Source organism: Coptis chinensis, chromosome 4, assembly GCF_015680905.1.
Source record: "Coptis chinensis isolate HL-2020 chromosome 4, ASM1568090v1, whole genome shotgun sequence".
NCBI classification, from domain to species: Eukaryota; Viridiplantae; Streptophyta; class Magnoliopsida; order Ranunculales; family Ranunculaceae; genus Coptis; species Coptis chinensis.
In genome coordinates, this window is record NC_141459.1 from 641839 (window position 1) to 920994 (window position 279156).

Sequence of the window (279156 nt, forward strand, 5' to 3'; positions counted from 1 at the left end):
TTGTTCTACCCTAAGACGACGTGGTGGCTTAAAGGTAAAGTGTATCAAACTCATATTTAAATAAGTTATCATATGTGTATGTAATAAGTTGAATGTAAGTGGAAATTATATTGTGAGTTATTTTGGAAAGTGAGCATGATGAATACTGTTATCTAAGATTTCTTGGAAATGTATATTAGGGGTTGAAATTTTATTTGGGAAGAAACTGCATGCCGTTTTGAGAATACGGAACTAACTTGTCTTCCAAGTTGAAATGATTGTATTAATATATTTCTTGATTTGAAAGATTGAACATACTGCTATACTATTTTATATATTTAGTCTTACTCGTACCAGTAAATTCAATTTGCTGACCCATGTTTGCTTTGTTTTGCAACGTGAATGTGTTTTTGGAAACATAGATGGTGGAGTGCAATGGATGAGGACACGTGATTTGGAGTTGCTCTTGGAGTATCTGGTTTAAGTTTTTCTGAAGTGTATTGTTTTGTTTTGAGATAGATGTAATAGAGTTGGTTAGTTTCTTTGTAGTTTAATAATGTGATGGAGAGTTGTTCAATTCCTTTTAGTTTTATTTTGATTTCAGTTTTTTATATTGTGTTTGATAACAGGGTTTTGGGTTTTGTTTCACCCCGGGTTTCCAGATGATTGAATATCATTGTTTTAAATATTGTCTGGAAATTTGGGGTGTGACACATATCTAATTAAAACGGGAATTATTCTCCTATTAAAACACAATCTCTCCCAATTTAAAAAAACAGGTTTTTAACACTTAATTAAAACAATTTGTTATAAAATTAAAACGAGTTAGCAACTATATATTAAAATTCCACGTCATCTCCTATTAAAACGGAAATTTCTCTCCTATTTGAAAAACGAGAATATTTTATTGTTAATTATAATTCTAACACTTCTAATTAAAGCGGGAATTATTCTCTTATTAAAATGAGAATTCATCTCATATTGAAAAGAGAAAATCTAACACATCTAATTAAAACGGAAATTATTCTCCTATTAAAACATGATCTTTCTCCCAATTGACAAAACGGGTTTTTAAAATTTAATTAAAACTTTATTTAAAATAATTTGTTAGAAAAATTAAAACGGGTTAACGAATAAAACAGTAGTCCCAATTTTCTAAAATAAATCTAAATTTTTTCAAAAGAATCGGTGCGTATACACGGGCCTACAAGCTAGTATATATGTATCTCTGTCAATCCTTCTATTCTTGTAAAAAATAAGATTGAGAATCTCTATTTTAGAGAGAATAATGTAATCAATTTATTTCAAACAATTAAATCTCTTTTATTTTCTTAGAAGATTTCAATTTCGGTGTTTTTTACCTTCTAATTCCAAAAAAACTCAGGAAGTTTGACCAACCCGACCCAACCCGAATTGGTCGAGCTAGGGCTTGGGTTGAAAATTCAAGGACCGACTAGGACTTGGTCCTGGGCTCGGGCTGAAGCATTTGAAACTCAAGTTGGACTCGGGTTATACCTCAACCCGACCCAACCCTCCCGAGTTCCACCCCTAGGTGTGCGTGTGTGTTGTGTGCATGGTATCTGATTACCTGAAACCAAATCAGAACCGAAACCGTTTAGAGTGGTTTTGGGTCTTAAAATGTTAGATCCATAAAAAGTTGGTCTTCATGAACCGAACCGATAAAGAATCGGAACCATTAGAACCGAATAGTTAAAAAACCGTGGACATCCGAACCAAAACTATAACCGATTATTATGATTTTGATATATAAATTTTACTAATATATTACACTTAACAAAGACAACCTCAAACATTATAGTATAGTACTAGAGTGTAGTCCCCGTTAGGGGTGGGAATTTGGCCCTAACCCGGCCCTGACCGACCCGACCCTAAACCCTATAAAACCCTCACAGAGTTTAGGGCAGGGCCGACCCGGCCCTAATACCTTCTAAGACAGGGTCAGGGCTAAGATTCTGAAACATAAGTCCGACCCTAACCAAGCCCTCACTAAGCCCTAGTAATAATTTCACTATAAAATACACATACTATAACTATCCAACTCATTGTTACATATTTTCAATTAAAATAACACTGTCCTTTGTAATTTATCACTTACTGTATGGGTACTTCTAATAACTTGTCTTATATCATAAAAACTTGTAAACTTAATTGTTTCTATCTCACAACTCACGTACACCTCACAACTCCCCATCTAACCTAGTCGCCAAGAACAATAATGAGCACTGAGCACTAGCTTAATAAAAAAAAGATTGACGTCAATAAAAACTCATTCCAAACTCTTATTTGTCTTTGTGTTCTTCAATGTCAAATGTAATTTTGGTGAGATTTGAGTACAAGAAATAACGGATTTAATTATATCAGTGAAAGCTCCTTCCAAAATGTGTCTTATACATTTTAACTGTAATTTTGAAATATAAGTATGAGTCTTTATGTACTTCAGTTTATTAGATTGTAGATATGCATTTTAAATTGTTGGATTTATCAAGAATTATTACTAGATTTGTTGTTATTCATATTTCAAAGTGGTGGGACTTTGAGTTTGTAAATCTTTGAATTTTTTTTATAATATAAATAAGTTTTAAAATTGATGCAGTAAAAAGGAGAAGGCTCGGCCCTAAAACTTTTAAAAAGGGCTTAGGATAGGGTCAGGGCTTGAGATTTAGAGTTATGACCCGGCCCGACTCGGCCCTATGGGGACTTCTAATAACTGAAAGCCTTTAAATATTTAGGGCTGGGCTATCCCGACCCGGCCCATTTCCCACCCATAGTCCCCGTGCATGCACACGAACTATTTTGAAAACTTGCTTAGTGATAATAATTATACATACTAGCAAATTAGCACGCGCGTTGCGCCTGAAATGAACTATCTATTTGCGAGGGATATTTGAGAAAAATATATATTCTTTTTCTTTCATAAAAATATTAAGATGGATAACTAATATATATATATATATATATATATATATATATATATATATATATATATATATATATATATATATATATATATATAAAAAAAAGATCAAAGGATTAAAAAGCTGAAATATGTTTTTTTTTTTCATGAGTGAAAGAAGTGTTCACTGATTGAAAATCTTCAACTAATGCTCGTACCTTATAAGAATACGTCCGACCTCATATAAGTTGTGGTATTTCAAATTTTTTGGAATTTGTAATGTTACAGAATTTGTAATGTTATAAATTTTAAGAACGAATCATTAGGTCATTGTAAGGGTATATTTACAAACCAAAGAACAAACAATTTCAAACACTTGGTAGCTGCTAAAATAAAATAGAATAAAACTTGATAAATAATAGAATAAAACTTGATGAATACAAAATATTTTCCATTATTCTTTAACGGGAAACATAAATAAATTCCTAGCTAAAATAAAATGAATTGATTTCTTAGCTTATCATGGAAGTTAATTATGAGGTAGCATTTATTTATTATTATTATTTTTTTGGTAAGCATGTTTTAAATGAGATCACTGACTCTGTGATGCTGGCGGGGTTCGAGCTCAAGCCCCAAACCTTTGCTAGTCGGCACCAGCAAAAATGTATGGACAAACCTGTTTTTAAAGAGATTATTTGCTAGTATGTATAATTATTATCACTAAACAAGTTTTCAAAATAGTTGGTGTGCATACACGGAGACTACACTATAGTACTATATTATAATGTTTGTCTTTGTTAAGTGTAATATATTAGTAAAATTTATATATCAAAATCATAATAATCGGTTCTGATTTCGGTTCGGATGTCCACCAGTTTTTAACTGTTCGGTTCTAATGGTTTCGGTTCTTTATCGGTTCGGTTCATTAAGACCAACTTTTGATGGATCCAACATTTTAAGACCCAAAACCACTCTAAACGGTTCCGGTTCCGGTTCCGATTTGGTTTCGGGTAATCAGATACCATGCACACAGCACACACGCACACATTTGAGAATGAGATAAATCTTTAATATATAGAAAAATGATAGGTCGAGTGAGCCATACATATGAGGTCCAACCGGCTACAATTATTCTGAACCTTTGGATGTACGCCTCTTGCATCGATTATAGTGGTTCCAGAACGTTTTCTTGAAACTAAAGTAAGAGAGGCAGCTTCATTTGTATAAGTGTCATTCCGGAGAGGCAGTTTCAATAACATTCCAGTCCATATCAAAATCAATAACAGGGAATCTCCTAACAGGGAAAATCTCCAGTGGAATTGTTTTCTGGGTTAGGACCCTCGTAGGTGATTTGGTAGGATGGTGAAGCCACATGATTAACTCAAGTATACAAGCTTCAGTCTTCTCTTTATCTGCATAATGGAGTGTCTCTATCTTAAGTAGTTCAGTTTGTCCAGCCGCCTTTCGGTTTACCTCAGACCTGAAAACAAGTAAAACCAGCTCTTTTAACCTGAAAGTTTTCCGATATTCAAAGCATCACGATTAAACATATATTAACTAATTAATGACTTACCCTGTATTTGCCCACTCTCCAACCCAACCGAAACTATGATGTGCTCTGGTTCATATCACGGTGACGACATACCCAACAAAAAAAAAAAGTATCATATCCAATGGTATGTTTCACTGATAGAGAATTATCTCTGGAAAAATACTTTTGCTGAAAAAATGACACTTGAAATTAAATTTTCATGGTTTCCACAATATTTTCCAACAAAACATGCTATGATCAATCAAACACGCTTTAAAATAGGTAAATATAATAAATGATTAAAAAAAAAACAAGATTAATGGTTGGGCCTTTTTACTTGGTTGTGTTTGTAGCAATTGGGACAAGCCACTGCAAAGTTTTCTCCATTTCTGCTTTAATTTGTGTAACAGTTAGCTGCGAGTAAACAAATTGAGAGGGTTAATATACAGTAAGTAGATTAAATATGTGGAAGTGCTTATCAAAAGTCTCAATTCCCTCACTAAATCAATAAGTCCTCACAGTATTTGAAATGTGCAGCTGGATTGATGTATACCTCTTCCTTGACCTCGAATGACCATAGTTTGGAACGTAAAACTGACTTCACACTGGGGGGTAACCCTTGGTATAATGTATCCCTCGTATTTGGAGGCACAGAACTTGATCGAGATACCTGACCACACCACGAAGTTCTCCATTCAAAAGTTTGCCCACATGAATTAGCAAAATATCACTTCTGACGAGAGTATACAACACATAAAAATTCTAGAGTAACAGTATGAACTAACGCATTAATGTCTCTCGCTATCAAATGTCTACTCAGAAAGAAGAAAAACAATCGTGTTCATTAGATGCGAGTATGCGACATGATCCACAACATTCTTATGAAGATTTGGTATTATTACTCCATGGGGAATTAGAAATTCTGACCATACCTTCAAAACCTGGGTAACTATTAGCAAACTATACATTTCCATCTAAAGCCATCAGTGAAGTGCCAACTAGTCCAACAACAAACCAAATACCCTAGTTTTTGAGTATAACTAATTCAAACAAATGATGTACGGAATTCAATGACATTGATATAAATCAGATAAAATGTACGTTACATTGACACGGATACGTGTCCGTAAACGACATGGAGACGAAGTGTCTGACCTGACGAAATATCAAAAATTGAGGTGTCACATACACACCCTGTCTATGTCGTGTCTAACACAGACACGTGGATAAGACACATACTATTTTTTAAATATGGCGTGTCCATGTAACATAGGATAAAATGAAAAGCACGACTACAAAAATATCCGGAGTAGGGATAAAATAGAAAGAAGAGCCTGAATATCAGTTTATCACAGGTCACAGCTTATCTTAATAGCCAGAATGTTAATGCCAAGTCAACAGACACTTTTTTATTTTTTTAAGTATACTGCAGATATTAAGATCATATTCAGAATTAACTTTTTTAGTTTTTTTAGAAGATCAGGCTTGTGATATGGTATGAACAAATATTTTACTGTAAAAAAGCAATTGTGAACTCACAAGTATGTCAATTTGAGTAATTATGTTTGCGTAATGCAATGCAAGACCAGCAGGTCCCAACCTTCGATGATTGTTTTGAGATCCTTTTAATGGTTTCTTAGTGTCTGCAAGGACGGCAAGGGGAAAGCATCATGAGATTTAATCAATAAGAAAATTGACTCCAGAGCCACATAAATTGGAGTCCCACACTTCAACTAAAAGTTTTGAATAAATACCAGCACTGCCAAATGCATCATGAATCTCTAGATGTAAGAAGTAAACAGCGTCAACAAGCTTCTCCATGACCTGCAGTATATGTGATATTACAATTATTATTTACAGGGTCAAATAGACATAAAAACATTCATTATGTGCTCTAAGTCAGCATAATAAGATACAAGATAAAGATGGTGCCGACTAGCAAAGTCGGTAAAACTTTTGGGTGATGATACCAGAGGTCTGGGGATCGAACCCCGCCAGCATCAAAGAGTTACTGATCTCATTTAAATCAGGCTTACCCATCAAAAAAAAAAAGATAAAGATGGAGAAAGAACTAAGAAAACTGCACAATTGAACTTTCTGAAATGCACAAAATAGCAACAGATAAAACCATCCCTAAGAAACTGAATCCTTGACCAATAATTTTCTGCGAATTGATATGAAAATATATGGTAATTTACCTCTTCCAAAGTCTTGGACCAGAGTGACTTTTTCTTCAAACTTCTAGCATGCTTCCTTTGACTTTTTAATTCTGTTCTTAAGATGGCAAGGCTGTCTCCTACAAGTCAGAGTAAACCAAGTCAACTATCCTCATGTATAGATAATGAAGTAATAACAACGGAGAATGACAAAGTTCATTAGATTATATATTTGAGAAAGATACGTGATAATGTATTCTACTGCGCTCACGACTTGGTTGCATTTCAAATCTCTGCTGGAATGGACTAAGATCACAAGAAGATATCCTGATGATAGGTTCAGAACAATCATATCTTACTTCCCACTTGAGTACACTACACCATAATTCTTAAGTTGAGAACCCTAGTTTGGTTGTTTTGCAAGGGTGCCCGAGCACCTTATTGCCCTCTAGAGGCAGCCAAACCACAGGTATCAAGGAGAGCACTTTTAACAGCATTGTCTCATATCAACTTTTCTTTTCATTGGCTATGTTGTCTCAATAGCTTTATGGTCAACTGTCAAGCAATTTACCTCTTTGGGCAGCGCTCGAGTTATCCTCTTCCTGCAGTTTTCGTCGATAATCTTGTTCAAATCTGTCCAGAACATGCAACTCATGGTACAATTCCTGTAAAGAAACACAAACTTTTCTTTGCTTCATGAATTCTTGAAATAACGTTCAAACAACTACAAGGCTGTACATCATAACTACAAAAACTACAATATGATTTCCAGCAAAGTGAACATAAAGACCACTTGCTGTCTTGCTCATACTCAGAGCCTAGTTTGAGGTTGCTCTTCCTTGTTTCCTCTACTTCTACTTTTATTACGTGTTTGTACCCTTCCCACCCCACCCTTGAATTTTGTGTGTGTCAAGGAACTGAAGGAAGAACCTGAAATAGGCTGAATTAAATCTTTTAACCACAACAGATGTTTACAGCAGGAAGCAAAACACACATGACAGTATAATCTGTATTAAAAGGGGTGCTGATATGCATCAGACAAACAAGTGCATTACATGACTTTTTAAAATAAGATTACTGTTGCTATATGAAGAAAAAATAAATCACGTTTAACGTAATAAGTGTGCGGCTTCCTACACTAGTCATTCACAGTTAACTCACAGCTGTATATTGGGCCATGGTCATCAGTTTCTGCATCACTGTTTCTGCTTCTTCCTTCAGTGGCTTTTGGGTGACAACTTCTTCAATCCTAAAAAAGAATAAGAAAACATTGATGACAAAGGCATGAAAAATGCATTTACTGGTAAGAAACAATAACAGTTAAAGTACGATAGCATCCATTCATATTACTTCTCAAAATAACGACGTAAGTTGTGCCACTGAGGATCTTCGCACCGGTTCCCAAAACGGACAATTTCACCTGAAAATATTTTCAACTCTTCCCTGTTTATATGTAATAGAAAGAAGAAATGGAATCTTTTAGAAGAGGGTAAGGAAATAATTATGCAACTAGACTCGCACACAAAAGGAATAGAATAAAATGAAAATTTTCTAATACACACCTCTTGTCAGCAGCGGCAATCCTTAGGAGATCTTCCATATCTTTCGATACTAAGTATTGAACTCCTTCTGATGGAAGCACCACTTCTTTCAAATGTTCTATGTTCTCCTTTGAAAGTGATTGCATAAGAGTAGCACCTTTAACAATTGTGTTGGCAACCTCAAAAGCCAATATCGATATTATGTTTCCTTTTGCTGCCGCTCCTGGGATAACTCCAGTACTGAGGTTGCCAAGGGTGAGCTTCCATCCTTTCTGAGAGCCTCCAGTTTTCGGCCAGCTCCAACTAGGTATAAACGATGACAGAGAGAACCCGGATTTGTGGCCTGGCGCGTTGGAGACGACAGATTCATCATCTAATAGGAAAATGTTGAACACGAAATTTATATTTATTACATCTAAAGTCTTTTATCAGGGTGCAACTTGGAATAGGGTTTGGCCCTGTATTTCAGTAAACAATAATAACAGAAATTTCACCTCCAGGAGGGCAACTCTCTTTTGCTTCACAACCTTTGGGCAGGGACCGCTGCCTAGTGGGATTAAAGACCTTTTCACCATCTATAGAGCCTTTTACATTAACTGCAGAGCCCTTGAGAGGTTGCCTCACGGTATCGCTTGAACCGTACTCCTCATGGGTCGAGCCCTCTTCTATCGTAGCTAGCCATTTAAAGAAAGAATCCGGCTTGCCAGCTACAGGAGTGAATTTGTACTTTTCATCAAAGGCGGGTGAGACTATGGGGGGTACATTACGAGTTCCCAAGCTGCTTTCACCAGAAATATAACCGCTGTAAGGAATGTTAGAGTTTGGCACTGTACTTGCATAAACAATAACAGAATTTTCGACCCCGGCAGAACAACTCTCTTCCACTGATTCAAAAGTTGAATTTGATTCCGGTTCTTTACTACTTGTGGGCGACTGTCTTGTAGGAATTACAGAACTTATTACTTCAATTGTAGTGTCCTTAAGAGGTTGTCTCACTGTTAGGCTTGAAGCGTATTCCTTATGTGCAGTATCCTCTTCATCCAGGCTGAAAATATAACGATTAGTTGAAGTCTTACATAAAAAAACAAAAAACAAATAGTTGCTGTTTATTAATTCATGTAGTGAGCAACTGAGCACCGGAGAGAAGGGAGTGGTCCACTTGTGTGTGTGTGTGTTCATGCGTGTGTTTTGGTTGTGTTAGAGTTCTAGGAGGAAATCGACCCTGCCAAGGGAGGAACCAGGATTTCAAGGTGGGGGGCGCTAATCAAGAAAAAAAAAATTGAAAGGAAGAAGTCACTGTATCACACAGCATACATAACATCAAAAGAGGATATTAGCTATTATTATCTATAGTATTTTTTTTTTTCCTTAAGAAAGTTAGGGGGGGGGGGGGTACTGCCCCTGTTAGCCCTGCTGTAGGTCCGCCCATGGACCCTGCAAGAGCAAGGATGTGAGGTTTTCCCAAATAAAGAGCACCCGACGCACCCATAGAAGAAAAACTTTGTAAGTACCTGATTGTACCTTTTATCATATGCAGGTAAGACTACGGGGGGTAAACTGCGAGTTCTTGTGGAACTGCCGCTTATGCTGCTTTCACCAGATGAAGAGTCATAATACGGAAACGGATTTATACGTGGCGGACGAGGTTGTATCTCACCCTCGAGCATCTTCACCACAGTACTCATGGAAGGTCGGTCTTGGGGATAGATGTGAGCACACGTTAAAGCGACCATAGATAATCTCTTTGCTTTTTCTTTATCCTTCTCCATAATGCCACACTCGATAAGAACTTCATCCAACTGTTTGTTCTCAAAATACTCCCAAAATTTTCCTGGAAACCAATCTTTGGCATCATTATTCTTCTTCCTCCTCAAGATTTCAAATAACATCATGCCAAAGCTATAAACATCACATTTATATGTTATTAGCTTTGATCCCAAACACACCTCAGGGGCAGCATATCCCTCTGTTCCTCTGAATCTGCTCTGTGCGACTTGACTTACGTTAATTTTACAAAGCTTAGCCAATCCAAAATCTGTAACTTTAGGAGAAAGCGACGAGTCAAGTAACACATTAGCAGCTTTTATGTCGTGGTGGATAATTATCGGGTTGCAATTCTCGTGCAAGTAAGAGATCCCCTTGGCTGTTTCAATTGCAATATCATATAGCTCCACCCACTCTAGACGAAGGTGGTTCTCATACAAAACCCTATCCAATGATCCATTCTCCATGTACTCATAAACAAGTGCTTTTATATCGGCATCAAAACAAAACCCATATAGTTTAATCAGGTTTCGATGGTAAGTTCTGCCCATTGTACTCACTTCCGCTATAAATTGTTGCTTTGTTATGTCATGCCTTTGGATTACATCTGGCATGTTGGTTTTCAGTACTTTAACAACAATTTGGGTACCATCAGGAAACACACCTTTGTATACATTTCCAAACGCACCATGGCCTACTTTATTAGTGAAACCTGATGTAAAGCTCTTAAGCTGCTGGTGTGTAAATAGTTGTGGTTTCTCTTTTGCTAGTTCACTCACTATCTTATTGATTAATTCCAAGTTGTCATCTTTATCTTCTACTCTACTCAAATTTGCCATTCAAAATTAACATTCATCCAAGGACTAAATCACGTACCTGCAACCCCTACAAAAAATCTGCTGCTCCCATTTCGCTCGCCGCTACTACGGGAATCGCTTTTGAAGCTGAATCATTGCAACAGTGTTACAACTTTGGATGAAAGGTATGTGCCAACCATACGTCATATAAAGCTTTTACATACCAGACTTCTACTGTAGTATGCAATTGAAAAGGAGGATAATATTATAAAATAAAATAAAATTTTGAAAAGTTTTGTTTTACATATTACCATGCAGGTTTGTAATCATGTATAAGCGTTAAAGCTATGTTTAAAAATTGTGATAATTCATGGGTTCATATTAAAGCTCATTGCTAAGGACATTTACATCATACATCATTGATAATTCAATGATATGTGATTCTATGTTCATATTGCAAGTTCACAACTTAGAATGAGAGAAGTTTGGTTGGTAAAACGGTAAAACCTTTTGGTGATGATACCAGAGTTCTGAAGTTCGGACTCCGCTACACACTATTGCGCCTTAAATGAACTAGTATACTGCTAAGCAGTGGGGGTGAGCGGAGTGGGAGAGGAAGATGGAGGAGTGGAGATGGAGAAGGAGAGGGAGAGGAAAAGGGAGAGTGAGAGAGACAAAAAGAGAAAAAACAGAAGGAAGAGATGAGGACAGACAGACAGAAACCAACCAAGTTGGTTTTTGTCTGCATAACCCCCCCTCTTCTCCTAAAATGTTCGCTCCGCTCACCGACTATCTATTTGTGGGGATATTTGAGAAAAATATCTATTATTTTTCTTTCATAAAAAAATTAAGATAGATAACTAATATATATATATATATATATTTATTTATTTATTTATAGATCAAAGGATTAAAAAGCTGAAATATTTTTTTTTCATGAGTGAAAGAAGTGTTCATTGATTGAAAATCTTCAACTAATGCTCGTGCCTTATAAGAATACCTCTGACCTCATATAAATTTTAGTATTTCAAATTATGTGGAATTTGTAATGTTATAAAATTTTAAGAATGAATCATTAAGTCATTGTAAGGGTATATTTACAAACCAAAGGACAAACAATTTCAAACACTTGGTAGCTGCTAAAATAAAGTAGAAGAAAACCTGATAAATAATAAATTGAATACAAAATATTTTCCATTCTTCTTTAGCTGGAAACATAAATAATTTCCTAGCTGAAATAAAATGAATTGATTTCCTAGCTCATCATAGAAGTTAATTACGAGGTAGTATTTATTATTATTATTATTTTTTTGTAAGCCTATTTTAAATGAGATCATTAACTTTTTGATGCTGGCAGGGTTCGAGCTCCAGATCTCTGGTATTATCACCCAAAGGTTTCACCGACTATGAGTGTCTTTATTAGGGGTTTTCATGGGTCGGTTCTAGGTCAATTCTTATCGGTTTCGGTTATGGGTATATTTTTAGCGGGTCTTATCGGGTTCGGTTCTTTTGGGTTTTTTCTTATATTTTGAAAATCTGGATCCATACCCATTAATTAAGTCGGTTTTGGTTCCTTATCGGATTATACATTTTTATTGCTAAAATTATTATTTTTAATTATATAACCGATATAAAAGTTGGTTTACAGCGACTATAACATTTGTCATCGATATTTTTGTCCTCTCATAAGAAGTAATGGTCCTAAATTCAATAATAATATTTGAAAATTATCTAAAAATTTTAAATACATTCTCATACATTATACGCATGTATATATTTTAAATCGAATATATGTATATTATACTATACGTAATGCGTCATATATAGAATAAATACCACATGTACCACAATTGTTAGTTAGCATTACACGTATTCGTTATCTAATATATATACATGTAATATATCAAGCACGTATACGTTCATGCATTAGTTAATTCATAGTATATGGCTATACGTATAGATGTAGACATGTAAATATTATTATTAATATTTATAATACACATATTTAATATAATATTATAAAAAATACATTTAATAACACACATTTACTATTATGCTAAATGTTATATATATTTAATATAATTTTACACCTAACAAATATAGACTATATATAATAATAATGTTTGAATTTGTCTTTATTTAGTGTAATATAATACTAAATTCTATATATCAAAATCAAACTAATCGGTTCCGGTTTCAATTCGGGTACCCATCGGTTTTTTACTATTCGGTTATTTATCAGGTCAGTTCTTAAAGACCCACTTTAAATAAGTCTAATATTTTAGGACCCAGAACCCGCTATAAACGGTTCTGGTTTCAGTTTAGGTTCGGGTAATTGGGTACCCATGCACACCCCTAGTCTTTATCACCATAATTTAGCGATTATGGTCATAAGTTACCAATGAAGTAAAATTTTAATATAGAACTTCGTGAAGCATGAATTGCCCCCTACTCCTGTTGCAGGAATAAAAAAGAAATACCAATATTATTATAGCGTGGTGGTAGACTATTAGCTAGTTTGGTCACGGTATAAGTCGTGTTTAAAAAAAAAAGATTTGGCTACCCCGAGGATATCTCTATAGGGATGAGTGTGCCGATACCGGATCCAACGGTCCGAAAATCAAAAACTAAAATGAAGAGAGAGAATGTAAATTTGTTAAAAAAAAACTATAATAATATCTGGTTATTGACTTGTTGCCATTTTAGAAGTGTAGTCAAAATTGCTCACTAGTCAAAGTTGTCACATCCTCCAATTATATTTTACGTCAGCAATTAGACTTCCATTACGTTTTTGTTTCCATTTACAATCCCAAAACGAAACCCCAAAAATAGCAAATTAACTTTTTAACACACCCAAAACTATAAAAACGCCTCCCTTTCTCTCTCTCTCTTCTTTTTTTCTTTCCCTCTTCGGTTTCACTCTCTGTCTCTCTTTTTAGCCCCGCACCAATTTCAATTCTTTTCCACTCCACAACACAATCATACTAAATTTTTTTACTCTTTCTATTCTTTTTGGTTCGTTAGGAAATTTAAAACCCGTTCTTTTTCATAAAGTTTATTTCTTTATTTTGATTTTAGTGTTCTGGTAATTGCAGTGCAATCCACACTTTAGTCGTAGCTTTTTCATAAAGTTTATTTCTTTATTTTGATTTTAGTGTTCTGGTAATTGCAGTGCAATCCACACTTGATAGTAGTTTGATAGTGGTAGTTTTTTTTGGGATTGGTAGATTAATTATATTGGGGGTGGTGGTGATATATTTTGAGTAAAGGGAAGTTTTTTAGTTGGAAGGACCAAAAAGTGCAATACTTAGATTAGATAGGAATAGTTGTGTAGGGGATTGTGGAGAAAGATTGGTTCTTTTTCTGATCATGCTTAGTGGATGGTAATGGAAAGAATTGAGCCTGCATTCTCTCCTGAGTGGTTGAGGATTAATGGAAGTGTAGGTAGTAGTAATGGTGCAAAGCAACAATCTAATCGGCATTCGTTACGTTCAGGTACTTATTGGTTTGCCCTGGTTATTTATATATATTTGTTTTTAGTTATCTTGAAATTAAGTCATTGTTATTGTTTATTGTTGTAATAGAAAATCATTCCAGTACACTTCCTAGAAGAAATAACTCGTCATTGAAGAATGGTGATAGTGGTAGTCCTAGTCCTCGGTATGCCTATGCTCCCCCGTGTTCCAATAGGAAACCAGTCACTACTAATGGCTCGATGATGCATGAAAAGAATGGCTACTCTGGGGCGTACAATAGTTTTGGTAGAAATCATCATTATAGGGACTGTGGTGCATACCACAATGGTGAGAGATCAGTCCAAGGGGGCTACAGAGATCCTTATCCCACTGCTTTTGAGGTGTCCAATTACTTCACTGGTAGGAATGATGCATATAAGCGTTCACAGTCTATGGTAGTATCAGGGAAAAATGGTGAGTTCTGTTCTCAACGAAAAGCAACAGATTCAAGAAAAGAGTATAACAGCAACAATGCTGGGGCCGCTGTGACTGGAAGTATTCAGAAGGCTGTGTTTGGAAGGCGTTTTCCCTCTATTGAAGCTGAAGAAAGGCAAGTAAGTCCTGATATATCTAGAGTTTCATCTCCTAGATTGAGCTCTCCCAATAGTGCTTCGTCCATGATTGGACTTGATGGGTTGGCTTCTTCTATGGCAGAAGTGCGTGCCTTAACTGGAAGCAACAGCACAGTACACTCATCTGTTCAACAGAACACTCCTGCAAAGTTGTCCACTGTGCCTCCTAGCTCGATAGGTGGTCTCAGCATGGCTGAAACGTTGGCACAAGCTCCTTTACGAACTCGCTCTGCTGCTCCCCAGGTACTTGAATGCTCTCAATACTCATTTCGGTTGGAAATGTCATGTTACTTACTATTTGCTGCCTCGTTTCAGATATCTATGGAGACCAAGAGGCTCGAGGAATTGGCTATTAAAAAGTCTAGGCAATTAATACCTGTGACACCTTTGATGCCTAAATCTTCGGTAATAAACTTTTTTTCCTTCCTTAATCTGTATACGAGCTTTTGAGTATGACTTTGTGCTGTTCATCTTATACGTTTAGTCTCTCTCTCTCTTTTAGTTTACAGCTTTACTACCTTGGAGTCTTGGACAATGTCATTTTGACTTCCGATTTATCAACTTGTGTTTGACAATACTCCTTTCCTTCCATTATGTTCCCTTGTGCTTACTTAAATGCTCAGAAGTTATAACAAATCACAACCACCACATCCCTTTCCTCCGTTGTCATTTTTTGTCATCATAAGTTGCGTTAATCATTGGAAGGTTCCTTTCTGATTATAACACATCTAGCTGCTTTTTCTAAAATGCATAGTTTGTTTTGATGAGTAGAAGAATAATAAACTGGTACCTTGTTTTGACTTAGCTTTACCATTCCGTTGTGCGTAATTTTCTCCAGTGTTTTACCTGAGCAGATTGTTGAGCCTGTGCTATGGTAGCTCTCAGAATTCCATGTTGGTCAGTCGAGACTAGTTTCTCATTTCCTGGAGTTGGTCAACTACGTTGCTATACTCGTGGTCTAAACCTATATGTTAGCCTTTAGCTTTTCTTTTGCTTTCCCATCTAATGTCATCTTGAATAGTTGATATGAAGCTAGCCCTTTTAGGGCACATGCTTTGTGGAAACCAATTGCTATTGCTTGAATTTTCTTTTAACAGTACAGTGTGTTCTTTAAGTTGATATATCATGTACGTTATCATTACTCATTATGGACTTTATGGTTTCTGTAGAATGTTGGGAAGCTTCATGTTCTTAAACCAGCACAAGAGAGAAATGGCATCTCCTCTCTCGACAAGGAAAGATCAACAAATATTGGTAGAGTAGCAAATAACCAGTGTGTAGATGCTCCTATGCCCACCGTTCCTGTTGTCACCCCAAACAAGCCCAAACGTGCCACAATTGGAACCTATGGATCACTTATGGAGAAGCGACTCACTGCATCTCAAGCCAAAAGCCGTAGTGATTTCTTCAATCTTGTTAGAAAGAACAGTTCAATGAATCTTTCTTCTTCTCCCACAAATCTGAGCCATGCATTGTCCACCATATCGGATAGCTCTTCTAAATCAATTATTGAGGGTTCTACTGTAGTCACCGCAGTGGCTAATGACCTCTCCTGTCCTGACAGTTTGATTGGCAATGGAGCTAACAAGGCCACTAATGGTGACTCTTGTGAAGAGTCACAAACATATTCTAACAATACAGAGACATGTACTTCTCCGGATGAAGAAGAGAGAGCATTTCTTTGCTCCCTTGGCTGGGATGAAAGTTCACAAGAGGAAGGTTTGACACAGGACGAGATTGATGCTTTCTACAAGGAGGTAGTAAACAAATCTTCCTTTATAGATTCTTCATTGTCCATTTGTTAGTAGCTTGTTGCATTCTGATTACCCTTGAGAAATAATTCCCAATACTATTTCCTCATTTAGCTCTTGTTTGCTTCTGCAGTATATGCCGCTTCCAGTGACGCCATCCTTGAAAAGCAGTAGTGGTGCTTGGAAGCTGAAGCTTCGAGTGCCACTTCCATCTTATTTGGACAGTTTCAATAGTAGTGCTGAATTGAGCTCATCCTATTCCGACTCCGACTCTGATGCATAGTTTACCGAGGCCATAGTTTGGTTGTCGAAAGGAATGTTTTCTTTAACATCTAGTTGTTGACTGAGTTTTTTGGTGCAAAATGGAGAAGTTGAAAGGGTTTCAAGGAATGTTGAGTATGATTTTACTCATCTAAAGTTAGTGCAATGAAGCAGTGGTTAAAAGTAGTGGAAGTAAACAGGGTAGGATAGGGAACCCACCCAGAGCTAAAACAAACTCTGGGTTATTTTTTGAACTGAACAAAACTCAACGAGGCTATAGCTCAGTCTTTTTGTTCATCGTAGGAAAAGTAAAGTATATAATATTCATTTTTCTGATCAATCTTGTTATTATTATTTCGTGATTTTTTTCATCGTAGGAAAAGTAAAGTAAAAACTTGAGGTCACATAAGAGCTAAAACTCTTCATTTTCAGAGCTGAGCTTGGTTAATACTTAATAGTCGATACAAAGATCTCGCTCCCAGAAAAGTTGTCCGAACTCCAAAGCACTTCTTCTCTGAACCATGTCATGCAATTAATCTCATAAATACAATATAATCAAGTGGAGGGAGCTCATCTTTTCAAAGTAAGGTGGCCCAAAACATTAAGGTTGGTTTATTAATTCATCTTTTTCCTATTCATCGCTCTCCCTTCCTCCTTCTCCCTCTCCCTCTCCAAAGCAAGTTTACTAGTCGAGTTACCCGATTTTGGCAAAAGGGGGTTTGTCTTGGAATAAAACCAAGTTGGTTAAAAAAAACCCATTTTTCATCTCTTATGTTCTTTCTCTTTGTCCCTCTCCCTCCACGCAAAAATCTCCATTTTCGCCTCACTAAAAATATACTAGTCAAGTGGAATGTACATTCTCTTTGTCCTTCTCCTCTCCGTCTCCACGCCTCTCAATTTCTCCCTCTCCACTCCTCCATCTGCGCTCACGCCCCCATTGCATAGCAGTATTCTAGTCATGTACCACATTACTAGGGTCCTTGGGGCACATATCCTGTGGATATGGGCGTACTAAAAATTTATACCCTCAATTTGTTAAATGTTTGCCGCCAATTTCCCCTCTCTGGGTCTCAAAGAGTGAAAAGGTTATTATTTGACACAAACAGAAACAGAAAAGAGAAGCAAGAAAATAAAGAAAACTGGAAAGTAATAATAATTGTATCAATCATGAACGATGATGACGAGTTTGATTGGGAAGCAGCTGTTAAAGCCATTGATGTAGCTTGCCAGGAAAGAGCTGTTTCCTCAACATTTGCATCCACATCAGCACCTGCCTCAAAACCTAGCCGTCAATCTACTCTAGATAGCTTTATTCAGAGGAACAATCATTGTCAAGTCGTTGGAAATGAGGAAAGTAATAATTTGGGCTGTTACTGTGCAATTGATCTTGAAGCAGCCAAAACATGGATTTATCCAGGTGTTTTTTTTTTTAATTAGTTTAAATGATTTTAACATATTTTTTCAATTATGCACTTTGACATTCCATAATTGAGAAGTTACAAGCATAAAGATGACATTTTTATTTATTTTTTCTAAAATTTATAAAATTTTAATCGTTGTAGTTAATAGTTATGCATGTCTGAACAATTTGCAAGTGGAATTCGTGATTTTGATTGCCGGTAGTGTAATATATGTCCTTAGAATTCCGACTAGCAAAGTCGGTAAAACCTTTGGGTGATGATACCAGAGGTCTGGGGGTGGAACCCCGCCAGCATCAAAGAGTTACTGATCTCATTTAAAACAGGCTTGCCAATCAAAAAAATAAAAAGTTTACCCCCATTGATGGAAACTAGTCCAAGGCTGACTTTACGAGTCTTTGGTAAAGTATTGTACGATTTCTAGAAATTATGTTGTGGTCTTTGCAGCAATTGATTTAAGTCCTGACATTTTTTCTAAACAGTTAATATTCCACTACGTGACTACCAACTATCTATTACGAAAACGGCATTGTTTGCTAATACCTTGGTGGCATTGCCTACTGGACTTGGGAAGACTCTTATTGCTGCCGTTGTTATGTATAACTACTTCAGATGGTTTCCTGAAGGTATGTCTCATCAGTGACTTTATCTTCTGAGGTTTAGGATGAATATGCTTCTCATTATCTTAAGTTCATTTCGCATCCTATAAATGCATATTTCCACTTAATGTATTGGGAAAAGTATCAACAGACAACAGCAGAACTGTAACCTTGTAACCAAACTTCAGTAGAGCTGTAAAGATGAAGGATGGAGCATTTAGCTCTTCAAATTGCTCTCTCTTTTTAATTTATTCTTTTCACATTTTCCGTTCATTTCCATCTTACGACTAACCTTTGAATTCTAATGATAGGAAAAATTGTTTTCGCTGCTCCCTCACGACCTCTTGTCTTGCAACAAATTGAGGCATGTCATAATACTGTGGGAATTCCTCAGGTGATACATTATTTTTTTGATTTTTTTTAAAGAGACTTGTAGCATTGTTATCCTATGCAAATCTTGAGAGATTGGGATTAAACTAATTGCAGGAATGGGCAATTGATTTGACTGGACAGACAAATCCTTCCAAGAGAGCATATCTCTGGAAAGCCAAGCGTGTTTTCTTTGTTACTCCTCAAGTGCTTGAAAAGGACATTCAATCTGGTGATATCTCAAGTCAAAGTTTATACATGCTTTTGGCTGTTTCTTGTTTGGTACATTTTAATTTATGCTTTATGTTTATGTACAATGTGAGTTTGTTTTTAAACATGTTCACCTGATTATTTTGTAGTTTATTTATTACCTAACTGTTACTATCACTTTTAGAAGGCTACTGCAAATCAAACAGGAAAAAGGGACATATAAGTTTGCTTTACCAGTCTCCCCGTGTTAAACAGTATATTGACATAATGAATTTTAAATATGGAGACATTATGAAACTTTTATATGTTGACAAAGTATGTTGAGCCAAATGCAGGAGATTTTGTTGAATTTTTGGTACATATTTCAGGTTTCCAATTTCTATGCATTTTTGGCTGGATCTTATATATGCACATAAAAATCAAAATCGAAAATTGTAAATAAGACATTGACTAGACTATAACATAAGAAAAATGTGATATTTACATTGGAAAAATTTACTAAAGCGTTATTGCTGGATTCTACTAATAATACTTTACTACAGGAACGTGTTTGGTGAAGCACCTTGTATGTTTGGTGATTGATGAGGCGCATCGAGCGTCGGGTAATTATTCTTATTGTGTTGCAGTTCGTGAGGTATGCATTCCATTACATCTTCAAATACTGTTTCCTTTTGCAAATTCAGTGGGCTTAAAGGGCTCATAAAATGATTATTCCTCACATTGCAGTTGATGGCTGTACCGCTGCAGTTCAGGATATTAGCTTTAACTGCAACGCCAGGATGTAAGTTACTTGAGTTTTGGAATCTGTTCAGTGCAAATTTGTGGCATTTACATGTAATATGATTCCACAGCAAAGCAGCAGGCCATCCAAAAAGTTATTGATAACTTACAAATTTCGAAGCTTGAATATCGCACTGAAACTGACGATGATGTCAGTCCTTATGTACACAACAGAAAGTTAGAACTGGTCAAGGTAGTCCTTTCATTTCCCTCGTCTGGAGTTCATTAAACTTAAACAACTACAAGTTAGCTTGCTTATTTTTTGATGATGGTCACCACAACTCCAGGTACCAATGGGCAAAGATGCTGTTGAAATTAATGATATGATCTTAGAAGCCATACGTCCATTTGTAACTAAACTTACTTCCTTTGGAGTGCATCTTAATAGAGACTCTCAAACGGTATGACTCTTTTTGTGCAGTTATATTCTTTTGTAACTAAACTTAGAGAGCTCTGTATGCTTCTTATTATCTTTCATGTTGTGGTAACAATTTCACTGAAGTACCCTGGTCTTTGACAGTTAAGCCCATGTGACTTACTTAACACCAGGGATAAGTTTCGCCAAGCACCTCCTCAAGATCTTTCTCACTTGAAGTATGGAGAAGTAGAGGGATGTTTTGGTGTTCTCATCACACTTTATCATGTTCGTAAGTTACTCTCAAGCCATGGCATAAGACCGGCATTTGACATGCTTGAAGAAAAGTTGAAGCAAGGGTAAGACCCTCCCCCAAGTACTGTGTAATTATCATCACGTGTATTTTTTTACTTCAATGTATCATTGGCTAATCTTGTCAATCAGGGTGGACCAGTTTCCAACGCATCTCCTTCTATTTTTCTATCCTCCCTGAAAGTGGTAGTTGGTTAGGACCCAAAGCGTCCCTGGTAGGAAAATAAAAAGAAGAATTCTCGTAAAAGGGAGAACTCCCCCATGTGTTCGGACCTCATCTAGTCATCAAGCCCTTCCAAGTTCCATCCTTTCTAGAGATCATTCTACTTTTGAAATTCTAATTCCGTGGAAGTATGTGTGCTTATATTCCATGCATGACATTCTTGGGTTCGTTGGACATAAATGTTCCACCTGTCCTAGTATTTTTGTTTGCGGACTCAGACTTTGACATCCCTGTCTTAGCTATTAGTACGTTGAACGTGATATTCTTTTTCTAATGTAACATGTCCTAGCCTGTAGGCATCTTTTCGAGCCTCTTTTATTCCAAACATAGAGCAAAGTGTTGATATCGTCAAAATTCGACCCCAACATTTCAGCCTGTGCCATCGAATTTCCACTGCTATGTTTGCATTTGGCAGACTACAGTTTCTTCCTTGAGTGAATCACAAGTTCTCGATATTTCAATACTAACGTACACCGTGGATTGCTATACTGATTCATGAAATATTGGCACTTTCGCGATATATCGCGGTATTTGTTTTGCAATTTCAACTATATTATAGTTTATTAAATGCAAGCCAATTTCACTTTTGAACCTTTTCTCTATTGGTGTTTTTTGTATTTTTCTCAATTTTTTACATTCCTTATCCTCACCAGTTTTCAGAAAATGCCCCCTTGTGTTCCTTGGGAAGTGGGGACTGTTGGAAAGAACATAGTCATTTTGTTTTTGTTTAAGCAGAAAATGATGTAGGAGTCTGGGTTTGAGTGTATTATACTTCCATGTAAAGGAAGGGATGTGTTTCTTAAGTAGGGGTGTGCACGGTTTGATTCGGGTCAGTTTTGATGTAAAACCGACACCGAACCGAAAATGTTCGGTTATAGATATTGGGAAACCAAAACTTAACCGACATGTAGCAATAACCGATCCGACACTGACCTGATATTTCGGTTCGGTTCGGTTGGTTTTCAATAACAAGCGAAAGAAAACTACATCAAAAGTAAATTATAAGACGAAAAAAAAAAATTACTACTTTTCCATGAATCAATCAATAATTAGTGATAAAGACTTGTTTTAATTAGTTTTTGCAGGTTGTATTTTCAAGTTCTTCAATTGCAACCAAAACATTGTAATAGTATCTCAAAACCCCAATATCACAATAAAATAAATCTCTAAAACCACAAATGATTAAAATCATCCAATTATTAAAGATAGAATTACCATCTGATAGTTAAACCTTTCATTTTTGTAACCTACCTAATACAATCGGTTTGGTTTTATGTGGTTTCAAAAGTTACAAACCGAGAACCGAACTGAAAATGTCGGTTTCCAATTTTTCTAAACCGAACCGAACCGACCTCAATAGAACAACCGGCCGAAAGTGCTCGGTTCGGTTGGTTCATCGGTTTTAGTGCTCACCCCTATTCTTAACCATTGGTTGGTCTATTGTAAGTAAATTAATTATCTTTAGGTTATAAAATTTGTGTTTTATATGGTAACCTCCAGTATAGAATTACATATTAATATGGGTTTTCTTATAATTTTTTTAAAGAACGGGTACCCCCTAGATTTCCAAAATGATCTCTTTAGCTTATACCACTTATACTTACAGTGTACCTGGTTTTGAAAAATTGGGTTGTAATCTTGGATATATTCTTCAAGTTGCTTGCATTACTGTAGACATTTAGTTATTCTTCTTTCTGAAAAATCTTTATCATGTTCATCTTTCAGGTCTTTTGCGAGGCTTATGAATAAGAATGAAGTCATATGGAAGACGAAAGCGCTAATGCAGCAAAGCTTGTCTCATGGTGCTCCAAGTCCCAAGTTGTCGAAACTTAGAGAAATACTGATTGACCATTTCAGTACGTGATGTACCACCCTTTTTGTTTTCTTTTGGTTCAGTATTACTTTAAAGAGATTGACATGGGACCTAGGTATTCCTTCCATACTACATATTGATTTCATTTAGTGAAATCGTAACCCTCAGATTTTGAGTCTTCAGAAGTAGTCATTAAAGAGAAAGTGTCTGACAGTTTCTTGAATTTTCTGAAACAAAACACTTAAATCACACACCCCCCCCCCCCCCAGACCAAAAAAAAACACACACACGCTCCTCTCCTACTATCTTAACTTTTATGAATAAGCTCGGGATTAACCAAGATCCTTTTGTATACTTTTATTGTGGCATCCCGCCTCCAAATTAAGTCTAGTTTCTCGTCCAAATAGGCTACAAAACAGATCAGCCTATGTCTTCACTCAACTTTTTTCTGGTTGTCCAATAGCGTCATTATAACCGGATGTAACTGTTATTTTCTCTTTGTTGTATGTCTGATTGTTAAATTTCACTGAATATTGAAAATGTGAGTGCAGAAACTAAAGATTCGAAGAACTCAAGAGTTATCATTTTCTCTAATTTTAGGGGAAGTGTTAGGTAAGGAAAACTTTGCACTGACCATGTTCTCTTTCTCAAAATGATTCCTCCAAGCATTATCAATTTATTTGTTATTCATTAGTTCATTTGCTAGTTAAAAGACAACTTAGTTAATTTGTGTGTACATTTTTCTTCCGGCGATTTAAGCCTTGATTCAGTGTTGTTTAATTTATTGATAACTGGATACATTCTATTTCAAATTTCAAATAGTAACGAAGCTTGCATATGTGCAGGGATATCATGAATTCCTTATCAAGTATAGGGGAGTCTGTCAAAGCCACTGAGTTTATTGGTCAAAGCTCAGGTTTATATTTTCTCCTACTTATCTACTTACCTTCGAATTGACCTGTGTTTGCCTCCAGATAAGCTAAATCTAAATCTCATATGTCAATTTGTTATGAAACAATTTTTACTTATTTTTTTCCCCTTGGCATTGGACAGGAAAGGTTTTGAAAGGCCAGACACAAAAAATACAACAAGCAGTTTTACAGGTATGGATTCTTTCTCTTCTACATTGCTTATGGTTACGGGTCTTTTGGGCATCTACATGAAATTCTAGGCTCCAACAGAAATTTCGAGCCGGTGGATACAATATCATTGTTGCAACGTCAATCGGTGAGGAAGGCCTGGATATCATGGAAGTTGATCTTGTAATATGTTTTGATTCAAATGTGTCACCTTTGAGAATGATACAACGCATGGGAAGGACAGGAAGGAAGCATGATGGACGAGTTGATATCCTTTTTTTTTATACGAATCATTGTTTTTTGGAAGAATGTGATGTCAATTAGATTGGCATCAGCACATGTTTAGGTTATTTATCGCTAACATAACATTACCAGCCTGGCAATTTGCTTTCATCCCTAGAGTTTTCTGTGTGTGTGTGTTTTTTTTTTGATCGGTAAAGTATAATATTATTAATATAATTAAAGATAGATACATAAGGATGAGATATCCTCCATTACATACATATAGAAAAAGAAAAGAAATGGAAAAACATAAAGTGACAAGTCTCTTAGCCCGATCATCTCATTATGGACTCCCGTCGAAACACAGACGCCTCAAAAGGTATGTCTCGTGTCTCAATATGCACCTTTGACCAGAAACATAAAAGAGCTTTGATTGCCAACACAACTTTCTCCATAAGCGTTGTTGCTCCCTCAAAGTGTCTCTGATTCCTCTCCATAGGCGTTTCTGTGTTATTTTGGGTGGGTTCCTTGACAAGTGATACTTGTTCTAGCTTGTGAAGGGTCAGAACTTAAGGGATATTTGCGGAAGCAAGCAAACAGCAAGGCTGTAAATAAACACATGCACAATGGAGGAATGAATAGCTTTGATTTCCACTCCAGTCCTAGGATGGTAATAAGAATGAAATTAGTTTGCCTTCTATTTCTTTAGTTAAAATTCTTGCTTCAGATCCAAACTTTCTTCTTTTCTGTCATTGCAGATTCCACATATATATGCAAACCTGAAGTTCAGTTAAATTGAGTTTTTGATTGAACAGTTTGTTCCTCGTGGAAAGAAAGTAAAAGATGATTCTTTCGATGACCAAGCATTCAAAAACAAACTGTCAGATGCTGAGACTGAACTAATTGCTAAATACTTCTCTTCTTCGGGGGAATATACATGGAAGCCTTCCCTTATTGCCTTCCCCCACTTTCAGGCATTTCCATCCAGAGTGCACAATGTTATGCATTCATTCAAAACAAGGATGCTTATCGGTACAATGCAACATTTGCAAGCACTGTCATTTTCTATGGATGATAAAGTTCCTCCATGTGAGGTGGGTCTTTTGCAAGGTCTATGCAAATACTTTCCAATTTATAATGTAGGTTCATATTAAGCATCCACATGACTTGAGCTTCCTTCGGTTCAGGTTCAGGGTATGATCTCTTCATATCAATGTGTGGGAGCTGAGAGTCTTACACGACATGACAGAAGTGAGAAAGGTATTGTCATTACTCTTATTGAAATCATTGGATAACAAAAATTGATGTGCCTGATGTTGTTGGTGCTCATTCTGAGGTTATATTTTCATCTAAGGAAAGCTCCACAATCTCATTATACGCAAAGATCTGATTGTCTCTATGTGCTAAAGTTTCACAAAAACCGAAGTAGAAGTGTTGGACAAACTATGCTGTTGCATAAAGATGTTGTCACAAGATTGATTAGTGTTAGTGAGTTCTATCAGTCTGCATTTTTAGTTCTGAAACTGGCTCTTTTTGACATATCAGATTTTGAAGCAGTAAGTGGAGTAATAGCTAGTCCTTCTGCGAAGCACCACATATCAGATTCACCAAGCCAGAATTGTCCTATTCACTTCTCCCACTTTGAGAATGCATATGTCTCTGTAAAACGTTCTGGTACGGTCTCAATAGCATATGTTCCTTCCCTTCCTTTTGTAAAAGAAAGTCATCTTCGTAACAGGACAGAGCTATTGAATACTGTGAAAAAGAATTCCTCTCTTTCTACGACATCTACTGGAGATCATTGCGAGCTCAGTATGCAAATGAATCTAGCAAACCCTGCTGACTCAAACGGCATAAACAACTGTTTTACACCAGGTTCTCGTTTTTGCTTCTTGAATTCCCTTCAGAAGGCTGTACCGCCTGGTGTTGAGGAAGTTGTACTTACACCAAGTCCAAAGAGAAGTTGCATAAATTCAGAAGTCATCATCGTTGAGACACCTACTAGTACAAGAAGAAACCTTCCAATTTTACTTGCTAATGATTCTACCAGTGATGTCAAAGATATTGAGATGAGCCCTAGGCTAACTAATATGGTTGAGAAAGGTGTTGTTCCAGAGTCTCCTTTAGCTGAAAATGGTAATCATTCCTATAATGGGCATGCGGTATCCAGGAATTCCAGCTCCAAATGTGTGAACTACCAATCAGTTCGAAGCTGTTCAAGAGAAATACACAGCAGTGAAATTTCTAAGGACAGCATGCTGCATGCTGCGAAGTTACCCAGTTTTGGTTTGAGGAGACAGTTACTCTCTCCAGTACATGCTCCATTTGCCTTTGGCAATGGCCTGCCAATAAAGAACTTAGGCACAGCGAAGAGTGAAGATAGTAAGATTTGCATTACTGCTGGGGCAGTAGGAGAAGAGTCTGCTTCTCCTATCAATGGAGACATTTGTACTCCTGTCCAGATACATACTTCTGTCAATGCAAGAGGAAACAGTTCTGGTTTTCCTGTGAATGTGGAACCTCGCACTCCATTTGTTAATCTAACTAATAGTTGTAGTAGTGACTGGCACCTGAGTTCTGGAGAGCAACCAAAAATCACTCAACATGCCCCAAAATTTAGAAGGCTGCGCAAATATGGGGAGTGTAGCAAAAAAGATTCTTCCGAAATAATGAAAGATGTCTTAACTGGCCCTGTTTCAAACATAGCAGGATCTACTACAAGAGCTAACCGGGTGAACCGTGTTAGAGGTAAGGAAAGATAATGGATTAGTTATTATTTATACTATCTAAAAAGTATCTACACGTGATGAATTTGGCATAACTTGGTTGCTTCTGCTGTTTTTTAGGTAAGCGGAAGATGGAAACCCAGGCCAGAGCATTCATTGAAGAGGAAGCTGAGTAAGGCCATTGTTGTTGATCTTTTGAGCAACAATGTTAAATATCTTTTGACAATCTATATGTTGATAAGGAGGAAATGTACTTATTTCTATAATTATATTCGGTATGTTCAGGGTTTCTGCTGATGCTGAAGTATCTGATGATGAGGAAGAAGACACGAACAACAATTCAACTGATGATAGTTTTATAGATGACAGAATAAACCCTACTGTGGAAAGTACTCAAGCAGAAGCTATCAGAAGGGACATGATGGCGATTTATAGGTCGGATAATCTTCTGGTCTACCTTCTGGTTTGCTCCTTGTTCAATTTTAAAATTACATAATATCATGTTCAATTTTCTAATGAAGTAACATAAGTAGCATGTACAATTGTTGAATGGAGATGAGAACTGGCGCATCTAATCTGGTGGTTCTTTTATCTTAAAGGGGATGGTTATATGAAATACACCTTATAGTGACTCCAAATTACTCCACTCCTAAAAATAGACTTACAAAATGAATTGAGGACTAATTTTTTGTGGATGTATACATCCCATGATGGAGAACACCCCCACCAAAAATCAGCTCAATTGAATATGTCTAACCTTGTCAAAAATTGTATCGAAATTAAAAAAGTCTGGACCGTTAGATAATTTCATAACTTTCTAAATGATTTTTTATGAGGTTGTTCATCTTCAAATGAGCTGATTTTTTGTGAGGATGATCTCTATTGTGTGGAGAACATCTGGAGAACATCTCCACAAAAAATCAGCTTCTAATTCATTGAGTTAAGTGGTGGAGTTCATTTTGAGTTCGTTTTAGTGGAGTTCATATAACCATCCCCTATCTTAATATATCATTAGTTTCCGCGCATCCTGCAAGAATAGTGCTGAAGTCCATGATTTAACAACAACAACAAAGAAAGAAAAGAAGAAGAAAGAGGATTATACATTAACATAGAATAAAATTTGTTAGCATTAACCAACTCAAGATAGAAACAAATTAATATTGAGGTATGACTGAGATATTTTCTGAGACAGAAACTGAAAGGGCTGTAGACTCAATCAGTTTTCCATGGGGGCAAAGAGATTTCAAATTGCATTAAGCATATTTAGCTGATAAACTGAACTGCTCAACCCATTAGAGCAGAAAATGACATATGGTAGACGAGTGAAATTCGTACAAACACTTTCTCATTACCAAGGGTGAAGGGTGGTTTCAAAACTGGACAAGGAACAGCAGTATCAAAGAAAGATTTAGATGTCTGTTTATTGAAACTAAAGGATGTAATGGACTTTAAACTAAATCTATCTTAGAAAAATTGAAACTGAAATGAAAGTTTGTTGCTGTGCAGACAGAATCAGGTTTATATTTTCTTCGTTGCTAACGTGCATTAGTCTTCTTGTTTGCTACCTTACTTTCACTTATTTATTTACTTGTACTTTTTGCACAGCTTTGAAATTGACCCTTTTTTTAACAGACGTTCTCTTCTCAGTCAATCACCAATGGAGAGTCCACCGTACTGTTCCATTGGCTTGAACCTTGGCAGCATGCACCATATAATCGAAACAGATGAAACTGGAAGTTGTTCTTCAGGGAAGATCAGTCATTTGGCCCAGACACCTCAAATAGGCTTGCAGCCTGCTAATCAGTCTGCAGTTAAGAGTTTTAGTTTTTGTAATACAGACTTGGATAAGAACCCCCGAGTTCATGTCCCTAGTGAAACTTGTGCTGCAACTAGAGAAGAAAGAAAGTTGGAGAGTAGAAAGAGAAAATTAAGTTTTCATCAGGTTGGGTATGATCCTGAAACTAGTTTACAGCCACAACGGTTGTTCCACTTGGAGGAGACAGGAGAAAGTTCCTTGCAGTGTCAACCTAAGAGTAATGAACTCAACGGGGATGTGTTTTGTGATGACCAATTTTACGAGGGTCTCGATCTTGATGCGTTGGAAGCACAAGCCACTAAACTACTAAAACACAAGTCAGAGTTATCAATGGATAGAAAACAATGTGATTTTCCAAACCCTGTGACAGAGAAGGGCCCGGAGCTATCACACTCCCCATCATTTGATCTTGGGATATGATACTTTAGTTATTTCTCTTAAGAGTGCCCCATACTTTGATGCTCGGACCTTGATCATTAAAAGGACAAGAGAGCAAACCCCAAATCCCATATGGCTATTCAGAGTAATGATGGGTTTGAATCAGAATGCATGTCCACCAAAATTATTGGTGTCACCAGTCACTGTGCGAGCGTCCAAGAGTTGTACAGAGATGTATTTATCAGATCATTTTTGTTTTATGCATGTATGGTCGATATTAACTGTTTCCAAGCTGTATTGTTAGCATTAGCACCTCTGTAATACCATTGTAAAAATGATCACTGTGGGATACAGTTTAGGCCAAGTGCTGAAAATCTTAAAAAACTTGTACTGTAAGTTTGTATCGGATTTGGAAAGAAAAAAGAATGATTTATTATACTCCATATTATTCTTTGGAAAGACAAAGACCTTTCTGACAAATGCCCAAGTAAACACCAATCCAGTTAAAATCATAAAGAGTAACTGATGATTTAGTTTTCTTGATCAAACAATCAAAGTTGTCGGTATAAAAAATCAAAACCTGTGTTAGCTGTTCATGAATCTTGACACATCGCACTCATACAAATTTGTACAAAGGTCAACTTCCAACTTGGTCACATGACTTGAGCATAGGTCAACGAAGATAGGATGCAGGTCTCCCCCATCCCCCACAACACACACATTGTCCAGCAAGATGGTTGAAATATAACATTTTTCACTTCCTGAAAAATGATTACAATTAGATGAAAAATAAGTTTACTTGAAGAAAAAAAAAATGATATGCGTGGGTGCAGTTGCACGCCCACTCGTGGTAATAACATATAAATATATAATATGCCTATCAGATGATTAGTTATGGAGCCGCTGAAAAGGCTTTTACACGCCGCAAAGCTACATATGCTATTAGCCTATAACCCACAAACATGAAAACCAATATGACAATACTCAGCAAGGGATGGAGCTGTCCTGCCACATCTCCTTCAAACACTTTGCAATGAACTGCATAACTACTGCTACTACTGCGACGAGAACACATTAGTTCACTGTCATATTGGATGCCTATGAGAAGCCTATAGCAATAGAAAGTAATAGAGGTATACTTCATCCAAGCCATGCAAACTGGCACTTTGTGTACGTAGAAACCTCCTGTCAGAACAAATGCAAGCATTGTGACGGTGACCACTGTGGACGCCTGTTTAGCGTCCATTATCACTGCACCAAGTGCAAGTCCAAGACCTTGGGCCACCATAACATACCCCAGCAAAACAGCTACTGTCAAGATGAATGCCCCTATTTCAGGTTTCAACCCAGCCATCCAATAAGTCACTGTGACAAAGATAGTTGGGAGGATGAGCTCCATGGGCAAGTCTCCCACAACTCTGGCCATGAAGTAAGAGGACAGTGTATACATTCCTGATGCCCGCTCCTTAAGAAAGATGGCACGTTCTTGAGGGAATGCAAAAACTGCGTTGAAGGATGGAAATACACCCCAGAAGATTGTAATAAAGAAGAGTAAACCAAGTCGGTCTTGGACATCACGTATGTCGGAATGCCACCACATAATTCCAGCTAAGAAGGCTGCTGCTATCACTTGGAATACTCTTAGAGAGTTGAATGATTCATGTGTCCGCTCTTTGAGGCTTCTTTGGAGGAGGATGGTGAATTGATTAAACCAACTTGTGCTAGTAATACTTCTCTTGTTCTCTTCTTTGTATGATCTCTTTCCCCGTAAGGTTGAGTTAGCAGCCACCATGCAAGCTTCCTTCACCTTGGGGGCTAACAAACTGTTGTAGGAGGCAACAAGGGTTTGCCTTACATCTGGCTTCTCCCCCTCACTTTGGCCCTCAAACTGATATACTCCTGCACAAATTTTGTCAGTCACGCACTTGGTTAGAAATCAGTAAAAACCATATTCGATCACCAAATGGCAACTATACATTAATAACAATAACAAAATCCTTTCCGGTCTCATCAAAATACCAAATGTAGGATCAAATCAACAAACAAGAGTATAGTTTTATGTCTAATTAACTTGAATTAATACAGCTGGCACATTTGGTTGTATAAGGTTTTAAATCCAGAAGCACACAAAAAAAGAAAGATCCAACAACCGTAATTTCGACTCGTATTAGCTCAACAATATTACTCCTGTTTAGCAAATTCAGCTCATGCAAACAATCTTCGGTGTAGATCGATATATTATTATTATTATTATTTCCTGTATAAGTGTGGCATGCTCGGCACCAACATTACACATAGTTTAGTCACTCTGTCAACATATGAGATTTAAGAGGATGTTAAAAGAGTGAATTATGTTTTTCTAATTGCTGAAGTAAATGGAGGACACACATGTTCAGGAATCCTCTTAGCCGCTTCATCCTTCAGAAGAACTCCAAATAAACTTCTTCCCTTATAAGTTATAACCATGCCAGAAGGCTATCTTGACCTCCCCTAAGAGTAAATCCAAAGTTCCCGTACATGACCAGTATATCAAAACAATATAAACTAATCTATCAATAGTCATGCAAAATTTATGGAAAGGGAGATAAAATTACATGACATATATGACAGTGTTGTGTCGCCCGAAAAGTCCAAACTATCTTCTGATATACCCATATGCCGCACTATATTTGTCCCTGCCAATGAGTACACTCACTTGAAAAACCACCGAGTTTGAAGGATAGATATCCACTGTTGGGTAGTACATTGCCATAAGTAGATGTCAGTATGTCACCTTATCTCCAACTACATGCAACAGTGACCACTAAGACTTCTAGTTGCGTCTAGGGAGGTGCCCACTCACAATCATGAATTTCAGATTCAAAGACCCTTACACAAATGCCAATAGAACTGCCGTGGTATCCTCGTAAGGGATGTGCTATTAAATCTTCTTTGAAAAACTGACCCCAACGACCCCCAGATTATCAGCAACACTAATGTGCGCTCTTACGTAATGACGGTAATGTAGTATCACTTTCACCTCCACACATTAGTACTATAGCCCATATTATAACTAATTAATACTAGAAAAATAACTAATGGATTCTGTTTCAGTGATCTTCTTTAATTAGCTTGAAATAAAGTAAAATCAGTAATCCAGTATTCTAGACTTCCAGGCCAATATCCTAATGTTGTTTCAAATTTGTCTTTTATTTCCAATAATTTTGATACACTCTACTTGGTCAAAAAATTTACCATTTCAACGAATTTTAACTGGAGACCGGTTCCTCTATAACTGGGTACAGAGATTGATCTCTGTACCTCTCTGTACCACACACACACATTTCGTATCTCGGTGTAGACATACGTATTTTGGAGCACACACACAGGTATCGAGGCACACACACATCTCGGATTTGGATCAATGGCGAGATAACACGGTTACAGAGATGATCTCTGTACCCGGTTGTAAAGATCTCGATTCCTTTTAACTTTCCAGCATAACTTTCCAGCATTAGGATGTCATGATTGGGATTTTTTTTCTCATTTGAAAAGTGTCGGACTTGCTTGAAGTTTTTGAACTTCCAATTTGTCATGATTAAGTAAATGCACTAGTCAGCATACTTCCATGCTTGATGCCTTAGCTTCCACCACCAAATAATATAATTCACACAGGCAGCTGGTGCTCCACCTTCACCCCACCAACCCCCCCTCAGCTCATATGTCTTTGCCCAAAAATGGGGTGTCCATTCAAAGTTGTAAAATTTTAAGCTTTAATCATTTTTTATATGAAAAGTATGAGCACTGAGTATGCTACAAGCCTACAACATAGATTAATGTTGTTGAAAGAAATTTGAATCATTTTAATTATGCGTGACGTAATCCCACTAAGCTGGAACAAACAATTATATCATTTGACCTTCATTCCATACTCTATTCGCCCAAAATTGCCACATTATATGCTTGCAATCTACTTTTGGTTGATTGGGATAAAATTGTTCGGGTAAATTTTATAAAAATGTTGGAAAGTTGAAGTTTTATGCTTGACTTTCTTAGTTAAGTCTTGATATGTATCTTTACATTTGAAGTATGCATGAATTCTAACTTTATTTTTTATTTTTTTTGACAAGTGATATTTATTGATTAGGATGAAAAAAAAAAAACGGTTAACAAATATTATCCCCACTAGATGAGCCAATTAGGATTCTCCCGTTAGATGTGAAATTAGGGTCTCCCAATACACACAGAAAAAATACGTGTATGTGAGAGAGGGAGATCCTAATTTCCCAATCTAGTAAAGAAAAAATCCTAATTGGCTAATCTAGTTGTGTGTGTGTGGGGTGGAGTGGGGGTACCGAGAGACCGTATCTAATTGGTCAATGGTTATTAGTGCGTGACTCTTATCCAACAAATAAAAGTTAATTAGATATAGTAATTTTAGTATATTACTGTAATTAAGTGTGTTACCGACTCGTGTGGCCAATCATATTTCGCTCTTATCAGATATGGTGATGTTTTAAATTTTTAATATTTTGAGCTAGCCACTTGGCTAGTTACAGTAGATCATCAGCAAATAAGAAATGAACAAATCAATGTTCAACAACAACATATCCAAGACCAGAATATGAAATCCAATAATTGACCACCTAGACATTTTATATCTTCAAGTTCCAAAATTTGAGATACGGAAATTCATGGTCCTAGTGTCAAATAATTAAGTATCTCACTAAGCTAAACGCTCTCATTTTCAGTAAAAAGGTACCTCTGCATGACGCCATATCACAAAAACCCACCATTATCGAAAAGTTGACAGCCCTTAAAAACTAGAGATCTTGAAACACTAAGATAATCTCTAAAACTCTAAGATACCATAATTTTTAGTATTTGATGATTTTGATCTAATAATTAACGCATACTATCAATCTAGTATATATTACAGTAATTAGCGCGACATTATTCTTTGAAATATTTATATATTCTCTATATTTATATTAAGTCTTACCTCATTTAAGTTCTTATCCATTTTTGCCACTGGTGCCAATGGTACTGACTACTGACTTACTGAACTACATAAAAGTTCTAGATACTCAACTTTGTGGTTAGTTATGTGAGGTTAATTAATAGTCTCATAGTTTTATTTTTGGTAGAAACTCGTAAGTTCTTGCAAAAGAACATATATAGTGAACAAAAATTCCTATCAGAATTCTGTAGTAGTAGTAGTAGACAGTATGTAGTGGCTGGTACATGCAATGTTTTGATGAAAAATGAAATCTTGCAGCTCTATAATTTGGTAGGCCCAGTACATAACCAGATATACCGGCCAGCACACTATGCATTTGGCATTTTGGTGTTACACTATGCAAGAAGCAGTCTATTCTTAATCATGATCTTGGTGTATTTATTTCTTGAGATCGAAGGTCTAAACTTTTCCTTGACATATAATTTTCTTCTACCAATGGTAAAAAGATGGAAGCAAGACACGTACCATTTGCAAGATCAAGAAGAAAATCGGCTGGGTTCATTGGAAATGAAGGCGAAAATCCAAGCGAACCAAAGTAGCCCATAGCATCCGAACCTTTTCCAAAGTACAAACATCTTCCTTCTGAAAGAACTAGCACTGAATGAAATACGTGATAAACTCGACTAGATGGTTGGTGCATGGATGTTACAATTGTTTTACCCTTCTTAGCCAAGGAGTCCAAAATTAAAACCAACCTGTGCGCTGCGGTCGAGTCAAGACCAGATGTTGGCTCATCTAACAAAAGCAAGCTTGGGTTTACCAACATTTCATGTCCAATACTCACTCTCTTCCTCTCACCACCCGAAACTCCTCTCAAGAAACTGTTTCCGATGATTGTATCCTCACATTTCCCCAATCCCAACTCTGAAATAACAGATTCTGCTACTAATATTTTTTCGTTTTTTGTTAATGTGTTTGGAAGTCTAAGTAGTGAACAGAAGACTAGTGTTTCTTTTACTGTAAGATGAGGGTATAGAACATCATCTTGTGTTACAAACCCAGTTCTTCGAAGAACTGGTTTAGTGAGTCGTCGACCATTGGCCAAAACTGTTCCGGTGAAACAGTTGCCAGTCAGTCGACCCGCTAGAGCGGTTAGAAGTGTCGATTTGCCACTTCCTGATGGTCCTAGAATGGCTAGGATCTCTCCTGGTGCTACCATCCCTGTGATCCCATCAAGTATAGCTCGTTCCCCACTCATCACATGGCCAGTTTTACCTGTTGTTCTTGTCGTTGAGTCACTAGTGAATATACGTTTGACACAACCACCACTTCCACTGCCACTCTTTCTCTCCAACTTCACTCGATAAGATATGTCCATAAACTGCAAAAAGCATCAGACATCATATTATCACTTCCCGGACAAACTTTAACTAATTTATATTACGTTCTAACAACTGTTTCAGCACTAAAAGCTTATACTAGTTATCGAAATGCGCATTTGTTCACATTTCGATATATAACCATTATACGTAAAATCATGATGAGATGCATGAAACAATATACCAGCTACCTGCCTACCTCTAGAGTAATAGGGAAACAAGAAGAAATCAAACAATCTAAGTTTGGATGATCACGCTGTAATTTTGGACCATCAGGCGATCGACCATTTGTAGTAGCACTCTCTTCATCACCTTGGACAGACATTCTCTATAATCAAAGGAGGAACAAGAAGAGTGCAAAGAGTATATTATAAGTAGTAATGGGAACTAAGAAGATAGATTAAAGTAGGAATAATGGAGGAGTTGGAGGTAGGAAGTGGTGGTAGGGAAATCATTGAATGGATAAAAATGTGTATAGTATTATAGAGTACCCGCACCCCTATTTATTTACATATGAAGCTCTCAATGGATGGCACGTCAACTTAAGCAACCACATATGAAGTGATACGTGGAGGGTCAGTTTGACAGCTGCTGACCTTGAGAACTTGTTTTAAGGAAACCAATTAGACACCATTGTCGTCTGTGCCATCTCTTTCACTAATGAAAAGGAGTTTGGTAATGGTATTGTAATCTAGTGCGAACACAGCTTTGCTTCCTTAATGAAACTCGTGGGTATGTGTTGCACTGTTGCAGTGTTCTGATGACATCAAAACGAATTCCTTAAATACTGGATTTCTTTTTGAAAATGCTAGTGTCTCATTCTCACGGTCTCACCTAGGAACTTTTTGTTAAAGAGAGTGCCAACTTAAAAATAATTAATTAATTAAATTAAAATCCATTCAACTTTTTTTTATTCGATAAACAAAATCTATTCACCTACGCAAGGGATGATTCAGCGTTTCTGTTTAGGACAGTAGTATTTATGAAGGAAATGAAACAGTTACTATTAGACATCTATTTCCAACAAAATGTTGGTTTTGAACTCCAGACATTTTGACCAGAATTTGCCAAAATGTCCAAAGTTTTCAATACACATATGGGAGTTTTTACTTCTCCATTTTTCGAAATTCTTAATTAGAACAGCTGCAAATTATATTTGCGCTTTTAAAAGGATGGTGATCTCTCGGTTTGAAGATCTTGAAGTCAAGTTGACTCTGTAGCATCTTTATATTGCTTTTGCTTGCTTCAATGGATGTTATAGCTTCCGCATAAATTTTCTAAAACTAAAGGCAACTGCACACTGGGTCAGGTTTTGAGGAGGGGCATCTATTCCATGTGGTTTGAACTAGCACAATTAATAACCAAGGAGCCCCAATAGGCAGGAACTTGAGAGTTTCAGACCTCTGTCAGTGTCCATGTAAGCTACTCAGCTGAGCGCCATAAATAAAGCTATTCAAGCTAAGGTGTTTCCTGGGACTGACTTCACAAATGAATCTTAAGTTCAAAGCTAGGACTTATAAATTTCCTTTCTCATGTAACACGGCAAAGAATCTGAAGCTGCTGTGCTCTTGTCAGTTTCAGATGGTATTAGACAGACATCTGGAATTCCCTCATATTCCCTCATATTTAGCATTTCCTACTAACTGCCAACCTTCTTAGGATGAAATTATCTTTTGTTTCATCGCTTCTGCTTCCTTCTGAAGTCAGAGTAAATAATTAGCTCATGCTCTGCAATTACTTTTGCCTCCCTCAGGGCCTCAACCATTTCTCTCAGCTAAAGAAGATGAATTGAGTTATGGTTCTTGAGGATTTCTTACATAGGTCCAGCCGTCCAGTGGTAGCTGGAGTAACCACACTTGACATACTGCGCGCCCATGCATGCTTGAGGTAATAACTTCAATACAAGTTATAGACAGAAAGGAGATATAGTATTGTCCCACTGTATCCTCAACATTTACCTCATGTTCATATTAACATCAGTAGTGATGGTTCAAGCCTAAAAATTGATAACATTCTGTTGAATAGTGAGTTCACCACCATTGAATCTACGCTAAAAAGCCCTAAAAGAATAGTTAATTGTCACGCTTAAGTCGTTGCACAGTGACACTAATCCTTCAAAGGTCCCTATCATTTCATCAAAAACCTAACATGGTTCTTATTACTGGTTCCCAAACGAAGATGTCTTCATTCATATTATTCATCATCTTTTAATACAGTATAGCGTTGACATGATAATGACTTTGTTCGTTACACAAACTGAGGGTACTGCAATGACATCAAAGCAAAGAAACGTGCACAACAGAGACAAGAAAAGAATGCATGTAAAAACAGAGATGTAAATTGGTAAGATATGCAACAGACACACAACAAAATAAAGAATCAGCTTGACTGAAAATGGTAAAATCCGAGCACTATAAAAAGTAGATTAGCAGAACAAGATATGCACTTCATACATGACTCTAGGCAACAAAAGAGTACAGGAAGAGTAAAAGGAAAACCGCAGTAAAGATGAAGCAACAACGGAAAGAGCATTATCGCATTTACAATTTGAGAGATACAAAAGGAAGACATCAGTTTGGAAGTTTTCTTATTCGAACAGTCAGTAACAAAAGCATAGAAGACAGAGACGCCACAACGATGTCATTTGTTGAGGTTAGTCACAGGCTGGGAACACTCTAATATATTAGAGAGGTCTGGTTTATACATCCTGCAAGTACAGCTAAGTATAAACTCTTTAAAGTACCGAGAAACTATTGTGAAGCATAGAATTGTTGAAGAAAGGATTGCAAGAGATTCATAATAGAAGCATAGTAACGTAATGCCCAGATACCACACCACTCTAAAGAACAAATGAAAGTGAAGGCAATGTCGTAAACAAGGCCTAACAAGCATGGCAGCAAAGTAACACAATTTTTATCCCCATACAGAAATCCACTCTCTCATCAGGTAACCTTCCCCAGCTTCCCAAACACAACCATCCTACATCAACTATAAGGAAACATTAATCTTTTCAACTTAGACACACTGAAGCAAATTTTGCTAACCCCCACCCCAACACACACAGTATCTGTGATGTAATAAACAAAATAACAGAAGCAAATGAAACTAACCATCAATTGTAAAAAAAAAAAAAAAAAATCAGTCGAAAGCAAGTGTAACCAATTAGATGCAGATAATCTATTAAAGCAATCAAAACCAACATTGAACAAACAATTTCTTCAATTCAAAAGCCACAGTCATTAAATACAACAACTAAGCCAAAAACACAAACACACAGTACTTAACGAGGCGCCTTCTTTTTCCCAGCAATAGCGACTCGCTTACCCTTCAAAGTTCTACAATTATTCTTCGTCCTCTGCCCACGACAAGGTAACCCTTTAATATGCCTTACACCTCTATAACACTGAATCTCCTTCAATCTCCGTATCGCTAGCGCATTAAATCGCCTCTACAAAACAAAATAACCAATCAAACACTAAAACTACAACCATAACCCAAAGAACCATAGCAATGTAGTAATTATATTACCAAGTCTCCTTCAATCATGTACTTGGAAACTTCATCACGTATGGTAATAAGTTCTTCTTCAGAAAGTTGTTTGGTAATCTTGTTTTCCATATTGAGGTCATTGAGAATTTGACGTGCTCTAGTTCGACCAATGCCATGAACATACTGAAGTGAGTATTCGACTCTTTTGTTGTTTGGTATCTCAACTCCACCCACACGGGCACATTTTATGCTAAGTCCATTAAACTACACATATATAAAATTAATAATAATGAAAACAATCAAATGAAAACATATACACTAGACTAGAAAATGAAATTAGTTACCTTGGGGAGAGAAGTTGTGGCATTAGGGAATTGGAAATTGGTTGGTGATTTGTAGATGATGGAGAGTGATGAAGCTATGGGCATTGCTACTGCTTGAGCCATGTCTCTCTATTGAGTTGGGAACTGCCTTATCTTATCGACTCATTGTAATATTAACCTTGGGCCTATTTTTTTGATGGGTTCATAAATTTAGGCCCAAACACATAAACTAGTATACTCGTAAGTAGTGGGCATAGCTAGTAATTCGCCGAATTATTCACGAATTATTCGCGAATTATAAGGTTTGGCGAATAAAACGAATAATTCGGCGAATTTTTGAATGATACGGTTTAATTCACGAATTGGTTGGGTTGGGCTTATAATTGCGAATTATTCGCGATTTATTAAAGGTTTGGCTTAATAAAATGACATTTGTATTATTTTTTCATGAATAAAATTGTAAAAATAAAAATAAAACGTTATATATTTATATATCAAAATTTTAAATGTAAAATATATAGCGAATTTTAAAAGAAATATATTCAGATTATACCCGTTTAAAACACGATATCGTATTTTTACCGTTAGCGTTTTATTGGACCGAATATTTAAAAGTATTATTGTTGAAAATTTCGAATCTTAGGCGAATAATTGACGTACCGAACTTTTGCCGTCCACGAATTTACTAGCTATGGTAGTGGGATCGTGAGCAGAGAGGGAGGAGTGGAGATTGAGAGTGCGTGGAGAGGGATGAAGAGATGAGAAGAGACAGATAGAAACCAACCAAACACATTTTTGTCCGTGTACTCTCCCTTCTTCTGCCTAGAACGTTCGCTCCGCTCACTTGATAAATTGACCAATATTTTCGGTTTTAGGCTTAGTTGACCAATAATTACTGTTTTAGGATCTATCATTAATAACTTCGCTAAATGGATTTTTTCGGGCTGACGTCACCAAGTTATTTTTTACTAGTATACTGCGTGGCAGTGGGGAGTGAGCGGAGCTGCGGAGGAGAGAGAGAGTTGGGTGATGCGGGGGAGAGAGATGGGTGAAAGAGAAAGGTATTTGGGCGAAAAAAAAATGAGGAAGAAGATGAGGACAGACAGAAACCAACCAAGTTGGTTTTTGTCCGCATAGCCCCCTTTCTCCCAAAATCATTCGCTCCGCTCACTCGATTAATACAAATTATGACATTCTCTGATATATATGCACACACACTACTATGCATGTATGATATGTATTGTATGTGTATACCAACATACACACACCACTATGTATGTGTACAACAAACATACAAATACTACTACCACACATGTGCACACTAGTATACACGTGTCCAACAAATATGCAAACACCACTATGTATGTGTACAAAATGAAATAAATAAAAATTCTCATGTTAGTCTGAACATAAAATGTGAGTGTGTTGAGATGGTCAACAACAAAATTGAAAAGTCATGTGGGATTTTGATTTAATTGATAAAAACTTAAATTAGAGTAATATCTCTACTGACTGTGGATCTTTTCATTGTTGGTTGATGCATACATACCATTGCAAAATCAGCAGATTTGCACAGCTTTCTTATAGAATGCAGGAGAGTGAAGGCCAAAGGAAAACTGTGAGGTTTGCAAAACTAGGTCACACTGTCACACTGTCACGGTACAGGAACACATGAGATCTCAACTCCAGGTATGGTGGGAGACCCACCTCCCTCTTGGATCCCTGACTCAGAAATCTTTGATATCAGCAGAACCCACATTCTATGTCCATAACTCGATCCATATGCTTAATGTAGTCCGGGAGTTATCTCAGTATATGGTAAAAGTGTGGTCAGTCACATCGCATTGGACAGCAAGGGTAGTTATAGTTTTGAGCCTTTACTACCGACTTTTACTTAGGCGCCTACCAGGCTACCACTAGAGAAGGTTATGAGCATAGCAAACATATATTTGAGAATTTTTTTTCAAGAACCACATCAGTTCAGAACAAGAATAATGAAGCTGCATATGCAACAACTCACACAATAGAACAGTTGTTTCATTACTCTTAACATTGTAGGTTATGGAACGAAATAATGTTTTCTTTAGCTTTTAGCATGTCACCCCAAATTTCCTAATGTGCCAACAATCTGGTGGATTATGATATGGTCTGATTATTAGTTCAAGACGTTTGTTTAAATGTGGCAACTTATACCATGTTGTTAAATACTTAAATCTGATCATTTGAGGTATATTTGATGAACCCCTAGCTATTTCTGCAGTTATGGGTGCACCGGCCAGAAGCAGTTCTCCCGGGCTGCCTCGTGGTTGGAGCTATCTCCATCATGTTACCTCCCCCTGTGGACGACAACATCGACGTCGGATTGCTGCTGGTCTTGCCCTGCTCACGAGCTGAGGAAGGGATTCTCTTCCTTTTTCAACTCCATCTCAAAACCAAGGAAGGCTCCTTACTTCTTCTCACAGTGTCTTTCAAATTTTTCTGTTTTCTTTTAACACCATAAAAGGTTTTCTCTACATTACATGTTTTGATTATAAATTTTTATCCAGGATCACACGTTTTATTTCGGTGTAATCAATTTTAGGGGGCCTCATCCAAAAAAAAATTAGGGTGGGGACGTGTTGTAAGCAAAAGTGCTCTGTTGGCTGGTTGTCAGTATTTTGAGGTACGACAAATCACATGCAGATATGTTGAACTGTAAGATTTAAGTCCATGGTTTAACCTTTAACAGCTAAATCACCGTTTTCCCTACTACAGTTTTATATGAAAACATACTGAGGTAAGCACATCTATGGTTGGATTGACGCAAATACATGCCACTCATGAAGGCTCGACAATGACAGTATTGGCAAGAGAACTGCTGGAAGATTTGAAACCACAATTACTAAAATGAATACAACCTCATGGGAATGCAACTCATTTACCCTTGTTTACATGGATCTCAACCTCAATTGCTAAAAGAATGGCAAGTACTGGTGAGTGGTGACCCTTCAACCAGTAAAAATAAAAATTGTAAAAAAAAAAAAAATGATTGATTAAATGTGGAAAAAATAATGACTAGCTAGGATTAAAAAATCATTCATTCGTCGGATATATGATCTGTCGTAACCTGACCAAAGATATCTGGGCAGGTTTCCCAGTTCTCTGATCCCTAGCCTCCCAATACCCACCAATGTAGCGGTAAGTCTCACTTTCTTTGTCCTTCACAAACCACTGTGGCTTCCAACCTCTCTCTTGCATCCTGCGCGACTGCATACACATCCAGGCAGTTTTCATTAGGTATTAAATCCGTTTCCAATTAATTACAGTGATAATAAGACTGGGTGATGGGGAAGGTGTTTAGGCAGAACAGTACTATCTGTGCTCATGGTAATCGTGATTAACTAACCTGGCGCTGTCTCTGCTCAAGCCGCAACTTTTCTGAATTAGCCATTTCATACTCACCATTCTCAAGGCTCCTCTGATCTGGTCTGAGCCTTGAATCTGTAGGTGGCAACTTCTCCTGCCATAACATATATGTATATATATTAGAAAGATGGTAATATGTACAAGGCAATGTACTGGGTTCAAAAGGAACATATCATCACCTTCAATCCAGGGGTGAGCTCATTTATTGTTGTTGCAAAACGTGTGAAATTATATCTGGTAGGAGAATCGGATGGCTTGCTTCTCTTCCAGAGTAAGTGGGCATTGGACAATGATTCTGACCCCTTTCCCTTTCCAGAACCATCTCCATTTACGTAATGCATGCTCTCATCCCATTTTCCGATTAACGTTGCCACTGTTTTTCCACTCTTGTCTTGAACTATACCTTGTACCTGTTAATGCAATGTAATCAGCTTCCTTATACTTTCTTTTTAATTAACAACAGCGTGAAGAAAAACATTATAAAAACATAAAATACAAACCAAAAACAGCAACAGTAACAGCCTCTTAGTTGATGGAGTTTGCAAGCTACCATTAACTAGCTAAATCTCTTCATATTTTGAGAGTCGGGCCAAGACTATGTATTCCCCCTTGGATGAACTCATGAACCATCAAATAAAAATAGAATAAATTGGTTTAGACAACTTGATCCTTAACCCTCTAGAGCAGCATATTGCTAATACTTTATTCTATTCTCCAAATGAAATCCATAAGATGGAGCATGGAAATGACCCCTAACCATTTCTTAAAATAACTGTAGTCGAGGAGACGAGGAGAATTATTTTAGTGTGTAGCAATTAATGCATGCAAACTGTGAACCTCCTTATAATGCAAGCAGGCCTATATTATATAGCACCTGATGAGGATTTCGGTCTATGATCGACTGCTCTTTGAACTTTAGCTTACACGAGTATTCACGATTTCCCTGTACACGCATTGTACCGTAGTGATCACAGTAGAGCTTCCCTAGTATGAGGTTGTAAATGGATGTTGTAACCTGAGAAGATATGTTCCTTGGTCAGCTAGCAAATCAAAAACAAATGAATTTCTTAATTTGATCTTTTTAAGTATACCTTGCTCCATTGGAAAATTTCTCCATCATCGAACTCAAGAGTGAGAAGACCAACTGGGTCGAGCTGAATTGAACGACCCCAGAATTTGCTTCTAAGATTACTGTCGCCCCAAAATCTCCATCCGTTGCCCTCACAGTGGCATGCAACAATCATCGGATGATGACTGACCTGAGAGTAAAACAATTACTTACTACAACATCCATAGGGTCAACAAAATTCTGAAACAATAGTTAAACTATAACATTCAGAAATGACTTTCAAAAGGATTATCCTGAGATAATATACGAAGGACCACTCAGTTTAACTAGGAAGACACCAAATGCTGTCTATAAAGGTTTAATGGAGATGATTCTATCTCCAAAATGTAATAAAGTTCAAGCACTGATTCAAAGATCAACGTTAGTGCACTGAGAGTGTGCTTCAGTGCTGGAACTTGCTAGAATTACCAGAGGAAAATGGAAATACCCCTCCACATTATATTCTGATGAACATATGGACACTAAAAGTATTCTCAAATTACGATAGAGAATTGGTTATGTGTGCATCTTGACAGGCAATTTATATCCTCCTCATGCATGGTTGGTGCCTTCATACCTTTCGAAATCAGTAGCTATGCCAGCATTCCAAAGAAGTGCCAGGAATGTGTAAATGATGAGGCTCCCCAAACTATATCAGAATACAGCAACACATGAGATCTTAACTCAAATTATGCAGGGAACCACACCTCACTTTGGGATCAGTGACCCACAAAACTACGGATATCGCTAGAACCAACATTTTATGTCCATTTGTTTGATCTGGTTTGGGAATTAGACGTCAGTATATCGTAAAAGGTGTGGTCAGTCACATTGCATCTGAAACCACGGCTAGTATAGTTTTCGAACCTTTACCAGCGAATTTAACTAAGGCACTTTATGGACATAAAAAAGTCAAAAACATATATGTAAGGAAATTTTCAACAACTGCATTAGTTTAGAACAAGAATTGAGCTGCATATGCAAGAAGGCACATAATAGTACAATACATCAGTTGTTTTATATAACTCTCGCCTTTTAGGGAATGGGAATGTTGGTATCATAGTTTCTAGCATTTCACCCCAAATTTCCTAATGCGCCAACAATCTGGTAGATTATAATACGTTCTGATTATTACGTCAAGAAATTTCCAAAAGGAGCTCTTTTGGAAAAAACAAGTAAAGACATTTAGAGGGATGATCCAAAACATAGAATAAAATCAATAAATAGGTGTAAATGAGAAGAAATATTCTGCATGCAATTAAACCTTTTCTGAGAAAAACCGAAGCCCTTTATCTGGGTAGTCAGCCTCATAGGTTTCGCCTAAAAGTGGATTGAACGGTTTGCAAGGTCTTCCATCAGTAGAAGCATATCCCGACACAGCAAATGCAGCTACATTAAGAATCCTCATCAGGCTATTTCCCTACAAGACAGCGTCAGAAAGTTGATTAGAAGTTTGTTGGAAGATAAATATATATTAAACTAAATAGAATATACAACACTAATCGTTAAATCGATGCTTACCCTTTTACCCCATGCATATGCACGGTCAAGAAGGACAGAGTATTCCAAATCTTCAAAACATTTTTGTAAAGAAGATAATGGCTCATTAAAGTACACAGGAAGGCAAACTTTAGTGAGATCTTTCCCAATGTTATCCTTAATCATTGACCATAGACTAACCCCCTTTTCCTTTTCAATTGGGTCAGGCAATTTCTTCCGCCGCCTGACGTAGGGATAGCTAGTTCCAACATCTCTAATGGAGGCTTCGACGCCATTTTCGGAGTCAAACGTATAAAGTTCCTCATCATCAGAATCAAATGATGATCTCCGAAACTCAGATCCAGTACTTCTAAAAGAACTTGATGAGAGGAAATCTCTTGTATCAAAGAAAGTGTTGTCACCATCATCATCTGTTTCTTCTTCTGCAGCATCATTTCTTTCATTAGAATCCTCTGATCCACTTCCACTTGCATCTGGAAATAAATGTTATTACAACAGAAATGAGACATCTCACTGATAAAGATGGGAGAAAATAGCAAATACAGACCAACAGACACTTGATATCTTTCAGAAAAGGGGGATAGAGAAAACAGAGTATTACCTACCTGATATAAACCTGAGATTTCACTCATAACTAACATGTTCCATAATACGACTGACATAACAAGATACTTATGCCAACAAAGTCATATGGAGTTTAAATGCCAGCATTATAGGAGGTCAAAATTTCTCGGACTAGGAATACTTGTATTAATGAGACACAATGTTTTTCTCATGTAGACTGGGCCAAGTAAGAATAATACTCTTCCAACACAATTGTAGTTTACTTTAGTATCAACAGGAGTGAACATTTTGTATATGACGAGATAATTTAGACTAAGAAAATGAACATTTAGTTACAAAATAAATAAGAATAACATATGCCATACCACTAAATTTCTCTTGTCTCAATCTAAAAGATGCCTCGTGTTCATTCGACTGCCTTTGGCTCTCATCAACAAGTGTGTTCTCCAAATCGACTTTTTCTGTCTGCAGAACAGGTATCAAGTTAAAGGTCCCTAGACAACTAGGAAACACGAATTTAAGTACAAATTACAATGTCTATCAAATAAAACTACAATTTTAGTAGCTATCCAGATGATACACTTGTCGCATTACCAGCAGTAACAAGTTGGTGAAGAATGACGTGACTTTACGATAACAGAAATGTAGCATCGACATTAGTGTAGGAAAAAATATCCCAAAGAAAGTGTCTATTGCAACCCCACAATCTTTGATTAGTGCTTCACTCTTGGAAAAAATAAAAGCCACTAGTCGGTTCTTAAACTAACCAAGGAACCAATTCGAAAAAGGAAATCTCCAGAAGCAGAAAAATAACTAAACAAACATTATCAAGGAAAAAAGAAAAATATTGTGTGGAATGAATGAAAGATCCATCACGAGATAGCAATTGTTAACACGGGCATGGCTAGAAACGAATGGAAGACCACAATCGTGTTATAGTTTCAACTAGATAGGATAAACCAACACTCCACATTGCATACTTACTATTTTGATGCACAGTCACTCATGCATTTTCTTTTCAAAACCTCTGGGTTTCAAGATGTATACAATACAAAAAGTCAAAATCACAAAATACTGGGATCTTCTAGAAAAGCCACTATACATGCAGCGTACACAGCACTGCAAAATCTGCATAACTAGACGTTCACAAATGTATATGGAGATGCATAAACAAAAACAGACATGATCCATAAACAGACTAATGTAAAACTGCAAGAAAATTGTCTAGTAAATATACCTCTAAATATCGAAGTGTGTCAATCAAAAGAGACTGTTTCTGCTTCAAAAGCACCAACTGATTCTGCAACACGGAAAACTCACTTCTCATAATCTGTTCACTATCCAATATAGCAGATTCATTCACTCCCTCATCCAATAACCTCTGCCTCAATTTCTCCGTAAGCACAGCCGCATTATCAACCGGAGCCATTAATTCACTATTCGACATCCTAGGAAACATATCTTTCATTGCTTGCAATGCTTCCATCCACGCCACTCGATCTTCCCTAGCTTCTGCTCTTAAATGCAATCTTTTCGTACCAGTAAATATCGAAAATCTCTTATCATCCGATTTACTCTCTCGTATAGACGACACCTAGATTAAAATTTCAATACAAATCATAAATAAAAAAACATATCAAGAAAAAAAATAATAAAAAAATGTTCTTTATTATTATTACCTTGAGATGGACTTCACCCACTGGATTTGGATGAGAATGGGAAACTGGGCAATGATTTTTATGACGAGAAACGAATCGAAATGAGTCTTCCCCAATGATTTTAGTTGATTTAGTATCAAAATCTTTAACTTTATCAGGGCCATGAGTTTTGTAATAAGAAAGAACACCATCTTGTAACACAAACCAACGAGGACGCCACCCTTTTCCATAGTTAACCCACTTGTATAGAATCCCAGATATTCCATTACCTCCTACTATATCATTTATTATTTTCACATCTCGAGGCATAGGTTCTTGCATTGATGGCAATCTCGAGAATGATTTATGGTTCGTTAGTTGTTTGTTTCCATTGCCTGTTGTTGTATCTGATTGACGGGTACGATGGTTCATGGAATTGGATCTGACGGTTGGCATTTGAGACATTGTTGCATGGGGGAGCAGTAGATCATAGAAAAGTCAAAGTTGACGGAAGAGATGGTGGTGGTGATGCATGATTATGAGATTGGTGAATTTTTATCTCTGTGAAGGTGTGGAAATTAGGCCGGGAAAAACGGGGGGTTGGAATTTTTATTAATGACAGGTAAGCATTTATATAGGACGGGTTTTTGTATTTTGGACGGTTGGTAGTTGTGGAAATTTTTAGTTACTTATTTGGATTTATACACTGTTGATAGTGATGACACTTGGGATTGTTTGTCACTTTTTGTACTAAGTTTGTGCTTCTCCACATGGTCTAGTCTAATTTTAGACTGTATATGTACTCTGAATATTTTGACCACTTTGGGTTTCGGTGGATGATTTTTTCACTTTTTGTTTTGAATGAAAAGGTTTTGGTTAATGGAGTATACATTAAAGTAGAGGATCTAGACTCTAGGAGTACTAAGATTTTTCACTTTTTTAAAATTATTATTATTAGATAACTGTAAATAGTGGGGGTGTGAACGGAGATGGTGGGGAGAGAGAGTTGGATTAGGTTGAGAAAGGAGAAGAAGAGTGAAAGAGAAATTTAACAGAGAATAAAAGCAGATTAAACCAACCAAAAATATTTTAGGGTTAATTAAGATTACTCCCATTGGATTAGATGAGATTCTCCCCCGATAAATTCTCAAACAATTGAAAATTACACAAATATTTCATTGTTTTTTGAAAAAATATTCAATTTTAATTAGGTAGGGGCATTTATGTTATTTTTAGTTGTTTGACTTGAAAATTAACGGACAAACTAAGACAGTGTGTTTAAGGGAGAAACCCTAATTTCCGATCTAGTAGGATCATCTCTTGGGGGTAACACTAGTTCACCCAAATATTTTTTAGGCCACATACCCCTTATCGCCCAGAAAATTCGTTCCGCTCACTTGATTACAATGCGGTAGAACGTACTCTCATAATAATTAGACAGTCTGAGTCGTGGCATTAACATTTTAGAGGGAAAGGTGAAATTTGAGTGAGTGCTAGCTGTGATGAAGCCTGTGTTTGATTAGAATTTAGAAGGGATGGATGGTGAGACTTGAGACGGGAGAGAATCAGACAAAAAAAATACTAGAACAAAGCCGGAAAGCAGTCTCATGAAGTCTTTTCTCACCTTTAACGTGCAAAACAATAGTATTTCAATGATTGGTGGGTGCAAATAAAGCAGTTGCAGTAAGTTGTGACAAGAGCATAAAGCAGTCAGATAAGCCTAAATTAGGCGTGATCCAAATCTTAAAAAAGAGTAAAGACCAAAGCTCAAAAGTTTGACTTAATTATTTGATCCAGGTCCACACAACCAAGGTGCTTGAAATGATTAATGTATTCATTTTTAAGCATTTTTTTGTAAGATTTTGAGATCTCAATCAGTAAATGAGCAGCACAAATCCACAAAACCCCCATTCCTTGGACATATATTTAGTTTTTTAGAAGATTTGGAGATCTGAATCAGTCAATGATGAACACAATTTTCTCATTCCTTTGAGTGGAGGTTAAGCCATTTTGCCAATTCTTGAGGGATGTAGTCAATTTTTCGAATATCGCCTATGAGTGCACATCTCAAATCAAATGTGACTTCATATTCTACCCAAAGATACCTATATCAAAATCAATCAAGGGAGTGTCCAAAATCATGTCAAAATTGATTGATTACTCTGGGGTTAGATAAATCACAGTGAGGCTTAGGCCTTAGGCCGATGTAACTCTTCTTGGGGAAGTAGTCAGTTGTTTGTTTGATGACATTAATGTTTCAATTCCCTGTATAGATGTCGAGATCATGTCTCAAATCAAATATGACTGCATATCTCAACCCAAAGATACCAAAATCTGAATCGATCAAGTGAACGTCCCAAATCATGTTAGAATAGAATAACAAAAACAATACAAAGAGTCCTTCAACAAGATAACTTGACTGAACTTCGTTGGGAATGAACAATAACAAGACTATAACACTCTATAAAAATAATAATAATAATGAAAATAGATAATGGATAGATGATATCCAGCCATTCTGGATAAAAGCCCGTAGGTAAATAGATAAGGGTTGTCCGTAAAAAGCCGTGAGGTAAATAGATAAAGGTTGTCCTTGTTTTTCGGAGAGTTTTCTCACGTAGAGTTTTGGAGAAAAAACAAATGAGAATTTTATAAAAAAAAAAAAAAAAAAAAAAATTTTTTTTTTTTAAGAAGAAAAAGGGAAGGTTTTTGTAGTAGGGTCGATAATCGGAGAGCTTCTGGTGAGTAGATTTTATCTCTCACGGACTACTATAACGATGGTTTTTTTTTTTAATCAATTTCAAATCTACGGTTTATTATCAAAATATATAAGTTTTATGTTTATTTGTTCATTCTATTAGGTCGTGATTTTTGACCGCTTTGTTGAAACTCTTTAGTCGCGATCTTGTCACCTCCATACTATATCATGGAGGCGAGAGCCTAAAACACCGTCAACGCCTTAATATTTTTGATCTTGTGGATCTGTGTGGTTGGGTAGATTTTTTTTTTTTTTTTTTTTGAACCTGCTAATTTGTGTATTTGTTAGATGATGTTGGAATCGAATTTGTTGGTATAGTATAGTATTGGTTTGAATTAAGGGTGATTGTGGGTGTCGTGAGAGGCTGGTTGTTTTAAATGTGTTGTTTGTTGGTTGGTTATGGGTTATTGAGGATTGATTTGGGTGCGGTAGAGTGAGGGGGCAACTGTTGGGAGCTTGAAGACGCATCAATGGCGTCGAGAATCCAGATCTATAGTTGGGGAAGTGTTTTTCGAAACTTGAAATTTGAGTTTTATGATGGTATCGGTTGATGGGGGTTTTCATGGGGGTCAAAACCGATAGGATGATGGAGGTGGTCGAAGTGGTGGATTAGTGGTGGTCGACGGTGGAGAGGAGGAGGAGGAGAGGTTGGAGGAAGAGGATGACCTGTTGGTCGGTTGGGCTTGTGTTGGGCCGAAATCAAAATTTTGTTTTGGGCCTTAGATTGTTTGTTTGGGCCCGCTCATTTTTTTGTTCTTTGGGCCGGTTTTTGATTGTGTGGGACTGTGGGCTGGTTTTATAATTCCAAGTGGGTCAGGTTATAAGTTATGAACAGTAAGTTTAGATTGGGCTTGGGCCGACTCAGGCAAGTGGACTTGAGTGATTTTTGGATATTCACTCATGGGTTTAAGTTTAGATTGGGCTTGGGAAAGGCCAAGGGTTTTGGGCCTTAGTCTTTGGGTTTTTGGTTAGATTGACTTTGACCAGAGTTGATGTTGACTTTGACCAGGGTTGATTTTGACCAGTTGACCCAATTTGACATTTTAACTCGGATTATGATTTGGGTTATTAAGATAGGTCTAGGGCTATTAGCATGCTTGGCCTTAGGCTAAGACCTTTATATATACGTATGTATGTGTACTACCTACTATGTGATTTTTTTCAGTCTTTTACGATACACAACGTTATGACACTTATACATTCATGAAATTAATAATGCGTAAACCAAAAATACTTGAATCAAGATATTCCTACGTTCTCTGAAATAATATATACAATAAATTTGAATAATGCATAAACAAAATTTACCTCACTATTTTATAACTCTCCACGCCTCAAGTTTTGGATTTGAGTTTTATGACTGATGATGTCATATGTTAGGTGAGCATTTATTGAATGTCTATAAATGGCCTGTTAGCGTTATATATGAGTATTCATTGAATGTGCCATGAATGACCAGATTCTTTGGACTGCCCTAGAGAGGAACTAAGGTATTCGCCTTGCCGGTTAGTTGTATTATTTGATTATGCGAGTGTTTGAGTTTACTTTTGAATACCTAATATAATATCTACGTAGGTTATATAGAAGTTCTAACTTTCTTTTGCATGAGGGTAGGACTTAATAACATTTTGTGCAGGGACGCGGTCCTACCCTTATCCAAAAGGGGATATCGGTAAGTTTTAATTCAGTTACCTAGTTATAATAACGAGTTATGATAATGAGTTAATAGAATGGAAGTCTTGCTTGGGAAGACACTATGCCGGTTGAAATGACGGAACTACATGTCTTCCAAGCTGTGAATGATTAAAGTCTGGGATAATATAAAGTGATTGTTTGAATAATTAAAGTATGATAATGGTTTTATGTGGTTAGTCTACTCATACCAAAGAAATTCCATTTTTTGTCGACTTATGTTTGCTTTGTTTTGGCTAACGTGGGTGTGTTCTTGGGAACATAGGTGGAAGGCAGTGGAACCGCGGCGTGTGATTGGGATTCGTGCCTGGAGCAGTCCGTTAGTTTTCTTTTAGGTCTGATTCTTTTGGAAGTATGTAATAACGTAGTTTTCTTTTCATATGACATGAAAATACGATGTTGAAGACCTGTTATTCTTAGAGTGGTTTGATGTTTTATTGGGACGGAAGATAGATTTTTTTTATAAAGTAATAAAGAGAATTTTGGAGATTGAATTTGTGGTTAAGATTCTTTATGATGTAGGTTTTAGGTTTTGACATGTATGTTGTATCCACCCCGTCATAAATGGCACAGGTTTTAACAATTGAACCAAACGATGTTTGAGATATTTATATTTCAAATATTCATTTTTTTTAATTGTTTAGAAATTCGGGTTGTGAAAAAAGATAAGGTAGAAGTGGTAAACGACGAAGAAGATGGGAATCTGTTCTTCCTAGTTCCTACAGAGTTTAGGCTGGGCTGAAGATGCAAACTAGTCAGAATTGTATCAAAACTGTGGCTTATTGCCCTGTTGAGTAAACCACTCTTTCATGAGTAAAGCGAGGCATTGTTGATAATGGCTTGAACAAAACAAGGGAACAAAGTTAACCGAAAATAAACCAAGGGAACAAGACGACACCAAGCAGGAAATAGAAGACGAGGAAAAATAACGATGCGTCTCTTTTATTATTCCTGGAAACGAAAGATATAGACTGCAAACTGATACAATTCCATGAAATCATAAAAGGCAAACATAGTAATGGCCCCATAATGCAGATACTAAGTGGTCCATGAGTGTACACATTATTGAGCTCTGGTAGGAAACAAAAAATGGAACGTAAATAATCTTTGGCATTAAGTCCCATTTATATAACTTTTGGAATGAATGGTTTCTAGTTTTATTGATCAGATACAACAGACACTTATCAATTTCTCCAAAACATCCTGGGCATAACAATCAAACTCAAAAGGAGTCCATGCCTGAATTCCAGGGAGAACATTAGGCACTGGTGATTATGACAGAGTTAAGAGCACAAATATAGCTGTTACCCATTTGACATTGAATCACCATCTACTGCAGCTGTTGCTGGCTGTCCTTCCGATTCTTCAGTCGGGATTAGGGTTTTCTTATGACCTGAACCTGTTGAGACTTTAACAACAGCTGGTCTCAAAACTCGACCTCCAAGGAGAAAGCCACGACGGGTTTCTTGAATTATGACTCCTTCCTTGAATTGCTGAGATTCTTCACGTGCAATTGCCTCATGAAGCTTCACCACCATAAGAGCAGAATAAATTAGAGGAGAGGAGGTAAAACTCAAAAAAAATAATAATAAAAGCAGCTAAAAGATAAGAACATACATAAGAAACAGTGTCATACTTTCATTTACAGATATTGGCAAAAAACAAGAGCTCGTGAGTATATATGAGTCTTCTTGCCCGCCAGGTCTTATTCATTTTATTTTGAGAAAACAAATTTGACAACATATTAGAAGGAGGTGGAACGGGGTGAACTTAACAAGTTGAACCATCTGACGCCGCTCTGGAACAAAGGATATTTAGCCACCTTTCAAACTTGAAAGTCTCGAATGTATGCAGCTTTTACAGTTCTTAGAGGAATTCGCAACGCCCTTGAAGACAATAATATAGGGATGTTCATAAGGAATGGATAATGAACTGTTTATTTTTATCGGTCAAGGAAGGGATTCTATTCATAGCAAATGGAGGATGACCTACAAATAAGAGAAAGGGGGTCGCCCCACAAAACAAGACCTCCCAATCAGGTAATGAAGGATTGCCATCTACACACAAAATGCTCAAAAGGAATACCCTATGTCTCCTCATGCAAACAAAAATCTTGTGTCTCCTCATGCACCTTAGAGTAAACATAAATAAATAATAAATAATAATAATAATAATAATAACATAAGGTCTTTTATGTGAATTAGTTTCTGTACAAAGCAGTTTTCTTTGTCTGCGCCGCACATAGTAAAAGTACACCAAGCAGGTTTTGTTTAACCACACTAAATACGACTAGAAGGAAATTCACAGTCCATAACCAGGGGAATATGTCGCAATAAGTTCAATCTACTGTGGCGAACACAAGCAATCATTTTAACCAAAATACAAAAATAAAAAGGAAAAATATTTCAAAAAGTAAACCTTGGAATGAAGCAAGTACTTAAAAAGTGTGGCTCACCAATGGATCAAATGGCTTTCCAATTGTCTGTACAGCAGATACACGTAAACTTCTCAAAATCTCCACGAATTGCTTGTATATACTTTGATAGCTAGTATTTATCTTTTGACCCTTTTCTGTCTCTGGTATAATATGTTGTTTGGCTTTCTCAAAGTTGTCCACCACCGGTAAAAGAGATTCAATAACATCCTTCTGAGTATTAAACGTCAATCTTAACTGATCCTTCTCAAACTGCTTCCTAAAATTTTCAAAATCTGCTTGTGTACGGATAAAATTTTCCTTTTGAGAAGCAATATCTGGTAACAACGCTCCAACCTTCTCTGCCAATTCATTTTTCTCATCTTCTAATTTACGAAAAAATGCTTCTTTATCAAGAACAGTTTTTTCATCACCATTCAATATAGCCTCCTTGTATGCGTCAATAAGCTTCTTCAAATCAGAACCTTTTAACTTCTTCTCGTCAACCTGACTAAGAATAAACCAACATGGCATTACCACTCTACAATAAAGAATGTTTTTTTATACTAATTAATTACCAAAAATAAAGAATTAGGATTGAACACGTACCTCTGGTTCAGAATCTTGGGTTCTGACAAATGGTTTGAAACAAGGACGATTGGAGTTGGAGTAAAGAAATGGTTTTTGGCGAATGCGCGGGAAAATTGAAGTTTTGAGTCCACCTGATAATTGGGTGTTGGGAATGGCGGGGGTTGTTAAGAAGAGACGAGCAACTGACAAGTCAACCGCCATTGCAGAGGAACAAGTGAAGAGTGGTTACCGTTAAATTGGATGAAAAAGGGCAAAGTGATATAATAGTAGTGTTTGTGTGTGTGCTTAATTTGGGCTGGGCTTCCAATTTTCTTTGATTCTTTGATTCTACTCAACATTCTTAGGCTGAGTCCAATGGCTTCCTATCCCCTTAAAAGTAGAGTAAAACTCAATAGATCAATAGATTTTACTCTCTATCATTAATTTTTTCTGTATATCTCTACTACTAGTATATCTATAATGATTGTGGCCTCTTAAATTCATCCGGGACTTTTTCTGACGCATAATACCCTTGATGAATAATAAAATCAGATGCCTAGCTATTTGTTAATGAAGACTATTTTGTCCTTTTATGTGTTTATAAACTTTCAGTACCGATATTGTCTTTAAATAAAATAATTGCTTAACACCTTTAAATAGGGCCAATCAGTCTTTTCATGTGGCAATATATTAGAAAACCAAATCCACGCAATTCTCAATTGTACGCACTATAAATGCCATTTAATTAACAATAATTAATTGGGTTATTTAATTAGTTAAGCGTTGTTAATTGGTTTGATATCCGACTCCACTTCTCTGTGTTTGTATTAGTGGAAGGCATGTATGATGTATCGAATCATGGTGTAAATCTGTTTGATCTTTGCCCTTTATTATAATTTGCTTTCTGTTCTGTTCAAAGGCATTATTCTTTCATTGCTTTTTTGTTTATTCTAAGACTTAAGACGGTGAATGAGTTTTATGAGTCCTTTATGTCTGCCTCAAGTATCAAAGTTCTTGGACCCTTTGAATCCTCCATGGAAGCAATGGGTTGAAACATTGATGGAAACACAAGCATTCCGGATGAAGAGCTTGAATAAGTCATCGGGGGCGGCTTGGAAAACATGGAAATTGTATGGGGGCTTTCAAACTTTCTCTCCGGTAAGTTTTGTAAGGATTGTTTCATGTATAGGGTAGTATGCTCGAAATTGAATGCTTGTACACTTTTTTTGAGTATTTTGATAAGGACAAGAACGGGTAATCTTTTCCCCCATTCTTCCAAAAGAAGCCACTCTTTTTATCTTACTACTAATGCTCTTTTATCTTGGTTATTTAGATATATCACAATGGACGAACTGGAACAAGCCCTCATGAAGTATAATATGGGTGACGCTAAAACAATACAAGAAATCATTGTTGAAGTTGACATAGACAATGTAAGTTTGCCTATTATCTTACATATATAGTTTTATCCCTTAAAAGAATTTCTAGACATTGTGTCCCATAAGGGATATATATAGTTTAGTGCTCAAAAAGGCAAGGTTGATTTAAGGCTTGACTTGATGCTATCTCCTTTTAAGTGCTAATTGTGTGAACTCTATTATACCGAATGTTATTCTAGCTATATTTTGGGCTTCTCGACAATTATTCATCTAGCTAGGATGAACCCGAGACCAACTTATTCCTATAGTGGGCACTGTAGTGGCTCAAGAGCTATAGAATTTTGAAAAATATTATGTCATTTTGGTGCAGCACGCATGTCAAGTATGTTTAATGCACAAGGTGAACCAAATCACTATCTGAATTTTGAGCATGGTTCAAATGGTTCTTCAAAGAATCAAAGGAAGTTGTATCGTTTGAGTCATTATTTCATGAAAACATGGTTGTTTGTATTACACGCTTGTCCATTTCCACTTTGTTCACAGGATGGGCGAATAAATTATGATGAGTTTGTAGCAATGATGAGGAAAGGAAACCTTGACTTGGTAACAAACGAAGCGGCGCAAATAGGTTTTAAATCCATTGCAATTTGCATCTTCTTTTTGTTGGGGTCAAAAGTCTATAGCTCCTTATTGTTGCAGTTGTGAGATCACACATGCACTTTCATCGCCTTAGCATTGAGCTTTTCAGGTACATGGTTTTGGATCACTACTGCACTTGAGCTTGAAAACTACCACCAAGTTAGAGTTGGTTCCACGCTTTTGACGCAGTGTCATTTTTCATGAACACGTCCCAAAGTTGAAGAAAAAAGTGTTTCACAAGTATGGGACTAAAGCGCAAGCAATCCATACCCCCCTTGGACAAGGTTAGTTCTTCATAAAGATCAAGCACTATCAAGGTGTAGTCTCTTGGAACTCAAGGTTAGTTCTTCATACAGATCTTCCTACTTTATGCAGCACAATTACTGTTTAATCTTTTGTACCAATTGATAATTGCTTTGGATGCGCATGTGGTTTGAAGTGTGTTGGAATCCAAGTATGATAACTATGGTTTTTTTTTTTTGCTCGTAAGTGGATTTTATCATATTGATTGTTTACATTGGAAATTTAAGCTTCTGTGTTGCATACAAAAAATAATAACGAGCAAGGTTGTTATGTTGTTTTTCAGTATATATGACAATATATATGGAGGATTAAGGTTGCAACATCACTACTTTAGCATGATTATAATAGTTATAAAGATTATGGTCTTCACTTCAAAGTCGTGCTCTCAAATTTTTCCTAGCAAAACCTTTTAGATTGTTGGGTATGCTCTTAATTCATGCTTATTGAATATGGGGTGTTCTTGATTTAGCTCGTGGTTTCATCGATTCCATTTTTGGTTATGACCGTAGCTTGGTCGAATTGATTTTATTAATTATATTAGGATTGTTATACCTACTTGCTTTAGTTAAATAACCGAACAAATTCAATTAAAGATCTCTTCTTTGCTCCTAGGTGTCAAATCTTGCTCTTCTTAGCTTCTACATCCCAACATTATGGGCTGTAACTTAATATTTCCATGTTCACTTATTGTGAGTTCATTTAGGTGGTTTGTCTTTGTTAGATAGTTAGAATGAACTTTGTTTGAAGTAAATCTATTCTCTGGATCAACAATTGGACAATCTGTCTTCATAAGCAAGTCAAGAAATGTGATGTTGGCAAGTGACCAAACGTTTGTTATGTAGGCAGGCCTTGTGTATTGATTTAGGAACTTAACTTCATTATAGGTCAACATATGAACGTCTTTGTTCTGGTATAGTTCAAGTGACCAGAAGTTTGTCTGGGAGGCAGGCCTTATGTATTGATTTAGGAACTTAACTTCATTATAGTTCAAAATATAAGACTAAGTCCTTGCTTGAGCTGCCATTCATCCCTAAAGGGATGTATAATTAACACAACTATGTTCACTACACTAAGTAGGTGACATCTATATATATGAGGCATCTGGTGGTTCACAGGAACTATATATGTTCACTACATTAACTGCTCTGCATACATCCCTCAGTACTCCTTCAGACCTTGCATTTCACTCCTTCATTGATCCCAGTGCCGGCCCTGAGGCAAAGCCACACAAGCAAGCGCTTTGGGCTCCCATATTTTGGCAAAGTAAGGGGCCACCAGTCCACCACTAGAGTCCACTAAAACAGTTTAACACACATTGCAATATACACTAACTAATAATAACAATATAATTATAGGCTTAATTGTAGCTTATATATGGCTAATGAAATTATTAAATCCACTTGCTATTTCACATATTACAAAGTCAAAAGATGCATAAAATCTTATTTGTTACATAAAACAAAAAGGAATTCGACTAAAAAGAGGAGATAACAAATAATAACGCTAGGCAAAAAATGCATCGATTTTTGTTTTTGACATGTGAATTTACACTAGGGCCACATTTTAAGAGTTGGCTTCGGGCCACCAGAAACTTTAGGCCGGCACTGATTGATCCATCAGTATTGAGTATCAGGTTCTGGTCTCATCAGTTGCACCACTTAGAGATACTTTGCTTAGAATTGACCTCAAAAGTTATATTCTACAACATGCATCTTAACAGAATCTTGGACTTCCAGTTAGATTTTTACCAAAGTATAGATTTGTAGAGTTAAAAATGCTTGAGCTGAAATGTGGGGCATTCATACACCTGTTCCTAGTTCTTTTACCTCTCTCAACCCATACGTCATGAACTACTTCACACTGTATTTCTAATGATCTCGGATTTAGTGGAGCTACTTATGCACACTTTTAAGTACCACTCCTCAATATAATTTTTTTACCTTATTAGAAAGACCAACCAAATGGTAGTGTTAATTATTTATCGAGTAGAAAAGATAAGCCTTTGTTATTAAAAGGCCAGTTATCTTAAGTTAGTTATATAACTGATAATTTTTGTGCTACAAGGTTAAGGTGAGTGAGGCGACCTATATAACCCCTTATCTCAAATTCTTACGAAAAAGAAGATCACACAGGGTGGGTGTTGAAGTTATGTTGATGGGCCGCTTAAGGCGAGCGTTTGATATGTTGGTTGTTTAAACATTTCAAAAGTTGTCTAAATTTGTAACAGATTTAAAATGTGTTTGGTATTGTCACCACAAGAGAAAGGGCCTTTTGCGACTATATTTTTAGCGACACTTTTAAACCGTTGCCAATATATAGCAACAACAACGCTTTTAAGGGTAGCAAATTATTTTTGGTAGCGTGTGTTGTGGGACACTAATTGCTACGCTTTTAAGGGTTGGTAAAAATATTTCATGTTTTATTTTCAATATAAATTCTTTTATATTATGTTTAAGTTCAGTAGCTACGCTTTTAATCGTCGAAATTGATAAAATTTATCAGCAATGCTATAAAGATTAACAACAACTATAACATCGGCTACGCTTTCATTTACGTCGCTGGTGTTCTTTAAAATCAGCAACGCCCAATGCATGAACACTCATAAGAAGAAGAACGTACTTCCATAGATTCCCCACCCGTCTCACTCTACCTGCGAGTAGCTGCTTGCGAGTAGATGGTTGCAACATACAAGCTATTATAGTGGAGGACAAGTCAGAGCAACCTACTTCTTTTTGTTATTGGTGTACTTTAATTTTTATATTGATGTAATATACTATGTAGACTGAGTATGCCATTGTGCCGCATATGCCATTGTAACTCCATTTTGGATAATTGATTAACAAACCAAATGACTCAGCTCTGGAGTGTATGTCCCATTCTTCCAATTCAATACCTACGGTTGTATATTACTTATTTACCTAAGGGTTGGATATTGATTTCAGTGAATAGCGTTACATAGATGCTTTTGATGCATTACCCTTTATCTTTGTTCTTTTATCTTTGTCGTTTGTAACGTGTACTTGCTAGGATGAGAGGCTCAAAGTATATGTTATTTGGAGCTATACTTAAAAGTTATTGCTTAGGTATGTCTGGAAATCAAATAGGAACGGAGTTCCATTCAATTTAAAATTTAAATGGTTGCCAGTGTGTCTGCTCAGACATAATGTCAATTGTAAGTGTGCTCACCCAAATTATGTTTACACTTTTCGGTAAGTTTTGTTTAATATCGCGTGCATAGCACGTGCATCTTGCTAGTATATATAAAAGATTTTACTCTCTATATATACAGAGTAAAATAAAGATAGAGAGTAAAATCATTTGTATATATACAGATAAAATTAATCATACAGAATAAAATATGTTGACTTTAGTTCTACTTTTAAGGGGATAGAGAGCCATTAGACTCAGCCTTTAGTACTGGTGCTAGTATTGTGTGTTTGCTGAAAAGCTAAAAGGACCTGCTTGATAAATTTTCCCACTTGTTGGGCAAATAAATAATGGGAAAATAATTTCCCACTTCAAAATTTGCCAGACAAATATCTAGTGGGAAAATTTTGTTTTGCCTTTGCTTGTTTGCACAATTTGCATTAACTGGCAAATGATATTTGACAGTTTTGCTAGTGGTTGATAACACAAAATTTTCCACTGACAAATAAATTTTAAAATTTATTATTTTGTATTTAAAATGGTTCATACATTTTAAAAAGATAAAACACATAACAACTAGTGCATGTCTTTAAATTATTCATGTTCATATGGATAGAAAGAGTGATATATCATTGTAAGTTAAATTGTAACGTGTCTACAAGTAAAGAGTGGTTACCGTTAAATTGGACAAAAAAGGGCAAAGTGATATAATAGTGTTATTAGTGTTATGAGAAGCAACATATTTTCAATGCAACTTTTGTTATTCGAGTACAAACACGGCATATATACACCACACCGTGAGTTTATTTATATCAAACTAGGGACACATACGGTTGTGTAATTGCAACAATGGCAGCGACCATAATGGCACCCACCACGACCTCCTCCACCGTTGTAACCACCCCCTCCACTGTTTTAATTACCGTGTCCAACGGGGGGACGCCCTCCACCGTATCCACCCCCTCCCTACCGTATCCACCACCATATCCACCCCCTCTACCGTATCCACCACCACCCCCTCTACCGTATCCACCCCTCCACCGTATCCACCACCACCCCCTCTACCAGATCCACCCCTCCACCTCGTATCCACCACCACCCCTCCACCACCCCCTCCACCACGTCCCACGATCCATACTTAGCATCCTCCAAACTCTCATTGTTTTCTGCCAACGAAATAGCACAGGAGTTGTTAATGAGAATGATTAATGCATTACTTAATTAATATAAAATCTTAAATAGATAATGTATGTACTACAATGAAATTATGAGAATAAACATATAACTTAATTAGGCGTTACTACATATACTACTAGAAGGTGGCATTTAAGGTATGCTAAGAGCTAGGCAATGCTAATAGGCCGGCCTCAAGCACTATGTCTTTCAGTGTGGTATGTACTGTGTTACTGTGTCGCAACTCGAGTTACTACTGTTTTGCAAACGTATCTTGCAACTAGATTATTGCTAGTGTTCCTAGCTTGTAGACATATTTTAACATCATGGAAATTTCAAAAACTAGGTACAAGAAAGAAGGTAATTAGTTTTATTAATACATTACGTATTTAATGTCAGACTCACCAACTTCAGCAGTTTGACTATCAGTTGCTGCTACTTTAGAAGAAATAACCAGAATAGCAATAGCTAGGAGGAATCCCATAACAAAAAAGGTTTTTAAATGAGACATTTTTCTTGAAATGTTGAAAGACAACAAACACTTCAAAGGATGAGCTGAGTATGTGTACGTAGTGTGCTTCTAATTTATAGAGGATTGAATAGGGGATGAATGACGCACCATGTGGGGATGTTGGAATTAATACATCATCCACTTGTGTAATATAATTTATATCTTGTGGGTCTCCCTTGTTGAGAATTGCATGTAAAGCCAATTCAATCTGAACTGAGTACTCAAGGCCATATAAGGCCAAGTCCAATGGTACTCCATCCCACCAAATATCATTAAAATTATGATCCAATATAATATATGGTGCGACAAAACACTAACCCGTCAATATTATTGCTATCAAATTTACTTTTCTATCTGAGGGGGGCAAAATAGAGAGTTGGGAATTTAATTTAATCAGAAAATGTCAATTTCCCCATACTCTTTTGTTGATGGCAGTTAGGATAGTTGGCAAATTTAAAGTTTTTTTTTTACACATCTATATGAGTGGCGGGTCGGAGAAAAATCATTGAGCTGAAAAATGCAAACCCGCTATCTGTATCCACTATTTCTATTGTGATCTTGTGTTGTGGCGCAACAAACCATTAGACTCACAATGGATGTGCGTGATAATCTTGAAATCTATGATTAAGTAGTGAAAGTTGTCGTGATCAGATAGATTGAAATGGATTCTGATTGAATAGGGATATGCTGGTTATATCTTGCCGACATGGATCAATTAAAGTAATCCAGAAAATAAGTAGACACGTTTTTTCTCCCCTTCATTAATTTTGTCTCTTTGTGAAATTTGTTTTTTTGCCGGTTTCCAGTTCTACAGTGGGCACATGGCAACAAATAAAAGGAAGGGTGTGAGTTGGGGGCCCTTCAACTTCCATGGTGTAGGATGTTTTGAATTTTGATTGTATATAGCCCTGAAATTGGGTTATGTACTTGTTTTGACTTGTGGTCGTTTGTAGCCCTGAAATTTAATTTAGTTATATACCTTTTCTCTGATCGAGAAAGAACAAGAGAGGGGGAGAATTTGAGGGGCCTTCATTCATTCTAGGCTGACAACTACTTCGTTGGCAGCTCTTTCTACGTTTGGTATGGCTGTTGTGTTTATTTTTACCATTGCAAGTGTAGGCTTTCTTTACTTCACTTTTCTTAACGCTTTCAAACCAAGCCCAAATAATAAAGATAAAAAACAACTGCCTACTATAAATGGAGGACATGGACTTAAAATTTACATCATTTAGTGAGATTCCAAGGATAGAGATATAAGTAACTAAACAGGATGAGATTGGGCATACTTTATAAAATGATGCTAGTTCAAAAATCTACAAATATGACAATATTCTCAGCACTGAGCGCAATTGTATTAAACAAAAAACAAGTTATAAATGCTTTTCCGGAATGAAACAGTTACAGTTACAGTTACTGTTGAGCAAATTGACAAAGGTTTTGCATAATGAAATTTACTACGCTTGGCAAGGGCATAACTCAAGAATACATACACAGAGTACATGGAAGTTCAACATGAACATATTGATGTGGAGTGAAAATAGGAGCATGTTCTGCTATTAAAGAGTATCAATAGAATAAGAGGACGCTTATTTCGCAAACCCCTATTATGAGACACAGACACAAACACACACACACACACGAGAGAGAGAGAGAGAGAGAGAGAGAGAGAGAGAGTCATACGAAGGAACCATTTGACACTAGTTTGAGTAGTTAATAAGTTGTGAAATGGTTTTTCAGGAAAAAGAAACCTTGAGTCCTTGACTTGAAGTTGCACCGTAAAAACACACATTGTAACATGAAGAGTTGATAATAGAAGTAATCTTTAAGTTCCTCCTAAGGAATATTTCTTTCCAGAAAAACTTTAAAATCGATTTCATCTTCATATCAAAGAAAAAGTGTTTGATTCGTGGTAAAATGTTGCTAAAAAGACAGAAAAACAGCATTATTATGTGTTTTACTTATCCTAGTTTTCCTATAAATTACTAATCTCTTTAAATTGTAATCCAGAAAAACAATATATCTGGTCACCCTACAAAAACAAGGGAAAGAATGGTATAGGGAAGATGGTGCCAGTTTTGTAGTCAAATTGTATTTTGATTTTTGAAATGTTTACAAAGACATGTCATATCTCATAAGAATGTCAAATAAAAACTTATTTCACTGATACTATGTCAAAGATGTTTTAATGAATATTTCTGATAGTCTTTATTGATATAACGAGCAGATCTAATATAACAAGGGAGGGAAGTTTTATGACCAACGGCTAGGATTCAATATGAGGGGTATAAATCGAGAGTCAAAACTCAAGACACGTGGAAAAGAATTAATGAAGTAATTAAATCTAACGTGGATTAGGAATTAATGAGGTATTATTAATTAGATTATTAATTGTGAAATTAAAAACCCTTTGTTTATTTGTGGTGAAAACCCTTCGTTTTTACTTTTGTTCTCTCTCCCAGAAGCCCACAACCGAAGGCAATGGCAGATAGAGGCAGAGCGAGAAAGGATTATAAGCAACCCTAAGTCTATCATGCCAGCAACATTTGTTTTCTTCAAAAGCCGGTGGGGTGCTGTTGTTTCTGCACAAACTCAATAATCCAGAGATCCCACTATGTGGTTAACAGAATGGGCTCCAGAACCGCGAGATGTATATTGGCACAACCTTGTAGTTCCTTTTGTTACACTTACAATTCGGAGGTTGATTATAGATGTTGCATTCTTCTTCCTTACCTTCTTTTTCATGATCCCAATAGCATTTGTACAGTCCCTTGCAAACATCACAGGAATTGAGAAGGCAACTCCATTTCTGAAACCTGTAATTGAAGTGTGAGCTTGTTCTACACCTATTCACATGATAACAGTCCCTTCTTTATGTTAACGTTTGCTTTTATTGTCTTAGTTTAATTTTCGTTCGGTTTTGTTTTCTTTTATGGGTCGTTTGGCGTGGGGTCAGGTACATGAGTGTACTTTGCAATAAGTTCTATAAAATACTCTAGTTCTGTTTGATTATGATAACAGTTATCAATAAGATGATTTCCATAAGAAGTAGAAATATGATGGTTACTTGATTCTTTTTTTGTATTCATGATACAGTCTTTGTTATTGTTTACATTGGGAAGTTATGAAGTCTTGATCATGGTAAATAGTTAATGGCATCAACCTTCATAGACATCCTTCATTATTTATTTTCACCATTCAACTCATTTTTCAGCCATGATTGAGGGAATCAAGTCACTTGATGAACTTGGCTATTATATAATGTCCAGCCACAATTCGCTGTTATTCAAATTTACTAAGTTTTGGTCCTGAAACTACTCTTTACATCCAAGGTCGGCTTACCACAGCACAAGTGGACACCCTACCCAAAAATCAAAAGTCAATAAGATGAAAATAAGATGTGTTGTACGCCATACAAGTTATGCCGATTAGCAAGACAAGAAAAAAGCAAAAAGCGAAGCATCTGTATTCTAATGTGACAAACACAACTCTGGAAAGTTTTTCTTGGCATATAAGTTTTCTGTTACAGACAGTTTTTAAGGATATCCAATTTAGTATGTGTTGCATTGTTTATAGATTTCGAAGTTTAAGTTTTTACTTGAAGCCTAGGTACTTTAAATGTGGTGTTATGCAGTGTAGCTTCTTGAACCTGTTGCACGTTGTAAGAGTTAGAAAGTTGTCTTATAGAGGACCTACTGTGGTTACTAATACACTTCATGCCATGTCGATTTTGTTGCAGAGTCTAGGATTTTTAACAATGTATTAGGATTTTTTACGCTCCTAATTTGCTTCTTTGTTTCTTTAGGGACTCCTTTGGCAAACTTCGAGTATTGATCATGAACTGATAAGGAAAGAAACAAAGGTAGGGTTGTCGGCAGTTTGTGTAAGCAAATTTTTTTATTATTGGCTTGGTGCTTTTTCTCAAACATTTTTTTTTTCAACATGTGTTGTGAAATTTGTTCTAATTTTGCTCCTACAAGAACATCTATTGGGAAATTGTCATTGCACCCCATCTGTTAGTAGAGAACAACTTGAATTTATATTGGGGATTGCTAGTGTCCTGCCTCTTTAAAGGGGTAGGACCGTCCTAACCCAAAAAAAGACAAAACATAATGACCAGGTACTTGTAAAATTTTCTAAAACTAATCAACTCAAAGTTTCTTCACTTTCTCTCTTCTCTCAAGCACCACCACCACCACAGTCCATTACCACCCCGCCGTCCATCACCACCACTGCTGCCGTCCATCTTGTTTTTTCTTTTCACTTCTTTCTTGGTATTTCCTTATTCATTTTTTTTGTTTGATTTTTCTTCTCTTATTTCCCTCTTAAGTCTCAATCCCTCTTCTCACTCTCCACACCTCCACCACTACTTACTAAATTTCGAAATTGAAAGAAGATGGGAGTGTCATAGTAGTTTAATTTCTCCAACCCCTCTTCTCACTATCCACAGCCCCACCACTACTTACCAAATTCCGAAATTAAAAGAAAATGGGAGCCTCATAGTAGTTTAATTGCTCTAAACTTAATAAAGGGGGTTTCTTTAGTTTTACTCTTACTATGCTTTATTTTTGGATTTAAGACTCACTTGAAAATATATAGAATTTTTTACTTTTGAATATAGAATATATTGACTCTTGTTTTGGATGATTTTTATCTCAAATTGGTAGGTATCTTATTTTGATGTTATACTTATATGTTCTCCTTATAATTTCAAATGAATAATGTTGTATGGATTAAAAAAAAGCAAAAATATAAAAAAAAAATTGTTTGGTTGGAATCTGGCGGCCGGAGCAGTGGTTAGCTGGGGCTGGTTGGGACTTGGGTTAGGTTTTATTGTTTGCAAATGTCTTTTTTTTGTTAATAAATAAAGTGGAACCTTTTAAATAGGTGAGCAAGTAGTATTCTTTTGTCTGTAATGGGTTAGGATGGTCCTACCCCATTAGAGGGCAGGACGCTAGCAATTCTCATTTATATTTTATTCGTAAGTCTCTATTTATCATGTTTTGGCCGAACTACTTATCCGAGACACAGAAGGGGATCTTTTGAGAAGCAATATCTGGTAACAACGCTCCAACCTTCTCTGCCAATTCATTTTTCTCATCTTCTAATTTGCGAAAAAATGCTTCTTTATCAAGAACAGTTTTTTCATCACCATTCAATATAGCCTCCTTGTATGCGTCAATAAGGTTCTTCAAATCAGAACCTTTTAACGTCTTCTCGTCAACCTGACTAAGAATAAACCAACATGGCATTACCACTCTACAATAAAGAATGTTTTTTTATACTAATTAATTACCAAAAATAAAGAATTAGGATTGAATTTAACGTACCTCTGGTTCAGAATCTTGGGTTCTGACAAATGGTTTGAAACAAGGACGATTGGATTTGGAGCAGAGAAATGGTTTTTGGCGAATGCGCGGGAAAATTGAAGTTTTGAGTCCACCTGATAATTGGGTGTTGGGAATGGCGGGGGTTGTTAAGAAGAGACGAGCAACTGACAAGTCAACCGCCATTGCAGAGGAACAAGTGAAGAGTGGTTACCGTTAAATTGGATGAAAAAGGGCAAAGTGATATAATAGTAGTGTTTGTGTGTGTGCTTAATTTGGGCTGGGCTTCCAATTTTCTTTGATTCTTTGATTCTACTCAACATTCTTAGGCTGAGTCCAATAGCTTCCTATCCCCTTAAAAGTAGAGTAAAAGTCAATAGATTTTACTCTCTATCATTAATTTTTTCTGTATATCTCTACTACTAGTATATCTACTAGTATACTGCTAAGCAGTGGGGGTGAGCGGAGTGGGAGAGGAAGATGGAGGAGTGGAGATGGAGAAGGAGGAGTGGAGATGAGGACAGACAGACAGAAACCAACCAAGTTGGTTTTTGTCCGCATAACCTCCTTCTCCCAAAATGTTCACTCCGCTCACGGATAATGATCGTGGCCTCTTAAATTCATGCGGGACTTTTTCTGACGCATAATACCCTTGATGAATAATAAAATCAGATGCCTAGCTATTTATTAATGAGGACTATTTTGTCTTTTTATGTATTTATAAATTTTCAGTACCGATATTGTCCTTAAATAAAATAATTGCTTAACACCTTTAAATAGGGCCAATCAGTCTTTTCATGTGGCAATATATTAGAAAACCAAATCCACGCAATTTTCAATTATACGCACTATAAATGCCATTTAATTAACAATAATTAATTGGGTTATTTAATAAGAGGTTAAGAAAAGGAAAAGTCTAATTAGAGAATAGGAACCGATTCGCATAATTTTTTTTTCAACTAACAGGTCTTGGACCCTTTGAATCCTCCATGGAAGGAATGGGTTGAAACATTGGATGGAAACACAAGCATTCCAGATGAAGAGCTTGAAGAAGTCATCAGGACGGCTTGGAAAACATGGAAATTGTATGGGGGCTTTCAAACTTTCTCTCCAGGTAAGTCTTTGTAAGGATTGTTTCATGTATAGGGTAGTATGCTCAGGAAATTGAATGCTAATTGACAATGTAAGTTTGCCTATTATCTTACAGATATAGTTTTATCCCTTAAAAGAATTTCTAGACATTGTGTCCCATAAGGGATATATATAGTTTAGTGCTCAAAAAGGCTAGGTTGATTTCAGGCTTGACTTGATGCTATCTCCTTTTAAGTGCTAATTGTGTGAACTCTATTATACCGAATGTTATTCTAGTTATATTTTGGGCTTCTCGACAATTATTCATCTAGCTAGGATGAACCCGAGACCAACTTATTCCTATAGTGGGCACTGCAGTGGCTCAAGAGCTATAGAATTTTGAAAAAGATTGTCATTTTGGTGCAGCACGCATGTCAAGTATGTTTAATGCACAAGGTGAACCAAATCACTATCTGAATTTTGAGCATGGTTCAAATGGTTCTTCAAAGAATCAAAGGAAGCTGTATCATTTGAGTCATTATTTCATGAAAACATGGTTGTTTGTATTACACGCTTGTCCATTTCCACTTTGTTCACAGGATGGGCGAATAAATTATGATGAGTTTGTAGCAATGATGAGGAAAGGAAACCCTGACTTGGTAACAAACAGGCGGCGCAAATAGGTTTCAGTCACTGCAATTTGCATCTTCTTTTTTGTTGGGGTCAAAAGTCTATAGCTCCTTATTGTTGCAGTTGTGAGATCACACATGCACTTTCATCAACTTAGCATTGAGCTTTTCAGGTACATGGTTTTTGGATCACTACTGCACTTGAGCTTCAGAAACTAAAAGACCAAGTTAGAGTTGGTTCACAGTTTTGACGCAGGCGTCATTTTTCATGAACACATCCCAAAGTTGAAGAAAAAAGTGTTTCACAAGTATGGGACTAAAGCGCAAGCAATCCATACCCCCCTTGGACAAGGTTAGTTCTTCATAAAGATCAAGCACTATCAAGGTGTAGTCTCTTGGAACTCAAGGTTAGTTCTTCATACAGATCTTCCTACTTTATGCAGCACAACTACTGTTTAATCTTTTGTACCAATTGATAATTGCTTTGGATGCGCATGTGGTTTGAAGTGTGTTGGAATCCAAGTATGATAACTATGGTTTTTTTTTTTTGCTCGTAAGTGGATTTTATCATATTGATTGTTTACATTGGAAATTTAAGCTTCTGTGTTGCATACAAAAAATAATAACGAGCAAGGTTGTTATGCTGTTTTTCAGTTTATATGACAATATATATGGAGGATTAAGGTTGCAACATCACTACTTTAGCATGATTATAATAGTTATAAAGATTATGGTCTTCACTTCAAAGCCGTGCTCTCAAATTTTTTCCTAGCAAAACCTTTAGATTGTTGGGTATGCTCTTAATTCATGCTTATTGAATATGGGGTGTTCTTGATTTAGCTCGTGGTTTCATCGATTCCATTTTTGGTTATGACCGTAGCTTGGTCAGAACTGATTTTATTAATTATATTAGGATTGTTATACCTACTTGCTTTAGTTAAATAACCGAACAAATTCAATTAAAGATCTCTTCTTTGCTCCTAGGTGTCAAATCTTGCTCTTCTGAGCTTCTACATCTGAACATTATGGGCTGTAACTTAATATTTCCATTTTCACTTATTGTGAGTTCATTTCGTGGTTTGTCTTTGTCAGATAGTTAGAATGAACTTTGTTTGAAGTAAATCTATTCTCTGGATCAACAATTGGACAGTCTGTCTTCATAAGCAAGTGCAGTAAATGTGATGTTGGCAAGTGACCAAACGTTTGTTATGTAGGCAGGCCTTGTGTATTGATTTAGGAACTTAACTTCATTATAGGTCAACATATGAACGCTCTTTGTTCGGTATAGTTCAAGTGACCGAAGTTTGTCTGGGAGGCAGACCTTATGTATTGATTTAGGAACTTAACTTCATTTTAGTTCAAAATATAAGACTAAGTCCTTGCTTGAGCTGCCATTCATCCCTAAAGGGATGTATAATTAACACAACTATGTTCACTACACTAAGTAGGTGACATCTATATATATGAGGCATCTGGTGGTTCACAGGAACTATATATGTTCACTACATTAACTGCTCTGCATACATCCCTCAGTACTCCTTCAGACCTTGCATTTCACTCCTTCATTGATCCATCAAGATTTGAGTATCGTGTTCGGTCTCATCAGTTTGCACCACTTTAGAGATACTTTGCTTAGAATTGACCTCAAAAGTTATATTCGATCTACAACATGCATCTTAACAGAATCTTGGACTTCCAGTTAGATTTTTACCAAAGTATAGATTTGTAGAGTTAAAAATGCTTGAGCTGAAATGTGGGGCATTCATACACATGTTCCTGGTTCTTTTACCTCTCTCAACCCATACGCCATGGACTACTTCACACTGTATTTCTAATGATCTCGGATTTAGTGGAGCTACTTATGCATACTTTTAAGTACCACTCCTCAATATAGTTTTTTTACCTTATTAGAAAGACCAACCAAATGGTAGTGTTAATTATTTATCGAGTAGAAAAGATAAGCCTTTGTTATTAAAAGGCCAATTATCTTAAGTTAGTTATATAACTGATAATTTTTGTGCTACAAGGTTAAGGTGAGTGAGGCGACCTATATAACCCCTTATCTCAGATTCTTACAAAAAAGAAAATCACACAGGGTGGGTGTTGAAGTTATGTTGATGGGCCGCTTAAGGCGAGCGTTTGATATGTTGGTTGTTTAAACATTTCAAAAGTTGTCTAAATTTGTAACAGATTTAAAATGTGTTTTGGTATTGTCACCACAAGAGAAGGGGCCTTTTGCTTTACTATATTTTTTTAGCGACACTTTTTCAACCGTTGCCAATATATAGCAACAACAACGCTTTTAAGGGTAGCAAATTATTTTTGGTAGCGTGTGTTGTGGGACACTAATTGCTACGCTTTTAAGGGTTGGTAAAAATATTTCATGTTTTATTTTCAATATAAATTCTTTTATATTATGTTTAAGTTCAAGTAGCTACGCTTTTAATCGTCCGAAATTGATAAAATTTATCAGCAATGCTATAAAGATTAACAACAACTATAACATCGGGCTACGCTTTCATTTACGTCGCTGGTGTTCTTTAAAATCAGCAACGCCCAATGCATGAACACTCATAAGAAGAAGAACGATTTCCATAGATTCCCCACCGTCTCACTCTACCTGCGGTAGTCTGCTTATGCAGTAGATGGTTGCAACATACCATCTATTATAGTGAAGGACAAGTCGAGCAACCTACTTCTTTTTGTTATTGGTGTACTTTAATTTTTATATTGATGTAATATACTATGTAGACTGAGTATGCCATTGTGCCGCATATGCCATTGTAACTCCATTTTGGATAATTGATTAACAAACCAAATGACTCAGCTCTGGAGTGTATGTCCCATTCTTCCAATTCAATACCTACGGTTGCATATTATCTATTTACCTAAGGGTTGGATATTGATTTCAGTGAATAGCGTTACATAGATGCTTTTGATGCACTACCCTTTATCTTTGTTCTTTTATCTTTGTCGTTTGTAACGTGTACTTGCTAGGATGAGAGGCTCAAAGTATATGTTATTTGGAGCTATACTTAAAAGTTATTGCTTAGGTATGTCTGGAAATCAAATAGGAACGGAGTTCCATTCAATTCAAAATTTAAATGGTTGCCAGTGTGTGCGCTTTCGGACATAATGCCAATTGTAAGTGTGCTCACCCAAATTATGTTTACACTTTTCGGTAAGTTTTGTTTTAATATCGCGTGCATAGCACGCATCTTGCTAGTATATATAAAAAGATTTTACTCTCTATATATACTGAGTAAAAAAATAAAGATAGAGAGTAAAATCATTTGTATATATACTGATAAAATTAATCATACTGAGTAAAATATGTTGACTTTAGTTCTACTTTTAAGGGGATAGAGAGCCATTAGACTCAGCCTTTTAGTACTGGTGCTAGTGTTGTGTGTTTTCTTGAAAAGCTAAAAGGACCTGCTTGATAAATTTTCCTACTTGTTGGGCAAATAAATAATGGGAAAATAATTTCCCACTTCAAAATTTGCTTGGATTAAATATCTAGTGGGAAAATTTTGTTTTGCCCTTGCTTGTTTGCACAATTTGCATTAACCGGCAAATGATATTTGACAGTTTTGCTGGTGGTTGATAACACAAAATTTTCCACTGACAAATAAATTTTAAAATTTATTATTTTGTATTTAAAATGGTTTATACATTTTAAAAAGATAAAACACATAACAACTAGTGCATGTCTTTAAATTATTCATGTTCATATAGATAGAAAGAGTGATATATCATTGTAAGTTAAATTGTAACGTGTCTACAAGTAAAGAGTGGTTACCGTTAAATTGGACAAAAAAGGGCAAAGTGATATAATAGTGTTATTAGTGTTATGAGAAGCAACATATTTTCAATGCAACTTTTGTTATTCGAGTACAAACACGGCATATATACACCACACCGTGAGTTTATTTATATCAAACTAGGGACACATACGGTTGTGTAATTGCAACAATGGCAGCGACCATAATGGCACCCACCACGGCCTCCTCCACCGTTGTAACCACCCCCTCCACTGTTTTAATTACCGTGTCCAACAGGGGGACCCCTTCCACGGTATCCACCCCTTCCACCGTATCCACCACGGTATCCACCCCTTCCACCGTATCCACCACGGTATCCACCCCTTCCGTATCCACCACCACCATACTTAGCATCCTCCAAACTCTCATTGTTTTCTGCCAACGAAATAGCACAGGAGTTGTTAATGAGAATGATTAATGCATTACTTAATTAATATAAAATCTTAAATAGATAATGCATGTACTACAATGAAATTATGAGAATAAACATATAACTTAATTAGGCGTTACTACATATACTACTAGAAGGTGGCATTTAAGGTATGCTAAGAGCTAGGCAATGCTAATAGGCCGGCCTCAAGCACTATGTCTTTCGGTGGTATGTATCGTGTTACTGTGGTCGCAACTCGAAGTTACTACTTGTTTTGCAAACGATCTTGCAACTAGATTATTGCTAGTGTTCCTAGCTTGTAGACATATTTTAACATCATGGAAATTTCAAAAACTAGGTACAAGAAAGAAGGTAATTAGTTTTATTAATACATTACGTATTTAATGTCAGACTCACCAACTTCAGCAGTTTGACTATCGGCTGCTGCTACTTTAGAAGAAATAACCAGAATAGCAATAGCTAGGAGGAATCCCATAACAAAAAAGGTTTTTAAATGAGACATTTTTCTTGAAATGTTGAAAGACAACAAACACTTCAGAGGATGAGCTGAGTATGTGTACGTAGTGTGCTTCTAATTTATAGAGAATTGAATAGGGGATGAATGACGCACCATGTGGGAATGTTGGAATTAATACATCGTCCACTTGTGTAATATAATTTATATCTTGTGGGTCTCCCTTGTTGAGAATTGCATGCAAAGCCAATTCAATCTGAACTGAGGACTCAAGGCCATATAAGGCCAAGTCCAATGGTACTCCGCACCAAACCATTAGACTCACAATGGATGTGCGTGATAATCTTGAAATCTATGATTAAGTAGTGAAGGTTGTCATGATCAGATAGATTGAAATGGACTCTGATTGAATAGGGATATGCTGGTTATATCTTGCCGATATGGATCAATTAAAGTAATCCAGAAAAGCAGTAGACACGTTTTTTCTCCCCTTCATTAATTTTGTCTCTTCGTGAAATTTGTTTTTTTGCCGGTTTCCAGTTCTACAGTGGACACATGGCAACAAATAAAAGGGAGGGTGTGAGTTGGGGGCCTTCAACTTCCATGGTGTTTTGATTGTATATAGCCCTGAAATTGGGTTATGTACGTTGTTCTGACTTGGGGTCGTTTGTAGCCCTGAAATTTAATTTAGTTATATACCTTTCTCTGATCGAGAAAGAACAAGAGAGGGGGAGAATTTGAGGGGGCGACTACACCACATGGCCCAGCACAAAAAATCCATCCGAAGTCGACTGTGATTGGCTGGTTTAGAGAGAGAAAACAGGAGAGACGAGATAGAAAGAGAGTTTGAGTTCTTATTTTATTTTTAGCAACCAATCACAGTTGACTTCGGACGTTATTTTTGTGCTGGCCATGCGTTTTAGTTCTATCCGAATTTGAGGGCCTTCATTCATTCTAGGCTGACAACTACTTCGTTGGCAGCTTTTGGCCGCCATCTATGACTTGATGTACTTTCTACGTTTGGTATGGCTGTTGTGTTTATTTTTACCATTGCAAGTGTAGGCTTTCTTTACTTTACTTTTCTTAACGCTTTCAAACCAAGCCCAAATAATAAAGATAAAAAACAACTGCCTACCATAAATGGAGGACATGGACTTAAAATTTACATCATTTAGTGAGATTCCAAGGATAGAGATATAAGTAACTAAACAGGATGAGATTGGGCATACTTTATATTTCCAGAAAATGATGCTAGTTCAAAAATCTACAAATATGACAATATTCTCAGCACTGAGCGCAATTGTATTAAACAAAAAACAAGTTATAAATGCTTTTCCCGAATGAAACAGTTACAGTTACAGTTACTGTTGATCAAATTGACAAAGGTTTTGCATAATGAAATTTACGCTTGGCAAGGGCATAACTCAAGAATACATACACAGAGTACATGGAAGTTCAACATGAACATATTGATGTGGAGTGAAAATAGGAGCATGTTCTGCTATTAAGGAGTATCAATAGAATAAGAGGATGCTTATCTCGCAAACCCCTATTATGAGACACAGACACAAACACACACACACAAGAGAGAGAGAGAGAGAGAGAGTCATACGCAGGAACCATTTGACACTAGTTTGAGTAGTTAATAAGTTGTGAAATGGTTTTTCAGGAAAAAGAAACCTTGAGTCCTTGACTTGAAGTTGCACCGTAAAAACACACATCGTAACATGAAGAGTTGATAATAGAAGTAATCTTTAAGTTCCTCCCAAGGAATATTTCTTTCCAGAAAAACTTTAAAATCGATTTCATCTTCATATCAAAGAAAAAGTGTTTGGTTAAATTGGTAAAATGTTGCTAAAAAGACAGAAAAACAGCATTATTATGTGTTTTACTTATCCTAGTTTTCCTATAAATTACTAATCTCTTTAAATTGTAATCTAGAAAAACAATATATCTGGTCACCCTACAAAAACAAGGGAAAGAATGGTATAGGAAAGATGGTGCCAGTTTTGTAGTCAAATTGTATTTTGATTTTTGAAATGTTTACAAAGACATGTCATATCTCATAAGAATGTCAAATAAAAACTTATTTCACTGATACTATGTCAAAGATGTTTTAATGAATATTTCTGATAGTCTTTATTGATATAACGAGCAGATCTAATATAATAAGGGAGGGAAGTTTTATGACCAACGGCTGGGATTCAATATGAGGGGTATAAACCGAGAGTCAAAACTCAAAACACGTGGAAAAGAATTAATGAAGTAATTAAATCTAACGTGGATTAGGAATTAATGAGGTATTATTAATTAGATTATTAATTGTGAAATTAGAAACCCTTTGTTTATTTGTGGTGAAAACCTTCGTTTTACTTTTTGTTCTCTCTCTCGAAGCCCACAACCGGCTGCAATGGCGGATATAGAGGCAGAGCGAAAAGAATTATAAGCAACCCTAAGTCTATCATGCCAAAGAACATTTGTTTCCTTCAAAAGCCGGGTGGGGTGCTGTTGTTTCTTGCACAAACTCAATAATCCGAGATCCCACTATGTGGTTAATGAATGGGCTCCAAACCGCTGAGATGTATATTGGCACAACCTTGTAGCTCCTTTTGTTACACTTACAATTGGAGGTTGATTATAGATGTTGCATTCTTCTTCCTTACCTTCTTTTCATGATCCCAATAGCATTTGTATTCCCTTGCAAACATCACAGAATTGAGAAGGCAGCTCCATTTCAAAACCTTGAATTGAAGCGTGAGTTTGTTCTACACCTATTCACATGATAGCAAATCCCTTCTTTATGTTAACGTTTGCTTTTATTGTCTTAGTTTAATCTTCGCTCGGTTTTGTTTTCTTTTATGGGTCTTTTTTTGCGTGGGGTCGGTACATGAGTGTACTTTTTGCAATAAGTTCTATAAAATACTCTACTACGTTTTGATTATGATAACAGTTATCAATAAGATGATTTCCATAAGAAGTAGAAATATGATGGTTACTTGATTCTTTTTTGTATTCATGATACGTCTTTGTTATTGTTTACATTGGGAAGTTATGAAGTCTTGATCATGGTAAATAGTTAATGGCATCAACCTTCATAGACATCCTTCATTAATTATTTTCACCATTCAACTCATTTTTCAGCCATGATTGAGGGAATCAAGTCACTTGATGAACTTGGCTATTATATAATGTCCAAACCACAATTCACCGTTATTCAAATTTACTAAGTTTTGGTCCCGAAACTACTCTTTACATCCAAGGTAGGCTTACCAAAGCACAAGTGGACACCCTACCCAAAAATCAAAAAGTCAATAAGATGAAAATAAGATGTGTTGTACATACATACAAGTTATGCCGATTAGCAAGACAAGAAAAAAAGCAAAAAGCGAAGCATCTCAGATTCTAATGTGACAAACACAACTCTGGAAAGTTTTTCTTGGCATATAAGTTTTTCTCATTCTGATAGCAGTTTTAAGGATATCCAATTTAGTATGTGTTGCATTGTTTATAGATTTCAAGTTTAAGTTTTTACTTGAAGCCTAGGTACTTTAAATGTGGTGTTATGCGGTGTAGCTTCTTGAACCTGTTGCACATTGTAAGAGTTAGAAAGTTGTCTTATAGAGGACCTCATCGTGGTTACTAATACACTTCATGCCATGTCGATTTTGTTGCGAGTCTAGGATTTTTAACAATGTATTAGGATTTTTACGCCCTAATTTGCTTCTTTGTTTTTTTAGGGACTCCTTTTCGCAAACTTCTTAAGTATTGATCATGAACCGATAAGGAAAGAAACAAAGGTAGGGTTGTCGGCAGCTTGTGTAAGCAAATTTTTTTTATTATTGGCTTGGTGCTTTTTCTCAAACATTTTTTTTTTTTTTCAACATGTACTGTGAAATTTGTTCTAATTTTGCTCCTACAAGAACATCTATTGGGAAATTGTCATTGCACCCCATCTTGTTGGTAGAGAACAACTCGATTTTATATTTTATTCGTAAGTCTCTATTTATCATGTTTTGGCGAACTACTTATCCGGAGACAATGTAAGGGGATCTTTTGATTTACATGAAAACGTTATGTTTCACTGATTTTTTTCTTCTTGATTTACTACTTTAATTTGATACACCTAATTAGTTATAAGTTTAGAGCCAAAGAACAAAGCTTATTCAATGACCAGCTGTCCAGAGCATTGGTCTTTTATCTAAGATATATTATTTTTTTTGTATCACAAATTTAATGAGTTTATATAACGAATGTCCAGGATTGATTGTGGTGCATTTGCCAAGTATTTTTTTTAACAATTCGTTTGTTACGACTATATAACTTTTGTGGTTTATTGTCTCTTTGTATTTTTGCTTTTTCTTTTTTCTTCTTGGATCAAATTTTCCTTTACATTTTTTGGCAAATTGTTATGATTTGGGTTTAAAGAACTATATCTTTGGGGTTGGTTATCTTATTATAGCAGTTGCGTTTGCATATTGAATAAGTTACCTGACTAAGAATAAACCAACATGGCATTACCACTCTACACAATAATGTTTTTTTGTACTAATTAATTACCAAAAATAAAGAATTAGGATTGAATTTAACGTACGTTCAGAATCTTGGGTTTTGAGAAATGGTTTGAAACAAGGACGATTGGATTTGGAGTAGAGAAATGGTTTTTGGCGAATGCGCGGGAAAATTGAAGTTTTGAGTCCACCTGATAATTGGGTGTTGAGAATGGCGGGGGTTGTTAAGAAGAGACGAGCAACTGACAAGTCAACCGCCATTGCAGAGGAACAAGTGAAGAGTGGTTACCGTTAAATTGGATGAAAAAGGGCAAAGTGATATAATAGTAGTGTTTGTGTGTGTGCTTAATTTGGGCTGGGCTTCCAATTTTCTTTGATTCGTGGACCCCCCAAAGCCGGGCTAGCCGAATCTACCCAACATTCTTATGCTGAGTGCAATGGCTCTCTATCCCCCTTAAAAGTAGAGCTAAAGTCAACAGATTTTACTCTTTATCATTAATTTTCTCTGTATATATATAAAAGATTTTATTCTTTATATATACAGAGTAAAATAAAAATAGAGAATAAAATCATTTGTATATATACACAGAAAATTAATGATAAAGAGTAAAATTTGTTGACTTTAGCTCTACTTTTAAGGGGATAGGGAGCTATTGGACTCAGCCTTAGTACTCGTGCCAGTGGTGTGTTTGCTTAAAAGCTAAAAGAGCCTGCTTGATAAATTTTCCCACTTGTTGGGCAAATAAATAATAGGAAAATAATTTCCCACTTCAAAATTTGCCAGACAAATATCTAGTGGGAAAATTTTGTCTTGCCCTTGCTTGTTTGCACAATTTGCATCAACTGGCAAATGATATTTGACAGTTTTACCGGTGCTTGATAAGTTGATAACACAAAATTTTCCACTGACAAATAAATTATTAAATTTATTATTTTGTATTTAAAATGGTTCATACATTTTAAAAAGATAAAACATGCATGTCTTTAAATTATTTATGTTCTTATGGATAGAAAGAGTGATATATCATTGTAAGTTAAATTGTAATGTGTCTACAAGTAAGAACCCCTGAATAAGTAAAGAGTGGTTACCGTTAATTTGGACGAAAAAGGGCAAAGTGAGGGCATCACCAATGGGACCTTGATATGGCCATGTATCTTCAAATTTAAGAGAACAATACATAAATGGGCTTCCAATGCAGCCTCTATATTGGCCCCTATAATTACCATCCTTTAAAACTATCTCTATTTCTATCACATTTATAGAGGTCCCGGTCCGTTTCGCGAGATAACACCAAAATGGGTCATAATAATTTCAGTTGAGTGGTAGCAGCAAAATTGGTCAAAATTGCTCATATATTGGGAAATATCCCAGGTTCGAAACCCCACCCGAACAAGTTGTCTGTTTTTTAAACTTTTTGTACCAAATTTAAAAAGAAAAATAAATCACAATGAAATGTTACAAATGGGACTCGAACCCAGAACCTACGGGTCTTGGGCTATCTACACTTCCACCATGCCAATTTCAAGTTAATACAAGATTTAAAATTAATTTTAAAGGTTAGCATTGTAGGACACAAAATATAAGGGTCCTCTATGTCCCTTCTCTCCTCTATACATATCTTCAAAACGCTGATGTGGCCCTCTATTATGAGGGCCTGCATTGGTGATGCCCTGATATAATAGTGGTATTAGTGTGGGCGCCTATTGGGCTAGCCGAATCTACCCAACATTCATAGTACTTGTGCCAGTGGTGTGTGTTTGCTGAAAAGCTAAATAACTCGAGAAAACTAGCGTGGCATGCATTTCACCACCAAAAAATATATGCTTCTATAGCCATAACAAACAAGAGTCTAATAATCAACTATTTACAGGGAAAAATTTCATTCAATAGGCGTCTAATTGTTTTTCGCCAAATTCTTGGTGCACAACGTCATAAACAATAAATTCTCCAGGGATCTCAACGATTCACTTATTCCGACTTATCAAACAAAAGCATGTCATCTTGTATGGTATATTTTTCTTTTTTCTTTTTTTTTTACAGAACTACCATCACAATTCCAACAGTCTGCTATACTTCTAGGCCTCGATCTCTCAGATTTCAGGTACAAAGTACTGAATTGGCTATCTCCTGCACTTCACATCAGGCATGCAGGGGAAAGCCTAGGGGGTACAGTGAAAAGCACAGCTTAGGCCCATGATTGTGAAGACAGGTAGCTACAGCCCTTTTATAACAGATTCAAACATCAAATGCTGGCATTGCAAAAAGGGAAGCAAAAGATTCAACACGGTTTCGAAGATCAACTACATCCTTGTTAGCTTGTAGACCCTTGAGGAAATCCTTCTGCAAGTTTCCATGTTCCCTCTGTACAACACACGCAATTTGTGCTACCCTAAGGAGAAAATCTGCAATCGTCTCAAAATCAGCCTCGAGACATCCTCTAGATGTCATAGCGGGTGTCCCTGAAAAAAACCCAACAAAAGGTAAAAATTTAACAATCCTCCCCCTCCACGTGTAAAATAAATGAACTTCAAAGACACAAAAAGAAAAAAGACAATCCAGTAACATCTTACATACCGATTCTCACTCCTATAGCTCCATTATCACCAAATATAGCACTTTTATTAAGAGTAATGTAACAAATCTCACAGACCTTTTCATAGTTCTTACCTAGATAAGAAAGAAAAAGAAAAAGTACATAGTGAGGATATGAATATATGATTGCATTTAAAAGCACAAAAAATGATGCACAGATTAATATGAAGATTCTACTACAAAAAAATAAATAACTACAGGTAGCAACTCATCAGATTTAATCTTTTCGTGAGCCCCAAATCTGCCTACTCTCGACACAAATACAGTAACTAAGAAGAAAATTAGTACTGAAGGCTGGCCATTACAGAAGTGTCCCAGAGAATTAAAATACGAAAGTAATAGAGATTTAGAGAATGTGCAGTGAAGATGGTTTTGGTCATTCGCAGCGCAGACGTAAAAACCCTAGCCAGGACTGTGCTCTGTATTTCTGTGAGAGTAAGAAATAGGCCCAGAGGACATATATTGAAATATGCAATATTGAATATTCAGTTTTATATTGTTTATATCGAAAAACAAAATGAATGCATCTCGCTGGAAAATCTTATTGGTGTTGTCTGGTCATTATTTATCTAGTGACACTAAACAAGAGTGCATCCTACTAAGCCCCTAATTTTTTGTTTGCTAATCGGTTTTGCACAATCCAAAAATAACGTCAGACTTTAGAGGGGAGCAATGGGGCCAGATTTAGTTCGGATGTGAACACCCTGAATACTGGAGAATGGTTTAAGAATAGCCTTGCTGTTACTCCCACATTCTCATGGCCTATGTCAGTGATTTTTATTTATTTATTAGAATATGTTAAGAGTTTAAGACTAGACACAGTACAAAGGTGCTTGTGTCAGAGTGATCCGGCCTATGGTCCCATATGTTTCTGTTTGGACACCTTGAAATGCATGCAACCACGGTCTTTAGGAATAATCCGCATCAAACAGAGTACAATGTCTAAGGCTGAAGCACAAAAATGTTATGGCCGTCCACAACAATTAAGAGGAAGGATCAATTCTGCTAAACATGTTTGATGGGCCTTAATTGTGGGGAAGCCGTTACTTGATCTGTACCAATATGGCAGATCTTAATAGTACATACCCCCCACCCACCCCCACAAGAGGGTCAAACCTATTATATATTCGCTTTCTTATAATATGAGACCAAAAAGTAAGATTTTTCAAAATACAAAGAAATAGCTAAAATCGAGCCTATCTATCTTGCAACAATTAAATAAACCAAAAAAAAAAAAAAAAAAATAACTTGGAAGGCAATAATTACCTGTCAGGCCAAAATTTCTTAAATCCCATAGCACCAAATGGTTGTCTGTACCTCCAGTGACCAGTCTGCATTTTCTTCTTAACAATGCACATGCTAGTGCCTGGGCATTTTTTTTTACTTGCTGCATATAAGCATGGTATTCAGGAGCGGCCACTTGTTTCAAGGCTATTGCAAGAGCAGCTATATGATTGTTATGCGGTCCACCCTGCAATGAGGGGAAGACCGCAAAATTTATCCTTTCCTCAAAGTCATATCGATCATACTCATCACCATGACTTGAAAGTGTTCCTCGCTTCCTTGGCTTTAGGCCTTTCCTATAAAAAACAATGCCTCCTCTCGGGCCTCGAAGACTTTTGTGAGTTGTTGAAGTAACGACGTCACAATAATCAAAGGGGCTGATGCATGCCTACAAATTGATGATCCGTAAAGTAAGGCAAAAACTATATTGCAATTCCAAAAGGACAATAAATGTAAATGTTACTCAAAAGTCAAAAACTATAAGATACAAACACTAATAGCAAAGAACAGTATAAGGGACTTGATATGAATTCGGTGCAAAACCCACTTGATTGGAAGCATTGGGTCAGAAGGTTAAGGACAGAGACTTCAATTGAATTGAAAAACAAATATGAACAACCTGCTAACTTGCAAGTTTTCAATAAGTTGTTATTTTCTAATAACTAAGAAAGTTGATGGAAAGTCTAGTTTTTCATATTGAGTATATCAAACATTCTCCAACCTTATCCCTTTAGCTACTAACATCAACATTAGGGTGACGATTAGGAAAGTTTGCATTCAACATCCTCTGCACCAAGTATTTCCTATATGGACATTTCCAAACTTTTCTGACCAATAACATTGCTAGTTTCTAAATCAAATAGACGGTGCATCACTTGAAACTGGATCGTCCAATTCACCGCTAAATGAAACCGTCGTTCTTTATGAGAAATGTTTTGATAGGGTGGTCATCCTCTTAATCTATTCATTCATATATATTTTGTATTGGTCATAAGACAAGATAAAAAAGAGTAAGAATCAAACTTCTTATGAGTCTAGGGATAAATTTCATTGAGCACACACTTTTCAAGGTGTTATCTGAGTCTATGTGTCTTAAGTCATAATGCAAATGTTTAACACAGGCCCTTTCGTATGTATGTATATATAGTCCTAGGAATGAAGCAAAAAACATGTTATGCAACAAACAAAGGGATTCACACCTTAGCTGCAACAAGACCACTAATGTGAGCCATATCACACATAAGCACTGCACCACACTTATCTGCAATCTGCCTGAACCTCGCATAATCCCACTCTCGGGGATATGAACTTCCACCACATATCAAAATCTTCGGTCGGTAAACAAGCGCCGTGTCTTCAAGTTTATCATAATCAATATAACCAGTATGTGGATTCACTTTATATGGCAAGGTTTCAAAAATATAGATGCTCCTGAAACCTTCTTCCCACTTTCGCCCATATAGTACCCATGACTCAAATGCCCACCCGACAGTGTATCCAATCCCATAATCCGATCCTTGGGAAGTAGAAGCCCATTATAAACCGCAAAATTAGCGGAAGTACCGCGAGTGCGGCTGCACATTCACTCCCCATTTATCAGAATCAAGATGAAAAGCTTCCAAAGCTCGCGAACAACAAAGCAATTCAATCTGATCAATAAACTGATTCCCACCGTAATACCTGGCACCCGGCATTCCTTCGGAATACTTATTCGTCAAATGACTACCTAACGCTTCCATAACAGCCCGACAAACAAAATTCTCAGACGCAATTAACTCAATCCCTTTAACCTGTCTATGTTTCTCCTTCTCCATAATTTCATGAATAACAGGATCAGCAATACATAACGGTTGATTACTCCAAGCCCGAACCGCACTTCTCCTAGATTCTAGTGATTCCATTGTCATCATACATCTCTTATTCGTAGTAGTAGTCGAAGACGAAGATGAATCCCCATCCATTTTTCGTCTTTTCAAACACATAGGATGACCCAATAAACTAAACTCTTCTTCCTCTTCTTCTTCTTCCTCCTCATTTAATTCCCCCCCATTCGATTCTTCCACTTCCCCATTCTCTACAACTGAATCATTACTATTAGGTTCTAGAAATTGTAACGGTGGCATGGGTGACGAAACAGATGGATCACGAGAATTTGAACTAATTGGTAGAGAAATTGAATCGTCAGCTAAAGGTGTACGTGGTGATGATGAAATATTAGAACAAATTGCTAATGAAAGATTACTATCCATAATTTTATTAACTAACAAGAACAACAACAGCAGAAACAACGACAACAACAACGTTTGAAACAATTACAATGACAATAACGATACCGATAATGGGTTGATACTGAAGTTGAAGATGATGGTGGTGCTGCTGCTGCTGCCATGTAAATGTAAATGGAATTAAATGGAAATGGAAATGGAAATGGAAATGGAAGGGTCTCTTTTTTGGTTTACTTAACCCTAACCCTAGAGACGGAAATGAGACCAGGTACAATTGATGGACTTTTCTGGAGAAAGATATTAATATGCCACGTACGCAATCTTATAAATACACCCACCTCAGTTTTGTAAAACGGACCCACCGTGTGACCTCATTCGTAACGTAACATAATTTTCGGTGGTCTGATGACGTAGGAGTAGTGATTAATAGCAAATTAGAACAAAGATAATTAGAGTGAGAATACAGGTCATTGGGGTAATATTGGGTTGGGTTGTCAAGTTGTAGTATTACCTAATAATCCATTATGCACTTATTTAGTGATTCTCTCAATTGTCTCCTCAAATTTTTATCACTACAACAACTCATTTCAATCTCTCTATATATATATTGTTATTGTTATCGTGTTGGAGATTTAACAAATTTTTATAATGTTATTTCAACTATTTAGAGATTTAAATTAGAGATTTAAATTATTATTATTATTTTGCTAACCGGGTGTTCAGGGATCTAATTAAATTGCATTTTCAAATATTTAGAGAAAACAATAACAACATAAAAAAAAACACATAAAATAATAATAATAATAATAATAAATCACACTAAAAATGTCTATTGAATCAACAGTAACACACAGAAATAAAAGAGGCACGAAAAAACGCGGAATTAGTTTGGAAAACTTATCTCGGTGTTCTTTTTCTTCTCCAAAACCCAAACCTTTTAAACAAATTCATAAATTATTCAAACAAATCGGTTTCAAAATCAAAATCAAAATCAAACCCCACAATTATTCAAATAAATCGGCTTCAAAATCAAAATCAAACTCCTAATTATTCAAAATAAAATCAAAAGAAACATGTAAATGTTGGCTCTAATGATGTAGCTGCCAGCTTGGCTAAGGACCTGGCGGTGGATATTGTGGTATATCACAAAGATGAAAAATAAGCGCGAGTTGCGCTATACTTCACCAAAGGGAAAAACTTATATATCTCTTGTAAAAGCTTGCGAGGCATGCATTAATTTAGGAATGCTTTATGCTAAACAAACGCTGTGTGGCATGAATGGTAGTAATCAAGTAAAAGATCCATTAAATAATGAGTTATTTTCGTCGAAGACATGTTGAGGTTGAAAAAGGATCAATTCAAATGTGTGAAGAGAATTTGTTTGAAAGGTTTGGGTTTTGGAGAAGAAGAAGAAGACCGAGATGAGTTTTCCAAACCAATTTCGCGTTTTTTCATTTTAGTTTTTGAAATAATTTGAAATTTTAAAATTTTGCGATTTTTAAATTAAATTAGATCTAATGATCTCAAGATGAGATATGAGGGACCAGGAGGGGTGTGAGATAAGGGTGGCAAAATAAGGATGTCACTATAGCCTAACCGTGTGTATATATATATATATATATACAGCCCGGCTCCTAAAAGGACCTTAAATAAGTATCAAATCTAAAACACCCACAACTTCACCTACAAAAATGATTTATAACTGTTTTGTGTGTATGATTTTACTAAACCAAAAAGAGATCTCTACAAAAATTCAACTCGTTTGACAATTTTTAACATTGACAAAAGATAATTGCAAAAACTAGACATTTATGGACCTTTATATATATTTTCAAAAGTGGAAAACAATTTTATCTAAGTTAGAGTATATCAAACGAGTTGAATTTTTGTAGAGATGTTTTTTATGGTTAGTAGATCATATGCACAAAAGATTAGGTTTTAAATCATTGTTTATTGTTTATTTGTTGTCTTTATATTATTAATATTTTTATTAGTAACACTAATCTTAACAAAACTAACGTTTACACCCCATACTATCAACTATAAAAGGTTTCCTACATATATTTAATTAATAAAATTGAATTACAAAACTATACTAATCCACCACACAAACAAACAGTAATCGTAAAAAAACTTACTTATTCTTAGGACTGATATTCGTTGGTAAAAAAGAATCATTGATGATAGAGAACCTAAATAGTTCGAGTACGGCAACAATTATCTTAATTATTGAATTTCACGAGAGGGGTAGCTATTTCTACACTCAAAGAGGTACAATTAACATAACTATTTTATAAAAAGAAGAATGCAAGCAAGACATGATACATTTTATTTGTTTTTATTTGTGTTAAGATGTCTAGAGCATATATATATTTTCTATGAAAAAAGTAGGATCATGTTATTTGGTACCCAACCAGAAAAATATGGAAAAGTTTTGTTTTGATGCACCTTGCTTCATCAACACCGTAAACTTTGTAATACGCAAGGTAAAATAATGTTAGTGGCATCATTTTATTGTGTATATATCACTTACCAAAAACACACACGCACACAATGGATCACGCCGCCTTTGATCATGGTACTACAAGTCTACAACATACTTTCCCAGACTACTACGAACAAAACAAAAAAAAAAAATTATGTAACATAATATCTTTTATGTCTTCAAAAGAGCCGCAAAATAAAATATACCAATTGTTATCAATAAAATTGAATTTTGTTGATTCCAAATAACAAAACTCAAATCACTCTTGAAAAGTTTAAAACAAAGATCGAAGATGTCCAAATATCTTTTTCGTACTCGCTTTGTTACATCACGGTTCAATCCCATCGCTCGATACTTATACTAGCTAGTCTAGACGCGGCATAGTCATACTCATAGTACAAAATATTTCGATATATCACGATATTTGAGAATATCTATCTAGATTTCAGAGAAAAATATATAAATATCACGATATATAGATTCCAAAATGAGTAAGAAAATTTTGAAAGTTACGACTAGCACCACAATCTGTTCTTACACTCTTGATTTTCAAGTCAAGTTGATTTTGAATATGAGATTTGAAAGAAACAAAAACAGTATAGAAATTAGATTTAGACTCGAGAGGAATAATCCAACAATATCTATTAAAGTCATCAACAATAAGTTGATTGTTCAACATTCTAATAAAACATCATCATTTTGTAATGATTGTCAGCTAGGAAAGAGTCATAGACTTCCCTTTCATTCATCTGTTTGTAATTGCATATAGATTTGTGGTCATACTCATATAATTTTGGGTCCAGAATTCCATAAGATCAAACCCAAATTTCGCTTCATATCACCGAGATATCATAAAATATCGGCTCATGTATGAAAATTTGGAAAAAGGGTGATCTTTTTCTAACCATAAAAGTTTGTTATAAACTGTTAAACTGTTTGCAAAGAGTGGCAGAAGAAGTACAGAGGATGGTTTAGGCAATGGCTCTTTTCTCATCACTCTCATTACAGACTTCATCATCTTGTTGTTTTCTATCTCATTCTTCATCTTCTTCTTCTTCTTCTTATCTCTTTCCTCATCGAAGGAGAACAACTTACAGAGCTTCATGGCAAGAGGTAAATTACTTATCTTTACTCTATGCACTTACATCGCATGCTTCATGCTTCATTATTGTTATTATTAATATGATTACTGTTGCACAGCTTGCTCGAGTACTGATATTCGAAGCCATTGCCAAGAGTTCATTTGGAGTTAAGTTTCAGAGGAGAATGTGTGCCACGGCTGCTGTCGAGAATTCCTCCAATTTTAAGACTGTGGCTGAGAAATCAAGAAAAGAGAGGTAATTTATCACTTTGGTGGTCAATTGGTTATGTTGTTTTGTATAAGTGAGCATACACGTAAGACATACTAGAAATTTCCCAATGAATATACAATTCATACACTAATAGGCTTCAGTATAACAAAGTTTGTTTCGCAAAATTCTAGATAGAATAATGTCATAGGGACTTGGCTATCTCGGTAGGTGGAATCAAGTAAGAAACACGAAGATTACACAAAATTAAATCGAATTTTTTAATGCCCAATGAGTTTTATGAGTTATGCCAGTATATGAGATTTATAGAACCTAATGTATCCCCCCTCCCTTTTTATTAATAAGCACATCTTCGATCTTTGTGCTAGTTGTTACAAAGCTTAGAACGGGTCTCTGCCTATCAATCTTGCGATTTACTTTACTCTTGTTTCATCCCTCCTAGAAGAGCTAACTTTTTTTTAACCGGATGCATGAAGTCAGAGTGTGAGACACAACTATAGATTCCATAAGCCCCCCATCTTATATAAATTTATAAATGATTTGAGATTTTTGTTTCCATGGAATAGCCATTTTCATTTATAGTCTGAACCATTGATCCATATGATGCCTTGCAAGTTGCAACCTTTGTGTGAGGTAATGAATCTATCTTGAACGTATAAACCTTCATTGATTCATCTATAGGAGTTTAATTCTACATACAAGGACTAAATCTGCTTAGAACTTTAACCAAATCGAAAAAGCCATTTTCATCGGTTTAGATGTCAGATCAGGGTGAAGTTGGAATTTTCGTTATTCATAGAAATTATTTACCTACATTAGTTTGACACTAAATTAGATTCCGTTGGCATGTTTGATTAGTAATTTAATTGAGGTTGCTGGAAACTTGAAACTGGTATAGGACCATCATCTTTGGCCACAATGCATGAAAAGATAAAGTGATATTTTAGTCTTCATAGTTCCTTTTTCTTTTTATGCCCAATTTTCTCATAGTTGTTATTTGTAATTCAATCACCTTTTTTTCATTTCATATGATGAAACTTTGGAGGTATTTCAGACATTGCAAGAGGATTTAGATATATGCCAAGGAAGATCTTACGAATGTCGAGCTTTTGTTTATGAATGTTTTCATTGGAGGCATTAGTTGTTGCCTCATTCAACATCTAATGTATTTTCACTTGTTTGAAGCCAACAAGAAGATAATTGTGAGCTTCCTTCTGAAGGCTCAGTCTCTGTTACAGGTTCCCCTCTCCCACAATTTGCATTGCTTTTTATTATCCTGCTGATTATCAAGGATGCGTATGATGCTCTGTATTTTTATTCTGATAAATTGCATCAAGATATAACATGAAACGGAGTAGACATGATTCACGATTTTTGGTAACGTAGTGAATTCAGCAGGGGCATTTTTTTTCACCATGTTGCTCATTGTGTGTGCCATTTGAATATGTAATCCCCAAAGCTCTTGGATTTAAGTTGAGAGAATGTATGCTTAAGCTCCATGCTACGGGTGCTAGCTTTGGGGCAGATGCAGCTGCCAAAAAGGGTGCTCTCTTGAACTTAGGAGACTGTCTTTGGAGTCATGTAACATTCTTTCTACTGTATCAATAATATATCCTTATCTGTGTGCAAAAAAAAAGTTCCATGCTACGGACTTAAGGTTTACGCTAACGCATTCCATATTCATAAAAAGTCCATTTGGCTGTTTCTCAAATTATATTAGTACCTGTTGTTTGATAAAGTTTGACAACATTGTGTATGCCGGAGGACATGCTTGGCTTCTACTGTGTAGGTTGTCCAATGAGTAGTAGTTGCTCTTTGTTCATTCGTTTTTTGTTTTAATGGAGCAGGCCTAGTTTCAATTTCCAAAAAAAAACAACGGAAAAAAGTGCCAGAATTAGCGGAATGTAATTAACCAATATTTGATAAGTGCATTTATTTCATTATCTTTGCAATGCAGTTACAAACTTGCAAAAATATCCAACTATGACTAACTTTGTGTGATCATCTTCAAACTACTTGCTAATAGTTCTTGTCACTCTAGGAGGTGTTGTTGCGTTGGGAAAGTTTGATGCCCTTCATATTGGTCACCGAGAACTTGCAATACAAGCGTCGAAGGCTGGGAGTCCCTTTCTTCTATCATTTGTTGGAATGGCTGAAGTACTTGGTTGGGAGCTAAGGTATGAATTTGGAGTGCCTTGAATGAAACTAGTCTTATCATCTTGTTTATGTGGAACCGTTTAGGTCTGTTTAAGGGATATCTGGTGATTCTCTACTGAGGCATTGTATAAGTCCCAGACCCACCAACTCGAAGTCTCAAACTAGAAGCACACACTCACACACATATAAAAAGTATATGGATTTTTAGCATGATGAAAATTTTCGAGTGAAGACTGATATCAAAATTCCACTAAGTTGATGTCTTATTTTTTAAAACAGGCCTCCTGTAGTTGCCAAATGCGATAGGAAGCGAGTTCTGTCTTCTTGGGCCCCATACTGTGGCAATGTAGCCCCTGCTGAGTTTCATGTTGAGTTTTCAACTATACGTCACCTCAGTCCGCGTGAATTTGTTGAGAAGTTAGCCAAGGAGCTTGGAGTACGTGGAGTTGTTGCAGGTATCCTCACGACAAGTGAAGCTGCAACCCTTTCTATTCGAAATTAATCTTCATTTTCAAAACAGTGACGATATTGAGGCAAAATATTTTAGATATTCATTTTTGTGCCAGGTGAGAACTATCGATTTGGATATAAGGCTGCAGGTGATGCATTAGAGCTCGTGAGACTGTGTGAGGAATATGGGATGGGGGCTTACATTGTGGGTTCTGTTATGGATAATCACCAATCACTCAGACTTAGAAGCTCCTTAGATTCAAAGGACAAAGGACAAGTTTCGTCTACTCGAGTTCGTCGGGCTCTTGCTGTAGGAGATGTGAAGTATGTGTTGGAGCTCTTGGGCCGCTCTCACCGTCTCATGCTGGTGTTTTCGGAACAAGACGGTTTTATAAGCAAAGGGAAAAAGATGTCAGCTCCCAAATCATGTTTGCTAAATCTGCCACCCAAGGAGGGATTGTATGAGAACTGTAATTGCTTAATTGGTGACACCATTGCGATACCGTGCACAACAGTGATTGACACTACTCACATCCATGTCGAATCAAATCAGGATATCCCATTTCAAGACTCGGGACTTATCAGTATTGAATTTGGTGGCTAACTCACTGTTCACTTTTTTCGTTGGGAAAAAGTTCCCAGGCGCAAAATGAAAAAAGAAACTAGCTCCAGGAAAGATTCAATGCAGAAAAGTTGTGCCACAAAAAGGAGCAGAAGATTAAAATATATTTTACCGATTTGTAAACTAGCTGACGTCTAATTATTACAAAATTTTGATGTAATATTTTTGTGGTGGAAGATAGGAATATCTTCTCCCCCTTCCAATTTTTTTTATATCTACTTGCTTTACTGAATATATATACACCCGTGAAATTAACATTCAACGCAAGTCTCCTGGTGGTAGGGGTGGCAGTTTTGTACATGACATGACTCCGACACGAAATTAGCGGGTTTGGGTTGGGAAAAAAGATTTTTGGATTATTTAAGGTTTGACCCGCCCAATCCGTCAAATAAATGAGTTGGGTTAGAGTCACATATGCTAACCCAAATAACCCGTTAGTAGACCCAATTAGTTCTCGGGTCTAATGAGTCGGGTCATCAATGTGACTTGTATTACCTATTTTAAGATAAGTTTCATTATTTTTAAAAATCTCATTATCCTAACAATCTAAAATAAACGACTAAAAGAAAAAAGATTAGTTATCATATTGATTCATTCGATAAATATATGTTTCGTTGATATGTAATTGGATTATGGATGGTTTTTGAAAATTAATACATATATATTTTTTTAATAAATAAAATCGTGAAATACTAAATATTTTGCATACAGGTCCGATCCGAAAATTGAAATTCACCCGTTGGTAATATGACACGACACGAACCCGACCCAAAATGACCTATTACTACCCTTATCTCCTCCTAAACAAAAGGTCGATATATTCCACAAAACAGTCATTTTCGAAACTTTACGAGAAAAGTGAAAAGGGAAAAAAAACGAAATTTTTATCGTAGAGCAATTAAAAGCATCATAATAATAAAAACAGATCGCTGGTAAAAAGTGTATTAGTAAGTTTGAGGGACGTGATTCATCAATCATCACAGTTATTGAGGTCTCTCTGAAGAAAAAATGATGGCGAACAACAACAACAACAACAACAACAGTAGTAGTAGTAGCAGTAGTAGTAATAGTAGTAATGGAATAGTAGGAGAAGAAGGATTAGTAATAGGTGGTGTGAAAATCCTTAAAGAAGGAGAAAGAGTATTAGCAGCAACAAGAAGACCAGATGGAACACTTAGAAAACCAATTCGTATTAGGGCTGGTTATGTTCCACAAGATGAAGTTGCTATTTACCAATCTAAAGGAGCCCTTGTAAGTTTTTTTTTTTTAACATTTTATTACTTTTAATCAATTAAAGAATGCATTTTTATACTTTTTTTTTGTGCTTGTAGTTGAAAAAGGGAATGCCAGATGTTCCACCTGGTTATGATCCTGAATTGGATGCAAAACCGAAGACGAAAGCGGCTAAAAGGAATGAGAGAAAGAAGGAGAAGAAGCAACAGGTAGTAATTCATTGCGTATTCAAATTGTTCAACTTTTAGCTTAATTGCCTAATTTATAGTTTTTAGGAGTGGTACTGTTAGGCCACCAAAGTAGGTTGTTGGAGTGACCACTCCAACCAAACATTAGGCACATGAACATAGAAGTAGCACAAGTCAATAAGAAATGTTCGCCCATTCTGTTTAATTTGAAGCTTATACTAGTTTGTTGACATTGTATATCTTCTTGTTACTGTTTAGTTACACTTCTTTTGTGTATCTAATGATGTACTATTAGGCCAAAATTCTATGTGTGCGTGTGTGTGTGTGTGTACACATCAATAAGAATATCTGCCAATCCACATAATTTTGCATAGTAGTTTACTATTGTTTGTGTTACCTCCTGTTTTTACTCGGTTAAACATTTGTGTCTGTGATTTCTGTTCGGCTAAAGTTCTATTATTATAGGGGTGTGTGTGTGAATTGAAGTGGTTTTTCCGAGTACCAACCATATGGTCCCCCCCCCCACACACACACACACACATATTATTCATTTACAACACATTAAGTTGGATATTAAGTATTGAACGCGCTGGCACCAATCATGTTTTTACTCTTGAATCATGGCCACATAGAAGTAGTAGACGTCAATAAGAGATACTAGATTAGGCATGTACATATTGAGTGGTTAAAAATTGCATACGTTGTAGTAATATTTGTGTGTGTGTGTGTGTGGGGGTGTCGCTAGACAGGAATGGGTGGAGAAACTAGTGTTACTATTTTAGGGTCTAATTAGGCAGTGAAATGTGGGTGGAAAATGACCAAAAGTGACCAGACTATATAGTTGATGTGTCTCTTCTTCAAAGTATTTGGTGAATATCTGCACCGTGATGATTACCATGGAAAGACTTCTGCAATGACTGTCGTAAAGAAACTAATGCAAAAAGGAAGAAACTAAACACAAGAAATACTTAATTGTAAGGGGTGTGTGACAGAACCCTTCAAAAACAATTATATGAGGATGTTAAGTATTTGCCGTTGGATTGGTGTGGTTTATATAAAGTATAAACAGATGAAGGAAACAACAATAACCCACTACTTTGAGCTGAAAAAACAAGGGAATGCTCTCTTGACCTCTCTCTAAAGTTAGGTTCTGATAATGAGGGGTCTCTTCCTTATGATCCTTTCTTGACATTGATTATGTTTGATTCTCCTGAGGTTCCGAGAGTTTCACAAGTACCAGTACTTCTTGAGTGGGAGATATGAATATGTATGACATTCATTTCACGAATCAATGTCATGCGATAACTGATAAATCATCTTGGCATCTCTGGAGAGACCGAGAGGGTATTAAAAAAACACCCATTATGTAGAAGGAGATTCTTTGGCTAGGAAGAATTCTGGATTGCAACCATAGGAGATTGTTTTATGGACTCATGGCAAAAAGATGGAAAAAAGATGGAGAAACAGTGGTTCTGCTAGAGATCATTGAGATTTCTTTTGATTGTTAATCATATTTTATCTTTTAGTTTAACTAGATCATACTCATGTAATTATCAGAAAACAATCGTCTTGCGGTTTGTTATTATTTTAGTTTTCTTGTATTTCCACTGGTTTGAAAATTTGATAAACTATAATGCAGGCTGCTCTTGAGAAGGGGAAGGACATAAGTTTTGAAAAATCTGTGGAACCAAAAAATAGAGAAGTTTTATCTCCTAAAGTTGGCATTCACAATTCAGAGGTTATTGAATCAGTTGCATGTCAGATGAACACACTGTCTGTCTCTGAAAATTACACAACTGTAGCTCCTATGCCAGATTCAACAGAGGGCTCCAATACAGGAACGGATCTAGATAAAAGAATTCGAGCACTTCGGAAGAAGGTATATATTCCCATTCTTGGTATTGGGGAGGGTTTTATTGTGCTTCTTCCTGTCGCGTTGGGTTTTACAAATTTTAGCTCACCCAGATCATATCCAAATATTAAGATATAAGGCATGCCTGTACCTTATAATAATACATCAATGTCCCGTTGTAGTTGATGAATAGAAACATCATGTTTAACGGGGTGGTATGTGATACTCTTTATTATCCGTTATCAGGCTATCTTACAGTTTTGTAAATATTGCAGATTCGATTAGCAGAAGCTCAACAACAGAAAACTGAGAGGGGAGAAATGAAGCCGGAACTCTTAGAAAAGCTGTCAAAACTAGAAGATTGGCGTAAGGAGCTTAAACTCATGGAGGATAAAAAAGCAGAGTTACCTTCATGAGGTAGGTATGGGTTGATAGTTTGAACAGTCTGTCCAGTATTTATTGGTGTCTTAGTCCATGCCAAGCATGTTGAAGACACTTATCTTTATTGCTGTTTCAGTTGTAAAAGTACTCCTAGCAGGATCAGTCATATACTCATATGGATCAATTGGTAGAATGTACTAGTGTTTTTTGCTACTTAACCTTTCGCATATCCATGAGTTCCATGATGATTTGATATTACAATTGTTCTCAAGTGTTGTACCTCAAGGCTTGTTTTGGGTAAATGTACTATACCACTTTAAATAACTGAAGGTATAGCTGTATTCCTTTTTTCCCTTATTGTAAGACACCTTTGATACGTTCTGTTTTAGTTTTTATCCACCCCCCTCTCTTCTTTTTACCGCCTTTTTAATGGATATATGTTGGTGTAAGATTATGCCGATTCCTTCTGCTGTACGCTCTGATTCCTTAAACATTTCTTGTCATTAGAATTTCCATTTTCCATAGTTTTGCTCCTGGCAATGTCCTTCGTGTTGAAATTAACATTTCACCACTTCAATTGATCCATCCCTAGTTGTCTATCTTGGAAAGGGAGTCTGTTGGTGGGTTTGGGGACAGGGATGGGGTTTCTTGCTGTGGAGGTCTTTGCGTTGCCCTACCTCCCGGTTGATTAAATTCTTCCTGTTGCCCTTTCCCCCCGATATTGTCGTTTTCAACGATATCTTGTGTTGTGGATTTGTTGTTTTTATTGCTTGTAAATGTTTGACAAAGTGCTCAAGTATTGGGGTGAAATAGGTGCTCAGAATTCCCACCATAGAGATGGTTTCATTTGGAAATTCAGTTAGCTTGATCGTGTTTTATATCTCATGAATGAATCCTTATCTTATTACGGATCCAAAGCTGGGGCATATGCCCCAAGTCGTAAGCTGGGGTTGGTTGCCTAACTCGTAGATTTTGTGATTGCAATAAATTAGTCAGCCATCTGAGCTATGAGCCCAAACTCTGCAAGTCTACTCGTATGAGTGGTAGACAGTGCTCGGTCGTCTGAGTCTAACCAAGGTGTCCCAGTTGTTTGACCATCTTTCTAAATTAATTAATGTGGCATCTTAAAGAGTAATATTTAGTCTTACACATTTACAAGAAAATTTTATTATTGCTATATGTATAGTAAGGTGGTATGCTATGTTATTCTCAGTTCACAATATTATTCTTCATAAAGCTTTATATAGGTCGGGATAAGGGAGAAGCGGTTACAAAATATAATTACTTATGTAGTATACCCCAGAGAAGGCTGATAATCTAACTGAGGGAATTGACTATGAGTTTTAAGACTTCAAAACTGACGGCGCCATCGCCATCTTCGTCCATGGCTGCTATGATATTCTGACAATTCTCCAGAGACAACCCACTGCCTGTATTCTCCAGACTTTCATACAGTTCCTCTCCTGTCACATCATCATTCCCATTGGCACCCAAAGTCTCGAACGCAGTTGCAAGGAAATTAGGCAGGTTCCCTAGTTCCATTTTATCTGTGGTCATCTCCAGAAATTCTTCTATGCTGAGTAATCTATCTCCATTTCGGTCTCCCTGTTGCATCATCACATTCAGATCTTGTTCGCTTACAGTGTGCCCAAGTGTGCTTAAGATCCCGCCCAGCTCTGCAGCAGAGATAGATCCATCATTGTCTGCATCGAATGCCCTAAATGCCTCTATCAGACTCAACACCTGGCTCAATATCTCTGTTTGCTCAGAGAGGTTACCAGATTGAGCCATGGATGATTAACCGATAAATCCTGTTTCCCTCTGTTGGCATTCTCCTTTAAGTAGACGATAAAAGCGAAGTGCATCATGTTCTTGATGGTTCCATTTTGTTGACAGCAACTAAAATGAAATAAAAAGAAGGTTCTCATTCCCTCTTCTTTTATTCTTTTCTATCCTTTTAAAAAGTTGATTGCTTTTATTCTTTTCCATCCTTGAAAAAAGTTGAATAGATGCTGCTGTTCACGGGGAAGGGGTTATTGGCGAACCTGATTCCAGCAACTAAATCTAAGTTGCGTTGAGTGACTGTTTTACAAGACGATCCAATGACAAACTAGTTACATTATTCTGTAGATTTTCTACTCGCAGTGTTAAATGAGCCCGCGTAAGTATTGTGATTCTTTGAACATGTAGGTAGGACACTTTTCATGCACTCAAGTTGGTTTGTTACATATGTTAAGGTTTGATACCAAAATGGCCGAACAGAAAGATATTATAAGGTCCCTAACTAAAGAGTTTGCACAATTCATTATGTTTACAAACTGAGAAATTCAGGACACTTTTCAGTTTTCATTGCATAGTATCCACAAAGCAAGTATATAGGTTTGTAAACTCACAAATCTCTTTACCTTTAAAGACTCGTTGAATTGGGATGTTTTTTAATCTTTTAGCCTGCAGGTCATTATCTTACTGACATCTAAAGAACAATTAGTAAATAAACAGAAGAGTGACCAAGGACAAAACGATCCATAGATAAGTATACAAAAATAGAATTTTCCAATGGTATTAACTATTAAGTCTAATTTGCTCTCAAGTTCCTCTGGTTGAATTTTAGACCACGATGAACTTCAGGAAACATCTCTCTTGTGAAACTTTGTTCATTCTCATATACCCATCTCATTCCTTGGATTCAGTTATTAATTGCACTAATAGCACCAAAAAAAAAGTTATTAATAGCACTAAGACAGGTACATCTTCAAAAATTGATTAGGATGGGAAGGTGAGCATAAACACACCTAACTTTACATTGGTATAAAATGGCTACCCTATAAATAGGGCTGGTCATCGAGCTACCCGAGTCGAGTTTTGCCATACTCGAGCTTGACTCGCACAGACAAAAGCTCAACTCGAACTCGATTCGAACTCACATTCGAGTTTAATATTGAAGTTCAAGCTCGACTTGTCCAGTTCTACTAATAGCTCGAGCTCAACTCGTTTTACACTATGAACTATGAGCTCAAGCTCAGTGCTCGTTTGAATTTGAACTCAAACTCGAGCTCAAACTTGAAAAAAATGTATATAAAACATTAAAACTAGTATAAATTGTAAATTATAGTTGGGTTAAATTATAAAATGAGTATAAATTATAAATTATATACTACGTATGGGATTATAAAACGAGTAGCTCACGAGTTACTTGAGTTCGAGCTCGATTTGAGTAGCTCGCGATTAGTTTGCGAGCTATTCGACTCAAATTGAATTACTCACTATCTAGAATGAGTTTTAAATTAAACTCAAGCTCCACTCATACTTTTGCATGGACGAGTTCGAGTTGAGCATTCGATGAGCTAAGCTCGAATTACTCACGAACAGCTCCACTGATCAACAGCCTACCTAAATGGACGGCACCAAAATATGGGGTAGTTGCCTTTACCAAAAAAAAAAAAAAAAAAAAGAAAAAGAAAAAAAGCATCAGGCTGAGATTGGAATATTTTGGCCCATTTGCGATAGATTTTGGCCCATCCGGGAATTGAGGTTGCGTTTGTAGAGATTTAGGCCCATTCACCCGTTTTAAAAATATTAAAATAGCATTGATATCATCCAGTGGGCCTCAGAGCCTTCTCATCAAAACCCACACCATCCGAAGGCCTCAAGTCTAAAGTCTCTTTTTTTTTCGATAATTTAAAGTCTAAAGTCGAAACTGCGAACCTTGCGTGGTGTTTTTTTTGGCAAATGATAAGGAGAGATTATTCTCTCTAAATTTAGTGTGCACTTCATATTGGTCGTTGGATGACATGATCTTACGGTTTGGTGTGGTTTGTCAGTTGTAAGCCATGCAACAACCTCGATCTCGAGAAGAATTTCTCCATCCAACAACTATTTACCTTGATCTCTCCAAAATTTAGAAAATTTAGAAAGAATGATCTCTCCTTATCACGACCCTTTTTTTAGGCTAGTGTCCTTTCAGTTGTTCTACAATTTAAGCTTTTGGACGAAATTCTAGTCTATGGCACCATTTGATCAGCCTATACATACTTTAGCCGTGACTACATAGCTAACTTGAGTTGCAATAGAGCCAAAGTTCATGACAGACAAACAAGTACCTTTTAAAGTCGGCCATCAATGTCCTAATCACAAAAGGAGAGACGGAGAGAACGACCACATAATGAGAGCAATTGATTTTATTCTACGGAAAATAACAGTGTTTATTATTTTTTTCCTTTTACTATTTTTGTATTGCACATTTGCACATAACGTGAAGTCATGAATCAACGCTCATTGTCGGAAATCACTATGACACTAGTAATGACACATGGGTTTTAAAAAATCTCTTGTATTTATTGGTTCGATTTCTAATTGTTTGATACTTCATTATTCCTCGGGTCTGTTATATGGTTTTTGTTTTTACATTGGATTGATTATTAGCATTTCATGATATGCATTGTGAGTATTTAGATGGTTGAAACTTGAAATCATCATATTTCGTTAGAGAACAGCTAATTGCTACCTTTTAATGTCATGTAAATTGAGTTGTAAATGAATATTCCATGGATTATGACTAAATCCTCATTGTCCAATTAAGTTACTGGATATTTGAATTTACTGCCCTATGATAAAAAAACAAAACTTGGCTGAAACGTCAATGATCGATCAACTTTGTGAAGGCAATATGTGTATGGAAATTTTTGATCATTTTTGGAATCATATGGAACAAATAGCGTGCAGTAAGGACCACACACCGCATAACTAGAAGAGGCAGGGGGTGTAAACTGGGGGCAATGGCTCTTGGGTGATGCATGAGTCACTTTGGTTTCGGGGTTGCGCAGGCTCTCTCGACACCGTACACTGAAACCAGCCCTTTACCATTTTGATTGGCCATTGGTCACTTCCATTCGCCACTTCCCATCATTCACCAGCTCTTCAGCTTGACTCTTGTACCTTTCTACATTACAAGTTTTAACCATTTCCAAATTCCAACAACTGTTTCTTAATTGTATAAATAATTGTGATTAATCTAACCAAACAATCTTAATTAACGAAAAGCAAGAACGAATCTTCATCTAATTTATGCATGTTGGAAGACTAAACAATCAAAGAATATTGCTCGAGAAGGCTATAAGCTAAGAATTTCAATTTATGGGAAGCCGCAACCATTGAAATGTCAGTGTGGAGCTGTCGTCCCCTGTGAACAATGCACATATAGTGCACGTATAAAACTAACATAAGTTAAATGATGCAAAAACTAGATAGAAGCACGTTACATTTGAAGCCTGTATGCCCATACTCTGATGAGAAAGATATATAACACTTTGACTAGTTATAAAACCTCAACTTTTATGAATGACAACACACATATGTTCTTCACATAAGTCCTACGCTTTCTCTGAGGTCTCTTAATTTTACCATCATATCTGCCTATTGTCTATTATCTGTTATCTATTTATTTTTCCATTTCTATTTTTCCATTTTCATTTTCATTTTCATTTTCATTTTCATTCATTATTCCAATTCCCATTCCTATATATATATATACACACTAAAAACAGAGTGCACTATTGGGAGATTTTCCTCTCCTTATTCATTATCTAATATCAAAGAGTTCTAGCACTATTGGGAACATCAAAAGTTTTCCTATGCTCCTAGTTCATTATCTAATATCAAAGAAAATATTTAGTTATTTTTTAGAGTCTACCATGCCACTTCGTGGCTCATCTTAAATATGCGTCAAAGAGTTTTAGTATGCTATGCTACATAGATCTTTATTTGATGGTACGAATATATAACTCTTCTTCCCATATTAGACATTTTTTTTTCTTCCCATATTAGACATTTAGTGTAATGGAGAATGAAAGGCACCACGCTCCTAAAAATTCTCCAAATTCAACTGAGAAAGAGTGATAATCTTGGGATGAACGAAGAACTTTCTTCTCATTCTAGGTTGCAAAACTAGTGACACCTTAAAATCAAGTACTGTATATTACATATCTAATGCATTGTCCTAGTGAACAAAATAGAGCTCAACTGCACGAGTATGCTCTTGAACCACGAAAGCTCATTTATTAGATCTCAGCTACTATTGTCGTTGGCACAATATCTAAATAAGCCAAATTTGGTTTGATGAATTGCTACCTAAGAGTATATTTAGGAGATACTATATCCTAGCATCAAATATTAAATTTTCAATAATTTGGTGTTTTTCATTTTTAGGAGAGACACATGTTGATGAAAACATTAAAAAAACATCAAATCAAACACCAAATCGGTGAAAATTTGGTGTTTGCTTTGGTAATGTATTAAATCTCTCTCGCGGCTTTGGATAAACCGCACGGTTTTGCGAACACCGCGTGGGCTTTGGTGTTAATTTGGGTCTCTGTCTGGTAGTGTTTCAAACACCTAATTTTAATGTGTCGTGATTTACCGAAAACCGCGTGGGCTTGGATTTGGTCTCTTACGCGGTTTTGTGAAAAAGTCGTCAAAAAAAAAAAAAAAAAAAAAAAAAAATATATATATATATATATATATATATATATATATATATATATATATATATTTTGGTTTCTTTAATTAATTACTTATATTTTAATGAAGAATGAAAAACACTAATATTCCTAAAAAATTTCCAAATTCAGCTGAGAAAGAGTGATAATCTTGGGATGAATGAAAACTCTTCTTTTGGATTCTTGGTTTTTGAATATATGGGTAAGCTAAGGGTTAACGAGTATTACCTCCAGATGGGAAATTACACACTTTTTGAGAGATCCTAATTTCCCATCTAGTTGGGGGATCTAGTGTGGTGTTTGTGGGGTGTTTTGGGATCATCATGAAAGCACATTTGTTAGATCTCAAGTGCCCCTTGGCACAATTAATACCTAAATAAGTCAAATTTGGGTTTATGAATTATTACCTAACAAAGAAGACTTTGTGAGAAATTTTCCAAAATGAGTGTTAACGTGACGAAAAAACACATCCAATGTTAGGTGTTTGTGTGATGTGATTAATTACTTATATCTAGTTAACGAAATAGAACAAAACAAACACTTAAAATTCTCTAATAGCTTGATAAAGGGCATAATGTTGGGATGAATGAAAATTACACCATTCTTGGTTGCAAAATTAGTGACATCTTTAAAATTTTACTATATATAATTATAAATTATTGTATCTCCATGAATATAAATGGAAAATTACACACTTTTTGGGAGAAAAATTTCCCAAAAAGTTCAATTTTAACAAGTAATCCTAATTTAATTTTTTATATATAATATCTACTGTCTTTAGCTAATGAACACATAAAGCTCGACTGCACGAATGACGCCAAAATTTGCTTTTGGATCATGAAAGCACATTTGTTAGATCTCAAGTGCCACTGTCCTCGGCGCAATTAATACCTAAATAAGTCAAATTTGGGTTTGTGAGAAATTTTCCAAAATGAGTATTAACGTGACGAAAAAACACATCCAATGTTAGGTGTTTGTGTGATGTGATTAATTACTTATATCTAGTTAACGAAATAGAACAAAAGAAACACTTAAAGAATAGCGACATAAGTGCATATTTGACCAGATTAAACCTTTAGTAATAGAGAATGAAAAACAAGTTTCCTTTGGATTTCTCCCTTATAGCCGTTACCTAAATTGCTCAATTGTGTCCACACCCCCAAAACTGACTTGACGGAGGCTCCTAAAAATTCTCCAAATTCATTTGAGAAAGTGATAATCTTGGGATGAATGAAAAACTGTTCTTCCCATTCTTAGTTGCAAAACTAGTAACATCTTAAAATCAAGAACTATTTACTAACACATACAAATAATCATGTCATGAAGAACAAAAATACAAGTTAGTATATACACCATATGAAATTAATATTACCCAGCCAAGTCTTGGTTCAAGGAAAATGGAAGAAAAAAAAGCTCTTTTGTGGAATCTATAATATCTAGTTTGTTTTGTAAACACTAGGAAACATAAAAATGGAAAACAGATTCTTCAAAGTGCTAGATAGCAATGGAAAACAACTCATTGTTTAAAAAAGAAAAAAAATGCTTTCTTTTCTCATCTATTCATGGTATTTTTTCATTCTTCTCACTCACTACCAATGTGACGTGAATTTGGGTTTCACATCGTTAATTGAGTCCTATATTTGTATCTTGTCATTAGGATGCATTATATTTAGCTTTTATTGCTATTTTCAAATTATTTAGCATATGGGTATTTTGTGGTTATTATTAATTCTAAATTTAGAGTGTTTTATTTGTTTTAGAAGTTGTTTTACTATATAAAGAGTTGTAGGGTTTGGCCATAGTTAGTTTTTGGAGATTGAATTAAATTAGTTTTATTGAGAATTCGTGGAATTTGTTTAATTGCAATTGCAATTGCATCACAATGGTTGAATTCTCCTCAATATAGACAGCTAAACTCTATTTATCTTTTGTTGAAATAGTTATAACTAGAGATATTCCACCATTAACTTTGCAGGTAGAAAAGGAAGTCGAGGGTGTTAGGAAGTTGTGAGTTTCAACTTTGAGAAAATTACGTGGAGTGCAATCCAATTAAGTGAATTCTTGCTAAATAAATTTCAGTCATATACTTTCCAGAAATATGTTTTCCATAAGAAATACTTAAATAGAAATTTGAGAACCAAATACAGCCCAAATATACAATCTACCTTGGGACCAACCCAATAGAATGCCAAGTCTTAGTTTTCTTAATCCAACTTCAGTTCAATTTACTCATTTGAGTCAATGCCAAAACAGATGACTGGTTACAATTTATTTATTTATTTATTTATTTATTTTTTTTTAAGTGGAAATTTTATTAATAATGATAACGAAGTTTTAATTTGACAAGTCAATGCCAATGGCAAATCAGATGATTAACTTTTGGTTACTCTTTCATCCTCGTGTTTTTTTCCCCTGTTTTGTTTTTTCACCCACCTGAAAATTCCCAAACCCTACCAATTTTATTAATCAACACATGCATGCCTCCCTCGCACCAACCGTAGATCAATATATCCGTGAATAAAATTTTATTGAACAAATAACTAATTTTACAAATAATTGGGACAAGCGTGAAACAAAAGGTCAAATAAGTCCTTTATGAATAGCAAATCCTATCATTCTAAAACAAACTCGTTAGAACCAGGTTGTCATAATGTTATCGTCCCATAACTTTCTGAAGTCTCTTGAAGAACTTAACAGATTGTTGTTTCAAAAAACCGAAAGTGTCGAAACTAAATTGAATGAAACAATGTTGGTTAGCCCTAGCCTTTCCATGTTTCCTCATGTTTCTCTGTCATTTGCTTTCTCTTTAGTTTGCTTCTCCCACCTCAAAGTCACTATTCTCCAATCCTACCAACGGAGAGACTCCAGTTACATTAACACATGCATGTTTTCCCTCAGACCAATTGTAAATCAAGACATCCGCAGGCCAAAGTATCAATCTGCCCTCATTTGATCAGTGAGAAAGTTAACAAGAACTTCTTTCTTCACTTGTACTCCGCCCTCCAAAATCCATCACACAAAATGTCTCTAACATGATCATGTCGGTATTTAAAACCCGAAAAATGTCTACAATGTACTACATGGTCCCTATAAACATCTAATATACTTTTTTTGCATACAGGGCAAAGACCACCATCAGGGTACAGAGGAATTATAAGACGGTACCGGAGAATGACACAATACTCCACCTGTGACATACGCTGTCCAAGTCCCTCAATCGGAATAGTAAGTAGAAAATCTTTTGTATGTTCCGACTGCAAGCATCCTATGACTGCTTTCTGACGAGTAGACAACTCAAACTCCCTCTCAAGACTAACAACAATCTTACCGTAGAAAGTTTCTGCTAAAACTTTTTGTAGTTTTGAGGGGACGGTAACATTCACAGCCAGAGAATCAAGGTCAAAATCGGGAAAACAGAGACGCAATGCACTTGTAGCATCAAGGATCTCACCCATAGGCACTGAACCACAACTCCTAAGATCAAATGTGGTTATGAAGCTCTAAAGTCTGAAAACGGGAGGCCACAAAAACAAAAGCATAAACATCAAATGTGCAATAGATACCTAACCCGCCAAGGCATAATGGAAGCATCGCTAAACGCCACTACAAATCCCCAAAGCCAGGACCATCAGAAACTATAATACCCTACATAACCATGCGAAGGTGCTGATAAAAAATCTTAGCTGCATCCCTAAAAAATGATGGTGGACAAGTGTGAATCGCAAAGACCAACTTGGAGAGCCCAACACAAGCTCGTAAAAGTGCTAACTCACACTGTGGATCCTCCAATACAGCTAAACGGTCCATCGAAATCATAACCTTTTCAACACGCTTGCGAGCAAGGCTCATGACAAAAGAAGAATCAATGTTGACTGCCCCTCCAAGCAACCTGACTCCCCTCTGAGGACGGGATAAATCTGAAGGAAAGAGATCATGAGTGGAACGACGTGGATCTAGTGATGGCCAAAATATCTTAGTCTTAGCCACATTAAAAACCAACCCATAAGAAGGTCCTTCTTCCTGAATCATACGCAGAGCTGTCACCACCTGTTTTGTATCCCCAATCAGAGTCCCGTCATCTAAGTACCAAGCCTGGAGAAATAACTTACAACTGGATTAGATTTGTAGGATCAGAGGGTGCAACACAAGTGCAAAGAGGAGGGGACCCAAATGATCACCTTGCTGACCCCAGAAGCAGACCATATGTAATCATCCCCCAAGTATAATCTCGCAGGCTGACAATACAAATACTCGACCCAAAGAGCAATAGCGGGGCAACGAATGCGAACCTCTCTCAACATAGTAGTCCAATCAACTATGGTAAAGGCATTCTGAAAATCTACTAGCAACATAGAAAAAGATGTATTGTCACCGTTAGCATATACCATGCGATTGATAGCATGCAAAATCGCCTCTGCTCTACCAGGGACACCAACCCCATATTGAAAATTCTGCAAGTGCCCCACCGCATCTTTGGAAACTCCTTTCATTGCAATCTTGGAAACAAGACGTCATCAAACCATACCCACGACTATTGGACGAATGCTATTATCCGGCTTAAGGAGTGAGGTAAGCGGAGCACTCGCTACGAATTCCGCTAACGGCTGTGGACATCGTTCATGTAACCAAAGATTCACTATATGAGTCAAGGCATCTAACAAGTCAGACGATATAGCTGCTGCAGCACCACTCATGACATCTAACAAATGCTAAGCCTGAAAACCATCACGACCACAAGAAATGCCTTTCATAAACGACTTAATGCATGACAATAATATGTCTCTTTCTACCAATAAGGGGGTCTCAACAAGAAGAATAGTTGGTCTCACAAGTGGTTGTCGTATCAGGTGTTTCTCCTTTAATGCATGTACAGTCTCTGCAGTATTAGATGCAATTCCTGATGATGAAAACACTTTTACCGCTGCAGCAAAATGTCCATCAGCAATTTTTTGTAAGCATCGACGCACATTCTTGGTGGGGAAGGATTTCGTGGTTGAGTATTTAATCTTTTCTTGTTCCATTTGCATGGTGGTATTTGTCAACCGTCATATTTGAGTTTTTGGGAGCATATAGAAGAAGCTTGACAAGTATTTGCTTTAATGGTCTCATCAGCCCGTTCAAAGTTCAACCATATACATAGAAGAGAATCTGCTTTACCAATGGGGTAGCACGCAGGAGAAAAAAATATGTGGAACCTATTGTTTGACAAAACCTTGTACGTAGCAACCCCACCTTGTGGGGATGTTGCCTGCTGCATTTCTATGTAGAGATTTGCGTGTATCTTTAAGCTAGCTAATGGCAGCAATAGTGCAATACTCACCACATAAAAGAGATCGAGACGCTCATCCAGTCATCCTCATGGCATAACTCAAAATCACAGTATGCATGTCTAAACTGTAAAATATTGTTCTTGGTTCAGCCAAAAGCCCAAAACATATATTCTAACCATTTCGGTACTTCTCATAAAGATTATATGATCTCGTATTGGAATTTACATTATTACATTTGCAGTTTTGAATTTTCGGCATTATATAAGTTGATGTTAAGAAGTGAGTGACATTTGGTAAAAATAGATAGAGGTTGAACCTCCCCTAGCCTCTAATTTAAATGTGCGCAGATTAACGATCATTTTGTTAATTAAGTGATAATCGATGCGAGCAGCTTGTTGATGAAGACGATCATACTATCTACTACAATGACAATATCCATAGAATAATTTACCTCAACATAAGGATGTAAATGGGGCAGATTGGGGGCGGGTTTGCCTTCCTCCATACCCGCCCCACTCTCCATTAACCAACTTAACAAAACAAAATAAAAAAATTATTTATACTCATCTAAATAAATTATTTTTCGCCTATAATTATACACTTTATGAATTTGGCATTAGCTGATTAGTCTAATGGAAATATAATTATAGTTTTAAGAATGAGGTATTAAGTTTGATTTTTACTATTGCAATAGTTTTACAAATATGCATAATATATAGAAGTTAAATACACTATATATCTAAAATACTTTAAAGATTACCCCTCTTATCTACAGTGGGGCAATAGTATTTTATTATTTTTTTAATGTATCTCTTGGTTACTTGGTCATTTGTTATTTGCCCATCTATTTTTTGATATTTCTAAAATACTTTAAAGATTACGCCTCTTATCTACAGTGGGGCAATAGTATTTTATTATTTTTTTAATGTATCTCTTGGTTACTTGGTCATTTGTTATTTGCCCATCTATTTTTTGATATTTACCTAATTTATCCTATTTAAAAGAGAGAGAGAACAGTTGTTAGGCATAAAAGAGAGAAAGATATGGTTGGATGAAGAGAGGAAAAAAAAACGTGCATAGCACGTACACCATTCTAGTATACTTAATTGGGGCAAGGTCGGATAGGAAACCTCATTCCTCGTACCGCCCCCATCCCCGTTTGCAAGGAGTTGGAGATTTCTCATACCTGCCCCATTAGGGTCGGGTCTCCATGGATCCTCGTCCCATGGGTATTTTTTCCATCCCTACCTCAACATCCATAAAAATGATTTTGAGTGGTGGATATTTTCCTTCTATTGGCTGTAGGACAAGTGGCATACACAAAACCATGGACTCTGGTTCCCGCTTGAGCTCATATAGCTACAGCTACGCTCGGCGGCTAACTATTTTGTCTTTCCTTAAATTTCAAACGTAAGCGAGAAATCTGTGGGTCACTGGGCCCTACACCAACATTGCTCACGTTTCAATCCCACGCGCCTTATATAAGCTTCCCCACTTTCCAAGCTCCTCGCCAGAAGAACAACAGAGAACGTACAAGAAAAAACAGACACATCCTAATTTTCTCCTTTTTTCTTCTCTATCTATCAGTCTCTCATGGCGGCTTCCGTCGATAACCGGCAATACATACTCCATGAACAGAAATCCATACGGTCTAACTCGCCGTTTCGAGGTTGTAACTTTGTGTCGTCCAAAACACAGCAAGTAGCTATACAAGATGACTATGGTTCCTCAAGTGAAGATGATGATGAAGGCGATAAATATTGGACAGATTTACGCAAACTGAATAGCGAAGTCGAACCATCTATTCTAGACCCGAAAGATGAAGGAACTGCTGATAATTGGATTGAGCGTAACCCGTCATTGATACGACTTACTGGCAAGCATCCATTCAACTGTGAGCCACCTTTGAATCGACTTATGCACCATGGGTTCATCACACCGGTTCCTCTTCATTACGTAAGGAATCACGGTCCAGTTCCGAAAGGAAAATGGAAAGAATGGAAAGTTGAGGTATGTGGACTAGTTAAACGTCCAATGAAAATCAGTATGGAACAACTTGTTAATGAGTTTACTTCTCATGAGTTTCCAGTTACACTTGTTTGTGCTGGAAATCGTCGTAAAGAGCAAAATATGGTGAAAAAGACTATTGGTTTTAATTGGGGTGCTGCTGGTGTTTCAACATCAGTATGGCGAGGGGTGAGATTGCGCGATGTACTTAAACGTTGTGGTATTCTTCGTCGAGGAAAAGGCGCATTTAATGTGTGCTTTGAAGGTGCTGAAGATCTACCCGGCGGTGGTGGATCGAAATATGGTACAAGCTTGAAGAAGGAAGTTGCAATGGATTCATCAAGAGATGTTATATTAGCTTATATGCAGAATGGCGAGCTTTTACAACCAGATCATGGTTTCCCAGTAAGGATGATAATTCCTGGATTTATTGGTGGGAGAATGGTTAAATGGTTGTCAAGAATCATAGTTACTACAGAGGAATCACAAAATTACTATCACTTCAAGGATAATCGAGTACTCCCTTCCCATGTCGACCCTGAGCTGGCAAACTCTGAAGGTAAGAGCTAATACATACCTTCATAGTTCAATGTATAGTGGGTACTTTTACAGTTTACTGACAAAGAAGACGCGTACGTACACTTTTTTTTAGTAGGATACGGAATATTGCACACTCCCTTCCAGTAAAAGTACCATATTCATTCCTGATTCTTATTACAGTAGACTGAAGTACTGAATCTGTGCAGCTTGGTGGTACAAGCCAGAATACATTATCAACGAACTGAACATAAATTCAGTAATCACGACACCATGTCACGAAGAGATCTTACCGATTAATTCAGCAACGACACAAATGCCCTACACATTGAAGGGATATGCATATTCTGGTGAGTGATTCTTATTCATTTGCATTGGGAATCTTTTAATTGGTGGAATCTGTTTTTAATCATCAATTATTTGATGGTAAAAGCTAGATTCCATAGACTACACAACTTTTATTTAATGAGCCTATTAGAGTTTGGTTTGGTGATCAATTAGCACTTTTCACTGTCGCAACTTAGTTATTTATGTGGAATTTTTGGTGTCAACAACTGGAGTTGTTGTTTGTTTCTCACTATTTTTGTTCCGATTTTATTGACTGAATACTCACAACAACAATTTTTACTTGGTCAAACTGTCAAAGACACTTTATCCCAGAGCAATTTATTGAAAACAGCAAACAATTCACCCTAGAAGGCTAGAATAGTGGAGATTTTCTTGTTTAATCTAAATTCAATAAACAATTCATCCTAGTAAACAGCTATCAAACAATTCAGTGTATATGTCGAGGCTACAACGCGTTCTAGAGTAGCATGGACGTCTATATATATATTGGAAATTCCTGTGCAGCAATGTGGCTTAACAAAACTATTGCAAAATGTTTACATCATAAAATAATAATAAAAAATGTATATTCCAAAATCCAAAGAACAATTCAGTACAATACGCTGGGCAGTTGCTAAAGAGTTTCCGTTGCCATGCTATTGCAAAAAATAGCATGGAATATATTGCTTACGACATGCTGCTTACAATGAATTCTTTGGAAATTGTACTGTACAATCAATCAAAAGAGTTGCTTCTTTGTGGTCTGGACATCATCCTTAGAGCATCTCTAGGTGTCAATTTGCCTATACCATTCAGAATTTCGGCCTAGATCGAGTTGGTTATTGTTTGAGGATGCTTGTTTTCAAACTTGGCCTCAAACATGATACTTGATGCCTCCACCACCTAGAGATGCTCTTAATAGCACTGAATTCAAGTTCTGCCAGTTTTTATCACTATCTTTAAAGTTTAAACCATGCATGAGAAGGAAAGTCTGGGTCGAGTGGTCGACTTAACTATAACAGCCTTTGTTGTCTAATTAAGCACTTTGTTTTTTAGTAACTTAATTTTCTCTTCTACATGCGTAGGTGGAGGCAAGAAGGTGACACGTGTGGAAGTGACCTTGGACAATGGAGAAACATGGTTGGTCAGTACACTGGACCATCCAGAAAAGCCCAGTAGATATGGCAAGTACTGGTGCTGGTGTTTCTGGTCCCTTGAAGTTGAAGTTCTTGACTTAATAGGTGCCAAAGAAATTGCTGTTCGTGCTTGGGATGAGACACAAAACACACAACCAGAGAAGCTAACCTGGAATGTCATGGTAACTTCTTTTAGCCAACTATCTCTTAGTTTGTTCCTATCTCCTAATTATTGCCTTGTTTGCAGTGATCTCGTTGACATTTCATTTGGAGCCAAATATTCAATAAATGTTGGGGGTAGCAGTAACATTTTAAAAACGTATGCACGCCATTGTTCCATAATATGGTCTCATTTGGAAAGCAACTTTCACATCCCTTTCACCCTACAATCTTTTGCTTTAGACCACACAAGGGATAATTATGTTCATTGGTAGCCATTCACTTCCATTTTAGTTCATCAGCAAACTTTTTTGGTTACATGATCATATCTCTATGTAGCTAGCTTTTTCATGTGGTCCTAAACATTGATTTGGATGGCCAAGCTTCATGTGGTCCTAAACATTGATTTGGATGGCCAGGCTTCATTTCAAACTTTTCAACTTTTTAGTTGTTCCTGTGGGATATTCTTGCTAATTAGCGGCTTGGGCGCTTTATTAATGTGAGCTTCAAGTAGGTTAACATGCATGATAATTTGTTTAATGTGCAGGGTATGATGAATAATTGTTGGTTCCGAGTAAAGAAAAACATGTGTAAGCCACACAAAGGAGAAATTGGCCTAGTGTTCGAGCACCCGACTCAGCCTGGAAACCACTCCGGTGGGTGGATGGCTCGGTTAAAGGATCTTGAATCATCGGAGGCACAAAGTAGCTTAAAGAAGAGTATTTCATCCCCATTCATGAATACATCCGCAAGAATGTATTCCACATATGAGGTGAAGAAGCACAATTCAGCCGAATCAGCTTGGATCATTGTTCATGGCTATGTTTACGATTGCACTCCATTCCTAAAAGACCATCCTGGTGGCATTGATAGTATCCTTATCAATGCAGGGTCTGATTGTACTGAAGAATTCGACGCAATTCACTCTGACAAAGCCAAGAATATGCTTGAAAGCTACCGAATAGGTGAATTGATCAACACAGGCAATACGTCTGATTCATCCGCATCAACCACACCTAACAGCTCAGTCCATGGTGCTTCCAGTCTGACTCACTTGGCTCCTATAAATGAACTCGCAATAGCCAGATCAACTCCACAAGCTTTAATACCACGTGAAAAAATCCAATGCAAACTCGTATCAAAGATCTCACTCTCTCATGACGTGCGTCTCTTCAAGTTTGCATTACCGTCTCCAGATCAAGTACTTGGGCTACCAGTAGGGAAACATATATTCCTTTGTGCAACCATAAACAGTAAGTTATGCATGAGAGCATACACACCGACCAGCTTCATCGACGTACTAGGCTATGTTGAACTGGTGATCAAGATATACTACAGAGGGAGTACATTCTAAGTTTCCAAATGGCGGCCTGATGTCACAATACTTGGATTTACTTCCATTGGGTGCTACAATCGATGTTAAAGGCCCATTAGGCCACATAGAGTATACTGGCCGTGGTAACTTCACAGTCCATGGGAAGAACAAGTTTGGTAAGAAACTTGCAATGGTTGCAGGTGGAACTGGAATCACACCTATTTACCAAGTGATGCAAGCAATCATGAAAGACCCCGAAGATAATACAGAGATGTACGTTGTGTATGCCAATCGTACAGAAGATGATATATTGTTGAGAGAAGAATTGGACTCTTGGGCGAAACATTACAGTGAGAGGTTGAAAGTGTGGTATGTAGTGGGTGAGAGCCAGGAAGGGTGGAAGTACAGTGTAGGACGCATAACAGAAGGTATATTGAGAGAACATATTCCTCTAGGATCCAGTGATACACTAGCATTGGCTTGTGGGCCGCCGGCAATGATCCAGTTTGCAGTGACGCCCAACTTGGAAAAGATGAATTACGATGTGAAGAACTCCTTATTGGTGTTCTAATTGTAAATTTGTAATATTAAAGCCCTTGCAATACAATTGGAAATTGTACTGTAAAACGTTCACAGCTTGATTGGTGAATATTAGCAGCTAGTGTTCATTGTTGGTTGTATTCTTTTCTTCAGAAGTACTGGTATTTGAAATGTACATACGTTCTAAACTCTGTATTGACTATTCAGTTCATATCTTTAGCTACATACACTGGAAAAGAACAAAAAGAATAGTGTTGTATATGAAGTCCTCACCACAGTAATTATTATTGTGATTGTTATTATTTTCTGGAATTGAGCAGAGGCACGCGCATAGGAAATAAAAAAACGCTCAGACAATCAAAGATCCATTTACTGTGCTTTCAAATTAAATTAAGAAATCCATACAGACACTCCATAAAGTCATTAAAGTGTCCTTTTATTTTCGTAATTAGTGCTTTCTAGAGGCGAGTGTTAAAACTGCTTAATCCTAGATCACCAGTGGTAGTACTCAGGATCTGGCTCCAAATAAGTATCCAAATCAGCATCCATCATTTTCTTCATCAACTGAATTGCTTTTTCTCTGGCCATAGCGGAGCCTCTGACTGAAATATCTGCCAGCATGGAAGAGAACTCTGGTAGCCTCGCAGCATCTCTCATACACCCTTCACTCTCGTCAAACAAACGCAGGAGAACATCTGCCGCGCCCTCCTTGCTCAACATGCATCTTCTGCCTAAAACATCGACCAACAAACTCACAACGCCTTCCTTGTCTCTAATTTCATTCATTCCTTCCTCATACCGTGCTAGAAGGCCCATGATAGCAAGTGCACTTCCAGCTAGATCTTCGCTGTCATTACTTTCCACTATCTGAATCAGGACTGGTACAACACCTGCCCAGACGGCAAGGGTACAATTCCCATGGAACTGTACAAGCTCGGAAAGGGAACTAAGGAGGTGATGTGAAGCAGGACACCGCGGTTCTCCAAGCACTTTTACTAGTGCTTGAATTGTACCTGTCACCCCGAACCGAGCTTTGTTCTTATTCAACATGGACAAACTGCAAATCAAAGATGCCGCGAACTTGCCAGATTCTGGTGAAGTTGGAGCTAGAATGATGGAGTTTAGGTGATATATGGTCTCCATATCAGCAAGTACATGCTTGAGATTATTGTTCAAGGACAAGTTGAAGAGGATACAAAGAGAGAGAGTTTGAACCGTCGACGATGAAGATCTCGAAAGACCGACTAAAGTAGCAATAGCTCCACCTATCTGTGCAAGTAAGTTCCGGTTTGGAGGGCTAACTTTGGTAAGAGAAGCTAAAGTCCGAAGTGCTTTGCGTTGAGCTTCACGAGAATCTGATTGAGCTTCAGCTAAACATTGTGTAAAAGTTTCTAAAAGCTTCTCAGACATTTTTTTTTTCCCTTTCTTGTTGGTGTAATCAATTTCAGTACCAGACATATAAGTATTCATATGTATGTAAATGGACTTTTAGATGGTTACAATGTTCGTAAGCATTGAAATGACCTCCAAAATTGTGTTGATAATTGAATTATTACAGACACTAGCTGTCTGCTGTCTTTCATGTAGTCGTATTTATAAAACCATTAAGTATACATTTTTGGGTGGTCGCATTGTACATTTTGATTCATCAATTAAGAGTTAACAATTGAAGTTGAAGATTGACAATTAAAACCACTGATAAAGTTGAAGATTGACTCTAATAAAATGGTTAAGATTGAGATACAGTATTAGAATTAGATAATGGCATTGTTCAACTTCGTTTTAGTTATGAAAGGCAACCTAGGAATGTGTTTTAGTTAACTATTGTAGTCGTTGTCTTGTTTGGATGTCATCTTATTTATGTATCTTTTAATGTGTTTTTGTTTTTCAATTCCTTCATATGTATCTTTGAATGGATTTTTTTGTTCTGTTGTTTTGGTGGACTCATTTTCCTGCATTCTGCTATCCAGGCATAGGCATGTATTGGTACAAATACAAGCCCATTCTGAAATATTTTACATGACTATTTTTTTTAACAGGGAGAAACAACAATATTTCGGTTTGATTTCAAGAGTCATCTTATCTTCTCAAATGTGTAGAGAAGTTTGAACTACTTGAGACCTGAAAGCTTAAGCCTGCAACATTTTATTACTGATATAAACATACAGTAGCATTGTAGCTTCAGCGTCATTTTGAATTGAGAAGTCCCTGATGAACTGATTGTTTATCCTAAGTGACTTTGTAGATAACAAGAACCTCGTGATTTTCTACGCACAGAGTCTGATATTCTTCTGAAAGTAGTTTCGTCACAGCAACCGTACGTGTAGCAACCAGGGGAGAAATCTACCAATTCGCAACCACCTAGCTGCCCACCTAGCTGCCCAGCTTCTAGTCGGATCCATCACAGAAATGATCCCAGTAAAATTAGAGGTGGTGCAATCTCCAATGACTTTCATGCTCTTTGTCCATGTCAAAAAAAAATGGGCAATTTTCACACCCTGATCCCCTAAATTGATAATTTAAGTCTTGACAAGCCCTAAAGTTCATATGTTCTTGTCCAAAGCTAGTTGGAATATGCACCACGTTACTCATATATCTCTCTCGCCTAAACAACACACAAACAAAGTGAGTTTGGTGGAAAGAGGAATAAAGGAACATTATACTCCACACTTGTGTCAGCTCTCCTCCAAACTTCCCAAGTCCTAAATAAATTATTCCCCTTCCCACTCTTTTCTTCTCACTTCTCACACGTCACATAAAAAGATATTGAACTTTTTTACCTAATTATCACAAAACTAGTTTTTTTAGTTTTTTTGGATGAAAAAACAATATAGGGACTAAAAAATTTTTTTCACTAATAAACATTTTTAGCATCAAATTAGAGACCAAACTTTTAAATTTTTTTCCCACTCTTTTCTTCTCATGTGGGGTTTTTACATGACCAATCTATTTTCTTCTTATCTATCTAGTTTAGTTTTAGGAAATAATTCAAATTAATTTTGACATAGTAATTTTTTTTTTTTCGGTCAAATTGTACCAAACTTTTAATTTTTGTGGATATACTTTGATAAGAAAATTAATTTCTATAGTATATAACATATATATAAGTAACTTGTAAATTATGAAACACCATGTGAGAAATTTAGACTACATGTATAACTAGTCTCCACATTGCAAAAATTAAAAAATTTGGTCTCCAAGAAAAAAAAAATTTAGTCCCTATATTATCAAAACTTATAAAATTCGATACCATTTTTAATCGTTTTTCGTAATTATTACAACTACATTCCTATCTGTGGAGAAGTGGAGACAGTAAAACTGGGCTGGGCTGCCCTCAAACCATAGATTGAACCCACACCTAAAATTGGGCCTTAAAATAATTAGAGCACCCAAAGAAGTGATTTCTGTGTCTACTTTTATAACCCACGTGATCTTCACAGAAAAATAAAGGGGCTAAAAAAATAAGTCGTAACTTTGATGACTACACCACTCCCCCGATAAATCCTCACCACCACTCCGCCGATAAATAAAATATATTCTTTCTCTCTCCTCATTTCAATGCTTTGTCTTTTTATTTCTTTCTTTCTTTCATCCCATTTTTTCTATCTTCTCATTTTAAACTAAAAATCCCGGCACGTATCTCGAGGACATCTCTTATCTTCTCTTCTCCTCATCATCACCCTCGTATGTTTCTTTCTTTCTTTCATTTAAAGATTGATTTTTTTTTATTTTTCTGACTCGTTTGATTTTAAAAATAATAAATTTGAGATTGCCCATGTGTTTGTGATTGTTTATATATATATTTTTTCCATGGAATCTTGTGGGCATTTTTGTAAGGTCCATTTAATCATCAAAATTCAACTGTTTGTTTATTATAGCGTGTTAAAATGGGTCTCTTTTTATATGTGTTTGAGTTTGTGAAACATTTGTTTGTTTGTTTTGGGGATCTGTATTGCTAATCTTGTCTAGGTAAGACTTAATTTTACTCAGAATTTTAGTTTTAGTTAATTGGATGTTTGTTATTAATGTTTGGATGTGTTGTGAATAGAGGCAAATGTGTAAGCTTTTCTTAGTTAGAATTTGAATGAGAATAGGGTGTGATTGGCTCTACCCTGGAAAACTTGGCTAATTTCAAGGTTAGCCTGAATGGTTTGGAGTTGGATTTCATTAATGTTTAAGAAAGACTGGTTTGATTGTTTTGTTATATGCTTCATTGTTGCTTGATTGGTTGTACCTGAATCTGCTATCACATTTCGTGTGTCGAATTATTAATTTAGTTTTCTTCATGCATTTGTTTTAAAATCCTAGGTCTTACAGTGATTTTTGTGTTACTGTCTTTAGCCAGGTTCCCTTGAAAATGAAGACTGGTAGGCGAGTGCACCGTAGATATGTTTCTCGTCAGTGTAGATCAACTCCATACCAATTACCGTCTTGCAATTGTCAGGTCCTCGACAAGGATGTACACCTGAAGAAGTGCACTAAAGCTTTAGAGAAAGCCGACTGGGAAGATGCAACATGTTCAGTGTGTCTAGAGTACCCCCATAATGCAGTTCTCCTCCTTTGCTCTTCACATGACAAAGGTTGTCGCCCCTATATGTGCGCTACCAGCTATCGATATTCCAATTGTCTTGATCAGTATGAGAAGGCCTACAAAAAAGAAGCACCTGCTTACCAGGGACAACCATGGCATGGATCAGCAGACTACTCAGTTGCTGGTTCTGATTGGCCTGCTAAGAAGTGCGAAGGCTTGGAGTTAGCATGCCCCCTCTGTCGAGGGCAGGTGAAGGGATGGACAGTGGTTGAAGCTGCTCGCAAGTATCTTAATGCCAAGAAGAGAACCTGCATGCAGGATAAATGCTCATTTGCCGGGACATACAAACAACTCAGGAAGCATGTAAAACAGGAGCATCCTTCAGCTCGGCCACGGGAATTGGACCCTATATTGGAACAGAAATGGGAAACCCTCGAAGACGAGAGAGCCCGAGATGATGCAATCAGCACTATAAGATCATCAATGCCAGGAGCAATGGTCCTTGGAGATTATGTGATAGAAAGGAATCATCACTACTCTGATTCGGATGATGAAGAAGATGATGAGTATGATGAGAGTTATGAGATGGACAATGTTGGACACAATTTTATGAATGTTGTTCTATTATTCGAAGCTTTTGGAGCACGTAGGACCAATCGTATGAATGCACGCCTGAGGCGTGAGAGGGGTTACCACCAGCCATCAGATGAAGTGGTTCGCCGAAGAATGTCTCTCGACACAACTGTTTTTGAAGAAGGTGAGGATGCATCTTCTCTCAGTCACCACAGAGGGAGAGTAGTTGATTCTGGGCGGCAAGTGAGGAGGCAGCAGAGAAGTCAGCAGTGACATTGTGTCAAGAAGGGACAGCGAAATAAGAGGTGTGACTTGAGACAGAACATAGGATGAATTGAAGTGGAATGTTTTCGTCTTATGTTGTCAAAAGGTTGTGCTGCATGGTTCCCTTAGGTTTGTTCATGTGCAGTAGTCATGTTACAGGGGTTGCGAAGGAGGAACCCCAAGCAATTGCTTATCGATTTCGTCCTCTTATTCACTGTAATTGTTTCGTAGTATTATAAATTGCATTGATGAGGAAATGTATTTACTTCGTTAGTATCCTCCATTTATTTTTATTTTTATTCTTTGGAAGAATTGCAATCAATAGCTTCCAGACCCCCCCAACCCAAGATTCCTCGGTCCCCTGTTGTGATTGTTGGCCCAGTGATATCTCTTCATCTTTCTCTCTACGTGATTTATCCCAGTCAGCCGCTTTGCAAGGCGAATGGTTAGCTCCTTATCATCAGAATTTTTCTTCTTTGTGGTTTTCCGATTCTTCTTAGTTTTCAGTTTCTTTGTAGTGTAGAGATCGAAATCAAAAGTGGTGAAATCTGAAAAAGGCTGCAGATATTCTGCGAAATCACAACCAAGGTTTCCGTAATCGTGATTCTCTAACCTTGTGAGTAGAGAAGAATCGGAAACAGAAACCATGGCGTGTAGGGGTAGCTTTTGCTACTGGAAGGTTTTGGTTGAAAGTAATGTATTGTTGATAAGCGCCAATGTTAAACGTTTGAAAGGTTATGCCTGCATGTACGTGTTTCTAGAGCTCTTAAAATGTTCCTAGGACCAGGAAGCTGGCCCAGCCCAGCCCGTGGCCCAATACTTGATGAACTTGGCATTCGAAATTTAAGAAAACGAAAAAATTAGGAAACCAGATACTATCTCTTCTACTCGGAAATAACACAGGAATAACAACAGAAATTTCCGTGAAAGGTTTAATCGTTAACATAATTATGACACAGGTTTAACATATCTGAACTGTTGCCCGACAGAAGATTATACCACCATGGACAAATCAACAGCCCTGAGTCCCTGACCATCAAGAGTCGCTGCATGCCTAATATACTATCATTTTACATATCAAACTCGGGCCATTGCCCAGAACAATGACCAGAAAAAGATGTGATCTATATTCGTCTATTACAAAGACGAAGCAATCTGTTAGTGTTATCATTGGTACAAGGCGCTATTTCATAAACAAACTTTGCTAGTGTAATATAATACACCCTAGGAAACCGATGGCAGAAAACAAACACCAAAAGGAGTCAGAAAACTACAAACACCAAATAGAGTTACACAACGATATCATGTGCCATACCAATTTACCAGTGTAAAGCCTCAAAACTTCATATGTAGGATGAGAGCATCATCAGTGGTCAGATCCCCAATTTATATATGTACAATACGGACTATTCTTGCTGCTACAAACTCGTTTTCTTGTTCCTAATGCTTGTAGGAATACCATAACACACAGGAGATGCACCAATTAAAACAGGAAATGTACAAGCCTCTCGAGCGTTACTCATGAACGATCCAATTGTTGGTGTACTGCCATGTGTGTCCATGAATCTGCTGTTATTACTATCATTATTTGTTACTCTTGATGTTTTCTTAGTTGCATTCCCAGAATTGGTTTCGATGTCCATAGATTCAAATTTTTCCACCAAATTCACTGGATTATAGCCTATGGTGGAAGATTTTCTTTCTTGTAACCACCAAGCACTAAGCATACTCTTTCCAAATCTGTCAATATCCTTGTCAGTCACTTCCCACAGATTAGCAATGATGGCAGGAGAACCAGCTAACAAATAGTAAATAACAGCCCCTTGTGGATTGTAACAACCCATAAAAGGTAGAGCTCCACTAGCACAACCCATTAGCAGAGTAGCAGCACAACTTTCCAGTTTCTGAATCTCATATCCCGATATATACTGTGTTCCTGCACCATACAGATCATATTAGCACATGAACAAAGAAATCTATGGAGGAAAGGGAGACATGCCTGAAAGATAATACAAGCAGCAGGAACTGTTTGCATTATATATAACCATGAACAAACGGGATGCATTATATCTGAATATATGATGATGATTAGTAGTCTGCATTGTAGCTTACCACTTCCATGCCCGAAATATATGAAGAGATCATGGTTCTTCAAGGCTAAAACCAACTCTTCCACTGATGGTGGAGCTCCAGCTTTTCCCTGTGCCATAAGAAAATGCAGATAGATAGAGATGCATAAAGCAATATTTATTTTAAAATTTTGAAATTAATTAATTAAACAATAGATATGATTTGTGCCCATTTGAATGACTCAATCTTGAGAATATCTACGTAGAGCTCGCTTTTGTAAGATATTCATGGTCTTAAAGATAATGATTTGCGAAATCACACAATTTTTGAAAATGTGAGAAATGTTCAATGAGATTATTTTCTTGGGGATAATCACCATGAAAGATGTCATCTCCACCAATATCAGCCCTTGTGTATATTTACCATTTCATAAAAGTACTACAGTTTTAGTTTTTTTTTTCTTTAATAAAATCGTAGTATTTCCTAGTGAAAACAACTAAAAAGGGAAATACCTCCAGCTTCTGATCTCTAAACCAGGCCTCAAAATCAACTTGTGTGCCACTGAGGTCGCCACTTGGATTCAGCAAATAAAATGCATCTAAAGGATCTATTGATGGAAAGCTTCCCTCGGCTCTCCCAGTTATTTCTTGACGATGAAAGTTTACATTCACCAATGCAGATATGCTGCCAACCGAAGGCATACGATATGCCTCATTCTTCCTCAAAACTGGTAGACTCTCCCATGGCAGCATCTGCATTTAGCAATTAAACCAAATTAGACGAAAATACTACCATAAAGAAAAGGAAAGAGCGCAGATGTAACAATCATAAAACATAAGTCCCCTGTCCGTACACTCCAAAAGATTCACACTTAGATAATTGCAGCAAAAGAGAAGCTTATGGTTTTCAAAAATAGTTCCACAAATTGTCAGTTTTCTTAGTACCAAAAACCTTTCTGCTGATGAAACTTCACTGTTTTACTGATAGGGTAATTTAAAATTAGGCGTATTGGCTAGAAAACACAATAACAGCAATTTAACAATTAAATTTAGGTTTTCCTTCATTTTACCATGCTCAACCATACCACTTGAGGAAAATAACTGTAGGCAACACTCAACAGCCATGAAGATGACATTCCATGAAGCGGACACAGCCACTACTTACACGAACCCCAACTCTCCTTTCACTAATTATTACTTGATCTTAAAACTTTTATATTTTGCAAAATACGACAACCAATCCAAACAGCAAAGTTATCAGAATAATAAATCAACGAATTACCTGGACATCAGAATCTAGAACCAATATTATCGGTTCTCTACTGATGCATTCAGCTTCAAGATCATCAAATGCTTCTAGTATCAATTGATGGAGAAATTTTCCAGAACAAGTTTCAGCATGATCACACGTAGTAGATGAGAGGTCATATTTCTTTTCTGGACAAGATCCCCAATTAGTTAAGCAGCCATTGTGAAGCAGCAAATGAGTGATGCATTCTTCTATTTCAGATACAGATCTGGAACCCCCCAGAATTACTCTCAACAAATTCTCATTTGCATAAAAATTAAATTTACACTTCAGGGCAGAGCTCACTTTCAGAATAACAGAATTCAACCATGTGGAATCCAAGGGTTCACTGAGAAGCAAGCACTTCCAGGGTCCCAACCATGACTCCTCAATACCCCTGCACCAAAGAAGCAATATGCATTAGAGTCAATTCATATTTGCAAAAAAAACATTGCAAACTTGAAAACATGAATAGATTAAAGCATGACAATCCTCAAGAGAGCAATTAAATATATCTAACCAGTGAATATCCTCAAATATACGACTATAAAATTCACAGATCGTGCCATTCTTCTGCTTGTTCCAATAGCATAACATACATGTGTGCACATGTAGACTTGGAAGCAGGTAAAATAAACTTACAAATTTATCACGAAGAAAAATCGAATTTCCTTTTAGAATCATAACTTTTTTGGGCAAGTAACCGCATCATGTCTGTGCATGCATGCATGCGTACATGCATAGAAAGACTAGGAAAATAGGAAATGACCAACCTCAAAAATTTATCAAGACAACCATTGAGTTTCATTCTCCATTTCCACCATAACGACCTGTTCTCCTGTGTATCAACTGTGGGAAAGGACGAGGATGACATGTAATTCTCCTGCAGTATCAATTTGAACTGTGGAGCTACATCATCCACCACAGTGCGACCCCATGGACAGATCCAATTATTACTGGAGTTTGTGCCCTCATACAGTGTAATATGCTTTGCATCAAGATCAATGTCCTCTGGAATCGCAGCAGAAGGCAGAAGCATGACAATAGGTTCATTAGTAGAGTTTAATCGCGACAACAGCATACATGACGGAGAAGAGAAGTGGCCAGGCAAAACATCACTCAGTAGTCTAGTATAATCACTTCCAAGCAAACTTATGCAGATGACTGTAATGCTTGGCAGGAGTTGGAAGAAGTCCGATACAAATTTTTCAAGATCATCTATACTTCCAGGTGCAAATCTGCAGAAGCATGGGGAAAACTCTGATTAGTCAAATACTTTCCTGCTTGAAAAGAAACATCAGTTGGACTAAATTGTGAAACTTAGCACCTGAGCAAGGTAGAAACTTCTGTCATTGTCTCATTTGAGGCAGTATTGTGTGAGCCCTGAAAATGAACTCAGATTTAAAAATGAAATGGAAATACATCCTTTTCACTACACACTCTCATTCAAAGTAAGCTGGTTATATATATCAGAGTATCAGACAATATAAGTCCTCAGGTTTTACTGCTTACGAAAGATGAGTACTTTAATATATATACTACTGGTCATTCTTCCCAATTAAGGATAAGTGAGAATAACAACAGTATGTTCAGACTTCAGAATGTGTCTTGCCTCAAATATAAATGCAAAATAACTGAGGACTTTTTGGACTAGTAACTAGTCATCATGCATAAATAGTGATCTGCAACATTGAGACCAGAAATAGGACAAAACTGAGAGTTAGCAGCATAGACAGAGATGGATTTCTGAATCTATTTGTTGATAAATATTAGCCTAAGACTCAAATACCCAAATACCCAACAATATTAGCAGACACAAATACCCAACACTATCTAAACTCAAACCAATTGAGATGTTTAGTTCCACATGGGCTATGTTAAGCCACTCGTAAAAATATATAAGTCTTGGGGCCTCTCCACTTATCAACAATTAGTTTTAAGTTGGATGCTCATCTTCTATATGGTATCAGAGCGGGTTATTATGTTTGTCCCAAAAGGCTTGTTGTTTACTCCACGAGTCCACGTAACCCAAATATGTTTGTCCACGTGTTAGGCTTAAGTAATGCCACACATGAGGGGCGTGTTGAGATGCTTAGTCCCACATGGGCTATGTTAAGCCACGCGTAAAAATACGTAAGTCTTGGGGCCTCTCCACTTATCACCAATTGGTTTTAAGTTGGATGTTCATCTTCTATAACAACTATAGGTCATACATGACGAGGTGCAACTGTAAATAACAACACTATTGCTAATCAAGTACTTGTAGTCAAGATCATTGAAACAACACATAAATTCATATTTCGAAAGAGTACTCGTGTAACAAGCCAAAAACTGCTTACGTACCTCAACATCCATAACATCGGGTGCATGTATTTTTGAACACAATTGATGATCGAAATAAGTGCCCAGTGAAGCCTGGTGGAAGAAAGCAGCCCAATAGCTTCCAGAGAGGGTGTTCCCAAGAGGTAAGGGCAAAGAAAATGGTTCACCAGAGGTGGAAAGTAAAAAAATTGTTGCAAGCAACCTTGATACCTGAAATATTTTGAACAAAATTTGACACTCAACCATCTCAAGTATATTGTTGTAACCTAGAATTATATATTCTAGTTGAAAATTAAACAAGCAATACACTAAATCACGTATACGAAACTTGCTACAATTAACTATAAGTCTATAATTAAGAGAGAGAGATTCTATACATCACAGCAAGTGATCAAAACAAAATGCCCACAAAGTATGACCTTCTGAAAAAGCAGGGGGACCTCACGGCTGAGGATGAAAGCCTGCAACAACCAGGATAAAATTGACGGCAATTGAACATGAGACAATTCACAGCAGTCAGTCCTGGTATACAAAAAAATAAATGAAAAGGAGGTTAAAGAAAAGAGATGATACTGAAACATTAGATTTGATATAAATCTTTAAAACTTGTAGCATATAAAATCCCTTCTGCAGATTGCGGATTTCCAGAATGGGATTAACGTACAAGGACAAACTCCTCACAGATGAATGATCTCCCATACAAGACCAGACATTCTAATTTTCAGAAGCTGAAAAGTTATGGCCAATAGTTTTCATCATCAACATGAAGACAACACATGATGGTGTTAGTTCTATCCATAGCTGTCTGATTTTCTTATAGTGGCAATGACTATACGATGAGGAGATCGTCCTTTCAAAGAGAAAACATATCATTCTGAAATTTCTGTGTGTGTGTGTGTGTGTGGAGATGTTTTTATTTATCCGTCACATTTCCATGGGACTACAAACTGAATTACAAAAGTGCACACACACACAGAGCATGTATGAGATTAGATACCTAGAATAATTGTTCTTCAGAGAAAACCAAGACAAGTTGTATAGTATTGCTGCCCGCTCAATGGCAAAGACGTCTCCTTGGCTTTCCTTCCCAATGAATTCCAGCAAGAGAGGACGCGGACAGGAATAAGTTTCACAGAATGATTTTCTGTTGAAGAGCATGGAAATGCTTTCCCACAATGTTTCATGTGTTTTGTGGACTTTAGAAGGATCAGTAGAGCAATTTCCTGACAAAAAAAAATTACAGATGAAAATCATATGCAATCTCATTTCAAACATAGATATGTTTAAGCCATCTGAAGTAGAAAAAGAAAAGTAATAACAGAGAAAATTCGTCTAAGCTTTCCAAATCTATGAGATGAATGAACTACACAAAAATCGTTCTCTAAGTGTGACTAATATTTCCAATACACAATTTTAACTTACCTATTTCATTGAGTAACCTCAACGAGAGACGCTTACGATGAAATTCCCACTTCATGTATATGAAATTTTGCATCTTCCCACTTTTCATCACTTTCACGAGAAGGCACTTCCAACAGTTCTTTCCACATCCAAACTCAGTCATCGAAGGCCTATTTACTTCCAGGTATTGCTTGTTACCAGTATGGGTAATAGGAAAAGAGTTTCCACTGTTTCCACTTGAGGGCTTAACACATTCAGATCCCACCTCACCTTTATGTTGAACGCTTTTTTCATGGGAGGATCGACTTCTGGCTCGAGTCATCCTTAAATTAGGTTTCTTCTCTGGTAGAATTTTTGATGCTTTTTTAGACTTCTTAGATTGCAAAATCAGATGTGAGCCCTCAGTGTCAACCTCCTGGGGACACTGTACCCTGTTGTCCAACTGACTTGTATCCTCATCAAAACTGAAAGAGACTTCCCGTTCAGAAGAATTTAGTTTTTTAAGTGCTGATCTGTAGAAGCCTGGATCAGATGAAAAGCTATCATTTAATGAAGTCCTTTGGATTCCAGGTGAACAGATTTTAGTTAAATCTCCAATTCGCTGATCAATGCTAACTTCCAGGATCAATTGGCATCGGTTGCAGGAAATAGCTGTGCTGCTTTCCTCCAGAATTTTCTGGGCAGTTTTAAGTTCATATTTGGCAAAATCCCAAAGTTGCTTTTTGCAGTATATTTCGCCTAGACGCAGGAAAATAAACATAGAGGTGACTAAACCTTCTCTAGCCAGGTCGAAACGGGAAACTTTGGTAGTAAATATTGCAAACAAACAAAGAGAAATTAATTTTAGTACCTAAGGCATATGCAAATGCAAGTCTAAAAACTGGTAATCCTTTCGTAGAAGAGATACTTTTCCCTTGCACTAATAGAACTTCAGCAGCAGATGCATTTCCAAGTGCTTCATGGACAGCTCCAACCTATTTATTGTACATAACAAATATGATTACAAACGAAAAAATGAAAGTCTTTGTTCACTTTCTTACAAGTACACAACTTCAAAAAAAATATATATATGTACCTGTCAAAAAAAGAAGAAGAGAAAGTTTCAGAGACATACCTGTAAAATGCTTTCAAGATAACACTGAAGGACATTCCATTGAGTAAGGCTACACTGCTCTAAGTTCCATGAGCGAATATGTGGCCAAGCTTCAGTTGCTACTGATCCAAAAACCTCAAGTTGTGCATGGTCAAACGCATACTTTGGACCTGTTTCCCCAGACTCACTGGTGCTCTGAGGCTGCTTGCCAAAAGTGCAAATAAATTTCCTCTGCAGGAGTTTAGTACGCAAGCGAAGGGACTCTCTTCCAAATGAAAGAGCCTGAGGAGAAGGAAGGCAGCAAGGGCAAGTAAGAACCACATTATAGAGAACTAGGCTCTCCAAACCAAGATCTCAAAAAAATGTTCAACTAAAAAGGAGAGTTCCCTAATTGAGAAAGGAGTTGCCTTGAAGGCTTAAGTTTAATTTATTTTCGATTTAATTGTTGGAAAAAGAAAACTCTAAAAAGAATGTTCCTTGGGTGCAATTGGTAATCAAAGGGAATGACAGCCGTCTATAGGGTCAATAACAATAGAACAAAATAACATGTTGGAGTCTCTACACCTCTATCCACAAATAAACAGATAAATACAAATAAGATCATGTCTACTATCCGCTAGATATTCTCGAAGATATATCCCTTGCCATCTAAAAGTCTAAACAAAGAGCACAAACATACCTGTCTGTCTAACTTTTAAAAAACAAATGCAAAAAGTCGTCCCAACAGATAGAGTTAATAACATAAATCTGGTAAAAAGAGAATACACTGTGACTAACCTCAATTAAATGTCCACTTGAGAAGAGTCTTTCGCACAAGTCATGGTAAAGATACCCAGCAAGAAAATTGGAATTGGTCTTATTGCCCTATAAGAAAGAAATGCCAGGATCAAATAGCATACTCACACTGTTACTGAAGTTCAAAACAAGTGAAAACCAACTTTACAACCAAATCTTGAAATACGTACACTTATAAGAGCCAATGCAGCTTCTTTGACTTCATCAACAGTAACATTAGAACCCAAAGGACTTCCAGGATTAGAATGGCCATCTGGAGGTAAAATGGAATCAAAAAGAGAGAACTTCTGGCGGAACCCAACTGTTAGCGACTGTGAATCCTTTATGCAGCTTATCCAGAAACCAACTGTGTTAGAACGATCATCAAAATGTTGTGCAAAACTTGACACGACATCTTCATGAATTGGTGTAGTGCAAAGGGCATGGGTAAGCCTTCTATTGGCCCATAGCATGGCTAAGCATTTCTCAAATGGCACGCCTTTTCTTTTTAAGAATATGATGATTAGCTTGTACAAATCATACTGAAAGTGAAACCAACCCTGCAGTTGTACAGTCATGCATCCATAATAAGATTTTATCATCAAGCTAAAGTACAGTCATCAAGTTACAGGAAAGCTCCTACTCCAACTTGTTGATTCTTTTTAAATTGTCTCAATCTAGTGTTCAACACAACTTACCTTCATTGACAAAAGATCAGCTGTACAATATAGCAGCTGAATTGCATTTCCAGTCTCCAACTCAGAATGAGCATCCACAGACCAATTAATACTTGACCAAAGCTTTAACGCATACCCAATATCTTCCATTATTACCTATTTGACATTTATAATATGCAATTATTTCAAACACAGAGAGTACTGGAAATTATATTATGACAAATATGTTTACAGTACAAAATAAAGCCTAATTGACACTGATTACATCTATAAGTGGGAGATTCTGACCTTCGAGTCTGGTTGAACCTCCTGGTTACAAAGTGCTCGCAAGCAATATGCCATAGCTAATTGATGGGATTTTGAGGAAGTCTGCTTCGTTGGTTGCTCCTGTCACCCATGAACTCAAATCAAATACTAAGAACTTATAAATGTTGAAAAAGATGTAACTATTAGGGCCCAGAATAAATGAACAAGAATTTAAGAGGGGAAAGCTTACAAGTATAGATATAGCCTCTGACAAACACTTAATACATTTGCTCAGGCCTTTAATTCCATGAGTCATAACCAACCTCCCTTTTTTAATTAAAGTCCTTGCTTTCTCTAAATCTTCTGTAGCATATATATTTCGGAGAAGAATTTCCACAATTTTCAATTGCATTCCCTGGCATAAATTCATGTTCTGTGCCTCCATTTCTTCATATGCTAGAAGTTCCTGCAGACAATTTAAGTGGCATTTCATAGAAAAATATAACTACTAGCAACAGAGATCAAGCATCCCAAAAACACAATTGTCACACAACAGAAACATCACAAAAGAGACAAACCTGCTCCACAATTATCCGCAATGCTCTTTTTTCTAATGTTGTAGACAGCAAAGAATAAAGAAGTGGTGCATTATCAACAGCACCAGCATCCTTATTATCCTTACACATGATCTAGAGTCCATTTAAAGAAATAATATTAATCCCCAAAAACAAACAGGAGACTGACAAACAGACAAGCATTTCAAGTGATACCTTCACCCACTTCGTCACCAAGGCTGTAAGACCATCCAAAGTTTCAAAAGAATCTACTGTAACAGACCAGTTGACAAGCGTAGTAATCATACTTCTTTGGAAAACTGGGCTTTCACATTGATTAAGAACGTCTAAAAGAGTTGCACTTTTAATACATGCCTCTATAACAAATTGAGTAACTTCTTCTTCTGACAATTCATCATGAATCTGCTCCGACCTTTCTACACTCTTGCCGCAAACATGTGAAACAAGAGTCCATGCAGATCTACAACATAGTTCAAACACATTTGAAGCCTGTAAAAGAGAACAAAAAGAAAAGCATAGCCTAACCATCAGAGAAGTTTATTGAGGTGGACTCTTGTTCAAACGCATGGTATCGACATAGTTCAAACGCATAAGACGTTAATATGTAGCAATTAAAAGAAAAGGAAAAACAAAAAGTTAAGAAAACCTAAGTTTCTAAGCATAGTACTATATATGGTAATATTGGCTGTATTTGAGTCTTTGATTTCAAACCCAGGATTTTAGCCCAGCTTACCAATGCCTGTATAAATAACTGTATCTGGCTTCTTAGGTATTCAGGTCCTAAAGTTTGGTTCAAGAGTCACTTTAAAGTTTTAACTTAAAATTATAGCGGTGTACAACCTATTTTCATCTTAAAAAGGGGAGCCCCAAGGCGCCAACCATTACGTTTCTCAACTAATACATTGAGCCGACTTTGGCACCGCTCTAGGGACACCATTCACAGTGACCAGTAACCGACACGCTCAAAGCTACATTGACACGGATACATGTGTCCGTACCCGACACAATATGTCTGACACAACGAAACATCAAAAATTGAGGTATGTCACATGGATACTTATTAGACCGTGTAAAATAGCTTGTAACTATTTTCACTAAAAAAATGCTGCCTTGGCGCAGCCTTTGACAACTTAGGCGATAATTGCAAGCATTTAACTCATTTACAACAATTTGGCAAACAAAATATGTGGATTTAAATCGCATCACGATGGAACATCATTTTAGTCGACAAAATATCATCTCAGTTTAATTCTACACATAAAGAAATCAGTCATAAGAGTCGTTTATTAATCGATATTAGAAGCAAAGGAAAATACCGCAAATGTGTATTGGTCTATAAGAAAGTTAACCAGAGCATTTTCATAAAGGTAACTTCATAAGAAAACCAAAATGAGAACTGATAAAAGTTCACGTTTGATGAAAAAAGGTACCTGCTTCATTTGCCTAGTATTGTATAAATTTACACCAATGTTGTGAAGGGATGCAATAAGGAATTTCATCTCTATCAACGGAATCCAGCAGCTTGAGAAGATACAGTCGATGTGACATACACTTTTCTGAAATAAATGAAATAGAATTACATATATGACCAACCGATAACAACTGAATTTCTCCCTACAAAGCATTTCAATTAACAAAATGAGAACAACCTCAAGATTTTTATCTGTCCTGAGGGATATTGTGAAAGCTGCGATTGCTACATATGGCAATGTGTTTCTACTCTCTCTAAACTTCTCTCTCTCCTTTTCAGATGTACAGCTGCAATTATTCACCAAGAATAAAGATATTTTGCATTCACACATTTAGCCTATGAGCATGGATTCATTAACAAAGGTCTCCACTGTTAAAATAAAAGTACAAACTACAGTACTTCTAGTGGAAACTGATTGAATGAGACTACCTGCAACAAATAAAGAACGCGTCACAAAATTGTTGGAATGCATCCAGAATAAACATTAGCTTAGTCGAAAGCGGATTGAATTTCTCTTCAGCGAGAATAAGTTGCCTTGCTTTATTGACTATTTTGGCCAATGGATGACAGACGAATGCTAAAGCATTCAAGTATGATGGGAAAGAAGACCTCGCCTGCTCACTCTTGCAACTTCTAGAACACTTGTGGAAATAAGTTTCCAAACGATGAAGCACGTCAGCTAAGTATAGCAGATCCGCACTACCAGTTGAAAGTTGGAGCAGTGAATTAGTAACTGAACTTTCAGATTTGTTACAGCTCAGATGAAAATTTGTCTCCATAAAACACATGCCAACTGCATAAAGCCTCAGAATTGAATCAACAGGTACCAAAACCTGCTGATAGTTTTGACAGTTAGATTCACTGAGCTGCATAATTATCCACCTATAGAAACAAAAATGAAGAATCTAATCGTTTCCTAAGATGGGGTCGAGCACTCAAAAAAAATCAACCTTTTACTATTCACCCAAAATCCTAACTGCATATGATTTTCACCCAACGGTAGGAAATACTGTTTGCATTTTGAAGGGTGGTCTATAAATGTCAAGTATGGTTGCAATTCTGGATGATATCTTAAGTTGAGAATCTCTGATCCCCTGAACTCTGTTGCACACGCATATACATAAAGAAGATAAAACATTCAGATATCAGGATCATTTACCTTACTATAATCACTTGCTATTTTGTGAAGACTGCTACCAACATCTTTACAATAATCTATGCTTGCAAATCGACACTTTCGTAGACAATAATCTACAATATCAACACATTCATTTACACTGTCTTCCACCCCAACCTACAAAATTGTAATAAAATGTTATGCTTCATGTTCTGCATCCATAAAACAGTTCAAACTTTGCACACTTCAAGAGATAGAGTAGTTAAATAAAATTCCATGTTACCTCGCAGTCGTTTCTAATAAAGTCCATCAAACACTTGAACATATCAACAATAAGCAAATATTTACTTGACCATTGAGAACTCAGAGCATAACAAATATCCCTCGCAATCTGCACGTTACAAATTCCAAACATAAGACCTAACTAAATGCACATGTTAATAGAGATAAAACATAAATACTATTAAATTCACCTTAAAGAAATGATCCTTCTCAGATAACTTCCAACATTGTTTCAACACCGTCACACAAAACCTATGTACTAAATCTCCATCCAAACATGACTCCTCCTCTAACACAAACAACGTGCATCTATAAACAACTTTCACAAACTCCAACTTCCATTTCTCATCTAGAATCCTAAACCACGGTTCAATCCCCTCAACCATTCCAATAACTCTCCTATAAACACCATCTTCTTTTCTCTTACTCGTAAACGAACACCTAACAATCCTAATAACAATCTCCACAACCAAACTAGCAAGTTGAGTATCCTCATTATTCCCAAAATCCGGTAACAAACTTCTCTCACCCTTGTTCTTCAAATTGTTAAGTATAAATAACCCTTCAACTTCAGCATCAATATATTTCCCCCAAATCTCATAACAAACAACCAATTTTTTCCTTTGTAAATTTATAGTAACCGGTTTACACTCCAAACAAACTGAAATACAACTCAAACACTCCAAACAAAGTTTAAAAACATCAAACAGTTCCACCACTACAAGTTCTGGTGCTTCCCTTGTTTTGTGTAACTCGGTGAGTTGAATCGGGAGGAGTTTTAAGGAAGAGGAAATAAATGGGAGGAATTGTTTAGCGAGTGGACGGATTAATTTCTCGTCTGGTTTTTTCTTTTTTTTTTTTGGAGTGGGGAAAAAATTGGGTGAGATGAAATCTGAAAATGAGGAAAGGTATTCTGTGTAATCTTGTTTTAGGTTTTTATAGTCGCGGTTTTGGAGTTTTGTGAGGAGGGTAGTTTCGGTGATTGGGGCCATCAGTGTGAGAGAGAGAGAGAGAGAGAATGGGAATGTGTTCAGTTTCCGCCAACTATTTGAATTAGGGGGGGACAATGTTGAAACAGTTAAACTGGTCTGATCAACACACTAGGGCACGACTGAAAACTGAACCGCACCTGCCCTTTGGCCCAGTCCATGGTGTAGCCAGGGCCCTTACAAACGTTGCACTAGACAACGGCAAAAATAAAACACTACGACTCCGCTTGTTTGGTCCGGAAAAGAGAGCAAATGAAGGGATGTCAAACTTGAAACCCGAACAAAATACCCACACTGAATCCGGTCCGAATCCGATTTAATATATTGGATTATGGAAAAAATTATGCCGATATTTCTAATTTTTTAAGTAATTGCACGTGATCATGTGTTTATAATTTATTCTGAGTCTATCTATTTTTAAATCATATCAAATAATTATGTCAAACTAAAGGTGATAATTATTTCCAAATTCATTATAAGTTTTATTTTGTTTGAAGGATTGGTAGATAGTCGAAGAAGGAATAAAATGTAAATATATATTTCAAATAAAGTTTCTTATCATCTTCTTTCTTCATTTATACCGGGTTTTATCCTACCCAAAATTCGAACCCGAGCCCGATGGGTACTCAAAATATAGAGTTAGAATAGGGTTTGGTCACACTTCTCAACAAAATACCCGACTCCGAATCCGACCCGTTCAAACCACGAAAAGTCGGGTTCAGGCTAGGTCGGGTACCCGTTTGGACATCCCTAGGCAAATCTCATAACAAACAACCAAATGTTTCCTTTGTAAATTTATTATAGTAACCGGTTTACACTCCAAACAAACCGACATACAACTCAAACACTCCAAACAAAGTTTTAAAACATCAAACAGTTCCACCACTACAACTTCTAGTGCAATTTTATCTTCGTTTGTTTTGTGTAACTCGGTGAGTTGAATCGGGATGAGTTTTAAGGAAGAGGAAATAAAAGTGAGGAATTGTTTAGCGAGTGGACGGATTAATTTCTCGTCTGGTTTTTTCTTTTTAGTCGTTTTTTTATTTTTTGTTGGATTGGGGAAAAAATCGGGTGAGATGAAATCTGAAAATGAGGATAGGTATTATGTGTAATCTTGTTTTAGGTTTTTGTAGTCGCGGTTTTGGAGTTTTGAGAGGAGGGAAGTTTCGGTGATTGGAGCCATGAGTGTGAGAAAGAGAGAGAGAGAGAGAATGGGAATGTGTTCAACGTTTCCGCCAAGTATTTGAATTAGGGGGGACAATGTTGAAACAGTTGAACTGGTCTGATCAACACACTAGGTCACGCAAAACTGAACCGCACTTTGCCATTTGGCCCGATCCATGGTGTAGCGGGGCCCTTACAAACGTTGTACTAGACAACGGCAAAATAAAAAACACTACGACTCCGCTTGTTTGGTCCGAAAAGAGAGCAAATGAAGGGATGTCAAACTTGAAACCCGAACAAAATACCCACACCGAATCCGGTCCGAATCCGATTTAATATATTGGATTATGGAAAAAATTATGCCGATATTTCTAATTTTTTAAGTAATTGCACGTGATCATGTGTTTATAATTTATTCTGAGTCTATCTATTTTTAAATCATATCAAATAATTATGTCAAACTACAGGTGATAATTATTTCCAAATTCATTATAAGTTTTATTTTGTTTGAAGGATTGGTAGATAGCCGAAGAAGGAATAAAATGTAGATATATATTTCAAATAAAGTTTCTTATCATCTTCTTTCTTCATTTATAACGGGCTTTATCCTACCCGAAATTCAAACCCGGGCCCGATGGGTACCCGAAATATAGAGTTAGAATAGGGTTTGGTCACACTTCTCAACAAAATACCCGACTCCGAATTCGACCCATTCAAACCACGAAAAGTCGGGTTCAGGCTAGGTCGGGTACCCGTTTGGACATCCCTAGGCAAATCTCATAACAAACAACCAAATGTTTCCTTTGTAAATTTATAGTAACCGGTTTACACTCCAAACAAACCGACATACAACTCAAACACTCCAAACAAAGTTTAAAAACATCAAACAGTTCCACCACTACAACTTCTAGTGCAATTTTATCTTCGTTTGTTTTGTGTAACTCGGTGAGTTGAATCGGGATGAGTTTTAAGGAAGAGGAAATAAAAGTGAGGAATTGTTTAAAGCGAGTGGACGGATTAATTTCGTCAAATGCGGTTTTTTTTTTTAGTCGTTTTTTATTTTTGTTGGATTGGGGAAAAAATCGGGTGAGATGAAAAATCTGAAAATGAGGATAGGTATTCGTGTAATCTTGTTTTAGGTTTTTATAGTCGCGGTTTTGGAGTTTTGTGAGGAGGGAAGTTTCGGTGATTGGGGCCATCAGTGTGAGAGAGAGAGAGAGAATGAGAGAGAGAGAGAGAGAGAATGTGTTAGTGTTTTTCCAACTATTTGAATTAGGGGGACAATGTTGAAACAGTTAAACTGGTCTGATCAACACACTAGGTCACGACTGAAAACTGAACCGCACCTGCCCTTTGGCCCAGTCCATGGTGTAGTGGGTTTGAGATTTCCACTGTACTTTGAGGAGCGGGGTTAACACTAGTTTTTAAGAATCTAATGAATATGTATTTGATTATTGGGCTTGGACCATGTATATAGGTTTAGAATCTAAAGAATAGAGGAGGATTTAATTATTGGGCTTGGACTATGTAAGTTATTGGTTTGGGCAAGTATGACGGTTTAGACATATAAATAGTCTTTATTGTCTTTTCGGAGACTTTTTTTTTTACCTAATTGTGGGGCCCTAGGCGGCTACCTAGTTGGTCTTGCCCCAAAGCCAGCCCTGAGCATGTTTAATTTGTCCTCCACTACATAGCTATAGCTATAGTTATATATATATACTAGTTTTCGAACCCGTCCTACGAACGGGTGTCGTTATATTAAATTATTCTAAAAAATATTAACAATTATGTAGAGCTACGAGATATATATGAAAATTATATTAATCACCCATTCAAATTTCTTGCACTACTCTCAATAAAAATAAAACACCAAACCTTGATAACATTATATTCCCTCTACAAATAATACAACTATGTTTCGAGGTTAGTTCACTGCATTTGCATCAAGTTTCCGATTTTCTGTTAATTATTCATTGAGGTTAGTTCAATGTAGTTATTGCATTTAGTTTATGACTTTCCATTAATTATTCTTTGAGGTTAGTTCAATGCAGTTGCATCAAGTTTCCAATTTCCCGTTAATTATTATTTGAGGTTAATTCACTGCAGTTGCATCAAGTTTATGATTTCTTGTTAGTTATTCATTAAGGTTAATTTAGTGCGGTTGCATATAGTTTTTGATGTTTTGTTAATTAGTTTTTTAGATTAGTTCATTGCATTTCCATCAAGGTTCCAATTTCTCATTAATTACTCTTTCAGATCAGTTTAATACATTTGCATTCAGTTTCTAATTTCCAGTTAATTATTTTTAGAGGTTAGTTCGATGTTCAATGCATTTGTATCTAGTTTCAAATTTATTGTTATTTATGCTTGAAGTTAGTTCGACCAGTTACACCTGATTTTTGATTACTTGTTAACTATCATTTGAGGTTATTTCAATACGTTTGTATCAAGTTTTTTAGGTTATTTCAATGCATTTGTATCAAGTTTATGATTTTCCGTTAAATATTCCTCAAGATATTGCGTCCAATTTATGATTTACCATTAGTCAATATCCGATTTTAGTTTAATGTAGTTGCATTCAGTTTTTGATTTTTCATTAATTATTCTTTGAGGTTAGCTCAATGTAGTTGTATCCAATTTTCGATTTCTAGTTAATTGCTCTTTGAGGTTAGTTCAGTGCATTTCCATCAAGTTTTCGATTTTCCGTTAATTATTTTTTTAGGTTAGTTCAATGTAGTTGCATCAAAATTTATGATTTCTCGTTAATTATTTGTTGAGATTAGTTCAGAAATTTTTTATGTTTAGGTCTTTGAGATTAGTTCATTGCATTTGCATACAATTTGTGACTTCCCGTTAATAACTCTTTGAGGTTAGTTTAATATATTTGCATATAGTTTTTGATTATTTATGCTCTGCGGTTAGTTCGATGCAATTACATCCAGTTTTTTATTTTTCGTTAACTATTCTGTGAGGTTATTTCAATGCATTTGCATTTAGTTTATGATTTTCCACCAATTATTCTATTAGGTTAGTTCAACGCAGTTGCATTCGATTTTTTATTCTGTGTTAATTATTTTTTGATATTAGTTCAATGCATTTGCATATAGTTTCCGATTTTCTGTTAATTATTATTTGAAGTTTGTTTGATGTATTTGCATATTGTTTCCGATTTCCCGTTAAATATTTTTCAAGGATTTGCATCCAATTTCTAAATTCTCGTTAGTTATTATCTGACGTTAGTTTAATGCAGTTACATCCAGTTTATGATTTTTAGTTAATTACTTTTTTAGTATGGTTTATTGTATTTACATAAAGTTTTCGATTTATTGTTAATTACTCTTTGAGCTGAATTCAATGTATTTGAATTCAGTTTTTTATTTTATTTTAATTATCCAATAGGGTGTGTAATACCAACTTCAAACAGGGCATAAAAAAAAATTATGTTTCATTTACTATGTGGGATCATAAAAAATTATCCAATTTCCAATTTTCCGTTAATTATTCTTTAAATTATACATGACTCACTATGTATGATCTTCAAAAATTATCTACGAACGTGTAATGTTATATTAATTATTATAATAAATATTTGCAATTATATATGCATAACTATTATATATGAGTATTATATTGATAACTCGTCCAAATTTTTTATAACGTGAAAACTCCACTATCCATTAAAAAAAAACTCACCCTTGATAAAACCCTTCAACTTCATTTTGTTGTTTAATAATAAAAGTTTGATTGAAGTTTTGTGAGATTGCCTAATAAGGCGAAGTTCATATTGAAACTATTTGAATAATAATGTGTTCCCAATTATACGAAAATAGATAAGATAAACACTATTTTAAATGCAAAACTATACTTATCGAAACGTTCCCACAACATATAATACAACTATATTTTGAGATTAGTTCAATATATTTGCATTCAGTTTCTGATTTTTTATTTCGTTATTTTTTTTTATATTAGTTCAATACAGTTGCATATAGTTTCCGATTTCCCATTATTTATTTCTTGAGGTTAGTTCGATGCAGTTGCATCCAATTTCCAATTTCCTATTAATTTAATTATTGAGGGTTAGTTCAATGTATTTCAAACCAGTTTTCAATTTCCCGGCAATTTTTTTTTTTTTATATTAATTCGATGTATTTGCATCCAAGTTTTGATTTTCCGTTAATTATTTTTTAAGGTTAGTTTAATGCAGTTGTATCCATAGTCTGATTTCCCATTAATTACGTTTTAAGATTAATTTAATATTTGCATATGCATCAAGTTTTTGATTTTCTGTTAAATATTATTTGAGGTTAGTTCGATGCATTTGCATCCAGTTTTCAATTTCTCATTAATTGTTCTTTGAACTTAGTTTCATGTAGTATTATATATATTTTAAAATATTTGTCATTATTAGTTTGTCGTTATTATTATTTTTTATATATATACATGTGAGCTTGCATTAAAATGAATGCAAAATTTTCTATTACATGTTTTGTGATGTTATTTTTTGTATAATTTAATTTTTCATTGGAATTTGTTTTGGTTTGGTATATAATTTATTTTATATATTATGAACTTGGAAATTACATTATAGTGTTGATTTTTTTTTATATAAATTCATAATTTTAATTGGAACATGTCGTAATTATTGTCGTTTTTTATATCCTTAACGATGACTAAATATCTAAATCTCAAAGTGAATAGTGCATTAAATCTATCCAAGTTTATTTGTTTAGGCCCATATAGACATATAGTGCATATAATACAATTTTATTTGTTGTCCACTTAGTTTTGGGTGTACACTGTTACTTATTTTATGATTAGTTGATTTTTTTTTTCTTTTTTGTCCCAGTCACATGTGAGGTTAACAAATGTAGAAAATAATTGTTCATGCAACTAAATTCATATTTTTTTCGTTATTTCATTGTCTTTTTCTAGAAAGAAATTTTGTTATGTTAAATTTCACCTAATATCGAGCTATTCTTTGTATATTAGGAAAATCGTTTTTGAACTATTGTTTTAACAATTTAGTTTTTTTGTCTCCTATTTTTTTCTTAATTAGCTATAGTATTTAGGAAAAGTTGAAGAATCTATGAAACTCTAGATGAGATTGTTTCCTTTTTTATATCATGTTTTTTGGTAATTAGTAATAGAGTTTAGAAAAAAACTGAGTCAATGTGATTGCCAAATATTAGTCTTCTACTTTTTTAGAAAAAAATATTGGAGACTCTATGAATCCTCAAAAATAGAGAAAACTATAATATATATTAAAATCCCAATGTCATTATATTAAATTATTCTAAAAAATATTAGCAATTATTCATAGATATGAGATATGGAAATCATATTAATCACTTGTTTAAATTTCTTGCACCATTTTATATCAAAAGAAAGCACCAAATCTTGATAAAACCCATCGATTTATTTTTGTGAGGAGGGAAGTTTCGGTTATTGGGGCCATCAGTGTGAGAGAGAGAGAGAGAGAATGAGAGAGAGAGAGAGAGAGAGAGAGAGAGAGAATGGGAATGTGTTTAGTTTCCGCCAACTATTTGAATTAGGGGGGGGGGGCAATGTTGAAACAGTTAAACTGGTCTGATCAACACACTAGGTCACGACTGAAAACTGAACCGCACCTGCCCTTTGGCCCAGTCCATGGTGTAGCTAGGACCCTTACAAACGTTGTACTAGAGTACTAGACAACGGCAAATTATTCATGTAAATCTCATTGAAATAATCATGAAGCTAAGGACAAATTTTATTTGGAAAATAGACGAAAATGCCAGTAACGTTCTTGATGTTTATCGGAAGTTCAGGTATAAATGTGAGCTCATGTTGCTTGGCACTTTTAGTTAGAGCCAAAGAATTTGGAGATCAATCATAGTTGGAGGAGTTGGAGGCACTACTCTAGGGAATCACTACTCAGTTGAAAAACAATCCAAAGTGATCAACGTTAATTGGCATGGTCCTACTTGGTTGAAACTTGAAAATAAATATTGTTGCGGCTCAAAAGTGGCTATTCTTCTTGCCTTAGGGGTGTGCAACGTTTTGCAAGTGTATTGTGGCCTGAATGTGATGGATTTTCATCAAATCATCTCATATCTGCAATACAAGTCATCTGCAACAGGCCAGCAATCTATTTTCCATTTCGATGTAACAAAAAAATTGACACACTTCTCAGATAAAACTCCGCATATAAATTTACTTGGAACAAAGAACAATGCTTAGTAAATTGATAGACAAATATCATAATGCGAAAGAGTATCCGTTACTATATAATATACTATATATACTACTTGGAACAAGAACAATGCCCAGTCAATTTCCTGAATTCTTCTTGCCGCATGTCGAGTAACAGTTTGATTAACACCATGTTGAAAACTTAAAGTTATCCCTGCGTCTGACCTGAATATTTGGAGCAATCCTGTGAACTCCAAAATCTGTTCACCAGGGAGGCAGAAAGCACCGCACTTTAAACACTGTCATTTCCCAACCATAACTTGTATCACACCCCCATTTGTAAACTTTCAACCATAGCTTGTAAACCTCATCCTTAACTTTGAAAATATCCTATTGAAAAAAACAAAAAAAAATGCACTTTGAAGATGATGTTCAGGTAAAAACATCTACTCATCTACATTCGTTTTCACTTCATTGCAAACTGTCCTATTCGGTTTCATATCTCAGGCTTTACGTTTGAAAACTAAGTTAACAAAATATTCCGACCACGACTCCTTGTATATGGTGAGTGCTTGTTCCATGACATGAGCTTGAGCTAAGGAGTTTGCTCGTTCCTCATAAGATGGATGTTCATGATCTTCTTTCGAAAAATCAGGATACCTCAAAATCATATTCTTCCAAAATTCTACTACAATTTGAGGATTATATCCTGCTGAAGCCATCAATAGTAGCCCAATGTAATCTGCTTCAAATTCTCTCTTACATCTATTTAGGTTAGGGTGTTGGAATTCAACAGTATGTCGAGCTACAATATGCCCAACTTCATGGGCAATGCATGCTGCCACTTCACCATCGGTAAACGCTTGTAACGCTCCTACGGAAATGAAAATAGTTCCACCAGGGATACAGTGCGCATGCGCAATACAGTTATTCACTACTAATATATTCCAATTGAATCCATCATAATAATACCCCGAAACATTACTATTTGGATTACACTTCACCTGTCTTTCTAATCCTTGAATAATATTTTTCAGTATCAACTTTGCCCTCACACTATGAGGATTCTTCTCATCTAAGAGTTTTCCTTTATATTCAATCATACAACCTTCCAACGCATCATCTCCTATTCGTTTATGCATCGTAGTAGGCAAAACGAGACGTTTCCGATTTGTAAACGGAAGTTTCCAATTTGTAAACGGAACATTTACAATACGCAGACCACGATAACAAAACATAGCATATAGAGTACCAATCCCAGAAGCAACCATAATCCCAGAAGCAACCACAATCACAGAACCGACTATAGAATAATCAGACAAGTAATATCTTTGAAAACTAGTAGTAGGAGGCTTACAAGTAGGAACAATAGTCTTACCATAAAGTTGGGCAGTTGAATTAGTGAGATTGTGAAATGAGGTGATTCCAAGCTTTGCTCTCCTGTACCAACTCATGATTCTGATGTTTAAAACTTGTTTTGGAAATATGTTTTTGGAGTTGGAGTTGGAGTTGGAGTTGGTGAGAGGGTGTTTTTGTGCCGGGATTGAGTCTGAAAAGTGAAACAAGTTTTGTCGCAAATCTTTTCTTGTTAGACGAGACAAGAAGCATTGTGGATCCGTTAGCTCTTTTCGGCCCATATTAGGCCCATACTATTATTTTAAGATCTTTGTAATCGCAAGAAAATGAAAAATGGAGTGGGAGAGGAAGATGGAGGAGTGGAGATGGAGAAGGAGAGGGAGAGGAAAAGGGAGAGTGAGAGAGACAAAAAGAGAAAAAACAGAAAGAAGAGATGAGGACATACAGAAAAACCAAACCAAGTTGGTTTCTGTCAGCGTAACCCCCTTCTCCCAAAATGTTCGCTCCGCTCACGGATTATTGCATTCATGGGTCTAACTGACAGCCCCAATTTAGCCCAAGTCATCCACCAAACGGAAAGGCAATGCCAAAATTTAGCTTCAAGTAATTAAGTACTCGGCTCATTTGAGATTGATCTCAACTTTTAGGAGCGTCTATAAAGATTGGTTCCTTAGGCTGAGTCCAATGGTACTGTACCTCATATCTCTAAAACTGAAAAAAAACATTGTTTTGAAGATAGAGAGTAGATTTTTGTGTGCAATGGTTTGGACCATACTATACTTTTGTGTTTTGAGTAATTCGTTGAAATTTCATTGGAACATCCATGGATATGATGCAGTGTGAGATTGAAAGTTGCACTAGATAAAAGAGTCACATTGTGACAATCACTTTAAAAAATCATTTTTCGCCCGTCAATTTAGAGACGTAATTCATAAATAAATTATATATGTTTTATAGGTGACTAGATTAGGCAACCGAGGGACGTTTACCAAATTTGTTGGTTTTCAAATTGGCATGGGGTTAGAAGATTAAAACAAACTATAAGCTGATATAGTGTTTAATAATCATGAGTACTTAATGAAAAAAAAATGAAATTCATTACGCACTCAACACTTTTCAAGTGGTCCACCCCTCTCATTCACATTCAGCCATTACACACTATGTCAGTTTGGGTTCAAAACTTGTCAACCATTAATACCAAGACTGATGATAAGAGCATTCCCAATGCAGGTGAAAATGGGGGGTTTGTGAAAATAGTCACCTCTATTTTGTGGAAAACTAGTGTCAAATGCAAAGGTGAATAACTGGTGACTATTTTCCCAAGTTGAAACCTTTAACCGAGATAGTGGCTGACTTGATATCTTCGGACGGGATGTTGGATTCCGTCTCGTGTGTTTTTATAAAAAAAAAATCATTTTTTTCCCGGAGAATGTCCGTCCCGCGTGTATTTTATATTTTTTTTTAACTTCAGACAAAATACCATACGGGATGTTACATTCCGTCTCGATAAAAAAGTCTTCAGACGGAATCTAACATCCAATATCCCGTCTGAGATTTTTTTTTTTTCACCTTTGCATCTTCACCTTGTTTTTCACCAAAACGGTGAAAAGAAGGAGAAAAACTGCCTACGTGGAGGTGATAAGAGGGGGGGAAAAAATCCATTTGCATTGGGAATGCTCTAAGGAAGAACTTGTAACACATTTAATTTTTTAATTTGTTTTCTTAAGTTGTTTGGAAGAATTTTGGTAAAAAATGTTTTTAGGGGTTTTCTTCTAAATTTCTCATATGTTAGGGTGTTTTAAGTAAACAGTGAGGGGTGATTGTAGAAAGTGAAAGAACCAAGGGGCAGTTAACAAAATTTAAAAACAGAGAGAGAGAGAGAGAGAGAGAGAGAGAGAGAGAAGTAGTAAGAAAGAAAGAGAGAGTGATTCTTATCTGCGAATTGAGTCTCACACTTAAGGTGAGTAATCCTAGAATTCTATATCATATATAAATTGATTGTATGGAAGTCATGCCGTATTCAGAAATGAGAATTTAACTGAACTCATGTACTTTTCTATTTGGTAGAAATTTCGATATGGTACTTTAGCTCGCATAGTAGGATTTGAATATTTGTGATATGATACCTGTAGAAGGCTGGTCTTGGATTGTCTGTGGGTTTATGTGAAGTCAGTTTTTCAAGCTGATGGCATGAATGAATACAGTGTTTGATGAAATGTCTAACAATAATGAATACTACCTATAAGCTATACAATGTCTGTATGGACTACACTGCTTATAGATTTTGCTTAGTTCCTAAAGTTATCATAGTTAGTATGCTATGAGTCTGTGTAGCCTTTTATGTGAAGTGAGGCTTTTGAGCTGACGGCATTTTAGTTGGTTTTGGGTGGTTATGCGATTGAATTGAGTAAATGTTGGACTTTGATAATCCGTACATAAAACTTGTGTGGTGGTGTTGAAGTTGTAGGGGATTAGTTAATGACTGAACCTTGCTTGTTTAGCAAGATGTTTTATGATACTACTCTAAATATGGGCTTTGTGTGACATTGTTCGACATGCCATATTCACTATTTTTCGTCGTACTCGCTGTGATCAGTCCTTTTTCTTTATCAGTTAAGCCCTCCTTGAGAGCTTGGTTTTCCTCTCTCAACAATGTATTCTCATCCATAGGGTCCTCATCCATTGGCCAGACATTTCTTGGCCAGGCATTGATTGTTGAGTGATTAGAGTGCATTCCGCTCCCCCTCTGATACCTCTTGTGGATCAACAATAACCTGAGAGGCAAATTAAAAACTTACATAAGATATCACACTCGCAATGTAAATTATAAACAACTATGTAGACTGTACGCACCCACTTTGTGCATATCCCCAGTGGAGTATGCATAATTAGTGTGCATATCAAGAATTTAACTAGTTTTACTTTATTGAGAAGTTATAATCATATATTTTTCTGTTTGGTAGAAATTTCGATATGGTGCTTTAGGTCGCATAATAGGATACCTGTAGAAGGTTGGCCTTTTTTTTTTTTTTTTTTTTCTGAGTTCATATTAATTCATGAATGGTCGATTTCTTGGCAGTCTAGTGGTTCAGACAGTGGACTGGTATGGTTTTTGCTCAAGGTCTATCACTTATGTTCATGCATGAACTTTTCCTGACATAGACTTAATTTCTTGTGTTGCTCGAGTTTTATTTTGAACTTTGTTAAAACATGAAAAACCATGTTCCTTGGGTCTACTTTCTAAAGCAAAAAGTTTTGCTTCATTTGAATGTGTGTGTGGAAAGTTATGTAGTCGATAAGATAAACCGTCTCTACCCACTAAACTACTGAGTGATCAAAGTATTTGATGAAACCTCAGTAAGAAATTAAGAACAATACAGACGTACGTATTAGTTATACGCACTTATCTATATTATTTCTGGCTTATTGACTATTGTTTTACCAAACTAACAACTGACTTTTTATCGAGAGAAAAATAACTCATATACCCCCCTAGTTGTGAAGTACCCAAATTGTGGATTTTGCTTCCCTAGTTAGTGTGCTAGTGAGTTTGAGTAGCCTATATTGTCTGCGGGATTATGTGAAGTCAGCTTTTCGAGCTGATGGCCTGAGTGAATACAGTGTTTGATGAAATGTCCCTTAGCAATGAATACTACCTATAAGTTATACAATGTCTGTATGGACTACGCTGCTTATAAATTTTGCTTAGTTCCTAAAGTTCTTATAGTCAGTATGCTATGAGTCTGAGTAGCCTTTACGTTGGTTGGGATTATGTGAAGTGGAGCATTTGAGCTGATGGCATTTTGGTTGGTTTTAGGTGGTTATGCGATGAAATTGAGTTAATGTTGGACTTTGGTAATCTATACATAAATCTAGTATGGTGGTGTTGAAGTTGCTGGGGGATTAGCTAATATTGTCTCAAGAATTCAACAGGCTGAACCTTACTTGTTCATCAAGACGTTTTAGTACTATAGTCTAAATATGGGCTTAATGTAACGTTATTCGACATGCCATATTCACTATTTTTCATCGTGCTCATTGTGAACAGGTTCATTGCATGTCCAGGTTCAGTGTTGTTACACACAAAGAAATGGGTGGTGGAGAAACCCCTAAGGATCTTGCAGAGTGTTCTGTTTCAAAGTAAGTCTTGTCTCACATTTTTTTTTTCTTTAATTGGAAGTGACTCTACCAGTCTCTTATTTGTAATTTTCCCTTATATTCATTAGTTTAAAAAAATTGAAGCTTACAGGAACAAAATTGTTACTATTATGGTACTACGTCAATATAAGTATGTCAAATTGTAAATGAATCCTTATAAAGGTGAAGAGGAGGTTGTCTCTCTTTTCCCAGAAAAAAACTATTGCCAAAATTTTAAAAATTAGGCTGATGAATACCGACCTTGTTAAGATGTCTAGATTGATGGTCTTTATTAGTAAAGGGGTGTACCAACAATTTTAACCCTTAGGAAATATTATAAAGGGGTGCTTTTAACCAGGGTCAGCATGGATATCTTCAAGGTGTGAGAGCTAGTGCACTGGCTTCAGCTTTAGCGCATGACACTGAGAAATGGTCGACAGTCTTAAATGCAATAGACTGAGTGTTTTTTACACGAACTCGGTCTTGGCCGAGTTGGACATCCGAAACGAGGTTTAATACCATGTTTGGGCTCCATCAGGTGTACCTATATGATTATTCACTATTTACCATCAGTCCATCATCTTCTTCAAAGAATTGTAGCTTTGCCATTACACAGAGGTCCATGAGTTCCTCGAATAAGCATTGGTATATCCACAACTATAGCTTTCTACTTATTTACTGTTCTTAAAGGGACATATCAACCACTTTGGATTGTTAAGCAAAGTGCTCTGAGCTTGGTTCTATTGAGTACTTGAGGTTGCTTGCATTGCTATATTGTGTGTATTCTTCCTTGAAACTTTAACTAATCCGTCACTGTATGGAATTTTTCCTGCACCTTTTTCTTTATGGTGTTCTTTACGATTTCTGGTTGTTCTTAAAATTAGAATGTTATAATTAAGAAAAGTAGACTCAGATATTGTTTGGTTTGCATCTCACTTATTGAACCCGTTAAGTGTTGCTGAATAAAATGACTACATCTTAATAGGACATTTCACTGTCAAATAGTCAAGTGTTAACGTCTAACATGTAGTCATTTTATTGTGCTGAATATGTGATGACTTAAAGTTTTGGTGTGTTTGGTGTTTGCAGTTCACTTGGGACATGGGTATTCTCAGTAGCAGGAGCTTTGATTGCAATTCCAATTGGCATAAAGAGGAAGTCATTAGGACCCCTGGTATTTTTTGGCACTACTGGTACCATGCTCGATATCATTATGGGCGTTACAGCTTGTGAAAGAGAACACGCTGAGCGTCAAATGAAGCTAATGGAAGCACAAAATCTTTCAACTGATACTGTTTTGGTAGAAACAGGAAGTGATGAGTGATGATTTCATGCAGTTGGGAGTGAAAGTACTCCAGTTTCAAGTTCTGTGCTCAGTGTGAGCTTTTTTATTTCATGCAATTCAGTGTTTCACAAAATTTGTAGGAATCTGTTTGATTTTCGATGATAAGAGAGTACTGCAGTTAGTAATAAGATTTACAAATCTTTCGTGTTTGTTGTACACAATCTGGGGTATGTTCAATATATTTCATTGGACCTTCAGGGAAGATACACTTCATTTATTTGAATAAAATGACGGCATTACCCCTTGAAAGACTTTGTTTTAGGCCTAGAATTTTGTCTTTTAACGGGGTTGTATCTGTACTTGGCACACATGAACGTGCAAGTCACGTGAAACCCACAGGTCATATCAGATAACCAATCAGAGTTGAAGAAACACGTAGCAAGCAAATAGAAGAAGCTTCTGGGCTTCGTTTATTATAAAAAGGCCACCTTGAAAAACTCCACCGTGTTAGAACACGAAGAAGGAAAAACAAATGGCTTACATCGAGAGAGGTACGGTTTTGGGTTATTTTGAGTATAGATATTGTTTTTGTTCCTTTTATGTGCATTATTGGAAAATTATATCTAATCGAAATCGAAGGATTCTGTAATCAGTTTTGAGTAAGATTGGAATTGCTTTTTGTAATGAATTCAAGGAATAAAACGATGTTTGGGTTTAATTAAACTTTTGGAATTAAACCTATATTAGCCCGGGAATTTAGGATGTCAGCAATCACAAATTTGGTCAATTTGGATGGAATATGGAGACATGGAATGATATATATTTTATAGGAGAATGAGTTTGTTTTTACTCGACCGGAGAAGTTGAAATAGTCACTGCAGAGTGATTGGTGTTAGATAATCGATGAAAAAAAATGTAACTATGGAATTAAATGAAGTTTTCAAGTTAGCTATCTTCAAGGTAGAATCATTGATTTGGTAATTTAAATTGAAAATGGATTTATATGGCAAGACCTGTTGTCCTTTGTGATACTTGTTTGTATTACATTAAAAATTAAAATTCAGTTGTTAATTGTTATGTATTACTACACCACAATTAGTTTCATTTTCATGACTTTTTTCGGTCGTTCACACATTTCTTGAAATTCTATTTCTTAAAAGGAGAAAAGAACTGTAGCGTTTATTCTTACTTCTTATATGCCGAGTCTAACTTTGGTGGTGCCTGCATATTACTATAGAGCAGTAAACCCCTCCAGTCATTACTAAATGGAATAGTGCTTCGTTGCCTGTTTTTGCTGGGTAGCCTGATCAGAATCTTTAAATTTGTATGGTATTATGATAGTTATAGTAACCTTAATGCATTTCTTACATGGTTAAATCTCTCTGTTACACACGGACTGATATAAAACCTGAAATATGTAAGATGGTATGGTCTGTGTAACCATGTTGTGAAACCACAGACGTGTGATTGGAATCTCTCCTTGTACTTTTCGAATCCTGCCATAATCAGATGAGAGGATCTATTATAAACAGAAGCAATCAAGAAATAACTTACTGTTTGTTTTCTGAATTATGTTTCCATATTCTTCAGGTGTTGTGCAATCGAAGAGGTCAATATGGAGATTGAGGACAATTACCGATTTCTTTCGGTCCATAATCAATTTCATAAGAATTTTCTTCGGGACTTTGTTCTCGGTATATTCTGGAGTTTTTAATTTTATTTCTTTAATGCTCTCCTTTTTCGTTTTCCTTTTCTTTTTCAACAATGAAGATACGCATTTTTCTTTTGAAAACAATAATTATGTAGCAGCACATTCCTGACGTTTGGCATGTCGCAGGTGGACAAATCTGATGCATACAAAAAGTCAGGTAAAAAATGGGATGGCGGTGGCCCTGGCGGTCCTGGAAGTGGTCCTTACGGTGGTGGAGGTCCACCCCGGCCTCCCCGAGGAATGGACAATGTTCGAGGAATCGACCATAGTGAGTCTACACTTTGCTTGCATTTACTTTCTTGTTCTTTTAATTTTCGTATTCAACTCACAAACGCTATGTTGCACTTTCCAGGTTCTCTGCCTGCTTGTGGCTCCTGCTGTGGTTGAGACAATGGCTTTGCTTCTTGGACAGAGGAAATGTGTGAAAGTCTATGTCATTATGTTTATATGTGGAACTTCTAAGATTTTCAGACTTGATGTGAAATAACTTTGTTGTACTGACTTTGTCTCACAATAGCTTCTTTATAAAGTTGTTGATACGTATTTGATTGGCTTACAAATTGTAGTATTACCATTATAAGTCTGTTGATGGTATACCATTTCCTGTGCTGTTGGGCATAAGATCCCATCCCCTCTGCTGTATGCCTGTTTATAATCAGGCCGAACCATCCTTCCCGGGGTTCCCTACCCTAGTCAGTAAAGACAATTTCATTTCCATCCGCCCCAATATCTGAAAATGCTGTCAAGCTGTAGGAATGCTATCTGCGGAAGAGTCCCCTGACCCATACCACATCACTCCACATTCAACAATTGTCACCTTCTGAATCAGTTGGTTATATAAAATCTGCCTTATCTGTACAATGTGAACTTGAAAAGGATGAATAGAGTTTGCACGGCAGTTCTAATAATCGTCCCCCGAATCTGAACCCAAAGATAGTTGAATAATGATGTGAATTGCTGAAGGCTGCAATGTACAAACAATTGTTGGCTCGTTGCTCAAACAATGCCCGCTCACGGCTCATCAAGTGTACATTACATAGAACAAGAAGTAGCAAGATAAAAGAACAGGCAAACACAGACTGCGTTGTAAGTTGCAAAGAGGCCACTAGGTGTGCTAGCTGCTAAATGGCTCAACCTGTGACCTAACAACTAGCAACACTTGTGCCGCCTTAAGAGCATTCCCAATGTAGGTGGATATGGTGGGTTTGTGACTTTATTCACCTCTTTTTTGTTTAAAACCTTTGCCTAATGCAAAGGTGAATATGGTGGTGACTATTTCTCCAAGTCAAAACGAAGGTGAAACCTTCAACCGAGATAGTGGCTGAGTTGTGAACTTTTTGGATGTTGGATTTTGGTTCATGTTTTTTTTTCAACATGGAATGAAACATTCCGCCTCGCCATAATTTTTCGGTTTATTTTTAAAATTTTGATGATGTTTAGTATTCCACCTAAAGATACGTTTTCCGCATTGCATTTAACATCCCGCCCAAGGATTAATATTCACCTTTGCATTGGGCAGTCTCACGTTGTTTTTCACTAAAACGAAAATCAAAACAAAAGAGGAAAATATGGGTTTGTTTTTATTTTTCTGATAATAGTCTGGCGTCACATTCCTCGTAAATGTTATAAGAAAATAGAAAAGGTGTGCCCTTAAAAAGGTTTTCAGGCAGGGGCGTAAATAACAAAACTTATTCTGATTTTCACCCTTTTTGGCTTGGTCTCTATTTCTCCCCCTCATTCTTTTCGTAGAGAAACGCAGTGCGTATCAATGGCGGGCGGTAAAGTTTCCTTCAAAGTCACTCTCACATCAGATCCAAAGCTTCCTTTCAAAGTGTAACGTCTATTTTCTCTCTGCCTCTTATCTTATTATAATGCTCGAAATAATTCTTTACTTTTTAATATTCGTTTGAAAATATATATAAACAACAGGTTTAGCGTCCCCGAAGCAGCCCCATTCACAGCAGTGCTGAAATTCGCAGCTGAAGAATTCAAAGTTCCTTCTCAAACTAGTGCCATCATCACCAACGGTACGGTACCTCATCTATCTTTTGATTCCAATTACCAAATTATGATTCTTTTTATTCAAATTCTATTGTGTATAAGTATGAACATCAATTGGAATTTTTTTTGCTATTCTAATCAACTATACTACAACAAAAGTGACTATCTTTATCACTGACAAGTAATATTCACATGACTATTTTAAAGATCTAAAATGTGTACGTAGCTAGAGAGCCCACTGAAAGACAACTCCATGCGCCATCTAGAAGGCCTATAGGATTTGTGTAATAAGTATAGTGATTACATATTGTGTTGTAGGACAAACTGATATCACTCTCCAGCAATAGTAACTAGCACTTGTGTATGCACATTCTACTTGTTGGTGCGTTTGATGTGCTGGCGTGTATGTTCTCTTTGGAATTACATATAGTTTAGTTTATTTTCCTATTTCTTATAAATAATATTCGGCCCTTGCCTTGTTAATGATTAAACAAAATATACTTAGTGGGAAATTTTTTCTTGACCCTGGACAATCACTGTTTGTAGATCATCTCTCTTTACAAGTAGTAAGTTAAAGATATTTGGCCTTTCCCCGGAATCTTCGCTATGTCAAAAAAATTTTGAATTTCTTTTTGGTCTTACTCTACTGTGTTTAAGTTTATTTTCTTCTTTTGGTATACAGATGGTGTGGGAATCAATCCTCAGCAAAGTGCAGGTATGTCGATAATTTTGTTTTAGTCATTTATCTACTTATTTATTAATTTATTTTGTCCTATTCACCGATTTTCCTCTTGGATGACGTTATTCTTTTATTCTGCAAACTGATTCATAAAATTGTAAAATGAAGAGATTTAGTTATGCTATTCACATCAGACTTGCCTTTTAGGTCATATAGCTGATACCCAATACTAATTTGATTAGTAATATTTTTTACACTGTCAATTATTACTATGTTGAAGCTGCATCTGGATGGCCGGAGGTGAGTTCAGTCTGAAAACAGGATGAGATTGTTTAACTGAAGAGAGGAGCTTTGAGTTTACCATCATGTCTTGAAACGATGAAGGATTGTCTGAAGGTTATTGATTGAGACATGGAATGAATATCCATCTTTGATGTAGTTAGGCCAACAGAATGCTACCTCAAAAGTGAATTAATCTTTTATAGTGGAGAATTGTGCACTTTTTTGTGAATTCTATATGCTGGACTTACATGAAAATGGCCGAATGGTTGTTTATAGCGAGGTGAAAATTTATCCTTACAAGCTGTGTTCATATATTCTAACTGCACATCATGTTTTTTTTTCATTATGTCCTAGTTATGAAATCCTCTGCCTAAAAGTTCCCATTTTGATATACTTGTTAGCAGTACAGATATATAACTGTGTATACTATAGAGGAATGAGATGCAATACCCCTACGTCTATTGATGCATAGAATCTTGCTTCCCATTTACGTATGGTTGCAGTGAGGTCCTATTCATATTTGTTCTTCTTTCCGTAGAAAGAACTTGAATAATAAATCAGACAAGTTTCATATCTAATTCCCTACTTTTTCTTAACAGGTAATGTCTTTCTTAAGCATGGCTCCGACTTGCGTTTGATTCCTCGTGACAGGGTTGGGGCGTGGAAACTACCATAGGTGCATCCTTATGTAGGTGTAGAGAACCGTAACTTATATTGCACCTATTTTCGAACTCATACTTGGATTTTATATCTATTATGTAGAATTCCATAGTATAAAAGTTCATTTACGTCAGACAGCATGTAATCTATGCCCAAACATAGTGAACTCAACGGAACAGAAATAAAAATTGAATCGCTTGTTACCAATGCGTTAATACTTTCTGTTTATTATTTATTTTGTTGGGAACAAAGTTGTATTGCAATCAACTCCAGGACTTAACATCACTAATGGGTTTGGTCATGATGCAGTAGTGCATCTTTTGCTAGTCAGGTGTCGGAAATTTCTCAGTTGCTGTTGATAGAAGTGCTTATAGGTTATAACATAGTAGTCCTGGTAAATCAGATAGCTGTTGAAGAAGCAGGTAGGAACTTCCTTGACTTCCCCTTCCCAGCATTTGCGGACATTTTGAGTTTCTTTCTACAACTCTCCCTTCCTAGATTTTCTCCTTAGTCACCTTTTCTTGCCCATATCTCCTTTTTTTTCTTCCTAAGGCCAAGCCAAGTCCAATGGAGCGTCAAAATGCTAACCCGCCAACACTATAGCTATTAATCTACCTATACATTGCGGCTAGAATTTAAAGGGAGGTGGGAGAAAGGGCAAAATGGGGAGGGGAAGAAAAGGGAATTTGGCATACGCCATTGGAAGTGGTGGCTGGCAATTTATTTTTTGTTTTATTATTGCCTTTGTCAATTGTCAATGGCGGCAAACAAGAAGTTGTGAAATTTAGTTTTTTGTACGCCTATATTATTGGCGGGTGGAAAATGCGAACCCCCAACTCTATACACTATTCTATTGCGGTCTGGTGCACCAAATCATTGGACTTAGCCTAATTCCCCAGGTAGCGTGTTGACGGTGTTGTGTAGCTTGAGTAGAGCAAAGAAGTTTACTGAACCTCATCTCCATTTGGACTTCTCCTTGTATTTAGTTTTTGGTTTCTAGTCCTAATTCATCCTAGCTGCACTTTAGTAAGGGTCGTGAGATAGAGTATCTCAAGAATGCTAAGTCAGCAAAGGCAGGAAAATGAAACACAAAGAAAAATATTTCAACAAAAGATCCCGATCATTTTCTTCTCTCTTTTTTCAGGAAAATAAAACACAAAGAAAAACAGATTTCAACAAAAGATTCCGGTCATCTTCTTCTCTCTTTTTTCAGTCTCTTACAGTCTTACTCCACTCTTTCCTCTATATTTCCTTTTTCATTTGAACAATCAAAAGGACACCCACTTCTCTCCATAGTTCTTGTTACATATATACCATAATAAAAATGTTTAATTAACTTCACCTTACTAATTACTTTTGAAATTTGCATTTGTCAAATTCTTTCGGTGTGAAACTTTTAACTATCCGTCCATCATTAAGATGTGCAAGAAATTAAGTAGTACTAAATAAGCAATCCCCCCAAAAATATTCTCAGTGTATATTGTATATAAGCTTTTCAACCCCAGGCCGGGATTATAGAACTCGTCAAGGCCCCATCTCTTAGTTAGTGCGAAACTGAACCTTGTATTCATAACCTTGTAAAGGGACAACTCAAGTACAGGCCAGAGTAAGGGACAACTCAACTACTCAAAGTACATCATCACTTCTCTGCAAAGCCTGTTGCATTTCGTGCGTATGGTTGGTCAATCTGTCAATATCTGAATCCTTGGCCGTTTCAGACCTGTCCACTATCGTGACTGTGTCTTCCCAACAACCCCAAAATCATAGAACCTTCTATTTTAAATTGCGCCTGTTGCCCGGTATTACGGTATACAAGAGTAGTACCATTGTTATTACTTATTATTGTTAAGATTATCGAAAAAAAATTGGTAGTATTGTTATTTGTTAGAGTACTCGTATTGTTAACCAACGCACATTTTCTATATTTGAACTTGACAAATCTCCCCTAGTATATCCCCAAGGCCACAACACGAAAAAGATAAAACAACCAATCAAAAACTGATCTTCCATGTCTGGCATTTCCTAATTTCCCCCCAAGGCAAAAAGAGAAATCAATTGATGAGCAAATAGTTAGACGAAGGGAGAGTGCTTGCGCTACCTATCATCAAGATGTTAGGAATATAATCGAGCAAATGAAGAACTTGCATGGCAAAGAGAACGACTAGACATGGTTTAGCTCCGTGATGTTTATTCCCAACCTACCTCAATCAATGGCCTCGATCGGTTCACTGTTCATATCCGAATCAACTCACTGGTGTGAGACGCCAAGCAAGAGACATTGAAAAGTAAGTGCTCCATGCAAGGGTAGATCAGTTTTGTGGTAAGCTAAGGGCATACGTTCAGCATATCCTCATGCCTTAAATGAGATTGACGTAGAAAGGTCAACCAAATTAATTTAGTTAGTAAAACACGTACCATACGAGTTGTAGCATTTAATCGTGAGGTAACAACATTGCTAGGGAAAAAAAACTAACGCTGATATGGATTTGCATGTTAAAAATGACCGATTTTGAACGCATAAATTGAATTGCCACATAAATTGTACCAAATTATACTTAGGTGGCCATTCAAATTATATTTCTTTTTCCAAATATCAAAAATTAAAAATAGAAACAAATAAATAACTTTTCCAATTAAATAGCTAATTAAAACCCAATATAGTAACAAAAAATAACTAAAAACTTATATATATTTTCACAAACAAAAAAATAAATAAAATAATTAAATAAAGAAAAAACCATCGCCTAAAAAATTCACTTTCTTCATTAAAAATCCTCTCTCTCTCTTTCTTGTTACAAAATTTCACTTTTTATCACTTTAATTTATATTAATTTTGAATTGAGAAAAAAAAATTGTATGTTCTTTATCTATTGACTTGAACAAATGCTTGAAGAATGATGAACAAGACATGGAAAATGAATGGTTTGAATATAAAAATAGTATGACTAAAGATGAAGATGTAGTACAAAAGAAAATTAATAAACCCGATTTAACTTTTTTTTGTGTTAAGAATTTTTCACTATTTTTTTGTTTGTGAAAATATTAATAAGTTTGTTGATTTATTTATTATTATTTATGGTTTTAGTTTTTTAATTAGGTAAGCTATTTGTTATTATTTTATTTTAATATTTGTTTTTTATTTTTGGAAAAAAAAATTAGGATTTGGATGCCATGTAGGAAATGGAGTCTACAGGAGGCGCTCGCTCGCTCAAATTGTACACTCTCATGTGCAACAAAAATATACTTTTTCAAGTTATTAGGACATAAAACTCTGTTTCAAATGAAAATAACGAATTCAACAAGTACCAAATTATAATATGTTTTAGGCCCATTAAAATTATCGTATGTGAAACATTGTAACATTTATGTGAGTTCATACTATGCGGGCGGTTCAAACATTTAAAAGTCATTCTATTAAGCTCGCTCTCCTAGGGATTCACAAGTCTAAACAGTAACCTACTCCCAAATCTATCTTTAAAGGCTTTAGGGTCGGGTTTTAACCAGCCCTATATATTTTATTCTTTTACAAATGCCATTTTTCAATTGTTTTTTTTTTCTTTTTTTACAAATGTCATCATGTATTTCAATGGTGTGGACCGGAAACCTTTAAATCCTTGGATGTAAAAAAAAAATATAATTTATAAAGAAGTAACTAAAATCCATAAAAGTTCAACTTTGATTTGAATTAAAGAAATAAAGTCTTATTTTTTTTATTAGGCACCCCAATTTTTGAAAATTTTTGTTATTAAGACAAGTTATTGGAAGTAAGATTCTTGGTTTTGTTATTTTAATTTAAAATATTTAAAAAAAGAACAAATTATGAGATGCGAAATAGTGAAAATGTGAAACTATAACTAGGGCTTGGTTGAATTTAATTAGGGTCTGTTTTAGAACAATGCACTTAGTTCGTCGGCCCCGCCCTAAACTCTGTGGAGGGCTTTAGTTGTGGGGCTTAGGGTTTTTATTTGGGACAAATTCCCACCCCGGCCTAGTTCATACCCTCTCTCGCTCTCTCCTAGGGATTCGAAACAGTAACCCAACTCTCCCCAAATCTGTCCATTTCCTCGCCAAATCACTCAATTCCTACCCAAATCACTCAATCCCCAACCCAAATTCATCAACTCCATACCCCAAATCCCTAAAAAACAACTCAAATCCATCAAATCCAACAAATTTCCTCACCCCAATTTTTAATTTATTTGATTTGTGTGAAATCACTTCTGGCTTAGTTGATGCATTTAGTGGGGCGTTTTTTTGGAAGCGCCACTCTGACGCAATGTACGTAGTCAAGGCATTGAGGCACACCTAAGGCTTAACACCATCTTTGTGCCTTAGGCGCGAGGCGTGAGGCGTGGTGCGCGACTTATTAAACTGAGGCTCGCAATAATAATAAAAAAGATTTAACAAATAATAAAATAAATAAGAATTAAATATGATATTAATCATCATTGATTTGTTTAACCAAACATTAAAATTAATTCTATGTGATTGTAAACATTAGCAAAATAAAACTTGTATTTCTCAATATAATCTAGCTCAACTTCAATAAACTAGAAGAGTGAACCAATTGAATTGAGCCGAATGAGTTCTTTACGAAATAGAACACATGATTCGAATTTCGAATCCCGTAAAACTTCATTTAATTCATATTTGTGTATTCTCTCAATCTATATAACTTAACAAAAATTAGTCAAAATGAAAACTTAGAATGTACTCCAAGATGAAACTTATTAAATTTGTACAATTTCTTGTATTATATAACCATTGGATCGAGTGTAAATGTGTCACATACAGTAAAATTTGTGCAAAAAAATGAAAATATTGTGAATGTTGATAAGGGGTGTGCCTTGTGCGACGCTCATCAAGAAATGGCACAAAAGGCACGCGCCTTATCTTAGCTCCCACGCCTTGGTCAAGGAGAGGCACAAAGGTGCGCTTTGTTGCGCCTTAGTCGCACGCCTCTTTGCGACTTCACTACATTGCTCTAATGTTTGAGGCTTTCAGGTTTTCTATTCTGACCTTCGGGTCTTTTTGGAGGAACCGGGCCGGAGATAGATGCTTTGAAGGTTTTGATTTGGTGTTAGTTTGGTGGATGTACATCAAACACGTACTCTATATTTGCTGATGGCCAACATAAAGAGAAGGTATTGGGGTTTGTCTATAGATTTGGGCTACCCCGAGGATATCCCTATAGGGATGATGGGGATCGAGATTCAATGGTCCAAAATAAAAACAAAAAGGAAGAGAGAGAATTGAATTTGTTTTTGATTTTTCGACCTTTCCAAGATCTTATCGGATGTCTCCCCGTAGGATATCCTCGGTGTAATTTCTATATGAGTTTATTGTTATTCATCTTTGCTTTGACTCATGTAATTTCTTCTGGCTTGTTAGCTGTTTGTTGTAATCTGGTTCAGATCATGAATACAAAAGTGATTTATCGAAAACAAAAAAACATTTACAATCCACTATGTTTTTTTGGTAAAAGCATTTAAAGGAAAAAAAAAAAAAATAGGGATCCCAACAAATATTGACTTTTTGGTGTTCGACTTGTTCGGTAAGGCAAATTAAGACTTGTGGGCGAACAGTTGCCACCAGACGTTTTAGCCAAGGGACAAAGAGTGGACTGCTACAATGGGTTTTTTTTTAGGAACCAAGTACGGATCAGTTTAAAAGAGCTTCTAGAGTTCTAGAGAATGTGATTCCATGATTAAATACAACACCAAAACCAATTGAAATAACTATTTATGCTAAATCTACTTCATGTTGGTAGGTTTAATTGGTGTACAACATCTTGCCACGCGATATACAACCATAAAATCTATAGTACAACAGAATCATATCACTTGATCCAAGATTTTCCTTCCTTCTTAAAGCCATCCATACGACGATACGTACCAACCCCTATAAAGCCATAATAACTCCCAAAGAAAAGGGAGAAAGCTTTGTTACTTTTTGTTACTCTGACTAACTGGCCTGGCTGCACGTTTGTAACGATGGAGGTAGCGAGAGTGCAAGCTATAGCGACACTGTCCAAAGCAATGGACACAATCCCTGACGAGTTCATAAGACCACACGAAGAGCAACCTGCACTCACCACCTTCAAGGGACCTGTACCTGAAATCCCCACCATTGATTTGAGTGACCATGATCAGGACTACCTCGTCCATACAGTTGCTAATGCTAGCAGAGAGTGGGGATTGTTTCAAGTGGTAAATCATGGAATACCAGTTGAAGTTATAAGCAAGTTGCAAACTGTTGGGAAGGAGTTCTTTGAACTCTCACAAGAAGAGAAAGAAGTGTATGCTAGACCTGCTGATTCTGTCAGTTTGGAAGGATATGGAACTAACCTTGCAAAAGAGGCGGAAGTAAAAACTTGCAATTGGGTTGATTATTTGTTTCACAATGTTTGGCCTCCTTCTCGCATCAACTACGGAATCTGGCCTAAGAATCCCCCTTCTTACAGGTATCACACTGCCTTGCTCTTAACTTACTTTTTTGTATTTTCCCATTTTTCTTAATGTTCATTTGGTGTGTGTAGAATACTTACATCCGAGAGAATTTCGTTCTCAGAACATATATCTTTCCAAATCAAATTAAATAGTTTTGAAAGAAGATTTTGGCATAAATGAAAAGATCCTTGATTCCGTGTTCTTGAAAGTTAGACATATCATGCAAAACATAATGCAATCAATGGTACACCCCTTGAGGGGGAACTCATCTTTTCTGCCATAGGATTAAGATTTTTCTGAACAACAAGTCCACAACACCCTTTTATAGTTTTATGGAACTTAAGAAAATAAGAAGGAAACACTAATCCTTAAGAAAGTTGACTTCAGACGAGCTACGTTATTAGCCCTGAAAGCTACATTACCAGCCCCGAAAGCTAATCGAACATAGCGACAATATTTGATAGCCCGAAGGCCATATCATCTTAAGCATCTACGTGTATAGTTTATGTACATACGTTTTGATTTTGTACTTTTTGTTTATATATAGTTTGTTGCTTTGTGTAGGGAGGCAAATGAGGAGTACACAAAGTTTTTGAAAAGTGTGGTAGATAAGCTGTTAACGTACCTCTCATTAGGACTAAGACTTAAAGGAAATGCAATAAAAGAAGCAGTGGGTGGAGATAATTTGGAATACCTCCTGAAGATAAATTATTACCCACCTTGCCCTCGCCCTGATCTGGCTCTTGGTGTGGCTCCGCATACTGATATGTCAACCATCACTGTTCTTGTCCCTAATGAAGTTCCAGGACTCCAAGTGTTCAAGGATGACCATTGGTTTGATGCTAAGTACATTCCCAACGCTCTCATCATTCATATTGGTGACCAGACAGAGGTAATCAAATTAGATATTAACGAAGTTAGCGGTCGATCACCCTGCCATAAGTTACAATTAATTGTTCATTATATATATTTTTAAGACCAACTGCAGACTACTGGGAGTGCATATCGATAAATATTTTGCACTTTGGTGATCTACGGTGAACATAGACACTTACTTTTTCAAAAAAAATAGGCCCTAAGTTGTGAATTGTGGTTGAATCAAGCAGGTGAAGTTGATGTTTTTGATAATAATTGGCTTGGAAAAGAACAATGTATCTCTATTAACGGAAAATCAGTTTCACCTACTTGAAAGGTCAAAAGCTTCCAAGAGCAAAGAACGAATTGCTTGTTGGGCACTGTTCTAATATCATTTTCTAACGATGTCATGTTTTTACACAATGAAAATGATACAAAGTGATATATAAAGTGAAGCGATATTTTTCCTTTTGTTCATAAAAAAAATGTACTTATTTTTTTTTTAAGCAGATCCTGAGCAACGGAAAGTATAAGAGCGTGTTCCACCGGACTACAGTGAACAAAGATAAGACTAGAATGTCATGGCCAGTATTCTGCTCACCTCCAGGGGAGACTGTTATAGGGCCACTTCCCCAACTTGTTAATGACGAGAATCCACCCAAGTTTAAGGCCAAGAAATATAAAGACTATGCGTATTGCAAACTCAACAAGCTTCCTCAGTAGCAGAGTATTTGGCTATTTGCTACATCATGCGTACATGCACCTCTTACAAGTATCTATTTGACTCTGTTTTGTGATGTTCTGTTTAGGCAATATAGCTCAAGCGAACCTTTTCCGATGCAATAAAGTCTTCTTTTCTAGAAGCTATAATGGAAATGTATATGCATGCCTTGAGGCTGATTCTGTTTATTTGAACTTTGTTATTTGGAAACACCAATTATTTATGGATTACTCAATAAAAATCTATCTTAGCGCGCGTCAACCATGTGTCTATGTTCACCTGCACACTACCGTTTGTGCAGGACTCAGGTGTTAAAACTTGTTCTTTGTCCACATAATCTCAAGAATCAAGTTTTTCTGCGATGACATATTTGGGCAAGAAAATAGTCCTATATTATCCACTTGACAATTGGCATGATTGTTGTTTTTCTGCGATGACATATTTGGGCAAGAAAATAGTCCTATGTTATCCACTTGACAATTTGCATGATTGTTAGGGAATAACGATAATTTGTAATATGAACACACTACTACTTCAGACAAATTCTAAATATCCACTACAATCAACTTAGCATGCCCAACTCTCTAAACAACTATTAATAACAAATAATAATGTAAAGAAAATATAAAGCATACCACAACACAAAGATGTACCGTGGTTCGGCCAATGATGTATATTTCCACAAGAGCTAATTTTTTTATAACGTGGGAAGGAAAATTACAATCACTCATCTCAAATCTATCCATCTTACTAGATCACTCCTCTCTCTTTACAAGTTTTTCTCTCTGCAAATGTTTTCTCTCAATCTTGATTGCTCTCAAAATTGGGTTTCAATTTTGTGACTTTTTGTATTGGCTTGGTTTTCCAAAACCCTGCTTTTGGTTTTATACTGCCCTTTCAATTTCGCAGTTACTGTAATGAATTAGAAACTACAAATATAGGCATGGGCGGGGCTTTTGGCAAAGCCAATTCGAAGTCGGCGCCTCAAGAGCCTGTTCTTGAGAGGCTAAAAAAACTATCTTTTTTTCCAAGAATAAGGGCACGAAAGGCTTTTTGTTTAGACTAACTGAAGCCTGCCAGCGTTCAGACCTCATCATTTCTTTCTCATCCTCATGTGAGGAATAACTCCACCAATGATCTCTAGTCGATCTCTAGAGTCTAGACCAACTAATTTTCATTAGGGATTCATGATATATAGAACACACACTATTTTGTTTTTGAACCAAAATATGAAGTAATTAATTACGCCTCAATTTTCCACTTTGTCAACCTGTTCTTTTTTACACTCACAATAGAAAACTGTATTCACTACATAGCTCCAAAGAATCACTAAGCCTAAAATACAAATCAACCCAACCTTATTTACCAAACTCATCAAATCCTGACTGCCCATCAAAATCCTAAAACCCCATCTAATTCCACTTGTCATCATTACCAACAAACTAGCCAAAATCCACCCACAAAACCACCTTCCCTCCATCAAAACCCACCCAACACCCAACGCCTCTAAACCACACTCCTCTTCTAAAACCGAAACCACCATTCCCATACCCAAAATAGCCAACACACACCCCTCCAAAACCACCAACAAAATCCAGACCAACATTCTAGCATAAACATCACCAACCAATATCAATATCACTCGTGTCAAAATACAATAAGTCAACACAATGACGTACACAACACCAGACGTAACTAACTGTCTCTTCCACGCCAACATAACTGCCTTAACCGCCATTATGAAATCCAGTTGTTTACCGTTATAAGCCAATGCTGTTGCGTTAACCGTCATCATTAAAGCCAAAAGAGAAAGAGTATAACAGGGGATGAAAAAGAGAGATTGAAGATGGATAAACGTGACCACATCAGCTCGAACTTCTTTCTGTATTTCACGGGCCTCGTATCGCGTGTGTACAGACAATGCAAGTGTTTCTTTTTCGTAAATTTGGGTTAACATTGGTTGAGAGATTATTGATAAGGTGAAGAGGAGGAGAGACAGTGGGAGGGTGGTGAGGGTGAAAATGGAAATAAATAATTTAGGATTGGTTTTGACTGTTTTGATGGAGTGGAAGATCACGTTTTGGAGAGTTTCATGAGAATAAAACGTCATTCTATGGTGGCTGTGGTGAATTGTGAAACAAAAAGAATGATCTGTGACAAAATGTGTTAGGAATTATTAGGATACAAAATAGGCAAAGAGGGGAGAATCCCTTGCAGAAATGGTAGGTCGTCCATGTTCTTAGGTGGGCAGATTGCTCGTGCATAATAGACAGAATCAGTTCTAGCTGCTAGCTGTTCTTTCTAAGTTGGTATACCGTGGACAAGTTGCTCACTCTCATATAAGATCCAATGTTGTTTCATATAACTCCTAAGTTAGTTTGGAAAACATGCAGCTAGCTGTTACCATTTTATTCAAAAATGCGTTTAGTATATATCTTCTATTTATGAAACCTGATTTTATATTACAGTTGCAGGGCACATGGGACGGTGCAATCACGTGTCTTGGCCTGGGCTTGAAACGCTAGAGTATCTGAGGCACCCCTGCACCAAATGTACTTGTTTTGTTACTACTTATACACAAAAGTATATGAACCACTGCCCTTCAACCTACAGAGATCTTAATTGTTTATACACCTTTTAAAGTATATATATGAATGGTGAACCACTTACAATTATCACATGGAGACATTTTCATTTATATAGCTTTCACTCTGTACACACACTAGTCATAAAATTTGTCATCCATATTGTGTATAATGACCATAGCTGTGCCTTTTGAAATACCATGTTACACTAAAAAATAAATCCGGCAAACGTCGTCAAATATAGCGTGAAGTGCCTCAAATTATAAAAAACTTACTGATGAGTTAGTGAAAATCACACATACGCGATTCTAATTGTGGGATTTCATTGCCCTTTTTTTTCTCAATTAGAACCGTTTTCATAGAATTAGGACTTGGTCTCATGGTCTTGATTGTATCTAACCACGTTTACTAAAAAAACCTCCTTTAAATATAGTTCAAGACTTTTGAAGAAATGAAAAGGAGATCGAGAATGGAATCAATGGAGACAAAGAGAGTGCAACCTATTGCTACACTTACGTTTACAAAAACACAAGATGAAACCATACCTGAAGAGTTCATTAGATCAGAAAACGAACAACCTGGGTTCACTACATTCAATGTGTCACCACCAGAAATCCCAGTCATTGATTTAAGCCAAGATCAGAAAGATGTCGTCCATTTGATTGCCCAAGCTAGTCAAGAGTGGGGTATATTTCAAATAATAAATCATGGAGTGCCTATTGAGGTGGTAGATAAGTTGCAATCTGTTGGTAAAATTTTCTTTGAGCTTCCTCAAGAAGAGAAAAATTTGTATGCTAAGTCACCTGGTGCCAAAACCATTGAAGGATACGGAGCACAGTTTTCAAAAGAAATCGAAGGGAAGAAAACATGGGTTGATCACTTGTTTCATAACATTTGGCCACCTTCTCGTATTAACTATCAATTCTGGCCTAAGAACCCACCTTCCTACAGGTTCAAAATGTCAAATTTCGTTTCGTTTTTTATTATACTTGTATACGTTTCTGCTTGGACAGTAAATCAAGTTTTTAGCACGGCCATATGAAATTATGAACTAATGAAATAAAAGTTTATAATGATGGTCCCCTGCCCCTACCCTGATAATATATCATGCTAGCATACTATTGAATTTCTTTCTCATCCAAATGTTATAATGTCTATGCTTCTTACCAAATGATATTGAAGTCCACTTAATTAGTTTTCTAATTTTGAATACCCTATTAATTAATGTAAATGTGATGCTGGTTTTGTAGGGAGGCACATGAGAACTATGCCAAGTATCTGAAATATGTGGTGGATAAGCAGTTAATTTACCTGTCTCTGGGATTAGGACTTGAAGAACAGGTTATAAGAGAAGCTGTGGGGGGAGATGAGTTAGAATACCTTCTTAAAATAAACTACTACCCTCCTTGTCCTCGTCCAGATTTGGCTCTTGGTTTGATCCCTCATTCTGATATGTCTGCCATCACAGTTTTAGTTCCAAATGAAGTCCAAGGACTACAAGTTCTCAAAGATGATCACTGGGTTGATGCCAAACATATCCCTAATGCTTTCATCATTCACATCGGTGATCAAATTGAGGCAAGTTTTTTCAACTTTCTTTGGCCATACTTGATGGTTCTGTTAACTTCCCTTTTCAATGCACATGGCCTAGCCAGTTGGTTAGAAAAATTGCTCTACTTAAACTCAGGAGGCAAGTATCTCCAAATTTATATCAACCATGCTTATATAATTAAACAAGGAAAAACACTTGGCACAACGCGTTACCATCAATCAATACCGAACGGTTATGCATCCTATTGGTGTTTTTACAAATCAGTAAGGTGTTGGATATATTGTGGCCAATTAAAAAGATATATATAGTACTCAAAAGAAATTATGGTGAGTGGTGTCTTAAAGTCATCAGATCAATCACCTTAAAATTGTTTGAAAAAAAACTTTATTCAGCAAAAAAAAAAAAAAACGTGGATAGTTAACGTTTTCTCGTATCGTTTTGTAGATTCTAAGCAATGGAAAGTACAAGAGTGTGCTTCACAGAGTTGTTGTGAACAAGGACAAGACTAGAATGTCATGGCCGGTATTCTGCGCACCACCAGAAGAAATGGTTGTGGGACCTCTTCCACAACTAGTTAATGAGGCTAACCCATCGAAATACAAGACCAAGAAATTAAAAGATTATCAGTATTGCAAGTTTAACAAGATTCCCCAGTAGATGTCTTCTGTGGAGGATCGACACATACGATTTGTGTCTTTTTACTAGTTTCAGTTCGACATCGTCTCATGTAATGTGTAATATAAATATGTAATATTCTCGAGCATGACACAAACATCGGTCTCTACTTTTTTTTTTTCAGACTTTCCATTCCATTAACCAACAGCAAAAAGTTCGTACATACATGATTGGACATCATAGAATCCACAATTTTACAGAAACTGAAACTAGTTTTGAGATGATATATCTCATGCAAAATTCCAACAAAAGACCAAGAAACATCTGCTGATACTCCACTCAGCTCTTGGACTATGCTCTTATTATCGGAACAGACGACCACTTTGCTAACACTTAGCTGACGGGCTTGTTCCAATCCGGTTTTTACTGCTTGCAGCTCTGCCTCTTCGGCTGATCCTGCTGCGATGGGCTTGCTTCCTGCATAGCAAATATCATAATTCCATCTATTCATTGTATAGCCCACACCCAAAACTGCCATCACAAGCAAGCAATCTTAAAAATGCTTAGACGCCACATCAGTTTGATACATAAGAATGTTTGTTTTTCTCCCAGTGCCATCCGTATATATAAATTTTGAACACAGATAAAAGAGTTGTATGCGGGGACATCCTTGAAATCTCGGCACACACGCATAGCTAATCAAGTGAGCAGAGCGAACGTTTTCTGTCTGTCCTCATTTTTTCTCTTTGTCCGTAACTCCTCTCTCTCCTTTTTCACTCTCCACGCACTGGTATGCAGTATACTAGTATGTGGTTAATTGGTCATCAAATTAAAATATGAAGAGTGAACTATAGTGTTACCCCTCCACTAGATGAGCCAATTAGGATTCCCCCCCACTAGATGGGAAATTAGGGTCTCTCCCTAAACACACGGTCAACTTGGTTTGACTGTTAACTTTCAAATCAAACAACTGAAAATGACATAAATGCCCCCACCTAATTGAAATTTGAAAATGTTCTTTTTGAAAACAATAAGGGCATTTGTGTAATTTTCAATTATTTGATTTGAAAGTTAACGTTCAAACCAAGTTGACTGGCATCTAGTGGGGAGGTAATCGAGTGAGCGGAGCGAACGATTTTTGGGAGAAAGGGGGGCTATGCGAGACAAAAACCAACTTGGTTGGTTTCTGTCTGTCTGTCCTCATCTTCTCTCTTATTTTTTTTTCGCCCAAATACCTTTCTCCTTCACCCATCTCTCTCTCCCCCCACCAAATGACTCATGCCCAATAAAACAACTCTCTCTCCCATCCAATTTAGAGCTCCGCTCACTCCCCACTACCACGCAGTATACTAGTACTAGTTAACCCAAATATGAAATGCTAGAAGCTAGATCACGATAGTTTGAAAAATCAGAATATCTCATGATTTCACGGAATTTTTCGGTATCCTCCCGTTCACGTGAGCCTAATATATTTATAACGACTTAATCGTGAAGTCATCGGAAGTTGGTATATGAGAAAACCAAAGCCCCATTTAAAAAATTCAATCATGGAAAAACATTGTACATCTTGTGATCTCATTATCTATGCATGAAAACAAAGAGCCATGTTCTCAAAACCATTTAATTACATTGTTATATCAACCATGCTTGGCTTCACAGTTTTATTTCTTTTTATCTCCCATTTTCTTCAATTCCCACACCCAACAACTCCTTTAATCTCACCCTATCCCAATGATCTCAAAACCCAAGACCCGAACCCGAACCCGAACCCAGATCCTTTTACTGACTTATTGGGTGCTTTTAGAATTTGGGATTATCAAGTGGGGTGTACTAAATTTAAGAAGACTTGTACCAATTTAAGTAGTAATAATGGTGTTGTTTCTTCTTTGCAAAATATTGAGGGTGTGAGTTGTGGAAGTTTGAAAATGAAGCATGTGATTGTATTGGTTAGAAAATGGACTTGGATTCCGGATAATTTGGATAATTTGTATACGTGTCGTTGTGGGCTTACTTGTCTTTGGACTAAATCTTCTGTTCTTGCTGATCAGCCAGATGTCTTGTTGTTTGAAACTAGCACACCTCCTTCTCAGGTATTTATATTTAGCGTATATGAATTGTTAGATTAAATTGCCTTATTTTTTCAATTTAAATGGGTTATATTCATATTAGAATGAGTATATTTTGCTGTGTTGCATGGGTACGGGACGGAGTGTCTGGTTTGGACACGGGTACGACGATTTGGACACGGCGAGATCTGAGAATTAGGGTCTGTTTTGCTTGTGTCCGGGGGTCCGTACCAGTGTCCCCAGGACATGGGTACGCGATACAGAGGAAATTAGTGCGTACCCATGCAACAGAGATATTTTGAGTTGTAAAATACTTATCGGCATTTTGATCCTAAAACATGGGAGTTGTTACTAGGACATGCTTGATTCAAGTTGGTGAGGTCAATGTAGACCTCAGTTTTTACCTCGTTCCTCGGCAGTAGACAATGTTGGAACTAATTGTGTATATACACCTCTTGGAGAGAATTTTAGCAATCTGTCATTGGTAGTAGTGGACTTATAATGGGTAACTGATGTTGTGAAATATCAAAGGCCTAAATGACGTATTTCATGATCCAACTTGTGAATTATTTTGTGTCTGGAAATGAAAGTGCAGTTGAAGATTTAGCATTGTTGGGAAAATTAGTAACCCCAGATACGGTGTCAAATAACTGAGGTTCTCATGTTGGGATCATTAAAGCATTGCATTGTGAAGCCATATGAACTTTAGTACTTTCAAGTTTCAACCAACTTTTTTTACTTCTGCGGGCTCTCTTACTATTTTAGAATATGCAATACTGGATTTTTGTAAGGTTGCAGGAATGAGAAACCTAGTGCTAAGATTCGACCATAAAGTATGTGACATCCAAAGATGATTTAGCATAATGTCCTGATGATTCTCATACCGGCAAAACCGTTAATCCAAATTAAATAGATGACTCACCACAGGCTAAATCTTAAGTTTAATAGGATCATGCCCCACATATACACATTTCCACATAACACCATTTATGCTTTATAGGCTGCCATCCTGAGTTACGGTGAAAGGGACTCGGAAGCAACCTTACAGCTAAGCTATTTTAGGCTTGCAGAATGGAAGAGGATATAGGGATTTGAGTAGATTAATTTTTTTAAATCAGAATAAGCTTGCCATCCTGAGTCAACAACTTGCACTTCTATCCACCAATTCACCAATTGTCTTTTCATTTTTACCAAGCAAATATCACAATTTTCGGAACTCTGCAGGAGGTAGTATTTTCCTGGACTGGAAAAAGGAAAACTAAGCGAGTATCTAGGAACATTGTAGTTTGAACTTTCTCACTTCAGGCCATTATGATGAAGATAAATAAGACTAATATACTCACCCTTAACAAACCTGAAGAAGCTTCATATGTACCCTAAAAATCTCTAGACGCTCCATTCTTTATTATTATTGAATTCTCCTAGAATACAAAAGCAAATTGAAGTAAAACATGTGTACATTCAAGCACTTCTTACTGATAATGTGTACCCACATTACACATTTGTGAGGCCTCTGTTAAGACTTTATAGCCAAGGATTGGAGGAGCAGAAGTGTATCCCTTTGCCTCAGAGTCTCAGACTACTAAGGACTTGAGACTTAGAAAGCATTCATAAACCACATAAGGCACCGGCAAAAGCCATGGTGATACAACACAAAGAGTGAAGGCACCGTTTTTATTGTTTGGCTAGAGGTCAGAATTTTAGGATAAGTTCTACCAATTTAGAAAACTGCCAAAAAACAAAAGGGATTAAAAAATAAACTGTCCTGTCAAAGCATATTAATGGAGTTATAGAGCCTATCTGTAATTCTACTGTGTTATGGCCGTGATATATACGATTTCTTGAATTTGTTTTTCTTTCCCTTGAAAAAACTTTCATATATGTACACCATGTACTACCAATTCTCATCTTAATTTTTTGGATCTTTTCTTTCTGGCAGAGACACAAAGGGGATCCTCTTCGTGCGTACATGGATCTTGAAGCTGAGAGGAGGAGGTCTGGGTTTGAGGATATTTTTGTTGGTTATCATGCCGAAGATGATGTCCAGTCTACTTATGCTGGTGCCCTTTTTCATAATAATCGTAACTATTATGTGTCACCTCACAAGAACAATGTAAGTTTTTATTGTTTACATGTTTTTTATTGATTTCTTTGCCTTTCTTTTTTTACATGTGTCTACATAGACTGTGTTGTTGTTGCAAGGAAAGTATCTGTAAAGGGCACATAACACACGTTCATTTGTCTACTTTATATTACAAAGTAGACAAAGTTTGTGTTAGAGATGTTGATAGATATGGTGAGCTGCCATGGATATGGTGATAGATAGGTGTTACAAAGTTTGTCTTTATGTCAATTTTTGAAAACCAAAAATATAATTCTGGTGCAGGCAAATGTTGTTTTTCTTCTGTTACCAGTAAAAACAATCTCAATGTACTTCAAGAATAGAAGCAAATTATATTAACATTCTTTTATTGGTTGCATTCCAGGAGACGCTAGTTTATTGGTCTTCCTCGAGGTGCCTTCCCCGTAGAAATCATCTAGCTCAGAAGCTCCTCACCCTGCTGCCTCATCACTCTTTTGGAAAGTGCCTGAACAATGTAGGGGGTCTGGATATGGCACTCAATATGTACCCTGAGTGTGCTAATGATGCTAGCTCATCTACAAGATGGTATGACCATTTACACTGTGCCATGTCGCACTACAAATTTGTCTTAGCAATCGAGAACACAGTGACAGAGAGCTATGTAACAGAAAAGTTGTTTTATGCTCTAGACGCTGGTGCAGTCCCCATCTACTTTGGTGCTCCAAATGTGCATGACTTAGTTCCCCCACATTCAATAATAGATGGAACGAAGTTCGGTTCCATAGAAAAGTTGGCTACTTATGTGAAGGCCCTAGCAAATGATCCTGTTGCCTATGCAGAATTTCATGCATGGAGAAGGTGTGGTGTGATGGATAACTATGGAAAGACTCGTGCTGTGAGCCTAGACACATTACCATGCCGATTGTGTGAGATTGTAAGTCGAAAAGGTGGGAGAGATGCTTGAGCAAAGTGTCGGTTCATTTTTTATACCTTGGGCCATGCTTATTGATTTTTCCTGCTGTCAAGTTTTGGTGTATGAATGAGTGGTCTGACGGATTAGGAATTTCCCATGTCCTCCAAGTTCTATTAGTATATACACAGGCAGCAAGTAATTGCTTCTGTTGTGCTTGCAGATTTGCAGCTGCCCATTGTATTCGATTTATTAGTTACAAAGTGTATAGGAGCAAATTGACATCTCTGTTCATAATTTTATATAGCAACACTCATACTCTTGGAAGAATTATTCTTCCAGTGTTATCTACAGCTTGCATACTTGCTTTTTCGTAGTAGTTCTCGACCATTTCTGTTTTGTTTTGTGTTTGTAAGTTTGATCTACGTGTGCATTATGGCATATAACTTCAATCAATGCAAAAATACATCCTCAACTTGTAAACATTACAAACTAAAAGATAGAAACATTAGACCTTCTTCTTATTCCGACTAGCATAATTCTTGGTATGGAAGTTGGTAAACAAAGCAAGAAGAGAAGCATTAAACCCAGCATTAAAAACCCAACCCCAAATCCCACAACACCCTTCACTCCCACTCTCGAAATGAAACCAAAGCATTACCATCGAAATCCCAAAACTGAACACAAACTGAACAATCTGACAATTTGTCACCAACTTTTTCCACGGTGGACGTTTTCCAAGTCCACACATCATATAATACGCGTACATTAACGTATGCACTGACGCATTCGTAACAAGTGCAATAGGGAAAAGAGATTGTGAAGTGTGGAGCCAGATGTAACACATGATAACAACAACTGCGTGATGGTACACGTGGAGAAAGCTCAACCGTCTAACATCTCTACTTAGAATTATCAAAAGCGTGTCTATGAATTCGATAAATTTTGAGAGGTAGAAAATGTAGGCCCAGAAAAAAACGGGCCCGCTTGGTGGGGTTTGATTAGGTGGGAAACAAAATACCCAACGGTGATTGGGCATTTGAGTGATGGTTGAGATTGTGCAACCAACGGCCATGATGAAAGAGAGGATAACGAGAATGAAGTTGTGAATGGTGGAAATGAAACGGAGTGTTGGTGACGTGGAGGGTGGTTTGGCCGTTGATTTGGGAGTGAGGATTAAGGTTATAGAAAGGTAGCTGAGAACTGTGGTTAGTAGGAAATGATATGATGCACCAAATGTCTGGCCTTCTTTCCATTCGAATTTGCTCACCAATGGGTGTTCGGATAACCAGTAGCGTGTGATGGAGTACATGCTTTCCATTCTCTTTTTTCTTGCTGGGATCTGTTTGAAATGGTGAAAGACACAGAACTACAGAAGTGGGATAACGAGATCTTTGGACAGTTTTTAGTTCTATCTTTTTCATGTGGCCCTTCATTCAAGGTGAGCACAATGGACACATGGGGTGGGTAATAATTGGTTTTTTCAACAAAGCCCACTTGACTTGTTCCATACCTATAACTAGGGCAGGAATCGGGTTTTTCAAGTATCCGATATGGTTTTATCTGAATCCGAACCCGATTAAAACTAAAATTTAATATCCGAATCCAACCAAATCAATCGGATAACACTAGAAATTTTAAAAAAACTTAAAGATCATATCATAATCCGAACTCGACATACCCGAATCCGAACCCAATCCAAATAAATAAACGGATATGAAAATACATTCGAACTCGATGTATTCAGTAATCGGGTCAGGTTGGATTTGGGTCTACCCAATCCAATTACCTGCCCTACCCATGACTCTAATCATTCCTTGGGTTCATCAAGGATGGATCATGGATAGGGGTAGAGCCACTGCCCCCCTTAAATTTTGATAAAAAAAAATATAGTAGTGTAGAAAAGAGATGGATGTTTGCAAACAAGTAGAGATGATAGTGTTTGGGTCGCCTAAATCCATCTTTATTTCTTAGGCCCGAAACATGTTAGATTTGTAGTAAGTAATATCTAAACTGTTGGGGTTATAATATATTTTGGGATTGGCTATGTTGACATTTTTGTTTATTTTATGTTGTAACTTATTGGGATTTTTGGCCCCTTGATAGAATTCCTGGCTCCGCCCCTGATCATGGATATCCCTTTGGTTCGAGCTTTATTTTGATCAAATTCGATTCATATTACATTATTACAGCATCAGTAAGAGGTGGAGTGACTAGAAAAATGAGTCGAGCCTTGAGGCCTGAGCTAAGCCAGAGCAGCTCATCAATTAGTTTTCTCAGCAGAATTATCTTTCCACTCGTATTGCAACACGCGAGCGAGCCACAAATGAGTTTGTTTAAGTCTAGTGTTTCTGAATAGAACCTCAACCTCGACATCTATGTGTTGTGTATCTCGACACAAATCTAACGGTGCAATAACACGGTTACAGAGATTCATCTCTGTATCCGGTTATAGAGGAACCAAGAGAAAATGGCAAGGTGATACCAATTGTACCACCCTATCTAGTTGTTGTCCTAAGGAAAGTAGGAAACCACTGATCCCTGAGATGCAGCAACTCAACAAGCCACGCAAATTTTTGTTCAACTCTCAGTGTATACACAGATATGTCGACCCAACTTTTTGACAGTCAGTGTTGACTTGTTGCTATAATAATCGCCAAATGGATCATAAATCGGGCTGGGCTAGACTGCTTGGATCGGTTTGGAGATGGGTAGTAAGTAAATTATGGGCCTAAAATCTGTGTTTTCACGTTGTGAAGTTGTGAGAGAGATCGGAGGAGGAAGGGCGTGGGAGATGAGAGGAGTGGGAGGACCGTTACTGTGTATTGCAGATCTTCTCAGTGACGTCGGAGAGACAAAAGTTGGGGACCAGCACCAACTACCTTCTTCGCCTTCTCTCGTATCTAATACTACATCATCATCATCATCGTCATCTGCCACTTCAATTACAAATTCCAAAGACCCTCTTCCACCGTTCTATCTCAGCCAACTCTTTGAGGTAATTCCACTTCCCAATTATTAATAGCCTGCATCTTCATCATGCCCATTATTTGTTAAGAGTGTAACTTTGCAACCAAGACACTGTGCAGTTAAATTGCTACTCGGTCGCTACTCGTTTGAAGAGCGAGTAGCGAGTAGGTGTAATCGGTCGGGGATTAATCAGGGTTAATCAGACGATTTTTCATAATACTATATTTTTTTACAAATAATTATTAAATATATTTAACTTTGAAATACCAACATAATGAAGCCAATTAAAAACCTAATCAATCAATAAATAATTAAAACACTCAATCAACTAAAATAAATATGATTAAAGCACCAGAACTTTACAGAATCGTATCTAATACTTGATCATCATCATCATCGTGAGTTCAATGTATAACATTGAAATTCCAGTTGAAATATTGAACCAATTACTCTATCTCAGCCAACTCTTCGAGGTTTGAGCCCGATTCCACTTTAAATTGTTAATCCTGCATCTTCATCATGCCCATTAATTGTTAAGAGTGTAACTTTTAATAGCCTAGCCAAGACATCCTATGATCTTGTAAGATAGTTGAGATTGCTTGCTAATAACACCAAGAATCTATCTTTACATCATTTTCTAAACTCATACGGTTTATTGTGTTTTTATTTCTTCCTTGCTTTTAAATTTCATAGGAACTTGATTGTGTTGAATTCTGAATATCGTTTTGAGTCTCACCCTTTCCATCTAACATCAGGAAAACTACAACCAGTTGAAAGAAGCGTTATCAGAAAATGGACATTCGTGGACGGCTCAAACGCTAAAGGTAATAACTTTACAAAAAGAAACGGACCTGTGTTTTGGCTGTTTTGAGGAATAAGGCTATCATGTTTTGCAATCTCAGTTATGCTCGGCTCTGGAGACTGCAGAGAAGTTGATTCAGTCTGCAAACTCAGATGTCAAATCACTTTCGGAGAAAGTTGGAGTACTCCAGAACATCGTGAGAAGGGGAGATTGTGCTGTAAAAGCGGCGAAGCTTGTCACTAGTTCACAGATAAGTGAGAAATGATCATCTTTTGGTAGTTCAATGAGCAAATTTTCTCGACAAAGGTTGGTTAAGAAGATCAAACTGAATATTTATCTTTCTCTTGATTGAAGGGCAAAACTTTATAGCCTCGGCTTAATAGCTAAGAGGCCAAAGGATTCAATTGTACAACTGTTAATCTTTTAATTTGAATAGTAGATGGTGTTACTTTCTTTTGTTTTGAAGTTACTGCAATAGCATTTGGGTTGGTAATTCTGGTGGTTGTATGATCTGCACAACACTAACCAGCATTGGAGCTCTTCTTTGTAGAAAACTCTTACCAGCATCCATGCCTTTCTTTATCGAATACTGAGGTCCATGAACGTGTTGTGAGTGAATGGATGAACATATCAAAATGGGCAGGAAATATATGAACAAACTAATTAGCATCATGGAGACTTGTTTGATGCTTCCATTCCTAATAAGTACCACTATGGACACTACTTAAAATCTACATTTTCAGTTTTTCAATAGTATATGAACACCATATATCTGTACACTAATATTGGTTGGGGCACCAAATTTGGCAGCCCTCATGGTAAAGAGAGTGATCAACTTTGTCTCAAAGATCGACTCTGGTAAAAGGTTGGCATGCAAATGCTGGGACAATGCTATGCCTCTTTCCCTGCATACCACTGATTCGCTATAACATTTCGCTGGTCACATCAGGCAAACATCATAATTTTAAGTTTAAGTTATGATTTTAATGTCATGAATTTATGGCTGCAATTTCAAAACCTTTTAAGTTTAAGCCTGATTTTAATGTCAGTTTATGGCTGCAATTTTTTTGTAGTTTGTATTTGTATATTCTTCAACTTCATTTCAGAACTTATTGATTGCAAGTCTGCGAGATGATCAATGCAACTGTTATCCACGTTTTGCCAGTTAACTTTCGGCTGGCAATGCACAGATAAAAATGTCCAACGTTATTTTTTCAGAACTCCTGAAATCCCAGAGCAACAAAACGCCAAAAAAGCACAGTAATCCATGTTCTCACTTCTTACCTCTTTACACGAAAATAGAAAACATCATTTTCTCTACCACGTGACTTTAGTGTCTTCTTACTATTGAAGCAAACACCTAACTACTGAAGCCAGAGAAAAAAAGAGAGCTTTTTTAGCACCAACCCCCCAACAATGGAAAAAAATGGTGAGCCTCAAATTAAGAAACAAAGAACCAGTAGTGAAACTAGAGTTCCAACTGCTGGTCTGACCACTGGTTCAAGTAGTGGTTCATGGGAAGGGTTAAGTCCAGAAGTGTTAGCTCTAATATTTACACGCAACCCAATTGATGAGATAATAAGGTCAGTCCCATTTGTATGCAAGTCATGGCGTGAAGTTGTAGCTGGTTCTTACTGCTGGAATGAAATTGACATTGAGCGTTGGTGTCGTAGATGTAATCGTTCTGATCTCATTGACGTTGTCGTTCGTAAACTTATGCGGCGAAGTAATGGGAATTGTCGTAAACTTTCTGCTTACAAAATTGGGGATGCTGGTTTCGCCTTTGTTGCTAACTGGTATATTTTCTTTTACCTTAACTTTTTTCCCATGAAAAGTTATTTTTTTTAGTTATGGGTGTTTTGAGCTATGGTGTATGTTGCAGTGTTGAGATTTTTGTGCTTCTTCCAATGGAATGATAAGAAGTATTGTGAAACCACAATTAACTGGGTGATATATTTAAAGATTTGTTGATTAATTAGTAGTTAATGCATATTATTGTTCAAGTCATGTTACTATAAGAGCATGTTTAATGATTGAGTTGTAAAGAATGCACGTCGAACAATAGAAAGCCTAGATTTTTAATCTCTTGCATTTGAGGGAAGAGCACAGCTGAAATATCGAGAGAAAATAAGCATAAGATTTCTAGAAGAGCTTCTCCTATGCTTTCCGCTGTAAAGAACACATTACAGAACGACAAACAAAAGAAACACTCTTTATTAAATCTCTTTTTGTGTTTAGGACCTTCAGACTCCATGGTTAATGACAAGTTGCTTGAAAAGCTAAGTACAGTGTGGTTTGTTTAGATTCTCTTTAGAATTGTGAGAAATACCAAGTTTCTTTATCTGGAAGCTGATTTATTTGTATGAACTCAGCCATATATTCAAAACTGCTGATGCTCCTTTTTTCCATTTATATTCTCTAATTCTTGAGATATAGGCTACTCTTGACTACACTCTTAGCTGTAGCATATTCTAGAAACTCAATGGTTAAGAAAAAACACTTGAGGATTACCCTTTGACAATCGTATCTGGGCCCTGGGTTTTCCCCAAGGCAATAATAAGCCTTTGCGCTTTGGCTTACTTTTTGAGGCTTACACTTGTTATTGAAGCACCCGCCTTAGGTTATAGCCTCACTTTGTGTATGTGTGTTTGTGTTTTTCAATAGCCTTTTTAACCAAAAGTACCATCACATGCTCTTGTAATGTTAAAATTGATCACAAGCCTCAAAACACGTTGCTGAAGATTGAAGCTCTCAACCCCCATTTCCCTCCTTTTGATTGATTTGTTCAAATGGAACTCAAATGTCTTCTAATTTGATTTTCAACTGAAGCACTATTTAATAAATTAGACCATGAAACTTTTGTTACTAGCTATTTATCATCTAAAGCAATAGCTTCGTTTAGAGCTAATCCCAAACTGACATAACCAAATGAAATTGACTTCGTCTAAAGCTTGGTTCATGGAAAAGCTGGGTAAACTACTATATTTGGTAATTAAAACCAACTACCATGCATCAAATCCAGAGTTTTATATGTGCAGCATGTCGACTGTTTAAGCTATGGCCTCCATTTTTTTCTGTAGTTTTATCCATATGACATGTTCGAATTTTCTCTGACTTATAAAGGAATTTCGGATTGTAATTCATTTTTTGTTTTGTTTTTGTTTGAAAATAAGGTTTACCCCCTCGTAGACCTCTGTGCAGTCCCCTTCCGATTTGTGGAGGCACTTTTGCTTGAGGCTTAAAAACATTGTCACAACAGCCTAACGATGAATGTAGAAAGTAGTTGTCGCAGTATGAAACACCATTAAGCGGACCAGTCTAAAATTCGCTAAACAAAACTATTGACTCGTAATTAGTAATAGCATGTCTGCATACACCAAAGGATGGTCGACGGTTTTCAATGTCAAACTGTTCCCAGCGATATTAGTTTAAGCTTTATAATTTTCCATATCTGCAGTCTTTGCGCAATCAGATTTCCATGTCTGCAAACCTTCTGGGTACAAATGGTGGATAATGAAGTCATTGTAAAGGTGATGCGAATAATTGGATTCTGCGAAGTTCACTGTTTAATTCTGTAATAATTGCATTTTATTAAGACGAAGGAAAACTAGTGGAAGGTGTTGATCAAGAGTTTATCTGCGATATCACTTGTTAAGTTATGCAATTTTCTCGATTATATCTTAGTGGTGTTTATAAATGAGGAAGCTTGTTTCCATATTTCCTTGTTATCTTATTTTGTTGTCCACTTAATTGAGACGATACCAAATTGCGTTCTAGGTTTGATATTGGAATGGTGAATGTGGTGATACTGGCAATCCATTGTATTATCTGAGAATAAGATATCATTGTTATGGTCACCATTCTGAGATGCTGTAAAGAGTGACAATGGTGGAAATCATTTTTTTCTCTCTTTCTTTTGTAGTGGGAGATGCCTCAAGGTGCTGCAGATGCCAATGAGTGATGTGACCGACAAGATTGTGAAGAAGCACGCTGAGTCACTAAAACTGCTAACATTCTTGGACATTAGCTACTGTGTGAAGATTACTTGCCAGGGAATTGAAGCCTTCGGCAAGTATTGCACATCCCTGGTTCACTTGAGAAGGAATATGCCTCTGCCAGAGTGGCAGCATGACACTGGTTCGCTGAATTCGCAGACGGATGATGGAGAGGCACTGGTAATAGCGGATACAATGCCGGTGCTATGCCACCTTGAGCTTGGATATGGCCGCTTTACTGACATTGGTCTTGATGCTATCCTTGCAAAGTGCATGAAACTTACTCATCTTGACATCATTGGGTGCTATGGTGTGAAAATGGAAGGTGATTTTGAGGAGAAGTGTGACCGACTTGAGGTGTTTAAAGCCCCCTGGGATGATGAGTATGCGGATGCAGTAGGTGATGATGGTGATGGTGATGATGAGGGTGAAGAGTACTTCTCAGATTCTTCCGATCCAGACTCAGATTCAGATTCAGATTAGCAAGGTGCCTAATATGGTCTGCTCCTTTTACTTAAATTCCTTGGCCCTTTTTGGTACAGTTAATGGTTATATAAGGGTGTGGTGCCATCTTGTGATGCCTATAATATAGTGTTGATGATAAGGGTATAGATGTTATATTGTATTGTAGTGCCATTTTGCTTCCTATTTTTAGGTGGGGATAATTGGATTTTTATGTAAGAGTAATTGCAACTTTGCAAGAGTACGGTAGGGTGGAAAGGAGTGAATTGATTATTGTTAAGTTACAGATATCTAAAGTTTTTACAAGCAAGATCTCGTTAGATTCTTCTTTATTGTCCAGAGGTTCATGAATTTTTCTTCTTTCGCCTTTCTGGATGTGTCTCAGTTGTATGTTAGTTGAATTGACAAAACAAAAAGAGTTGTATATTAGTTGATGCATGACAAATGTGTACATGCTTTTCATGTGCTGCAGTCTTATCGAGAGAGAATAGGAAAAGGTTTTAAAGTACTTTGGGAGCAACATGAGGTGTATATTCATGTGCAAGTGTGCAACATTCTTTATTTGTTGCGTTAGTGGACTCTGGACTTCTGGAGTTTGCTTCCGGTGAAGAGAGAGGGACAGAGCCTTAGTTAAATAGGCAACAAGTGGATATTGCAATATCGAGCAACAAGGGGTTATGTTGCCAAGCCAGTCGAGAGAGCCAGCCTTCAGGTAGATAAGCAAGCAACTTGTATTGAGGGGGTTTGGCACTCCTGGGCCTCAACATATATTCAGCTGTTCGTTCCCACGGGTTCTAGTAACTTGAAGTGAGGACTCTCGGGTTCTGGGCCTGGGATAGGCTTTTCGAGAGAAAGGAAAATGATTGTTGCACTTAGTGGGTGTTGAACTTGAACCAAAACGTTTTGCCTATGAAACTGAAGCTTCACAGTGAGATGCTATTGGACTGCTAAAGTCACATCTTGCCTGTTTCTAGACATGCTCGGAGGATAAGCATTTCTCAGAGGTTCAAGGGAATTCCATTAAATAAGAATACACTAGGGGTGGGGTGGGTGCAATATTATTGAAAGATGTCTTGGTTTTTTACTTTTCTTCATACTCTAGTAGGGGTTTCTGAAATTCCTTGGGCAGCCCATAACCCTGCGTAGAGTATCATCCAGAACATCTTTCAGCAACTCCTTTTTCTCCTTTTTGAGCTTATGAATGGGGTGTAAAGTAAGTTGCCTACTGAAAGTGTTTTCTAGATTGGAAGGTAAAAATCACTTTGAAATCAACTACAACTCTACAACGACAAAGGGCGAAGAATGTAACTAACAATATAAGACAAAACGCTTAAGTGTAAGAAGTGACACAACAAATATATAACGGCGGCGTGGTACTCTTGTAGTCTTGTTACCTCTTGATATTTTGAAAGAAATGGAAGCGCCAAATGAAAACTGGAAGCGACTGTAAATCTTTAGCATGGACAAATTAAAGTTTCAATATATGCTCTGAAGCAACTACTTTATCCGAAAAAATCAAGGTGCATAGTACTACAGTAGAAACTTAAATCGATGCCAATCATTTGAGGGTACCATCATGATTCCCCTTATTTAGTTATTAACTTGTATCCTCAGATCAAGCAACCTACAAATATATAAGTTACAAAATTCCAAGTCAGTGGTTGCCACGTCTTCCTGCTTGATCTTATTGTGTATCGTTCCAGGCAAGTAGGGGTGATCGAATACAATCTCTTCCGTTGTTGATTCAGAAAACATTCTAATATAAACGACACTATTTGGTCGTTCGTTCGTTCGAGCTCTAATAGTAATCATAACTATAGCAAATTGGCCTACGTCCTGGGGATGATGACATGTTTGTTCTTAAAAATAATCTGAGATCCACAAATCAGAGTTATAGTAGACAAACGCTGTGGACTGTTTATTAAAGTAATCTGTCGGTTCAGGAAAATGACTGAATTGTTAATTAGTGTGAAGCTTTAAAGTATCGAATTAAGTAAGCTCTGAATGTTTCTTCTGGCCAATCATGTGTTTAAGTTCGGGCTAAGCATACGTAATCTCCCACTAGTACTTGCTGATGCGCTCATAAACTAAAGAAAATGTATAATTAAAGTAAACTGGTATGCGTGGTTCTTCAAGCTAAGTAGTATTCTTGGAAGAACGTACTACTCAATAAACTCTACAATATGAAGATTTTTAATGTTGCTAATTTTCGTTAGCTATTTTAATGGTAAAACTAATGCTTTGAATATGTAATCAAAGATTCCATCTGAGGATCGGATCTCCAGAACAATCAGTATGAAACTTTAGTTTATAGAGATCCAATTCTTTAATAAACATTGTTAATCTGTATATACATCCGAACCAAGTTATTAGTATATGATAAACACTAGGCTGTTGATCTTTACTTTTAGGGTTTCTATGGAGATATCAGATGATCTTGAAGATGTTGCTTTCTTTTTACATTGAAACGGAATATGTTGCAAGAAAAAATGAAGGTAGGTAAAAAATGAAGGAGACTCATTGAACAAACCCTCTTTGGTTGATCAAGAATATTACTGCAAGTCTGCAAGGCGACATAAATCGTCGATGAAGGGTAACGTTTTAACTTGATGGTAACGTACTTTTAAAGTGTTACTAAATGAGACTTCATCTTGTGATTATTACAAAAAGAATTCATGTATAACACGCGCGTTTGATTTTCTTGCGGTATCTGTCAGCAGTTCATCTTTTCAATGACATTGAACTGAGCTCAGTTTTGGCAATCACAATCAATGTAAGCTCTAAAGTATTTAGAGGTGATCGTAAACATGTTCTCTCGGGTACTCGGATAGCCTACCGGGCTTTCACTGCTTGTCAAAATATCTTCGGCCCCCTCCTACTGGACATATATGGCTTTGATAGTGCATATGTATAATTATCTTTCACAGTTTATTGATCTCACTTACTTAAAATATGGAGTGCTCTGAGGCAGAAAACTGATCTTAACTATTGTATACTGAATTTCTATGCAAGCAATCACATTGTGTACGTAATATCCACTTGTGGATCATACAGTGAATTTGAAACATAAAAATTTAAGGGGAAAAACACATTAATACCATTTCTGCTTCCATGACACAGGAATATAGAGTTTTCCATCTCCATTTTCACTTAGTAAGTTAGAACTTAGAAGAGATTGTATCAGCTCAGTTTAGATGGTTCTTTTATCAAGAGAAACTTCCAGTCCAATCTGTATGTGCATGTGCGCAACTTAGATCAGAAAGCGTGGTGCTCCAAAAATCGAGAGAGCGAGTGAGGGAAGGCAACTATCGCATCCTGGTTCACTATTGTTGTTTATAACTATAAGGTCTCAAACTATTGCTTATGGCCATTACTGTCACGAATCGATCTGGCAAGTGGCAATCCAAATCTGCGTCAGCTAAACCTACCTGAATAGAGACTCTTGTAACAACCGATAGTTACACTCCTATCACACACGAACAGATAAATTTGCTATTGCCTTATAAAGTGTCCAAATGCATGAATCACGTACAATAGATGGTGATGGACGACTCAGCAGAGAATCGCAATTTACTATTGATGTGTCAAAAGTCAAAACAAACTGTCTCCGGACATAAAGGTAGCTAGCTAGTTTTTTTTTTTTTTTTTTTTTTTTTTACTTTAATAGTTTAATGTAATCTCTATGCTCATAATGGCCTGATAAGTTTCCAAGTCTTTCGTCGATATATTCGTTGGTATATCCCATACATAAAGATTCTTTTGTCCATACTATGTGTTTGAAGATTCTCTTCCATATTAAAGTATATATGTGCAGTGTTCGATATTTCGAATTTTCGATCTACTACTTATAATATGCATTACCAATGCAATACAGTTAACGTTCATATTCTTGTTCAATGACAACTAACGTTACTATAATTATAAGAGTGTTTCTACATCAACTCACACTTTTGAACCGAATTTGTGAACACATTGACGTGGCAAGCAGAGAGACTTTGATTTTCAGTACTTCTTTGACCAATACACACATACCCCCTGCCGATGAGTGCCACGTCAGTGTGTTCACAAATTCAGTTCAAAAGATTCGGTTGCTATAGAATTTTGGTAATTATAATCTAGTAGGCTGTAATTTAAGAGACAGAAAACTATGCTCTAACAAGTCTAGAATATGGCACAATTTATAGTTTACAATTAACCGTTAGCTTCATTGATATATAGGTGTTTCTTCCTTCAAAGTTCTTCCCAAATGGAGACAAATACAAGTAAATAAGTTTTAAAAGATATTTGAAATCGCAGTAGAAGGTCCATGTCCTTTTTAGTGAAAATTAATGGAAAGAAAATGAAAAATATAATGTGGTCCACCTTTTCCATAAATTTCGTATTTTTGTTTGCTTTGTTTGCCAGGGAAAGGAAAATAGTATTTCCATGTTGAACCAAAACTATAGAATGGGAAGGCCTTTTTATTCTTAGAGTCAGCCCACAGATTTCAAAGGAAAAGAAAATGATTGTTTTTCTTCCCTTTCTTTAGTTTTTGAATAACAAACATGTAATGGAATAGGAAATAGGAAAGAGAAAAAAAAATGAAACATATTTCCGTTGAAATTATATTTCATTTCCATTTTCATTTCATTTCTTTGGTATTTATATAACAAATATGGTTTATTTTATTCATTAGTTTTCATTTTTTTCCCCCAATTTACCAAACATATACTACCAAAATTTAGTTTTCATTCCATTCTTTTCTATTATATTTCAAAATGACCATTCTATAACTTTCATTACATTTCCTTAAACACCATCATATTCGTTTTGATAGATTTTAAGTGCGTGGTGAAACACAGATCCACCTAAAATTGTTCACTAGACTAATCGGAGTATCAGACTACTAAAAAAATTGAACATTGGGTCCGTTTACACATGGATTATGCAATAGATTAATCATAACTAAGCTAACTTTATGTTTAGACTTTAGAATTTGGCGTGTTATTTCGAATACACCTAATGCGCGGTGGATAATTTTCACTGCCCTTGCAAATATTTTCTGTTAGAGAAATGCTTGACCACGGGGGTGGGTGGGTGTCATTAGAAGCCAACTGGTTGGTTTAGAGGGCACTGTTTATCTAACAACCAGCAAATCAAAATGGGCATGTTACAAAATCAACACCTGGTGCTGCAGCTGATTATCTTAAATCAACAACAAACTAGTACATGTAATTAATATGTTTTTCTCTTTGTCTGTGTACTTAGATCTATTAGAAAGTAGGGCTTAGAACCTATATAATTAGTGATTTCAGAATGATTTTTATTAATTAAGCAGCGAATCAGGTTGTAGACTTGTAGTGTCAGAAAAAGTTGTTCACCACCTTCTCATTACAATACTAAATACGTTACTCGAGTAATAATTAATATCAAACCCCACCATGATCAGCGAGAGATGACGGAACACTTCGACTTTTTGCACTAGAAAAGACAGGTTTAATGGATTTTATAATTTTATTATTGACATCATCAGCACTATTATTTTAATCGTACGACAGAGACTAACCTACTTGACTCCGATATTTTTTCCTTAACTAGAATTTAGAATTTTTTTTATAGTACGAATTTAATGTAATAGAAAATAATATTATGGTATCTCACCAATCATCCTTCCAAAATGCTGTAGCGAGCCCAGTCTTTCTCTGTGCCCCAGTGCCTATACCTTTAGTTATATAATGTTTACGTTTTTTTTATGGTGAACTTTAGGAGATTGAAAAGTAACCAGACGAATTACATCAACACTATCATATTTAATATTTTGTTTTGCTCTCTTTTCCATAAATGGAAAAGGAAATTAGTTTTGTTCTCTTGACATATTGCACTCATATGAAAGTTAGAAGAAGAAAATGATAATTAATTGATTAAATTGTGTTCATTCGTCAGTTCTCTTTGTTTTTTCAAGATTGACACAGGATTTCTGAAATTGATTAAAATGTTCTACTTATAACTATATATTACAAATATATAATTAGAGTAAAATGTTCTACCTATTATAATGTTCAACTAATTTTATTTTAGTATAATTTTATAATATATATTTGTCAATATTTCTCTCTCTTATATATTTACATCTCTTTTAGAATGTAGATTTGTAAATTGTATAGGAAAATAAAAATTAAAAGCAACACATTCATGTCTTCATGTTAGTTTACTCGATCATTTGATTTATAAAAAGAAAAAATAATGTCTTTCATAGATATACAAAAGCTTTTAAGTCATGGTCAATCTCATATCTCTTTTCCCCTCTATTTTTTGTTTCTTATTTATGTTTCTTAATGCTACTCATTCTTATAAGAATTTGGTTTTTTATTTATTTTTTATTTTTTTATATGAAGTATTTTTTAAATAAATTTTTGAATAATTCGGTAATTCGTGTTTTATACGTTTATAATGAAAAAAACGTGAATTATTCCAAATTATTGAAATGTTTGGAAGTATTAAACATTTAGTCCTTCAAAAATTTGATTCGTGAATTATACGCGAATTATTCAGAGGATTGCCAACAAGGGCAACAATATCTTTCTCTGTGCCCCAGTGCCTAGATCTTTAGTTTTATGATGTTTACGTTTTTTTTATGGTGAATTTTAGGAGATTGAAAAGTAACCAGATGAATTACATCAACACTATCATATTTAATATTTTGTTTTGCTCTCTTCTCCGTAAATGGAAAAGGAAACTAGTTTTGTTCTCTTGACATATTGCAGTCATATGAAAGCTAGAAGAAGAAAATTATAATTAATTGATTAAATTGTGTTCTTTCGTCAGCTCTCTTTGTTTTTTCAAGACTGACACGGGATTTCTGAAATTGATTAAAATGTTCTACTTATAACTATACATTACAAATATATAATTATAGTAAAATGTTCTACTTATTATAATGTTCTACTAATTTTACTTTAGTATAATTTTATAATATATATTTGTCAATATTTCTCTTTCTTCTATATTTACATCTCTTTTAGAATGTAAATTTGTAAATTGTATAGGAAAATAAGAATTAGAAGCAACACATTCATGTTTTTATGTTAGTTTACTCGGTTATTTGATTTGCAAAAAGAAAAAAGAATGTATTTCATAGATATACAAAAGCTTTCAAGTCATGGTCAATCTCATATCTCTTTTTCCTTCTATTTTTTGCAGTGTTATCAGACCCAACCCGGACATTAACCCGGTAAAGGGACTAGGTCATTGGGTCACCGGTTCAATCAGTGGGTTAGACTATTATATTATATATATAATTTGTACATTTATTTAACAAGTTTACTAAGTGTCTGAGTGGTCTTGAGGGTCAACTCACTTCTAAATGCCTGGATATTTTCCTATTAAATGTTGTTTATATCTACAATATTGTACACAAATTAACAAAGCAACTTGTTTAGTGTACTAGTTGAGTTATAAAAACAAATTTGAATTTTCTTACTTTAGACACTATTAATGACCCGGCAGTTCGGTCTAAACTGTTTGGGTAGGTTTAAGCGGTTTTCATAAAAATCGGACGAGTTAACTGGGTTACTATTGGGTCAATTGCCTAACCAATCTACTATATGACCCAACCCGGTTTAGTGACCGGGTCTGATAACACTGATTTTTTGTTTTTTATTTTTGTTGCTTCTTGCTACTCATCCTTACAAGAATTTGGTTTTTAATTTTTTTTTATATGAAATATGTTTGAAATAAATTTTTGAATAATTCGGTAATTCGTGTTTTATACGTTTATAATGAAAAAAAACGTAAATTATTCCGAATTATTGGAAGGTTCAGAAGTATTAAATGTTTAGGCCTTCAAAAATTCGATTCATGAATTATACGCGAATTATTCGGAGTATTGCTAACAAGGGCTACAATGTCTTTCCAATTCTCTGTGCCCCCAGTTAGAGGTGTGCAAAAATCCACCTTAACCGACATAACCGACCAACCCGACCCAAACTGAGTCAAATGAGTCGGTTATCCATTTAGTATCGGTTGGGATCAGTTTAATAATTTCCAAAACCGACTATATCGGTTCAGTTGTCGGTTTATATTTATAAAGTCCAAAAATAACCGACCCGACCCGTGTTGCAGATAAAATAATAACATACCAGCAAATTTGTTGCACATACGTGTTTGTTAACACTTTCAATTCACGTGTACTCTTTTAAATTGGTCCCACGTGTCCACTCACACCTTTAAAGTTTAAACTACAATAACAATCCAAAGAGAAAAACTATAATTCCCCTTATACCCTCATCCCTACCAAACATCTAGTACGACTGTACGACACATTTAGAGAAACCAGACTTTCAAAAAAAGAAACCAAACATTCAAATCAAAGTCGCGAACGAATTTGATTTTATTTACAGAACTGGATTGCAACAAACTTACCAGATGTATTCTTATCATCAAACCTTGAACCCCAACTCGAAAATGAAATAAAAAACTCTAAAATACTAAAACAATTGAGGCAGCACAGATTTTTTGGGTCAAAATATCGATTAAAATCGTAAAACATTCGGTTCGGATCGGATATCGGTTAGTTTGCAAATTAGTCGGTTCGGTTTCAGGGCGGTTAATCCTAGAGTATCGGTTCGGTTCGGATCGTGTAACACATAAACCGATGTGGTCGGTTCAGTGGTCGGTTTCACTCCAAAACCAACCCGAACCGACCCATGCACACCCCTACCCCCCGTGCCTAAACCTTTAGTTCTATGATGTTTACGTTTTTTTTATGGTGAACTTTACGAGATTGAAAAGTAATAACCAGACGAATTATATCAACAATATCATATTTAATATTTTGTTTTGCTCTCTTCTCCGTAAATGGAAAAGGAAACTAGTTTTGTTCTCTTGACATATTGCACTCATATGAAAGCTAGAAGAAGAAGATGATAGTTAATTGATTAAATTGTGTTCTTTCGTCAACTCTCTTCGTTTTTTCAAGACTGACACGAGATTTCTGGAATTGATTAAAATGTTCTACTTATAACTATACATTACAAATATATAATTAGAATAAAATGTTTTACTTATTATAATGTTCCACTAATTTTACTTTAGTATAATTTTATAATATATATTTGTCAATATTTTTCTCTCTTATATATTTACATCTCTTTTAGAATGTAGGTTTTTAAATTGTATAGGAAAATAAGAATTAGAAGCAATACATTTATGTTTTTATGTTAGTTTACTCGATCATTTGATTTGCAAAAAAAAAAAAAGTCTTTCAAAGATATATAAAAGCTTTCAAGTCATGGTCAATCTCATATCTCTTTTCCCCTCTATTTTTTGTTTCTTATTTATGTTTCTTCATGATACTCATCCTTACAAGATTTTGGTTTTAATTTTTTTTTATATGAAATATTTTTTAAATAAATTTGTGAATAATTTGGTAATTCGTGTTTTATACGTTTATAATGAAAAATCGTGAATTATTCCGAATTATTGAAAGGTTCGGAAGTATTAAACGTTTAGGCCTTCAAAAATTCGATTCGTGAATTATACGCGAATTATTCGTAGTATTGCTAACAAAGATAGCGACATAGTAACCTCAATGGATCCAAATCTCGCAATCCTTAATATAATTATGTCGTCTTAAAGTGCGCATTATCTTCCTTGTATGATCTCGACAGTATTATTGTACTTCCAGTACTTGTGTGATTTTCTGAAAAAATCCAATTGAGATCTTTGTCTTACAAATTTAATGAGAATTCATTATTCATTCTATATGTTGGTTTCAAAAATGCTGTGTACCTTTAATCATTTACTGAAACTATCCTAATTAAACTGATTTTCGAATTAAACTCACTTTACTCACCGGACTGGCCACTTGATTTCCATTTCCCTCGTTTTTTTTATTCGGAAAGGTCATGTCCTCGTGTTAGCAATATATGTATAATGATGAATGATGAATGATGAATGATGAACATGCTCTTTCTTCCCTACTGAAATTTTGATTTCACTTTTATACTCAGCTACAAAGTCAATTTTATCCGCTGTTGGTTTCTATTTAATGGTACGAGTACGTGTTTTGGAACAGGCCACAGGTGAAAAAAGGTGGGAATCTATCACATGAAAATATAGATTTGGTGATATTTCCCTTTCTTCCAATACACATTAAATTGGTAGGCCCTTTTTTTTTGTGATTTTCGTGAGTTCCAATTCTTATAAATTTGAAGATCGAGATGTAGCTAGACTTAGGCCAAAATGTGAACAGTGTTCTTTACTACAAAGCTACATACAATATACGTATCATAAGTTCCTAGAAATCAAACAAACTTCCCAAGTTCAACATTTTTTTTATTTTTATTTTTGTCTTTGTTATTTCTCTTTGGTGAATAATGAGTCACAGAGAAATTAAAAATACTAAAGACAGAACCAAAAACATAAATGCGCGCCCCGAGTCTCAACTCATCTATTTTGGACTTGTTGAAAACAATATATATGACCAGTTGCATTTAATTAGGATTACTTTGATGGTGTCTGGTGTTTCGTCTAATGGCCATGGAAGCATTGTAAAACATACATAGTATGAGTAATGAGTTGTGTTATCAGATGATTCAGAATTTCAGACGATACATGGTCCTTAATATCTTAAAGCCTTCACATCACGTCACAAAATTTGTTTATGGGGGACCTCATGCACCAAGAGAAAAAATGATGTCGAGCTATTAATCATAAAACACCCATAAATGAAACGCCATAGTACCATACAACAACTTGACCATCAGGCCTGATGATATTAGGGTAGAACTGAAAATTTCAGTATCAAGTGATGAAGTCTGAGAAAGACTGTTCCAAGCCGGCAAAGTCTCTGTGGCAGTAGTGCTGACATGGTCTAAAGAAATGCCAAGTCAACCAACTAAAACAAACGCTTTCAAGTAACTGAATCGCAACGGCCACAAGAGAAAAGTTATTACGTACGGTTAAAAACTACAAATCATTCCATAATTGAACTTAGCTTTCCATATGATAATTTCTAAGCACATATCAACACTTTCCTTTGATTTTTTCTCTCTCCTCTTTCTCCACTTAAACTAATATCTCCCTCCTTGATTAAGACCCTCACCATATAAATACAAGTAAACACACCTAGTCCATATCTCATTACCTCCTCCTTTAGTAACATTAATCCCTCTCATCTTAATTAATCCTAAATCAATTTTGTTAACCTAAACTGTCCCTTGTTCCAACTTTTTCTCTTCTCTAAACTCTCATTTATACAAGTCACTCTCCGAAGTTTGGTTATTATTACACACATATATATTTGCTATGGATATATCCATGGCGGATGTAATCAATGAACTCGAATTCTCAGGTTGTAGTACTACTACAACAACTGAAGACGATGCGGCATGTACATGGAATGATTGGTCTCCGGTTGTGGATTGGGACGAGTTGTCCGGTGACCACGACGATTTTCGTGGACTAATTGAGTCCATGTTAGTAGTCGACGACCCGGAACGAATAATGATTACTCAAGATTCAACTAATTCTACGAATTCAACATCGACGACACCGAGGACTCCATCATCTAGTGAAGAGACCACAAAAAATGAGCATGAAGATTTGAAAGGTTTGAGGATGGTCCACTTATTGATGGCTGCAGCTGAGGCATTAACTGGTGCCAATAAGAGTAGGGATCTTGCTCGAGTGATATTGGTTCGGCTCAAGGAATTAATGCCCCCTACTCATGGCACTAATATGGAACGTTTAGCGGCCTATTTTACCGAAGCATTACAAGGTTTGCTAGAAGGGGCCGGTGTGCATGGTAAGAATCATCATAATTCTACCAATGGACCCAATCACATAAATGATCCCTACCACCACCATCACCAGACGGATGTAATTGCTGCTTTTCAGCTTTTGCAAGACATGTCACCTTATGTGAAATTTGGACATTTTACAGCCAATCAAGCTATTCTAGAATCCGTGGCCCATGATAGACGTGTTCACATCGTGGACTATGATATCATGGAAGGTATACAATGGGCCTCTTTGATGCAAGCATTTGTATCGAAAAAAGATGGCCCGCCTACTCCGCACCTTCGGATCACTGCAATTACTCGCGTTGGCAATGTGCGTAAATCAATTGGGTCAGTTCAAGAAACAGGTAGACGTTTGATTGCTTTTGCGGCATCAATTGGTCAACCATTTTCGTTTCATCAGTGTAGATTAGACCCAGACGAGACATTTCGACCATCCGCCTTGAAATTGGTCAAGGGAGAAGCATTGGTTGTGAACTGTATGTTACATTTTCCTCATTATAACTATCGTGCACCCGATTCCGTTGCCTCATTTCTATCCGGCACCAAAGCATTGAGCCCAAGAGTAGTGACATTAGTTGAAGAGGAAGTTGGGCCCATTGGAGAAGGTGGGTTCGTGGACCGGTTCATGGACTCATTGCATCATTACTCGGCCGTGTATGATTCGCTAGAAGCTGGGTTTCCAATGCAAAGTCGGTCACGTGCGTTGGTGGAGAGAGTTTTTCTTGGGCCTAGAATAGCTGGATCACTTGCTAGAATCTACCGGGCCCGCGGGGAAGAGGAAATGGAAGAGGGCTGTAGTTGGGGAGAGTGGATGAATGGAGCGGGTTTTGACCCGATGGGTATAAGTTTTTTCAATCACTGTCAAGCAAAGTTGTTACTGGGACTATTCAATGATGGATATAGAGTGGAGGAATTGTGTAAAAACAAGCTCGTTTTAGGTTGGAAATCGCGACGCCTGCTCTCCGCTTCAATCTGGACAGCCAGTACATCATTAGATTCATATTTGAACAATTACTAAATAATTTTTACATAGTTTGTAATTACTGTAAATAATTACGGCTTGGCTTTTAATCTCGCCAACTTTTTTTGTCCACATCGATTTTGCCCACAATGAAAGCACAATTTTGCTTGGCTGAATGGATTGTAAATTTGTAATCGTGTATGTAATTAATTGTTAGTTGTACTCTTTGTTAATAATTTGGGACACGACAAAAATTCTGTATGGGAATAATTCAAAAATTATTCGATGACTCAAAAAATTGGTACGGTCAAAAATTCGTAATACGATAATTATGCAATGTTTTATTAATACGTGTTTTAAATCGTTTGGTTGCAAAAATTCGAAAGTAAAAAAATTGTAATATTATGTCAGTAAATATTAATAATAGTTGTTATTCTTTACAACATAATAAATATATCTAAACAATTTAGCTACAAAAATATTGAAACTAATTGAACGGTCTATATAGATACTTTCATTTATTTGTTCTTGGATTGAAATTATAGTTCAAATTTCAAAATACACACACCATGACATGACAATTTAAATATTGCCAAAAAAGTATAAAAACAAAGTTTTTGGATTAATTTATCATTAAGAATGTAAGAGTGGGGGACTTAAAGTAAGAGTGATGGCATAAAGTACATAAAAAATAACAAAATCGCAATCGAATTTTCATTCATATTTTTTTTAGCGAATTTTTGAAAAATTCGCCAAAAATTGTATTATACGTTTCAAAGCAAAAAATCGCAAATTATTATGAATCTTTCAAACATTCGAAATATTAAACGTATGACCTTTAAAAATTCGATTCACACGAATTGCTAACAAAGATTGTACTTTGTTGTAACGCAACTATTTCCAATTGGAACATAGACAATATTTGCCTTTTATCGCTGATTCTGGCTCGTAAAATTGTCGTTGAATGATGGGACTAGAGAGATTTGAGGCTATTTAGGCTGAGTCCAATGGTGCATCACTTTCTATCTCTATTCTACTAAAAAACCGTGTTTTGAGGATGAGGAGTCAATTTTGGTGTCCAATGGTTCGAACCATTCTACGCCATTTCGACTGGCGCGGAATTAAAAAAAAAAATAAAAAATGCATTCCACGCCACTTCAAGTGGCGCCGTTAGGAATTTTACAAACCACGCCACTTCAAATAGTGCGGTATGAAATTGAAAAATGCATTCTACGCCACTTTAAGTGGTGCCGTTTGGGTTTTTACAAACCACGCCATTTCAACTCGGGTGGAATACACTCTCTATTCCTCAATATTACTCTCTCTATATATAGAGAGAGTATTATGGAGATAAAAAGCAAAAACCACCGCCACTCCCTCCATTTTTGAGACCACTCCCTCCACTTTTGAGGGAATGGAAAGCCATTGCATCCGGCCTTTAGTAGTTAGTACAGTTAGTGGGTGTGCATCAAAAAGTGCTGCGTTGGTGACGAAATCAAGTTGGGTGGGATACTGAATCCATTTTGTATTCAGCATTTCAGCCAATAGACAAGTAGTCTCCGCCGCAGTTTGCTTGGTGAGATGTATGGGGATCTGGTATCATTTTATCATATATATGGGGCATCCAATTAAATGACTTGTAACTTGATTCAAGGCCGGCCTCGACCCAATTTGTATGATAATTCGATGACCAATGGTCGTACAACAATAAGTTGATATTTGGTGATTTTGATGGGGTAAATGTTATAAAGTTGATTCCCAAAACGGTTATAAGAACTTCATCTTATCAATCAATATTCTTACCATATGGTCAAACATAAAGATGATGCAAAACATGGAGCCATACGTGGGAAATGTTTTTCTCCCATTCTTTTGTAAGGTTACATTTCTTATTAAAATGGTAGCAGCTCTCCAATCGCATTCTTCATTTTGTAGCAGTCCTAATAACTTTTATTAGAACCATCAAAAAATTGCAAATCTTGGAACAACTTTTATTTTTTTTAAGAAAATAACTTAGTAAAGTGGCCGTGTTTTGTTGACATCAGATGATCAAAAGGTGGAAGAAATATTCTAAGGGGCCATTTTCGTAACGTATGTCTACTGTTCTGCCTGCAGTTCTTAATATCCTTTTTCTCTAGTTAAGTATAACTTTGGATTAATTAAGGCCCTATTTGGCTGCATAAGACTTTGTATAGCTTAACACCGGTTATGTGATCCAGTTGTGTAAATTTGAATGGGTCATGTATTGGGCACTCATCAAATTCGATTGGGCAACCCCAAAAAAAAAGAAATATTACAAATTTGCCATATTACAAGTTTGCCATTAAAGCCCAAGCCCAACCACCAATTTAACCGTCTCCTCATAACGAATCCTCAGGTTGTTTGAGTGTACACTCAAACGACCTCACCACGTAGTTTGAGTGTACACTCAAGTGGTCTGCGCGTATCGTTTGAGATAAATTTTTTGGTTTTTTGCTAAACTACATGGCGGGGTAGGTCGTTTGGGGACTCTCTTGGGCGACATGGCAGGTCGTTTGGGGACTCTCTTGGATGACATGTCGGGGTCATTTTGGGACTCTCTTGGACGACATGGCTCGGTCGTTTGAACTTAAAAAATTCGGTTTGTTTGTCATGATGTTCATTTTAAAAATCAACTTCTACTTAATCAACCTAAAACTCGAAAATGACTTCATTAAGTTTGGGCAAATTTGAACTCAAGTTTAATCAACCCAATCTTCCACCCCAATCAAGTTTGATCAACCCAATCTTCCACCCAACCAAATTTGAGTATTTACTCAAACGGAACACGATTCGAATTGGGTGAAGTCGCCAACTTCAATTCTCATTGTTGATTCACAACTCAACACTCGAAATATCAACAAGATAGAAAACTCGAAGTTTTTATTTTTTTAATTATTTTATTATTATTATTTTTTTGGGCGCAATCTCGCGAGAGAGATGATACCGGCTACAAAAAATTTGAAAAAAAAAGTAGCAGGTATGAGTTGAGGTGAGGGGGGGGAGGGGTGTATTGGGCTATTGTTGTTAGACTTAGTTGTCAGGCTTGGGCCGGAAACTGTCCAATATATGTCCAATATAATTTGATGAGTGCCGGATTAAATCACCATTTGAATTAGAAACAACCGGTCACATAATTATTTTTTAAAAAGGGCATATCTTCTCCGCCCGGGTGTAAATCTCACCCCCTACACCTCACAAGAAAATTGCAACAGCTGGACACTTAATTAACGCCCTAGAAAAAAAAGGATGCAAACGTCAAACGGAGTGTTAACTATAACTATTAAAAAAAATCCAAAATTAAAAGGAAGTTTCTCTCTACAGAATGTTAATAAACCCTCTTTCACCCACTTCTAAATTTTTTCTAGTTGAACAAAGTAATGGTGTATGGAACCCATTTAGTGGTGGATGGAGGATGCCCTGTCTCACTCTGAAGTTCTCCGTAAAAACTTAAAGATATTTGTATTCACTTAATGATTTATCAATTTAAACTATATTTTAGAAATATTGTCTACGATTGAAGATCCCTTCCTTTGTATTACTGCTTGCATTTAATCAAGAAAATCTACCCTATTTTGATGAACTCTAAATTCCTACATAAAAGCATAAAGAAAAATCATAAATGCATTATGAAATTTCTTGTTTGTTGAAGCATGTAGGCAATAATATTTTGAAGCAAGAACAAAAGAAATGACAAATGGCAAGATTAATTAAATGTGAGAGCTGAGAGAAATTTGGAAGAAGAACCACTTCCACTACCACAACAAGAAAAATGTAGAAAAAGAAGAAAAATGTAGGAAAAGGAGATTTATTTCATAACACCGTTATCTACCCGTCCGTTTTCAGAGTGAAATAAATGAACAGGTGTCGATTTATTTTGGTGAGGTGCAACAGCCTTAAGTTTTCCACCCGGGCGGAGAAGACCTGGTCCTATTTTTTAAAAATTTCTATAATGAATAGGCTGACATTTCGATTGAGAATAAACTGGACAATTGGTCATTTGGTTATGGTTTTGTTGGCATCAAAAACAGTGAAATAAAAACTCCCTATCAGTAAAGATGACATATATTTCTCCATACAAAATATAATGGCAGTAAAAGGCCCTTTTCAGAATGTATGTCCTCTTCCGGCCTGTAGTTAATTAACATTGACGCTCTTCATAATTAAAATATATTTTGAACTAAATTTTTACTTATTCAATCCAGTTTCGTAAAAATAGCATATTAACTTAAAAAAAAAAAAATTTCTCTTTCCATTGATGGTGCATGCAGTCTAATATATATATAGGGGAGGGATCCATTTACCATGGTTTTTTATACCATGGTTTATACCACGTCCCTTTACAAGATGAGTTAAAAGTTAATATTTTGTGAATATTATCTGCTAACTATGGATAGATACTCCACAAAAATTCGGCCTATTTAGAAACCTCTAACCTATTTAAAAATTGTTGACAACTTTGAATTTTTTTTAACGGCCCAGATTTTTTGATTTTGCAATCATCTTTTGATATTGTTAAACACCATCAAATGAGCTAATATTTTGTGGAAGTGATCTTCATGGCCTGTTGGACATATCCACAAAAAATTAGGTTATAATTCGTCCTGTGGGTGAAGTTGTGGGACATGGTATAAACCAAGATATGAAAACCATGGTATATTGATCCCTCTCCATATATATATATATATATATATATATATATATATATATATTATTATTTTTTTAATGCGCACCTAAAAGGTTTTGATAGGAGGTTTGTTTAGAATTTAGGGTTTAGGGTTTAAGGTTTTGACAGGAGGTTTGTTTAGAATTTCAAGCTCTTTATCCAACTCTAGTTCTTCTTCCATATATAGAAATGCTTCCTAATGTTTCTTTTGGCACTAATCCAAAAGCACCAAAAAGTTGAAAACAAATCAGAACAATTGCACTAGCAGCCACTTTGAAAGTCATTTTGGTTGTGTGATAATCCATATGAAAACTGTTGCTATATATATGGGGATAATAATATAATATTGGAGAAAATTGAAACCTCAAAACCCCCAACAACACCAGAAACACAAAAGCCTTTCAACTCACCCTCCGCCTTTTCTAACCATTTCTCCTGGACCGCATCGACCCCTCACTTTCTCTCGTTTATTCTAGAAACTCAGGCAAAGATAATTCTCACGTCATTAAAGCAACTGCTGCTGCTGCTTCTTTATCTTTGGTTCTGGAAAACTACCACTGTATACAGACACTTTAGAATGATGTTTTCAAGCTTCTCCTGCTTCAAAGCAGTTACTGAAAGCAGGGACAAGATAATAAAACACTCTGAAGTATATTTTAACCAGTTGAAACATTGATTCCACAACCAGTATGTTTGAGTTGTGCATTCAGATGGAATAAATTTGATTTACCATAAATGAAACAACTAAATAAAACAGATTTGACACAATAATAAGAGTGAGTTCTGAAAAACAGTCATAACTAAAGTTATTTATTTGTATAGAAGCATACATAACAAGTCTAAACTAATACTTTCAGCTTCTAGTTACTGAAGAAAATAATACTTTCAACTTCCGCTTCATCCTTTGAACTGTTGCCCTAGTGTAGAAGCATAACAGTCTAAACTAATACTTTCAGCTTCTGTTTCATCCTCTTAACTGCTTCCCTTAGCGTTTCTTCGTCCTTGCAGAACGTGAATCTCACCAAATTCTTCCCATCTTCAGGGTTCAGGTAGAAGACACTCGTTGGGATTGCGACCACACCAACTTCTTGAATCAAATATTCACAGAAGGCAACATCGTTATTCAGTCCAAAAGGTGTGTGATCTGCAATTACAAAGTAGGTTCCACTTGATGGGTACACCACAAAACCAACTGTTTTCAGTCCCTCCACCAATATTGCTTTCTTTGCCTCATAATCCTTCTTTAATTCCTCATAGTACGAGTCAGGGGCACGGAAGAGCTGTTGCAGCTGCTGACTGCATTGGAGTGGAAGTGGCAAAGGTGAGGTAGGAATGTGCCTGCCTCACACCCCATGTTAAATGTGGTGGGGCTATTGCCCACCCGATCTTCCACCCAGTTAGAGAAAATGTCTTCCCAAGAGAATTCATGGTCACCGTCCTTTCATACATCCCTGGAAGAGAAGCCATCGAAATGTGGTCAGCTTCAAATGCCAGCTTGTCATAAACTTCATCTGAAAAGACTAACACATCGTTTTCTATGCAGAGAGATGCAAGTATGTCCATCTCTTCTCTTGTGAACATCTTTCCAGTAGGGTTATGTGGAGTATTCATGAGTACTGCACGAGTGTTCTTTGAGACTGCATTCTTGAGCTCATTGATTGGAATTGAGAAGTCCGGTGGACGCAGTGTGATGGACTTTATTTTAGCCCCAGCCATTGAAAGAGTAGCTTCATAAGAATCATAAAATGGGGCAAAGAGGATAACCTCATCACCGGGATTTATCAAGCCTAAAATGGTGGCAGCAATGGCTTCAGTGCAGCCTGAGGTAACTGTAACTTCTTTTTCGGGGTCTACTACCAGTCCGCTATCCTTCTTGAACCTAGCGGCTACAGCAGTGTTTAGGTCAGGTACACCATATCCCCTGGCATATTGGTTTTTCCCTTCTTTAATAGCTTTGATGGCTGCTTCTTTGACAAATTCTGGGCCATCAAAGTTGGGAAAGCCTTGTCCAAGGTTTATTGCTCCATGTTTTACCGCAAGCATGCTCATTTGTGTGAAGATCGTAGTCTTGAACTTCTCCAAGCGCTTGGCAACCTAGAAGTTATTTATAAGTAAAGTCTAATGGTACAATTACTGTAAGCATAGTGATGATACCCACACATTGCAGTTTTTTATTTGTATTTATTGCTCATGCTCCTACAATTTCAAGCCATGAGAATCATATATTCTTGCAAAATGAACAAAAATTACAACTTCTCTGTTCTTATCTCAAACTTTTGTTTATCTGTCAAGTTACTCAGAATCCATTTTGTTAAACTGCTAGTACTAACTAAACATAACCTGCTGCTCTTAACGTATCTAAAATTGGATAAAATTCAAAGACTTTGGTTGCCTTCGACTCTTTGCTCCAACAAAATCTCTATAAGATAAGATCAGGGGCAGGAATCTGAGTAAAACCACTTTAGTTTTAATAGTGTTCAGAGCATCAGACTTTGCTTCATTTGCTGAGGTATTATTCGTAACATAATACATTATACACTCGATGAAACAAGATTCTTCTCAACTATAGGTAGACCATTAATCTCGACGCCAAGTTATTTCCATGTATAATAATAAGTAGTCATGCTCCAATCTGAAATCTTTAGAAATGACACTTGGGAATTTATTAATTTAGACATCGAGTATCAAACTATTATGAGATAAATCTGAACTGCTGGTAAAATTCATCAATATTATAGAAAAAAACACACCTTTATTTACGAAAAAGAGATAAATCGGTTTAAAATAAACCAACAAATCGAGTGGTTATACCTGTAGAGGGTACTGAGGGGGATTGGAAACACCATTTTCGTTGTATGTTGAAACAGAACTTGCTGAAGTGGTGGCAGCCATGATGGACGGGTACTTAGATGTCTTGCTGCAAATGCTATGTGACTTTTCCAAAAGAGTGAATAATAACGTTGGTCTGATTCTCAAGTTAATAAAATGAGTTTTTAGCATTTCATTAGGACCCCAAGTTGATGAAGGAATTGTTAGTGACAGTAGCATTACTTTGTCCCAAATAATAAAAATAGATGTTTTCAGCTCTTTCCTATTTTTGCTTGCTCTTTCCTACTGTTGCGGAGAAAAAAGCATGAAACGGCACACACCGAAGACAGTTGACTGCGGTGGGCCTAATGGGCTTTTGAGTTTAGCCCATGAAACCAGACGTTGAGATTGAGAAAAATTTAAGGGTGCTGTATTGGGCGCCACCAGAATTACATTGGGCAGCCTCCGCCCAAGCCCAAATCGCAAGCCCAAATCGCAAAGCCCAATACACCCCCCACTTTCATCCCAAACCGGAAAAACCTCCCTTAACCGGTCATCTTTCTGCGCAAACCCTTCGATTGATTGATCCAGTACTCGACTTCATAAACCCTAAAAATTGAAAACACTTTTTAATCCGTTTTTAGTATTGTCACAATTGAGAGCAACAGAAAGAACACAATCATGAAGAATGTCACAAGGTCTCTTCTTCAATCTTTGGATTGAAGTTGCAAACACAATAATGTCGAACCACTCTGATTTCAGGAGATTGAAGGTAACAAACGGAGTCGAACTTGATCATGTAAATTTTCCTCGGGTGTGACACACTTCACCGTTGGAACTTGGAAGCACCTCTCTTTAGATTTTTAGCAGGAGCTCCAAAGTGCTTTTCAGTCATCGAGTGTTTTGGCGCAGGTATACTTTTTAAAAATACGTCTTCTTATTTCTGAAATCGTTTTAAATTCATTTATCGCTTGCCAAACACCAAACAAAGAAGTAGGTGATTGAGTTTTGTAACTATCTTGACTCAGGCCACGATTTCTAGGTGATTTCATTTGTGTCTTTAGTTCTAGAAGAGAAGCACAGTTTATTTTATCGAGCAATATGATTAATTGTTAAAGTAAGTTACGTTGTTTCAATATGATGTATTCTTTGAAGACTTAATTTTCAGTGTTACTAATCTATACTTCGAGATTATCGAAGTTCTAGAAGTTGTATACTTTGAGATGAATACAATCTTCAATGAATGTCTTGGAGTTGAAAACACGCTTTTGTATTTAACAGTAAATTAGGGTATATAAATTCTGAAGATATTGGCTTTTCCTATATATATATAACAATAAATATAAGTCTTCTAACCTGCCTCAAAATATTTCCGGACTCATATTGTTATCTTACAAAATCTGTAAAACCTTTTCAAAAAACTTCCTTTTCTCATGTTTTTAAAGTGATGGATGTCTTTTTTTGAACGCAGGGATTATGGCATTTATCATTAATGATGTTTATATAATTTTCTTTTTCCATAGTCACCACTCACCAATGTGCGTAGGAACGCGTTGTATTATGACATTTGGTATTTTCTTTTTCTTGCATCTTTTACGACTACAAAACCTCGTATTTAAAATATATCATGAATGTCCGTATGGGAACGCTGGATTATGACATTTGGTATTTAATTTTTTACTGCATCTTTTTACGACTACAAAACGTTTTTAAAAATATATCATGAATGTCTGTATGGGAACGCTAGTTTATGACGGCATTCTGTTTGTAACTTCTCTCTTTTTTCTTTTATTTTTTTCCAAAATAAAAAAGTACAATAGTGTGTTCTTCTTTTATCTAAACTTGTTTAGTGTACAAGATCCTTTTCTAAAAAAATCTGTGTTTGGTTCAAAACAGAGCCAATATCTTTTGAGGATACAAATTAGAGGGTGTCCAGGACTTAAAGTTAACATTCTAGTGACCATTTAGAGAACAAGTAGATAGTAAACAAATGACGGTATATATTATCTTAACACACTTTACTAATAAATGCTAATATATGAGTTCTAGGGTTTTACTTAAAATCAATTTCCTACCCGACCGTATATCCTAATAATTAAAAAGGGCTCGAGTAAATTGAGTCACAAATAAAGTGCTCAAGCGGAGAAAGTGCAGCAAGGAAAATACCAACAACAACAACGAGGTATGGTCTCAATTATTGTTTTCAATTCTTCCAACTCATTAGAAATTCTAGGGTTAACTTAATTAATAATAATAATGTTGTTAATCGAGTACTCATTAAAACTTCATGACAATTGAAAACACTCTATTGACTAAGTGTAATGTGTTTAAACCCCAAGTTATTATAAATACTAGAACAAGTCGAGAATTCTTAGGAATGATCAACAGGAAGACAATACAAGTTTCTCTAGTTCTTCTCTTTTCAGTTTTTTGTTTTTTTACCTTCTTCGTAATTGCTTTCTATTGCCCTATTATATAGTTTCTCCATTGAAAATATAATTTCCTGTTGGTAATAATCATGAGTAATAGTATGATCTAATGATTAGCCATTTAAACTTCACGATTTAATTTCCTGAGTAATGTGTTTAACGGCAAGTCCAGTTACCTTGTTCAATTATCAATATGTTGTATTCTGCTCAAACAGTTGATTTCCGGTGTTAGTGTGTTACCAAACTATATATAATTTGAGATTACCGAAGTTCGAATGTTTTGTCAGAAGAAACACGCTTTTGTACTTAACTTAAATTAGGGTTTTAAATTGGTATATATTCTCAAGATACCGGCTTTATATTTGGATACCATCAGCTGATTTCTTTTCCTATATATCACAAAAATTAAGTCATCTAACTGTCCCAAAATATTTCCCCGACCCATTTTTTCTTTAAATCAAGTAAAACCTTTTCACTTTCCCTTTTTCATGTTTCTTTAAACTTTCAAAGTGATAAATGTCTATTTGGGAGCGCCGGATATGGCATTTATCTTTAATGATGTTTTCTTTTTGCTTGCAAAACGTTGACAATGCATCTTTTTCAAAACTTGTTTCATACCAAAATCTGTTTTAGAAAAAACTTCATCATTTATTTTCATTTACAATCCGGTTTGCGACCACAAAACGTTTTACTAACTATATGATGAATGTCTATTTGGGAACGCTAGTTTATGACATTCCGTTTATAACTCTCTTTTTTCCTTTCTTTTCTTCTAAAGAAATAAAAAGAAAATTTTTAATGTCGTTTTCTTTTTCTATCAAAACTTGTTTAGTGTACAATGTCTTTGTCTTAAAAGTCTAAAAAAATTTGTTTCTTTTTCAAAACAGAGCCAATATCTTCTGAGGATAATCCTAAGGATACAAAAAACAAATAGATAGTAAACAAGAGACATTGTACACTATCATCTCACACTTTACGTTGTTATGAAACCATATTGTAATTTCACTTGGTCACCAATACACAATATATCTTTGATATATGATTCTAGGGCCTTGCTTAAAATCAATTTCTTGTTGAAAGTAGGTTTCTAGATACACTCATATGCTATATTCTCTTTTGATTTCATAGTTTGTAATGATTCTATGTGTTTCCTTAACAACCCCAACTTCTACTACAAAGAGTAATATAAAGACGATGCGTTTGAGTAACACTCGGTTCTTATAAAAGAACTGCTAGATGGATCAAAATTGTCGAAAAGGGTAGATGGTGTGGGAGAAAGGAAAAAAGGAGAAAGCCCATGTAGTGAAAAAGAAGGTTTGGACTCCGACAAGGCCTCTAGATTGGAATCGTATACATGCTCACGGTTAAGGTTCATCGGGTTTACTTATCATTCCTCAGGATATATGTTAATCTACATATATGTATGTGGTTTTATGTACTTGTATGTGGTTTTTAGTTGGACTGTTAATCTACATATATGTTGGTTTTATGCTTAGTATTGTTACTGTTGCTTTCAAAGAATCTACGCTTTCTTGACAAGAAATGACAGGGAAGAAAAAAGAGGAGAGAATCGATAGTAGCACCCATCTAATAAGACTATATATTTTGTAACACCTAAACAGTCTTGTATATATATACATTTTGCAATCGTCGTAAAAAAGTTAGGTTATATGTACATATGGTTGTTGGAAGGATGTTATTATTGATTTCCGTGTTATGACAGTTTAAGTATACTAAATGTTGACCAAACAAAGGAAACTCTGCCCAAAATTGATAGAATTTGGATAGCGTAACACCTCATTCTATTTCTTCATATATACTTGAGTTATCATAGCAAGCTTATAAGTCTATTAGTTTTAACGACCGAGATGATCTCTTTTTCTAGTGGTTTTCTTTGTACATTGTTTATTTAAATATGGTTTACTAATACTTGTTTTATTTTTCTTTGTAAATATGGGTCCTCGATCAAAGAATGTGAAGAATGTAGCGAAAACTACATTAAAGGGGTGTTAAGAAATTGTTTGGTGGCGGTTCCTCTAGCGGTGATGCAGTTGGAAGAAAAAGACATAGGGCAGACGGCTTTAACATCAAGATCGTAGAGGGACCATTTGGAAAAAGAGGTTCTTGAGGTTCCTGAGGTTGATTCGTTTAGTGAAGATAGTGTAGATAGTGTAGATAGTGATATTAATGTAGGTTTAGATGTAGGTTTAGATGTAGGTTTAGATGTAGGTTTAGACAAAGGGAAGAGTATAGTAGAAGAGGAGAGTGAGAGTGAGGAGGAGAGTGAGGAGGAGGATGAGCAGGATGATGATGTTGAAGAATATGTGGTAGAAGACGTACCACCAGTGGAAGAAGCACCTCCGGTATTGGATTTCGTAAGAAAATCCAATGATGATTTGAGTTTCAAAAGAGGTGTGTATGGGGAGGCCGTTATGAGTCGAGTTGTTGTATGACTATCGCGGTGCATGTCGCTCGCGATGTTTGGGAGAGAAGGGTAATATTTTGTTTTTCTTGTGTACTTTGATTTTCTTTTTTATAAAATCTTTTGTTTCTGTTCATATATATCTAATGCGTGCTCGGTTGTTTCAGGAGGATCGCGGAGCGTTGAAGTGTGTTTCACACTTAGCGAAGTTATCCCAATGGAATTTCAAAATGAATGTGAAAGGTCTCCAGATTTGCCGCGCGATTGAGAAGGATGGGTTGTTTGATCTCGTGGAAGGTTATCACGAGCATATGGATCCACCATTGATCTCGGGCGTTTGTGGAGAGATGGCATCCCGGAGACCAACACCTTCCATATGCCATTAGGAGATGATCGCTGACTTTGGACGATGTTGTCCAAATCTGTGGAGTCACAAGCTTAGAGGAAGAGCGGTGCAAGGGACGATGAGTGAACTTACAACAATCGATAAATCTCTTTACATCTTGGTGCAGGGCTCCCTATTGATTTGATTAGGGCGGAGATGGAAGCTAGCGTTCACTTCAAAAGTAAGGCTAGAATTCATCCCAAGCATTTTGCGAACAAGATTCATGATACCCTATATGTGACGCTGAATGTGGTAGAGAAGGCCTCGAAGTTTCCGGGATGTTCAACGGACTGTTAGAGCTTTTATTCCGCTTTTCTTTGGATGTGCCGTTTTCTTGACAAGTCCGGGACCGGAGTGCCTATATGTTATCCGAGGCCGTTGTTGAAATTGATGAGATAGAAGAGTATGCATGGGGTGCGACAAATTTTGGCGCTTTTATATATAGAGGTCTTGCCGCCGTGATGCGAAGGTGAAAGGAGTTACGGCTATATGACTCTTCTACGTTAAAACTTGAGTATTTTAGAGTTTATTTTTTTAATGTTAATTTTATTACTCTATCAATATGTTAACTATTTGTGTATATCTAGGCATGGATCTATGAGTATTTTCCGTATTCGTGGCAGTCCCAAACTTCAACTATATCTCGTCTCAGCCGCGTGCTCATAGACACATCCCGATTCGCTCCACACTATTACGACCTTAGCGTATGCATTGCGGTTTTATCGGCGATAATTGATGATTTGAATGAGTTCAATGTAAGTATTAAATTCAATGACAATTTGGTATTTAAGTTTCTTTATATTTATTTTTAGTAATTGATCATTAGAGTTGTTAATGACACATTTGATTTTGTTTGTGTTGTTTGGCATCCCTACAAAAATATCGAGATACAAACCCGATCGATGACATTGCATTTTTGAGGGATTGCTATGTTTTTCAACATTGTCGAGCTTTACGTACTGCCGCAAGGGTGGTGGCGTCGGTTAGGTCACGTGCAACTTGTACCTAAAGATCCTCCAATGCCAAATTGGAGAACAAGAACTATGGCGGACGCGGGTATGAGGTGAGCCGGACCAATATTGGGCCACTTTTATCGAGTCGTGGGCGTAATCAATTGATTCAACTCTGCAACCGGGACCTATTTCGCCTTATCCATGGGAGTGTCATCAAAACTACATGACTTGGTATCGCGAGGAATTCTCATGTAGTTTTGGTGAACCCCGAAAACTTCTTCGATTCATCCCTCCCTGGAGACACTGCCTAACTGTTCACCGATTGTAAGTATTGTGATTTTTAATTGAGTTTTCTCTAACTGTGATTTTTTGCATTCGATTGGTAACTTATCTTGATTTTTCTTTTTTCGACAGAACGACGTCATCGATGAAACCAGTCGTTTGCTAGAGAGAGGTCTGCAATTGGCTGGGAATGATATGCCAGAGGAAGCAAGGACCTCCTTCGAACAGGCGTACAACTTGACTAGGTGCAAGTACATTGGTGGGCGCTATAGTTGATTTGTTTCAGTTTAGGGTTTGTAGAATGTGTTTGTAACTTTGTAGTTTAGTTTGATGGATGTAATTCATACATTGATGGATATGATGTTTACATGAATGTTTGAATGGAATTTAATGTTTAGGGTTTAGGGTTTAATGTTTGAATGTAATTTGTTTCAGTTTAGGGTTTAATGTATGAATGGAATTTTATGTATGGATGAATGTTTGATATCTGATGAATATGGAATTTGATATATGGAATTTTATGTATTGATGTATGGTTTAATGTTTGAATGTTTGATATCTGATGAAAAGTGGAATTTGATGAATATGAAAGTGTTGTAAAACAAAACTAATTTTGAAATTTTTTCTTCCAAAACGACCACCACATCGTTTGGCATAAAGGCCAAACGACCTCAGCAGATCGTTTTCCCTTTATACCAAACGACCACGGAAGATCGGTTGCTTTAAATCTCAAACGACCCAGCCAGATCGTTTGGCCTTTAGACCAAACGATGTGGTCATGTCGTTTGGTCTAAAGGCCAAACGACATGCCCACATCGTTTGGTCTAAAGGCCAAACGACATGGCTGGGTCGTTTTGTATTAAAGCCAAACGACTTCACCGTGTAGTTTCGGTCATTATTGACAACATACGAACGTTATTTCAAATCATTCGATTGCGGTCCGAATCAACTAGTCGATCACTCGATTGCCATCCGAATCAACTTAGTCGATCATTCGATTTCAAAATCACTCGATTGACGTCCGAATCAACTTAGTCGATCGCTCTATTTCCAAATCACTCGATTGCCGTCCGAATCAACTTAATCGATCACTTGATTTCCAAATCAAATCAAATAAAAGCCCTAACATTATTTCCAAATAACAATAAAATAAAATAAAATTACATTTGTTCCAAATTACATCAAAATATCAAATTACATCAATATATCACTTAGTCGATCGCTCGATTTCAAAATTTGCCGTCCGAATCAACTTAGTCGATTACTCGATTTCCAAATCAAATCAAATAAAAGCCCTAACATTGATAACATAAAAATCAAATCAAATTACACTTGTTCCAAATTACATCAAAATACAAATTACATCAAAATATCATATCGACAACATACAAACAACTTAGTCGATAACATGTACTGTTGGGTCTTCAACGAGCTCATTTTCCCATATTAAATTGGGAATGTTCAATGCCATAAATTGCAATTGCCTTCTTTCATCAAGGCCAAATTCCAACTTTCAAAGAATATCATATCGAGGCTCTAAGCCATTGGCTGCGATTCATCGGAGGAACCGGGACAATCTTCAACAAGTTCAACATTGACAAAATGATTTCCACCAACATGTCGCTACCCAACACTTGGGTCACTCTCTCGGATTTGCTTGGGTTCTCGGCATGAGAAGGAAGCACCGACGAGCTCCTAAATGCATAAGGACAACATTAAATCTTGAAGCAAATAAGTATCCAAAGAAAAGGCATGCTCATCCACTTATTTAAGGGTGCGTAACCTTCTTCATGTAGGATTTCCTTCATCGAATAAAAACCTCACTTTGATTGTACAAAGTACAATAAAGGGGAGGTTGTCGATAAGCTCTTCGCACAACTCCCTTCTCATCCGTGGCCATTCTTCTTGACTTCTTCCTAATGCAATGCGTAAAGCTCTATAACCGCGGTTGCCATCGCCAACAGGTCATGGACTCTAACAATGTATTTATGCATTTCTTCGGGAATATCCAACCCGTAATCCTTAGGACCCCTCGTCTTTCCAAAGTCTAAGCCATCTCTCACATTTAGTGGTGTGGACCGTTTTGGAGAAGGCTTATTTCGTGGTGTGGTTGTTTTGGTGTTTTGGGAGAAGGTTTATTTCTTGGTGTGGTTGTTTTGGTGTTTTGGAGAAGGCTTATTTATTGGTGTGGTGTGGATGTTTTGGGTTGGTAGTTTTGGAGAAGACTTCTTTCTTGGTGTAGTGTGGGTGTTTTGGGTGGGCGTAGTGTTTGGTTGTGACGAGACCCACTCTTCATGGTCACGTTGAGAATGTTCAAAATGAGATGGATCTCGCTTTGAAGAGTTATCATCTCCAGCTTTGAAGCTTTACTGCTGCAGGCTACCTTCGGCCGACCTTTGGTTTTGCTTCCTCACAAGGCGGTACTAGCCATGTACTTTCTGGTACGGCAATCTCCATAAGCTTCCTAATCATAACCCTCTGCTCTTCTTCAGAAACCATTGCAAACCTATTCATGAACAAGTCCATCGAAGGTGCAACATCGGGACCAACACCCACTGACACATTGGGAGAAGCAGACAATGTTTTCCAAAAGGGGTCGATAGCAGACAAAGGGATGGACCGCTCTTGCTCTTCAAACTCAATTAATTCATGAGCACATGGCAGTCCATGACTCGTGCGCAAATAGCACCAACACCTTATCTCTCCATCTTTAACACGCTTTACGCGGGTATCTATTTCTTCAAATAACAAGTCTAAACACTTGCGTGAGACAAGGCCTCTGAGTTCACGAAACAAAGGAATCGGTGGTGTGGTCTTTGAGTTACAATCATACTTCTCGAAGGTAGCTCTAATCTCGGACATCCGGATCTCTAGAATCGGGTGGATTAAGCTAAACATATACTCAAAAAATCATGGCGGTTTGCATTTCCTAGTACACGCTTCACACCGAGCATGAGACCGCTTCAACTCTATTGGTCGTTGTACTCCCCAAAGTGAATGTGTTGGTCATCCAACAACATATGAATCGATCCCCAATGAGGAAACCAAGTCTCGCCAAATAACAAACAAAATTGAGTACTTTCAACCACAGTAATATTTTTCCAAAGCATCCCATCTGTTGAAAATAACCTCTCGTCTTCGATTTGACTACTGATGTTCCACGAAAAACTGGCCTTCTACAAGTTACGTAGTTGGAAAAATATCGTAACATTTTGAAAGGACGCACGTAGCGATATGCCATCTACATAGATGCTTGTGTGCGTTAGGAAAAACTCTGTCAGCGGCACTCATTAGGGCTAAGTCCCTGTCAGACACGATCACAGATGGGCTTATGTCACCAAGCAAACCACTAAAATGATGCAGGGCCCACTCATAGTCGACTGTTGTCTCAGACTGAAGCAGCACCTGACACACGGTGAAAGATTTCCACGTTGAAGTCACCCCTACAAACTGTACGAAAGGCCACCGATACCTGTTAGTTTTGTAGGTAGCGTCTAACATGAAAACTGTTGGAAAAGTCCGAGCCAACTTAACACCTTCTGGATGGGCCCATAACAATCCCGTTATCTCCTCGGTATTCTCATCCTGTCTCAACTCCTCAAAATAATGTTCTTTTGCTAACAACTCCGCAATCTCTAATTGTGTGAGACCGTTCATATCCATTTCCTCACCTACGCCTTGCGGTGTAGACTTGGGATATACTAGAGATGTTATCATGATACCTATTCTTGATGGAATCCAATATTTGTTTAGGTTTTATTCCACACTTACTCATCTCGACAAATACTTTCGAACTCGGAACGGTTAGGCGAGTAGCAAATGCATGTCCTTCAAGGGTCTTACGCCCGATGGATGGTTGTGAACACCATTAAGAACGACAATTTTCAACTATCGGCGGTGCTGCGTTGGAAAATACCTTTTAACTTAAATGGACATCCCGATTTCTTGGTTCCCGACCTTCTCTTATTAGCCTTCTCTTAGCTTCCTTCTTGTGTGACCGATACACACCGAAAGCACTCGCAAACCAAATTCAATCTTGCTACTCGGTTTCCTTTGGCACACTCAGACTTTTCAATGACTACAACAACATTAACTTGTCTTCCTCTCTAGCGGTTGCCCAATCGATTGCCTCGCTCACGTGTATGAAAGACCTACACACATAAAAACAACAACTATTATTAATACACTAATAAAATTATATTTAGAAAATTAAAAAAAAAAAAAAAAAATGCCTACTCAATCATACCTCTTACGTAGTAAAAAATTTCTGTTGTATCACTTAAAAATCGGTTGACAATCCACATCATTCGAAGTTTGCGAAGATCGGTTCCCGGATAGCGGCAAAGAATTCTACATATAGAAGAATAAAACAAGAGTCTCAAACAATGCATTTAGTTTCAAACGACCCACCATAGTAGTTTCATCAAGAGTCCAAACGACCCGGCCATGTAGTTCTATAGTGTAATGAAACGACACGGCCATGTAGTTCTAGTAGTGTAATGAAACGACCCCCACCATGTCGTTCCGTAGTGTTCTCAAACTACACCACCATGTCGGATTCAGTAGTGTTCTCAAACCACAGCCCATGTCGTTTGATAGTGTTACCAAACGACCCGGCCATGTCGTTTGGGCTCGGGTTTTGCATTCATTCATTTTGCATCCATTCATTCATTCATTCAATCAATCAAGTGTTTTGTACTCATTTTAATCAAGTGTTACCTCATTATTTAGGTTTGCATTTTGTCGTCCGACGATTTCTTGGAATTTCATTTGCTTTCGACTTGTCGATCTTCAAATTCTTCACCTTGACCTTCAACATTTTGTTCCACTTCTTCACTTTCAACATATCTTCTATTTTCTCCTTCTCTAATTTGTTGTTCTTCTCTAATTTGTTGTTGTACATCAAACATTACCTCAAATACTTCTTCTTCATCTTCATGTTCCATTTAGAGAAACTTGAGTGTGTAGAAACTTGAGTGTGTAGAAACTTGAGTATTCTATGTAAACCCTAAACTCTAAACCGAGTGAATGAGTATTCTATATATATTTGAAATTTTGATATATTTCAAATAATTGAGTGAAATATATTTGTAAACCCCCCAAACTAGTTTATTATTTACAATTGAATAAAAAAATGGAAAATAACAAGTTTAGATATAAAACAGTTATTATTTTAGATTTGGATAATTTAGTGAAATATGTTTGAAATTAAATTTTTTTTTTTTGTCTGGTGCGAAATTTGTAAACCCTAAACCCTAAACCCAAACCCCAAACCCCCAAACTAGATTATGATTCAAAATTTGAAAAAGAAAATAAAAAATAATAAGTTTATAAATAAAACAAATTATTATTTTGAATAATTAAGTAAAATTTGTTAGCACAAAATTTGTAAACAACTCTAAACCCTAAACCCTAAATCTCAACCTAGTTTATGATTCACAATTTTAAAAATAAAATAAAAAATAACAAGTTTAGATATAAAACAAATTATTATTTCAAATAATTAAGTGAAATATGTTGGTACGAAATTTCTAAACCTTGAACTCAACTCTAAACCTCAAACTAGTTTATGATTCACAATTGAAAAAATAATAATAATAACAAGTTTAGATATAAAACAAATTATTATTTTAGATTTTATAGCATGTTTGATTACATGTTTTAACTTGGTTATAAAGATACTATGTCATAACAGATAAAGAGTGTAGAGTGCATGTAGTTTTATTGATGTAATTGTGTTGTTTCTAACCCAATTTTTAAATCGGTTTCAATTTTTCTAATTCAATTGAAATCGTTTGAGTGCATTTGGAATCGTTTGAGTCGCGTGTCCATCGTCGTTTGAGTGTACACTCAAACACATGACCAAGTCGTTTGAGTGTAAACTCAAATTACATGTCCAAGTCGTTTGAGTGTACACTCGCATCTATTATGACCATGTCGTTTGAGTGTTACTTTGAGTTTGAGTGTATACTCAAACTAGATGGCCAAGTCGTTTGAGTTTATACTCAAACGATATGGAACAAGTCGTTTGAGTGTTACTCACACTAACACTGAAACTACTGCGGCCATGTAGTTTGAGTGTACACTCAAACTACGCGACCATGTAGTTTGAGTGTACACTCAAACTACGTGGGTATGTAGTTTGAGTATACACTCAAACGACATGACCGTGTAGTTTGAGTGTACACTCAAACGACATGGCGGCCGGCGTAGTTTGAAGTGTTAGTGTGAGAGTAACAATCGAAACTACGCGACCATGTCGTTTTGAGTATACACTCAAACGCGACTTGGTCATGTAGTTTGAGTGCACACTCAAACGACATGGCGCGTGGTTTGAGTGTACACTCAAACGACATGGCCGCGTAGTTTGAGTGTACACTCAAACGACATGGCCGCGTAGTTTGAGTGTTAGTGTGAGAGTAACACTTCAAACTTCCATGTCGTTGAGTTGATATACACTCAAACGACTTGGTCATGTAGTTTGAGTGCACACTCAAACGACATGGCAGCGTAGTTTGAGTGTACACTCAAACGACATGGCGGCGTAGTTTGAGTGTACACTCAAACTACATGGCAGCCAGAGTTTCGATGTTAGTGTGAGTAACACTCAAACGACTTGTCCATATCGTTTGAGTATACACTCAAACGACTTGGCATCTAGTTTGAGTGTAACTCAAACTCAAAGTAACACTCAAACGACATGGTCATGTCGTGCGAGTGTACACTCAAACGACTTGGCGAAGTCGTTTCGCTTTTTCACCTGAACGACATGGTCATGTCGTTTTGGTTTACTCAAACGACACCGACCATGTCGTTTGAGTAAAAAACAGAAACGACTTCGCCAAGTCGTTTGAGTGTACCTTTCACAACATGGTCATGTCGTTTGTAAAATGTAAACGACCCCTAGGGTTCGTTTTGGCAATACCGGTTGAATTGGTTCTTTGGGCTTGGGCTTTATGGCAAATTTGTAATATGGCAAATTTGTAAAATTTCTTTTTTTTTGAGGGGTTGCCCAATCCAATTTGATGAGTGCCATGTGTCTATTGACGAAGGGGATGGTTATATGAACTCCACTAAAACGAACTCCAAATGAACTCTACCGCTTAACTCAATGAACTAGAAACTGATTTTTGGTGGAGATGTTTTCCACACAATAGAGATCATCTTCACAAAAAATCAGCTTATTTGAAGATGTACAACCTCATCAAAAATCATTTAGAAAGTTATGAAATTATCCAACGGTCTAGATTTTTTTAATTTCGATACAATTTTTGACAAGGTTTGAGATATTCAATTGAGTTGATTTTTGGTGGGGGTGTTCTCCATCATGAGATGTACACATCCACAAAAAATTAGTCCTCAATTCATTTTTATGAGTGGAGTAACTTTGGAGTCGCTATAAGGTGGAGTTCATATAACCATCCCCATTGATGAATTGGTTAAGAGCATTCTCAATGCAGTCGAGTATTATTCACTTCCACGTAGGCAGTATTTCTTCTCTTTTTCACCGTTTTGGTGAAAAACGAGGTGAGGCTGCCCAATGCAAAGGTGAATATTAATCTCGGACGAGATGTTAGATTCCGTCTCGACGTAAAAATCGAAAAAACGCTTCGGACGGTATGAAACATTCCGTCTGAAATTTTTTTTAAAAAAACTGAAAAAAAAAGTCCGAAAAAAAAACCCATTTTTTAAAAAAAACACACACACAGACGGAATCCAACATCCCATCCGAAGTTTACAACTCAACCACTATCTCGGTTGAAGGTTTCATCTTCGTTTTGATTTGGAAAAATAGTCACCACCATATTCATCTTTGCATTGGGCAAAGGTTTTGAACAAAAAAAAAGGTAAATAAAGTCAGAAACCCACCATATCCACCAATATTAGGAATGCTATATGCTCTGTTTGGTTCGATGTATTTACATGCAATTGCACCTAATTCCATGTAACCACCCACAAAACGAATTGAGAATATACATCTGACTTGAGAAAGAAACGAATTTGTGGGGAAAGCCGTTATTGTTAACTAAATGTTAATATAGAATATTTTATAATTATATTTTTATCCTCAAAAAATTAGATATTTACTCATCCATAAACTAATAAACTAATGTATTGGTTGGAGTTTAACTTTTTAATGGGGACAAAATAGTCTTGATAAAAAAGTAACCAAGAGATTTTGAGATATAGAAAAAAAATAGTTTTTCACTTTTACGGACTGTAGATGAGAGTCGCGATTATTAAAATAGTAGAAATTTACTAAACAAATCGTAAAAACACGACGGACTCAAACATAATATAAGTATGGGAATTAAATTTATTTATCTTCTAATATTTGTTTCTTTATAAGAAAAAAGATTCTCTAATACTAATTTAGAGATTACAAAATACTGGAATTAATTTTATTTATCTTCTAATATTTGTTTCTTTATATGAAAAAAAATTCTCTAATACTAATTTAGAGATTACAGAGAATATTCTCCTTTCCATTTTTTGGCTGCCAAATATTCATATATGACACTTAATTACTTTACTACAGCTTGCTTTAGAGATTTTATTTTTCCAATATATATATAATCCAAAGTTTTCATACACATTGTCATCCAATAATGTGAAACAGGACAAAATGTCATCCAATATTGTCACTACTGCAATCCTTATTCTGACATGTTTTCTACTTTTTGGTATGTTTGGATTAGTACATAACGATAAGCTGAGAGAAGAAGACTTGGAGTTGAATAAAGAACTTGAAATCCTAAACAAACCTGCTATCAAAACCTTTGAGGTAGAGTTTCTTATATTATTCTTTTTCTAGTAAGATCTATTGTTTAATTACAAGTATATATGCATTCTTCATTTTTATCAAAATTCAACAAATTAATAATAATAATAAAACTATATATGTATTCTTTAATACATATATAGATCATTGAATTTGATCGTGCGTGCAATTTAGAAGGTATAAGTTGCATGAGGACCATGTATTCTATGCAAGATGAGGATTGGTATACATTTTAGAATGATACTGAGTTACTGACTGGCTCATTTTCATAAGGTAACAACGAAAATAAAATGCACTCCAAAATATTCAAACTTAGGTATCAAATTTTAAAGGTTTGAAACTGAAATGAATCATTATTCAATTATTTGTGCTTAGATCTGAATCACGTAACCACTATATTTTATGCTGTGTGACACCATGTTTATTTCTACTACTAGTTCTTCTTCATAAATGAATTGTTGTTTTTCATCCGATAATATAAACGATTCATTGTTGTGGTCTGATGAGTGGTATGAAATGTTTCTCATTGCAGACTGAATATGGAGATGTGTTTGATTGTGTGGACATATACAAGCAACCTTCCCTCGATCATCCGTTACTTAGGGACCATAATAAAGTCCAGGTTATACATTATTATAACTAGAAAATTTCCAAGTGCGTATTAAAAAAGCCAATTCTTTGTTTACGTGAGCATTCTTTTAAGAAAGTTTATTGTTTATTTTGCAGATCAACCCTTTTTCAACATATTCACAAACCAAACAGGTTTCAAGTTCCGTCTTCAAAATCAACTGCCCTATTGGAACAGTCCCAATTCGAAGGACAACAAAAGAAGACCTCATTAAAGCAAATGATTTTTTCGACCAATACAATGCAAAATCTCGTCCTATGCAAGAAGGAGAAGGTTATTATGTAAGCCACATCTTTGATACTTTAGGCAGGAGCTAAGGCCACAATAAATCACATTTTCTAACTTTTATCAAGATTATGAGCCTATATATTTTTCTATTATCAGTTTGCAGGAATTCAAACAAAACATGATGGGACTATCTATAGAGGAGCTTCAGCTTTTCTCACTGTACACAACCCAAGACTACTGGATGATAGGCAGTGGAGTGCGGCAGTAATCTCGGTGCACAATGGACCAGACTATATTAAAGTTGGTTGGATGGTAAGTCCTATCCTATCTAGTGCTGTCAATGGGCCGGGACTGATAAGACAATAACTTTACATTTAGTCGGATAAGATTATTAGGCCGGGTTTGGACATATATTTGTCTGGTCCGATAATGGCCCAGTCCAAAATCTATGGTAGTTTTGTTTGTTTTATATATAATATTAGTAATATATTTACTAATAGTGTAAATAGAAAATTGGAAGCCAAGTTGGTCAGTGTTGTGCTTGCCACACAGGTTCATCTCTTGCCACTTACAAATTTGATTGATTTAAAAAAAAAAAAAAAACAGTTTCTATGTATTGCTAACACTGGCCCGAATCCGAACTTGTCCAATGGAACTTAGATCAGACTTGGACTCGAAAATTCATATATCTTTTGGGTCGGGCCTGGACCTAGGTGTGTCTTGTTTAAGTCCGGTCTGTTGACAGCCCTAATCCTATCTACCCGTATCTCTATCTACTAGTGTGAATCGGTTGAAAAAGAATTACATATAAAAAAAACACTTAATATGAACAAATAAATTCACAAATCACAAGCGTAGTCCAAAATATTAATGTCGTCCTACACTCCAACTTATCACGAATGATGACCAATTTTTGGGAAAAAAAAACAAATTAAGTTCATATTTAGGGTATATGCTGGAAAAATGGTTTTCGTAAAATCTCTAATATGTAATTAATATATCAATCAATATATTAATATTAAAGCTCCCACAAGGGGCATTTTTAGTTATCTTAAAATTCAACGTCATCAACTCCCATTAAAACGGAAATCATTATCCTATTATAATGGGAATTCTCCCTTTATTGAAAAAGAAAAATCTAGCACTTCTAATTAAAAATGGAATCATTCTCTTATTACAAGCGGGAATCACACTTCTAAATTAAAATGAGATCCCTCATTCAATTAAAAAACATTTTTAAAAACTTAATTAGAACAATTTGTTGAGAAATTAAAACGGGTTTTAAAGACTTGATTAAAATAATTTGGTAGGAAATTTAGCGACGAAAATAGAAATCACTATTTGTTAGAAAATTTATAATATATAATTATGATTATTGAGGAAGTTTTTAAAAGAGTCGGTGCGTATACACGGTCTACTTTATCTATATCTTAATATTAAAGCTCCCACAAGGGGTATTTTTCGAGCTCTATTAAAATTACACGTCATCAACTTAATAGTTAATTTAAAATGGGAAACTCTTTTCCTTTTAGAATCCAACTTCAAACGAGAATCTCCTTTCCTTTTAAAACCAAAACTCAAATAGTAGCATAAAAAATCTTTATTTCCAAATTAAAATGGTATCCCTCCCCCAATTAAAAAACACGGGTTTTTAAAACTTAATTAAAATAATTTATTAAGAAATTAAAACAGATTTTTAAGACTTGATTAAAACAATTTGTTAGGAAATTAAAATAGGTTAGCGATGAAAACATAAATCATGATTTGTTATGATTGTTAAGCAAATTTTTAAAAGAGCCGGTGCGTATGCATGAGTCTACTTTCTAGTAGTTAATATTAAAGCTCCTATAAAGGGTATTTTTTAGCTCTCATAAAATTCTACGTCATCAACTCCTATTAAAACGGGAATCTCTCTTATTGAAAAGAAAATTTTAGCACTTCTATTTAAAACGGGAATCCTTATCTTATTATAATGAAAATCCTCCTTTATTGAAAAAGAAAAATCTAACACTTCTAATTAAAACATGAATCCTTCTCCTATTAAAAACGAAAATCACACTCCTAAATTAAAACAAGATCCCTCCCCCAATTAAAAAAATGGTTTTTGAAACTTAATTAAAATAATTTGTTGATAAATTAAAACATGTTTTTAAGACTTGATTAAACAATTTATTGGGAAATTAAAACGAGTTAGCGACGAAAACAGAAATCACGATTGTTAGAAAATTTATATATCTATTGTTATGATTATTGAGCAAGTTTTTAAAAGAGCTGGTGCGTATACACGGGTCTACTTTCTAGTTAATATTAAAGCTCTCACAAGGGGTATTTTTCTAGCTCTCTTAAAATTTCACGTTATCAACTCCAATTAAAATGGAAATTCCTCTACTATTGAAAAGAGAAATTCTAGCACTTATAATTAAAACAGAATCCTTCTATTATTATAATGGAAATCCCCTTTTTAAAAAAGAAAAATCTAGTACTTTTAATTAAAACAGGAATCCTTCTCCTATTAAAAATGAAAATCACACTTCTAAATTAAAACAAGATCCCTCCCCCAATTAAAAAATGGGTTTTTAAAACTTAATTAAAATAATTTGTTGATTAATTAAAATGGGGTTTTAAGACTTGATTAAAACAATTTATTAGGAAATTAAAATGGGTTAGCGATGAAAACAGGAATCACAATTTGTTAGAAAATTTTATATGTATAGTTAGGATTGTTGAGCAAGTTTTTAAAAGAGTCAGTGCGTATGTATGGGTCTACTTTCTAGTATTGTATTATGACATATATTTTCTAATACTTTCAACTTTATCACAAGAAAAAATATATCAATGATTGCAGGCCAGAAGATTTAATTTGGCGTATTACTTTCTCACGGTCCACATATGGTTTATGTTATCTCACAATCCACATATGGTTTATCGACAATTAAAAAATAACTCAATTTATTAGAAAGTATTACAAGTTTATTTTCATACTTCAACAGGTAAACCCAGGGTTATATGGGGACAAGTCCACACGACTGTTTTCGTTGTGGTCGGTATGTTATATTTTGTTGAATGTCCTCCTTCAATGTATATATCTTTGCTACTTCACTTCCATGATTGATCTTTGTATTTTTTTTCCACATTAACAGGCAGATGGTACCAGAGGGTGCTATAACACTCGTTGCACTGGTTTTACGCAAACAGGTAGCACACCACTGGACCAAGTCTTCCAGACTTCTAAAAGAGATGTTAATACAACTATTACACTAAGTCAGGTAAAATATTTTTTTAATATGTATTTTTATCAAGATACGATGGAGCTGTTTGGCATGGGAAATTTCTAGAAGTATTTAAGTTATATATGGAAAATTGGAAAGGCTATTTAAGTTATATACTACTGTCTAAAAGAAGACTAATTGTCATTAAGGTTTTTTAATTTATATGATGATGTCTGCCAATTTTTAAAGGAACATGCATCGAATAATTTTGTCATTACGGGCGTCTCAAGAGAATATTAATATTGATGTTATTTTATTCTTTATCTAAAGTTCTAAATTAATTTACCGAAGCATTTTGGGCTTGAAGGAGTTAACTCAATAAAGCCCATGCGAACACATCAAAGCTCCAACCTCACCTTGAATACTCTTGACCTTTTTAAAGTTCTACATTTTCAAATTTTAGGTCAATCATTATCTTTGTTTTAGAGTGAATCTTATTCAATCAAAATTCAATCCAAAATTTTAACACATTTGAAGACTGAAGTATTACTAATCCAAAGTTCCACCCATAACCTTCTTTCTTTCTTTTTTTCTTGTCATCACTTTTAAATAGCTAAGTTGCGAACTAGTGAGTCATTGAGATAGTTTAATATTAATGTGTTACATATAGGGGATGATTATATGAACTCCACTTTATAGTGACTCCAAACTTTTTCACTCTTTAAAATGGTCTCACAAGATATATTGAGGGTTCATTTTATTTATTTATTTATTATTATTATTATTATTTTTTTTATCCCATGATGGGATGTAAAACCTAAATAAATAAAAATATATATATATATATTTTAATTTATTTTTGTCCTATACATCCCATGACCCTCTAAAAAATTAGTACAATTGAATATGTATAACCTTGCCAAAAGTTATATCAAAATTTGAAAAATTTGGGCTGATAGATAATTTCATAACATTCTAAGCGATTTTTGACGAATGAATCTCACTTGAATAAAAAATAAGAAATCATGTGTTTTTTTAGGTGTAAATCACACATTAACCTACTAATTCGAATTATAGAACAATCTTAGTCCTAGCGGAAGAAACCGAATATAAATAATGATAACCCTTGTTTGTTGTTACAAACCTCGTCTCTTGAGTAAGATTGTTAATAGAATCAACCCTTAAAATCCACACTTTAAACCCACCCCTAAGTAAATAGAGAAAGTAGAGAGTAAAATCTTTGATAAAGTTTTTTGTTCTTTTTCTTAGTATGTTTATAATACCTAAGGTATTTAAAAAAAGCTATAAAATAGCTAACTCGCACCACTCTTACGCAATATGAGATTTAAGATAGATTCTATTTTGTCTAGTAGGATAACCCATAGTGCATAATATCCTACGATCAAGGGAGTAGTTTATATTGGAGATGGATCATTGATCCATATGGGCCGACTTAAGTGATCTGACCCACTTATACTAGGCAACAAAGGAAGAGTGTTGGGTTCCACACTATATACATAAATGTCCTCACATAATTTAGTACAAAAAAAATTATTGTTTTTGCGATTATTTCTTTCTAGGACTCACCAATTTGTTTTACAAATGAAGGTAGAAAGAGAATAGACGACTAATGATATTTTGGATACCTACAAAGCAATCTATTATTTTTTTTTTCCCTTTGTTTTTGTGTTTTGTATTTTGTTTTTGTTATTGTTTATGTTTTAATCTTCTTGGAGTTGTAGCTTAAAGAAACTGGAGATTGGTGGCTACAATTTGGTCCCGATCAAACAGACGTTGGCTATTGGAAGAAAAGTTTATTCAACCATTTATCGAATGGTGCTGAACACATGGAATTGGGCGGACAAGTGTTCCCATCCACGAGTGACTACTTTCCTCAGATGGGGACGGGTTTCTACGATGGTACACGTGGTTGGTATTAACCTGGAACAGCTTACATGTTCTTTGTTCAATTTATAAACAACTCCTACATCGCTAATTCTCCAGACAATGCCAAGGTAGAAATACATACAGATCGTTGCTATTTGGCTGGCCAGAATTACTTCCGTCAGAATTCTTGGCTGAATTATACCTTTTTGTATGGTGGTTTTGGTGGGCCAAAATCCTAATGTCCATAATGGGTTTCTGGATCTTTGTATTAATCCTCGAGATTTTTATATAATTGCACCAGTAGATAAGCTCCTTTGCACAATAACTTCCTTCTGCTACGAAGACCTAGGAATGCATGGCCTTCAGGCATTCTCAAATAAAAAGCTTTAGGAGCTTAGCTGCCCCTACCAATATTCAAAATCTAATACGAACTTTGCCTTCTTTGTACAAATTTGCTTATAATACTACAAAATTAATGGCTATCCCACTTGATACAACGGATGTATGTTGATTCTCAATCAGATCGTCCTAGCGACTATAATGAATGCATCCATGAACTTTCGTATTTTTTATCTTGGAACTGCATCACGATGCAATTAAATGCTGATCGATTTGTTTGAAATAATGTTGCTTTGAGAGACCAGAGATTGGTGGCTACAAGTCGGTCTAGATCAGTTGACATAGGGTATTGGCCAAAAAGTTTTTATTCAGACATATATCCAATGGCGTAGAAGTGCAGAACACATGAAATTAGGCAGATAAGTATTCCCATCAACGAATGGAAAGCTTCCCCAGATGGGACGGGTGCCTACGTTGGTAGTGGCAGTTGGGATTATATTCAAACAACTTACACGTTCTTTATTCTTGTTAAATTGCCAATTTCTCCATAAGCTCGAACTCATGTGAATGGTCAATTTTATTAATATATTATAGGTTTATATATGTCAACACTCCTCCTCAGCGGGACACACTGGAAATACACAGGCAGAAAGACTGGACATCTTTACCTGGTAGGAGTTGAACCCGAAATCCTCTTTGAAACTAGTGACTCTGATACCATGTTAAATTGCCAATTTCTCCATAAGCTCGAACTTATGTGAAGGGAAATATATTAAAGGTTTGTATATGTTAACAATTCTATTTATAAACAACTCCTACATCGCTAATTCTCCAGACAAGGCCAAAGTAGAAATACATCCAGCTTGTAGCTATTTCGCTGGCGAGAATTACTTCCGTCAAGATCTGTGGCTGAATTAGACTTTTTTATATGGTGGTGCTGGTGGGCCAAGAGTATATATATATATATATATCGGTTTGGCTATACTGCCACTCTAATACTGCCACTCTTATCTCACACTTCTCCTCAACTGTCCGATCTCACCTCAAGATCTGATGATCTAATTCACTAAAAAAATATGATATTTCAAAATTTTGGGTTATTTCAAATCCAAAAAACGAAATAAACCAAAAAAACAAAATTGGAGAACTCTCTCTCTCTCTCGACTTCTTCTTCTCCACTCCCAACCAAGCTTCTGAATTAAGGTAGCAACCACTTTTAATTCGTTTGATTTTCGTTTAATTAGTTTGGGTTTTGTTTAATGTCGTATCCTTACTAGGCCTTCTTGATATATCAAGTCAATTTGATTTAAATAGATATTCTTTTTTCTTATCTTCATAGGTTTAATGTTTTTTTATTTTAGGAATTTTACTTTGTTGGTGTGTTGGATGGGATAGCTTCTTATTAGTTTGAAAGCTTTTTGTACTACAGTTTGCAAATGCCAAAAAGTTTCTTTTTGAATCCGGCATGTACCTTTCTTTTAGTGTGTCTTTACACTAACACAGTAACACGACTGCTATGTTCTTGGCTTGGGCAGCAATGGACAAATTTAAGTAGCACTATAGCAGCCCATTTTCGAAATATATTTAATGTCTTGAATATATTACATATTCTTATTTGACAATTATGTTTCCACTTTCTGCTATCTATTAATTGTTCATCTTAAATATTTGACAATTCGGTAAACTCTGTCAGAGTTTTAACTAGCATATTCGGTGAACTCTGTCAGAGACAGCCTTGTTACAGTTTTATCAAGTGTTGTTAAGTAGAACTGTGTCGAGGATTGTGTTCTATTGCATCATTATGTCCATTGGATAGTATCTAATGAATCTTTATTACTAACTTTATATCACTGGAGTGAACAATTTTTCTTCTTGGACAATTGTTTCTTTTGCTCAAGTGGTGTCGTTTTCTTTTCCAGTGTCCTGAAATTATCACCGAACCATGTGTAATTTGAAACTTTAATACTAAATTACTATCTCAGTATATGACATGATCGAAAGTCCATTTCCAACTTTACATGACATGTTACTGATCATTGTCTCATTTTGGTATTGTGAAGAGAAAATATGTTAGTTGCTGCTATATAACATATATTGAGATTCATTTTTTTTGTTTTTGTTTCGGTGTCATTGCGATGGTGGAGCTTGCGCTTAATTTTATTTGAATAGAATTGGAAGGATATTATGCTTGATACTTCCATGTGTGTATGTTGAATGTCTGGTCTCTGTTATTGTTTGTTTCACTATAGTTCCAATACTGGCAATATGATCCTTAACCACCTTTCAGAATCCTTAGTAGGTATCAGTTGGCCGAGTTTGACGTAATGCATCTTACTGTCAGGATGAGTTGATGCGGCTTGTATTCTAAGTAGAAAAATGTATTTTATGTCTTAGTAGGTATCAGTTGGACTGAATTGACGATTATTGATATATTTTGTATTTGAGTTTTGTTTGATATGCTGATCTAAATGCTAATCCAGTGCTTATGCCTTTTATTTACAGACTAGAGGACGTGCCCATGAAGATGACGCAATTGAGAAAATGTTGCACGACCTTTATTTGATAAAGAAATTTGAATGATGGCCCTTTATTTCCTCCATCAATACACTATAATACTTGATGTTGAATTTCATTCTCTTTTCGCCAAACCTCTTTTTTATCAACTGTATTTGTATCTCAAGAAGCAAATCTTTATAAGCATTCTGTGTTTGTACGGTTGTACTTTGAAGCGCCGAGCATGTGTTTGTTTTTTCATAACTGTTGGATACTACGGGTTTTGTGTACTGAGAGAACAGAGTGACTGTAGATATATTAAACATAGCGGTATGTATACAGCCTTTGTGTACCGAGAGAAGAGAGCGAGAGCAAGGATTTATCTCATTATGAGCTTTCATTTATCACACTGAAGAAGTATCTTCAAGGAGTGTATCAACTAACTCTGCAAATACCAAAAACTGCCGGCCCAAAACTGCCAGATAGATTATTACAAATCAACTCTACAAAATTCTGACAGATCATCAAAATTTCTAACAGAACTGCTGAACTGCTGCAGGCCTTCTGCCAAGAGCTTTAACAAATGATTTGAGCACGCCCAACAAAAGTTGTAATCAAACTCCATCTTCAACAAAATGAGCGAGCTGCAAGGTCTAAAATATAGTCCGTCCTTTATCAAAGCCAACGTTGTCTACAATTAGTAAGCCTGCTCTCTCCTGTCTCAGACCACATTATTGAAAGTCTACAATTAAGCATTTTCTTTGCGGCCAGCCATTGAATCAAACCAATTACTAAACTGGATTTAACTGAGTGCATAAACCAAATACACATACTAAATTCACATACACATGCCAAATTCTCTGACAGAGTTCAAATACACATACCAAATCCTTCCAAGATTTATACATACTAAATTCAAACTACTAACCAAATACACCTAAATTTCCTGAATATGCTAGTTCAAAACTTTGACAGAGTTCACCGAATATACTAGTTCAAAACTCTGATGTAGGCATATAAGAGAACCTGGGTACAGGAGAGGTAGTGAGCTCAGAGAAGTTGCAAAAGTTGGGATGGAAATACAGATATCTAGAAGCAACTCTTATGGACTCTGTCAAAAGCTACCAAGCCCACATCTCCTGGCCAAGTATTAGCTGATTTTCCAAGTTTTTGACTTTTTATTTTGGTCTTAAACTGAATTATAATAGATACATTTGGAATGATTAACACTATTGGCAGAGTAATATATCAAATAATTTGTGGTATGTCCACCATCAGTGCACGAGTTAATTGCTTATAAAAATGATATGGAATGGTTACTAACTTGTTGTGATCCTCTCCCTTGAGCTCAGAGAGCTGATAATAACATGAAGTAAATCCTATGTAAGCTCTCAGCAACAATACTAGATTACTGGTTGAGCTCAGAGAGAAAATATCAGCAATGCTTCGACGTTCGGGGTTTATAATCATGCAACATGCAAGCTTGCAACATGCAAGTTATCATTTGGTAATGATCGACTCGGCTCGCGCCTTCTTGTCAAAAAGTCCTGTCAAGTATATACAATATGGTTTAAAACTAAGCAATCTGAAGCTCGTAGAGACCATTTCGACCTATAAATACGATGTGCGTGTCTATATTCTCACTTCAATATCATATTCCATTTGGCCATTTGCTTATTAGGGAAAATGCATAATAATTTGTCCAAGAAACCGTTACGAACTAATTTGTTGAAAAAGAGAGATCCATTGAGCCTGTAGCATACTTGCATCCCCCTTACCCAGCCCAGTATATGGCATGCTCAAGTATTAAACAACAAGAGTTTGAACTCGGGTGAGTTTGGTTTCATAACTCATGTTTCACACATCCAAATTCCAAATTCCAATCATTCAATGTAAACTGTGAACTTGTGAAAGCAGAAAGGAAAAAGGAAATTGGAGTGTCCCATGTTAGAATGGGTCTAAAGATGTGCTGTTCACAAACAAATCTCTAGTGGTCCTGGATGTGCAGAAAATTGACCTTTGTGATGATAGGAAGAGATTCGGTGGCGCACTCTGAGTGTGACCTTTTTGAATCCTCTGCCTAAGTTAATTAACGATGGGTAGACTGGACACTGGAGTATATATTTTGGGTACATGTTCCAAACTTCTAAGTCCAAAGTTCAACAATCAAAATGCCAGATGCCAAAAAATCAGTTTTTACACAAATCTCACGGCATTTTGCTCTTCTGCTGTACATTGAAAAGTTTGCCTAGTAGATATTTATCAGACAACATTGTAAGTTTCCATGAAACAGGTATATTTGGGAGCTGCATTAATGTCCACTCCTACTATCCATAACTCAAGTTGTCTTTTTGGGTGATGAGTAGACTAGTAGAGGCGTTTGTTTTAGAAGAGAGACGAGTGAAGCAAATAACCGGGCTATTTTTAGCTGCATGTGCCTTGTATACTGAGAGTAGTCATGCGCTCCCTTTCTGCTCATAACAACTGACTGAAACAGAGTTCTCTAGTTAAAAAAAGTGTGAAAGTGAGAGAAAAGCAAATACAAACAAATTATACTCAACTGCTTCATTCATTACTCAAACACTTTTGTACTTCAAACGTTTAGTCTCATTGTAGCTTCTAAGCGTTTGAAACACCGGCTTCTAGTTCGAGGTAACCATTTTTCTTCAAGTCTTTTTCTTTGTGGTTTTAGTGGATTTATGTTTGGTTTTGAGAGTTTTATGTAAGTGGTTGGTGTATGTAGTGAAAGATGAGGGTAATATCTTATCCTATTCTCCAGATATCTTGTGTTGTTTTCAATGCTTCTCTAGCTATTGCTGTTTTGTTGGAGTTTTGTATTCAACATTTCAAGGCACAATTACAAATGTGTTGTGCTTGACTTGGAAAGTGAAACCAGGTTTTAACTTCTAAGTGTAATGAATGAACTTGGTGTTATTTAATGTTCCCTTCTTCACTACAAAACTTACTCCCCACCTCAAAAAACAGTTCTTTTCCTTCTTCTCGTTTTATGTTTCTTTGGTGTTCTGTTTACAACCTTCACTGGGATAGGTGTTAGACCGACCAGTTCATAAAACTACAATAAAACATTGGGATAGGTGTTAGACCGCCACCATAAGTTATATATCTTTTTGTGTGTAAAATATTTACCATTTTATTATTTTGGACTTCCTAGTTCCTACTGTTGTAAGCATTTTCCATAGACTGTATAACCTCTGTTTCAATTACCTAAATCCTAACCTCTGTAAAATATAGGCGAGCTATTATGTCATGTGATTAGTGACACGTTAAAACACCCACGGTGTCGATAGGATAGATGGGCAGTCCTTATTGTGATGAACGGACTATCCATCAATTCTGTACAAATAGTCAAGATTGCATTCTCGTGTAGCCTCACTTTTTGCGTGTTGCAATAACATTTTCAATAATAAAAGAACAATTCTGTTTCACCAGTCTTCCATTGATGTATTCTGTTATCTTTATTATAATCTTTGGTGTAAATAAGATTAATCCTTCATGTGGTTCTATATTTTAAAAGACCTACTCTTTGACAAATTTGGCTCTTTTCTGTAGCGAAGTTATGCACTCTGGTGGGCTTGTATTTAGGCATCAAGAGAAAAAACAGTCTGCTTCAAGTTACTCGGTAAGTTTGTTGACTGATTGGCATCTCGAGTGATTTTTTCCTTGTAATAAATAAGAAATTGACGAAATTTTTAGTAATTAGTAATTAGCTTTTCATGTAATTTATTAGTAGAACAAACAACAATTTAATTTCATGATGATATTCAGTTTTCTTATGTCTTTGTTAGTTGTTACACCCCGATTAACATACTTGAGTTATTTTAAATTGATGCTGTATACAGATGCTTAAACCTATGTGAGCGGTCTTACTCAATCAAAAACAAAGCAAAACAAGAACCTCATTTTGTTTAGGATTTTTGCAAAAATGCATTCTAAAAAGAAATAATAAAATAAAATAAATAAGAATGTGAAATACATACATTTTTTTTTAACTTATTACAATTCAGGTCAAGAAGAAGATGATGACGCCACCACCTCCTAGAGGACCACACTATGCGGACTTGAGACATGCACCCCACAACCCAGATGCACACAGGGATATAAATAATACCCAATATATCCTTGATGATGAGCCGCCCAAGAGCAATACTACACTCTATGTGTGTGTTGGAATACTCGTGTTCATTATTGTGTTCGGATTACTGTTTGCCATTTACTGTAGTCGTAGATCAAAAGAGAAGAGGAAAATTACAAACAGTGCCACCACTGGTATGATTTTATTCTTTCGATTTTTCTTCAATATGAGAAATCTTGTAAATATAGTTGACACTGACCATATATATTCTGATATATTCTGATTTTTCAGTTGCTCAGGTTAATCAAGGAGGGTTTGGAGGCTCTGGCTCAATTTGAAAGGAACTGAACGGCCAAAGATTGAAATTTTTGGTTGATACGTAGGTTCTGTGTTAGTATATCTACTATGCATTCCCTTACGGTTGTTTATGTAATTAAGCATGACATAGGCTAAGATCCAAATTGTCTTCCATTATGCAGTATTTACTTATCAGACTTAGGATTTGTTTACAAACAACAAGAAATTTTAGTCATCCTAAAATGTTCAATTTGAGATTTTTACTTAATTTTTATCTCATTAGCCTTTTTTAGGACGTGATGCAAAACAGCACCTTTGCATATTTGGCCTGGAAAACTGGCTGCTCAGGCCTTCCCAAATAATAACTCAAAGAAGCATAAGTAGAACTGACCCCTAGCATGCAAACCCGAACAACATACCTAAGCTTTATCATTAGAATGATTGTCTTAGAATGAGAGCTGAGTTTCTCCAATCAACCGCTGCAGCAAACCAAATGCCTGCACCGCCTCTGCATGACGTAGGTGCTATGATTCGCCAAAGGCTCCTACCAATGGAGCTTGAATATAAGAAAACTAATAGAGGCCTATCCATCCTATGAAATAAGGAGAGTGATTGAAGGTGAACCAAACTAAGAGAACAAGAGAGAGATTCTCTTAAACCACAGAAGTATAAAGGCCACAAAGTGTTTGCATCAAAACGGACTACACACAAGAATGTAACACATTTTACAGATATAACAAAACCCTGCGATATTAACAAAACTTACGTAGTACACACACAAGTATATAACATAATAATAAGAGTTATTAGTGCCACATGCTTAACGAAATAAATTAAACACCAACAATAGACAAACTGACATTTCAACACCATTTATAACCTAGGTTTTATTTTCAACTTATTGTTCAGATTAAATTTTGGTCATTTTTTTTATGGGGATCCCCCATGATCTTGGTTTTGGAGATCTGAATCCCAAATTAAATATAGGCTTGCAAAGTTGCAAAGGACAAGTTCTTTATGGGTCTCAGGCTTATTAGATGGACCAACAGCGACAGAAATACTTAACAAGGAAAGCCAATACTGGACGATAGATACGATGGATTGAAAATGGAAAGAATAATCAATTGAGACTTTATCTGCTACGCCCGTCACTCCATAACACGTTGGTCCGTCTGGTAACGAATTAAATTGAGTTCTATTATTTTGGTCTTCTTTTTAGCATGGAAAATTTTGTCATATTAATATGTGCAACTTTCATTCTTCTTCTGTAATGATCCTGCATCTTTCTCCATCAACGCATCAATCAACAGCTTATTTTCACGTACACTTGTTTGCTCGTCCACATCCTGATGCAAATATGCAATATCCTACAAGTAATAATGTTACTAGCTAGCTTATAAGAACACTAGGGTTGTGCACTCATTTACACGTACGAGTATCCATATATAAAGTTAACCTTAGTACAATATGATTGAGTATACAGAAGGTGGGTGTTTGGAAGATTGACTCATTTAATAAAGTTTAGAAAAATATGGTCAAAAATTAGAAAAACAAGTACTCCTGAATTGTATAATTTGAGTTCTTTTTTTTTTTTTTTTTGAAAGATAGATTCTGTGACCTCTTGTTTCTGAGTCTGTAATCACTAAATTCTGTGACCTCTTGTTGGTGAGTCTAGATTCTCTCGTCACACACACACACTCTTTTATTGGACAGTATGGGGAGCTCATGTAAAACAACTATAACAAACACTCAAACAGTGTGAGCCTGTGAGAGTGAGATCAATCGATTTAATATTGAGCAAATTTTCGCGAACCCACACAATTTGGAGTGAACTCCATTGTTTTCAAGTCTACTCAATCCAACAGAATTCGAGTGAGTCGAGCATACAAATATACATTGCTAGTCTCATCAAATTGATTTTTTTTTTTTTTTTTTTTTTTTTTTTTTTTTTCAAGAAGCTTACTTTCCCTTGGGCCCTAAAATTTCTCATTGACATCAACACTTTGTTGGAAAGAAAATTATAAAGGGCTTTCCCTAGGGCCCTCGTAAAATCCTCTGTCATTGACATCAACACAGTTACACACCAAGTGTACGAACCATTAACATCTGCGCAACTGTTCCTCTTTGTAGGGATGATCCACAGTCCATCCCCACAAATTAAAGCCAGCACCAACAGCGGGAATAATCAGACCAGCCTTCTTGCTGTTGAGTTTGTGCCAACACAATTACCGCCAGGCTCCCAACACAGATGTTGGTTGCAAAGTTAGCACCACCTAGGACGGAACTGCCAATCTTCGGCAGAGGAACAAACTTTCCAGTCTTTGGAGGGGAGAGGTCCCTCATCAAGTTGGCTGCAATTGGAAATAGTGGCACCGTGCAGACAAACCTTCCACATCTACAATAGCCATGGTTCAGTAAATTATGGTGTATGGAGCTTTGAATTCTCCATTTCAGTGTCAGTTACCCACATCGAAGGCCTTGTAGAATAGAAAGAAGGTGACGGGAGCGATCACACAACCTATTGCTATCCCAACAGCCTGGCTCAGGAGCATTGAGTGAGGGGAAGTGAATATGAGATGACCTGACGTGAAGTCATGCACTGTTTTAGGTCCTGAGTTTCTTAGAGCTATATAATGTCCTCATATAACCTATTTTTGGTTTTGTGAAGGGATCTTCCCTGCACTCTGTAACATACTAATACACCTTACCTGCGTGCAAAAAAAAACAAAGAAAAGAAAAAGTCGTGCACTAGGTCAGAGGAGACAGACTTCAGACCACAACCGACCATTCTGCAACCACACAATCAATTTTTCCAGACAACAGCAAAAGCACAAGAGAGTCACTTTCCAATAGTTATAACCCATGCTCATGTCAGTTTAGATCTGCTCCATAAGCATTACAGAACCCCAGTGATGGAGCAAGTATTTAGGCTGCAATGACATAGTACCACTTCAGCTGGGGGAACATTAGCCGCATCACAGTGACAGTAAGGATGGAGAAAAGGAAAGCAAGCCGTACAGGAACATTTTCCTGATGAAGAATTCATTCCAATGAAGATCATCGAGAAAGTGATTCTGACAATCTGTTGCAGCAAGATATAAGACACTGTGTTGGTCATTTCCATGTATGTAAATTTCTCAGGCGCTTTTAACAAATTTGGAGCTAGGCTTTAATTAACTAAGCTGGTCATGTGATAGCTTTTCTTGGTGGTCTTATCCAACAATCAAGGGACTAGATTCAGACAATCCAAGGCCAACTGGTTATTTGACGTATACTCATAAAACTAGTCCTCATTGATGGCATACTTGGGAGACTGAACCACGGGTCAAGATTATTGATCCAGTGCCAAAATCTCTCATTGAGCTAAAATAGGTCATTGAACAACCAAAAATGAGGACTAGTGGTGTAAGATAGTACCTTGAGAAAATTGTAAGTCCATCTCCTGGGATGAGTCCAATTGAAATAAGACCTGATGACGCATGTTTTAAAAATCATGCTATTTGCCTAATCACAAAAGTAGTATGTATACATAGAAAGAAGACTTGATACAAAAGTTGAACAAGTTAATATTGAATAACATCACAAATCTTGTAATCGTCAAACTTATACTGCATTCTGGTAAACTCACATAACATGATTCTCCATTTAGCCAATGAACAATTAGCCACAATATCCAAGCAGCAAAGACAAAATCAGAAGATGCAAGTCATCCCTGCTCCAATGTACGACAAGCAGAAGTGAAAGAAATATCTACTAAATACCCGTTAGAAGAACCAATAATGGTTGAAGCTGCAATTAGTTTGGAGAGATGACAAGAACATGACGTTTGCTTCTAATCCTTCAAAGCGGAAGTTGGCGGAATCCACAATGACCTCCAAAGTAGAACCATTGGAAGAAAATGCTTAGAAAAATAAAAGAACGTCGCAAACCAGTGAACCTGCTTCCTACAAGAATGATCTGTGTTCAGACAAAACTGAAAATATACAACACAAAGGTATTTGTTATTGACGGACCACATATTGTATTGGGCAGACCCAAAAAAAACAATTATTACAAATGTGTCATTGGTCCCAAAAAGTTGAATTCGAAAACCCCAAACTTAAACGAACCGGCTAGGTCGTTCATTGTGAAAATCCAACGATATGACCACACCGTTTGGACTAAGTCCCCAACGCTATGGCCACACCGTTTGGACTAAGTCCCCAACGCTGTGGCCACACTATTTGGGACTTAGTCCAAACGATGTGCCCACACTGGTCAAGAGGCCAAGAAACAGAACTTTATATTTTTTCAAAGTTCAAATCCCAAACGATGTGGCCACACCGTTTGAACTAAGTCTCAAACGATATGGCCATACCGTTTGGGATTTGAACTTTGAAAAAATATAAAGTTCTGTCTTTTGGCCTCTTGACCGGTGTGGGCACATTGTTTGGACTAAGTCCCAAACGATGTGGCCAAGTCGTTTGGGACTCAGTCCAATGATGTTAAGATACATATAATTATGTAACTGCAACAGACATTAGAGGTCAACTTATAAAGTAATACATGTTTACTTAAGTATGATTAAAGATGTGAATTTTCCATATTAAAGTTCCTGAGCAGGTAAGTGACGCCTCACTTAGCAGAAAATATTCACAGAAGTCATATGAGTATCGATATGGTTTGTACATAAGCTCTTATTTCAGTAAATCAAGACTTATATGTTCAAAATTCTACGCAATTTTACCTCCATTTTTGGAATGCGCTATCATTGAGTGGCAACATGCGAGGAAGAAAACATATATTCCAATGGAAAATAGTCTTTAACTTAAACAAAGAGAAAATACGAAGATTCCTTCATCTAATTGGTTTAAACCCTTTATTTATCTTTATCCCTAATTTCCTATGTGCATAATCAGAGTTTTTATACGAAACAATCAGAATTTCTGGTACTTGGTTTGAAGACCTTAATTATGGTTCACATTTCTGAATATACAGGCAAGAAGTTATATATTTAAATGTAGTGTACATAATTCAGTTGCATAAGAAGGAATTTGCATGTTCAAATATTATTGGCAAAAGGAAGTGTAGTCACCAGGACAAACCCGTTCTGGACCAAACGAAGTCCATGGATCACCAACAGCACCATCATCCCGTACTAGAGTACATCCAAAGGAAATAAACTTGCCTACAGCGTCTTTTCTGATTCGGTATTGAAGACACCCAGATGCCTCAGGTACTAAAGCGCCCGAGTCATCTTCGGACTACATGAAATCAAGGGCCATAGGCATAAAGGAAGGAAACATGAAGATACAATTGATAAGATAAGTGAAAGGAAGAACATCAGGAATGATAATAAGAAAATGCAAACTTGACCTTATAAGAGAATCATATTCACCAAAAATCAGCCCCAAATTTGTCGAGTAGGCTCATTTTTTAAATCTCAATGTGGGTTAATGTCAAATTTCAAACAATTTGTTGTGTGTGTGCCCATGGGGGAGAGGCTGATCAATTCTCACTTACAAGTATGGGAACAAGGAAACAAATTCTGCATTTTAATATTGCCATCAGACATCTGAGTATCATGTTGTATGGGGTCCTATCCAAGAGACAACTTAAGAAGTTCACTGCTGTGACATGCATCGATACAAGTGCTAGCCGCTATCAATGGACCTCTTAAGAGGCTAATACGGATGGTATGGCTGTTAGTTTTAATTGCAATACACGTCGATAGAATGTTAAAGGCTTCTTCATGACACAATGTTAAAAACCTTGCATCCGTGACAGACACCAACAAACCAACACGCTTAATCTTATTACACAAATGACCATGAGATAAGTGTTTAATTTGATGTATCTGTCACCTTCACATATAGCAGACTAGGAAGCAGGAACACTAAATGAACTAGGGAGCAAACTCTTACCCCCGTAGCAATCCTTAGACAACCCCGACTGCCTCATACAGAATGCATGATGATAGCTCCAAATTTTATCCATTGAAAAAAATGTTAATATATGAATTACCTTGTGAATATACCAATTGTAAAGACAATTTCCTTCATGTCCCCCTATATATCCATATGAAGCTCTCAATATCTCACCCTCTACATAATCACCAGTAACTGATAAAAAATTCAGGCTGGGGGGAAGAGCTGCAAAAAAGTGAGACTTATAAATAGAATGAAGTTACATTTTTACCAGGAAGAAACTGATCCAAAATAATAGAAAGACCTAGGTATGTAAGGTGACTCTCTCAGTCACATTGTTTTCATTAATATAATATTGTTTCGCCATAAAAAAAAAAAAAAAATAGTAAAACTAGTAAAGCGTCTTTGGACCACCGGTTTAAAATGGACACAACGATGTTAAGATACTTATAATTATGTAACTGCAACAGACAGTAGAGGTCAACTTATAAAGTAATACATGGTTTACTTAAGTATGATTAAAAATGTGAATTTTCCATATTAAAGTTCCTAAGCAGGTAAGTGACGCCTCAATTAGCAGAAAACATTCACAGAAGTCATATAAGTATCGATATGGTCTGTACATAAGCTCTTATTTCAGTAAGTCAAGACTTATATGTTCAAAATTCCACGCAATTTTGCCTCCATTTTTGGTAAACCTTTCTGTCATTTTGTTTTTAATTTCTAGTTGCTTTTTAATTGAACACGTTTGTTTGTTTCTTCAGAGTCCATCCGTTTTATACGTTTTACACTACAATATCGTTACAACTATATGCTTGAAAGACTAAATATTGGATGCTTAAAAGTATGAAAACATATGTACGGTTTAGCAAATGTTTAACAAAATATTTTCTTGTGAGGGGGGCGATGTGTCCCACCTATTTAATGACTTACAAAGAACTCTAACAAATGTCATACCATCATAACTTGAATGTTAAGTGGTACTTAACCAAAAAAATATATATATTAACATAAAAAGATAAATAAAAAACAACTTGAATAAGATTTTCATGTAGCAATCACTTGTTGATAAAAAACATTAAACACGGTCTTCTCTCCTCAAATCAATAAAATTTGATGTACTTTAGTTATATGGGTCGGGGAGGGGCGATGTGTCCCACCTATCTAATGACTTACAAAGAACTCTAACAGTTGTCATACCATCATAACTTGAATGTTAAGTGGTACTTAGCCAAAAAATATATATATATTAACATAAAAGATAAATAAAAACAACTCAATAAGATTTTCACAGAAGAATCACTTGTTGATAAAAAACATAAAACACTGTCCCTCTCCTCCAATCAATAAAATTTGATGTACTTTAGTTATATATGGGTTGGGGGGCTTATGTGTCCCACCTATCTAATGACTTACAAATAACTCTAACAGTTGTCATACCTTCATAACTTGAATGTTAAAATTGGTACTTAGCCAAAAAATATATATATTAATATAAAAAGAAAAAAAAAACAACTTGAATAAGATTTTCATGTAGAAAATCACTTGTTGATAAAAAAACATAAAACACGGTCCTCTCTCCTCCAATCAATAAAATTTGATGTACTTTAGTTATATGTATCAAATGTTTCCTGCGTGTATAATTTTAAATATTTTTCTTAGTCCTAAGATTAAAAATCATGGCCATTATTCGGTCACTCTTTGCATTTCCACCCTAGTATTGCTGAATTGTGTTCTTTTTCTCAATATCTCACCCTCTACATAATTACCAGTAACTGATAAAAAGTTCAGGCTGGGAAAAGCTGCAAAAAAGTGAGACTTATAAATAGAATGAAGTTACATTTTTACCAGGAAGAAACTGATCCAAAATAATAGAAAGACCTAGCTATGTAAGGTGACTCTCTCAGTCACATTGTTTTCATTAATATAATATTGTTTCACCATAAAAAAAGAAATGAAAATAGTAAAACTAGTAATGCGTCTTTGGACCACCGGTTTAAAATGGACACAACGATGTTAAGATACATATAATTATGTAACTGCAACAGACAGTAGAGGTCAACTTATAAAGTAATACATGTTTACTTAAGTATGATTAAAGATGTGAATTTTCCATATTAAACTTTGGAATGTAAAAGTAATACAATTTCAACAGTTTCATTTATTGAGTTCGATGATTATTAATCTATTGTTCCCTCTATAATGCATTTTTCATATCGATAAATGCTTATATATCGTTGTCTTGAATTTAATTTAGTTTAGATACTTAGCCCTGATAAAGAGAGAACTGACAGGTAGCACAAGTACTAAAAATATCTGGTCAATTTTTTCGTATGTCAACATATCTGACAGATGAACCAATTATCTTGGTTTTATGCAGTAAGAGGAGCAACAATTAAAGCTCTATCCAGCAAATTATCCTCATCACCGATCAGACTATACTTGTCATTCATTTCAACAACACAACATTTTTACAGACATCCTTTGCAGTGATATAAAAGTAAACTGCATGTTCACTTACTTTGAACAGCCATTTCAGAAATAAGAAAAGCAGGTTCACCAGATTCACCATCTGGAGCCATAGGAGTAAACTTGGCGACAATGTAGTGGCCAACACCTCCTAGGGGTATGTGAAAAACCTGAAGAAATGTGAATTCTTGTCAGCTTTGACCTATGTAGTCTACAATCAGAGCAGAAAAAACCCTCAATGCAAATTCCAAGAGAATAAATGCACATGGAAGATGTCCTGGTGGTTACATATGAAGTATGAACAAGTCAAGTTTTTACCTTTGCAATTTCAGAACTACTTAAAGGCTCAAGAAAGTTCTCAGCCACCAAATTTGAAGAGCTCGTTTTGAACCACTGCACTCGACTAGATCCTTCAGTTCCCCCACTGACAATAGCGGTAACAGTCACTTTGCTCCCTTCTCTAAGATCTCCAATTATCTTCAAACTAGTAACGCTTGGCGGGGCTGGAATTCACAAAAGACAGTACTTAGAAGTTCGAATGTGAACAAATCGCAAACACTTCTACAGATGCTAGAATAAAAATATAATGTATACTTCCATGAATATAATGTAAACTAAAAAAAAAAAAAAAAAAAAAAAAATCTGTCATTGTATACTGCAGTTCTCCTTTAGCCCCTTCTTCTGTTGAGATGGTAGAACTTGAGGAGGAAAAGAAATGAATTTGATCAAAAAATTTGATCAAATTCATTTCTTTTCCTCTAGAATTGCTTCCATCAGAATTCATAATTGCTTCATCAGAACTCGGCCGTGACCTAAAAATGGAACTAAAAATGGAGTCCTGCCTAGTGGTGTCAAATGGGCTGGGCCGGCCCTCAAACAATGAAACCTCATGCTTTGAAGGCCGGGCCAGCCCTACCTCATTTACTTCAAGAGCCGGGTTGGGTCGGGCCAATGCTTAAATCTCGAAGCCTTTACTCGCTTCAACCCCTCTCGGTAGGGCTTGAAGGGCCAGGCTTGAGGGCCGGATACTATGTTATATATTTGATTTACAAAATAAATTTAGAAACATTAGTTAAAAATGATAAAATCGAATGCACTTCACAATTAAACCTTCAAACTACTAAAAAAACTTATTAAAATTGTATTAATCAATTAAGATCAGTTAAATTCATTTCATAAAATATTATAATGAAATTATAAGGTTGGCAAACTTAATAGATAAACGTTTTTTAAAGTGATTTTTAGCATATTAATGTTAAAATGAAATATATTGTAAAAAAATTTATTAAAATATATATAATAAATGTTGAGGGCCTGGCTTAAGGGAGGGCTTAATTTTCGAAGTCTAGGCCCATACCCTCCCCTCAAAGGCTTGAGGGCCGGGTCGGCCCAGCCCACGAATGTGTGAGGGCTTCATTTTGAGGGCTTTTCAGCCCATGGGCCGGGTCGGGGCAGGCGGGCTAAGGGTTTGAAGGCCATTTTGACACCCCTAGACTCCTGCCCCAACTCTAGGTTTTCTAACAGCGTTTTTCTATTTTAAATCTGCTATAAACTGATTTTGGATGTTGACACGAAACTAAGGGGACCACCATTGTATTCCCGCCGTCAACCCACTTTGACCCTCTTATTTGGGCTGTTAAAAGAGCCCAGCTAAAATAATCCTATGCCTTACGATGTACAATTAAGTCAATTGACCATAATCCACAACTATATTCATCGTCCAAAGTTCAAACCATAGCCACAAACTCACAATGTGTAAAAAGTTTTCGAATAGATTCGTTAGTGATTTTTAAATTGAGCACACGGTAAAAAAATCAATTTTTGCCAGATTGATTTTTAAGATTGATGGATAGCTTCATTTACAAGTTTTTAAGTAATTTATATTCAAATACTTCTAAATTTCAAATATTTGTGACTTTAGAAGGGTTTATACTTTATAAGGGATAACTAGATATTTGCTCATATATTTTTTAACAGGTTTGAAATAATTACATGCTCAAGGTATCCAGTAGAATGATATAATAATCACACAATGTACAATATTTTAAGTTCCATTAAGTTATGGCTTTCCCCATTTTTTTCCATCGAATCATCCTAAGCATCGTCTCTGCATATATACTACATTTTGTTTTCTCGAATTTATAAACTAACCAGACGGGGTTGAAGTAAGTTTGAAAGGAGGATATCATGTGGCGGCGTTCTTTGGGTGTTCAACTGACCGTTTATTATGTAATTTATTTTTTCTCTTCAGAGATGGCCACTATTTTTTTGAAGCTAAATGAACTTAGTGTTGTATATTTTAAATGTAAAATGATCGTAACTTACCTAGATGCATTGTATATTTGGAGTTCTCGTTGATTTTCATTGCCAAATGCACTAGACATCAAATGTGCAATGTTATCGTTTTCCCTTCCAAATGGACAATGGATATACTTATACAAATGTGAAATCAAACATTAACATACATTAAACTTAAAGGGTTAAATGCTAAAGGATTTTTACATTTTAAATAGATCAATTATCAAAACTATTGGTGTAAATTCATTTTATCGTTGAGAATAGGCAAGTGAACCATTCAACGCAAAAGTACCTATTACCATTGAACGCACCTGATGCATGCTAGATGAACTAAATATCTGTACGGAAAAAAATGAACTTAACACTATATTACTTTCGGAATCATGAATCATATATGATTGCCCCGCCCTCACATCTATATCCGACTTGTTTATATATCATACTGGCCTTCAATCTTATTTGCGCTTAGAGTGATTACCAAAGCTGACCCATATATGACCTTAACAAATGTTTGGGTTGTACTTTGTAGATTAGTGAGAGACGGTTGTTCTTAGAGTTTTTTTTTGGTAACTTGGTAACAGTTGTTCAATCTTATTTGCGCTTAGACAGTTGTTAGAGTTCTATCAATATTGTCGATGGTTCTTCTTTGAAACACAACAACACACTTTTTCTACATGGACTTGATGAAAAAATGGAAATCCCTGAGCCATTATAGGTGGTTGCCAAGGAGCACCTAAACACATCCAACAAGGTATCACTGTAATTAATGGAATCACTGAGCTGTCCCTTTTAGTATAAACAAGTCTTAAAACAATGGATCACCTAAACTGAAGAATTTGCCAGAAAAAAAATCTGAATTGATCGAAGACAATGTGTGCTTTTAATTTTGTCGAGTTCCTGAGACCCAATTTGCATAATTGCTTTTCTCTTTACATTGTCTCTGTTGTAGTAATTTTATCCAACCTCATTTCAAAATGAATCCCTGCCTTTCTATAATGTATCCGTTCGTCTAAAGTAAGGCCTATATTTGGATTGCTTTAATGCATTTATTTGTAGGTGGGGGTCCAGAAAATCCAAATAGTGCCAGTTACTTATATAAGAGAATAAGAATATATGATCCATTCCATGTAGTTGAAAATCAATGGAACATATACCATGTTTTCAGCAAATTGAGCATGATCTATGGGATTAGTTGACCACTCCTTAACTTGCCCACCCACTCAGTTAATAAATGTATAACTGAGTAAGTAAGAAGCAGTTTTTTTAGAAGATCTCAGTTTGTTGCACCAGGCACCTCTTTCTCTTTAGTAAAAACAATGGGGACTAGGTATTTCTATAGCCTGTGACCGGCACTTTCTTTATAGCATTCTCGTCGAATGGTAACATATTAAGCTATCAAAAATGACAAGAAAAACCAGATATGTGTGGGAGTGTATGAAAAGAGAGTGAGAGAAGGCAATATCACTGTATATGAAAAGAGAGCGAGAGAGGCTAACGATGAAGACTCAAAAGTGAGATGGTAGAATTTGAAGAGAAAAAGAAATGGACTTGATCAAATCCATTTCTTTTTCTCCATATTCTCTTTTGATCAAATCCATAACAAACTCGTATGCTCTCATTCCTTTCTTTCACTCTCAATTCTTAACCAAACGATCATACTACAACCCAAAAAAACAAAAAACACAAATTCAGGAAGGACTAGCGACGCAACGCAGCTTGTTGCACGCTTGTCCTAATTATTTGTAAAACTCATTATCATTATCAATAAAATTTCCACTTGAAAAAAAACAAAACAAGATAATTTTTTATTTTCAATGTTAATCTTTTAAAAGTTTATATAACATTATATATATTAATGCAACATTTTATAGACTTATAATGTTATATATAATGTCTATATATATATCTACATAATCTAATCCATAAGTCTACAACAATTCAACAAATTATTAATTTTCTATAATGTTATAAGTCTATATAACATTATATAAACCTATAATATTATAGGAAGTTAACACTTTGTTAAATTGTTGTAACATTATAAGTCTATATAATGTTATATAAACTTATAGAATACTAAAAAACGAATATACATAAAATAAGTAATTTATAAAAGCACGTATGGGTTGAAACTTTGGAATTCCATTCATCCCATTAATCTGACCTGCCGTTATAGAACTCAATTCACTCATTTTTGCTGTTGAGTGAGAGAAAAAGAGCGTGAGGGGGAAGAAAAAGGAGAGAGAGAGATGGGTCTGGGTGGAGAGAGAGATATTGGAGCGAAAGAGTACTTGGCGAAGAAGCGGAGAGAGAGATATTGGAGAGAAAGAGTATTTGGCGAATAAGAAGAAAAGGAGATTGAGGACAACTTGAAGAGAAAAAGAAATGAATTTGATCTTCTTTTGATCAAATCCATTTCCTTTTCTCCAGATTCTCTTTTGATCAAATCCATAACAAACTCGTTCACTTGCCCAAGTGTGTGCTGAGACAGTATGGATCGCACACCTTCTTCGCGAACTTCACTTGCCGGTTTTGACACTGATTACACTCTACGGTGACAATCTTAGCACTACATATATGGCTTCTAATCCTGTTTTTCATGCTCGTACTAAGCACATCGAGCTTGACTATCACTTTATTCGTGAGCATGTAACATCTAGCACTCACCGTGTTCAATTTGTCCCCTCAGTTGATCAGACTGCTAATGTCTTCACCAAGGGACTTCACAAGCATCACTTTCAGCTCTTGTGCTCCAAACTTGTCCACCAAAGACTGCAAAATTTGCGGGGGAGTGTAAAAGCATGATCTGTGTTACCATATTTACGGTGATCTTGCATTATACTCCATATATTCTCACCTGTGTATTAGCTGTAGATTGCTACTGTCGTTTCCTAATTTATCTTGTAAGCATATTATTTATACCTCAATTGAGAAGAATACAAATACACAAACTTTAATATTCTAATAAAACAATCAACAAATGATGATACAAACTTACCTCAGCCTCTTCTTTAATCTCGTCGGATGGTGACATATTTTATGGGGAACTTGAAGATATAATTCAGTAGTGGTGACTTAATAAAGATGGTTACATTATTTATAATTCAATATTACTGAGCTAAAAAATATGGCAAAGGTTAACAGCTACCAATTTAAGGTCAAACACAAATTTCCAAAAAGGCCCTTTTGTTGGTTCTTCACAGATTTTTAAATCGAGGGCCTAAAAATTACAAATTTCAAACCACGTACTAGTCAAAATAGCATAATCTGTGGGTTTAATTTAAGAGAGAGAGAGAGAGAGAGTACTTCGGGTTTAGCATCAGCCCAAGCGAGTTTAGAAGTGAATCGGACGATGGAAATAGATGGGTCCTCTTCGGAAGTGATAACAATTGTTGTCATTCGGAATAAATATGAATAAGAAAAAGATAAACAACAACAAAAAAACAACTGATTCCTCAAAACTCAACTTTAATGGTGACACATTTGGCACATTTATAGAGAACTTGAAGAGAAAAATAAATGAATTTGATCTTCTTTTGATCAAATCCATTTCTTTTTCTCCAGATTCTCTTTTGATCAAATCCATAACAAACTCGTATGCTCTCATTCATTTCTTTCACTCTCAATTCTTAAACAAACGGTTAGACCTCAACCCAAAAAAACAAATAACAAAAAACACAAATTCATAAAGGACTTGCGGCGCAACGCAGCTTGTTGCACGTTTATCATAATTATTTCTAAAACTCATTATCATTATCAATAAAATTTCCACTTAAAAAAACACAAAACAAGGTAATTTTTTATTTTCAATGTTAATCTTTTATTTTTAATATTAATATTTTAAAAGTCTATATAACATTATATATATTAATGTTATAATATTATACATAATACTATAAGGGGTTATTTGTTTTTTTGGGTTAAGTTATAAGAGGGTCTTATAAGATGGACTTATAAAGTAGTTTGTTTTTCATTTTAAGTTTCTCTTACAAACACTTGTAAAAATAGAAAAAACAAATATATGACATCTTATAGATGGTTATTTGACAAATATAATCTTACTTTACATTACATTTAACTTGAATATATTAATTTGAAACACTATTAATTTGAAACAAGCGTATAGTTTGATTTTCGATTTCAAATCAATTTTGATAATTAGAATATCGATTTTAGGAAACTACCTTAATTGGCGGTGGTGGTAGTTGTCTTAATAGCACGGTGGTTGTAGTAGTAGAGGTGATGATATTGGTCTTAATAACACGGTGGTGGTGGTAGTAGTAGAAGTGGTGAATGTCTTAATAGCACAATAGTAATGGTGGTGATAGTTTTAATAGTACGGTGGTAGTGGTGATGATAGTGGAGATGATGATATTGACTTTAATAGCACGGTAGTAGTGATGGTGGTGGTGGTAGTAGAAATAGTGATGGTTTTAATAGTACGGTGGTGGTGGTGGTGATAGTCTTAATAATACGGTGGTAGTGGTGGTAGAGGTGATGATGGTGGTGGTGGTAGTGATGATGGTGGTGGTAGTGGCGGCAGTGGTGGTGGTGGTGGCCGATGGTGGCTAAGACAATGGAGTTATTTGGAGAAGAAGATAATGAAAAAGGAAGAAGAGATAAATGAAATTAGGGGTATATGGACGGGGTATTCGAGTCATTTTCCAAGTTATAAGACTTATAGAATTGAAGTAGATTCAATTTTGGTACTTATAGAATTGGAGCATCTTATAAGAAATTTCTAGTAGAATGCCTCTTATAAGAGGTTATAAGACTTCAAGATCTTATAAGAAGCAAAAACAAATGGCTCCTAAGTCTATATATCACAGCCAAAAAAATGAATGGAACATATACCATTTTTTCAGCAATTGAGGATGATGAGGATCAATGGACATTGGATATACTTATACAAATGTGAAATCAAGCATTAACATACATTAAACTTAAATGCCAAAGGATTTTTACATTTTAAATGGATCAATTATAAAAACTGTGGTGTAAATTCATTTTATCGTTGAGAATAGGCAAGTGAACTATTGAACGCAAAAGTACATATTAGCATTGAACGCACCTGATGCATGCTAGATGAACTAAATATCTGTACGGAAAAAAGTGAACTTTACACGATATTACAAAAATTACTACTTTCGGAATCATGAATCTGTCCTCACATCTATCTCCGACTTGTTTATATATCATACGGGGCGTCAATCTTATTTGCGCTTAGAGTGATTACCAAAGCTGGCCCATATAAGACCTTAACGAAATGTTTGGGCTGTACTTCGTACAGTTCGTAGATTAGTGAGAGACAGTTGTTCTTAGAGTTCTAAACATCATAATGAGAACAAATGAACAATATAAACATGACCACCCTCAGGACTCAAAAAATTAAAGGAATGACATTGCACATTAAGAGTCTAAGACCCCGGCCATTACTAGCTACTATTTTACTTGTCATGGTAATTTCATTGAAAACCTTATATTACCATCAATCAAGCATTACCAAACTAAATATTACAGCCAAAAAAATCTTACAATGTTTTAGCTTTAAAGCTTATTCATGGATCAAGTAAATTTCAATGATTCGCAAACATAACAAGAGATCCACATTTATAATAGCCTGCATGCATCTCATTCCACAATTATAAACCAGATACCATAAAGAAAATAATTTGAACCAACGAAAAACAAGATCATAAAAAAAAAATGTTTTGTCAATTTAGGACGTTTTTCAAGAAAGGGTACGCAGTATTTGATCACTTTCAGAGCCAAATTTCTTCTCAACCCAACCTTTAAAACGATCTGCCAAAAATTTAGTACGACTACTTACTACATATCTACAACTATTCAAACCTTGGAAGTGGTAGTTTGAATTTGCTATAACAAAGAAAGAGGCATCCGGGTGGCGGGCGGGCAGAATCCGAATGGGTTGAACCCAAATTTTTGTTTGGGTTTGGGCTTGAATAATCTTTTTCTCCCTAAAGGGGTGAGCCATTATAGGTGGTTGCCAATGAGCACCTAAACACATCCAACAAGGTAGCACTGTAATTAATGGAATCGATCGCTGAGCTGTCTTTTAGTATAAACAAGTCTTAAAACAATGGATCACCTAAACTGAAGAATTTGCCAGAAAAAAGTCTGAATTGATCGAAGACAATGTGTGCTTTTAATTTTGACGAGTTCCTGAGACCCAATTTGCATAATTGCTTTTCTCTTTACATAGTCTCTCTTGTAGTATTTGTATCCAACCTCATTTCAAAATGAATCCCTGCCTTTCTATAATGTATCCGTTCGTCTAAGTCAGCACTCAGTAAGGACTATATTTAGATTCCATTAATGCATTTATTTGTAGGTAGGGTCCAGAAAATCAAAGCAGTGCCAGTTACTTATAAGAAAATAAAAATATATGATCCATTCCATGCAGTTGAAAATCAATGGAACATATACCATTTTTTCAGCAATTAAGCATGATGTATGGGATTAGTTGACCACTCCTTAACTTGCCCACTCCCTCAGAATTATGGAACGGATTTGAGGATCAATGTGTAGCTGTACAATCTCTGACTTGTGCTGAACCCTACCAAAGACTAATTCAGAACAAAAATACAAATACGTTCCGTACCATTATTATTGTTCATTCTAAGAATATGGTTGTTGTAAATCGACGATGTGACGGCTTAGTGCCAGAATACTAACTGAAGTTTCATAGAAACAAGCCTTATCTACTAAAAATTAAAACCTTCATGTGACCTTTGTAGGTTCCATGAACCTCTCTCTCCCATATACACATGAGATGGGAAGCATATATACTCTTCTTACCAAAATAACTTTTTTTTTCTTGTTTTTAAATGAAAAGAAGAGGATCCAATGCTGTTTTGGACCTTATCACATGGGCTTTGCCCCTCCATTTCCAACACCCTTAAACTTTCAGACCTTCCTCACCCATCGTCGTTTGCATATTTAGTCGTATACCATTTCGATGAATAAAGATTCGACACTACTGTAAAGTACCAAAATTATTATAACTATATGGATATTATTATAGTCGATTCTAAGCAGATTAGAATTGAAGTTTCGAACATGAATGGTTATTATGACATGATCAGGTGTTGCACTTCCTGGGGGGTTAGGTACATTTTATGAGTGCATTAAAATAGTTCAGAGTTCTTTTAATCTATTTTGTCTTGGGCTCGAGAGCTTTCAACTTGATTTCCACAATGCTAGTGGCGTCTTTCATTTGGTTATCCTCATTTACGGAGTTGGAAATTTCTTGAACCATGTTCATAATTAGCTCTTCCGTACGGTGTAAAGAAAGAAGCAAAGGTCAAAGAACATGTCCGGCCACTGAAGATTGATCTTCAAGTTTGTTAATTAAGAATTGTCTAGCTAATAGCCTCTAAGCAGATAAAAACCTTAAATCTCCCAGTTTTCAGAAGGAAACTAGATAAAGAGTAGTAGTAGATCTGTTTCCTACAACTTCATCAAACAAGAGCTTTAGAGCCAATAAATTAGTCTAATGAATGTGCCTCGAAATATCCTTCAGCATTGATTTAACAAAGAGATCTTTACTTATACATCTTATACTTCTCGATTCTAACATATAGAACAAATTTTTTATGAATATGAAAGTGGGAGGAGGCTGCTCGTACGGATTGACGACACTATTCCCATTGCACATATACTTTATTTTAACTTTAGCTGAATACATATATGAATGCACAAAACAAATAATTAAGCTGTTTTAACTTTTAAGGTATCGTTCTGTCCTGATAATCACGCTAAATGAAAAGAGTAATTAATATATAAAGGGTAATAAGGCTGACCGCTGACCTAGTGCTAGGAGTTTTGTATTCAAGTTTAACAATTGAGAATTTGAGATTGTACAATCAACCAGTGATATGATGCCTAAGTTGTATTGATGTGTTTGGCATTGCGGAAGAGCTGAGTTGAGACATAGTAAACTAATAAATTACCGAGATCGAGACAAGTTTATTTTTTATTTTTTATGGCATAGTAAACTAATAAATTACCGAGATCGAGTTGAGTATGAGACACTTTGAGTGTACCCTCAAGGACTAGTCGGGGCACAATATTAAGACCAGTACAGTGTTTTAATTAGTTGATTGAATGCAGTTACATTCTCTAAATTCTAAAAGAAAACATGGTTAATTATAATCATTGCATAAATTTCTCAAATGATTGGCGGAGTAACACACTAACACTGCAAAAAATTTATAAAACTTTGACTGTTTGACAGCACGTATTTACGCGTGATGATAGTATGATAGTAGTGTATCGTTTAGATTTCAAAAGATATCCCTTTCAAAATACAAGAACCTTTTTGGTCCAAAGACAAGTCAAATTCTCAATATTGTTGTCATCTTCACATGAGGGATTGCAATATTACTTAATCTGTTACTCCGGAGTACTACTACTAGTAAAATTTTCCCTTTGACTCGAATGGCTTTGATGAGCAAGTTAAGGTTGGAAATTTTTACCCATACGTCATGACAAAGGGAAGATATTATTATGCTCTCCAGCAACCAAGATAAACATTATATTACGGGATTGCAACTGTCATTTGGGCAACCAAAGAGAATGGGACTAAAAAACTTGTCTTCACAGTTTACACCATTGCAAGTCAAGGGTATTAGCCTAAAAAAAAAAAGTCACAGGATATGCGCGGAAATGCTTCAAAGAATAGTTGGATTGAAGCAGTCGCATTCTATTAACATAAAAAACGACAGAGTGAGAAGATTTTACGTGTTGTGTTAATTTTTTAGTACACAAGCTACAAACAGAGTACTCCTACAAACAACGCAAGCATGAAACAGAGGTAGTACCAGGAGAATCTCATCGAGTGTCACAAAAGTCCTAGTTAAAATAATTATTGGGACCATATACGGATGTATAGCATAACGAGCAAGAACCTCATCTGCATTCTATGACTATTGATTACGTGGATCTTATTTTAAAAGAATCAGTAATAAATATCGATATATCAATCTTCCAGATTGCTTGATGTTTCTCAGCTCCATGAAGCTTAGCATTTCCCTAAGCATGGTTCAACTACTTGTTTCCTTGGCGATATCTTCAAGTACGCAGATCAGTCAAGCTAATTTGCTATAAAAGTGTAAAACAACACAATTTTTGTGCTCATTTGAATATTTGATATTCATCAAATAAATGCTGAAATTACTTATTTGTTTAGACCTTAGTCACCAGATCGTAGAGCGGGAGCGAGAGTGGAAGCGGGATCGTGAGAGCGCTCTATGTTGGGAAGCTCTATGTTTTAGAGCGTCTTCAGAGCGCCAATAAATGTTGAATATAATATGTTTTGTATATATTATCATAATAATTAGTCAAATAAATTTTGAATTAAAAAAAAAAAAAAATGAATTATCTTAATTTTTCATATGAAAAGGAAATTTATATTGATGTGAGTAATGAGTATGTCCATATTGTCACGGACTCATGGTGTTGCATAATTAAGAATAATACTTTATTTAGGTTGGTTTAAGATTGAGTCCAAACAAAAATCAAAACCCACTAAAAATTGCAGCAATCTCATGGTTTACGTGTAAAATCCTTGGTAAGGTACTGATTTGTGACTTTAACCAGACACAAGAACCAAAAAGTAAAAAATATTAATAATTTATCTTCTCTTTCTCTAAAGTTTTATGGGACCCAAGCTTTATTACTAGTTCGGTCAACTTTTCATCTTCTTCCGTCCTCAACTCCAGCAACCTAAAAACCAGTTAAAGAAGCCATTTCAGAGTCTTTTATTATAATATATATCTAACATCTCAAATTCTCAACACAAATACTATTTGGTTTGGGCTCATTAGATGAACAGATGATGAAAGAAGTAAGTTAAAAACTATGTTTTGCAACTTTTATGCTGAGAAACAGACGCTAGAAAAATGGGCAGAAAGCGCAGACCACTTCCCACGGTTTGGACATCTGCGTAGAATATGAAAAAAGAACTATGTCTATATATTGTGGTTAGCACCCGAGCAACTCTTTAAAGAGGTCAATTGCTCCAAAGAATTTTTAGTGTGAATGAAAGTCAGGTTTTGCAAGCGTAAGAAGAAGCAGATAGTTGAGAGTTGAGACGTTGAGTGGTGTTAATAAAATATATCTGGAGGCACGAGTCAGGACGCGGTTTTTGAACTGGTAGACAGTGGTGCAACAGCTAAGGCAATGGTTCCTGCGGCTGCGTGTTTTGGGTGTGGTATCTCAACGTCACTATCTCTATCCAATTTGCAGATCCTGGAAGCTGCCTTTCCTTGTTAGAGTATCCTTCAGCTACCCTACTCTTTCATGTTCATAAACAAAAACCATGTCTCCGAATTACTATTTTATCCCTGCAATTTTTGGTATTTCATTCACTTTTTTGGTGTCACACATTCTACAGTTGGACTTTTTTCATTAAACTTTTTCACTATCCTCATTGGCACATATCATATTCAGATGTCTAGTTTACAGCTTCAAAGTTACATTGCTGGCTTGCTGCTGCATTGTTCCAACATTTACATGAACTAATGATCTTAAGTTAATAATAAGTATTAGTTATCAATGCTGTGACGACTGAAGACCCATATAGTTGTGTGCTTATTTGTATTTATTTTCCGCCATGAAGCATTTTGTATTATAAAGTATAAACTATGTGTAGGGAATTAGGGATAGATGAGTCAATATTGAGAAACGCAGGGCATTGAATCTCTTTGCTGGCCTTCCCTACCACCATTCTCTTTCTATTTCCCACATTTAATTTCGAGTGTGCGTGTCAAAGTACTAGAGAGAGCTAGCTCACTAGAAACTATACCCCACCACACAACAGCACTAAACCCCTAGCTTATAAAATAACCCTTTTGCTGTATCTTCCTTTCTCATACCCTCTATCAATTCAGCTTACCATTCATTCATATTCAAACAAGCAGCAAGCAAAAGAAGAGAAATCAAGTAACCATCGTATAACTGTATCATCTCCTGACCATTTATATTCATTGATCATTAAGTTGATCTTGGGAAGCAGTTCATTAGCAATGGTGAAGACAGAAGACAATATTCAAGATCCATCAAAATCCATGCCAACATCGTCATGCAGGAAGAGGAAGTACAAGGGTGTAAGAATGAGGAGTTGGGGCTCATGGGTATCTGAGATTAGAGCACCAAATCAAAAAACAAGAATATGGTTAGGCTCATATTCTACAGCTGAAGCAGCTGCTCGAGCTTATGATGCCGCACTACTATGTCTCAAGGGGTCGTCAGCTAATCTCAACTTTCCAATCACCTCATCAATACACATTCCTGATACCATCATGTCCCCTAAATCCATCCAAAGAGTAGCAGCTGCAGCTGCCGCTGCTTACAATAATGAAGACATTGCCACAGGCACTCCAACCACCACCCCTAGCATTTCAACTCTCCCTCCTAACCTTTCGTCCACATATTCATCACCGTCCTCTTCACCATCCAATCACAATGATGATCATGATACATCGTCATTAATACCAAGTTGGCCTAGTAGTTATACTACCTGTGGAAATGAAGATCAATGGATGCACGCTTCTCCGGTGGATCCGTGGATTGATTTTGATTGCTTACAATCACCGAAGTATAATAGTCCTGACCAAATGCTCAATGCATGTGGAATGTTTGCCCCTCCAACGATTGAAGATTTTTACGAAGAAGGCGATATTCATCTGTGGAACTTTTGCTAGACCAACTTATCATCCATACAATCCAATACCAGTCCTCGCAATTCATCAATCATTCATTCATTTTTTGCTGTGACTTTTTTCATTTTTTATTTGAAAAAAGATTACTAACAATGACCATTTTCGTATATTCAATGTTGGGAATGCACATGGAGGCAGAGGCATATTTTCCCTCACTCATGTGAGTTCTTATATAGTATATTGTTTTAAATATATAGTTAAGAGTACTATTGTTAATTAAATGGTTAATAGAGTGTTGTGTAGACAATTGTATTCATGTTCTTTACTGTAATTGAATAAGAGGGAATACAAATTAGATCCTTCCAAATCTTCTTTCTTTCCCCTTATTCTTTTTTCTATTCTCCCCAGACATAAGACATTACTAATTTACTACAGAAGTACACAAAGAATTCAAAGGAAATGCGTTCGATATAATTAAACATATTGTTTTCACCTAAAATGTATTATTAAGGTCTATTTGTTGGAAACTTATGTGTACATATAATTGATTTGAGGTTTCTGTCCCTATCATCAGATCTTCAGATGGTATTTCCAATTGAATAAATAGACATAGAGCTCATAGATATATTTTTCAAGTGCAAAGTGCAAACTATCCATCAGGTTGACCAATTGCCTTGATCATGTGGAAAGTCCCCTTGTCCACAGTCCACGTGATACCCATACCCTACCAGTCATGAACTTTTTTTTTGGATTCAATTGACATATTTATGGTGGAACCTTACATTAATTTTCTAGGCAGAATGACGTAATAACAACTGAAAGAAAGCAAATTTTTACTCGATCGAGGGAGGTCGACGAAGAATGTTGCATGAAGAGGGCACGAGCAGGGGCTCAAGAGAAACTCAACTCCTTTAATTAATGGACGATATAAGTGACTGTTTCTTGTGCAAGGGATAACCATCTTACCATCTATAATAAAAGTTTGAAATAAACAAAATATTAATAGAACATAATCTTCCTCAAGCCCTCAACACTAAACTACTTTAATTTGATGGTTAAGTACTAAGTAGCAGTTAAAGTAGTAAAAGTAACTCGGAAGTCATGTATTTGTACTTTGACCCAGTGTTGTGTCTACATGACTACGTATACGGTATACCCTATGCAATGGGCCTACACTTTATCTAATTTAATTGATCTTAAATCTTAATAGGGAATTATCATTATTAACAAATAACAATAGCCTAGAGACGATATTTTGCCCCGTACTTCATCTAGCATCCAGATGGGAACTTATGAATTGGATTCATTGAATTTGAGGTCTGTTGTTAGTTGTGACTGCTCAGCTACTTTGGGCCTGAGGCTTCCTTTCTTTTATGCTTTTCACCCAAATGTATATTTTGTTAGAGCATCTGCAATGCAGGAGTGTAAATAGTATAAAACGTAAAGTTTAGAGCATTTTAGGTGGTAGTATCACTTTTTAATTTCTCTAAATTTGCCTCCAAAATTTAGAATTTTGCAGAAATCTAATTATAGGTGGAAGCAAATTTGGTCACATCATTTGTCTAACCACATTATTGGAAGTAAAATTGGGATTTTGGCGCATTGCAAATATCGTCCCACGTTTTTTTTTTACTTTGACCAGCACACCGCGCCACTCCTAATGTCACGTGGGTTTTTTTATTTTATTTTATTTTATTTTTTATTTTATTTTTTATTTTATATACTTTTGGAATGGTTGCGCAGCACTCCCATTATCGCGCGCCAATTCTAATGTCGCGTGGGTTGTTTGTTTAACTTTTGGAATGGTACATGCGACACTCTTTGTCACGACAATGGGAATGTCATGTGGGTTGTTTTTTGCGAATGGAATTTGCGGCCACCTAGAGTTGGTCCAGATTTGAGGATATAGTTTGTAAATTCCTGAAGCAAATCTGTAGGTGATGCGGCCACCACCAAGAGATGTGCGACAGTGGTAATGTCGCGTGAGTTGTTTTTTGTGAATAAAATTTGCGGGTACCTAGAGTTGGTCTAGATTTGAGGATAAAGTTTGCAAATTCCGGAAGCAAATCTGCCGTGATGTGATGCGGCCACCACCTAGAGATGCTCTTATACTTTTAAATTCAACAATTTATTTCCAATGGGACTTGTAAACTGTAGTTAATAAACTAATAGCTAATAGAGCAAGTGAGAAATTCCCCACTTGGATACAAATTGTTAAAAATCTCAGGCATCACTCCAAGTGACATATGAATTTAAAATATGTTCGGACGTTATTCCGAGTGACGCCTTTTTTAGTTATAATGTGTTGATTTATAATTTTTAAACTTTGACGTCACTCCAACTCTCAAAATGAAGTCCGAAGTTTAAAATTTATTTATTTTTATATCTCTATATTGGGGGAACCATAGAGTGTGAATATATACAATATATAAATTAGTGTGTAAGTAGAGTTATTAAATCCTATTGACACCTAGATAGAGAGTCTATGTGGAGGTGTAATTTTACACCCCCATTGGAGATGCCTTTTAGCCCTTAGTTGAAGAACAAGTCCCTGCGAGTTGCATACTTTGAAACATTGGCACCTCACTGGCTGAAAATAACATTTTCAATTTTCTTGGCAACCCCTACACTGTTCTCGATATATTTCAAGTCCAAAACTAAGTGTCTGTGGTAAGGGGCATGCATGCAACTAATAAACCTATTAAAAATTGATATCTAGAATATATTGACCATGGACTGACCAAGAAACAAAAGTGAATAGAGTAGATCTTTCATGATCTACGACTATACTCTTGTGGCGTGGCATGTGAGGATCTGGTCCCAAGCCCAGTGGGTTCTTTTTTGAACATCGTACGTGGTCTCTTTAAATGCCTTAATTTGGTTCCATTTTAGAATTTTGGAGCGTAGGGAGACCTCTCACCTGCTAACATTGTGGGCTATGGGGCCCGAAATCTACTACTGTCTTCATAAAGCTAATCTTGGAATCACATCTACCAAACGTTATATGATTCTCAAGTGCCACATCAATTTGTATAGCAAAGCACAATGGCTTCAGTCCAATTAAAACGTCAAGAGTATAAGATCATATATTTTTGGGTGCATACTTGTGTGTACTAGATCAGATCTGTAGGCCGGTCGATCTGGTATGTGGTTGGTAAATACAACCAAATAATACGATCACATGAAAGAAAAATTTGCTTTTAAACAGAAAAAAACAAGTTTATAGATTTTATAAATGAAAATGCAAAAATGACGATGATAAAAGAAAAGGTGTGACTTGTACTTTTTACCCTAGATCTCTACCTGGAGATGGGCGCGCTGTAATAGGACAGGCGGCCAGCAGCAGAAACTTATCTTGCCCAGGCTGTGACAAAATGTACGTTGAGATGGTTTGTTGCGCAAGGCTGCAAGGTGAAGTAGTTAATTGTCAAGCAAGTAGTTAATTATCGAGCACCAAGTAAATGGGGAAAAGGGTTTTTACCCAAACTCTTATACGATTGTTGAGAGGGGTACCTAGTGTAGGGATGTCAAGGACTTGAACAGGACTCATCTATGTTCAAGTTATGTCCAAATTATATTTACATTTAGAAGGTCCAAATCTCTGTCTAGATCCCGAAAAGCTTATTTAAAACACTATCCATCAAACTATTTTATGTAGACTAGAGTTAAAATTTAATAGTATTTATTTGAAAAACTAAAAAATAACCTTATTTTCGGATTATATCGGAAATATAGTCTTATCGGAAACATTTAGTGGGTGTTTGGTTCTCATTTTTTCAAAAAGTATTTTTCTTAAAAACACTTTTATGGTATTTATTCTAAAAAACAGTTTTCAATAAACATGTTTGGTTATATTTCGCCTATTTTATCAAATCGATTTCACACTATGTTTCTCCGATATATTTTTTGGCATATCATTATATAAATCACTAAGTCTAAAAAACATCCTGGGAGTTCATTTTTGCATTTAGCTCCAAAAAAGTGTTTCCTTCAAAAAAAAATAGTTTTTTAACTTAAAAACAAGTTTTAAATTATCATAAAACAAGTTTTGGGACCAAAAAGTATTTTGGATGAAAAACTATTTTTTTTAAATAGAAAAATAACACATTTATTTTTTCAAAAAATGTTTTTTCACTAATAAACACTTTTTAGCAATAAATAAATAGGATCCAAACACCCCCTTAAGTTATAAGTTCCTATTTTATTGGTTTGGATTCAATTGGGCTTCGTGCCTAGCCCAGCCCATTAACAGCCCTAACCTAGTCACCTAGTGTTACTCCAAGTGTTATCCATGGGCTTAAGAGAGAAAGTTGTGCAGGCTACCTATTAGATGATATTTTCCCGTGTGAATTATTTCTCAGGCATTTATTAAGTATCGTCTAGTTCTGTCCCTCACCTTTTTATTTCTTTCGTTATTGAGGTTCAGTCTCTTTCTGCTCAAATTGGATGTCATGTTTGGATCATTATATGAATTATGAACATAACAATATAAGGATATAAATATAACTAAAATCCATATGAAGATATAAATGCCACCAAGCCAGTTCATTTGCAGCCACAAAGTGAGAAAGAAGAACTAAGAGAAAAACCTCTAGGGGAAAATTTTTTCCAACCCAAACTCTTAATATGATGGGAAAATTTGAGAGTTTGTTTGCAAAAATTTATAGTGGGAAAATATAGGATTTGCCAGTTTTGTTAGTGTTTGTTTATATGGTTTTTTTTCCATGGCAAATAATTTTTCAACTTTTTGGAAATATTCTTATTTGGTTTTCAAACTCAATGAATGGGAAAAAAATAAATAAATAAAAAAAAAAAAAAAAACAAACAAACAAACTCCAACTACGTGAACTTCCCAAATATGGCAGGTGAACAAGTATCTCCATTGGAGAAAGAAACTTAAATCCAATATTCCACTTGCTCGAGAGCATCATCACAACACTAACACGATACCATCTGTTCAATGCCAACCAAAACCAACTTGATGTGTCAAGTAAATTGGTCGATTCAAAATCTAGTCCAACATAAGAATTTTAAAAACCAAATATCCCAATAAATTTAAGGCATGAACCTCAACTCACATATGCCACAACAAACATGACACAAAACAATCTAATCAACTAACCAGGAATCATCAAACTATAAAATCGAAATAAATTTTTGATACCACATTATAATCCCAACTTGTCATATCTTGTCTAGAGTATAACCAAGACCCGAGAAAAAACTAATTAATTCTAAAAACAGAGTATAACCACCTTGCAGCAACAGCACACAACACCTTGCAACAGAACAGTAACAGCAACAGCAGCATGCATGTGCAGCACCCAACAGCACGCAGCACACAATCAACACAGCAGCAGCAGCACGCAATAGCAACAGCAGCAGCAGCCACCGAACCACCATAGACCAGACCACCAGTTCACACAGACACAGCAGTCACCACCAGTTCACATACACACACACACACCAGTCCACACACATGACACACCACCACACACAGCAGTCACCACCAGTCACTACACACACAACCACCACACACACACACCAGTCCACACACATGACACACCAGTCACTACACACACTACCACACAGTAGTCACCACCAGTCACTACACACACCACCACGACACACAACAGTCACCACCAGTCCACACACACACACACACACCAGTCTACACACACACACACCAGTCCACACAACACCCACAAGAGTCTGCACACACACCAGCAAGCACAAACACACACTCCCATAGTCATGCAAAATGCAGAATCACATGCACGCATACAACCATACACAATCACACTGCTTGACCTTCGGTACAACAGCAGTTGGGTTAAGAAACTAAAAACTTAAGTTGGTTTCTTTTCCCTTGTAAACAAACCCTCACATCAAATAACAGAATAGCATACATACTTTTACAAGCTTCCAAGCTTATTGGATATATCATCAAGGCATGAAACGCCAGGAATCTCTTTAATCGTTGACTTCCATGTCATCAGCTCATCTTCCAAGTTTTTCACGCTAAGATGGATCTCTTGTAGTTTGAACAACTCTGATTCTGCCCGCTCTCTGTGACCCTTCTCTTCCGACAAATTCAGTTTGATTAACTCGTTGTTTTCATGAGTGGATTTCAACTTCCTTGCTTCTTGTACCTCGCACTCCTGATTAAAGCCAAGGCAACCAAAAATGACACTGTAATTATAGAGAAAGAGAATACAAAAACTTAGAACGCATGTGTAGGGAAGAAAAAAAATCTTCAAATATGACATGAAAATATTTGCAATTTCACAAAATTATCTTATCTGTTTCATACACATCCATTCTTTTGTAATTAAAACACCAGTGCCACTCTTTTGTATTTTCGTGTTGATATAAACAGCTAAGTTAACTAGTTAAGCATTAACCAAGAGAAGAATTAGGCTCAGTTTGTTGACATAAGACATGAAAAGTCCCATATGATGCATATACACAAAGAAGCATGGAAACATAAAGACCCAATATTAATAGCTAACAAATATCAAGAGTCATTGTAGAAAACTAATGGGCCTACTAACCTAAAGTTGTGAAACCATTTTTTTTTTTTTCAATAGAAGTCAATCAAGTAAGGAGGCCTGTCACTCTCTTAAAAAGCATAATGCACGGTAATGTACAGAGGAACAGCACTTTCGAAAATCCAAGATCAAGAGGGCGATGAACTTACGTAATTCCTGAGCTCTTCTTGCAGATGCTTCACCAAAACAAGGGTCTCTTCATTAGATGGAGATGAGAAAGTAAAAAGCTTCTTTCCAGTTTCATGTTTCTGATGCCAACACTGCAGAAGAAATCAGAATAAAAATTAACAAACAACCTAGAGCTGTCATACAGTTCGTGCCTATAAAGACATAATTGAGTCATAATTAAGACATTAAACTGTGAGGGAGAGATAGAGAGAAGTGAGAGAGGAGATCGAGCAGATGAAGAGAGAGATGCGAGCGAGAGAGAGACAGAGGAGAGCCACTATCTCTTGATTGAGAGCGAGCTGTGAATGAGAGAGGGAGATGAGAGCAAGAGATGATGGCGGCAAATTTTTCTTGCCGTAGTGGGCAAATTTCAATGGGCAAAAGAGTTTAGGGGGAGAGGTGGATTCTATTTTCCCACTTCTAGTGGGAAAATATCATTTGCCGGCTAACAGAGAATAGTGTTTGCCAGTGTCTTTAAATGCACCCAAACACCGACAAATGGTGCATCTAGTGAGAAAATAAAATTTGCCACCCCCATTTGCCACTAAACAAACACAGCCTAAGGAACAAGAAAGCAGGGCCCAAAATATCGCCGAGATATCCGATATCTCGCCGATATATCTCGGTAAATTGGTACACCGATATCGATTTTTCCGAGATATATCCACCGAATATTGAACCCCTTTTTTCCGAGATATATCGAATTTCCGATATGAAAGTTTATATCACCAGATAATCGATATTTCAGATAAACCGATATATATCGGTTGACTTTTTACCAATTGTTAATAATTTATTATTGAAATTTCGAAATATCCTATATATCCGATATATCGGATGATATTTGGTGAGATATCCGATATTTTAGAAACTTTGGATCCGGTCACAAAAAAGAAACCGAGATATCCGATATATCCGATATATCCGATATATCTCGGTTTTTGGGTACACCGATATATTAACCGATATCGAAATTTTGGGCCTTGCAAGAAAGATCCATATTCTAATTATATGCAGTCATCATCATCATGTAAACACAACAGCACCATATAGTCAAAAGGAGACAAAGGCCCTACATTCCCAGTTTCCCACCCACTATTAGGTTTGTATAGATGTACACATAATACAAAATATCCCGATATATCGCGATATTTGGGAATATCTATCCAGATTTCAAAGAAAGATATATAAATATCACGATATGTACAGAGATATATACAACTGCAAATATCGGTGATATTTCAATGATTTTTGTGATATTTGATGATATTTTGTGATATTTTGTGATATTTTGTGATATTTTATGTATATAACAATTTTATTTAATATTTACCATTATATTTCAAATAAATATAAATAATGTATCATGATATATCAAGAAATATCTACAATATGTCAATATCCACGATATTTGTCGATATTTTGAATATATCTACGATATTTGCATGTAGAACAATATCAAATATCCCCAAAAAGAAGAATATATCCACAATACGTATCCAGAAATTGAATATCGATAAATACCTATATCCTGATATTTTGTACTATGGATGTACATGACATTGGGTCCAATAACAATTCCAAGATCAAATAATGCGGTGAGCACTGCAGTGAATCATTTTGGGCTTAAGGAGTTATGTAAATGGGCCAGGCTATTTTAAAAGCCCGTGATGAAGCTACAGGTCCAACTATCCAAAGTATAAATACTAGGGCACATCAGATTCAACTTTCAAAACAGAGAGAGAGAGAGAGGAGTGATGGAGGGGTATTCAAAGGATCAGCTGCTTACCCGTTTAAAGGTTTTTTTCTCATCACCTCCTCTTCTATAATTATATTTTGGTAGATTATATGTTTTCAGTTTGTAACTCTTTGTAAATTATTATACATAGGAAATTGGAATTGAGTATACCCGTTATGATCATCCAGTTGTATTGACAGTTGAAGAACAGGTAAAACAAATGTTGCCCAATTATTTAATAAATCAAGTTAAGAATGTTTTAACATTTTTTTTTTTAATCAGGCAAAGTATATTGGGCATTTGAAAGGTGGAATAAGTAAAAATCTATTGTTAAAGGTATGGTTTCTTGAAGAGGCGGTTTTTTAGGTGTTGTAGTTTGTATTTTACATGAATTAAGCGTTGTTGTCGTTAATGTGGTTGTAGGATAAGAAACATAGGTATTACCTTGTTTCAGCTTTGGCTGGTACAAATGTGGACTTGAAAGGTATTGACTCCTCATTTTAGTCAGAATGTTGTTTTATTTGAGTCGTGTAACTTTTTATATATATTGTGAGAGTTGTTTGTGACTTTGGAGTGAACAGTTTTGTCTCAGCGGCTTGGTGTTGGAAAATCGGGTTTGCGAAAGGCTCCTCAAGAAGCTCTGCAAGATATACTTCAGGTGGTATTTTCATTTTTGTATATGTTTCTGTAGCAAAATCATTTTCTTGAACGTATTAATCATGGCATCCAAAAGTTTTGAGCTCTTTATTGTATGTTGGGATTCATTTTATCTTAATTAGAATGTTTTTTGAATCTGAAGCTCAGTGTGAAATATCTCTTTCCACTTGAAGCATTCGCTTGTGTTTGGTCCATAATATGAAATTAGTCAAATTACTGGTCAAGTTAATGAATACGGCAAATTTACTCCTTTCTCATTCATCTAAACCTTGAGTTTTGAGCATCACTTGTAAAAACAAAAAATGATTTGTGTCATCACTTGAGTACCTTTTCTTTTCCTATACATGACTTGTGTCATTATTTCTGAAGGTGCCATTGGGATGTGTTACACCATTTGCTTTGATTAATGATTCTGCAAGGTATGCCTCGACCCTAGATTACCATTTCTTTTTGTCTTTCCAAGATGCACATACCAATATTGTAATTCTTCGGGTCATGCTGTTTATTCAAAATACTGGATATTGAAAAGAGTCATTATAGTGAACATATCGATGGCTTCCTTGCCTTAAGGAGAAACATGGAATAAGATTGAGGAAATAACTTCCTACCTCGTTATGCTTTTAGCTGTGCAGTACCTTATCAATTAAAATTCCATCTAAGGAGAGTTTTCCTATACTTTTGCACACTGCTGAGCTCCATAAAGCTCACTTGACCTTCTAAATGGATTGGGGAATTTATGCTTTATTTTTTATATGTAGAGATATATTTGCTATTTTTCCTTTTGTGGCCATGATTTCACATTGTTGCTTGTATTGAAGTAAACTTATGTATATGCTCTTTAGACGAGTTGTTGCAGCATGGATATTGTCAAGTATGACTGTTGACCCTGTACAAACTATTTGTGTTTCTGTAGAATACCATAATACCATATCATCTGTGGCTTATCTGTGGAGCTAAATTTGTTTTCTTCATTTGAACGCTTTCTTAGTTTGTTTATATACCTCATTTTTTATGTGTATAGCGAATGATTTTACAGTTTTTTCAAATCTTTTTATGCTTTGTGAAGAAATGTTTCACTACTGTTGGATCAAGGATTTAAAGCTCAGGAGTGCTGTTTTTTTCACCCACTCTCAAATGACGTGACCATTTGTAAGTGAAAAGGTTTTTTAAAGTATTAAGTTCTTTGATCAACTCCTTCTCTGTTGGAAAAATGTCTTTCTGGTTTATATTTTTGACAGCTTTTTATTTACTGTCATTGTCTTACTGGGAGCATAATCTTTCCTTCTATTTGAGGCAACTAAAATTATTAGTTTTATCTGTTGTTAAAAATTACCGTTTTAATATTTTGGAAAGTTAAAATTTCGATATTTATGTGATCTGGAGCATCGGTGAGGAACCCACCATAAATCCAACTAATGTGGAATTTGAAATTTTTTTGATAAGCAGTAGCAGTCATTGAGAAACCTTCCATCTCATACTTGTAGAGTATCCAATCTATTTGTATTTTGATGAGTGAACCACAATGCTTGGGTCTTTAGTGACGTTTTCTTGTAGGTTCTCTTTCTGAAACATTAATTTATAATTTCTTAATAGGATTTCCACATATCAATCTTCATGCGATTGTAATCTTTGTTTCTGGTATAAGTTTCCCGTCATTGTGAGTGGTGATGCTTATTATATATTGCATTTTTTATCAGCTCTCAAGGCCAGCGACCTTGACAAGTTTCTGGTTTCAATTGACAAAGACCCATCATATGTTGACTTGGAGGTGATAATTGTTTATTTTGCAGTGTTATTTTGTTTTGTCATTTTCCCTCGTGCATTTTAAATAACAATGATATTGCTTTATAGTAGGCTAATGTCGTGATAGGGAAGGATCAACCTCCTGATCTCGCTGCTCATGTTCCATCTAGTGCATCACCAGAAAACTCACTTTCTGAGGAACCTACTACTGGGAATCATGTCCCCGTGGCAAGCAACCCTAAAATTATCAATGGTACACAATTTAAGTGCTGAAAACATCAAGCTTTTGCACTACTTTTGTATTTGTATTTACAGAAACACGTCTTTGTATGCAATTGTTTGTTGCTATATAGTCATAACTTTGCCATCAGGATACATTCTGTATACTTATCATTTCTTTTGTCGAACATAATTTGACGTAAATAATGAGAAATATAGTCATAATTTGTTGTAAAGAGACATTCCTTTTTTCTTTTTTGTTAACATACGTTCATTGGACCCCATTGAAGCAACACTAGATTTAAGGGGATAGAGAATGGAGACGAGACTTCCTCAATAATTTTTCCAATGAACTGGTACTGACTGCTGAGATAATAGAAGGAACTTTGATCTATCTGATAAAGCTCGTAGACTCTTAGTATCTGTTTTCGATTAGTTGGATCCATAAACCTTGTCTATTTTACGACTTATCTGCCAACCAACTGTATCATCATGCCAATAGAATATATGTATAATGTGTTGTTAAGATACAAATGGTCAATCTTCAAGTCATTACAGTATTTCATGAGTTGGTCCTATAGTTGGATGGGTTAACAAGTATTACTCCTCCCCCCAAATACACACCAAAAAAAAACACGGTCAATCCAATTTGACTTTTTGTGTGTGTGTATTTGGGAGACCCTAATTTCCCATCTAGTGGGGAGATCCTAATTGGCTCATCTAGTAGGGGGGGGGGTAATACTAGTTAACCCTAGTGGGATATCTCCTAATGGAGAAGGAGGTGGGTGACTAGTGCAACCTAGGAAAGCAGGAGTCAAGACAAGGTTAGTGATGGGCAAGGCAAGACTTAAGGAGGCCGGTGACAAATCTTCTATTTAATTGAGTTTTTGTATCGGGACTCCTGATGGGATTTGCATCGGGTTTTTGTAGATATAAGTTGGTGACAAATCTTCTATTTAATTGAGTATGGGCGTACACAAATTTTTATAACATTGAGTTTTTCATGACAAATCTGACACGTTGTAGACTCAGATAGATTAGGGTGCCATTCTCATTCACTTTGGTAACTGCTCAATATTGCTAAAATCCATTCTTCTTGCCCATGTAATTCCTGGACACTCATCTCAAAGGAGGCCGGTCAGATAGATCAGATCCTATTGAACGGACAAAATTGCATGCACTGCTTATTTATTACTCATTTGTACTTAATGCCTTTAGAGCAAAGATAAAATGGGACTTGCTGCTGTTTGCTTCATTTTAGTGTCTGATCTCTGCATATGTATATTCTGCAGATAATCCCCAAGAAACTACCCAAACGAAAATAATCAGAGTTTCTTAGTGTGTACTATGTAGGCTTTTTAAGAATTCTTGCTGTTGGATCTTGTGTTCCATAACATCTCTCTATAGTTACTGATTGTTTCTCTCTTATTACCTATAGCAAAAGCTGCAAAGCAGTCAACTCCTGCGCAAAGACAAGATTCTCAGGAGTCCTCCATGAATGTCAGGAAACTTGTTGATCGACTCATTGATAAAATATCTTCCTTGGTGCTCTCAGAGGTGAGTAATTAATGTCTCAACTTTGCATACTCCACAATTTATCTGATGTAACCCACTGACCCTTGAGAAATGATCGAGCAGATCACTTCGGATTCTATTAAACAACATGGGGAGCAGCTTGGAGTTGTTGTAGCTGATAATATTCAGAAAAAATTAAATGTGGATCTCGAGAGCTTAATTGTGAGTATTGCTATAAAGACTTAGAGCTTGGTTTTCTTATGCCTGTCTTTTCTTTCTTTTTCATTTCATTTGTTTATGTGTTAGAGTACCATGTTAACATCTGTTTTAATGGTTGCTTCCTAGTATAGTAAGACCTATTGTCACAAGGGCCCTTTGGTGACAATTATTGATAAGAGTTTCTAAATCGAAACGATTGTGCCAGAATCCATTCCAAGGGATACGGGCTAACTTATAAGTCCAATTATAAGCAGAAAATGGGTTTTCAGCCTTTCTTGTTATTAGTTTATTCTTGCATGAAAAGGGAAATAAACTCTAAGTTGCTGTATAATTGAAATCGCACCAGATATATCATGTGGACAGTAATGTTTTGTTTTTCCCATCAATATAGTGTTGGACTTCTTAAGTTTCTTTGGATATATTTGTAAATATAATATGACTATGAATGAGAAATGATATGAAACTCTTCAAAGAGCTGCATCGAAGCATATATTAGAACGTTGGATAGCTTTGTGTCTTACAACATGAATTGGCTTGCTTAATCTGTTAATTAAACTGCTTTGAGAGAAGACACTGAAGCAAGCTAGGAGCTAATTCGCATGTGGCTATATAAAATGATAGTGCAATTAGAGTTGTGTTTAGATAGTTAGGAAGCAAAAACACTTTTTGACGGGTTATCCTTGACTATCAGTGCATTCAACTTGTCCTCCCTTCATCTTCAATTTTGCCTCAATGCCTTGTGTATATTTATTTGGCCTGCCTCGTACATTTCTATCTTTAGGACTTACTAACCTGTTATAATACTTATTTGTTACTGCCAGTGTTTAGTCACAGCTTTCCATCATTTTGTAAACCTGTTTCAGAATCTCAAACTTAACGGCCATTGCTGAATATTTTAGTTGCTATAGTGTCACTTTTAAAACCATAGTTAGAGATGTGATCAAAGGTTTTTACCACGGTACTGTATTTGATGGTAACTGTGCTCCTGTAGTTTATTATTTCTATTATAACCTTTTGTATTTGGTTTCTGATCGTGAATGTGTACATTATTACAGATGATGCTCAAGAACACAGCCTATGCGGAAGGGTATCATAGTGCTGAAAGTGGATATGCGCATCTGAGCAGATTTCAATGCCCGCCACCGCTATAGTCACCCTATGAATGTTCTTTTTTATTACCTTCTATTTACTTTGCCACATCAATTGTAGTTTCTATTAATTAAAAATCTAGTTAGCTACTCCGAACTCTTATTAAGTTTAATACTAGTTTTGCACTTATTCATTTCAACAATTTCGGCCTGAACAATTAGTTAACAAATATATTTTGAACCACATGTAAGTTTCACGACCAACAAATAACAAATTTAATTTGAAAATTCGTTACTGCAGTAGACCTGTAGAGCATGTGAACAATTTATGAAGGATGATCCTATCAAAATTAAGGCAGAATACTGTTAACTTCATGACTAAGAACCTAAAACTGAAGGAGTGCTACTTGCATTTCTAATTTTACAGTGTGAGACGTAAGTTCATACTTCGATTACCTATAACATTTTCTTCTTGAAACTTTTTGGTTTCATTAAATTATTTGTATGAAATGCACAAAATGTAGGCCTAGAGATAGGACTTCCAATGCTAAATTACAAAAGTTACGCCACAGCTTGGAGAGCATGATCTAGCCTTCTATAATGACCACAATCTTATAATTAGGATAATTATCTGAAAAAAAATATTATCAACTAAAAATTTCTATCTTTGGCTGTCCAGTTCCTTTCAAATTGAGACAAACCCTCCAAACCCTCCTTGATTAACCGGAGCAAAATTGAAAAATCAGAAAATATATGGTCAGTATCAACTATATTTACAAAATTTCTCATATTGAAGAAAAGTCGAAAGAATAAAATTATACCAGTGGTGGCACTGTTTGTAGTTTTCCCCTTATCTTTTGATCTGCGATGACGGTAAAAGGCAAACAGTACTACGAGCACAACACATAACACGAGTATTCCAATGGACACATAGAGTGTAGTATGGCTCTTCAGGCATCCGTAGAGAGATAAGGAAGTAAAACAATAGAACTGGTCAACTGGATTAGTATTTCAAAACTCCTGCCTGAAGTAAAAGTTGGGAATAAGAATTTGAAGAAGGGGACACATAAGATTTCCCTAACCAGTTAAAAACAAAGTGCTATGATTTGGGAAGCTGATCAAAGGAGCAACAAACACAACAACATGGATTTTGTAGATAATTTTAAAAATCCATAAGAGGATATAAAAGATGGCATGTTTGTCGCAACTCGGTGGAGATTGAAAATAATCAAAGGATGTAGAAGATTACAGAACACCTTGATCCTGAATAGAAGTAAACATTCAACAGAAAAGCTTAAGTAAACATTATGATAAATTGTTTGTCATGGAATTGTAAGTCGTTGTCCGTCTTGGAATAGCAAAAGCCATTGTGCTAACTGTATAAGACAAACCATATAATGTATTTTCTTTTGATAATGTTTTTGACAAACCATATAGTGTAATCACTGTACATGCACAAACTTGTAGGTTTTGAAAATAACATAAAACTTAAGTCTGATGCCCCAATAGACTTACAAGTTGTTTTTCAGGAGCCGTTCATGCTAAAACTTATGTGCCAATAAGCAATGTGTAGGCTATGCAACAACTATCAACTCTCTCTACTAAAGGCTAATAAAGTTACATATATTTCGTGTGTTAGAACCCAAAAAATAATAAAAATAAAACAATAACCCTACTAAAAATGGAAGTAGATAAAATTAGATTGTATTACATTTGGTCAGCATAATACATGCAGCTTAAAAATATACCCCATTTTTTTAATTTTTTTGTCCCTATTGTTATGGGTATATACTAAAAACTATTGTGAAGCATATAATTGCTTAAAGGCTAAAAGTTGTTCATCCAACATATTTGTAGATTTTGGAATAATAATAAACGACCAAACACTAACAGAGGATGAAAATAGGCAAATAGTAAAAAGAGAGTACCACAAAGAGGGCACAATGGATAAACTGAATGAAAGAAATTGTTTGGGTATAGAACTTACAATTTCAACAAGACTGCTCAAGGAATATCTTTTGCAATAGAACCCTCGAGTTCACAAATTAGACTTTTTCCTGTGGTCAATGTTCAAAAGTGCATTAAATAAAACTTGGCTCACCCAAACATTAGGATAGTCCATATAATAAAAATAGGTAGATAGTAAAAAGAGTACAATAAGAGGAGAAATAGATAAAGAGAATAACTAAAACAAAATGCAATAAAGTATTTTAATGGATCCAAATAATGTATAAAATAAAATAAAAATAAAAATAAATAGTGATTCAATTGATTATAACTAAAATGAAAATGAAAAACAGCTAAACCTATCTAATTAAAATAGGCTGTAGTTGATTTTTTCATGGTGGGGCAGCCCAAAATAGTAATCCCTAGATATAAGACGGACCTTTTATTCTCTATGTCTGTTTGTGAGTTTTACAAATAATTAAGACAAATAATTAATAGTAAAAAGTATAGTATACAATAAATTGAATATAGTTTATTTTAATACAAAGTATATATATATATATATATATTAATGATGATATAATGTTTATTTTTTATATACAAAGTATATATATATACTTTGTATTAAAATAAACATTATATTCATTAATGTTGTATACTATACTTTCTTACTATACAACTTATTGTATGTTTGTCTTAATTATTGTTTATTTTAATACAATATATATATATATATTATAGAATGATGACCACAATCTTATAATTAGGATAATTATCTGAAAAAAAAAAAAAAAAAAAAAAATTATCAACAAAAAATTTCTATCTTTGGTTGTCCAGTTCCTTTCAAATTGAGACAAATCCTCCAAACCCTCCTTGATTAACCCGAGCAATTGAAAAATCAGAATATATATGGTCAGTGTCAACTATATTTACAAGATTTCTCATATTGAAGAAAAGTCGAAAGAATAAAATTATACCAGTGGTGACACTGTTTGTAGTTTTCCCCTTCTCTTTTGATCTGCGATGACGGTAAAAGGCAAACAGTACTACGAGCACAACACATAACACGAGTATTCCAATGGACACATAGAGTGTAGTATGGCTCTTCAGGCAGAGATTTTATAGCTATCCGTAAAGAGAGATAAAGAAGTAAAACAATATAACTGGATTAGTATTTCAAAACTCCTGCCTGAAGTAAAAGTTGGGGATAAGAATTTGAAGAAGGGGACACATAAGATTTCCCTAACTAGTTAAAAACAAAGTGCTATGATAGTCCATATAATAAAAATAGGTAGATAGTAAAAAAAGTACAATAAGAGGGGAAATAGATAAAGAGAATAACTAAAACAAAACGCAATAAAATATTTTAATGGATCCAAATAATATATAAAATAAAATAAAAATAAAAGTAAATAGTGATTCAATTGTTTATAACTAAAATGAAAATGAAAAACATCTAAACCTATCTAATTAAAATAGGCTGTAGTTGGTTTTTTCATGGTGGGGCAGCCCAAAATAGTAATCCCTAGACATAAGACAGACCTTTTATTCTCTCTGTTTGTTTATGAGTTTTACATATAATTAAGACAAACGTGCAATAAGTTGTATAGTAAGAAAGTATACAACATTAATGAATATAATATTTATTTTAATACAAAGTATATATATATATATATATATATAATGAATACAAAGAATAGTAAGAAAATATAAAATGCATGAACTTATGCGAATGAGTATTAGTTTATGTGTTTGAATTATAATTTGTGTTTATAGTTTATTTTTCATAAGATGTTTCATTAGTTTTATTGTTAGTTGTATCTTTTTTAAAACAATGTAAATTTTATTGATAACGAGTTTTACAAATAATTAAGACAAACATGCAATAAGTTGTATAGTAAGAAAATATACAACATTAATGAATAAGTTGTTTATTTTAATACAAAATATATATAATATAATGAATACAAAGTATAGTAAGAAAGTATATAATGCATAAACGTATATGAATGAGTATTAGTTTATGTGTTTGAATTATAATTTGTGCTTATAGTTTATTTTTTATAAGATGTTTCATTAGTTTTATTGTTAATTGTATCTTTTTTTAAATAATGTAAATTTGATTGATAACGAGTTTTACAAATAATTAAGACAAGCGTGCAATAAGTTGTATAGTAAGAAAATATACAACATTAATGAATATAATGTTTATTTTAATACAAAATATATATAATATAATGAATACAAAGTATTGTAAGAAAGTATATAATGCATAAATGTATGTGAATGAATATTAGTTATGTGTTTGAATTATAATTTGTGTTTATAGTTTGTTTTTTTATAAGATGTTTCATTAGTTTTATTGTTAGTTATATTTTTTTTAAATAATGTAAATTTGATTGATAACGAGTTTTACAAATAATTAAGACAAGCGTACAATAAGTTGTATATTAAGAAAATATACACCATTAATTAATATAATGTTTATCAGACCCCCAAAAACTGAAATATATCGGTCTATATTGATATTTCAAAATATATCAATGATATCAATTTTTTTGTGAAACAATCATAATATCGATATAAATAAAAAAATATCACTGATATGTAATGATATATATCAAAAATATCGGTTAATGGTCAACAAAATTGGTCAAAAAATCCAACCAAGTCAATCGATATATATATATATATATATATATATATATATATATATATATATATATATATATATATATATATATATATATAATATCACTGATATATATATCGATATATATCAGTCCGAAAATAGGTCAATATATCTAACATATATCTCAGATTATTTCCATATCGGGTACCTCAAAAACTGAAATATATCAAGAGCAAAGGTTTTGAGGATCATTAGAATACAAGAGTTATTTTCTGTACAATTTTCAGACTTTGAAGATTTTATGTACTCTTATTAGGAAGGATTTATGAAACAAATAGCCATTGGAACATCTCATATTATATAAAAAGTTCAATGTATAACACCTGGTGGCTGTTCTGGTTATGATTGTGTAATTAAGTTCTTGCATTTTGCAAATTGGTTTAATTACACTCCTTGAATGTTTTCTTCAGCTCGAACTTGAACCAATTGTTTTAATTGTGCAGAGTGTAGTTAGGTTTTTCAATCCAAAATATATCAGATTTCATTTGCATGTGCAACTAAAACAAATTCATGAGCGAGAGTGATAAGAATGGTTTAAAATCTAATGTTAAAATTTAAGATCCAACTGGTGTGGTTCAAAAACAATTCGTGCCGAACGGACACTACCTAGTGTTGATATAGACTATGGTCAGATTGCTCGTTTCACATATATGTAACATATAAGAGAAAGAGATCGGTCTTAGGTTATGTAATTTGTATCCCTCTGTCTCTCTTTTTATTCGTTTGATCAAATACATCTTCCCCACTTTTCGAATTTGGTACTGTAAAACTCTACTGATTTATTTTTCCCTTTTGTCAGGACTTGAGTTGATCAAATAATTATGTCTCTTCATATTACTTATTTGAAAGTGCCATGAATAGCCTAACATTAAATCATCAAGGTTGTGGTCTTGACTCGACAGTTCGATCTTTTAATACCACATCCAGCATGAGAAACCTAAGGTAGTGTTTCTATGTGAAACAAAAGCAGATGCACAAACATCTACTAATAATTTAAATGGTTTTACTAGTTAACCCTTTATAAGTGTTTTATTGTGGAATCGAGAGGTCTATTAGGGGTAGGGTGGTTGGTGTGGGAAAGTTTATGGCTGTCTAAAAGCGTATATTAGGAAAAAACAATAGGGAATCACTACAAATTTTAAATCCAAATTTTAAAATGTACTATACGATAATTAAGATGATTTGGTAATACCTGAATTCCAAAATTAATGTATTTGCAATACATATCGGACCATGCATATGCCTTCTTTAGGTATAAGTGATGGAAAGATTCATATAAAAATTGATTTAATGATGTGCCCCACCTGAAATCATATAACGTGTAAATGACACTTCAATTGAATATTTAAACCAAAATTATCATTTTAATCCAACTCCAAAATCATACCTAGAACCATAAGGCTGTATCCATACATTAAGTCAGTTGTACCTGAAAGTACATATTGAACAACAACCACCAAAAGTTTCGTCCCCTGGATTCAAACGTATCATATGTGTAAGAGTAGTTAACAAAGCATAGCATGCATAAATGTCTTACAAAGCTGCTCCTAGATAGTATAAAACTAGAATTATATTGATAATAGAAAATGTGAATGATTACATATGACTCACTCTCCTTAAATAAGGACATAAGACACACTAGGACTCCAAACTCCCCAATGTGGGACTAAAACACGTATTGAATTCTAATAATACTCATACTTCTCAATACTCCCCCTCAAACCGAAATATACATGTATATTTTAGAATATGCATGTATATTTCAGACTTGAAACTACAAATGAGTAAACCAACAAAACACATAGATACTATCTCTCCCTCGCACAAAATCACAAATAAAAAGATAATATTTAACACCAAGCTCCAACCGCAAGCATCATCCTTGAACAAGCACCGGCAACAACATCAACAAACAAAACAAAAGCAACTCCCAGACTCCTAGGTCTCGATAGCTCCAAAATGCTCCAAGCATATATATGCCATGGTAGCTCTAACAAATGCTACAAGGTAGCTTAAGAACTGGTTCACCAAATAATGGAAGAGCTAGGTTGAGTTAGATCCAAAAGTCAATAATAAATACCAATCATAGCATCTGGAGAGAACTTCATTCGTAAGCCAATTTTTAACCACATAAATTACTTGCATCTAAAATACTTCCAACATCACTTGATTAATAATGCATCAAAAAATTACTTCCAACACCCCCCATCAAATCCAAAGGCATATACTATAATGAACTCCCTTATAAGCATATAATCGAGTTAAGACAAGCGTGCAATAAGTTGTATAGTAAGAAAGTATACAATATTAATGAATATAATGTTTATTTTAATACAAAATATATATAATATAATGAATACAAAGTATAGTAAGAAAGATATATAATGCATGAACGTATGTGAATGAGTATTAGTTTATGTGTTTGAATTATAATTTGTGTTTATAGTTTATTTTTCATAAGATATTTCATTAGTTTTATTGTTAGTTGTATCTTTTTTTAAACAATGTAAATTTTATTGATAACGAGTTTTACAAATAATTAAGACAAGTGTGCAATAAGTTGTATAGTAAGAAAATATAAAATATTAATGAATTTACAAATAATTAAGACAAGTGTGCAATAAGTTGTATAGTAAGAAAGTATACAACATTAATAATTATAATGTTTATTTTAATACAAAAATATATATAATATAATGAATACAAAGTATAATAAGAAAGTATATAATGCATGAACATATGTGAATGCGTATTAGTTATAGTTTATTAGTTCAAAACATTTTTATGTTTATATATATTCAAATTTACAAATTTTTGAGAGGAGAAAGTAACAGTTTCTTGCTCATTATAATTTACGAATTTATTATAATAATAAAATAGTTTCTCTCTTGTTTTTCCTTCATTGGTAACCAAACCATTCCCAAGATCTATCTTCTAATAAAATTAATTAGACAAAAGAAGAAATGACTTACCATGATCCATTTTTGAGTGTTGGGGGAATTTTGTTACAATTGATTCATACTCTGTGTCAAGAAAGATTTCTTGTATACATATATTCAAACACCACAAACTCAATTTGACAATTCCAGGTTTCTCTTTAATTTTAACAATATAACATTTAAAATAGTGAGAAAGGAGATACTTTCCTATTAATCTATGCATTTGATTTCCATTGATGATGGGGCAAAGAGAAATGAAGAAGGTACCTAATACGGTGATGAGAATGTGTTTGATCAACGAAAATGAATAGTTAAGAAGGTTCCATTGATGATGAATAGTTTATTGAGTTTGTTATAAGGTGGATTGTAGGTACCAAAAGGAGATGTATATATGGCTCAAGAGCTATTTTATAGTAAGAGGGAGGAGGTGGACTAAGAGAAGAAGCTATGAAAAGTATGAGGAGGATTACTAGGTCTTGTATGATTCGGGGGATGAGAAGCTAGACTTGGATCTTGTGGAAGAAGACTGTCAATTGGGAGGAGAGCGAGGAGGATTGAAGGACAGAGATATACTATTGACTCAAGTTCTTTTGTGGTCTTAGGGGTCGTTTGTTTTTCTGAGCCTCTGAATGCTGAATGCTAAATGGCCTATCCTCTGAATGTTAAATGCTGATTGCTGAATTCTGAAAAACAAGTTTGTTTTTTGTTAGAATAACCTGGTTCTGAAGGCTGAATATAAATCATTCGGACAATTTTACTCATGCTATCTATTTTAAACACTAACTTGATTTCTTGTAAAACAAAATATATATTATATTTGAGGGGAGATGGATTATTGAAGAAAAAAAAGGATAAATAAATTTATTTAAAATATGCTTTCACAAATATATTTGAACGGTTTATTTTCCTATTTTGTTTACTTTCATAAAATATATATGTAATTCTATTTTTAACAAAGTGGATATCATTCACCCAAAAAAATGAAAAAACCTATGACGCCAACATCAAATTTTGAAGAACCTATTTTGAAGTCATAAAAGTCAAGGTAAGAAAGTAGACGGGTTTTTGAGATTGGGTTCTTAAGAAAGGGCAAGAAGGGACTCCTCGTTTCAAGTATTAGAATTTAACATTCAGGAGAAACTTTGGTGCTGAATGCTGAAAGTACTACTGAATGGTTTAACTACTTTAAAAAAATAAACAAATTTTGAGCCTCTGAATGCTTAAAACTTAAGTTTAAGAGGCTCTGAATGTTGAATTCAAAAAAAAAAAAAAAAAATCCCCTTAGGGGGTGTTTGGATCCTATTTATTTATTGCTAAAAAATGTTTATTAGTGAAAAAATATTTTTTGAAAAAATAAATGCGTTTGGTCTCTATTTAAAAAAAAAATTGTTTTTCATCCAAAAAGCATATTTTGGTCCCAAAAACTAGTTTTATGATAATTAGGTAAAACTTGTTTTTCAAGTTAAAAAACTATTTTTCTTTGAGGGAAACACTTTGGGCTCTCAAGGCAACTAAATTGCCCAGATGTTTTAGACTTTAGTACTTTATGTCGCGATATGCCTAAATATATTGAGAAATATAGTGTGAAATCTGATTTGATAAAATAGTATTTAAGAAAAATTACAACCAAACATGTTTATTCAAAAACTGTTTTTAGAATAAATATTTTTTCATACAAATACTTTTTAAGAAAAAATGAGAACCAAACACCCACTTAGTGTTTCTTTCTTTGCTTTCCTGTCCTTATTTTTGTGGGTATAATAAATACAACCATGCTAACAAAAACCCTTGATTGAAGCACACGTTTTTGGAGGCCAATCTTACGAAATTCTTTTTACATAAATGATCAAACTTTTTAAAAAAATTCTTTGTAGGTTTATTCGTGATTTGATTTTGCAACCATTGTTCTAAAAATATAGATTACTTTGTCTTCTCTTTCTTGGCATTTCCATCATCCTATTTTATTGGCTGACGGTGATTTCAAGGAATACCTAAACTTTTTCTTTATTTAATTTAGTAATAGGAAGTCATCTGGGGAGAGACCTACAAGAGAGAAGGAAACTGCTTGAGTAAACGTCATTCTGGTTTAATTGTGTTAGTTGTTATAAAGGAATTGAAGTTTGTGCTAAGGTTAATTTAGAATTAATAGGCGTCTACCAAACCCCAAATTCGTGGAGAGCATAAACCGTTGATCCAAATAAGTGGGGTTGGGTTTATTTTTAGCGTGTTTATGCTATGTTAGGGTTTAAGTGTTGTAATTGTGTACTCTTTTACTCACTGATAGTGTAAGTTTGTCTATGCTTGGAAGAATTTGTATGTCAATGCTTGGGTGTCAGGCCTAAGCTAGGTTTCTTCATTCTTTGTATTGTGGATGTGGGCATGTGGCTTTATTTTGTATCTGTATTGAAAAAGTAGGTCACTTTTTGAATGAAACATTTTTAGAAGTTATATCACTTATCTAACGGTAAGAACAACATCACATGAGCCATCAAGATTAAAAGAGAAAAAAGAAAACCTTTCGCAATTGAAATTCTCATTTTGTTAAAAATTCTTAAGAAAGCAACCCTTCCTCAACTTTAATCCCCTTCGTCTAAAGAGAAAAAAAAAATGATGCCTTAGTCAATTGTATTGGGGATTCAGTGACCTTTGCTTAGATAATCAACTTGCAGCAATTGGGATTCGGACCATCCTCGATTATCATGGATTAACGAATTCTAAAGTCAAATCATTGAATGTAGGGGTGCCAACGGGTCGGTTTTGGGTTGGGTTTTAGCAGTTTCGGTTTGAGTTTTACTATGTGCGGTTCTATCGGTTTTAGTTCTCAACGGTTTTAGTATGAGAATTATAGAATCCAACCCAAAATCATAAAAACCTACGAGTTTTTATCGGTTTCGGTTCTAATTCGGGTCTTTATTATTTATTATGATTATTAAACAATTTCAATTATTTAAACACTAAAACTTGTTTTTATTTTTATTTTTTTCTTTTCCTACATGATAATATTTTATGTATAATTAGTGATGTATCAACAATCATATTTACATTAATCTATGAACATATATCAATTATACATATTAAAACATTTACTATTCATGTGATAATTTCAAGCTTTGATATAGAAATTAAAATAATCAAATATCTAACCCTAAAATATATATATATTTTGTTTTCTTGTATTAACTCGATTGTGTACGTATATTAACTCGCATTTTAAATCGAACATACGAGTGCATGCGTCTTACAATTACATCTCATCACTAATTTTTAACATTAATTCTACATATTGGTTTATAATAAGTGTGTACCATAATATATCAATTATGTGTATCATATTTAAATATACACGTGCATACGTTAATAAATATAAAATATATTAGTTAATTCATAATATACACGTTGACATTATTTAAATATACACGTGCATAAGTTAATAAATATAAAATGTAATAGTTAATTCATAATATACACATTGACATTTTATTAACATCTATCTATGATACACTTGTTTAACGTATAGTTATAAAATATACATTTAGAAACACACATTCACTATATATTATGCTATATATATTTAATAGACTTTTATACGTAAAAAACATATTTTATATTATAATGTATGAGTTTGATTATATTAAAAGTAATATAATACTAAATTGTATATATTGAAATTATAATAATCGGTTACGGTTTCGGTTCGGGTACCCACAGATTTTTTACTATTCGGTTCTACGGTTTCGGTTTTTTATCGGTTCGGTTTTTAATGACTCATTTTAAATAAGTCTAATTTTTTAAGACCCAGAACCGAAACATTCAATTCGGTTTCGGTTCCGGTTCGATTCAGGATAATTGGGTAACCATTGACACCCCTAATTGAATGGAGTCGCCCAGATTTGCCAGCACACCATACGACCTGCGCAGGGTAGATTTAGCCTTTATAATTACTGTTATTTTTTTTTATTAATTTATTGTTTTTTTTTTTTAGTTTCGATATGTTATGAAACTCTTTTTTTGGGTGTGCTCTAGGGTTTAGAAATAAATCAAATAATACGTTTTGGTTATTCTTTAAACATCCCTAAATTCCCTTTGTCAATGTAGGAGGTTATTGAAATAAAATAAATAAATACTATACGGGTACTACAGTGGGAATGAAACTAAAAAAGGTTATAGTGCTTTTGGTTGTCATACACTGGAGATTTGGAGTTCTGATCCTTCCCCATTTTGATTTTCCATAAGAATTTCCATTAATTGTGTTTTCATCATGTACGTATTCTAATGTCCAATGTTTAAAAATTTGTCAAGTACAGCTCATTTGCTTATTTATCTGGAAAATCCCTAGTATGTTCCTATGATATGTTAAAGTACAATTGTGCACGGATAAAGCACATGGATTGGGTAAGAAATCATGAGGATCATAAAGAATATTTTGATGATAGATGCTGAAAATATCCCGAGCTTGTTGAGCCATTTACAGTTCATCTTCCTTTCATCTGCAATTTATCTGATGTAACCCACTGACCCTTGAGAAATGATCGAGCGGATCACTTCGGATTCTATTAAACAACATGGGGAGCAGCTTGGTCGCTTGGAGTTGTTGTAGCTGATAATATTCAGAAAAAATTAAGTGTGGATTTCGAGAGCTTAGTTGTGAGTATTGCTATAAAGACTTAGAGCTTGGTTTTCATATGCCCGTCTTTCTTTCTTTTTCATTTCATTTGTTTAGTGAGCAAAACTGCGGAGTCTTTGTCTATATGTGTTAGAGTACCATGTTAACGTCTGTTTTAATGGTTGCTTCCTAGTATAGTAAGACCTATTGTCACAAGGGCCCTTTGGTGACAATTATTGATAAGAGCTTCTAAATCGAAACGATTGTGCCAGAATCCATTCCAAGGGAAACGGGCTAACTTATAAGTCCAATTATAAGCAGAAAATGGGTTTTCAGCCTTTCTTGTTATTAGTTTATTCTTGCATGCATGAAAAGGGAAATAAACTCTAAGTTGCTGTATAATTGAAATCGCACCAGGCATATCATGTGGACAGTAATGTTTTTCCCCGTCAATATAGTGTTCGACTTCTTAAGTTTCTTGTGATATATTTGTAATATAATATGATTATATGAATGAGAAATGATATGAAACTCTTCAAAGAGCTGCATCGAAGCATATATTAGAACGTTGGATATCTTTGTGTCTTAAAACATGAAGTGGCTTGCTTAATCTGTTAATTAATTAAACTGCTTTGAGAGAAGACACTGAAGCAAGCTAGGAGCTAATGCGCATGTGGCTATATAAAATGATAGTGCAATTAGAGTTGTGTTTAGATAGTTAGGAATCAAAAACACTTTTTGACGGGTTATCCTTGATTATCAGTGCATTCAACTTGTCCTCCCTTCATCTTCAATTTTGCCTCAATGCCTTGTGTATATTTATTTGACCTGCCTCGTACATATCTATCTTTAGGACTTACTAACATGTTATAATGCTTATTTGTTACTGCCGGCTGTTTTTTTTTTTTGCTAAAGGTAACTTGTATTAAGCAAAAAGTGGGCTGTTACTGCCGGCTGTTTTTATTTGTTACTGCCGGCTGTTTAGTCACAGCTTTCCACCATTTTGTAAACCTGTTTCAGAATCTCAAACTTAACGGCCATTGCTGAATATTTTAGTTGCTATAGTGTCACTTTTAAAACCATAGATAGAGATGTGATCAAAGGTTTTTACCACGGTACTGTATTTGATGGTAACTGTGCTCCTGTAGTTTATTATTTCTATTATATCCTTTTGTTTTTGGTTTCTGATCGTGAATGTGTACATTATTACAGATGATGCTCAAGAAGACAAGAACACAGGCTATGCGGAAGGGTATCATAGTGCTGAAAGTGGATATGCGCATCTGAGCAGATTTCAATGCCCACCACGTACGTACCGCTCTAGTCACCCGATGAATGTTCTTTTTTATTACCTTCTATTTACTTTGCCACATCAATTGTAGTTTCTATTAATTAAAAATCTAGTTAGTTACTCTCAACTCTTATTAAGTTTAATACTAGTTTTGCACTTATTCATTTCAACAATTTCGGTCTGAACAATTAGTTAACAAATATATTTTGAACCACCAACAAATAACAAATTTAATTTGAAAATTCATTACTGCAGGAGACCTGTAGAGCATGTGAACAATTTATCAAGAGTGATCCTATGAAAATTAAGGCAGAATACTGTTAACTTCTTGGCTAAGAACCTAAAACTGAAGGAGTGCTACTCGCATTTCTAATTTTACAGTGTAAGACGTGAGTTCATACTTCGATTACCTAGAACATTTTCTTCTTGAAACTTTTTGGTTTCATTAAATTATTTGTATGAAATGCACAAAATGTAGGCCTAGAGATAGGACTTCCAATGCTAAATTACAAAAGTTACGCCACAGCATAGAGAGCATGATCTAGCCTTCTCTAATGGTCACAATCTTATAATTAGGATAATTATCCGAAAAAAAATCTTATAATTAGGATAGCACTAGTATGATCCTCTCAAGAGTTCACCTGCTCACCCCCTGACCAAAGCCGAAGTAATGACATTTTGCCAATGAGAAATGCTACGAGATACATTTATAAGGCGCATTGTTGCTTTTTTTTTCCCGATAAATAAGGTGCATTGTTGCTATCTCAACTTGAATGCTGTTTTGAAACCGTTCCTTTTTTTATTTTTATGTTTTTTTCTCAAGTAGTCGTGTAGATATGGAGGCTCTTGCCTTCATAGACCTACACATCAAAATTCAAAGCATGCAATTATTTTAAACCACTTGATACTTATGGTTGAAGATTGTCCCCGAAACGAGAGCTGGGAACTATTCTCAGTTAAAGGTCAGTCTAACATTCACGAATTCAACTTTGGGTTTGTTGGTCCAACAAACTGTGGTAACTGGTATCAGGTATGCATCATACGGCTGGTTTGTAAATTGATTGCCATATAGCACTCTAGCAAGCAGACGGCCATGACCTAAAACATAGTAGACCTTACATCTTAATTAGCTCAACTTCTTTCTAAACATGGTATACGTTCCATCTTAGGCTCTTAGCTCCACTTTATTCCTAAAAGTGCATACACATTGGTATCTCATTTCCATTGACATCACAAACACAAGAATAGGCTTCACCATTAGGACACTCCGACACTGTTATAAGAGTCTAATTTTTTGAATACTTGCATGTACATGTTGTATGGGCCTGTGGACTCTCATCTACATGGACATTGCAGAGTGACTATCCCTGTTCAAGAACCATTTTAAGTCAGAACTGGATCCTCCCAAGGTGACCAAATGACACACCATCCCTTTAATACAGCATAATTGAAATGGAAAACCTTATTTTCTATGACAGGAATTGCAAGGAGGGACATGCCAGTTCCACGTAAATACAAGACCAAAATATAATACAACACCAAACATAATACATGTACGTCTCAGCCTTTCTTTAAGGAATATATACTGTTACATTCATAGAATCATACAAAAGGTTGTGGACAAGTATTAGTCATGGTCATGGGTTGGATATAGTCTCCACCCCTTGCTATTTTCAGACCAAATCCATCTGTTTGACGTTAAAAGTCAAAAAGGCTGGCAAACCATAAACCCATCTTTCTTATTCTTGGTCACTAACAATGACAACCACATTTTTCTACCTTTTCTATCTTGGATTTATTAAGGTAAATTGCAGGTGGGGTAGTTGGGAGTGATAGTACATAAATGTTAGAGAAATGATATATGTTAACAGTTAACACCTTGATCAAACTTTGATGATATTGATAAGGAAAAAAAAGAGAGTCAAACATGTGCATTGCTTATTTCGTTGATTATATGAACTCATCAATCATCATCATATATGTATGTAAGATTGAAAGTTACAGTTGTTCACTAATACTACCCCCGACCATCACCACCACCACTACCATTCCTACCCCATGTGCTTTTCCATAAGTTGCATGCTTACCCGACATTATCACAGCTAACAAAAGGCAGCACATGCTCTCCTAACATAATTTAATCATGCATTATAATGTTATATTAGCTTGTTTTCTAATTGTAGTTCATTACTTCATTCTATCTTCATTATTTGGAAGGTGATAAAAAGTCTGGCATGTACAATTTTGGCTCGGTACCTGGTCCAAGTCCATACATCATGTAAAATTCTGAGCTTGGCAATTGGCTTGATAGTTGATTTTTTTGTTTCCCGAAGAATATATATTATTAAATTTATGAAATAAATCATAGAGAGGATTTGTAGGCCAAACGCAGCAACAAATTGAGCTGCAAGACCTTTCCAAATAGCAATTGCTTGATAATTGGTACATAGATCGAGTTCTGTTCTGTTCAAAATGTAGTGTCGTCCACCATGTTGTGTCTAATTCACCATGTTGTCAATTGAGAATATGAGAATACGAGACACACAATTTGATTTCATTATATTTTTCATTTTGAAGTAAAGAACCTAGATAGCCAGACTACATAGTTTGTCAAATGAATTTTCAGTTCAGGGGCTAAAGAACTGCGTCTGCGTGTTAGTAAAACGTTAACCAGACCCGCGAGCATTAGCAAACTTGCCGTCTGCAAAGGTTCACAGAAACTAAAATATAATAGCTGTACCAAAAATCTGTTGGTGTACACTGGTCTCACGAAGTGGTTAGCTAAAAGCCTAAAACGTACCACA

The 279156-nt window shown here is 35.7% G+C and overlaps 33 protein-coding genes and 5 long non-coding RNA genes across 49 annotated transcripts; 21 read left to right on the top strand and 17 right to left on the bottom strand.

The window, feature by feature from the left end:
- Positions 1-3940: 3940 nt before the first annotated feature.
- LOC147500968 (protein PSK SIMULATOR 1-like) lies at positions 3941-11315 on the bottom strand. 4 transcript variants are annotated; one of them, XM_086605994.1, is made up of 14 exons: positions 11190-11315; positions 9643-10829; positions 8616-9166; positions 8143-8494; positions 7931-8023; positions 7742-7829; positions 7152-7245; positions 6623-6720; positions 6179-6248; positions 5964-6067; positions 4978-5094; positions 4762-4838; positions 4467-4511; positions 3941-4373 (listed from the first exon to the last, which is right to left on the bottom strand). In XM_086605994.1, the coding sequence occupies exons 2-14, from the start codon at positions 10722-10724 to the stop codon at positions 4124-4126; spliced, it is 3021 nt and encodes a 1006-aa protein (XP_086462120.1). In that variant the 5' UTR covers positions 10725-10829; positions 11190-11315; the 3' UTR covers positions 3941-4123. The 4 variants fall into 4 exon arrangements, with proteins under 4 accessions (XP_086462120.1, XP_086462119.1, XP_086462121.1 ...); XM_086605993.1 differs by lacking the exon at positions 11190-11315 and having other exon boundaries at positions 9643-10904; XM_086605995.1 differs by lacking the exon at positions 11190-11315 and having other exon boundaries at positions 8143-8464; positions 9643-10865.
- Positions 11316-13528: 2213 nt separating this feature from the next.
- LOC147500969 (uncharacterized) lies at positions 13529-17121 on the top strand. The gene is made up of 5 exons (XM_086605997.1): positions 13529-14177; positions 14267-15012; positions 15085-15174; positions 15939-16526; positions 16654-17121. The coding sequence occupies exons 1-5, from the start codon at positions 14063-14065 to the stop codon at positions 16801-16803; spliced, it is 1689 nt and encodes a 562-aa protein (XP_086462123.1). The 5' UTR covers positions 13529-14062; the 3' UTR covers positions 16804-17121.
- Positions 17122-17873: 752 nt separating this feature from the next.
- Positions 17874-29524, top strand: FANCM (DEAD/DEAH box RNA helicase family protein). Its single transcript, XM_086605998.1, is given in 21 exon segments — positions 17874-18198; positions 18682-18825; positions 19110-19192; positions 19285-19399; positions 19920-20011; positions 20104-20158; positions 20229-20350; positions 20445-20558; positions 20678-20871; positions 22773-22903; positions 23412-23472; positions 23706-23776; positions 23914-23963; positions 24042-24207; positions 24704-24831; positions 24920-25255; positions 25349-25421; positions 25707-26909; positions 27008-27059; positions 27173-27322; positions 28520-29524. Coding segments are annotated over 21 exon segments (4194 nt in total). The 5' UTR covers positions 17874-17948; the 3' UTR covers positions 29124-29524.
- Positions 29525-29815: 291 nt separating this feature from the next.
- Positions 29816-35874, bottom strand: ABCG25 (ATP-binding cassette family G25). The gene is made up of 3 exons (XM_086606000.1): positions 35599-35874; positions 34546-35401; positions 29816-30980 (listed from the first exon to the last, which is right to left on the bottom strand). Exons 1-3 carry the CDS (start codon positions 35722-35724, stop codon positions 29974-29976), a joined length of 1989 nt encoding a protein of 662 aa, XP_086462126.1. The 5' UTR covers positions 35725-35874; the 3' UTR covers positions 29816-29973.
- Positions 35875-38600: 2726 nt separating this feature from the next.
- EMB3137 (Ribosomal protein S13/S18 family) lies at positions 38601-39390 on the bottom strand. The gene is made up of 3 exons (XM_086606001.1): positions 39233-39390; positions 38928-39152; positions 38601-38847 (listed from the first exon to the last, which is right to left on the bottom strand). Exons 1-3 carry the CDS (start codon positions 39332-39334, stop codon positions 38680-38682), a joined length of 495 nt encoding a protein of 164 aa, XP_086462127.1. The 5' UTR covers positions 39335-39390; the 3' UTR covers positions 38601-38679.
- A 2663-nt stretch (positions 39391-42053) lies between these two features.
- Positions 42054-48025, bottom strand: LOC147500973 (oxysterol-binding protein-related protein 1C-like). The gene is given in 11 exon segments (XM_086606002.1): positions 42054-42355; positions 42358-42457; positions 42597-42710; positions 42796-43026; positions 43491-43631; positions 43708-43875; positions 44989-45144; positions 45246-45697; positions 46154-46253; positions 47026-47382; positions 47468-48025. Coding segments are annotated over 11 exon segments (2310 nt in total). The 5' UTR covers positions 47891-48025; the 3' UTR covers positions 42054-42287.
- Positions 48026-52965: 4940 nt separating this feature from the next.
- LOC147500974 (uncharacterized) lies at positions 52966-55134 on the bottom strand. The gene is made up of 3 exons (XM_086606003.1): positions 54898-55134; positions 54331-54795; positions 52966-53401 (listed from the first exon to the last, which is right to left on the bottom strand). Exons 1-3 carry the CDS (start codon positions 55078-55080, stop codon positions 53180-53182), a joined length of 870 nt encoding a protein of 289 aa, XP_086462129.1. The 5' UTR covers positions 55081-55134; the 3' UTR covers positions 52966-53179.
- Positions 55135-61009: 5875 nt separating this feature from the next.
- On the bottom strand, positions 61010-62071 carry LOC147500975 (uncharacterized). The gene is made up of 3 exons (XR_015221206.1): positions 61905-62071; positions 61380-61492; positions 61010-61288 (listed from the first exon to the last, which is right to left on the bottom strand). It is a non-coding gene; the product is annotated as an uncharacterized LOC147500975 (long non-coding RNA).
- A 4074-nt stretch (positions 62072-66145) lies between these two features.
- Positions 66146-67676, bottom strand: LOC147500976 (uncharacterized). The gene is made up of 2 exons (XM_086606004.1): positions 67338-67676; positions 66146-67232 (listed from the first exon to the last, which is right to left on the bottom strand). Exons 1-2 carry the CDS (start codon positions 67518-67520, stop codon positions 67020-67022), a joined length of 396 nt encoding a protein of 131 aa, XP_086462130.1. The 5' UTR covers positions 67521-67676; the 3' UTR covers positions 66146-67019.
- Positions 67005-71121, top strand: LOC147500977 (uncharacterized). Its single transcript, XR_015221207.1, has 3 exons — positions 67005-67066; positions 68301-68448; positions 69005-71121. It is a non-coding gene; the product is annotated as an uncharacterized LOC147500977 (long non-coding RNA).
- Positions 71122-80013: 8892 nt separating this feature from the next.
- On the bottom strand, positions 80014-84481 carry LOC147500978 (serine hydroxymethyltransferase 7-like). The gene is given in 6 exon segments (XM_086606007.1): positions 80014-80671; positions 80787-80879; positions 82071-82476; positions 83288-83508; positions 83511-83652; positions 83654-84481. Coding segments are annotated over 6 exon segments (1770 nt in total). The 5' UTR covers positions 84338-84481; the 3' UTR covers positions 80014-80447.
- Positions 84482-87712: 3231 nt separating this feature from the next.
- LOC147500979 (FAD synthetase 2, chloroplastic-like) lies at positions 87713-91571 on the top strand. Its single transcript, XM_086606006.1, has 6 exons — positions 87713-87911; positions 87999-88135; positions 89294-89346; positions 90150-90285; positions 90545-90720; positions 90832-91571. Exons 1-6 carry the CDS (start codon positions 87777-87779, stop codon positions 91317-91319), a joined length of 1125 nt encoding a protein of 374 aa, XP_086462132.1. The 5' UTR covers positions 87713-87776; the 3' UTR covers positions 91320-91571.
- Positions 91572-92172: 601 nt separating this feature from the next.
- On the top strand, positions 92173-96804 carry PYM (partner of Y14-MAGO). The gene is made up of 4 exons (XM_086606008.1): positions 92173-92588; positions 92669-92779; positions 94398-94637; positions 94886-96804. The coding sequence occupies exons 1-4, from the start codon at positions 92346-92348 to the stop codon at positions 95024-95026; spliced, it is 735 nt and encodes a 244-aa protein (XP_086462134.1). The 5' UTR covers positions 92173-92345; the 3' UTR covers positions 95027-96804.
- Positions 96143-96813, bottom strand: LOC147500981 (putative calcium-binding protein CML25). Its single transcript, XM_086606009.1, has one exon. The coding sequence runs from the start codon at positions 96780-96782 to the stop codon at positions 96309-96311; it is 474 nt and encodes a 157-aa protein (XP_086462135.1). The 5' UTR covers positions 96783-96813; the 3' UTR covers positions 96143-96308.
- Positions 96814-108249: 11436 nt separating this feature from the next.
- On the top strand, positions 108250-112916 carry LOC147500982 (nitrate reductase [NADH] 2-like). Its single transcript, XM_086606010.1, is given in 5 exon segments — positions 108250-109321; positions 109509-109649; positions 110712-110944; positions 111469-112257; positions 112259-112916. Coding segments are annotated over 5 exon segments (2685 nt in total). The 5' UTR covers positions 108250-108348; the 3' UTR covers positions 112808-112916.
- Positions 112917-113128: 212 nt separating this feature from the next.
- Positions 113129-114312, bottom strand: LOC147500983 (U-box domain-containing protein 1-like). Its single transcript, XM_086606016.1, has one exon. The coding sequence runs from the start codon at positions 114244-114246 to the stop codon at positions 113269-113271; it is 978 nt and encodes a 325-aa protein (XP_086462142.1). The 5' UTR covers positions 114247-114312; the 3' UTR covers positions 113129-113268.
- Positions 114313-116194: 1882 nt separating this feature from the next.
- LOC147500984 (uncharacterized) lies at positions 116195-118401 on the top strand. 4 transcript variants are annotated; one of them, XM_086606011.1, is made up of 2 exons: positions 116195-116460; positions 117118-118401. In XM_086606011.1, the coding sequence occupies exon 2, from the start codon at positions 117134-117136 to the stop codon at positions 118151-118153; it is 1020 nt and encodes a 339-aa protein (XP_086462137.1). In that variant the 5' UTR covers positions 116195-116460; positions 117118-117133; the 3' UTR covers positions 118154-118401. The 4 variants fall into 4 exon arrangements, with proteins under 4 accessions (XP_086462137.1, XP_086462141.1, XP_086462138.1 ...); XM_086606015.1 differs by having other exon boundaries at positions 116236-116460; positions 117122-118401; XM_086606012.1 differs by lacking the exon at positions 116195-116460 and adding an exon at positions 116614-116745.
- An 847-nt stretch (positions 118402-119248) lies between these two features.
- Positions 119249-132471, bottom strand: ESP (separase). Of its 3 annotated transcripts, none has more exons than XM_086606019.1 (25): positions 131651-132471; positions 131461-131568; positions 131220-131354; positions 130490-130893; positions 130239-130347; positions 130020-130145; positions 128785-129078; positions 128593-128703; positions 128265-128480; positions 128057-128155; positions 127790-127924; positions 127283-127651; positions 127095-127181; positions 126339-126599; positions 126075-126198; positions 125246-125962; positions 124821-125046; positions 124243-124345; positions 123845-124033; positions 122829-122884; positions 122275-122739; positions 121496-121898; positions 120727-120966; positions 120257-120344; positions 119249-120080 (listed from the first exon to the last, which is right to left on the bottom strand). In XM_086606019.1, exons 1-25 carry the CDS (start codon positions 132449-132451, stop codon positions 119563-119565), a joined length of 6384 nt encoding a protein of 2127 aa, XP_086462145.1. In that variant the 5' UTR covers positions 132452-132471; the 3' UTR covers positions 119249-119562. The 3 variants fall into 3 exon arrangements, with proteins under 3 accessions (XP_086462145.1, XP_086462143.1, XP_086462146.1); XM_086606017.1 differs by having other exon boundaries at positions 124201-124345; XM_086606020.1 differs by lacking the exons at positions 130239-130347; positions 131220-131354; positions 131461-131568; positions 131651-132471 and having other exon boundaries at positions 124201-124345; positions 130490-130617.
- Positions 132472-140289: 7818 nt separating this feature from the next.
- On the bottom strand, positions 140290-141240 carry LOC147500986 (mitochondrial metalloendopeptidase OMA1-like). Its single transcript, XM_086603723.1, has one exon. The coding sequence runs from the start codon at positions 141238-141240 to the stop codon at positions 140290-140292; it is 951 nt and encodes a 316-aa protein (XP_086459849.1).
- A 1443-nt stretch (positions 141241-142683) lies between these two features.
- LOC147500987 (uncharacterized) lies at positions 142684-146773 on the top strand. 3 transcript variants are annotated; one of them, XM_086606023.1, is made up of 3 exons: positions 142684-143102; positions 145191-145282; positions 146369-146773. In XM_086606023.1, the coding sequence occupies exons 2-3, from the start codon at positions 145200-145202 to the stop codon at positions 146601-146603; spliced, it is 318 nt and encodes a 105-aa protein (XP_086462149.1). In that variant the 5' UTR covers positions 142684-143102; positions 145191-145199; the 3' UTR covers positions 146604-146773. The 3 variants fall into 3 exon arrangements, with proteins under 3 accessions (XP_086462149.1, XP_086462148.1, XP_086462150.1); XM_086606022.1 differs by having other exon boundaries at positions 142969-143102; positions 144960-145282; XM_086606024.1 differs by lacking the exon at positions 142684-143102 and adding an exon at positions 143756-143923.
- Positions 146774-146969: 196 nt separating this feature from the next.
- On the top strand, positions 146970-148818 carry LOC147500988 (glycine-rich protein). The gene is made up of 4 exons (XM_086606021.1): positions 146970-147115; positions 148155-148258; positions 148402-148543; positions 148628-148818. Exons 1-4 carry the CDS (start codon positions 147097-147099, stop codon positions 148660-148662), a joined length of 300 nt encoding a protein of 99 aa, XP_086462147.1. The 5' UTR covers positions 146970-147096; the 3' UTR covers positions 148663-148818.
- A 1083-nt stretch (positions 148819-149901) lies between these two features.
- Positions 149902-152112, top strand: CCP2 (ubiquitin-fold modifier). The gene is made up of 4 exons (XM_086606025.1): positions 149902-150108; positions 150205-150302; positions 150959-150991; positions 151837-152112. The coding sequence occupies exons 1-4, from the start codon at positions 150044-150046 to the stop codon at positions 151911-151913; spliced, it is 273 nt and encodes a 90-aa protein (XP_086462151.1). The 5' UTR covers positions 149902-150043; the 3' UTR covers positions 151914-152112.
- A 5630-nt stretch (positions 152113-157742) lies between these two features.
- LOC147500990 (flavonol synthase/flavanone 3-hydroxylase-like) lies at positions 157743-160183 on the top strand. Its single transcript, XM_086606026.1, has 3 exons — positions 157743-158360; positions 158911-159238; positions 159712-160183. The coding sequence occupies exons 1-3, from the start codon at positions 157891-157893 to the stop codon at positions 159922-159924; spliced, it is 1011 nt and encodes a 336-aa protein (XP_086462152.1). The 5' UTR covers positions 157743-157890; the 3' UTR covers positions 159925-160183.
- A 2793-nt stretch (positions 160184-162976) lies between these two features.
- On the top strand, positions 162977-164831 carry LOC147500991 (flavonol synthase/flavanone 3-hydroxylase-like). The gene is made up of 3 exons (XM_086603750.1): positions 162977-163458; positions 163758-164085; positions 164504-164831. Exons 1-3 carry the CDS (start codon positions 162977-162979, stop codon positions 164714-164716), a joined length of 1023 nt encoding a protein of 340 aa, XP_086459876.1. The 3' UTR covers positions 164717-164831.
- Positions 164832-165846: 1015 nt separating this feature from the next.
- Positions 165847-170112, top strand: FUT13 (fucosyltransferase 13). Its single transcript, XM_086606028.1, has 3 exons — positions 165847-166764; positions 168680-168853; positions 169227-170112. Exons 1-3 carry the CDS (start codon positions 166279-166281, stop codon positions 169785-169787), a joined length of 1221 nt encoding a protein of 406 aa, XP_086462154.1. The 5' UTR covers positions 165847-166278; the 3' UTR covers positions 169788-170112.
- Positions 170113-170231: 119 nt separating this feature from the next.
- LOC147500993 (fatty acid elongase 3-like) lies at positions 170232-171148 on the bottom strand. The gene has a single exon (XM_086606029.1). The coding sequence runs from the start codon at positions 171052-171054 to the stop codon at positions 170242-170244; it is 813 nt and encodes a 270-aa protein (XP_086462155.1). The 5' UTR covers positions 171055-171148; the 3' UTR covers positions 170232-170241.
- A 923-nt stretch (positions 171149-172071) lies between these two features.
- Positions 172072-173958, top strand: LOC147500994 (histone-lysine N-methyltransferase). The gene is made up of 3 exons (XM_086606030.1): positions 172072-172731; positions 173459-173527; positions 173606-173958. The coding sequence occupies exons 1-3, from the start codon at positions 172459-172461 to the stop codon at positions 173768-173770; spliced, it is 507 nt and encodes a 168-aa protein (XP_086462156.1). The 5' UTR covers positions 172072-172458; the 3' UTR covers positions 173771-173958.
- LOC147500995 (uncharacterized) lies at positions 172523-174172 on the bottom strand. Its single transcript, XR_015221208.1, has 2 exons — positions 173271-174172; positions 172523-172814 (listed from the first exon to the last, which is right to left on the bottom strand). It is a non-coding gene; the product is annotated as an uncharacterized LOC147500995 (long non-coding RNA).
- A 439-nt stretch (positions 174173-174611) lies between these two features.
- Positions 174612-178288, top strand: LOC147500996 (F-box protein FBW2-like). Its single transcript, XM_086606031.1, has 2 exons — positions 174612-175301; positions 177428-178288. The coding sequence occupies exons 1-2, from the start codon at positions 174922-174924 to the stop codon at positions 177981-177983; spliced, it is 936 nt and encodes a 311-aa protein (XP_086462157.1). The 5' UTR covers positions 174612-174921; the 3' UTR covers positions 177984-178288.
- Positions 178289-189083: 10795 nt separating this feature from the next.
- Positions 189084-190928, top strand: LOC147500997 (GRAS family transcription factor). Its single transcript, XM_086603751.1, has one exon. It carries the CDS (start codon positions 189249-189251, stop codon positions 190761-190763), a length of 1515 nt encoding a protein of 504 aa, XP_086459877.1. The 5' UTR covers positions 189084-189248; the 3' UTR covers positions 190764-190928.
- A 5207-nt stretch (positions 190929-196135) lies between these two features.
- Positions 196136-198519, bottom strand: LOC147500998 (Pyridoxal phosphate (PLP)-dependent transferases superfamily protein). Its single transcript, XM_086606032.1, is given in 3 exon segments — positions 196136-196664; positions 196666-197484; positions 198202-198519. Coding segments are annotated over 3 exon segments (1392 nt in total). The 5' UTR covers positions 198439-198519; the 3' UTR covers positions 196136-196328.
- Positions 198520-204667: 6148 nt separating this feature from the next.
- Positions 204668-205195, top strand: LOC147500999 (uncharacterized). The gene is made up of 2 exons (XR_015219759.1): positions 204668-204711; positions 204802-205195. It is a non-coding gene; the product is annotated as an uncharacterized LOC147500999 (long non-coding RNA).
- An 8115-nt stretch (positions 205196-213310) lies between these two features.
- On the top strand, positions 213311-219726 carry LOC147501000 (protein neprosin-like). 2 transcript variants are annotated; one of them, XM_086603753.1, is made up of 7 exons: positions 213311-213454; positions 213984-214073; positions 214178-214360; positions 214464-214619; positions 217298-217351; positions 217448-217573; positions 219259-219726. In XM_086603753.1, exons 1-7 carry the CDS (start codon positions 213356-213358, stop codon positions 219454-219456), a joined length of 906 nt encoding a protein of 301 aa, XP_086459879.1. In that variant the 5' UTR covers positions 213311-213355; the 3' UTR covers positions 219457-219726. The 2 variants fall into 2 exon arrangements, with proteins under 2 accessions (XP_086459879.1, XP_086459880.1); XM_086603754.1 differs by having other exon boundaries at positions 213327-213454; positions 214178-214352.
- A 5081-nt stretch (positions 219727-224807) lies between these two features.
- On the top strand, positions 224808-226875 carry LOC147501001 (uncharacterized). The gene is made up of 4 exons (XM_086603755.1): positions 224808-224887; positions 225806-225875; positions 226261-226522; positions 226620-226875. The coding sequence occupies exons 2-4, from the start codon at positions 225813-225815 to the stop codon at positions 226664-226666; spliced, it is 372 nt and encodes a 123-aa protein (XP_086459881.1). The 5' UTR covers positions 224808-224887; positions 225806-225812; the 3' UTR covers positions 226667-226875.
- A 4549-nt stretch (positions 226876-231424) lies between these two features.
- LOC147501002 (187-kDa microtubule-associated protein AIR9-like) lies at positions 231425-235615 on the bottom strand. Its single transcript, XM_086603756.1, has 4 exons — positions 235319-235615; positions 235053-235170; positions 232629-232756; positions 231425-231868 (listed from the first exon to the last, which is right to left on the bottom strand). The coding sequence occupies exons 2-4, from the start codon at positions 235111-235113 to the stop codon at positions 231674-231676; spliced, it is 384 nt and encodes a 127-aa protein (XP_086459882.1). The 5' UTR covers positions 235114-235170; positions 235319-235615; the 3' UTR covers positions 231425-231673.
- A 12556-nt stretch (positions 235616-248171) lies between these two features.
- LOC147501003 (Integrase-type DNA-binding superfamily protein) lies at positions 248172-249349 on the top strand. The gene has a single exon (XM_086606033.1). The coding sequence runs from the start codon at positions 248347-248349 to the stop codon at positions 249022-249024; it is 678 nt and encodes a 225-aa protein (XP_086462159.1). The 5' UTR covers positions 248172-248346; the 3' UTR covers positions 249025-249349.
- Positions 249350-254010: 4661 nt separating this feature from the next.
- LOC147501004 (uncharacterized) lies at positions 254011-256260 on the bottom strand. Its single transcript, XR_015221209.1, has 2 exons — positions 255683-256260; positions 254011-255143 (listed from the first exon to the last, which is right to left on the bottom strand). It is a non-coding gene; the product is annotated as an uncharacterized LOC147501004 (long non-coding RNA).
- Positions 256261-257338: 1078 nt separating this feature from the next.
- On the top strand, positions 257339-263083 carry LOC147501005 (YbaK/aminoacyl-tRNA synthetase-associated domain-containing protein). The gene is made up of 12 exons (XM_086606035.1): positions 257339-257500; positions 257591-257650; positions 257722-257775; positions 257863-257923; positions 258021-258097; positions 258466-258515; positions 259163-259245; positions 259794-259864; positions 259951-260092; positions 261497-261615; positions 261697-261795; positions 262848-263083. Exons 1-12 carry the CDS (start codon positions 257459-257461, stop codon positions 262941-262943), a joined length of 954 nt encoding a protein of 317 aa, XP_086462161.1. The 5' UTR covers positions 257339-257458; the 3' UTR covers positions 262944-263083.
- The last annotated feature ends 16073 nt before the right edge of the window (positions 263084-279156 follow it).

What these genes read in the sequence shown, in the direction of transcription:
- LOC147501005 (XM_086606035.1), top strand. Translation starts at nt 257,459, where the DNA reads ATGGAGGGGTATTCAAAGGATCAGCTGCTTACCCGTTTAAAG. An exon ending in AGCTGCTTACCCGTTTAAAG is followed by an intron (nt 257,501 to 257,590) that starts GTTTTTTTCTCA and finishes TATTATACATAG; the next exon opens with GAAATTGGAATTGAGTATAC. An exon ending in TTGATTAATGATTCTGCAAG is followed by an intron (nt 258,516 to 259,162) that starts GTATGCCTCGAC and finishes TGCTTTGTGAAG; the next exon opens with AAATGTTTCACTACTGTTGG.
- LOC147500984 (XM_086606011.1), top strand. Translation starts at nt 117,134, where the DNA reads ATGAAGACTGGTAGGCGAGTGCACCGTAGATATGTTTCTCGTCAGTGT.
- FUT13 (XM_086606028.1), top strand. Translation starts at nt 166,279, where the DNA reads ATGTTCTCAAAACCATTTAATTACATTGTTATATCAACCATGCTTGGC. An exon ending in CTAGCACACCTCCTTCTCAG is followed by an intron (nt 166,765 to 168,679) that starts GTATTTATATTT and finishes TCTTTCTGGCAG; the next exon opens with AGACACAAAGGGGATCCTCT. An exon ending in TGTCACCTCACAAGAACAAT is followed by an intron (nt 168,854 to 169,226) that starts GTAAGTTTTTAT and finishes GTTGCATTCCAG; the next exon opens with GAGACGCTAGTTTATTGGTC.
- ESP (XM_086606017.1), bottom strand. Translation starts at nt 132,451, where the DNA reads ATGGCCCCAATCACCGAAACTACCCTCCTCACAAAACTCCAAAACCGC. An exon ending in CTGCATTGGCTCTTATAAGT is followed by an intron (nt 127,182 to 127,282) that starts GTACGTATTTCA and finishes TCTTTCTTATAG; the next exon opens with GGCAATAAGACCAATTCCAA. An exon ending in ATATTTCGGGCATGGAAGTG is followed by an intron (nt 120,081 to 120,256) that starts GTAAGCTACAAT and finishes TGTATGGTGCAG; the next exon opens with GAACACAGTATATATCGGGA.
- LOC147501000 (XM_086603753.1), top strand. Translation starts at nt 213,356, where the DNA reads ATGTTTGGATTAGTACATAACGATAAGCTGAGAGAAGAAGACTTGGAG. An exon ending in CTGCTATCAAAACCTTTGAG is followed by an intron (nt 213,455 to 213,983) that starts GTAGAGTTTCTT and finishes TTCTCATTGCAG; the next exon opens with ACTGAATATGGAGATGTGTT. An exon ending in ATATTAAAGTTGGTTGGATG is followed by an intron (nt 214,620 to 217,297) that starts GTAAGTCCTATC and finishes ATACTTCAACAG; the next exon opens with GTAAACCCAGGGTTATATGG.
- LOC147500993 (XM_086606029.1), bottom strand. Translation starts at nt 171,054, where the DNA reads ATGGAAAGCATGTACTCCATCACACGCTACTGGTTATCCGAACACCCA.
- CCP2 (XM_086606025.1), top strand. Translation starts at nt 150,044, where the DNA reads ATGGCGGGCGGTAAAGTTTCCTTCAAAGTCACTCTCACATCAGATCCA. An exon ending in CCAAAGCTTCCTTTCAAAGT is followed by an intron (nt 150,109 to 150,204) that starts GTAACGTCTATT and finishes TATAAACAACAG; the next exon opens with GTTTAGCGTCCCCGAAGCAG. An exon ending in CAATCCTCAGCAAAGTGCAG is followed by an intron (nt 150,992 to 151,836) that starts GTATGTCGATAA and finishes TTTTCTTAACAG; the next exon opens with GTAATGTCTTTCTTAAGCAT.
- LOC147500974 (XM_086606003.1), bottom strand. Translation starts at nt 55,080, where the DNA reads ATGGCGGTTGACTTGTCAGTTGCTCGTCTCTTCTTAACAACCCCCGCC. An exon ending in CCCAAGATTCTGAACCAGAG is followed by an intron (nt 54,796 to 54,897) that starts GTACGTGTTCAA and finishes ATTCTTAGTCAG; the next exon opens with GTTGACGAGAAGAAGTTAAA. An exon ending in GAAAGCCATTTGATCCATTG is followed by an intron (nt 53,402 to 54,330) that starts GTGAGCCACACT and finishes ATGGTGGTGAAG; the next exon opens with CTTCATGAGGCAATTGCACG.
- LOC147500997 (XM_086603751.1), top strand. Translation starts at nt 189,249, where the DNA reads ATGGATATATCCATGGCGGATGTAATCAATGAACTCGAATTCTCAGGT.
- LOC147500987 (XM_086606023.1), top strand. Translation starts at nt 145,200, where the DNA reads ATGTCCAGGTTCAGTGTTGTTACACACAAAGAAATGGGTGGTGGAGAA. An exon ending in GCAGAGTGTTCTGTTTCAAA is followed by an intron (nt 145,283 to 146,368) that starts GTAAGTCTTGTC and finishes TGGTGTTTGCAG; the next exon opens with TTCACTTGGGACATGGGTAT.
- LOC147500986 (XM_086603723.1), bottom strand. Translation starts at nt 141,240, where the DNA reads ATGAGTTGGTACAGGAGAGCAAAGCTTGGAATCACCTCATTTCACAAT.
- LOC147500976 (XM_086606004.1), bottom strand. Translation starts at nt 67,520, where the DNA reads ATGGCGGTTGACTTGTCAGTTGCTCGTCTCTTCTTAACAACCCCCGCC. An exon ending in CCCAAGATTCTGAACCAGAG is followed by an intron (nt 67,233 to 67,337) that starts GTACGTTAAATT and finishes ATTCTTAGTCAG; the next exon opens with GTTGACGAGAAGACGTTAAA.
- LOC147500983 (XM_086606016.1), bottom strand. Translation starts at nt 114,246, where the DNA reads ATGAATACTTATATGTCTGGTACTGAAATTGATTACACCAACAAGAAA.
- LOC147500979 (XM_086606006.1), top strand. Translation starts at nt 87,777, where the DNA reads ATGGCTCTTTTCTCATCACTCTCATTACAGACTTCATCATCTTGTTGT. An exon ending in GAGAAATCAAGAAAAGAGAG is followed by an intron (nt 88,136 to 89,293) that starts GTAATTTATCAC and finishes ACTTGTTTGAAG; the next exon opens with CCAACAAGAAGATAATTGTG. An exon ending in GTACTTGGTTGGGAGCTAAG is followed by an intron (nt 90,286 to 90,544) that starts GTATGAATTTGG and finishes TTTTTAAAACAG; the next exon opens with GCCTCCTGTAGTTGCCAAAT.
- LOC147501002 (XM_086603756.1), bottom strand. Translation starts at nt 235,113, where the DNA reads ATGGCTCCAGATGGTGAATCTGGTGAACCTGCTTTTCTTATTTCTGAA. An exon ending in TTCTGAAATGGCTGTTCAAA is followed by an intron (nt 232,757 to 235,052) that starts GTAAGTGAACAT and finishes ACTTTTTTGCAG; the next exon opens with CTCTTCCCCCCAGCCTGAAT. An exon ending in ACAATTGGTATATTCACAAG is followed by an intron (nt 231,869 to 232,628) that starts GTAATTCATATA and finishes GATTTCATGTAG; the next exon opens with TCCGAAGATGACTCGGGCGC.
- LOC147500969 (XM_086605997.1), top strand. Translation starts at nt 14,063, where the DNA reads ATGGTAATGGAAAGAATTGAGCCTGCATTCTCTCCTGAGTGGTTGAGG. An exon ending in TCGGCATTCGTTACGTTCAG is followed by an intron (nt 14,178 to 14,266) that starts GTACTTATTGGT and finishes TTGTTGTAATAG; the next exon opens with AAAATCATTCCAGTACACTT. An exon ending in CTTTGATGCCTAAATCTTCG is followed by an intron (nt 15,175 to 15,938) that starts GTAATAAACTTT and finishes TGGTTTCTGTAG; the next exon opens with AATGTTGGGAAGCTTCATGT.
- EMB3137 (XM_086606001.1), bottom strand. Translation starts at nt 39,334, where the DNA reads ATGGCTCAAGCAGTAGCAATGCCCATAGCTTCATCACTCTCCATCATC. An exon ending in CCACAACTTCTCTCCCCAAG is followed by an intron (nt 39,153 to 39,232) that starts GTAACTAATTTC and finishes ATATATGTGTAG; the next exon opens with TTTAATGGACTTAGCATAAA. An exon ending in ACATGATTGAAGGAGACTTG is followed by an intron (nt 38,848 to 38,927) that starts GTAATATAATTA and finishes TTTGTTTTGTAG; the next exon opens with AGGCGATTTAATGCGCTAGC.
- LOC147500994 (XM_086606030.1), top strand. Translation starts at nt 172,459, where the DNA reads ATGGGCCTAAAATCTGTGTTTTCACGTTGTGAAGTTGTGAGAGAGATC. An exon ending in ATCTCAGCCAACTCTTTGAG is followed by an intron (nt 172,732 to 173,458) that starts GTAATTCCACTT and finishes ATCTAACATCAG; the next exon opens with GAAAACTACAACCAGTTGAA. An exon ending in GGACGGCTCAAACGCTAAAG is followed by an intron (nt 173,528 to 173,605) that starts GTAATAACTTTA and finishes TTGCAATCTCAG; the next exon opens with TTATGCTCGGCTCTGGAGAC.
- LOC147500968 (XM_086605994.1), bottom strand. Translation starts at nt 10,724, where the DNA reads ATGGCAAATTTGAGTAGAGTAGAAGATAAAGATGACAACTTGGAATTA. An exon ending in TTACTCAAATTGACATACTT is followed by an intron (nt 5,095 to 5,963) that starts GTGAGTTCACAA and finishes TGGTGTGGTCAG; the next exon opens with GTATCTCGATCAAGTTCTGT. An exon ending in GGAGAGTGGGCAAATACAGG is followed by an intron (nt 4,374 to 4,466) that starts GTAAGTCATTAA and finishes ACTTGTTTTCAG; the next exon opens with GTCTGAGGTAAACCGAAAGG.
- LOC147500991 (XM_086603750.1), top strand. Translation starts at nt 162,977, where the DNA reads ATGGAATCAATGGAGACAAAGAGAGTGCAACCTATTGCTACACTTACG. An exon ending in AAGAACCCACCTTCCTACAG is followed by an intron (nt 163,459 to 163,757) that starts GTTCAAAATGTC and finishes CTGGTTTTGTAG; the next exon opens with GGAGGCACATGAGAACTATG. An exon ending in ACATCGGTGATCAAATTGAG is followed by an intron (nt 164,086 to 164,503) that starts GCAAGTTTTTTC and finishes ATCGTTTTGTAG; the next exon opens with ATTCTAAGCAATGGAAAGTA.
- LOC147501001 (XM_086603755.1), top strand. Translation starts at nt 225,813, where the DNA reads ATGCACTCTGGTGGGCTTGTATTTAGGCATCAAGAGAAAAAACAGTCT. An exon ending in AGTCTGCTTCAAGTTACTCG is followed by an intron (nt 225,876 to 226,260) that starts GTAAGTTTGTTG and finishes ATTACAATTCAG; the next exon opens with GTCAAGAAGAAGATGATGAC. An exon ending in TACAAACAGTGCCACCACTG is followed by an intron (nt 226,523 to 226,619) that starts GTATGATTTTAT and finishes CTGATTTTTCAG; the next exon opens with TTGCTCAGGTTAATCAAGGA.
- LOC147500988 (XM_086606021.1), top strand. An exon ending in TCTTCGGGACTTTGTTCTCG is followed by an intron (nt 148,259 to 148,401) that starts GTATATTCTGGA and finishes GGCATGTCGCAG; the next exon opens with GTGGACAAATCTGATGCATA. An exon ending in TGTTCGAGGAATCGACCATA is followed by an intron (nt 148,544 to 148,627) that starts GTGAGTCTACAC and finishes TGCACTTTCCAG; the next exon opens with GTTCTCTGCCTGCTTGTGGC.
- LOC147501003 (XM_086606033.1), top strand. Translation starts at nt 248,347, where the DNA reads ATGGTGAAGACAGAAGACAATATTCAAGATCCATCAAAATCCATGCCA.
- LOC147500981 (XM_086606009.1), bottom strand. Translation starts at nt 96,782, where the DNA reads ATGGCTCAATCTGGTAACCTCTCTGAGCAAACAGAGATATTGAGCCAG.
- PYM (XM_086606008.1), top strand. Translation starts at nt 92,346, where the DNA reads ATGATGGCGAACAACAACAACAACAACAACAACAGTAGTAGTAGTAGC. An exon ending in AGAAGGAGAAGAAGCAACAG is followed by an intron (nt 92,780 to 94,397) that starts GTAGTAATTCAT and finishes ACTATAATGCAG; the next exon opens with GCTGCTCTTGAGAAGGGGAA. An exon ending in TTCGAGCACTTCGGAAGAAG is followed by an intron (nt 94,638 to 94,885) that starts GTATATATTCCC and finishes TAAATATTGCAG; the next exon opens with ATTCGATTAGCAGAAGCTCA.
- LOC147500996 (XM_086606031.1), top strand. Translation starts at nt 174,922, where the DNA reads ATGGAAAAAAATGGTGAGCCTCAAATTAAGAAACAAAGAACCAGTAGT. An exon ending in TTCGCCTTTGTTGCTAACTG is followed by an intron (nt 175,302 to 177,427) that starts GTATATTTTCTT and finishes TTTCTTTTGTAG; the next exon opens with TGGGAGATGCCTCAAGGTGC.
- ABCG25 (XM_086606000.1), bottom strand. Translation starts at nt 35,724, where the DNA reads ATGTCTGTCCAAGGTGATGAAGAGAGTGCTACTACAAATGGTCGATCG. An exon ending in GTTTCCCTATTACTCTAGAG is followed by an intron (nt 35,402 to 35,598) that starts GTAGGCAGGTAG and finishes TGCTTTTTGCAG; the next exon opens with TTTATGGACATATCTTATCG. An exon ending in TCTTCTTGATCTTGCAAATG is followed by an intron (nt 30,981 to 34,545) that starts GTACGTGTCTTG and finishes AAATTTGTGCAG; the next exon opens with GAGTATATCAGTTTGAGGGC.
- LOC147500990 (XM_086606026.1), top strand. Translation starts at nt 157,891, where the DNA reads ATGGAGGTAGCGAGAGTGCAAGCTATAGCGACACTGTCCAAAGCAATG. An exon ending in AAGAATCCCCCTTCTTACAG is followed by an intron (nt 158,361 to 158,910) that starts GTATCACACTGC and finishes TGCTTTGTGTAG; the next exon opens with GGAGGCAAATGAGGAGTACA. An exon ending in ATATTGGTGACCAGACAGAG is followed by an intron (nt 159,239 to 159,711) that starts GTAATCAAATTA and finishes TTTTTTAAGCAG; the next exon opens with ATCCTGAGCAACGGAAAGTA.